At 43.1% G+C, this 288,358-nt stretch overlaps 1 protein-coding gene and 2 pseudogenes across 1 annotated transcript; 1 reads left to right on the forward strand and 2 right to left on the reverse strand.

The window, feature by feature from the left end:
- The window catches only part of LOC148453844 (IgGFc-binding protein-like), a 270,224-nt pseudogene extending 241,571 nt beyond the window's left edge, over window positions 1-28,653 (reverse strand).
- A 10,928-nt stretch (window positions 28,654-39,581) lies between these two features.
- LOC148453845 (IgGFc-binding protein-like) lies at window positions 39,582-219,338 on the reverse strand. The gene is given in 37 exon segments (XM_088461614.1): window positions 39,582-39,715; window positions 67,407-67,460; window positions 122,436-122,515; window positions 122,517-122,710; window positions 123,481-123,864; window positions 124,284-124,483; window positions 124,675-125,248; window positions 125,373-125,968; window positions 127,263-127,830; window positions 128,230-128,831; window positions 128,995-129,571; window positions 136,986-137,314; window positions 138,409-138,550; window positions 141,770-141,969; window positions 144,693-145,266; window positions 158,207-158,802; window positions 158,949-159,516; window positions 159,668-160,266; window positions 161,219-161,792; window positions 161,915-162,246; window positions 164,924-165,062; window positions 165,443-165,642; window positions 169,787-170,360; window positions 176,621-177,216; window positions 177,363-177,930; window positions 178,082-178,680; window positions 179,636-180,209; window positions 180,295-180,626; window positions 185,183-185,321; window positions 185,702-185,901; window positions 190,189-190,762; window positions 205,102-205,697; window positions 205,844-206,411; window positions 206,564-207,162; window positions 212,964-213,537; window positions 213,660-214,000; window positions 219,104-219,338. Coding segments are annotated over 37 exon segments (15,285 nt in total).
- Window positions 172,881-172,999, forward strand: LOC148453846 (5S ribosomal RNA; annotated as a pseudogene).
- Window positions 219,339-288,358: the final 69,020 nt, after the last annotated feature.

A 288,358-nucleotide genomic window follows, 5' to 3' on the forward strand; every position in this document is an offset into this window, starting at 1 on the left:
GCCTGATGTCAAAGTCAGTGAATTCTTGCCACTGCGCATGCGTCCAAAGCACAAACATGTTGCACAATGCATGCGTAGCACGGTGGGTACACAGAGCGCACTTGTGATTGAGACACACGGAATCTAATCACGGTAATGTACTAGGTATTACCAGACGATGACTAGGAGGTGGTTATTCAAGCTTGAAAATAGTCTGTCTCATGATGTGGAAGTTGCTGAGTACATATATGCTTATTCTCTCACATAGGAGATGAATAATCTGCCCCTGTCATAGGGTTTGGTGCAAGATTCAGTGGTGCAGCCGATGGTCGTGTCAAAAGGTGCACTAAGCAGTAATACGGCAACTAAAGATACTCATAATGGACTTCACAGTCTTTCTAAAATGAGATCCTTACCTGGACATCAGGGGGGAAGGGTTGATATCAGCAATAAAATATAGTCACATACACATGGCTGTACACCAGGGAAGGTCTGATACTGGCATTAGCATATAGTCATATACACACGCTGTACACCAGGAGAAGGGCTGATACCAGCATTAGAATATAGTCACAGACACACAGCTGTACACCAGGGGAAGGGCTGATACCAGCATTAGTATATAGTCACATACACAGCTGTACACCAGGGGAAGGGCTGATACCAGCATTAGTATATAGTCACAGACACACAGCTGTACACCAGGGGAAGGGCTGATACCAGCATTAGCATATAGTCAGAGATACACGGCTGTACACCAGGGGAGGGGCTGATACCAGCATTAGTATATAGTCACAGACACACAGCTGTACACCAGGGGAAGGGCTGATACCAGCATTAGCATATAGTCACAGACACACGGCTGTACACCAGGGGAGGGGCTGACACCAGCATTAGCATATAGTCACATACACAGCTGTACACCAGGGGAAGGGCTGATACCAGCATTAGCATATAGTCACAGACACACAGCTGTACACCAGGGGAAGGGCTGATACCAGCATTAGCATATAGTCAGAGACACACGGCTGTACACCAGGGGAATGTCTGATACCAGCATTATTATATAGTCAGAGACACATGGCTGTACACCAGGGGAAGGGCTGATACCAGCATTAGTATATAGTCAGAGACACATGGCTGTACACCGGGGGAAGGACTGATACCAGCATTAGGATATAGTCAGAGACACACGGCTGTACACCGGGGGAAGGGCTGATAGCAGCATTAGCATATAGTCAGAGACACACAGCTGTACACCAGGGGAAGGGCTGATACCAGCATTAGCATATAGTCAGAGACACACGGCTGTACACCAGGGGAAGGATAGTCACAGACACACGGCTGTACACCGGGGGAAAAACTGATACCAGCATTAGGATATAGTCAGAGACACACGGCTGTACACCGGGGGAAGGGCTGATACCAGCATTAGCATATAGTCATAGACACACGGCTGTACACCAGGGGAAGGGGAGTGGTATGAAATACAGCCAGAGGCAGCCCGACAGGAGCAGAGTGCGACACAGCGGAAGCCCGACAGCGCTGGAAATCCCGATCGTGGAGAGGTGAGTATTTACTAACCTAACCTAACCCCCCTAACCCTAACCCTCCTTAGGGGTGCCTAACCCTAAATTCCCCCCCAAGTGCATAACCCTAATCCCCCCTCTAAGTGCCTAACCCTAACCACCCCCTTCCCCGCTGCCTAAACCTAAGTCCCCCGGGGGGGTGCCTAACCCTAACCCTCCCTCCCCCTAGCCTAACCCTAACCCTCCCGGGGGGGTGCCTAACCCTAAGTCCACCCCGGGAGCCCTAAACCTAACCCTCCCCCCCCGCGGCTGTCTGCTCGCGGCGCCCGGCAACACTATGATCGTCATGCCGGGCGCCGGTCTCCCGGCATCGGGGAAATGCGGGCGTCTACAACTAGACGCCCGGCATTTCACCCTTGCCGGGATAAGACAGTGGGGAAGCCAGCTGCCGGTATATAGGCAGTCGGCTTCCCGATTGCCTCCCAGGGGAAGGGCTGATACCAGCATTAGTATAAAGTCACAGACACACGGCTGTACACCAGGGGAAGGGCTGATACCAGCAATAGCATATAGTCACATACACACAGCTGTACACCAGGGGAAGGGCTGATACCAGTATTAGCATATAGTTACAGACACATGGCTGTATACCTGGTGAAGGGCTGATACCAGCATTAGCATATAGTCACAGACACATTTATGTACATCAGGTGGAGGGCGGATACCAGCATTAGCATATAGTCAAAGACACATGGCTGTACACCAGGGGAAGGGCTGATACCAGCATTAGCATAGAGTCACAGACACTCGGCTGTACACCGGGGGAAATGCTGATACCAGCATTAGCATATAGTCACAGACACACGGCTGTACAACAGGGGAAGGGCTGATACCAGCATTAGCATATAGTCACAGACACTCGGCTGTACACCGGAAGAAGGGCTGATACCAGCATTAGCATATAGTCACAGACACACGGCTGTACACCAGGGGAAGGGCTGATACCAGCATTAGCATATAGTCACAGACACTCGGCTGTACACCGGGTGAAGGGCTGATACCAGCATTAGCATATAGTCACAGACACACGGCAGTACACAAGGGGAAGGGCTGATATCAGCATTAGCATATAGTCACAGACACACGGCTGTACACCAGGAGAAGAGCTGATACCAGCATTAGCATTTAGTCACAGAAATATAGCTTTACACAGGGGAAGGGCTGAAATCAGCATTAGCATATAGTCACAGACACATGGCTGTACACCAGGGAAGGGCTGATACCAGCTTTAGCAAATAGTCACAGACACACGGCTGTACACCAGAGGAAGGGCTGATACCAGCATTAGCATATAGTCACAGACACACGGCTATACACCGTTGGAAGGGCTGATACCAGCATTAGCATATAGTCACAGACACACGGCCGTACACCAGGGGAAAGGCTGAGTGTCTGTACACCAGGGAAGGGCTTATACCAGCATTAGCATATAGTCACAGACACACTGTATACCAGGGGAAAGGCTGATACCAGCATGAGCATATAGTCACAGACACACGGCTGTACACCAGGGGAAGGGCTGATACCAGCATTAACATATAGTCACAGACACACAACTGTACACCAGGGGAAGGTCTGTTACCAGTATTAGCATATAGTCACAGACACACAGCTGTACACCGTTGGAAGGGCTGATACCAGCATTAGCATATAGTCACAGACACACGGCCGTACACCAGGGGAAAGGCTGAGTGTCTGTACACCAGGGAAAGGGCTGATACCAGCATTAGCATATAGTCACAGACACACGGCTGTACAAAAGGGTAAGGGCTGATACCAGCATTAGGCTATAGTCACAGACACGCTGTACACCAGGGGAAGGGCTGATACCAGCATGAGCATATAGTCACAAACACATGGCTGTACACCAGGGGAAGGGCTGATACCAGCATTAACATATAGTCACAGACACACAGCTGTACACCGTTGGAAGGGCTGATACCAGCATTAGCATATAGTCACAGACACACGGCCGTACACCAGGGGAAAGGCTGAGTGTCTGTACAAATGGGAAAGGGCTGATACCAGCATTAGCATATAGTCACAGACACACGGCTGTACACCAGGGGAAGGGCTGATACCAGCATGAGCATATAGTCACAGACACGCTGTACACCAGGGGAAGGGCTGATACCAGCATTAACATATAGTCACAGACACACAACTGTACACCAGGGGAAGGTCTGTTACCAGTATTAGCATATAGTCACAGACACACAGCTGTATACCGGGTGAAGGGCTGATACCAGCATTAGCATATAGTCAAAGACACACGGCTGTACACCAGGGAAAAGGCTGATACCAGCATTACCATTTTGTCACAAACACACAGCTGTACACCAGGGAAATTGCTGATACCAGCATTAGCATATAGTCACAGACACACAGCTGTACACCGGGGGAAGGGCTGATACCAGCATTAGTATATAGTCACAGACACACGGCTGTACAACAGTGAAAGGGCTGATACCAGCATTAGGCTATAGTCACAGACACATGGCTGTACACCAGGGGAAGGTCTGTTACCAGTATTAGCATATAGTCACAGACACATGGCTGTACACCAGGGAAAAGGCTGATACCAGCATTAGCATATAGTCACATACACACAGCTGTACAACGGGGGAAGGGCTGATACCAGCATTACCATTTTGTCACAAACACACAGCTGTACACCGGGGGAAGGGCTGATACCAGCATTAGCATATAGTCACAGACACACGGCAGTACACCAGGGAAAAGGCTGATACCAGCATTACCATTTTGTCACATACACACGGCTGTACACCGGGGGAAGGGCTGATACCAGCATTAGCTTATAGTCACAGACATATGGCTGTCCACCAGGAGAAGAGCTGATACCAGTATTAGCATATAGTCACAGAAATATAGCTTTACACAAGGGAAGGGCTGATATCAGCATTAGTATATAGTCACAGACACACGGCTGTACACCAGGGGAAGGGCTGATACCAGCATTAGTATATAGTCACAGACACACGGCTGTACACCAGGGGAAGGGCTGATACCAGCATTAGCATATAATCACAGACACACGGCTGTACTCCAGGGGAAGGGCTGATACCAGCATTAACATATAGTCACAGACACACGGCTGTACACCAGGGGAAGGGCTGATACCAGCATTAGCATATAATCACAGACACACGGCTGTACTCCGGGGGAAGGGCTGATACCAGCATTAGCATATAGTCACAGACACACGGCTGTAAACCGGGGGAAGGGCTGATACCAGCATTAGCATATAGTCACAGACACACGGATGTACACCAGGGGAAGGGCTGATACCAGCATTAGCATATAGTCACAGACACACAGCTGTACACCAGGGGAAGGGCAGATACCAGCATTAGCCTATAGTCACAGACACGCTGTACACCAGGGGAAGGGCTGATACCAGCATTAGCATATAGTCACATACACACAGCTGTACACCAGGGGAAGGGCTGATACCAGCATTAGTATATAGTCACAGACACATGGCTGTACACCAGGGGAAGGGCTGATACCAGCATTAGCATATAGTCACAGACACACGGCTGTACACCGGGGGAAGGGCTGATACCAGCATTAGCATATAGTCACATACACACGGCTGTACACCAGGGGAAGGTCTGATACCGGCATTAGCATATAGTCACAGACACAAGGCTGTACACCAGGGGAAGGGCTGATACCAGCATTAACATATAGTCACAGACTCCGGGCTGTACACCGGGGGAAGGGCTGATACCAGCATTAGCATATAGTCACAGACACACGGCTGTACACCGGGGGAAGGGCTGATACCAGCATTAGCATATAGTCACAGACACACGGCTGTAAACCGGGGGAAGGGCTGATACCAGCATTAGCATATAGTCACAGACACACGGCTGTACACCGGGGGAAGGGCAGATACCAGCATTAGCATACAGTCACAGACACACGGCTGTAAACCAGGGAAAGGGCTGATACCAGCATTAGCATATAGTCACAGACACACGGATGTACACCAGGGGAAGGGCTGATACCAGCATTAGCATATAATCACAGACACACGGCTGTACACCAGGGGAAGGGCTGATATCAGCATTAGCATATAGTTACAGACATATGGCTGTACACCAGGAGAAGAGCTGGTACCAGCATTAGCATATAGTCACAGAAATATAGCCTTACAAAGGGGAAGGGTTGATATCAGCATTAGCATATAGTCACAGACACACGGCTGTACACCAGGGGAAGGGCTTATACCAGCATTAGCATATAGTCACAGACACGCTGTACACCAGGGGAAGGGCTGATACCAGCATTAGCCTATAGTCACAGACACGCTGTACACCAGGGGAAGGGCTGATACCTGCATTAGCATATAGTCACAGACACACGGCTGTACACCAGGGGAAGGGCTGATACCAGCATTAGCCTATAGTCACAGACACGCTGTACACCAGGGGAAGGGCTGATACCTGCATTAGCATATAGTCACAGACATACGGCTGTACACCAGGGGAAGGGCTGATTCCAGCATTAGCATATAGTCACAGACACACAACTGTACACCAGGGGAAGGTCTGTTACCAGTATTAGCATATAGTCACAAACACATGGCTGTACACCGGGGGAAGGGCAGATACCAGCATTAGCATACAGTCACAGACACACGGCTGTAAACCGGGGAAAGGGCTGATACCAGCATTAGCATATAGTCACAGACACACGGATGTACACCAGGGGAAGGGCTGATACCAGCATTAGCATATAATCACAGACACACGGCTGTACACCAGGGGAAGAGCTGATATCAGCATTAGCATATAGTCACAGACACACAGCTGTACACCAGGGGAAGGGCTTATACCGGCATTAGCATATAGTCACAGACACACGGCTGTACACCAGGGGGAGGGCTGATACCAGCATTACCTTATAGTCACAGACACACGGCTGTACACCAGGGGAAGGTCTGATACCAGCATTAGTATATAGTCACAGACACACGGCTGTACACGAGGGGAAGGGCTGATACCAGCATTAGCCTATAATCACAGACACGCTGTACACCAGGGGAAGGGCTGATACCAGCATTAGCATATAGTCACAGACACATGGCTGTACACCAGGGGAAGGGCTGATACCAGCATTAGCATATAGTCACAGACACACAACTGTACACCAGGGGAAGGTCTGTTACCAGTATTAGCATATAGTCACAGACACACGGATGTACACCAGGGGAAGGGCTGATACCAGCATTAGCATATAATCACAGACACACTGCTGTACACCAGGGGAAGGGCTGATATCAGCATTAGCATATAGTCAAAGACACACGGCTGTACACCAGGGGAAGGGCTGATACCAGCATTTGTCTGTGCAGTTGCTCTTAGGCCCCTGGAAGTCATTTGCAACCAGGGACTGTCTGGAGTATCCCTCCCCAGGGAGGATGGAGGGCCCGCCGGGAGATGGTGGAGGAGATCCCGGGGTCCTGGAGGTCCCTGTAGGCCCGGATCCTGGAGGTGGTGGAGGGCCTCTTTCCCAGCTTGCTGAAGGTACTGGCCGGCCAGTGGTAATGATTGTCCGGCTGGATGCGGCCACAGATGGAAGTCAAAGCCTGACTTTGGACCCCATGCTGCATGGCTCCCCCATGAGTGGCATTTTAACTCTGGGGTGTGAGTTGACGCAGTGCTCCCCTATGTGTGGCAATATAACTCTAGGGTATGAGATGGAGGAAGGCTCCCCTGGGAGTGAAGTAACCCCAGAAGGAGAGCTAATTACTTTGGGTCTACTTACCGACCGCATGGAGGAGGAGGAGATCTGCCCTGATGCTCAGGGCCTGATGGACGACTGCCGGGAACCCGATTTGGTGGTATTGGAGAGAGAAGTTGCTGCTGCCGCTGAGAAAGAGGCTTTCCTGGTGATGGATGTCCCAGCCCTGAGGAAGGAAGTGGCGCGAGCATCGACTAGGATCGGGGCAAAGAGGAAGAAGCGGCAAACAAGCAATAGCTAGGATAGGTTTGTCATCCGCAACGACCTGCTGATGCTGGCTGACAAGCTGGCTAAATATAAAAGCAGAGTTCTGTACCTGCAAAGCCTGGCGGGTCCGGTAGCGGTTGATGCTACCCCAGCGGAGTTCCTAGAGGCCGGTGTTGGAGCCTGGAGATCGGGGAATCTCGTGGTCGGCGGGTCCCCAAGATGGCGCCCTGGTGGTGGAAGGGAACGCCGATATTGGAGAAAGAGAAGGCGTGCTGATTAAAATGGAAGAGGAGGCGGGCTTTTCAGTAGCCGATGGGAGCCTGGTAGAGCCAGTTCACGGAGCTCCAAAGATGGCCGCGGGGATTTTGATACTTGCAGGTCACGATGCGGCTTACAGCGGTAAGGTGGAAGTGCCTATGGTGACTGCCGCTGGAGCTGGATGGAGGAGAGGAGGCCCGGCGTGTGGTGGAGGGGGGCGTGGTCCCGGTTACCATGGTGAGCATGGACGCTGCTCCTGGGTGATCCGATGCGCTTCCTTTGCCTGCCGGTGCTATACTGATGCCTGTGTCAGTTCTGTCAGCTGCCGGTGGAGAAAGGTTGAAAGAGACGGCTGAACTGATTAATGAGTCTATGGAGGCGGAGATGCTACTACTGGCTGAGAAGGTGGAAGCAGATGTGACTCTAGCTACATCTGTGGTGCCAGGGGCTCTGCTGCCAGTAACAGGTTCTAGCCTGGTGCAGGGACTTCCCCCACTGGACAGGTCAACTCTGACTCGGGAAGAGTCAAAAGTGGTGGACTCTCTGTATGGTGATATGGGGGGGCCTGAAAGAGTCAGAGCGGCAATTGAGTTAATAGCCGCAAATTGAACCAGGCTAGAGAGTATGGGCCAATCTGTACCAAGGTCCTATGCTAGAGTGGTGTCTGGTGGGGGAGCACCAAGGGTCCCTAGTGCTGCAACTATTGGTGACAGTGGTGGGAGTGGTACTAGTGGAGGTGCTCAAATAAGGAGGAGGAATGTAGTACAGCTGAGGTGGGTAGCTGTAGGAGATCCACCAAGCAAGGGGGAATTTTTGGAAATGATTTTTTCCTTAGGTTTCTCACCCTTGGATCTTTTTGCTTGCATCCACCTGGTACGTACCCCTGAATACGATCTGAGCTTTCAGACCTTGCGGGGGTTGCAGGCGTTTCCAACTAAATGGGAGGAGAAAAAGGAGGAGGCCCCTTTCATTAACTACAGGTCTCAGATGGTTTCTCGCCAGGATAGGGTCAAAGTCACTGTCCTGGTGAGGAATGAGAGCCTTCCAGCTCAAGATATTCTTTTTTGGCTCTCCCGATTTTGTGTAGTTCTATCCCCATGTTTAGAAAAGATCGATTACACAAAGGGGGTGTGGGGAGGTGCCTACTCAGTTTTTGTTAGATTAAACAGGGTGGGCATTGAGACCAAACACATCCCGGCTGCAGCCTACATTGGTCGCGATAAAATTCAGGCGTTCTATCCAGGACAGCCGAGAGTATGCCACAGATATGGCAGTTTCAGTCACTTTTCGAATAACTGCCCTGAAGTGAAATGTGCTCTTTGTGGTGAGCTGGGCCACCTATCAAAGGAGTGCAATGTAAAGTGGAACCTTTGTGGGTGTGTTGGTCACCCATACAGCCGCTGCCCATCTGATTCACACAATGAGGGGTCAGGTGGGGATATTGGTGAGCTGCTTGTGGTATTGCTAAAAGAAGGAGAAAGTATATTGAGTGACAATGAGGTTGAGGTGGTTAAGGGTACGAGAGGTTTGCAGGTGGTCTCTAAGGTCCAAAAAGAAGTGCCGGTGGAGAAGGGAGTGTCTTCCTTCTCAGTAGTCAAGTCATCCAGAAAGAGAAGAGCAGGGCCAAAAGAGGAGGGCATTCAACTGTCAAATAGATTCACTTTCTCATTGGCTGAAGATGAGGCAGAGGAGGAAAAAGGAGGTGAGGGATGAGGAGGTGAGAATGCAGGAGAATGGAGAGTTGGTCCAAGGGCCTAGGGCCTCTCAGAGAAAAAGGGTCATTAAGAAGACCACCTTTGGTGAGGCTGCAGAAGGGGCCAAGGCAAAAACTAGAAAGAAACAAGGGGGCAAGGTAACAGTAAAGTCCAAAAATGTGGTGTGTGGCTGTAGTTTGGAGTGGGATTTATCAAACCTTGAATTATCGGGGTTAGAGAAAGTGGGGGGAGTGGAAAAAGTGGCTTCTATAGGAGAGCCAGATGTCGTGGAGGAAACTCCCGAGCTCAATATAAGTTTGGGCTCCTTGGGGCAGATCCCTCCAAGCCTAGGTGTTCCGGTCACTTCGGTGGATCCAAAGCCACCGGATCCTGACCCTGATCCGGATCCTGTCTCTGGCCCTCTGGCTGATGGGGATATGCAGGTTGTTGAGGAAGAGAGGTCGGTGTCTGCGGTTGGGGCTGATAGGCCGGGTGAACCAACTGTGGATATTGTACCTTCTATGGAGGATGTGGTGGAGGGCGAGTGTTTGGTTGTGTCGTCGTCTGGTGAGGGTATCACTCCTGAGGTGCCCTGTAAGCAAGAAGGTTCCTCGGGGGGGGGAGTCTTCTTGCGCGACAAAGTAAAAGTGAAATGGGGCCCTATCTCTATAATCTAGAACTATGGTTTCCCACCCTATACGATGCGCCACCATTAATGTGGCTTCTGTTTTTACCGAACGAGCTCGTTTCATGGCTTTCTCTTTTTTCAACATGATTGATGTTGATATTTTGTTTTTGCAAGAGACCAGGATAGGGGACTTGTCCACACTCCGTAGGGCCAAAAGCCAGTGGAGGAGCGGGCCGTCCTACTGGTCTCTTGCGGCCAAGCCGTACGGTGGGGTGGCAGTACTTTTTACTGATATGATAACTGTACACAAGATTATAGAATTACAGGTAGGTAGGTGTATGGTTTTGGATGTTAGCCTAAGGGGGCATGATCTCAGGCTGATTAACGTCTATGGACCGCAGTCGGCCTGGGATAGGAAGTGCCTCTTTGGGCTGATAAAACCATTCCTTTTTACAGCCCGGCAAGTTGTCTTTGGTGGTGATTTCAATACCATTGTAAGGCCCAAAGACAGGGGGGGTGCAAAGTCAACCCTGGGCTATGATGCTAGGTTTTTAGTTAGTATGGTTAGAGAGGCAGGTCTGGTCGATGTGCACATTCGCCATAGTCCAGACCTCACGGGTTACACATATCATTGTGGTAGTCGTAGGTTTAGGATAGACAGGTTTTTTGTTAAGGAAAGTTCAAAAACCCTGCCTCCTGAGGTAAGGGCTGTAGAATTTTCCGACCATGTTTTCCTGAGTGTCGCGTTGAATGCTTCAGAAACTCCTCAGAGAAGGCGGGGCCTTTGGCATTTGAGCTCTGAACTTCTGAAAGAAGAGAGTGTTAGCCAGTCCTTTAGGGATTTCTTCCAACTACAGGAGACACTTCTGGAGGCTGGTTGGTCTAGGTCTGAGTGGTGGGAAGAGTGCAAAAAAAGGACTCGGAGGCTTTTCCAGAGGCTGGTAGCACACAAAAACTTGAAAAAAAGATGTGTCTACCAGAGTTTGAGAAAGAAACTTGATTTCCTGATCTCTGAGTGTGGAGATAGTGGGGATATCTCCTGGGTGAAAGCCCAGCTGAGGGAGCTCCAATATGATTGTCTGACTTCCTTGACTTTGGAGAGGGATTATGGTAAATACCACTCGCCTGATCCCTACCAGAGTTGCAGGAGGTCGGTCGATCTAAGGGAGGTGAGGGGCCTGTACGATGGGCAGGGTACTCTCTGTAAAGACAGGGATGGCATCCTGGGGGTCATCAGGTCCTATTATTCAGACCTTCTGTCTGAGCAATCACTCAATAGAGAGAGGATGGAGTCCTTTCTGAGGGAAACACAGGGGCTGGAGAAGCTTGATGCCTCCTTCGACTCCTTGGGTGATGATGTGACGGTGGAAGAAGACAAGAGGGCTATAGACGGTTTGTCTATTAAAAAATCTCCAGGACCGGATGGTTTAACATCCAAATTCTTTAAAGCTTTCAAGGACATCTTGGCTCCACGCCTTATGGAGGTTTATAATGAATGCCTGGGTGAGGGGTCACTCCCTCCCTCCATGAGGTCTTCTGCCCTCATATTGTTATCAAAAGGTAAGGACCCGTCCCGTATTGAAAACTGGTGCCCCATCACCCTTCTCAATACGGACAGAAAGATCTTGGCAAAAATACTGTTTAATCAGCTGATGGAAGTTTCCGGGCTGGTACTGTCCTCATCTCAGCATTGCACCGTGAAGGGCCGTAGAACGTTTAGTGCTGTCCTTGGTGTCCGGGAGGCTGTGGAGCGATGACGTGCTGAAAAATGGGGCAAGTACTTACTGGCATTGGACCAGTCCAAGGCTTTTGACCGGGTGAACCACAAGTACCTGTGGGCTGTTCTGGAATTGTATGGTTTTCCAGTGAGGGTGGTGGATTGGCTTCGTGTTTTGTACAATCAGGCCGAGAGCTTTCCGCTTGTCAACGGTTGGGTGGGCCCTGCTTTCATGGTTGACTCTGGTGTACATCAGGGATTCCCCCTGAGCTCGCTCTTATATGTATTTGCAATTGATCCCTTCGTAAGGAGGATTGGTTGTAGTGCATTGAGAGGGGTGCAGCTGGGCCCGGAGGCTCCATTGAGAGTAGTGGCCTAATCGGATTATGTCACTGTGGTCTTGTCCTCCGTGGCAGAGGCACAGTGCATAGAACACCTGATTTCCGACTACTCTGAAGCCTCGTGCTCCAGAGTAAACCAGGACAAATGTGAAGCTTTCTGGATGGGGGAGGAAGGTGATGAATTTCACCTTCCGGACAGCCTCCCCTGGGCCAGTCCTCAGATCAAAATTCTAGGCATCACATTCGATCATAGTGATTATGCCACTCGAAATTGGGAAAGTAGGATAGAGGAAGCCAACAGGAAAGTGCAGTCCTGGAGAACTTGGCAGTTCTCTTACAGGGAAAGGGTTCATCTGTGCAAAACCTTCCTGGTTCCTATATTTCTTTATGTCAGCTATGTGTGTTTCTTGCCACAATCTTTGTGGTCTAAAGTGTTGTCCCTGTTCTTCCTTTTATTTTGGGGGAACGTGATGAACATTGTCAAGAGGGGCATAACCTACAGACCAAGGAATGAAGGTGGATTGGGTATGGTCAATCCAGTGGTATTTTTTGCCACAACTTTTATTAAGCTAAATCTTGGAAGTCTGTTTTTGGAGACTTCTCCTTGGTGGGTGGAGAGTTTTAAGGCCTGGGTGTCTCCTTTCCTTGAACTCTGGTATGACGGCAGCAATGTTAAAGCCTTCAGAGGCAGATCTGGCATTCTTCCAATCTATGTCATTCTGTGCTTGAGAGTGACAAGGCAATGGGGAATAGTGGCGGGTGATGTCAAAACCCTTTCTAGGAGGGAGTTGGAGAGAGGCATTTTGCGGGCTCACTTCTATGCCCCGCTGTCACTAAGGGACTGCCTAGGCAAGGTTTGCTCAGATGGGATCTCTTTGATTTGTTCAGAGAGGATTCCACTGAAGTACAGGGACCTGGCCTGGCTCTCTTTTCAAGGAAGGCTCTATGTTAGAGGGCACATCAGGTGGAGAAGCGCCGATGATCGTGGCTTCCCACGGGAGGAATGTCTAGGGGAGGAGGAGACCATGGACAACTTCCTGCTTGAATGTCCTTTAAACATCGAGATTTATAAGAAGGTTTCAAACGCCTTACGCATTCCGTGCCTCTCAGGGCTCAGTTACCCTGAGTGGGTTTACAGAGCATTCAAAGGGTATGGGCGTTATGATTTGGTCACTATTTTTGTAGTCAGCTTAGTGGTTAGGTATCGCACGTGGAGCGCACGGTGCTTAGTAACAACTAGAAGCAAATTCCTTCCCTGTGAGGTGGGGGCGTGTAATATTCTTCACGAGGTTAAGACTCTGATGGTGATGGACAGGAGAAGATTGGATGCCGTTGGGTGGTCGAGGAGATGGAGGCACCTGAAGCCCCCTTAGAGGGTGGTGGATAGTCCTTTTCCAGTTCATTCTATAGGCTTGAAGCTTTCTTTTTCACTTCCGTAGTAGATTTTGGACTTTTCTGCTTTTTTGTATGGACTGATTTTCATGCGCCTAAACAGCTTCTTCACATTTTCTATGTTATGGAGTTAGTGTTGGTGATAATTAAAGTCTTTTGAAGTAGTATTTAGTGTTTATTGTGTTAGATTTGTATTGATGATGGGTGATGGCTTACACATTGTATAGTTTGGGTGGAGCGAGTGTTGTGTTATGTTTATGATGTTTATCCTTTTGGTGGCTCTTTGAGAGTATTAATACAGCCTGTATGTTTTGGTCATAAAAATCTTGTTGAGCATGTTTATATGGCAAAGTTATTGTTAAAGTGCAGTATTTTTATGTATTTATTTATACGCTGCAAGTTTTTCAATAAAAACGGATTACTAGCATTAGCATATAGTCACAGACACACGGCTATACACCAGGGGAAGGATAGTCGCAGACACAAGGCTGTACACCGGGGGAAGTGCTGATACCAGCATTAGCATATAGTCACAGACACACGGCTATACACCAGGGGAAGGGCTGATACCAGCATTAGCATATAGTCACAGACACACAGCTGTACACCAGGGGAATGGCTGATACCAGCATTAGCATATAGTCACAGACACACAGCTATACACCAGGGGAAGGGCTGATACCAGCATTAGTATATAGTCACAGACACACAGCCGTACACCAGGGGAAGGGCAGATACCAGCATTAGTATATAGTCACATACACACAGCTGTACACCAGGGGAAGGGCTGATACCAGCATTAGCATATAGTCACAGACACACAGCTGTACACCAGGGGAAGGGCAGATACCAGCATTAGCATATAGTCACATATACACAGCTATACACCAGGGGAAGGGCTGATACCAGCATTAGTATATAGTCACAGACACACAGCCGTACACCAGGGGAAGGGCAGATACCAGCATTAGTATATAGTCACATACACACAGCTGTACACCAGGGGAAGGGCTGATACCAGCATTAGCATATAGTCACAGACACACAGCTGTACACCAGGGGAATGGCTGATACCAGCATTAGCATATAGTCACAGACACACAGCTATACACCAGGGGAAGGGCTGATACCAGCATTAGTATATAGTCACAGACACACAGCCGTACACCAGGGGAAGGGCAGATACCAGCATTAGTATATAGTCACATACACACAGCTGTACACCAGGGGAAGGGCTGATACCAGCATTAGCATATAGTCACAGACACACAGCTGTACACCAGGGGAAGGGCAGATACCAGCATTAGCATATAGTCACATATACACAGCTGTACACCAGGGGAAGGGCAGATACCAGCATTAGCATATAGTCACATATACACAGCTGTACACCAGGGGAAGGGCTGATACCAGCATTAGCATATAGTCACAGACACACAGCTGTACACCAGGGGAAGGGCTGATACCAGCATTAGTATATAGTCACAGACACACGGCTGTACACCAGGGGAAGGGCTGATACCAGCATTAGTATATAGGGGCCCATTTATCAAAGTGCATTTGAGGTAAATTCCCCGAAAACACCTGTTTTCGGGGGTTTACCTCAAATACTTAGTATCCCCCGAATGGCTGTACACCAGGGGAAGGACTGATACCAGCATTAGCATATAGTCACAGACACACAGCTATACACCAGGGGAAGGATAGTCGCAGACACAAGGCTGTACACCGGGGGAAGTGCTGATACCAGCATTAGCATATAGTCACATACACACGGCTGTACACCAGGGGAAGTGCTGATACCTGCATTAGCACATAATCACAGACACACGGTTGTACACCAGGGGAAGGGATGATACCAGCATTACTATATAGTCACAGACTCATGGTTGTACACCAGGGGAAGGGCTGATACAAGCATTAGCATATAGTTATAGACTCACGGTTGTACACCAGGGGAAGGGCTGATACCAGCATTAGCATATAGTCACAGACACGGCTGTACAGCAGGGAAAGGGCTGATACCAGCATTAGTATATAGTCACAGATACACGGTTGTACACCAGGGTAAGGGCTGATACAAGCATTAGTATATAGTCATAGAAACATGGCTGTACACCAGGGGAAGGGCTGATACCAGCATTAGCATATAGTCACATACACACGGCTGTACACCAGGGGAATGGCTGATACCAGCATTAGCATATATTCACATACTCATGGCTATACACCGAGGGAAAGGCCGAAACTAGCATTAGCATATAATCACAGACACACCGTTGTACACTGGGGGACGGGCGATTCCAGCATTAACATGTAGTCACAGACACATGGCTTTACTCCAGGGTAAGGGCTGATACTAGCATTAGCGTATTATTGCAAACAAGACTAAGGCAAAAATTTCTAAAGCATTCTCAGCAGTGAGCATCTCAGAATCAGGCCTTGTATGTCTTGTAGCCACAGAATAATGATATGGTGTGTTAGTGTGATTCTTAGGATCTGTGGTTAGCAAATTATCTTGGCGGCAGTTTCCAGTAATAGTTACTACTGCTACACTGCATCAGATCTTGTCCTTGTTCTGGCTGTTGCAGGCAGCTCATAGCCTGTCATTCCTACCGATCTATGTGCAGTTCTTAGGTGCACACTAGTTAATCATCTGTCTGTGTGCACAATCAGCTTCACACTAGTTAATTGTCATGACTGTGTGTACAGGCCAGATGCACACTAGTCTGTTATTAGGGAGGCTTGCAGGGCTTTGCTCTGATTGGACCCTGCAACTGTTAAGTTACAGCCAGCCCTTCACTCCATACCGGTTATACTGCCTGACTTCCAGAGTATGTGGTCATGTTCTCAATAACCTGAGTTTTAGCTGGTTTACTTAGTACTGCTGTTCCAGTTCTCAGTGCCTGTTTGTCTAATCTGGATCTGCCTGTGTGTCATCCAGCCTGTATTTCTGACATATCTGAGTGCACTTGTCTGCCATCTGGTTGCTGCATCACAGCCTATATATACATTGAACTATCAAGCCTTGTGTCTTTATGTCCACCAGAGTCAAGTTTACAGTGTTTTCATCTGCACTGCATCCAGTTACTGTTTCTGCTGCATCTAAAGTTCATCTGTTTACTGTTCTGTCTCATTCGCATCATCTAGTTCCAGTCACATTTCGGCCCTCAAGGCTGCTCCATTCTGTCTCAGTCACTGAACCTAGTTGCAGTAATCATGGCCATCAAGACCATTCCATCCTGTTTCAAATTGCACATTAGCCCTAAAGGCTACATCACTAAGTTCCTGTCATCACGGCCCTCAAGGCCACTCCCATCCTGTTTCACGTCGCACATTGGCCCTCAAGGCCCCTCAAGTCCAGTCTCAAGTTGCACTTCAGCCCTCAAGGCTGCATCATCTAGTTCTTGTCTCACCACGGCCCTGCCGGCCATTCCATCTTGTCTCATGTCCCACCCCAGCCCTCTAGTCCTGTTTTGCCTGTTTTGTCCATGTCAGACCAGTCGTGGCTGTTTTGTCCTTATCAGTCTAGTCTTGTCTGAAATCCTGCATATTATTGTCCTGGTCGCTCCTGCCTTGCAGCTCATACCCTGTGTCTAGTCAGTCCCTGTCTAGCATCCTAGCTGCATTGTAGTCCCTAGACATTCTCATACCATAGTGACCTGCCGCTGCTTGTGTTGTGTCATCTTTCTGCAGCCTCACTCCAACTAGCTCCAGTGGTGAAAGGACTTCCGCACCTCTACCCAGTCTTGTCCATTGTCAGCAGTCCTGCGATCTCATCATCGAGTGAAAATCATAATAGTAATATGTTAAATTAAGTTTTAATAATAAGTGGGGCATTTTGTTACTTGTAGTTCTGCTACCAATTGATAGTAACTGACTACCTACTATATGTATTTCAGTGGACACAGCTAATATTTCCTTATTAGATATGGGTCATACAGTATCATTCACATATTTATATACATTCTTATTTATGAAACAAATGTATAATACTCATTGTAGATTGTTGCATATCGTAGGTTGTATTCATAAAGCTGAGAAGCCAAGAAGACTTACGGCAGAATGTGCTAGTTCTCCATGGCTGTATGGTGACACCGGCTGCTTGGCATGCAGTAACGTAGCTGTGAATGCTATTGCAGAGGATGCTTCCATCCCCAGCACACAGGTCAAAGACACAGTTGTTGAAGTAAGTATCAGGGATTATAGTGGCATAGCAAGCACTCAGGGGACCTCCAGCCTTCTTTAGGAATCCACAGTAGTTGTCAGTCTTAAAGAGTTCTAGTTGTTGGACGTCACATGGTGGACAGGCATTACCACTGCCACCACACCCATCATCACATGTTACACCAGGGATGGAAACCTTCCAGGAGGCTCCAAATGTGGTAGCATCTGTAGTCAGCTTCTTGTCAGGGAGCTGGAAGTCATCATTTCTGTTGCCATTGTAATTGCCACACAGGCCACCCAACTGCTCCTTGTAGTTTCCTGGAACTGTCACTATCACATGGAAGAATAGGTCATGATTAACCTGAACACCAAAGTCGGTGTCAATAATGACCCTGATGCCATGCTGGTAAGCTCTGATCTTGCCATCTTCCAAGATAACTGGGAGATTACTGTACACTCCATTAATCTGTGTATGAAACATCGTAAATAGATATTTTACCATACTGTATGATGTTTTAATTTGACGGTTTTCAAAATGAATCTGTGCATTTCCAGTATATACCTTTCTAAACCAAGGCAACATTTTTATTAGTGGTTTTAAATTAAAGATTTAGATCAACATCCTGCTGTACATCTTTTAGCACCAACCAGATTGGTAACAGAGTAGAAATTGTAAGTTTTAAGAAATTTGACCCAAGGGACCATCCAGCAACCTCTATTAAAATTGCATTATTTTAAAGTCTTATTCCTCTTTGTGACTTTAATATCAAGCAAGAAACCTTAACTAAAGACAATTCTCACCAGCCTTTAGCACTCTAAGTGTGAAAGTAAATGAGTATTTCATGAAATCTGTCAAATTTGGTGAATGCAAACCCATGACTATTTAGTTGCTCTACATAACTGCTCTACAGACATTCCATGCCTTGCAAACCCACAAAGTCCCAACTGAGTAAGTGCAGTTTGCAGAGATCTTAGCTGGAATAGGTCTTTAAGCTTCCAGATATGGCTGCTCAATTGTGGCCCTAATCCAATTGGCTAGTGTCTATTTGGATGCTGGTCAATCACTTTTTTAGGGTTGCAAAGTGCTCCATGGAATGCCTTACCATGCAAAATAAAACTTACCTCTAGACTACAATCCTTAAAGCATTCCCTAAAAACTCACCTCTTCAAGAAGGCTTATCAGATTCCAAAACTGCCTTTGTAACCTTCATAGCTTCCATGTCTAATTACATCCCATTTCACAGTCCACATATAACCTCACACATTGTCTTTCTTTCACATCCTCCTGACATTTGGCCAACATTCCTGTGTGACAGGATCATGCAGACCACCAACAAACTCAGCATTCTTGCTGGACCAAATTGCAATATATAGCAACTATTCTTGTGTATCAATTCCGATTTCCCTATAGATTGTAAGCATGTGAGCAGGGCCTTCCTACCTATGTACTGTATATATCTGTTATTACCCAGTTTTGTTCTATAAATGTTTCCAAATGTAAAGCCCAATGGAATATGATGCGCTATATAAGAAACTATTAATAAAACAAAAAATAAGTGAACTATTAATTTTTCATACATGGGTTGTTCTTTCCAGATAATTTGACTAAAGTCAGTTTTACAATTTTTTGATAAAGATGACATGATGAAATCACTTTAGGTTGAAAAGAAGGTGGTGTACGTAAAACATTGCCCTACTGTATCTTCATGAATCACTAAAAACCAAGGTCTACAAAATACTGCTCCAGATTCAGAAACTCTTGTAGCTGATATAGCTAAAATAAACATAACTTGGAAGCTACCACTTCAAGTACACCTCCTGTAAAGGTTCAAAGGGAGGTGACTGTAGTGCTAACATCACCAGATTAAGATTCAAAGGCTTAATGGGGTGACTGTATGGTGACTGTAAATGTATCACACCCTGCAAGATGGTCTTCACTTCTGAGAGCAGAGGCCTTTTTAGAAAATAAATTGACAAAGCTGATAAATGTACTTTAAGGGAACCTAAATGAAGAACCAACTCAAGGCCTGTCTGAAGAGAAAGAATCCTCATAAAGGAAAAAAGGGAAATAACAAACTTTATTACTATGTGCTATATTTCTACTAAGCCATTACGGTTTGAAGTTACTTTATTTCTTGCTTTAATCATAGTGTAAACTACTGAATCTGTAAAACCCTCTAATTCTTGGCTTCAAGAGCCATGTCATTAAATTTAACTGATGGATATTCTGCCACAATAAGACTTTAAAATGGGATGTGGTTAAGTGACCGGCAGCCTTGCGGCTAGGGATTTATGACAGACGTCGAGATGCTGACGCCATAATCCAGGACAAAGCGGGACTGAATGAGGTAAGTCCAGTCACCCATCCTCTTAGCTGTGTGTGGGGGGGGGTTAGGCTAGGTGGCTCCTGGGGATATTTAGGATTAGGCACCTATGGGGAAGGTTAGGTTTAGTATAGGGGAAGGGGAGGTTATGGTTTGGCACCCAAAGGGGGAGGTTAGGTTTAGGGAGTGGGGAGGGGGGTTAGGTTTAGGCACCCCTGGGAGGAGGTTAAAGTTAGGCACCCCTAAAGGAGGGTTAGGGATGGGGGTGGGGTAGCGTTACTTACCTCTGATATCGGAATTTACTCCTTTCGGACTCACGTTGTTGGGATTTGAACTGCCGGATTTACAATCCCATTCCCTTAAAACAACAGGTTCTGTCAAATTGGAAGTCTGATTCCTGGACCCATTGTAATGTTTTGTACTGTAAGTTTGAACTTAAAACTATCCTTGGCAAGTTTGGTGCCATTTTGTTTCTGAATAAAAATTACACTAGATCCATCTCTGGTTGCCCCCAGCTCTTTATCAGACTCTGGAAGACTTCAGGATGCAGGTATCATTTTCTTCCCTGGAAGAATGGAGTGGCGGTTCAAGTCCACCTTACAATTCTCTATTTCTGGAATAAAGATTATGTATGTTGCTGGAACATGAATTTCTGCCCATGATAAGATCTGTAAAGATTTTCTCATAGCCAGGGAACATTTTGTCCCTTCCTGATAGTTTATCCATGCAACTGTAGTAGTGTTGTTCAAATGGATTCATATAGGTTTTACCTCAATAAGAAATTGTGCTTACTTCACTGTGTTTAGAACCACTCACATTGGTCCAAAGGGAAACAAGACCTCCCTTACAAGTTCTACTTGAAGACCATCTTTTAAATCTGCTGTGAAAAGCAAATATTCTACATAGAGAACAATGCTTATTCCCATAGAGCCTTGAAGGCCTGCCATGACATTTGCAGAAATTAGAGGAGCTATGGCTAAACCAAATGGAAGAGCCCTGCATTGATAGAGTCTTCCCTCATGTGTTAATATTAAGACATTGATACCCTTCCCCAATGGGCATGTGGAGGTAGGCATAAAGGATGCCTATACATTCCTGAATCCTGTTTACCTACAATTTCATCCTGAACTTGTCTACTTCACCTTTAGCACCTGGTATTTCTAGGTGGTCTCCCATCCAAGTACTATCCAGGCCCAACACTGCATAGCTACAGTATCAAAATGAGGTGAGACTGGGCATGTCCAGTGTGGCAAGTTGTTGCTTGAAGACCTGTATGTAAAACTTTTATATATAGGATGGTTATTTGACTTATCTTGTTATTGGACCAAATGATTTGAATATCGTCCCATTGTTTTTAACTTTCTGCTACTGGGACAACCATTCTCATGTACAGAAGTGCAGTAATTAATGATCTAAGACCCAACACTTTTGCCTGTCACTTGGTAACCTTGGTGAAAGAATCTTCTTGGTGGAGGACCAGAAAGACTGATGATGTAGGCTCTTTCCACTTTTCCCTTCTGAAGAGGACCTTTTCCACTGGTCCCTGAACAAAATATGATGGGCTCCCACCACAGACACCTCTGGTGTATGCCTCTCATCTTGCCAATTTATCTTTAAGCCTAGGGATTTCATGCTTCTATGGCTGTTTCCTGCTTATCCTAGATTGTCTTCTCTATGTGCACAAAGAACCTCAGAACGAGGATGACTGTCCCTTAGCCCAAAGGAAGAGAGCCTACTGTCTTTTAAGAAATTGCTTTTAAGTAAAAACTAACTTTTACCTCTCGTGGCCTCAGAGATACACTCATCTTGTTCTGAGCTAAACAAAAGCTTTCCTTTAAAATTTAATCCCTCCAACAATCTCTTAGAAAAGCAAATTCCATAACTTTTCCATAAAATGTGTGTCACCTCAACTGTTTGCCCAGAAATCTTAGACATCAAAATAATTTAAAACTGCTTCACCCAAATAATCTGTTCCACTTTTAATCTGTTCTGCAATTAATTATAGCTAAGACTTATATGTATAATTGGAAACCTATCAAAATTAAGGCCAATTTTCCTTAGCAACCCAAACTACAGCAATTCTGAGCTTTAAAGCTGCTCCTGCAGCAATTATCAGATTTCAAAATACTCACATTTCCGGTCAGAGACTTCTTTTAAGGAAGCACCATCCCAAAGTCATAAAACCGTGACCTTAGTTAAACAAGCTACAGAAACATCCACACATGCTGATTGTTCTCCAAGTTATTCAGCCAATAGGAATAGAATACCTTAAAGGAAATCTGTGTACAAGCTAAAATTATTTATCGGGATTTAACCATGGTCCTGACACCAAGGGCCAAATGTCATAGGGTGAGAGTTTAGAAAATGTGAGAGTTTTATTACACTTTTTAAACTCGGCCATTGTAATAGAGTCCAGGAACATACAAACTCGCATGTTTTTCAGACCAAAAACTCATGATTTAAAATCTCATCCAGATGTTTTCCCATTTTGAAGATACACAGCAGCTCTGATCTGCATGACCATGGGTTGTTTGCCTTAAAGTTGAGGAGGAGAGAAAATTGGGTGCAAATATCTTTCCTAGCTAACGTACTAGCACTTAATTTTAAACAGGAAACGGTTGGAAGTGAGGATCTTACATACTAAAAAGTTATCCTGCTTAGTGGTAACTCCTCTCATCACATGGTCGCGTAGTGTCTACCAGATAGAGGAAGGAGACAAATAACTATGTATGCCCATTTTGACTGGATTTTATTTCCCATACAAAAAAAGAGAGTAAGTAGCTAAGAAGAGTGTCGTATAGTAGATTACATTTTATAGGCTGTGGTTGAAAAATGACAGTTAGGAGCTGATTGGTAAATACTTTTTCTCTTACAATATTATCTCATCAAGCTTTGATACATAGGCCCCACAGTGTTTGTTTTTTGGATGTGGTGATATCCAAATGGAATTGGGAACTCCTATTTTTGCTGCTGTGCAAAACTGATTGAAATTCACTGAATTGTGTCTTTTCGCACAAAATATAGCTGGCCAGGAAGCAGTTGCCTTTTGATAGCTTCTCATAATTTTTTTTTTTAGCATTAAAAATCTAAGCAGTCTAAAAGTAATTCCTTAATACGTTTGGCTGCTCTGGGCTTTCTTGCATCTGTACTGAGCTACTTACTCTCTTTTTTTGTATGGCAAATAAAATACAGTCAAAATGGGCATACATAGTTATTTGTCTCCTTCCTCTATCTGGTAGACACTACGCGACCATGTGATGAGAGGAGTTAGCACTAAGCTGGTTAACTTTTTAGTATATAAGATCCTCACCTCCAACTGTTTCCTGTTTAAATTAAGTGCTAGTACGTTAGCTAGGAAATATATTAGCACCCAATTTTCTCTCCTCCCCCTCTCCTCCTCAACTTTAAGGCAAACAACCCATGGTCATGCAGATCAGAGCTGCTATGTATCTTCAAAATGGGAAAACATCGGGATGAGAGTTTTTTGGTCTGAAAATCATGTGAGTTTGTATGTTCTTGGAGTTTATTACATTGGCCGAGTTTAAAAAGTGTAAGAAATCTCACATTTTCCAAACTCTCACCCTATGACATTTTGCACTTGGTGTCTGGACCATGGTTAAATCCTGTTAAATAATTGTAGCTTGCACACAGACTTCCTTTAATGTACAGATGTGCCCAACATGTTGGAATCTCCATATGCTATGTAGCATGCCATGCATGGCACGCCACACACCATGCCATGAGTCGCGCCACACAGAAAGTTTCATAATGTAGCGTAGCGTAGCACTGGAAAAAAGTCATAATGTGTAATACAATTTTGTCCACCAAGTGTCACTTATCCTAAACTACACAGCGCATGTGTCTGATTTCCAATGCATGCTCTGTATCACCGCCCAATGATTGGCTTACATAAGTGGTGATTCGATACACTATACAGTAGTATGCTGGTTTAACACATGGGATCATGGGATGATATGCTGATACCTTTTGTTTGGACTAGTGGAAAATTTCCTGTGGTATTTATACATTGACATAGTTTCCAGATGTCACACGTCTCATGAGGAAGAGATCGTACACCATCGAATCCACATATTACCAGAGAGGAGCTCACAGGAAGACCAACAATATTAAGCGATGTATATACAACAGTGTATTCTCTAGCATTTGTATTCTAGCATGTATGTGCCATTCCTTTTTCAACTGTGTATACATATTGTGTGCAAAATCTATGAATGAGAGAGAGTATATGTTTTAGAATATGGGTTCTTAGCAAAGAACACATTGGATTTCTAGATAGCATTTCTGTAATATTTGAATAGCATTACTGGTTAAAGGAGTTTTTTTTTAAAATGGACATGAGTACTTCAGAACTGGCCGATAATGTTACTGAATAAAACATTAATAGTGTAATACCTTAATCCGACCTTGGACATTAGACTGAAGAGTCAGGTTGTATCCGTAGACATCAAAAGACACCAGTTTAGTGACAGAAACCTTTCCATTACCCCATTTTTCATTTTCCACATTGATGGCAAAGGGCACCAAGTTTTCTTTGCTTGTGATAGTCTTGGCTAGTGTGTAAGTGCAGGTACCTTGAAAATCAAAGGCCAGTCCATCAAATGACATGTAGTGAGGATCACCTGCTGCAGAACACTGAGCAGAATCTACAGGTTGACATTTCTGGACTCCATTAATTACTTTACACACTTCATTGGGTCCACATGAGAAAGCCTTACACTCCACTACTCCACTAGCGGTGCATACACACTGCTGGTTGCACAACTCATTGGGGAAAAATATTTCACCTAACTTGTAATATTTATTGTTGTAGCTGCAGCCACACATGGAAATGGGGACACAGTCTCCCCCACTAAGGATAAATCCATTATCACATTTGCATCCCTCGGAACATGTAGGGTTACATCCAAGGGGAGGTGAAAGTGATAGACATGTTGGGGCACAGCCAGATGCACAGATTTCATAGTGACTCTTCTTTGGACACACTTGACCTGTAAGTAAAAAACCAAAAGCTTAACATCCCATAGTTATCATAAAGCCATGTTATAATCATTTTCTTATCAGTTAATCCAACATTGTCATTGAACATTGATAAAAAGCAATAGAAAGTCCATGAAACATTGCTAGTTATACTTACTGCAGAACTTGTTGGTTCTCCACAGGTATATGGTGACCCCAGCCTCTTGGCATAAGACTGCATAGCTGGCTGTTATTTTGCATATAACATCTTGTCTGCCTTCATATAAGCAAGCATCATACACACAGCTCTTGAAGTGACCTTGTGGGTCTATCTTGGCGTGGCACTCCCGGAAAGGACCATTCTTGTCTGTAATTATTCCACATCCCTGCTTGTTGTTAGTATGTTGAAGTTCCAGTTCTGCCAATTTGGGGCACTGTGCTTTGTCATCTTCATAGCAACCAAACACATTTTGCACCTTCCAGCTGTTGCCAAAGACTGTTGGATTGGTGGTTAGCTGGTTGTTTTTCATTAGGAAATCATTGTTCTTGTCCCCATCAAAGTTACCGCAAAGACCACACACTGCTCCAGCATAGCTCCCAGGAACTGTGACAGCAAGATTACTATCCCAATTGTAAGACACACGTAAACCAAAGTTGGTCTGGACTATAGCAGCATCACCCTGCTTGTAGATGGACAGCTTGCCATTACCAACTATGAAGGGGAGGTTTGTTAATATACCATTCAGCTGTGTGGGGAAAAACAAAAATGCACATAAACTAAAACAGAAACTAATGATTAACCCATGTGTGTAGCTCATTTAACACAATTGTGTGTAATAGATGTATGCCAAATTGTCTGCTTTGCATAGTTGCATGTGAATAATGTTGGTAAACTCACCAAAATCTTATTCTTGAACTGCCTTCTGATGACAATATCAAAGCTATAGAGCTTGACTTGGACTGCGGAGACATAAGACACAACTTTGCTTCCTCTGTTCTCATTCTCAGTATAGACCTGAAAGTCCACCAGAATTTCTGACATTATGCAGAGTCCAGCAAGCTGATAGATGCATGTACCCTGGAAGTCATATCTCACACCATCAAAAGTGACATAGTGGGGATCTCCTGAGGCTGAGCACGTGCCATAAGATATGGGATAACAGTCTTGGATGCCATTTATCACTGAACATTTCTCCGACGACTTACACTGGGTGGATTTGCATTCAACGTTCCTGGTGGCAGGATTGCAAGTGCACTGCTTCTCACACTTACTATCACCCCAGAACTTCTCATTGGCTGCGTACAGCTTCCCTTGATAGACACATCCACAATTGGCCTTGGGTATACATTTTCCTTCATCTAGCACGTATCCATCCTTACACTGACAGGTCTCCACGCATGACTCAGAGCACACAGATGGTTTAGCATCATCGTTACAGGTAAGTGGACATGCTGGGGCACATAGATTGTACTGGCTGTTCTCAGGGCATTGCATTGCTGTAAGAGAAAAAAAAACACATCCAATATTTATTCTACTTATCAGCAATCTACATGAATCAGTTACGTTTACGGATAATTTGAGCCTTCTAGTGTAAGACAAGAGCTAATAAAATTACTTGTACATTTATACCTTATGCACACAAGGGTAAAAAACAAAAAGCTCTTGGTAATTAACTGGAATTTTCATGATTTCTAGGACTTATGAAACATGTATTGCTCAGATTGGACTGATAGATTGCTGGGATCAGTTTGCTACCCTAACTTTATCCATCAAGGAACATTAAAGGAAATTATGGCTTTTCAAGGACAGTATTTGGTTGAGGTCAATAGGACCTGTTAGTTTGTGGTGAGATGTTGCATCTTATACTTACGACATCCAGAGACTTGTCTCCATTCTCCAATCTGAACCTTGCTTCTCTGGCAGGTGTCAGCATAGGTTTTTAAACTCTGGCACAAAATCTGCTTGGAACCCGCATTCATGCATAGATCATAGACACAGTTATCCAGGTAAGGTTTTGGATCTATGACAGAATGACACTGTCGAAAGAGACCATCAAGCACCTTAGATAGAAGGCCACAACTTTGTTCACTTGTGTATATTTGTTGGGTTTCAAGAGGGCAGGACTTGCATTCTCCATTACAGTTGTGCCAGCAGAACTGGTCACCATCTTCCACTTTCCAGCTTTTGCCAAAATCCTCCAAATTAGGAGCCTGAGTGCCATCTGGTTTTGTCATGTCATCTGAAGGGTTACCATTGTAGTTCCCACACAGGCCACAAACACTGCCAAAGAAGCTACTGGAGATGTATATTTTTAGTACAGAGTTCCAGTCATAATAAACCTTCAAGGAAAAGTCAGTTTCAAAAACAACAAAGCCACCAGATTGATAGAGTCGGACCTTTCCATCACTCAGACTTAAGGGGAGATGTTGACGTTGGTTGTTCAGCTATAAAGTAAATAAAGATGGGGAAATATATTGAAATTCTTAGCAAGTGCAATAACTGGGTTGTTCAAGCTGTATGTAATCAGTTAGATCCCTCCTACACCATCACAAGCATTGCTACTTACCCTCACAAATCCATACTCATAGCTCACTACAGAGAAAGTGTTCTCATATACTTGTATTGTAATGTAGCCAACAGAAGAAACAAGGGTACTGCCTCGATTTTCATTCTTTGCTTCTATAGTGAAAGTCGGAAGGCTCTTGTCACAACCACAAGACTTGGCAATGGTATAACTGCAGGTGCCTTGGAAATCATAGTAGCGACCATCAAAAGTGCGGTAATGGGGATCACCAACAGCATAACAATAGGCCTCCGAGTCTGGAACACATGTTGGTTTCCCACTGGACATAGTGCATGTCTCTCTATCTCTGCATTTTATGGTGCTGCAAGATGGACCAGAGTTATCTGAAACAAATGAATTATTTTATTTATTATCAGGTACTTCTATAGCGCCAGCATATTCTGTTTAACAATTGGGAACAAACAGTAATATAACACGACTGTAATAACAGACAGAGATAAGAGGACCCTGCTCATAAGCTTACATTTTATAGGTAAATAAGTATTATTAAACAAGGTTAGATGCAACCAATTGCATATTTGCCCAGCCATATTGCAGAGGTACTTGGCGGGTGTTATGACCCAGTTGCACGAATGTTGGCCTAGGGTCAGCAGGAAATGAAAGTGTAGAAATATTGTAAAGTATTGTATGGACTGTAATTTAATAGAATAGCCTACAAAGGTTATGTGGGTGGTTCTGGAATATAAGCTTGTCTGAAGAGGTCAGTTTTAAGGAAACTATTGAAGTTCAGTGCAATTAAATTTCAAAATGCGTATAGAAAGATTAATGTTAATAGTCTTTTTTGAAGAATATGTGGTTCCGGCATTTTAGGTGCTGGAATCTGATAAATATGCCTTTTTAAGGGTTACATTCACCATGCCCTAGTCTAAACTGTCCCTGAGTTCCTACCTTTTGAATGTATATATTTTTTCTCTCGGTTGATTTCCTGAGCACCAGTTTGGCCACTTCCAGTATCAGCGTTTCTGAGCTTACGGTAAGTTCCAGTTGAACAATGGGACTGAGATGTTGCAAACAAGTAAGCATTTATTCCAGACTTGAAAAGGCAGAGCCAGTATTATGGCTTCTTACACAAGGCAAATAGTTCAGGAACAATATTTCAGCTTACATGAGACAGCAGTTCAAACGAGTAGAGTATTCACAGCACAGTCATGGTTCAGGTTGTCAGAAATAGAGAGGGCTGCCAAAGGCACAACCTCTCCCTCACATTCCCCCTGACTAACTCATCTAACCAGGTTTTCATACCTTAGCTGGTCTTAATTAAGGAAAGGGTGTGGTTCCACCTTGGATACAGGAGGTTAACCCTGTCCTCAGAATGTGGGAGAGACCCTCCATGGCGGGAGACCGACTGTCCATCCTTGTTTGGGACAAAAAAGTCACATTCATATGTAAACGTCCCAGTCTGTGCCAGAATTAAAAAGAAAAAGGTTGCAGAGCCAGGTATCACTGTGTCAGTCTTTCATTAGAATGATTAATGGACTGCAACCATTTCAACAGCGCATGATCAGTAACCACATTAAATCTGGACCCACAAAGATAATATTTTGATGACTCAAGAGCCAATTTTATAGCTAAACATTATTTTTCAATTACAGAATACTGTTTTGGGAACAACTTTCTACTAAGATATAGAATAGGGCGTTCAATGACCTCAAACTCCTGACACAAAACTGCCCCCAAGCCCACATCTGGGGCATCTGTTTGTATAAGAAAAGGCTTGGTAAAGTCTGGGGACTTTAAAACCGTGCCTTTACACAAAAGTTGTGGTGAACGCAGACTGACAGTTCCTAGACCAGTCAAGTTAACTTGGGGCAGAATTTTTCAAACAATCTGTTAAGCTACGGTAGATAAATGAGACAAAAACCTCCTGTAATAGCCTACCAAACCCAAGAAGGACCTTAACCTTTTCTTTGTAGATGGTACTGGTTCATCGGCTAGTGCCTGTACCTTACTCCCAAGGGGCTTCAGACACCCACTGCTCAACACATACCCTAAGTACAGATGCGCCCAGATACATTGTGATTGATCATGCCACGAACATGCACACACATCGCGTCATGCAATTAACCACGACTGCATACGCCATGCTATGCTATGGTGCGCACTGCGAACTCACCATGCATTACTATGGAGGTTTGGTCACATACACAGAGCATGTGTCCGCTCACGGGCATGTGTCTCACGCTATGCATGGCATGATTCGCCACGTCATTGGCAAAAATATAGCTGGGCATATCTGTACTTTTTTTCACTTTAACCTAGAACACATTTCTTCACATTACAGTTAAACCTGCCTCTCACAAAGACTGAAGAACAGCCCTAAGCCTATGAATATGGGCATTCCAATGCTGAGTATATATAACAATATCGTCCATGTATGCTGTAGCATAAATCTGATTAGGACAAAGCACCTGGTCTATTAACCTCTGCAAAGAGGCTGAGGCACTGTGCAAGCCTAAGGCCTAAAAGAGGCCCAATGGATTAAAAAACAGTTTTCTTCCCAGTTTCCTCCATCAACTCAATTTGCCAATATCCCTTTGTAAGATCAAGGGTAAAAATATATCTGGCCAAACCTGATCTATCAAGCAGGTCATCAACCCTTGGCATTGGGTAGGCATCAAATTTGGAGACTGTGTTAACTTTGCAGAATTCTATGTTGAATCTTGTAGAACCATCTGTTTTCTGGACAAGACATTGGGCCTACACAAGTCACTAGATGACTCCTTAATTACCCCTAACTTTAACATGTGTTATACTTCCTTGATTACCTGCACTTGTTTCCCCCTTTGATGCCTGAACTTCTACCCCTGTCATGTAAAACTAAATTGGTCTTCCCTGGTTTATCAGAAAAAACATCTGAGAACTCTTTAACAAGGTTCCCCAAAGACTGCTCAGCTTGTCTGAATCCAAAGGTTCACAGAGAGGGAGAGAACCCACCAAACTAGCAAATCTGTGGACTAAAGGCCTCATTCAGACCCGCTCGCAAGCGGGTCGATGGTGGGGCACTGCACACACGCCACGCATGCCACGCACATGCACAAGCCCCATAGGAATGCGAGAAATTCACTCGCTGAGGTGCTCGCTACAAAAGGGGTGGCTGTCAATGTTGATTGACAGCTCACCCCATTTTGTAGGCGGGTAGGGGGGTGGCTGGTCAAACGGAGGCATACCTGAAGGAATGTCTGCCATTTGTGGGCGGCCCTACTGACATCACTCGTGATGTCAGTAGTGAGCTTCCTGCTCTATTTGAGCAGGAAGCTCACTGGGGCTTGCGGAAGATGAGACCCTACCACAAGGGTCTCATCGCAAGACCGATGGTCGTGATAATCACGACCATCACCTGGCCACTCACAAAAGCTGTGGGTGGTCACCCACAGCTTAGCGAGTGGCAAGGAGGCCGGGATAAAAAAAAAAAAGGCCACCCTGATTCAGAGCGAGCGCTCGTTTTTTGCGAGTGTCTATGAATGAGGTCCAAAGGTCACTATGGTCATTACAAGGGTCTACAAAAAAGAAAACTTCTTGGTCCTTTCATGCTTTCAACAGGTTTACTTGGTAGATCTGCCTTCCTCTACAGAAGTCAGGTTGAGACACCTCATAATTTACTTTGCCATGCTTTTTAATTACTTCAAATGGCCCTTACCACTTGCTAGTAATTTGCTTCCCTCAGAAGGCAACAACGAAAGGACTTTATCCCCAGGTTGAAAATCTTGAGTTTGGGCATTATGGTTATAGAGAAGTTTTTGAGCCTCCAGGGTATTTGCTACATTTTCCTGGGCCAAATGACCTACAGTAGTAGGTCCATACAATTACACATCTGGACCACATATTGAAGGATGCTTTCACGCTCTATTGGTTGTTCTTCCCATGCTCCCTGAAAAAGGTTGAGAACACCCTGTGGCTTCCTCCCATAAAGAAATCCAAGAGGGGCAAAGCCAGTTGAGGCCTGGAGCACTTCCCTGATATCAAATAACAAATAGGGTAACAGCTAGGGGTGAGCGGGTTCAGATTTCTGAAATCCGAACCCCCCCAAGCCCCCCCGATCCGAGTCCAATCCGAGTCAGGCTCGACTTTTCCCGCCTGACTCGGATCTGAAATCGAGGCAAAACGTCATCATCCCGCCTTCCGAGTCTCACGGGTTTTGGATCCTATATAAGGTACCCGCGTCGGCGCCATTTTCTCACTCGGCTGTGGACAGTGAAGAGGGAGGGTGGGAGTTAGGGCTGGCTGGGCTGTGTAGTGTAGTGTAGTGTAGTGCAGTGCTGCTGTTGTCCACTACTTCAAGGTCCATAGGGGCTGGCTGTGTTGTGCTGTGCTGCTGTTGTTAATAGGGGCTGTGTCCACTACTTCAAAGTCCATAGGGGCAGGCTGGACTGTGTTGTGCAGTCAGTTCTCCATAGGGGCTGTGTCCACTCCAAAGTCCTGTGCAGAGTCCCAGTCCTAAAGGGGTGCTGTAGTGTTGTCCAGGGGGTGCTCTGTCCATCAGGGGTGCTCCCCCCAAGTGCTAAAAAAATAATATATTTTCTCTGTTTGTGAATTGTGTGCGCAGTAGCCGCACGTGCATCAACAAAGTAGTGCCAAGCGTGCGCCTGTGTCATAAGTAAAGGGCCGGCTGGCTTGACCGTTAAAGGGTGCTGTAACCCCCAAAGTACACTCCAGTCCAAACCAAAAAAAAAATTATTTTCTGTGTTTGTGAATTGTGTGCGCAGTAGCCGCACGTGCATCAACAAAGTAGTGCCAAGAGTGTGCCTGTGTCATAAGTAAAGGGCCGGCTGGCTTGACCGTTAAAGGGTGCTGTAACCCCCAAAGTACACTCCAGTCCAAACCAAAAAAAAAATTATTTTCTGTGTTTGTGAATTGTGTGCGCAGTAGCCGCACGTGCATCAACAAAGTAGTGCCAAGCGTGCGCCTGTGTCATAAGTAAAGGGCCGGCTGGCTTGACCGTTAAAGGGTGCTGTAACCCCCAAAGTACACTCCAGTCCAAACCAAAAAAAAAATATATTATCTGTGTTTGTGAATTGTGTGCGCAGTAGCCGCACGTGCATCAACAAAGTAGTGCCAAGCGTACGCCTGTGTCATAAGTAAAGGGCCAGCTGGCTTGAACGTTAAAGGGTGCTGTAATCCCCAAAGTACACTCCAGTCCAAACCAAAAAAAAAAATATTTTCTGTGTTTGTGAATTGTGTGCGCAGTAGCCGCACGTGCATCAACAAAGTAGTGCCAAGCGTGCGCCTGTGTCATAAGTAAAGGGCCGGCTGGCTTGACCGTTAAGGGTGCTGTAACCCCCGAAAGTACACTCCAGTCCAAACCAAAAAAAAAATTATTTTCTGTGTTTGTGAATTGTGTGCGCAGTAGCCGCACGTGCATCAACAAAGTAGTGCCAAGCGTGCGCCTGTATCATAAGTAAAGGGCCGGCTGGCTTGACTGTTAAAGGGTGCTGTAACCCCCAAAGTACACTCCAAACCAAATAACAAAATATTTTTTCTGTGTTTGTGAATTGTGTGCGCAGTAGCCGCACGTGCATCAACAAAGTAGTGCCAAGCGTGCGCCTGTGTCATAAGTAAAGGGCTGGCTGGCTTGACCGTTAAAGGGTGCTGTAACCCCCAAAGTACACTCCAGTCCAAACCAAAAAAAAAAAAAAATTCTGTGTTTGTGAATTGTGTGCGCAGTAGCCGCACGTGCATCAACAAAGGAGCTGCGCCAAGCGTGCGCCTGTGTCCCATAAGTAAAGAGCCAGCTGGCTCATTTCTTAAAGGCTGGTGTAACCCACAAAGTGCACTACTCTCCAGCAAAAATAAAAAAATATTTTCTGTGTTTAGCCGCACGTATATATCAAATCGATATAACATAAATGGAGGACCAAACTTTCTCCGAAAAAAATAAAATAGAGAAAGATCAAGAACCACTTCCTCCTAGTGCTGAAGCTGCTGCCACTAGTCATGACATAGACGATAACATGCCATCAACGTCGTCTGCCAAGGCCGATGCCCAATGTCATAATAGAGGGCACATACAATCCCAAATGACAAAGTTCAGGAAAATGACCTTGAAAAAAACATTTAAATCAGCTGAAGAGAAACGTAAACTTGCCAATATGCCATTTACGACACGGAGTGGCAAGGAACGGCTAAGGTCGATCCCTAGTATGTTCATGACTAGTGGTTCAGCTTCACATGACGATGGAAGCCCTCCTCCCACTAAAAAAATCAAAAGAGTTAAGCTGGCAAAAGCACAGCGAAGAACTGTGCTTTCTAAGAAGATATCACAAATCCACAAGGAGTGTCCAAGTGTGGTGGTGGTTGCGATGCCTGACCTTCCCAGCACTGGACGGGAAGAGGTGGCTCTTTCCACCATTTGCACGCCCCCTGCAAGTGCTGAAAGGAGCACCCACAGTCCACTTGCTGATATGCAAATTGAAGATGTCACTGTTGAAGTACAACAGGATGAGGATACTGGTGTAGCTGGCGCTGAGGAGGAAGTTGGCGAGGAGGATTCTGATGGTGATGTGGTTTGTTTAAATCAGGCTCCGGGGGAGACAGTTGTTGTCCGTGGGATGAAAAAGCCCATCACGGTCATGCCTGGGCAGAAGACCAAACATTCCACCTCTTTGGTCTGGCAATATTTCTATCCAAATACGGACAACAACTGTCTTGCCATATGTAGCATATGTAAAGGTGAAATAAGTAGGGGTAGGGACGTCAACCACCTAGGAACATCCTCCCTTATACGGCACCTGCAGCGTGTTCATAAAAAGTTACTGTCAAGTTCAGAAACTTTGGCTAAGACCGTAAGCAGTCCAGGGACACCTAAATCCCGTTGTCCTGTTGTATCCAAGCACCTGCAAACCACACCGTAAACTCCCTCCTCGTCAATTTCCTCCATAGTCAGGATCGGAAGTAGTCCTGCAGGCCATGTCACTGGCATGACTGACTCTCCTATCCTGGATTCCTCCGGAGGATCCTGCATTGCTACGCCTACTGCTCCCTCTGCTGGTAGTGTGTCCCCGGTTCCAAATCCCATCTAGATTCCACTTCACTAGGCAGGCGATACCGAGACTGTACAGAAACGTCAGAAAAAGTGTCCTCAGTGTCCTGAAAAATGCAGTTGTACACAATGTCCACTTAACCACGGACATGTGGACAAGTGGAACAGGGCAGACTAAGGACTATATGACTATGACAGCCCACTGGGTAGATGTATCACCTTACGCAGCAACAGCAGCAGCGTCACCAGTAGCAGCATCTCAGAAACGCCAGCTCGTTCCAAGGCAGGCTACGCTGTGTATCACCGGTTTCAGTAAGAGGCACACCGCCGACAACCTCTTAGAGAAACTGAGGGAAATCATCGCCCAGTGGCTTACCCCACTTAGACTCTCCTGGGGATTTGTGATATCTGACAACGCCACCAATATTGTGCGGGCATTACATCTGGGCAAATTCCAGCACGTCCCATGTTTTGCTCACACAACAAACTTGGTGGTGCAGAATTTTCTGAAAAGCAACAGGGGCATGCAGGAGACGCTTTGGGTGGCCCGAAAAATTTCTGGCCACTTTCGCCATTCAGCGACTGCGTGCCGAAGACTGGAGCGCCAGCAAACACTCTTGAACCTGCTCCGCCATCACCTGAAGCAAGAGGTTGTGTCGCGGTGGAACTCAACTCTCTATATGCTTCAGAGGATGGAGGAGCAGCAAAAGGCCATACAAGCCTATTCATCCACCTATGCCATAGGCAAAGGAGGGGGTATGCACCTGACTCAAGCGCAGTGGAGAATGATTTCCGTGTTGAGCAAGGTTCTCCAGCCCTTCGAACTTGCCACACGTGAAGTCAGTTCAGACACAGCCAGCTTGAGTCAGGTCATTCCCCTCATCAGGCTTTTGCAGAAGCAGCTGGAGAAAGTGAAGGAGGAGCTAAGACGGAGCGATTCCGCTCGGCATGTGGGACTTGTGGATGAAGCCCTTCATTCGCTTTGCCAGGATTAAAGGGTGGTCAATCTGTTGAAATCAGACCACTACATTTTGGCCACCGTGCTCGATCCTAGGTTTAAAGCCTATGTGGTGTCTCTCTTTCCGGCCAACACAAGCCTGCAGAGGTGCAAAGACCTGCTGGTGAACACACTGTCAGCTGAAGCGGAACGTGACACGTCAACAGCTCCTTCATCATTTTCTCCCACAACTGGGGCTGCCTTGAAAAAACTTAGGTATCCTAAGCAACCCGCTGGCGGTGATGCAGGGCAGGCAGGACCAAGTTTGGACATCTGGTCCGGACTGAAGGACCTGGCAACAATTTCTGACATGTCTACTGTCACTGCATATGATACTGTCACCATTGACAGAATGGTGGAGGATTACATCGGTGACAGCATCCAAGTAGGCATGTCAGACAGTCCATACCTGTACTGGCAGGAAAAAGAGGCAATTTGGAGGCTCCTTTACAAACTGGCTCTATTTTACCTGAGTTGCCCCCCCTCCAGTGTGTACTCCGAAAGAGTGTTTAGTGCAGCCGGGAACCTTGTCAGCGAAAGGCGTAGGAGGTTGCTTCCACAGAATGTGGAGAAGATGATGTTCATCAAAATGAATTATCATCTCTTCCAGGGAGACCAGCCTCCAGAACGTACAGAGGGACCTGTGGTGGTGGATTCAAGTGGGGACGAGTTAATACTTTGTGAGGATGAGGATGTACATACTGAAGAGGGTGAGGAATCGGTGGATGAGGAGGATGAGGATGACATCTTGCCTCCGTAGAGCCAGTTTGTGCAGGGACACATTAATTGCCAGCTTGTTTTGTGGGGGCCCAAACGAACCAATCATTTCAGCCACAGTTGTGTGGCAGACCCTGGCGCTGAAATGATTGGTTTGTTAAAGTGTGCATGTCCTGCTTATACAACATAAGGGTGGGTGGGAGGGCCCAAGGACAATTCCATCTTGCACCTCTTTTTTTTCTTTGCATTATGTACAGTTTGGGGCCTAGTTTTTCAAACTGCCATCTTGTCTGCCACTGCAGTGTCACTCCTAGATGGGTCACGTGTTTGTGCCGCCCATTCGTATCTCTTAGCATAGTCATCCAGCTACCTCGGTGCAACCTTTTGGACATAAAAACACTATTGTGAGGTGTGAGGTGTTCAGAATAGACTGGAAATGAGTGGAAATGAAGGTTATTGAGGTTAATAATAGCATAGGGGCAGAAAAACACACAAATTCTGTGATTTTAGCTGTTTTTATGCTTTTTTTCAAAAAATACAGATCCAAAACACAAAACCCAGAACCCAAAACACGGAAGGGTGGTTTTGGCAAAACCAATCCAGATCCAACACACGAAGAAAGATCCAGATCCAAAACCAAAACACAAAACACGAAAAGTGGCCGGTGCACACCCCTAGTAACAGCTCATCCCACCTTTTTTCAGTCTCTATAAAACTTCTTTAACACAGACTTTACCCCCTGCATTCATTTGGACTTAAAGTTTGTCCCTTGGTTGACCCTTAAAAGGAAATGCTTCCAGATAATGGGTAGTATAGTCAACCACAAATAAAATTAATTTATAGCCTTTAGATAGTGGTTGACTCGGACCTACAAAATCAAGCCTATTTTTTCAAAGGGGACCCATACAATTGGAAGAGAGATCAGCAGGGCAGGAGACAGTCAGTTCACTAGTGTCTTTTGACACTCTGAGCAAGCGGAACAAAACCGAGAGACCTCAGCAGAAACTCCTGGCCAATAGAATTGGAAGGTTATTCTCTCCACGATCTTATCCCATCCCTAATGACCACCCCAAGGAACAACATGGGCTAAAACCAGAATCTGTTTTTTGAAAAGGCCCGGAACCACCAACTGTCGTATCACCTCCCTGTTTGTTTGTGCTTGTCTAGACAATCTAAAATCTCTCTAAGCAACACAAAATGGGGATATTTTACCTCTGTTGCATGTGACAACAGGACACCATCCACTAGGAACCTGTTCAAAGGCCCTTTTTAAAGTAGGATCTTCCCATTTAACTTTCTTAAATCTGACTAAAGCGCAAGGGGAAGCATTAAAACCTCTTAATTAATTCTACTTAACTGAACCTGAGCATTATATCCTGTGCCATGAGGATTAGGGTAGCTGCTAAACATGTCAGTGTTCCTAAACCTCTCAGCATTACCATGGACATCAGTATACACAAGCACATTAGTAATGACTGGTTCATCAGGATTATCAGACACATTGACATGAGCAGGAACATCAGCATTTACAGGTACATTATGAGCAGTAGTATTATGGGAAAAGACTAATTTATCACAGCAAAACTTGCAAGCAAGCCAGTCTCTGTGATCTCTTCTCCTTTGCTCCTTAGATTCAGAAGCCTTTACCCAAACAAATCAGAAGAGAAGAGAAATGTCACTCCAAGGGTTGCTGCAATCACCTGTTCCTCTGGCAAAACAAGAGCCTGGAAGTGAGGCCAGTCATGACAAATTAGCACAGGGGCCAGTAACCATGGACACACACACACAGCCACACATAGTTTGGCAGTCTTTCCCTTGATTATCAAAGGGACCATGGTGACAGGAAAGGCCTGAACATACACAACATCTGTGGGGACAACAAATCCCTTTGTATCAGCATAGTAGCATTGCCAGAGTCCACCAAGCCCTCAACCAGTCTATTCCTGACTTGTACCTGTATTCTAGGTGGAAGAAGGCAAATACACCAGAAAAAGAGCAATCCATCTGTGGACATGTCCATTTTTGATGCCTACCTTGGCCACATGAGGAACACACTTGAACTGGAGTTATTGGGGAAGTCACCAACTCTGGACCACTAACTTCCAGAAAACATATAGCCATCACTTTCCCCATAGAACGACTTCTGGACCGAAAAACCCACTTTGCATAAAAACCCTCTTTGCCTCAATTTCCTTGGAGCCTGGAGTACTGGTGCCTATCCGAAACCAAATGTACGGACACCTTACCCCAAGACACTGTCCACTGCAGAGACAGACGGGGAGACCCTGATGTAATTAAAGAAGAAAGGTTCTCTATACCTTCCTGTGCCAGGAACAAAAACAAACAAATATCAGGTGCACAACTCCAAATTATAAATAATATATAAATGCAATAAAATTTTGCAATCAATAGAGGTTTTTAGCATAATCTTGGCCAAGGTTATGGGCCTACCTACCATATCCAGGTAACCTCTGTAGGGTAGGTCCCTAACATACTACAATTCAAATCCAGAGCACAGGACACCCCCAAACTAGCCCAGCTAAACCGCCCCAGGGCACCACCATAGTAAGAAAAGTGCAGTGTGAAAGAGATATTTAGGAGCAGCTACTGCTGCATATAGAGAATGAAAATAAAAAGTGAGGTACATATATAATAAACAAACAGTGAAGGGTTAAAATGTGTTACAAAAGAAAAATGTGTTGTAATGCGGTGCCCTGAAACAGATCAACAAAGGCAATCCAGGGGGACCAACGCCCCAAAAATTAACCAAAGTTGCACTACAGTATATAAAACATAAAACATATATATACTGTAGTGCAACTTTGGTTCATTTTAACCCTTCACTGTGTTCTGGATTTGAATAGTAGTATGTTAGGGACCTACCCTACAGAGGTTACCTGGATATGGTGGGTAGGCCCATAACCTTGGCCAAGATTATGCTAAAAACCTCTATTGATTGCAAAATTTTATTGCATTTATATATTATTAATAATTTGGAGTTGTGCACCTGATATTTGTTTGTTTTTGTTCCTGGCACAGGAAGGTATAGAGAACCTTTCTTCTTTAATTACATCAGGGTCTCCCCGTCTGTCTCTGCAGTGGACAGTGTCTTGGGGTAAGGTGTCCGTACATTTGGTTTCGGATAGGCACCAGTACTCCAGGCTCCAAGGAAATTGAGGCAAAGAGGGTTTTTATGCAAAGAGGGTTTTCAGTCCAGAAGTCGTTCTATGGGGAAGGTGATGGCTATATGTTTTCTGGAAGTTAGTGGTCCAGAGTTGGTGACTTCCCCAATAACTCCAGCTCAAGTGTGTTCCTCATGTGGCCAAGGTAGGCATCAAAGATGGACATGTCCACAGATGGATTGCTCTTTTTCTGGTGTATTTGCCTTCTTCTACCTAGAATACAGGTATAAAGTCAGGAATAGTCTGGTTGAGGGCTTGGTGGACTCTGGTGATGCTACTATGCTGATACAAAGGGATTTGTTGTCCCCACAGATGTTGTGTATGTTCAGGCCTTTCCTGTCACCATGGTCCCTTTGATAATTCTCTGGATTTGAATCGTAGTATGTTAGGGACCTACCCTACAGAGGTTACCTGGATATGGTGTTTAGGCCCATAACCTTGGCCAAGATTATGCTAAAAACCTCTATTGATTGCAAAATTTTATTGCATTTATATATTAATAATAATTTGGAGTTGTGCACCTGAGATTTGTTTGTTTTTGTGCCTGCAATTAGTGTCATCAGGTAGCACCTCCCATTATATATATATATATATATATATTAGGGGTGAGCGGGTTCGGATTTCTGAAATCCGAACCCCCCCGAGCCCCCCCGATCCGAGTCCGATCCGAGTTAGGCTCGACTTTTCCCGCCTGACTCGGATCTGAAATCGAGGCAAAACGTCATCATCCCGCCTTCCGAGTCTCGCGGGTTTTGGATCCTATATAAGGTACCCGCGTCGGCGCCATTTTCTCACTCGGCTGTGGACAGTGAAGAGGGAGGGTGGGAGTTAGGGCTGTGTAGTGTAGTGTAGTGTAGTGCTGCTGTTGTCCACTACTTCAAAGTCCATAGGGGCTGGCTGTGTTGTGCTGTGCTGCTGTTGTTAATAGGGGCTGTGTCCACTACTTCAAAGTCCATAGGGGCTGGCTGGACTGTGTTGTGCAGTCAGTTCTCCATAGGGGCTGTGTCCACTCCAAAGACCTGTGCAGTGTCCCAGTCCTAAAGGAGAGCTGTAGTGTTGTCCAGGGGGTGCTCTGTCCATCAGGGGCGCTCCCCCCAAGTGCTAAAAAAATAATATATTTTCTGTGTTTGTGAAATGTGTGCGCAGTAGCCGCACGTGCATCAACAAAGTAGTGCCAAGCGTGCGCCTGTGTCATAAGTAAAGGGCCGGCTGGCTTGACCGTTAAAGGGTGCTGTAACCCCCGAAAGTACACTCCAGTCCAAACCAAAAAAAAATTATTTTCTGTGTTTGTGAATTGTGTGCGCAGTAGCCGCACGTGCATCAACAAAGTAGTGCCAAGCGTGCGCCTGTGTCATAAGTAAAGGGCCGGCTGGCTTGACCGTTAAGGGTGCTGTAACCCCCGAAAGTACACTCCAGTCCAAACCAAAAAAAAAATTATTTTCTGTGTTTGTGAATTGTGTGCGCAGTAGCCGCACGTGCATCAACAAAGTAGTGCCAAGCGTGCACCTGTGTCATAAGTAAAGGGCCAGCTGGCTTGACCGTTAAGGGTGCTGTAACCCCCGAAAGTACACTCCAGTCCAAACCAAAAAAAAAATTATTTTCTGTGTTTGTGAATTGTGTGCGCAGTAGCCGCACGTGCATCAACAAAGTAGTGCCAAGCGTGCGCCTGTGTCATAAGTAAAGGGCCGGCTGGCTTGACCGTTAAGGGTGCTGTAACCCCCGAAAGTACACTCCAGTCCAAACCAAAAAAAAAATTATTTTCTGTGTTTGTGAATTGTGTGCGCAGTAGCCGCACGTGCATCAACAAAGTAGTGCCAAGCGTGCACCTGTGTCATAAGTAAAGGGCCGGCTGGCTTGACCGTTAAGGGTGCTGTAACCCCCGAAAGTACACTCCAGTCCAAACCAAAAAAAAAATTATTTTCTGTGTTTGTGAATTGTGTGCGCAGTAGCCGCAGTGCATCAACAAAGTAGAGCCAAGCGTGCGCCTGTGTCATAAGTAAAGGGCCGGATGGCTTGACCGTTAAAGGGTGCTGTAACCCCCAAAAGTACACTCCAGTCCAAACCAAAAAAAAATTATTTTCTGTGTTTGTGAATTGTGTGCGCAGTAGCCGCACGTGCATTAACAAAGTAGTGCCAAGCGTGCGCCTGTGTCATAAGTAAAGGGCCGGCTGGCTTGACCGTTAAGGGTGCTGTAACCCCCGAAAGTACAGTCCAGTCCAAACCAAAAAAAAAATTATTTTCTGTGTTTGTGAATTGTGTGCGCAGTAGCCGCACGTGCATCAACAAAGTAGTGCCAAGTGTGCGCCTGTGTCATAAGTAAAGGGCCGGCTGGCTAGACCGTTAAAGGGTGCTGTAACCCCCGAAAGTACACTCCAGTCCAAACCAAAAAAAAAATTATTTTCTGTGTTTGTGAATTGTGTGCGCAGTAGCCGCACGTGCATCAACAAAGTAGTGCCAAGCGTGCGCCTGTATCATAAGTAAAGGGCCGGCTGGCTTGACCGTTAAAGGGTGCTGTAACCCCCGAAAGTACAGTCCAGTCCAAACCAAAAAAAAAATTATTTTCTGTGTTTGTGAATTGTGTGCGAGGTAGCCGCACGTGCATCAACAAAGTAGTGCCAAGCGTGCGCCTGTGTCATAAGTAAAGGGCCGGCTGGCTTGACCGTTAAAGGGTGCTGTAACTCCCAAAGTACACTCCAGTCCAAACCAAAAAAAAATTATTTTCTGTGTTTGTGAATTGTGTGCGCAGTAGCCGCACGTGCATCAACAAAGTAGTGCCAAGCGTGCGCCTGTGTCATAAGTAAAGGGCCGGCTGGCTTGACCGTTAAAGGGTGCTGTAACCCCCGAAAGTACACTCCAGTCCAAACCAAAAAAAAAATTATTTTCTGTGTTTGTGAATTGTGTGCGCAGTAGCCGCACGTGCATCAACAAAGTAGTGCCAAGCGTGCGCCTGTGTCATAAGTAAAGGGCCGGCTGGCTTGACCGTTAAAGGGTGCTGTAACCCCCAAAGTACACTCCAGTCCAAACCAAAAAAAAAATTATTTTCTGTGTTTGTGAATTGTGTGCGCAGTAGCCGCACGTGCATCAACAAAGTAGTGCCAAGTGTGCGCCTGTGTCATAAGTAAAGGGCCGGCTGGCTAGACCGTTAAAGGGTGCTGTAAACCCCGAAAGTACACTCCAGTCCAAACCAAAAAAAAAATTATTTTCTGTGTTTGTGAATTGTGTGCGCAGTAGCCGCACGTGCATCAACAAAGTAGTGCCAAGCGTGCGCCTGTATCATAAGTAAAGGGCCGGCTGGCTAGACCGTTAAAGGGTGCTGTAACCCCCGAAAGTACAGTCCAGTCCAAACCAAAAAAAAAATTATTTTCTGTGTTTGTGAATTGTGTGCGCAGTTGCCGCACGTGCATCAACAAAGTAGTGCCAAGCGTGCGCCTGTGTCATAAGTAAAGGGCAGGCTGGCTTGACCTTTAAAGGGTTCTGTAACCCCCAAAGTACACTCCAAACCAAAAAAATATATATTTTCTGTGTTTGTGACTTGTGTGCACTGTGGCTGCACGTGCATCAACAAAGGAGCAGCGCCAAGCGTGCGCCTGTGTCCCATAAGTAAAGAGCCGGCTGGCTCATTTCTTAAAGGGTGGTGTAACCCACAAAGTGCACTACTCTCCAGCAAAAATAAAAAAATATTTTCTGTGTTTGTGCGCGCTTTAGCCGCACGTATATATATCAATATAACATAAATGGAGGACCAAACTTTCTCCGATAAAAATAAAATAGGGAAAGATCAAGAACCACTTCCTCCTAGTGCTGTTGCTGCTGCTGGGAGTTGTTCATCATCCCAGAGAGGAAGTAGGAACATCACTACTTTTACTAAACAATTGACCCTCCAACAGTCCCTAGCGATGAGGATGAAGTACGACAGCAGTCATCCTGAAGCAAAACGTATAACTGAGGCCTTGACTGCTATGTTGGTGTTAGACGTGCGTCCGGTATCCGACATTAGTGCAGTGGGATTTAGACAATTGATGGAGGTAGTGTGTCCTCGGTTCCAAATCCCGTCTAGATTCCACCTGCATCCTCAAAGCAGCAGCGACAAGCGTGCGTCTGTCTGTTAAAGGGTGGTGACACCCTCAAAGTGTGCTACACAAACAATAAAAATATTCTTCTTCTTTTTTCTGTCTATGTGAAATGTGTGGGCTGTAGCCGCACCTGCATCCTTAAAGCAGCAGCGACAAGCGTGCATCTGTCTGTTAAAGGGTGGTGACACCTCAAAGTGTTCTACACAAACAATTAAAATATTGTTCTTTTTTTTTCGGTCTTTGTGAAATGTGTGGGCTGTAGCCGCACCTGCATCCTTAAAGCAGCAGCGACAAGCGTGCGTCTGTCTGTTAAAGGGTGGTGACACCCTCAAAGTGTGCTACACAAACAATTAAAATATTGTTCTTTTTTTTTCGGTCTTTGTGAAATGTGTGCGCTGTAGCCGCACCTGCATCCTTAAAGCAGCAGCGACAAGCGTGCGTCTGTCTGTTAAAGGGTGGTGACACCCTCAAAGTGTGCTACACAAACAATAAAAATATTCTTCTTCTTTTTTCTGTCTATGTGAAATGTGTGGGCTGTAGCCGCACCTGCATCCTTAAAGCAGCAGCGACAAGCGTGCGTCTGTCTGTTAAAGGGTGGTGACACCTCAAAGTGTTCTACACAAACAATTAAAATATTGTTCTTTTTTTTTCGGTCTTTGTGAAATGTGTGGGCTGTAGCCGCACCTGCATCCTTAAAGCAGCAGCGACAAGCGTGCGTCTGTCTGTTAAAGGGTGGTGTAACTCTCAAAGTGCTCCAAAAAATAAAAAACTATTTTTTTAATGTGTTTGTGACTTGTGTGCGATGTAGCCACACTTGCATCCTCAAAGCAGCAGCGACAAGCGTGCGTCTGTCTGTTAAAGGGTGGTGACACCCTCAAAGTGTGCTACACAAACAATAAAAATATTCTTCTTTTTTCTGTCTTTGTGAATTGTGTGGGCTGTAGCCGCACCTGCATCCTTAAAGCAGCAGCGACAAGCGTGCGTCTGTCTGTTAAAGGGTGGTGACACCCTCAAAGTGTGCTACACAAACAATAAAAATATTCTTCTTCTTTTTTCTGTCTTTGTGAATTGTGTGGGCTGTAGCCGCACTTGCATCCTCAAAGCAGCAGCGACAAGCGTGCGTCTGTCTGTTAAAGGGTGGTATAACCCTCAAAGTGCGCTCCACAAACAATAAAAATATTCTTTTTTTTTTCTGTCTTTGTGAATTGTGTGGGCTGTAGCCGCACTTGAATCCTCAAAGCAGCAGCGACAAGCGTGCGTCTGTCTGTTAAAGGATTACATCGGTGACAGCATCCAAGTAGGCATGTCAGACAGTCCGTACCTGTACTGGCAGGAAAAAGAAGCAATTTGGAGGTCCCCGTACAAACTGGCTCTATTTTACCTGAGTTGCCCCCCCTCCAGTGTGTACTCCGAAAGAGTGTTTAGTGCAGCCGGGAACCTTGTCAGCGAAAGGCGTAGGAGGTTGCTTCCACAAAATGTGGAGAAGATGATGTTCATAAAATGAATTATCAACTCTTTCAGGGAGACCAGCCTCCAGAACGTACAGAGGGACCTGTGGTTCCAGCAGGGATGAATTAATACTCTGTGAGGATGAGGATGTACACACTGAAGAGGGTGAGGAATCGGTGGATGAGGAGGATGAGGATGACATCTTGCCTCCGTAGAGCCAGTTTGTGCAGGGACAGATAAATTGCCAGCTTGTTTTGTGGGGGCCCAAACGAACCAATCATTTCAGCCACAGTTGTGTGGCAGACCCTGGCGCTGAAATGATTGGTTTGTTAAAGTGTGCATGTCCTGTTTATACAACATAAGGGTGGGTGGGAGGGCCCAAGGACAATTCCATCTTGCACCTCTTTTTTTTCTTTGCATTATGTACAGTTTGGGGCCTAGTTTTTCAATGCCATCCTGTCTGCCACTGCAGTTTCACGCCTAGATGGGTCACGTGTTTGTGCCGCCCACTCGTGTCACTTAGCATAGTCATCCAGCTACCTCGGTGCAACCTTTTGGACATAAAAACACTATTGTGAGGTGTGAGGTATTCAGAATAGACTGGAAATGAGTGGAAATTAAGGTTATTGAGGTTAATAATAGCATAGGAGCAGAAAAACCTACAAATTCTGTGATTTTAGCTGTTTTTATGCTTTTTTTCAAAAAAATACAGATCCAAAACACAAAACCCAGAACCCAAAACACGGAAGGGTGGTTTTGGCAAAACCAATCCAGATCCAAAACACGAAGAAAGATCCAGATCCAAAACCAAAACACAAAACACGAAAAGTGGCCGGTGCACACCCCTAATATATATATATATATATACACATACATATATATAATATATATATATATATATATATATATATTATATATATATTCATTCAGGGTGTGCAGTCCAGAAATCTTTCCCATACCTTCCTGTGCCAGCAAGGCTTTTTCCACTAGCCGGACAGCGGAATCCATGCGGGATGCATTTTGGGGAGTACTGGAGCAGTTACTACTGCCTACTGCTTTTTAAAGAAGTCCAACATCTGTTGCAAAAGAGATTCCATCGTGGTCTGTTTAGGTGTGGTAAAAGCGATATGAGCAAGATGTTTATGCTGTAACTGATCAATTTGGGGTTTGAAGTGCATATCTTGAAAAATGTCCACGTTTGGACCGCATTGTCGATCATATATTGCAACCTGTTTATTGACATATGGGGGCAAATGTAATAGGGTGAGAGTTTATAAAATGTAAGAGTTTAACAGTACCCTCTCACACTTTTTAACTCACCAAATGTAATAAAGTTGGAGAACAGGAAAGCTCACGTTTTTAGACTAAAAAAAACTCACAATTTAAACTCTCAGCCAGATGTTTGCCCATTTTGGAGATAAAACTCGATGTTAGAGATTACTGCTAAACTCTCAAATTTTGTAATCTTTCACCCAATTACATTTCACCCATGGTGTTTGTTTGACCAATAAACTGACATATATTTCAACGCAAGACTGGTGAGTGCCCTTATATCACTTTATGGTGGTTCTCTGCGTGATTATACATAGATTTAGTCCTTTGAAGTGCACACCAGCAAAAGTCATGTTTTGGGGTGAGACCGCAGAACATTGGCTGTACATATACCTTCAGCCCCAGAAATGTATATCATAGTATAATTCTTCAATAGTATTTAGATGAGGACACCATTTTTCTCCCTCCCCAGATATGACATAATAGGGGAAAGAAAGGGAACTTTGTTACATATGAAACTACAGCCATGGCCAAAGGTTTGAGAATGACACAAGTATTGGTGGTCATAAAGTCTACTGCTTCAGTGTTATTAGACCTTTTTGTCAGATGTTACTATGGTATACTGAGGTAACATTACAAGCATTACATAAGTGTCAGATGTTACTATGGTATACTGAGGTAACATTACAGCATTACATAAGTGTCAGATGTTACTATGGTATACTGAGGTAACATTACAGCATTACATAAGTGTCAGATGTTACTATGGTATACTGAGGTAACATTACAGCATTACATAAGTGTCAGATGTTACTATGGTATATGGAGGTAACATTACAGCATTACATAAGTGTCAGATGTTACTGTGGTATACTGATGTAACATTACAGCATTACATAAGTGTCAGATGTTACTATGGTATACTGAGGTAACATTACAGCATTACATAAGTGTCAGATGTTGCTATGGTATACTGAGGTAACATTACAGCATTACATAAGTGTCAGATGTTACTATGGTATACTGAGGTAACATTACAGCATTACATATGTGTCAGATGTTACTATGGTAAACTGAGGTAACACTACAGCATTACATAAGTGTCAGATGCTACTGTGGTATACTGATGTAACATTACAGCATTACATAAGTGTCAGATGTTACTATGGTATACTGAGGTAACATTACAGCATTACATAAGTGTCAGATGTTACTATGGTATACTGAGGTAACATTACAGCATTACATAAGTGTCAGATGTTACTATGGTATACTGAGGTAACATTACAGCATTACATAAGTGTCAGATGTTACTGTGGTATACTGAGGTAACATTACAGCATTACATAAGTGTCAGATGTTGCTATGGTATACTGAGGTAACATTACAGCATTACATAAGTGTCAGATGTTACTATGGTATACTGAGGTAACATTACAGCATTACATAAGTGTCAGATGTTACTATGGTATACTGAGGTAACACTACAGCATTACATAAGTGTCAGATGCTACTGTGGTATACTGATGTAACATTACAGCATTACATAAGTGTCAGATGTTACTATGGTATACTGAGGTAACATTACAGCATTACATAAGTGTCAGATGTTACTATGGTATACTGAGGTAACATTACAGCATTACATAAGTGTCAGATGTTACTATGGTACACTGAGGTAACATTACAGCATTACATAAGTGTCAGATGTTACTATGGTATACTGAGGTAACATTACAGCATTACATAAGTGTCAGATGTTACTATGGTATACTGAGGTAACATTACAGCATTACATAAGTGTCAGATGTTACTATGGTATTCTGAGGTAATATTACAGCATTACATAAGTGTCAGATGTTACTATGGTATACGGAGGTAACATTACAGCATTACATAAGTGTCAGATGTTACTGTGGTATACTGATGTAACATTACTGCATTACATAAGTGTCAGATGTTACTATGGTATACTGATGTAACATTACAGCATTACATAAGTGTCAGATGTTACTATGGTAAACTGAAGTAAAATTACAAGCATTTCATAAGTGTCAAAGGCTTTTATTGACAGTTACATTAAGTTTATGCAAAGAGTCAATATTTGCAGTGCTGACCCTTCTTTTTCAAGACCTCTGCAATTCGCCCTGGCAGCTGTCACTCACCTTCTGGCCACATACTGACTGATGGCCGCCCATTCTTACCTAATCAGTGCTTAGAGTTTGTCAGAATTTGTGGGTTTTTGTTTGTCCTCCCTCCTCTTGATGATTGACCACAAGTTCTCAATGGGATTAAGGTCTGGGGAGTTTGATGGCTATGGACCCAAAATATCAATGTTTTGTTCCCCGAGCCACTTAGTTATCACTGCTGCCTTATGGCAAGGTGCTCCATCATGCTGGAAAAGGCATTGTTCATCACCAAACTGTTCTTGGATGGTTGGGAGAAGTTGCTCTTGGAGGATGTTTTGGTGCCATTCATTATTCATGGCTGTGTTCTTAGGCAAAATTGTGAGTGTGCCCACTCCCTTGGCTGAGAAGCAACCCCACACATGAATGGTCTCAGGATGCTTTACTGTTGCCAGGTTTCTCCATTAGTCCTGCTAACCTCCCCAAACAGACAGCTGTGTCCTTGCTGATCCCCAGAAGTGATGCCCCTGGAATCCACCAATGTTCAAGGTCCGAGGTAGCGCTCATCCACTTCCTACCATCCTGGCCTGTCTTAACTGTATAACTTCACGCCTTGAGGTTCTGGAAAGAACACTCTCCTGTTTAGGGAGTGATGCGTGCCTTCATCCATAGGTCCTGGCTTGATCTTCCTGGATGACATAGCGTTGTTTATCCCCAAAGTGACATCCACTTGTATCTCACGTTACCATAGGGATGTATACTTCTAGTTTCCATTGTCTAGTCTTTTTAAGCCTTTGCTGCTGCGTTGTCATTGTGACGAAGTCAACAATCATACAAAAAAAAAAGCGTCCCGGACATTTTAGGATCAATGGATTATATGAATTTTTCAATGATATTCAGTGATCTCATGCACTAATAATAATAATAATAATAATAATAATAATAATAATAATAATAATAATAATATTAATAATAATAATAATAAAAATACATAAAATCAAATATAAATAACAACCCAAATGTATGAATACTTTAACTAACAAAAGGCATAATAGCATAAAATTCATATATTGTTAAAAAATACCATAGGGACCAATTAAAAAGACATAGTGGAGAAATGACAGTCTGGCATAAAAATTATAATCAAAAGGTTTAAAATTAAAATCATAAAAACCATTTGGTTTTTATATTTGGAAAGGAAACAAAGAACTTTCAGCAGATTTAATTATTTTTTTTAAATGACAAGATTATTAAATTAACCTTTGATAGTCAATAAGAAAATATTATTATTTTTCAGATATTACTGTGAATATTGACAACGGTGCATTTCAAACAAAAACATTTAAGAAACCCCCCGATTGTAATATGTTTATTCATGAGGAAATTTGACAATATAGCAATCGGCTGAATTCTGTGACGGGAGGACAGTTCAAATGGTTGAAGAGAAATTGTACCGATCCAGCAATATTTGAGAAACAAGCCTTGGACATGAAAAAATCCTTTTTAACATGTGGTTACAATATAGACAAAATAACACAGGATTTGAATAACATTAGAAATATGTGTGGATTGAAATGTATGTGACTGTCTCATCCTGCTTATTGCACCTATATTCTTTTAGAATGTAAGCTCTCACGAGCAGGGCCCTCTACCCTCTTGTGCTTCTCCTTACTATAGTGTCATTAACTTCTTACTCACCACTAGGGCACCTAACACTTGGTTGCTTATGCTCTGTTGCTTATCTGGATGATATGGTCGCTAATGTAGCAATATATATTATCCATGTCCTATATTGTATTGTTCTGTAAGTCACTTGTATACAATTAGTTTTTGTACTTTGTAAGGCGCTGCGGAACACTTGTGGCACCATATAAATAAATGATTATAATAATAATAATATTCTGCATAGAACCTCATGCTTGCAATCGTGTGTGGATTGAAATGTATGTGACTGTCTCTCTTGCATAGATTTTTTTTTTCCTGTACAGTCTGTATTGGTCAGTGAAGCATAGTTTATGGTATATATCTGGCCTGGTTTTTGCTCCAACTCAGAGCAAGTTATCTCCTTTGATCAGCAAACCAATTGAGTCAGCTGTAGCCTGTCTTAATCAAGGGATACCACTCCTTATATTCAGTCTAGGGGCAGCTGGGGTTAAATGCACAAAGTGTTAAATGCACAAAGTGTGATTACATAACAGTTAATCAAACAGTTGAACAAACATTGACCAACATGTAAGGTAATTTCAGATTAAGAAACTGATTGATTTAAAATTTGTCTAAAAATAACAAACCTAAAACTCACCATGTACTACACATTTCTTTTTTTCAACTCCCTCCTTTGTATTTTCTCTAATGATATAACATCCCTAACTCTCCCGGCATCTCCCCTCTCTGGGCACACTGCCGCCCTATTGAGTCACTCACCTCCTCTAATAACTAATGAGATTTCTTTTCATCATACACTGACTATTACAGCCTCATTGTGTCATTTAAAAAACTTTTACTCACCTACAACTATATCTACTTCTCCATCCTCCTGCTTTTATTATCTGGTGACATATCACCAAATCCAGGCCCCACACACATACAGCGGATTTACTATGGAATAAATATCCTGCAAACCTCACGTCTCCCATCACCCTCCAAATCAATAAATGTGCCTTATAGAATTCACACTTCATCACAACTTATTCTTTTACATCTGAACATCTCTGTACAATAACTACTTTCACCAATTTCTACATTTACCTGAGACTGCTGGGTCACACGTTAACCAAATTCTCTAAATAGCCCTTCATGAAGTGGCTTCAGCCACCCGTCAGACTTCACGTAAACTGATATAACAGCCATGGCTTTCCACAGACACCTACATATACTGTCACATACACTGATATAACAGCCATGGCTTTCCCCATACACCTACATATACTGTCACATACACTGATATAACAGCCATGGCTTTCCACAGACACCTACATATACTGTCACATACACTGATATAACAGCCATGGCTTTCCCCATACACCTACATATACTGTCACATACACTGATATAACAGCCATGGCTTTCCACAGACACCTACATATACTGTCACATACACTGATATAACAGCCATGGCTTTCCACAGACACCTACATATACTGTCACATACACTGATATAACAGCCATGGCTTTCCCCATACACCTACATATACTGTCACATACACTGATATAACAGACATGGCTTTCCCCATACACCTACATATACTGTCACATACACTGATATAACAACCATGGCTTTCCCCATACACCTACATATACTGTCACATACACTGATATAACAGACATGGCTTTCCACAGACACCTACATATACTGTCACATACACTGATATAACAGCCATGGCTTTCCACAGACACCTACATATACTGTCACATACACTGATATAACAGCCATGGCTTTCCACAGACACCTACATATACTGTCACATACACTGATATAATAACCATGGCTTTCCACAGACACCTACATATACTGTCACATACACTGATATAACAGCCATGGCTTTCCACAGACACCTACATATACTGTCACATACACTAATATAACAGCCATGGCTTTCCACAGACACCTACATATACTGTCACATACACTGATATAACAGCCATGGCTTTCCACAAACACCTACATATACTGTCACATACACTGATATAACAGCCATGGCTTTCCCCAGACACCTACATATACTGTCACATACACTGATATAACAGCCATGGCTTTCCACAGACACCTACAAAAAGTGCGTCTTAAAGTAGAATGTCAGTGGCGTAAATCTTAATTCAAATGACTTCCACACATACTGTAAAATAGGAATCCAGCCATCTGTCATCCTAACCCTCTGTCCCATGCTCACTGTCTACCCCATCCATGTCACCCCTGTCTGTTTGCCCATCCCCTCTAGAATGTAAGCTCTCACGAGCAGGGCCCTCTTTCCTCTTGTGCTTATCCTTTCTTTACTTATATTATCTGCTCTATACTCAAAAGCACCTAACCCGTGACTTTTGCCATCCTGCTACTGTTGCAGTAATGTTTATATACCATGTACTTGTCTTGTAGTGTCTTAAACTGTATGACACTGTTTTCTTGTTCTGCTCAACTGTTGATGTACTATGTTTGTGCACTATGTTTATGTACTATGTTTATGCACTATGTTTATGTACTATGTAAGGCACTGCGGAACCCTTGTGGCGCCATATAAATAAAGGATGATAATGATAATGATGAACTACTCATACCTAAAACAAAATCTCCAAAACAGAACAAATTCCATTGGGCATTTATTTCAAACTACAGTTCCCAATACAAAGTGGTAGAACACATCTTAAAGAAACACTGGCATAATCTCCAGAGGGACCCAATCATATGAAAAATAATTCCTGCAAAGCCTATATGTATCTACAGAAAAGCCGCCAATCTAAGAATGAAATTAACTAAGAGTGCAGATTTAGATACAAAAAAAAAAAAAGGTCTAGAAACACATTCTCTTTCAGCTCATATAAAAAACTTTATGGTATCAAAGCAGTTAAAAACTCTAAGAGAAACAAAGATAACCCGGGTTTATTAGCCAAGTAGGAGATTACATTTATTTTCATTCATATAACTCTAGCCCCTATAGGTTGAAATTTAGATTTTACAAGACAATGGTGATGCGCTAATAAACAAATAAATAATAAACTATGTAGTTCCAGAAATGGCAGAAAAAATAATCTCAAGACACCATCTATTTAATATTAATAATCTTTATAAAAATGAAATATGTCAGTACATATAATCACATTTACACTTATAAATAATCACATTTATCCAATATAGTAAGACTCAAATGCACTCCTGAGAATTGAAATATATAAAAATTACTGCCTCTAAAAGAAATGAATCACTGGATCTTTGATGCCTGGAGCAGTCTCTTGTCAAATTTAATGACATGTGGATAATCCAATAATAAATATATAACGCTCTTCTGTATGATATAAGTGCGCACACTGTTACACCAGTCTCTCACCACATTGATACCTAATTGCAGAGTCTCATGAACAAGCCGTTGAGTTTGGAAGGACACCTCCAATGAAGCATACTCGCGGTGGGCACTCTTGGTAAGTAGTGGGGGTCTGGTCGGTGTTTCACGTGTGCAGCTGATAACCAAAGGAGTTTCCAATGCACAATCCCAAGTAATGTGAGCTGAGTCACAGCCGCGCATATATCTATATATATATATATATATATATATATATATGTATATATATATATATATGTGCTGATGGAGCTTCCAGCTCCCAGCTTGAGACTTAGGACCTCATTCAGAGGCGGTCGGAGGATGCAAGCGGTCACTCAGAAACAGGGCGGCCACTTGCATCCTGACCGCCCGCCTCTGTTGCGGTCGTTAGACTGTGGGTTTACACCCACAGCTCTAACGACCGCACGGGTGATGGTCACCATCGGGGCTTACGATGAGACCCTAGGGTAGGGTCTCACTTGTCGTAAGCCCCGGAGAGCTTCTGGCTCTGTCAGAGCCAGAAGCTCTCCACTGACATCACTTGTGATGTCAGTGGGGCCTCCACCAAACGGTAGGCGTTCCCATGGGAACACCTCCGTTTGGGCTGCCGCCCCCCCCGGCCCGCCTTCCAAACGGGGCGAGCTGTCAATCAACATCAACAGCTCGCCCCCTTTGGATCGAGACCCGCTACGACCAGCGCTGTCGGTCGTAGCGGGTCTCATGCATGCACACGAGGGAGCCGGCTTTCTCGTGCGCATGCGCACTGGCCAAACATCGAGGCGGCCGTGCGGTCGTAGACCGTACGGCCGCCTCTGAATAAGGTCCTTAGTCTATTAGGCTTCCACGGCACAAGATCGCAGTTTCAGTAGCGTGGCAGCAAAGCTACCATTATATATAATCACCTGCAGGTAAATCTCTGCCCAAATTTTGCTACAATATGGGGTATTTATCAAAGAGAAATCATATACAGGACAGGACGTCCTTATATATCTGCTTCTTCATTCAGTGTTTTAACCTGCCAATCAACATATCATCCACACCTGTTGACCTAGGGGTGCTCAGATCAGCATTTCTCTTAATTGAGTCTTTGTGTCTAAATGCTGCAGACAAAAAATCTGATGAAGTTATAAATATAGACATGCACGATTCATATCCATAATATATATGCTAATCAATCTTTGTTAAACTTAAAAATTCTACCTAAATAGTATTGGTGTCTTGATTTAACACATTCAAAACAATTGAATATTTAAACATTCTGATAATCTCTATTAAATTAAAAATGTGAAATATTCTCAGAATCCTGTACTGGGATTCAAACCCCAGTCCCTCCATATATAAGGCAGAGTATTTACCACCACACCACCACGGTATAGCAACAGTATTTTCCCATATACTAAAGTGACAGAAGATGGATATGCATTTCCATGTTATTATATTACATCGTACTTTTGTTGAGACCAATATTATAAAAATGAATATATCATAGAGAAAAGTTCAATAAATACTTAAAAAGATATACATATTTATCTGCATTACTATATTATAATAAAGGAACCTGGCGAATATATGAGTTTCCCATAAAAGGGGGTGATTATTATTGTATATACTAGTTATGGCGCCCATGTAAGTAATTGCAATTAAGATTAATTTGGAGGGGTATTTATATGACAACAGGGGTGTCTTTCTACATACCTTGAGAAAGATTCACTGAGAATCAAAACGCATTGGTGGAGGGGACACAGAACTAATTGGATGACTTAACTTTGGATCATACTGGACTTTTCTTTGGACCTATAGCGGATTGTGGAAGTCCGGACCTTTCAAACCACATCGCAGGTTATAGACTTTTGTTTGCACTTATTCTTAATAGCCTTGTATGATTTGAACTATGCTTCCATGAACTGTGATATTTTACTTTTAGCTCAATAAATACTTCATTTTTTCACTAAATTATTCATGAATTTTTGGGTTGAACGTTGATGAGTCTGATTATTACAACAGAGGAACATAATAAAAAAAAAGATACCTTTATGTGGACATCTAAGCCCTTACAGAAGTAAGTAGGGTATGCCCAACTTAGTTGTTTCTACTTGGAGGTGGTCAAATATGTGGTAATAGATATCCTATATACTGGGGATAAGGAAACCTTTACATTTGGATCATTTCCCCACTGCACTGTGAGTGGGGTATGCCATCTCAGTTTTTTGGGTGAAAGACACTACCACTTGTGATTTATGTTGTTAGATGTACTTTCATATGTAACGAAGTCCCCCTTTTTTTCCCCTATTTTATGTCATAACCTGGGGAGGAAAAAATACAATGGACTCATCTTAATAGTATTGAAGAATTGTACTGTGATACACATTTCTGCAGCTGAAGGAAAAAGTTTTATCTAAGCATTATCTAACTAAAATCCTTTTTATATTATTTGATTATATTAGTTTCAATAGATATATATATTTTTTTTTTTATGTAACTTGAACTTGGGTAATACATTTTTTTTTGTAAAACATTATGTATGCATAACCTAAATAAAAAATTAGAGGCAGAACTGTTACATATTCTAGAAGAAGGATACAACCAGGAAATTATCAATTTAAAAAAAAATACTTTCTTTACATTAAATATCCAAAAATCCCTACGTTCTATCAGCTTCCAAAACTTCTTAAGATTCTTACAAGTCCGCCAGGAAAACCCTTAGCATATGGGGTAGAGTCAATAACATTTAGTTTACTTAAATACAAATCAAAAATTGTCCACACTGCACGGTAGAATTTATTTTAATCAACTTTCAGAAAATACAAATACATTATCTTTCGACATAGTCTCCCGGCTTTTCAATACACTTTGTCCATTTGTCAACAAGCTTTCATATTCCCTCATTAAAAAATGTTTTAGGCTGAGCTGCAAGCTACGAATGCACCGCTGTCTTCAACTCTTCATCAGACGTAAATCTTCGTCCTCTTAGAGCTTCTTTCAGAGGACCAAACAGGTGATAGTCTGATGGGGCAAGATCAGGACTATAGGGAGGATGCTGTAACACCTCAAAACGAGGTTTCGGAGAGTGTCAACAGTATGACAGTGGTGTGCGGACGTGCATTGTCATACAACAACACCCTTGGATAGTAATCCTCTGCATTTTGTTTTGAAGTTTAGGCTTCAGCTCCTCAGTGAGCGTCTCACTATAAGAAGCACTCTGTTTATTGTTGAATATTTTCCCTACTAATGTTCCAATACTGGTCCTTGAGAATCCCAGAAAACTGGAAGCATCAATTTTCCAGCTGACGTTTGACTTTTGTACTTTTCCATACACTGGTTGCTACATGTGGATCACCAGCATTACACACAGGTGGGTGGTTCATTTACACAGATGTTTTTAATGTTTATATCTGCGTCCAGTATATAAACGCTGTTCAGTTGCTCATTGTATGTGGCTGACCCTTGACAAAGGTGGATTAAGACCGAAACGGCTGTCGGGGAGGCTGGGAGCTATGATTAAATATGCTTAACACTAAGGCCTATATTCAATTTGAGGTGAAAAGTCCAGACTTTTTGCCTGCTGGACTTTTCGCCTCCTTCACCTGTTTTCCAGGCGGAAAAATATCGCGCGTGTGCCCGCCATTCCCCGTATTCAATTCCAAAGTAGGCAAAATCGGGAACAGGCAAAACTTGGATCGGCGAAAAAATACTGGAATTTTTGGGAATAAGTGTATGACCCACCTAGAGATGTCCAGACCTCGGGGATCACTATGGGTACCCCCGTTTTTGCCTGCAAATGAAAGCCGACTTTTTAAATAGATGCAGCAGGTGGTTGTTTTTCCCGACATTGAAGAAGTGATGCAAAAGAGCACTTAGTTTTTTTTTTCATTTTTAAAAGTGGCCCCATCAAATTTGGGGTACATAAAAATGTGGGTAAGCATATTTTTAAGACCCTAAAGGTAATTTTTAAAATTCTTCAAAAATATACCTGGCACTACTCTGTGCAATGAAAAAAACACTTGCCACATACTTGGGAACCCCACTAGAATTAATTTCGTTAGTTTAGCTTTTTTGTTTCACCTTTTTTTTTTTCACCCCAAAATTTTAAATAATTTTTGGGGGTGTCCCGATTTTTTTTATTTTGTTTGGGACATTTCATTTTAAAGGGATTCCCAAGGGTGCAGGCTATTTTTTTTTAAGCCTGCACCCCTAAACCCCAAATCTGCACTTTTTTTCACCTGCTATATGTAATTGAAAAATTATCCCTGTTTTGTTTAAAATTACTTTTCACCCCATTTATGTAAAAAAATTGAATTTTTGTGAAATATGCCTGGGACCCCCATAAAGATGTCCAGACATGGGTGATCACTATAGGTACCCCCATTTTTGCCTGCTGAAGGAATTTGGGGTTTGTAATAGCCGCGCAAGGTGCAATTTTGCGGCTATGAAGAAATGGTAAAGAATAGCACTTAGGAATAGTTATTTTCCCAAAAAAAATAATCTATCAAATTTGGGCTACATGAAAATGGGGGTATGCATTTTTTTAAGTCCCTAAAGATATTTTTACAAATCTACAAAATTGCACCTGCCGCTTGTCCCCGCAATGAAGAAAACACCTGCCTCATACATGGGGACCCGATCTGAATTAATTTAGATAGTTTGGCACTTTGTTCCCCCTTTTTTTTTTTATCCCCAAAATTAAACAATTTTTTTGGGGTGTCCCTAATATTTTTAAACTTTTTGATGCAGTTTACCTTTAGGGGACTGTCTTAAGGCTGCAGGGGGGTTCCCGCAATGTTGTACCCCAAATCAGCAATTCTGCACTTTTTTCCGCCTGCTATTCATAGGTGAAACTTTTTCGCCTAGTACATTGCATTGACTTTCCTAGGCGAAAAGTCTTCCAAATTGAATACGGGATAAAAGCCAAACTGGCGAAAATGACGTCATCGGCGAAAAAGTATCGCGGAAATGGACTTTTCACCTCAAATTGAATACGGCCCTAAAGCTGATAAGTATTGCCTATACTCCATGATGGCTTTATGGATGTTTTTCTCTAGGATACTGAAATAAATATGCTTTTTTGATACTTCTAAGTATTGGAGCTGTGTTCTGGTCTCCTGCCATTTGCTTTCTGGCTGCTTCAAGGTGGATATATATATATATATGTGTAGATTGAGTAAAAGACCTTTGTAAGACTTAAATTTGTTCAAATCTTCACCTCAATTGATGATAGAAAATAACTGGATAAATTCTCATCCAATATTCAGTGGCTGTCGGCTAAATCAATGAAATTATAACATAGTACAGTAGTAGGTGATACATTATGAAATGCCCTCCCCAATTAACATGGGTGTCATCTCAATTAATAGAAGTATAGCATGGCAGTCTGCTATATATATATATATATATATATATATATATATATATATATATATGTATATATTTATATATAAATTTATATATGTTTTTTATTTTTATTTTTGCTTTTTTCATTATTGGTATTTGTTATTTTTTGGATACTAATACTGTAGATCTTATTTGGATGTTTAATTCACTTAATCGGTGATTGATGTAATAGCTGATATGGTAACCACATTAATGGTCTGAGCTAATTGTCTCAACATTGATACAGTGTCATTGTTTCCATAGGCAAACGCAGGGGGGTTTCTGTCTGCCTGGAAACCCACCTTCCCAGCGCACACCATGACCACAATAGAAATAGTAATATAATAGAACGTAACTAGCGCTGCATGTTCATCTCAGTATCACAAATGAAATGATTAGCACCAACTGTGGATCTTTTAAAATGTGTCAGCCAGTAATAAATATATTTGTGCACCAACTAGGAGATGTGGAAAACATGCACTGTTAGGGGTGCACTGCTATAGCCCATCAATAGGGTTAATAATTAATACTGTATAATAATACACTATCCAGTACATAATGAGACCGATATGTACATATATGTCCAGGGCAGTGCTAAGTTCTTCTTCTGCTCCCTCAGACTCCTGGACTTGCTCCAATGCTCAGGAATGGAGCCCACATCTGAAAAAAAACATTCTGCTGAGAAAGGATGGACCTACTGCCACATCTAATGGCCTACTGTGATCACTGGTTCTGTATATGCTGGAATTATGCAACACAATATACTTTGTATGTAACATATTAAAGCTGGATAAGTGCTAATTATACCCTCTTCATGGACCGGCCACACTCTCTAAAATCATGCAATTGGAAACCCCCCTCTAGAAATCCTGCGTTTGCCACTGGTTTCCTATTGATTTTTGTGGTGTATGAGCTTAGTAAGCATTTATTTGACATTTTTGTCTGCTTGTTATTGTGACTGATTTATACTAGGGGGCCTCTGTGGATGATATTATGCAGTTGTCCTTTTGCACATGTGTTCCACAGTGGTGGAAAGCATGCCACCTCCGGTTTCGCGCAGGCTGATGGGACTGTGCACCTGACTAGTGCATCACTGTTGGTCTGGGTAGCGGCTAGCGTTCCACGGAGGTGGAACGCATGCTACTTCCGGGTTTCGCGAGCCGTGATTAATAGTAACATATTTCTTTGTTATGTGTGCTATTCGCACTGTTGATTACGTGTCCTGGCAGTTAAATATACACTCTTGATGTGAGCTCTTATTAATAGCGATTTGTCCATTTGTTTGTTTGAGCCTCCTGACGCCCCAGTATGCTTTGTGGCCAGGTGGCATGGCTTGAGCTAATCATTGTGGGTATTTATGTCAGCTAGTGGTGGTTGTATTCATTCTACACTTGGCTGTCTACCTGTTCACAACTGCTGCTATGTCCTAAAGATAATGTCCCGATAGGAACCGAAACGTCAACTTCATGTACTTTATTTCTACTAATGAGTGGTAATTAAACCCTTCATTTTTTGTTATTTACCCGGTGAGTGCCGATTATTTTGATTTAATGCAGAGCGCCTGGTAGGGAAGAGGGAACTTTTGCACACGCATCAGGTGCGCATTCCAAAAAAAAGGGTGTGGCTACTCTAACAGGGGGTGTGGTATCTCCGCAGCCAGCCCCCCTTCTGTGTGTCCAGCGTATATTGAGGTACATTGCTCTGTGCATGCTCAGATAGTGAACATGTGCAGACCTGTACACATTGTCAACATATCAAACTTTATGACCAAAGACTCATAACAATGGTGGCAAGGGACATCCTCAATTATTATTAACTTTTTTTTTTATATGGCACCACAAGTGTTCAGCAGCGTCTTACAAATTACATATACAAATAAGTTGACCAGTGATTTACAGTACAATACAATACAAGAGCAGGACATGGATAATATACATTGCTACATTAGCAACTATAACACCCAGATAAGCAACAGAGTAAAGCAGACAAGTATTAGGTGCCCTAGTGGGGAGTAAGTAGAAGAAAGTAGAGAAGGAGAAGCACAAGAGGGGAGAGGGCCCTGCTCGTAAGAGCTTACATTCTAAAGGGGAGGGGCAGACAAACAGGTGTGACACAGATAACAGGGAGGAAGGAGCATGTCACAGCAAGTTAAGATGAAAACTGGAAGGCTTGTGTACATATACGACTGTTAGGAGTAATATAGGGAAGGTGCCAGCACACACTCACTAATGACGATGGCTTGTGGTAAACTCGTCTCCTATCCTGCCAGTGTGTCGGCATATGCATCTCAAGATAAGCCGGCCTCTGCGTATGTGTGAAAACACTATATTACCTCCATTTTCATTGATTAGCTATAATAAGCAGACATTCAAATTAAAAGATATTAATTTAGAGACATATCAGATAGTGTAGTTGTGCAGAGAGTAGCTCGGTAAATGTTGCCCTAAGTCATATCTTGTTGGTTGTACACATACAGGAACCATCTAAAAGCAGTGATGTATAGAACATACTTGCAGCACACATAAAGTGATTGTTAATAAACCAATTTAAAAATAACAAAACAAGATAGTCTTCTATACATCTGTATGTAAAATAAATAAAGTGACCCAACAATAAAAAGCAACTACCAGTGACTGTTCTGAAAGTTCTGTATTAGGTCTTCAATGCTGTATGTCAATATTGTACCTTTCAAAATATAGGCCAAGCAGTAACTTGATTATCAACGAGATTTGAATATGGATAATAGACAGCCAGCCACCCTTATCTGTCTCCTGCCCCAGCCACTCTCATCTGTCTCCTGCCCCAGCCCCTCTTATCAGTCTCCTGCCCCAGCAAACTTTAGGTGTCTCCAGCCCCAGCAACCTTTATCTGTCTCCTGGCCCAGCAACCTTTATCTGTCTCCTGCCCCAGCCACCCTTATCTGTCTCCTGCCCCAGCCACCCTTATCTGTCTCCTTCCCCAGCCACCTTTATCTGTCTCCTGCCCCAGCCACCCTTATCTGTCTCCTGCCCCAGCGACCCTCATCTGTCTCCTGCCCCAGCCCCTCTTATCAGTCTTCTGCCCCAGCCACATTTATCTGTCTCATGCCCAAGCCACCTTTATCTGTCTCCTGCCCCAGCCACCTTTATCTGTCTCCTGCCCCAGCCACCCTTATCTGTCTCCTTCCCCAGCCACCTTTATCTGTCTCCTGCCCCCACACTTACCTTCTTGTTGCTCTGAGACAGTCCACCCCTTCGAAGTGGATCCTCACTTTCAGCAGCCCAGTGTGACATCATGATGTCATGCAGCAGGCGCCAGGTCTCCAAAATGATGGTGGTTGGCAGGCAGCTTGTTGGCGGTGCAGGGGTGGGTGAGCCAGCAAGGCACCTGCAGATTGGCAAACTGGGCTAATGGGTGGTCCGGACCACCCCCCAGTTTCACCTATGCTCCTGACTACCAGCCACTCCCCACAGAGACGGTCGCCATGCCATCCTCTGTATGCTCCCAGTCACCAGGCAGGCTCAGTTCACAAAGGAGGAGTGTTGCTGGTGCTATCGGTGCTCAGCTTGGCTGCTCCTGTTACAGCATCAGGAATGACATGGAATGGGGGACAGTGGAGGAGGTGCCCCCTTCAGGGCTGTAGCCCAACATCAACTGACTCTGGTCTTCGACAGTTCCGCCACTGTTCAGAGTGTGCATGGACCCCATAATATAATATAACATTGAACACAGTATTTATTTATTACCAGTTATTTATATAGTGCACACATATTCCACAGCGCTTTACTTACCGTTCACATCAGTACCTGCCCCTGTGAGCTTACATTCTTTATTTATGTTTTGAACCCATGACCCCAGTGCTGTGAGGCAGTATTGCTAACCATTACCCAGTCTGTGCATCCCCAGAATCATGTATACTGCTAATGAACTGTAATGCGATATGTATATACACCATACAATTGAACTATCTATGTGACACTCACTATTTTTTATGCCCACAGTCAGGGCCGTAAAGAGAGCCGGCACGGGGAGGAAGGGAGTGTGGCCTAATCACAGAAGGTGTGGCCATGCCCCTCTGCACACAGGGGAGGGGGCCGCCGTGAGCCTCTTATCCAAGTGCAAATTAAGGGGAGGAGCGATCAGTGTGATCACTCCCCCTACAGGCAGAGGAGAGGAGACTGCTGCTGCTGCTCAGTATCAGCGTGCATTTTCCCACTGCAGCCTAGCACATGGCAGCATGTGCTCGGCTGCTGACAGGTAAGAGAAGGGGGAGTGGAATCAGACCCAGGCCCCCATCGGGCCCCTCCAACAAGCCTTTGCCCAGGTAATTAGTAACTGCTCCCCCCCTCTCGGCGCCCCTACACACGTGTTCTAAGTATATACAGGGGTCTATTTATCAAGCAGGGAAAAGTGTGGAGAAGTGAACTAGTGAAGACGTTGCCCATAGCAACCAATCAGCTTTGAAGTAGCATTTATCAAGTACAGTCTATATAATAATAGGTAGGAGCCGATTGGTTGCTATGGGCAACATCTCCACTGGTCCATGTCTCCACGCTTTACACTGCTGGATAAATAGACCCCACAGACACTGTGGTGGAGCTGTGAGATGAATCGTTGAACGCTGACAAGACCACGATCTGCGATAACAGCTGCAATAATAAACCAGTCTGTGGCTGCTGGAGAGTGAAGATCATTGGCAGAGATTATATACTTCATAGGCATAGCTGTCATGTTGCAACATTTACAAACACAATGGGGGAGATGTATGAAGCACAGAAGCGGTATCAGCGCACGTTATGGGCGCTGATGCCGCTTCTCCACGATGTATGATCGAGGGTCTGGGCAGTAAATGACAGGGCCGCTATGTGCCCCTGTCATTATCGGCGCTGCTATCTACAAGATAGCAGCGCCGAGCGGCAGGGCCATGTACGAACGGTCATACCGCATGACCGTTCGGCCTGCTGTAGCTGTCGTTATCGACAGCTACAGCCTGGCGCTAGCCTATCCCCACAGCAGGGACAGCGCTGTCCCTGCTGGGGCTGCTGCCGGTTCCCGGGCTGCACGCGGGGATCTCGCGATATTTGCAAGATCCTGCGCATGCTCAGTGGAGCCGGCTGGTACTGACACACAGCGCATCAGCACTAGGCTGATACGCTGCTGTCTCTAGCGGGTAGCGCCGGAGTTAACGCTCCCCCTATCCGGCCGATGAGATGTTCTTACATCTCATCGGTAGTGCTTCCTGCTTCGCCTCGGTAAAGAGGCGAAGCAGGAAGCATTATAGCGGCACGTTACGTGCCGCTATCATATATCTAGCCCAATATGTAATAAGTAACAATAGGACAGGTAATAAGCTGTAGCAGGCAAGCACAATGTCACAGTGCTACTTTATGACTGGAAGCTGTTACAGCTAATAACATGTCACACAGCGCTATAATTATTTCAGCCATTTTAGGAGAATGTTTTATTAAACAGAACAAATGGGAAATAAATCTACCTCCAGATCTCAGGCTGTGATAGTGCCTTATACCTGATCACAAATAAAGGGAAAGAAAATGTAATATTTATAGTACGTGTGTGAATAAATTTCACTAGGACATAATAGCCATATTGAACTTCCAAATAAATGGCTACCGATCCAATGGCAAAAACGTCTAACCAGTATAAACCTGCAACATACGGGGGGGATCATATTCTTTGAGTAATGCCAGATGACTGCTGCATGGTGTATGTACTCCTGCAAACACACACACCATGCAGCAGTCATCTGGCATTACATAATAAATATTATCCCCCCCCCCACTGCAAATACAAGCAGCAGTTATCTGGAATCATTTTAATAAACATTATCTTCCTCCACAGCCGCTGCCCGGACCCCCCTCCCCCACCTTTTCCAGGCATTTACATTGATACAGCACTTGGTGGTTATCTGGCAAACATTATTCCACCCGGCGGCTGCACTCCAACCACCTACTTTGTGCTGCTCCGTGTGGGACTCACGGCCATGCTGGCAGTAGTACTGTGTCTCGGGCAGGGTGGTGGGCGCTCTATCACATTGCCGATAACAGAGTGCCCCTATGGGAACTGACTGGGAGGGGCTTGTGTGCTGCAGCTCCCCCTATAGCCAGCCCGGGCAGTATCAGACTCTATTATAGTTATAATATTGATCAGCTGCTTGCCGGTCACCGGCGGCGATGGAGCAACAGGCAGGGGGGTTTCTAGGTACTCAGAAACCCCCCCTTCCTGCATGAGCGGGTGATACATCATGAACAAATATACTCCCCAACAATCTATCTACTTAATGTATTGGGGGATAATTATTAGGAGTATTTCATAATTGATATTAAGTATAGAGGAATAATTTAGGGATGCATAGAAATATTATAGACTATATGTGAAGTCTGGAATACATTTGAGTCCATTACTCCCACAATAGATCTGCCCCCAATGATCAAGGCTAATTAAGGGAGAACTTAAACTGTCTATATGTAACAATATTTCAAGTCTTAAGCCAGACGATTGAGGACCCCATCACCCCAGACCACTATATTCTCTCTTTTTAGGATCTGTATGAGGTACCTATAATTTGAAGTCAGTCATGGAAATATATGCCCACTAATATTAGAGGCTAATTCATAGACACTATGGGCTTAGGAGAGGGGGGACTTTATTGGGGTGGTCCCCACTTTCCCGGCCTAGGCTGACTAGTTTTGGATGTTAAAGCTTTGGTCATATTGGAGTACCCATATATCACTATTCATTCGTATGATAAAGAGAATCTCAACTATCAAAATTTCTAAATTTGCTCATATATGTCCCAAAGTTTTTTCCAACTTGATTTTTGATGGATTGCTGAATATTCCCTTTACTTCAAATTGATCAACAATTAATAGGACAAAACAAGAATATTGAGATACCAATAATAATAATATTAACTAATACGATGCAAGTAAACTTAGACACACAGCGGGAGATTCCATTATATTTCACAATCTTTCTATTTATGATGCTCTTTATTCTTATCTTGATGCTCTCTATATATTTTTCACATATTTTGCTGGTTTTGTCCATAACTGGGACTTCCTTATGTTTTCATAAAGGATATCAAATAAAAGTACATTTTTAGCTCTTTAATACAATTGTTTGAAGGTGCCGTCCTAGGAACAAATACTTATTTCATTTATGATTATTTCTTCTTGTGATTTGGTAGCAGCAGACAGTGATATTCATTGTATGGTATTGACGGTACGGGGCCTAACTAATATTATTCTACACCTATATATGACACAGTATTACAATGTGTGCAGGTGTATTTGTGCATTGCTTTTGAAAGTCTAATTTTTAATTGTAAATCTGGTTGTCTGTGTCTTTCCTTTCAATAAGTGTATGTATGTGTGCAAGGATGAAGCTGAGCCTAGGACGATAGCAGTTTTATGACCTGGTTGGGTATGAAGTGAGTAGTGCAGAGACTGATCAGGCAATGCCTGTGACACAGGATAACACCACAAACATGACATTTTTATAGACCACTTTAAAAAAAAAAAACACACACAGGGGTCCGAGCCCGTACCAGAAAACTAGACTGTAAAGCAGTAATCATATATGGTAATCTATCTTTAACTTAAGCCTCAATGAACCTGAAGATAATGGGCTTTCTAGTGGAATAGTATGTAGCTGCTCTATATGCAGGGTGATCATATTCCTTAGAATCTTTAGATGTCAGACAATTTCATATTACAGCTCTGTTACATATTGCCGCTAGATTAGTAACGCGTTTCTCCATCCTACTCCCCTCTTGTAGCCTCTGTCTCCATTTCCCAACTGCTGCTCCAAGCTTCTTAGGTTGTCCTCAATGTTTCTTGATATAGAACAACTTTATTTTACCTGAGGGGATGTGCACAACAGGTCAGTGCTCCCATATGGAGATAATATAAAGTCCCCAAATCTATTGTGTGCCTGAGCTGGTGCAGAAACCATAAACTTCAAAGCTTCAGACACTGAGTCCGAACACTATTCTGTTATGCTGACACCAGTTTGCCACAGTGTACCCATATATCCATTCCACATGGTGAAACGGTTTAGACATCTCTGTCTTAGCTCACCAGGAATGGTCTTCCTATGGACACCGATTTCCCAGAGGAAGATGCAGTCACAGGAGGATGATGTTGTTAGCTTCTTACAGTCTCTTACCATTGTGACCAAATACTCATGTAGTATAAGAAAAATTACTCTTTTTGTGAATACTTAAACCTAATTTCCTTGTCTGATCTCAAATTGTGGTTTGACGTTTCTTTTCAGAAATTATGTCTGACCATCATGTTTAGACTGAGGGTCGGTTATGGCCCATGAAACCTATTGCACTGCTCAACACAGGCGTGATGTCATACATTACATTACATGGCTTCATGGGTACAGAGACGTTTGGATAGACTTCTCACAATAATGTCAGTTTCTGGCCTTTAATGTGCTTGTGTAGGGAACCAGAGACCAGTTGTTGACTGATGGGAAACTGTATATATGCCATGTATTTATTTAGAATGTGGACAGGAGAAGAAAGAGGGGCTAATGTTTTATATTGAGGACACCAATATAAGATATGTTGATCACTCACCATCTAGGACATCCAGTAAGGCCCATATCAGCAGGGCGATCGTTTTACCCATGGCTGTAAGGAAAGACAAAAGTTATTTTACTACACAAACCTGACTCCTTCCATCCATTCTGCCAGACTAATAACTCCCCTCTGGTTTAAAGTTAGGGACCATCAGACTTGGCATATAAAACACAAAAATAACACATTGACTGGTTACACAATTGTTTAACTCTCTGCAGCTAACTTGTCTGATTTACCTTTACTGGGAAGTGTGGAAATCATTGATCACTTATTTTTGGGTTCCTCCCTGATCGGACTCTATGACTGCTGCAGTATATGGGCTATGGAATAATTACTGTCATTTATGTAACTCACTGATTAGTTTAACATTCAGGTTTCTCATTTTTCTTTCTTCCTAACTAAAAGATTATTAATTAATTAATCTGAAAGTTACAAACCACTTGTCTAGGTCCAGAAAATATAATCATTCCATACTTGTCATCTAGAGCACAGGTTCTCAAAGTCCACCATTACAGTCCACGTTTTAAGGGTATCTATGCTTGAGAAAAGGTGACTAATTAGTACCTTAGTCAGTTTGATTTAACTATCTGTACTCAAGCATGGATATCCTTAAAACCAAGACTGTAATGGTGGAGTTAGGGTACCTCTGATCTAGAGCACAGGATCTCAAATGTGGTCCTCAGGACCCCAAAGAGTGCATGTTTTCCAGGTTGCCTCACAGAATCACAAGTTAAATAGTTAGCTCCAGTTGTGGATCTTTTAAAATGTGTCAGTGAGTAATGAGTACACCTGTGCACCTGCTGGGTGACCTGGAAATGAATGTGAGTAATGAATTCTGTGCACCTGCTGGGTGACTTGGGAAATGTGTCAGTGAGTAATGAGCACACATGTGCACCTGCTGGGTGACCTGGGAAATGTGTCAGTGAGTAATGAGTACACCTGTGCACCTGCTGGGTGACCTGGGAAATGTGTCAGTGAGTAATGAATACACCTGTGCACCTGCTGGGTGACCTGGGAAATGTGTCAGTGAGTAATGATTACCCCTCTGCTCCTACTGGGTGACCTGGGAAATGTGTCAGTGAGTAATGAATACACCTGTGCACCTGCTGGGTGACCTGGAAAATATGAGCTGTGTGGGGTCCTGAGGACCGAGTTGGAGAACCTCTGATCTAGAGACTTCTTTCCTGCTACCAGACTTAAATAACGAAGTTTTGGAATGTAATTACTTGGAGAGAAAGAGATGAAGTCGCATGCACAACATCTGCGCCTACACTTATTAGATGCGCAAATCAGCTGCATCACCTCCTGCAGAAACATGGCGTTTGCATGTAGGGTAAATGTACCACCTGTGTAAATGGAATTTTGGAGAGTTCATGCAGTCGCAGAGATCAGTCCAACTTCAGCAGGATCTTGTGCACCAAGCATAGGGGGCAGTCAGATGGTTGGGGGTGGTGTACATATGCGACCAAATCAAGGCAATGCAGCCGAAATGCATTAGATTCTTGAAATTTAATTTTCTTGATCATTGAAAAAGTTAGTCACTAAAATCTGTGTCCCTACATTCTGTAATGTATGACATACTTACCTACCAGAGCGCTGTGCAGGGGAGGGGGTTTAATGCCATGCATCACATTATCATGGCTCCACTCCTGCTGTACAATTTTGGGATTTACAGCATTGTGTAGCAGGGAGTGCACCCTGGTGACAAATCACATGAAGCCCCTGGACCGCACACTAGGGATGGCCATCGGTGACACCTTCATTGATTGTTAAAAAAAAAAACACAAATGGAAGAATCAATGGTATGAAACTATCCTATACAGTAGTATACCATCGACGGTTTGCACATATGCAGTACAGCCACAGTGGTCATGACTGATAGCAGCTGAGGGAGAAGTCAGGAGAGACTCAGTGAGTCCTCCCACATACCCACAGAAGAAAGGCAAAATGCTGGTAGCCACCTTGCCCTCCTATGAAGATATAAAGAGTGGGAGGAGCTGCTGACTGACAGTTGAGCTCATCCAGTGTTAAGTGAGCAAACCAGGCCAACCCACAGCCCCACCCATCCTGACACTATCACCAACTCATCATTACTACTGTTGAATTAAATTGTAAAGATGTCCGACTTGGAGCTGGTGGTCCTTCGGGGCTACTGGCCAACAGCCTGTGAGCTCTCCAGTGCAAGCATGAAAAAGCAAACCATTCGGCCCATGACTACCATTGATGGTGGAAAACAATCTGTATTCACCATTGATGGTAAAATCATTGGCATATGACCACTGATTGTTTAAAACAGTCAATGGTCACCCCCACCTCCCACTTCACTGGAGAAATGGGCAAGGTCCAGGAAGGTAGTCTACTCACCTGTCATAGGATCTTGTGGACAGGACATTAAGGAGAATAGGGAATTTTACACTTTTTTCCCCCTCTGCTCCAGTGTCTAAGACACACACATCCAGCCATAAGTTCCACATTTAAATCTCCTTTTAGCTAAATGTTAACAATGTGTATGTATACTGTATATATGAATTGAAGAGATGGCACTCACCAGTAATTGCAGCTTAATTTTAATATTCAGGATAGGCTCACATATAAAGCGACGTTTTGGTCCCAAAATGGACCTTTCTCAAGCAGTCCAGCCTCATAATCAAAGGAATAATAGGTACAGGTCCCAAGTATAGTATATATAGACAAGTGGTGTACAGGCACTCTGGGGCTAAGCTACAAAAGTACAATCATCAACAGTAGCCTCAGGTAGTCAAATTTTCAGAGTGACAAACTCCTTTATCAAGAAACTTTGACTACCCGAGGCTACTGTTGATGATTGTACTTTTGTTGCTGAGCCCCCGAGTGCCTGTACACCACTTATCTATATTCATATATTGCTAGTTCTGAGCACTGGGGCAAGTTGATTTGGAACACGGGAGTGCCGGATTGTGTTGTTACAGTTTATATATATACACAGTATATATATTTTTATTATTTTTACAGGATTTATGGACTATGTAACATACTGGGATGACACTTCACTGTGCTGGCTATTAAATTAATAACACAAGTAAATTTTTAATTGTTATTTCATTGCAAGACATTGTGCACCCATATAAGGGATCTTTTGGTTTTTTTCTTACTTTTTGTATCTTAATTGCAGTTGTGTTATGAAGTCAGTCTGCAGTTTTATATACATGCCTGATAAATCAGTTATAAAAGGAAGGGGGAAACCGATGCATGGAAGTTATCTTTATTACATGTGGTGTTAAACAGATTATTAAGGGGTAGTATTTATCAAAGCAGGGAGAGAGATACAATTGTAACAAATAAATTACCAAGCAATCAGATACCAACTATAATTTTTTAAACACAGCCTGCTAAATGCAAATTGGAAGCTGATTGGTTAGTACTATCTCACAATTTCTCTCTCTCTCTCTCTCTCTCTCTCTCTCTCTCTCTCTCTCTCTCTCGAGAGAGAGAGAGAGAGAGAGAGAGAGAGAGAGAGGGGGGGAGAGAGAGAGGGGGAGAGGGGGAGAGAGGGGGAGAGAGAGGGAGAGAGGGAGAGAGGGAGAGAGAGGGAGAGAGGGAGAGAGGGAGAGAGGGAGATTTTCTAACCCAGATTCAACGTTCACCACCCTGTGTGTCGAAAGATAGATAGATAGATTTTAGTATTCTAAGCTTGTCATAAAACACTAATCTCTAGAGACAGAAGGTATTCTAAATAGCAAAGCTTTAACAGTTCTATAAAAGAACCAGATTGATTAGTTTTCCTGATGTGATATAAAATGTACTAATCTATAGTATAACATAAAACCCCTTCATGCAGCCTCTCCAGCCAGCTCACTACACAGCACACCCATAACTTACCTACTGGTGCCCTGGACAGAATCCTCACACACAAGCCCAATACCTTATATACACTTCTGAGAACTCAGGAGCCAATGAGTAATCACATACATGGAGACCAGCTATGACAAGGCTCTCCAGCCAGTAACTCAGTGAGACTGGTACACAGGAAAGGAATTACAAAGAAGAGATAGAGGAAAGTGATAGACATATGCATAAATATATAGGAAAATAACAGATGATATATAAAAGACAACAATACTATAAATGGAAAATAGAGTGAAAATAAAATAATTGCTGAAGAAAGATGTTCTAGATTTCTTTTAAAAGTAAAGTCTGAGGTTTGCCTGTGAACTGTGCTTGCTGCTATAATATCTTTATATGGATTGCGCTGATTCAAACGTTACAATATAAGAGCCTTTTTGAAAACTCCAGATGCCAGAGGCTTATGGTTAGGAGCGGCTTATGGTTAGGGACTTCACCTTCAATGAACTCAATCAATGTTGCCATCATTAATTTACTTGATGGTGGAAAACCATCAATGGTTTGAACCATCGTTGGGCATCACTAGCTAGGGACATGTAAATGCAGTGGGTCAATCAGAGAAGGAGGGCGAAGCTGAGTGGAGCATGATGGGGGCATGAATAGGCACTTTGCAATGGAATAAAAACACATTTCCTTGACTGGTGGAGAAAATTCGGACCTCTCCCATCTACGGCAAAATACTTTGATCATCATTAGCAAACCATTGATGGTTTATGGCCATCCCTTTTACTGAGCCAAACAGAATCACAGGCCTGATCAAGAGGTGTTTTTGGGAGTATTGGCAGAAAAGTTTTACATAATTAATTTTTAATATGTTATATATAAAAACAAATGGTTTCTATATTGTACGCTCAGGAGCTCATTCAGACCCGCTCACTAAGATGCATACTGTCGCTGGTGCCGATGGTATGCAGTGTGTATGCATTGCAGTGCCCATGCGCACACCTTAGCGAAAGTTCACAATGCATCCGCTCACTGCGCATAGACAGCCCAGCAGAGTGAGTGACAGGAGAAGCCGTTTGTAGGTGGTAACAGGGGCTGGCCATTAAAAATGGGGGAGTTGAGCTGCAAATGCAACATCTCGACGGCGTTTTAGAGGTGTGCATAATTATTAAACAGTATCATAGTACACGTCACCTGGTTGGTTTTTACACTGAGGTGCGCGCAGTACTTGCGGAAAGGTATGGTCAACCTCAAGTGCTGCGATCGCATCCGATGTACCAATGGTTGCATACACTTCCTGGACATGACGTGCACAAGTGGGCATCTTAAGACAGGCTGGTGGGAGTCTGCATACACTATGTGATCACTGTTTAAGAAATACTGTCCGTGCTAATGTGCGGCACTGCCTAAGCAATTCGCAAACACATTGTGCGAGCGATCGCGTCTAGCGAGCGCCTCTGAATCAGCTCCTCAGTTTAAAGAGAACCTGACATGCTCTAGACACTAGAAACAACAAAAAGTATCCCCCAGCACTCAAAATTATATCAGCAAAAAGATTTGAAAAACTACATGGTGGTAGATAATTCAGAGATCTTAGTTGCATATCTTTGCAAAAATATGTGTAAGCCTCCGGGCCGCGTCACGGCATCTCTGACAGTGGAGGTTTCTAATTCTAAGTCAAAGTCTGGGGTGCGGAACCCCAAAAAGCCAGCAAAGGCCAGCCACCCCAGGGCAGCACACCAGTGACAGACTAAAAGTGTTAGTAAGTGTTAATACTAATATCAATAAATCAAAAGCTGTGTGTTAGGGGGTGACACACAGTGAAGGGTGTAATTAAAATGTGGAATAAAGTAGTATTAGTAGAAAATAAGTAATAATAAAGTGCTAAATAGAGTGTTCTAGTGTGCCCCCCCAAAGCAGCCCAGCCATACTAACCTAGGGAGCACCGCGCCACAAACTCATCCACAAAAATAACATACAATCTAGGGCATATAATTGCCCAATGTAAGGCCACATGATAATGGCACATACACAAACATGACTCGCTTGTATCTGCCAGCTACAGTACAGCATTAACCATAAAATACAACCTTATAATCCAGGGCTTGTAGGAAATTCCAACATATGTTCAAGTAGTCCAATTGTATAGTGTCAATCCATACACAAAGGGGGAGGAAAAAATAAAAAAGGGTGCTGGTTATAACAGTCCTTGAATATAATAAATCACACCCTTGATGTGGATATAACAGTAGGTGAGAGAATAGTCCAAAATTCAAATAGTTTTCACAGTGTCCAGATTCCCAGATGCAGACACCTCACACGTGACTTGATTAGAAGCAAGTGCTCACATGTATGCTTACTTTATATAAGCTCTGTATAGGCACGTAGCAGTTTCTTTATTTTCACCTCTAATATGTCCAAATAGTGGAACTCTATAATAGGCGATCCAGAGATGGTGGGTCGGTAAAATCCAACATGCTGGATTTCACAGATTTGCCGCTCACGATCAAAAAATTATCATGGTTGGCAGATCGGTGATATGTAACATGTCGAATTTCACCGATCCTGTGATGGATCGCGGAAAATCGATGTCCGCCAGTCTTAATTTCCGACCGGCATATCGGCATTTCCGATCCGGTCGCAGGAACGCATTGATCCATCTCTGATGTATGGGGGCGTGTAGACAGACCCTTAGGCAAGCAGAGCATCAGTCCATTCTCAGAGCTAGACCACCCTGAAGCCAGAGCATTACCAAAGATAGAACAATATTCTCAGAGTCAAAGTATTAGAACACTTACAGAACAAGACTCACCTGTCCCCAATCAGGCCATTAAAACAGTCCCAGTCCTAGGTACAAATTTGTGAGCTCAGTGAAATCCTTCATAGCATCTCCACGATTCTCACATGTCATACTGTATGCTAAGTAAATACAAAGTGAACTAACAGTACAAACATCATTTCATCCACTCATCAGTTTTCTCCTTTGTTCGGATTCGGTCACCTTATGCGCAGAACAGGACACAATGGGAAAGGCGAATCCATAAATCAGGTAACAATAGGTTCTGTGCTACATGAACATTTTCTAAGGTTAAAAAAAAACAGTCCTGAACAAAAGATCACAAGTCTCCACAGTATTAAAGGGTCACTGAATCATACATTTTCCTGAAATTGGGCCCAATTCAGAGCTATTACGCAATTGCACCGCGGATTATCGGTAAACTGCGAACAACCCACTCAAACGTGCAATGTGCAGTCATGAATAATGAGAAATGAAGAACATTGCAACCGATACTGTAACAGAAAACGCATTAGTTTGCACAAGTGTAAACACTCAATAGCAGATAAAAGGTATGTGGTGGGAGTGTTGTGACTATTCGCAGAGTGATATGCGTACATGGGCGTACACAGAGATAGTGGTGTTCATTTAGAGCACAATCACACACTCTCTTGTGCATTTGCTAACCTTTATGTAAGTAGCTCTGGACTTACTCAGATCAGGTTACTAATGCTGACTGGTTTCTCTGACATCGATATTCAAACTCATGCAGGAAGATACACGTGTAGGACATGCAGTCATGGTGTCTCTAAATGAGTTATAAATGATGTACAGTTGTTGTCCGTGGGATGAAAAAGCCCATCACGGTCATGCCTGGGCAGAAGACCAAACATTCCACCTCTTTGGTCTGGCAATATTTCTTTCCAAATCCGGACAACAACTGTCTTGCCATATGTACCATATGTAAAGGTGAAATAAGTAGGGGTAGGGACGTTAACCACCTAGGAACATCCTCCCTTATACGTCACCTGTAGCGCATTTATAAACTTTGGCTAAGACCGTAAGCAGTCTAGGGACACCAAAATCCCTTTGTCCTGTTGTATCCAAGCGCCTGAAAACCATACCATCAACTCCCTCCTCGTAAATTTCCTCCTCAGTCAAGATTGGAAGTAGTCCTGCAGGCCATATCACTGGCATGACTGACTCTCCTATCCGGGATTCCTCCGGAGGATCCTGCATTGCTACGCCTACTGCTGCCGCTGCTGCTGTTGCTGCTGCTGGGAGTCGTTCATCATCCCAGAGAGGAAGTAGGAACACCACTACATATTTTACTAAGCAATTGATGCTCCAACAGTCCTTAGTGAGGAGGATGAAGTACGACAGTAGTCATCCTGTTGCAAAGCGGATAACTGAGGCCTTGACAACTATGTTGGTGATAGATGTGCATCCGGTGTCCGCCAATAGTGCAGTGGGATTTAGACAATTGATGGAGGTAGTGTGTCCCCGGTACCAAATATCGTCTAGATTACACTACACTAGTCAGGCGATACCAAGAATGTACAGAGACATCAGAAAAAGTGTCCTCAGTGTCCTAAAAAATGCGGTTGTACCCAATGTCCACTTAACCATGGACATGTGGACAAGTGGAACAGGGAAGACTAAGGACTATATGACTGTGACGGCCCACTGGGTAGATGTATCGCCTTACGCAGCAACAACAGCAGCGTCACCAGTAGCAGCATCTCAGAAACGCCAGCTCGTTCCAAGGCAGGCTACGCTGTATATCACCGGTTTCAGTAAGAGGCACACTGCCGACAACCTCTTATAGAAACTGTGGGAAATTATTGCCTAATGGCTTACCCCAATTAGATTCTTCTGGGTATTTGTGATATCTGACAACACCGCCAATATTATGTGGGCATTACATCTGGGCAAATTCCAGCACGTCCCATGTTTTGCTCACACAATAAATTTGGTGGTGCAGAATTTTCTGAAAAACAAGGGCATGCAGGTGACTCTTTGGGTGGCCTGTAAAATTTCTGGCCACTTTCGCCATTCAGCGACTGTGTGCTGAAGACTGGAGCACCAGCAAACACTCTTGAACAGCCCTGCCATCACCTGAAGCAAGAGGTTGTGATGTGGAAGAACTCAACCCTCTATTTGCTTCAGAGGATGGAGGAGCAGCAAAAGGCCATTCAAGCCTATACATCCACCTATGACATAGGCAAAGGAAGGGGTATGCACCTGACTCAAGTGCAGTGGAGAATGATTTCCCTTCGAACTTGCCACACGTAAAGTCAGTTCAGACACTGCCAGCTTGAATCAAGTTATTCCCCTTATCAAGCTTTTGCAGAAGCAGCTAGAGAAAGTGAAGGAGGAGCTAAGATGGAGCGATTCTGCTTGGTATGTGGGACTTGTGGATGAAGCCCTTCATTCGCTTTGCCAGGATTTGAATGTGGTCAATCTGTTGAAATCAGACCACTACATTTTGGCCACCGTGCTCTATCCTAGGTTTAAAGCCTACATGGTGTCTCTCTTTCCGGCCGACACAAGCCTGCAGAGGTGCAAAAACCTGCTGGTGAAAACACTGTCAGCTGAAGCGGAACATGACATGTCAACAGCTCTTTCTTGATTCTCTCCCGCAACTGGGGCTGCAAGGAAACAACTTAGGTATCCTAAGCAACCCACTGGCAGTGATGCAGGGCAGACAGGAAAAAGTTTGGACATCTGGTCCGGACTGAAGGACCTGCCAACAATTTATTACATGTCTACTGTCTACTGTCACTGCATATGATACTATCACCATTCATTGAAAGAATGGTGGATGATTACATCGGTGACAGCATCCAAGTAGGCACATCAGACAGTCCGTACCTGTACTGGCAGGAATAAGAGGCAATTTGGAGGCCCCTGTACAAACTGGATCTATTTTACCTAAGTTGCTCCCTCTCCAGTGTGTACTCCGAAAGAGATTTTAGTGCAGCCGGGAACCTTGTCAGTGAAGGGGTAGGAGATTGCTTCTACAAAACATGGAGAATATGATGTTCATCAAAATTAATTATCAAGTATTCCGGGAAGACCCGCCTCCAGAGCGTACAGAGGGACCTGTGGTGGTGGATTTCAGTGGGGATGAATTAATACTCTGTGAAGATGAGAATGTACACAACACTGAAGAGGGTCAGGAATCAGTGGATGAGGAGGATGAGGATGACATCTTGCCTCCATAGAGCCAGTTTGTGCAGGGACAGATTAATTGCCAGCTTGATTTGTGGGGGCCCAAATGAACCAATAATTTCAGCCACAGTTGTGTGGCAGACCCTGACGCTGAAATTATTGGTTTGTCAAAGTGTGCATGTCCTGTTTATACAACATAAGGGTGGTTGGGAGGGCCCAAGCACAATTCCATCTTGCACCTCTTTTTTTTCTTTGCATTATATACTCTTTGGGGTCTAGTTTTTCAAACTGCCATCCTGTCTGCCACTGCAGTGTCACTCCTAGATGGGCCATGTGTTTGTGCCGCCCGCTTGTGTAGCTTAGCACAGTCATCCAGCTACCTCGGTGCAACCTTTTAGCCTAAAAACAATATTGTGAGGTGTTAGGTGTTCAGAATAGACTGGAAATTAGTGGAAAATAAGGTTATTGAGGCTAATAATAGCACAGGAACAAAAAAAAAAATCTGTGATTTTAGCTGTTTTTATGCTTTTTTCCAAATAATACAGATCCAAAACTAAAAACCCAGAACCCAAAACACGGAAGGTGGTTTTGGCAAAACCAATCCAGATCCAAAACATGAAGAAAGATCCAGATCTAAAACCAAAACACAAAAATTGGCCAGTGCACACCCCTAGTTTTAATATTTGCTAACAGAAGAGAAAACATGCACCAGCTTTTAATTAGGGGTTTTGATGTGACTGCATTGATAAAGCACATCTGTTAACTAGGTTTGTGCGCCGACTTCCGTGTTTTGATTTTGGTTTTGGATCTGGATCTGTATTGCCTTCAAAGTTTTGGATCTGGATTTGGTTTTGCAAATAACCCTCAAGTGTTTTGGTTTTGGATCTGGATTTTTTGAATAAAAAATAGATAAAAAGTTTTAAAAACAGCTAAAATCATGTAATTTATGCAATCCAAAACCCGAAATTCGGATTTAAAATCCAAATTCCGAACCGCAAAATGATCAGAACCGCGACCCGGATTTACCCGTAACTCCTTAGGAGATTAGAACCGCGAATCTGATTTACCTGTATTCACGAAATTCAGATGGATTCGGATTTCAGGAGAACCAAACCGCGCATCTCTACTGTTAACAATAAACTGTAACTATTGTCCTTTTTAAAGATGTTTGTTTAGTTTAGTTTTGGTCTATGCATTTTGACAAAATTTCCTGCTTATTTGTGGCTATTTCGTATACACTTTTTTCACTCATATAATGCAAATTCATATTAATTAACATCTATCTATCTCATATATATACACTGCCGGGTTTACATTAATACACTGTACCTCAAATCCCTTTAATATGTGTAACAAACAGCACATATTACATGCCAACATTATTGTTCAGACCACATTTGTGTTTAAAGAATTTACGAATGCCAGATCGTATATAATAGTATTTTTTTAAACATTTTAATAATTCTTCAATAAGGAGTAAAGTAAATAAAATTAAATGTAATGGTACATGCTATGTTTTTGAACCATGGTCATTTTTCTGTATTTAAAAACAAAAAAATACACATACAAAAATTATACAGTATATATATGCTTAGGTCTGAGTTAAACATTCAATGACCCCGCTTGTGAGCAACAAGATAGTGTTTATTTTTTGAAATGCCACTTCCCTGCAGGCCAAGGACCAGGGGCGTATCTACCCATTGGCCAGGATGGCACTCGCCAGGGGGCCCCGGCCGAGGGGGGCCCCGGCCGAGGGGGGCGCCATCCGGCGGTGCCATCCATGGCCAGGGGGTAGACTCATGGGGGACCCCCCTGCCTCTTACCTGGGGCAGATGTCTAGAGCCGGGCCGCCACTGCCAATTGCCGGCGGCAGCCTGGCAGACACAATTAATGAATAAAGTAATTTTTTTTACAAGGCGCGTGTGATGTCATGACGTCGCGCGCACCGCATCTCTGCACTGAAGAGGAGCCTGCCACAGCCAGAAGATATAGCAAGTATGTGTGTGAGCTGCGGAGACTGGATGCGGTTGGCCAGGGGCAGCTGGAGGTGGGTTTGACTGTGCCTATTAGTGCTTTTTCCAGTGGCAGAACTAGCAGGGGTACCAACTGCTATGAAAGTGCCTGCAGTCGCTGGCAATATGATGAGTCAGAATGACTCATTATATGCCACTGTGTCACGGGCCACCAGTAATAGGATGTGCATGGAATCTGTGGATATGATCCGGCCAGAGGAGAGGAGGTGTTGGGTGGCCTTTTCCTCTCTTTATTTCTTCCTATCCAGGCCCTCTCTGAGGCTGACTTTGCCACTGGTGCGAGGGTCTGATGTCACGATCTTGTGACTGACCCCCGGTGCCAAATGTGAGGGGGACAATGAGGAGCAGGAGCAGCCCTCTCCATTTGCTGCATTTATCGACATATGGTATGTCATGAAAATTGCTGCGCTGGATATACAATGTTCTTTGGCCATTAGTCAATAAGTGATATTTTAGCTGCTACGTACTGAAGCTGGGGCTTGTAGTTCCCCTGTAGCCTAAGAGCCATTGGTAGGTGTGCTATTTATTTTTGGACAATTGTATGCCTGTTTGAAAGTGTTAGTGACTAAGAAGCATTACCGTGTGGTATAATGTGAATAAGAGGCATTACCATGTGGCATAATGTGAATTGAGGGCAAGACTGACTGTGTGGCAAAATGAAAATGTGTACTCCTCAATGGTCAGCACCCTGCATAAAAAAAATCCTAAGACAATAAAGGGGGGGGGGCGCAAGTCCCTTACTTTGACAGTGGCGTTCGGACCCCTAGATACACCCCTGCCAAGGACTCTCCGAGAGGGCATCTGCCAACTTAATCTGTTTGAGCCATGGCAATGGATGGGATGGTCATGTTCAGGGCTGGAGGACTGTACCCCTTGAGGTGGAGGGCTTATTGGCAGATCTTGGTACCATTGTTGGGGCTGGCTCATCCAACCTGTCCCCATTAGCCCTTGGTCCTTGTAGTTGAACAGCGGAGATCTCCATCATACCGTTGGCTACTATTGAAATTAGCCTCTCCAGGAGCTCATTGTGCTTCACCAGTGTACTCACAATCTGTGTTACTGTGAAGTTGTTATTGTTTGTTGAGATTGGCACCGATGGTGTTGGTTGTGTGTTTTGTGTTTGGGACACTTCTTCCTCAAAATTAGCACCTGGGAGGATCAACAACCATATCTGTTCTATGAATTAGAATAAAGGTATTAGTAAACATACATCCATATATTTTTGTAAATTTCCAACACCACTAAATAAATAAAAAAATATATACCAGACACAGAATGTGGGGTCTGAATGGTAGGCATGTCTGTATCCACATCTGTCACGTCTACCACCCTGCTCTATTATACACCCCAGGGCAAGTTCTTCTAATGGGGTATACTACAAGGACTGAGGGAATGGCCCCCCTCCAGTCCTTGAATGTTTTCAGAGATGCACCATTTTCACCTTAAGTCGCCATCAGATATCGGCTGCATATTTTTCCATTGCATTTTAGAAGTCCATTTAGTATTAGGAGTTACTCATAGAATAAATAAGTCTTTATACTGTCTAAAGATGAAGGCTTATACTCATTGATTTAGGGACACACAAATACTTTAGTTTATACATTATTCCAGTTTTTTAACATTGCTATTTTTTTTTACTCTAAAAGTTGCAAAATTATTAACAAAATAACTTAATTTACTCAATTGAACAATATGGTGGACTCCTAATTATTTCTGTATCTCTGTGTTTGGATTAACAAACACAAATACATAATTGCTTATACTCAGTATGTGTCAGTCTTTTATATGCTCTTACCATATTTTTACTTCGCTGATTGTGCGGATGATGGGTGCCTCCTTGTTGACAGTGTCGGCTATATCTTGCAATATTAGGTCCTTGGTTGCAGCTCCCATATTCGAAGGTCCATTGTGGATTCGATCGATGGCCCCATTAACAATATTATCAACATCCTTTGCACTTAAATGTGGCTCTTTTTTATTTAAAACCAAAACGAGTTTAACCACAAACTCAGTCTCCAGGCGCATTATAACATAAATAATTAATTAATAATATTAAATGTAAATATTATCGTAATCTATAGTACGCTGCTCCCCAATAAAGTAGATCTGTTACTACTTAACAGTATGGATTATAGATATTATATACAAGAGGAATAGAATAAACCAGCAGTTCTCAAACTGTGGGTCGTGACCCCAAAGTGGGTCGCGGCCATCTCAGCTTGGGGTCGCGACTCACATGGGGTGAGGTTGATGACCCCTCTGAGGAGAGTGAAACCAGTTGAACTATCTGTTATTTCAGACTCCACGGATCACTGGCTGAGAGATCCGAGGAGTCATCAGGCAGCCCCGTCCCACCCCAGTGCTCAGCTTCTCTTGTCGTCCTGGCCAGCAGCAGAAACTGACACACAGGCAGCAAGCCTCAGCAGCAGACAGACTCAGAGGAGCCAGCTACCAGACTCTCTCTGCAGTCTGTGCAGATGTTGTTATGTAAGTGCAGCCTGGGGGACTGCTGCTGCCAGGCTGGGAGGACACAGAATGTGTGTTGATTGCTGTGTAGGGAGAAGAAACTTCACCAGGAGGAGGAATGAGGGGAGTGCTGAGCACAGACCCTATGGGGGAACAGGGGAGCACACAGTGTGGGAACTGGAGGGGGGGGAATAGAAAAAAACAAATTTATTAAAAACCCATTGCCTCCCCACTGTCATCCACTGCCTCCCCCTTGAAACACACTGCACCCTCTGTCTTTCTCATCTACTACCTCCCCCTTGTCACCCACTGGTTCTCCCTGTGACCCACTGTGTCCTATGTCACCCTTAGCCTCCCACTACCTCCCCAGTCACTCACTGTCTTCCCTGCCACCCTTTGCTGCTCCTTGCCACCCACTGCTGCCTCCTGTCACCCACTGCCATCCTCTGCTTCTCCCTGCCTCTCCGTTACCCACCGACACCCTCTGCCTCCCTCTGTCAACCACTGCTTCTCCCTATTACTCACTGCCTCCTATGTCAGCTATTGCCTCCCCAGTCACTCTCTGTCTTTCTATGCCATGATCTGCCTCCTCCCTATCACCCTCTGTCTCTCCCTGTCATCCAGTCACCCCCTGCCACCCTCTGTCTCTCCCTGTCACCCTCTGCCTCCCCATGTGAGCCACTCGTTCTCCTTTACCCACTGCCTACTATGTCACCCTTTGCCTCCCCAGTCACCCACTGTCTTCCCTGACACCCTTTGCTGCTCCTTGCCACCCACTACCTCTCTCTTTCACCCACTTCCTCCCCCTGTCGCCCACTGCTTCTCGCTGCCACCCACTGCCTCCCCCTCACCCACTGCCATCCTTTGCTTCTCCCGGCCACCCACTGCCTCTCTAACACTCGACACCCTCTGCCTCCCCATCACCCACTGCTTCTCCCTATTACCCACTGCCTATGTCACCCTCTGCCTTTTCATTCCACCCTCTGCCACCATCACCCACTGTTTCTCCCTGTCACCCACAGCTTCTCCCTGTTATCCACTGCCTCCTACATCACCCACTGTCTCCCCGGTCACACTCTGCCTCACATTGCAGGGACAGGGGCTTCGAAAGGAGCTCATCCCTGCAATGTCTAAATGAAATGATCGCATTAGCGCAGTGGCGTAAATTCATACCAGATGCCCGGAGGCAAGTTATAACTTGGTGCCCCCCTAAAACAAAAGGGAAAATAAATGTGGTGCATATCTATCTATCATATATGCACAAAAACACTAATATAGAATAGTCTTCTTAAGTGGAGTGACTATATTGTGGGCAATAGAGGAGGCACCTCCATTGTCTCCCATAGTTCTGCCCCTGCATTAGCAGATACCTCACTTCAGTTTTGCATCTCCATAGTGCTACTGTGCATGAGCGGTCTGCTGACCACGCATGTGTGGCAGTCATTCTTCAGTAACTTGCTGGGGTCCTGTAATCATTTTTATTGTTAGACGGGGTACCAGAACAAAAAAGTTTGAGAACCCCTGGAATAAACTATTCCACTTGAGGGTGCGCGATAACATAGATTAACTGAGACACAGATATAAACAAAAAAACATTTATATTTAATAATATGATATAAAAATACCTAAGTCCTCAGCTAGGCTTTCATAAAACCATACACCACACAATTCCAATATTACATATAGATGTAATTAAAATGAAACAATACCTGATATATCCCCACTTAACTATTAATAGACATATAAATTGTATCTAGAGACCACTAAAGCAATCAGCCGATCATATTCTTCCACAATCTCACTCTAGATAGCAGTAAATCAGTGCTGCAAAGATTGTTCATATAGGATATATGATCAGCTGCTTGCAACAATTATTAATTTATTTCAATATTGTTTTTTGTTTATGTTTGTGTTTAATACATTTATTACACAATTTACATTTTCAAAAAAGTATTTTTCCAAGTTTGAAAAATTTTACAGTAAAGATTAAAACCAAATTGTGTTGTGTGGTTATTGTAGATACTGTACAGCAAATAATTTATGATATAGTCAGGGCCGGTGCAAATGATTCTGGGAAATTGTGTCTGCGCTTAGCCATATAAATGTAAGTCTGAAAGAATTATGTATTTATTTTACTATATACATGAATGCTGTTATGGTAGTGCTCCTATGGGAAAAAATGGAACACTCTGCTGCTAATTATAGCCAATGTTTCTAAATTAATCTCTATTCCAACAATAAGTGTCAATAGAGAGTCAATAAAAAGTAGTCTTTAACAAGAAAAAAAAGCTGTATATAAAGCAGTCCAGAAAAAATATATATAGAATTGCGGGTGTAACGCTCCGGTCCATTTACTTACCCTCTTGTGTCTTCAGGCACTTTCTGTAGTATAACGTTGGTTGTTTTGTGTGCATTGTTTGTTGGTGTAGCCTCTCTCTGCCAGGGAGCGTGTGCCATGTTACACACTCCTGGGTATCCCTATAGTTATTCCCCAGTGCCTGTGAGACTGGCCGGGTCCCCCGCTCTCATTGATTGCGTTGTCTACGGGTGTCAATCGCTGCCGCCGGTCACTCGATTCAGCCCGCTGGTGAGTGTGGGGTTACTTGCCGGTCAAATGTTTACATGCTTGTGGTGGATGACGGAGGTGTAGTGATGCCAGTCACTTCCGGGTGTGTGTACCGCGAGATTTAATGGAGACATTGGTTTATTGTTGCTGTGTTGAATAAAGCACCTGAAGTGAAGGTCTTTTTGAAACAATGGAGTCTTTGTAATAGATATATTGGATACAAGTGGTCCGACGCATAGCGTTCTCTGCGGCCTTCTTCTGGGACATGTGATGTGATAGTGAGAGGTCTATGCAATTTATGCAGAGGGAATGCCTTTTGGCGCCTCCCAGTGGGTGGTGGTACGGTTATCAGTGACCTGACAGGGAGAAGCCGGGTGCATATTGTATCTACATATTCCCCACTAGGCTGTGAATGTCAGTGTGTTGAATTGTATGTACTGTCACACAAAAGTTATTGCTAAATATATGGAAATATTATGAAATAGTATGGGGGAGCCTGGTCAGTGTACATTGGTACAGTATGTGTCCCTAGTATATCTAGCTATATTCCAGTCACTGACCTAATGGTCCTGAAACCTTCTATTGATTACTAGGCACATGTGTAATTGATTGATAATCGATCTTACTTCATTATCAGTATTGAGTCCTTGTGGTGACAGTGTTTTTAGTGTGAAGATCCACTTTAATTCTTCTTTGTTAATGGTTTTGTTAAAGTCATCTCCCCTACAGTTCTTTTTGATCTGTCTTATTTCTATTATTTTTAGTCCTTTAGGATTGTTATCATGTTTTAATTTGAAATGTTGAGACAAGCTATGTGTTTCTAACCCTCTGCGTATATTCCTAATATGCTCTTCAGATCTCACTTTTAGTTGTCTGACTGTCCTAACGACATATTGTAGCCCACATGAGCATTCGGCTAAATACACAATTCCTGAACTGTGGCAAATAATATGTTCCTTGATTGTGTATGTCTCATTGGTCATTTTGGATTTAAATGATTGTATTATTTTGGTGGTGGATCCACATGTTTGGCAGGTGGAGCATATTCTGCACTGGAAGAAACCATATTGTAGTGTAGTGTTGTTTAGAGTTTTTTGAGTTAATGAGGACGGTGGAATGTGATTTTTGTTTAATCTCAAATTTCGATTCGGGACTCTTTTGAAGATCATTTTGGGTTTTGTGGTATTATTTTATCTAGTAGAGAATCTTGCTGCAGGATGTGCCAATGTTTTCTTAGTATGTTACTGCTATACTACATTATGAATCTTGTCGTATAAACTGCCTTCTTGTCATATGTTTTTTGTATTGGTTCTGCTAGGGAGTCTCTTTCCAAGTTGAGGGCTTTTCGAGAGGCTTGTTCTATTTCTCCCAGATTGTATTGTTTTGATATAAATTGTTCCTTCATCTCTTTTCCCTATTGTAAAAAGTGTGCATCCTGTGTGCAGTTATGCCTTATCCTTCTGATTTGGCCTAAAGGTATACTTTTGAGCCAATTTGGGTGGTGACCACTCGTCGATAAGATATAGCTATTAACATCAAAAGTTTTTTGGTACATTTTTGTGTGAATGTGATAGTTGTCAATAAAAATAGTAAGGTCCAAAAAGTTGACTGTTTACTTACAGTCAGGTTCATAAATATTGGGACATTGACAGAATTTTCATATTTTGGCCTCTATTCACCACCACAATGGCTTTGAAATGAAACAAACAAGATGTGCTTTAACTGCAGACTTTCAGATTTAATTTGAGGGTAATTACATCCAAATCAGGTGAATGGTGTAGGAATTACAACGGTTTCAATATCTGCCTCCCACTTTTTAAGGGGCCAAAAGTAATGGGAAAAACTAAACAATCCTAAATCTAACTTTCACTTTTTAATACTTTGTTGCAAATCCTTTGCAGGCAATTACAGCCTGAAGTCTGGAATGCATAGACATCACTAGACGCTGGGTTTCAACCCTGGTGATGCTCTGCCAGGCCTCTACTGCAAATGCATGCTCAGTCGGATTCAGGTCAGGGGATTGACTTGGCCATTGCATAACATTCCACTTTTTAGCCTTAAAAAACTCTTTGGTTGCTTTTGCAGTATGCTTCGGGTCATTGTCCATCTGCACTGTGAAGCACCATCCAATGAGTTCTGAAGCATTTGACTGAATATGAGCATATAATATTGCCCAAAACACTTCAGAATTCATTCTGCTGCTTTTGTCAGCAGTCACATCATCAATAAATACAAGGGAATCAGTTCCATTGGCAGCCATAAATGCCCATGCCATGACACTACCACCACCATGCTTCACTGATGAGGTGGTATGTTTTGGATCATGAGCAGTTCCTTTCCTTCTCCATACTCTTCTCTTCCCATCACTCTGGTACAAGTTGATCTTTGTCTCATCTGTCCATAGGATGTTGTTCCAGGACTGTAATGGCTTTTTTAGATGTTATTTGGCAAACTCTAATCTGGTCTTCCTGTTTTTGTGGCTCACCAATGGTTTACATCTTGTGGTGAACCCTCTATATTCACTCTTGTGAAGTCTTCTCTTGATTGTTGACTTTGACACATATACACCTACATCCTGGAGAGTGTTCTTGATTTGGCCAACTGTTTTGAAGGGGTTTTTCTTCACCAAGGAAATAATTAATCTGTCATCCACCACAGTTGTTTTCCGTGGTGTTCCGGGTCTTTTGGTGTTGCTGAGCTCTCTGGTGCATTCTTTTTTTTTAAGAATGTTCAAAACAGTTGATTTGGACACACCTAATGTTTTTGCTATCTCTCTGATGGGTTTGTTTTGATTTTTCAGCCTAATGATGGCTTGCTTCACTGATAGTGACAGCTCTTTTGATCTCATATTGAGAGTCGACAGCAACTGATTCCAAATGCAAATGTCACACCTAGAATCAACTCCAGACCTTTTACCTGCTTAATTGATAATTAAGTAATGAGGGAATAGCCCACACCAGTCCATGAAATAGCTTTTGAGTTGATAGTCCCATTACTTTTGGCCCCTTAAAAAGTGGGAGGCACATATAGAAACCGTTGTAATTCTTACACCATTCACCTGATTTGGATGTAATTACCCTCAAATTAAATCTGAAAGTCTGCAGTTAAAGCACATCTTGTTTGTTTCATTTCAAAGCCATTGTGGTGGTGAATAGAGGCCAAAATATGAAAATTCGGTCAATGTCCCAATATTTATGCACCTGACTGTATGTCCGTAGTGAAAACTAGATTCTTGTCGATATTATTGATGTATTCTGTGAATCTTGTTAGTCAATCTGCATGCCCCTTCCATATAAAGATGAGAACATCTATATATCTTTGCCATAGGACCAGATTTGCACCGAGTTCAGGATGGGGACCAGATGGTATCGTTCTCCCAGATGCTCATAAAGAGATTTGCGTAACTCAGCACAAATCTGGTCCCCATAGCAGTACCTTTTGTTTGTCTGAAAAATTTGTTATTGAACCATACATAATTATGGTTCAATATAAAATTGATTCCATCTAATAGAAAGTCCAATTGTTCTTTGTGTAAAGTTTCATCCTCTGAGAGTATTCTTTTAACTGCTTAAATCCCCTGTCTGTGATCTATCACGGAATACAATGAGGTGACATCACTGGTGCAGAGCCAGTAGTCTTCCTGCCATTTGATCTGTTTAAGTGTCCTTCGTTTGTCACTGGTATCCTGTAAGTATGATCTCTTTTGTTTTACATTGGGTTGAAGAAATTTGTCAATGTACTGTGATAAGTTAGCTGTCAGTGAGTGTATGCCGGAAATAATTGGTCGGCCTGGTGGTTTAAGTGCATTTTTGTTGCCCTTGGGCAAATAGTAAAAAACTGGTATTACCGGGGTTTGATTGTTTATGAACTGATATTCTTGTGTTGCCAGAATACCTTTGCTTTTCTCCTCATTCAAGAGATGCTGTAGTTCATATTGGTATTTAGTGGTGGGATTAGTGGTTAGAGTCTCATATGTCTTATTGTCCCCTAAGATCCTAGTACACTCTTCAATGTAGTCTGATTTGTTGATTAGTACAACTCCCCCCCTTTGTCAGCCTGTTTGACAATTAGTTCTCTATTGTTGGCTAATTCTTTGAGGGCGTTACTTTCCAAACTTGTTAGGTTCGTACATGATTTTTTTTGTGTTTGATGTTCTCTTTATCTTTTATCACTAGTGATTCATAAGCTTCTATATAGGGTCCCCTGAAATTTTGTGGGTAGAACTTCGAAGTTGGTTTAAGATCTGAATATTTGAACTCTGAGCTGTTCTCCTTTGGTTTGTAGTCTATGTTGATGTTTTGTATGTAGTATTTTTGAAGAGTGAGTTTCCTGATAAATCGATTCAAGTTTAAATAAATAAAACATTTGTTTAGAGTGAGTGTGGGGGCAAATTTTAAACCTTTGTTTAGTACTTGGATGTGTTCTTTATTGAGTTGTGTTGTGAGGTTGAAAATGCCCAGTGTGATTATTACATCTGTCTCTGGGATTTTCTCTTTGTTGGTGTGTCTTCCCCCTTTACATCCTTTCCTGTTTCTGTTAGTTTTCTTTTGTTGGAGATGTTCTGTATTTGACAGGCCTGTGTCTAGATCTAAAAAAACTTGCATTTTTGTTACTTAGTGGTGTTGGGATTGGTTGTTGACTGATCTAGTGATTGAGTTCTCTCAGCTTGTGAACCTAGGCATCTTTTCAACCTTGTGCCCTCCCCCCACACTCGGATAGCTACACAAGACCTTATGCAGTGCCCCCAGTAGTGCCCCTTATACAGTGCCCCCAGTATTGCCACTTATACAGTGCCCCCAGCAGTAATCCCCACCTATGCAGTGCCCAAAGTAGTGGTCCCAACAGTGTAGTGCCCCCAGTAGTGGTCCCACCAGTGCAGAGCCTTCACTAGTAGTCCCCCCAGCAGTGTCCCAAGTATTATTACCCCCCAGCAGTAGCCAAGCTCATATCTCCCTGCCTGCCCTGGGTCCTTCACCTGAGGAAAAACCTTGCAATCCTGCTGTCGGGTCGCGAGGTTTTGTATTGAGCTGGCTTAATGCTGATTTGCTGAGAGAACCGTCTGTCATGGCTCTCAGCCAATAAGCATTAAGCCCATTTAATATGCACACGGGAAGTAAAAGAAGATGGTGCCTGCCATCCCCCACTGCCTGACACTGCCAGCACCCCCCACTGCCGACACCGCATGCACCCCCACTGGCAGCATCTGCCACTGCTGTCAACACTGCAGGCACCCCTGCACTGCTGCCACACATGCTGAGGACACCATAAGCTACCCCTCATACTTCCAACACTGCCAGCACTCTCACACTGAGGACACCACCAGCACCCCTGCACTGCCAACTCTGTCAGCACACATGCACTGAGGACACCGCTGGCAAACCCACTCTGCCAACACTGTCGGCACCCTGCATAGAGAACACCCCTGCACTGCCGACACAATCAGCAAACCTGCACTAAAGATACCAATGGCACTGCTGACATTGCCGGTACCCTTAACTGAGGACTCTGCCAGCACCGCAGCACTGCCATTCCATGTCCTGAGGATACCATCAGCAAACCATGAACTGCCGATATAGCTAGAAAACCTGCACTAAAGACACCACTGACACTGCCGATATCGCTGGTACCCTTCACTGAGACACTGCCAGCACCGCAGCACTGCCATTCTATGTACTGAGTACACCATCAGCAACCCTGCACTGCTGACAAAACCAGAAAACCTGCACTATAGATACAACCGGCACTGCCAACATCGCCAGTTTCCTTAACTGAAGACACTGTCAGCACCGCAGCACTGCCATTCCATGTATTGAAGACACCATCTGCAACCCCCACTCTGCTGACACAGACAGCAAACCTGCACTGAAGACACTGCTGGCACCCCGCTCTGCTGACACTGCTGTCACAGTAAGTGCATTATTGGTCTATCCAACCCACACTGTATAACACACTGTATCCATGTTGGAAATTGGAAGCTGAACTGCCACATGTTAGTACCACCCATTGAGTCACTTAGCTTAGTCAGCCAGCTAGCTGGATGCAACCTTTTGGCATTAACTAGATGAAAAAAATAATATTGTGAGCTGGTCAAAATTGATTGTAAATGACTGAAAATAAATGTTATTGAGGTTAATTATACTGTAGGAACAAAAACAGGCCCATTTTATGTGATTATAGCTGTTTTTATGATATTTTAAGAGAAAATCCAGATCCAAAACTGAAAATCAAAACACCAAGGAAAAAAATCCAAAACCAGATTCAGATCAAAAGCCAGGGGAGATCCAGATCCAAAACCAAAACCAAAACATGAGGTTCGGCGCACACCTCTAATATATATATATATATATATATATATATATTTATTACTATGCAAACAATGAAGATACAAGTTGAGTCTCCCATATCCAAATATTCCGAAATACAGAATAATTTTGGCATGACTGAGATAATGAAACCTTTGATTTTTGATGGTTCAATGTACACAAACTTTGTCTAAAGGTGCCCACACACATAGCGACATTTTACACGATTTGGCCGATTTCGACGAATCGTGACGACGAATCGGGTAAAAAAAGTACAAATCGTGAGTTTATACTCACGAGCATGATGCCGATGCGCGTCCCCGCTCGTCATACATAGCATCTTCTGATCTGCCATGCTGCAGGGCAGATTAGCCAATCTGGGATACAATGCATTGGCTGCAAGATAGATCTTTAGTCAGATTGGACATTTTTAACTCCAAATCGTGATCACGACGGCAAGGGAGCTCCCATGAAAGTTCATGAGTAAATTGGCCATAAAATCGTATCGTGAGGACATCGGTATGTGCCCAAACACATAGCGACATTTTACACGATTTGGCCGATTTAGACGAATCGTGACGACGAATCGGGTAAAAAAAGTACAAATCGTGAATTTATACTCACGAGCACGATGCCGATGTGCGTCCCCGCTCGTCGTATATCGCATCTTCTGATCTGCCGTGCTGTAGGGCAGATTAGCCAACCATGAACCCGATTGACGCCGATCGTGAGGGTTTTTTTCCTCACGATGAATCGTACGATTCATCACACAATGCAGAATTTGACTGACAGAAGCCTGGACACACCCCATCGCCATCTTGTGCAGCATCGTGTATGGAGCAAGTCAGTCGCACTTTGGGAGCCTGCACACTGGATATTTGTTTTGTTGGATATTTGGTGAGTATTTGTACAGTTTGCAACCACACTGACCACCAATATGTGCTCCCCACTGCCCACCAATGTATGCCCCCAGGCAATAAATGCATGACCCAGCCACCGCCCGCCGTATTGAGGCAGTATACATCAAAGAAAAAAAGAAGGTGGATGACTCCAAAAAATCAGGAGCGGCTACAGATGAAATATATACTCCTGCGCTGTGGTACTACCAAATGATGTCATTCATCAGTGAACAAGAGCCTCAAAGGGAATCAATCATCTTGATATCTGAGCGTGAGGGAGGTGAGGAGGTTGCAGAAGTCTTGGTAAGTAGTGACACAGTTTAAACCAAAATCCTTAATGTTTTTGTTGTTAAATCCCAAATGTCCAATTTAGTCAGTAGTTCACAGATAGTCCTCCTGCCATGGTACAGCACCTGGTCCATTGAAATAGGTCAAGTACTCCTCCCTCACTTCTTTGGCATGTGCGGTGGATGTTGTTGTAGTTGTTGGTGCAGACACAGATGTCAAATGTTCAATGTCCTCCAGGGGTCCTACATCTTCTGGTCTAGCTGGGACTGGTCCTCGTTGAGTAGATTTTCTTCGCAGAAAGTTGTGCAGCACACAGCATGCCATCACGACCCAGTCTATCTTCTCCACATGTAGATTGATGGTGGTGTTGAAAATGCGGAAGCGGTTGCTCATTATTCCAAACGCATTTTCCACAATGCGCCGTGCCCGGGATAGACGGTAGTTGTATATCCTTTTCTCTCTGGTCAGGCCCCTGTGTGCAAATGGCTTCATCACATGTTCATGTAATGCAAAAGCCTCGTCTGCAACGAAAACGTAATTTAGGCCGTGCTTTGTCTGGTCCAGTGAGGGCAGGTTGAGGGTTTTGTTGGCGAGTCTCTGGTAGAAAGCCGTCTTTTTGAAGGATCCACCATCTGAAGCACGCCCATTCTTGCCGACATCCACAAACAGAAATTCGTAGTTGGCATTCACCACTGCCATGAGAACGATGCTGAAGAATCCTTTGTAGTTGTAGTAATATGATCCAGTGTTGGCAGGTGGGTTAATGCGGATGTGTTTCCCATCGATGGCTCCTCCGCAGTTAGGGAAATTCCAACGTTGTTCAAAATCTTCTGCGATGCTAGTCCACTCCTCCACGGTGTTAGGAATCTGTAAAAATAGGAAAAAAGATGTTAAAACATGACTATAATATTTTTTATATCTTTTCCCTATATAGACTCCCACCCAAGACCCTGATTTAACATCCACACCGGATCTCAGTCTGCTCGGTGCCGACAGTGATCCGGAGAATAGCACACAAGTGGAAACTCCACTTCCACCTGGACCCTCATCTTCGCAACAACCCCAAAAAAAGAAAAAAAAGGCAGAAAGGAGAATTTTACAGAACGAGAGGACCATTTTTTACAAAATGCAGAACGACTGCTGCAGAAACCCCCAGATGCAATTGATGATTTCACAGCTCATGTGAACAGCACATTGAGAAATCTGGATGCAGATATCCCAAAAAATTTTTTACGGTTAAACTACGACCTCTTGAGTCGCTGTATGAGCAAAAATATCTCAATTCGACATACATTGCAGATCCAATGCTATTTTCCCCTGCCCCAAATAGGTATGTCCGCCCGCCCCTTGCCCAGTTAGATATTACTCCCCCACCAAGCACCCCAAGCACCAGCACCACCTTGTATAATGCTCTGCTGGATGCAGCAGATGAGTCGCCCCAATATACAGAGATGTAAATTTGTTCTATATTGTAATATCACCAAATTTTATGAATTCTAATCGGTGCTGCTGCATGGGATAGAGTGGTGATGACGCCATTTGAACAAGGTCACTACGCATATGGCACAAGTACTCATAGCTGGAAGCTGGGGCCACAATGTGTACTTGTGCCATGTGTGTATTGGCCTGTTCAAACTGGCGTCTGACCCCCTCTATCACATACAGCCGGCTACCTATTGAGATTCATAAAATTTGGTGATAGTGTTCTTTTGTAAAGTTGTAATAAAAAAGTATTTTGCACACAGTTTAGTGCACACTTTCAGTTGCCTGCAGGTCAGTGCACATTGTATTAAAAGAAGGCAATTTCTTGCTTTATATGTTGAGTAAAAAATAAATATAACATTTTTTCTTTGCACAAGAAACCAATGTGTGGTGTTTTTTTTTTAACTTACCTTGCAATACTGGTACTGTAGCACTTTTACGATGGCTTTGCAGGTCTCCGGAATGATGACGCCCAAAGACTGAGGTGAGATGAGTGTCCCAAACTTTAGGTCTTCCAGTGACCTTCCTGTAGCCAGGTATCTCAGGGTAGCCACCAGTCTGTCTTCAGCAGGGATTGCCCTCCGCCACCTTGTGTCCTGTCTCTTGATGTGGGGGGTCACCAGATGCAGCAATTCTTGGAAGCTGGCGTCATCCATGCGCAGGTAGTTCCGATAGTCCTCCGGGTTGTTCTCCTTGATCTCTATCAGCAGGGACATGTGAGAGCGGGTATCCCTTTGTAGCAGCCACTCCTTGGTCCAGCATGCTCTCGTCCTTCTTCGCTGGGCCCTCTTCCTAATCTCCCGGACCCCGGCTTCAGCGACCAACACTTTATACTGATAGGGACGCATCCGTACAGAATTCAGGAACAGGATAGAATGCAGGTAGGTAGCACACACTTGCAGGTAGAATAAACTTTGTATAAGGCAAGCCAAATACAAAGAGCACAGTAGCAATGTACAGGATTCAGCAGGAATACAACTAGCCTCATCTAGTAGCAGAGCAGAATGTACACAGAGTTTAAAGGGTTCCTGCTGTTTATACTCCCTAGATAGCCCCTCCCATTGTTATGGCTATTTAAATTTCCCACCAATAGTCAAGAGCCTGTTTTTTTTTTTTTTTAAACTCACGATTTGTTATGTCCAATCTCACGATGCGTACGATTCAATATATCGTGAGATCGTAAGACAGATTGGGTGTCTTTTTTCCCAAATCATGATCACGACGGCAAGGGAGCTCCCGTGAAAGTTCATGAGGAAATTGGCCATAAAATCGTATCGTGAGCACATCGGTATATGTGTGGGCACCTAAGGCACAAATTATTAAACATATTGTATAAAATTACCATCAGGCTCTGTGCATAAGGTGTATATGAAACATAAATGAATTTCATGTATGCACACAAACTTTTTTGAGCCACAAAATTATTGAAAATATTGTATAAAATTACCTGTAGCCTGTGTGTATAAGGTGTATATAACACATAAATTAATTCTGTGTGTATATTGGGATCCCATTCCCAAGATATCTCATTATGATATGCAAATATTCCAAAATAAAGAATATTCCATTATACAAAATATCCCTGGTCCCAAGCATTTTGGATATGGGAGACTCAAACTGTACGAGTGCTTAGGTAATAGAAAAAAACACTTCAAATAATAAAATTAAATAAAAACACACTTCTCACCCAGTTTGTAAGTGGCTGCTTGCAATCAGTGATGTGTGTGTTGGTGAACCACACATGAAAATTAATTAAAACTAGTGAAGATTAGTGCAGCACCAACAAGTGTAAAAAACAAAATAAAAAATATATATCTACCTCACTTATTATTTTGTTTTTTCAAATGGTTGCACTAATCTTCACTAATTTTGATATATATAATACTGTGCAAAAGATTAAGGCAGGTGCCAGAAAAAATGCTGCAAAGTAAGAATGCTTTCAAAAATAGAAGTGTTAATAGTTTATTTTTATCAATTAACAAAATGCAAAGTGAATGAACAGAAGAAAAATCTGAATCAAATGAATTATTATTTATTTATTACTGTGATGACATAAGATGTGTGTTAAAAATTTATTTGCAGCATCTTAGTCCCTGAAACAATGAATTCACTTTTTAGCCCTTTGTGTTCCCCTACACGTTTGCGAGTGTATGTGTGTTGATTCACAGGACTTATACTTTTGCAGTAGCATGAATATTCTATACTGTAATAATGTAATGAAATTTAATTTTTAATACTTTGTAAGCCTTGATGTTTAGCCTTGTCCATATGCCTGTTTTATTCATAACCAGTAAAGCAATGTAACAACTCACAGAACAAAAGACCTTGTGGGTTAATTTCCACCTCCGCAGGGGACACTCAGGACTCACACCTCCTTCCATTTGCCTCTCTTTGTTCCTCACTGGAGTCTGGCAGACTACACAGAGTCAACCCAGCAGGTGTTTGTCAGTGAAGTAATATCTGGGGGAGGTAGGAGGAAGTTAGTGGATAAGGGACTCACACCAGTCAGGGAATGGTGAAACTCCCCTGTGTGGTCACAAGGACCATGGGAAATTAGAAGCTTTCAAAAGAAGTTACCGTAGGCAGCTCAGCATGTTAGTCACTGACCTTGGCTAAGAAGGGAATTTCTGCCAAGGTGCTTAGTGGAATTCATTGCAAGTCCTGTGTGGACGTATACATTTTGAAACTCCTTTGGGGAGATCTTTGCTCTCCGGTATGGACTTGAACGCTATCACTGCTGTGTGTTCTGTGATAGTTTCTACTGTGTGGTGTCCCGGAAATGCTGTGGGGACCAATATGCTATTCACTGCTGTGTGATTGGTGATAATTTCGACTGGGGGGTATCCTGGAAATGCTGGGGTGGACTTATATGCTATTCACTGCTGTGTGATCGGTGATAGTTTCTACTGTGTGTGAGCCTGGAAATGCTGAGGTGGACTCAGATGCTATTACAGCTGTGTGGGTTTTGTAATAGTTTTCCTGTGTGAAACTGTGTCATTAGCTGTTTTGTGGACTTGTACTGGAATGTTACCCTCTCAAGGGACTGGCCCTATTTGGACTGCTACCTACATATTGCCTGTTCACTGTATGTACCTCTTGTCCTTACATATTATCTATTTCTGTATGCCGTGGAAAAATAAGCCATCACTTTGGTTTCATCTGCTCGGTGTCTGGGTTATTGAGAGAACCCCGTATCCTCACAATTACCAGTTATTTATATACCACACACATATTTCACAGTGCTGTACAAAGTATATTTGGCTGCTCATATCAGTCCCTGCCACAGTGGAGCTTTCACTCTATATTCCCTGTCACATACTAACACACATATACACACTAGGGTTCATTTTGTTGGGAGCCAACTAATAGAGTGTGGTAGGAAACCCATACAAGCACAGGGAGGATATCAAACCCATGTTCTATTTACCCAATTTATTGTCTAGGAGGGAAATGTATTAGATTTTTTAAATAAATACATTGGCTCCCAATGGTTTTAATAAATTTTATAAAATTGCTCCTTTTTATGGCATATTCAAAATTGTCCTTTTTAATTTTTTATTAATTTGTATATATATATGTATATATATATATATATATATATATATATATACAAACAGACCGGCGGCACTCTCTTTAAAGGAACAACACGGACAGCAGGTGTAGACAGATCAACGTTTTGATGTTAATAAGTCGTAATCAGGATCCTGATGACGATGTATTAACATCGAAACGTTGATCTGTCTACACCTGCTGTCCGTGTTGTTCCTTTAAAGAGAGTGCCGCCGGTCTGTTTGTATGTTTGAGCCTCCTGTTGTGGAGCTTCTCTGGAGGGCACCTTGGTGATTACTGTGCTGCATGGGAGTGCCACCCATACTGGTAAATATATATATATATATATATATATATATATATATATATTGTGAATGATTTTATTTATATGATCTTGTTTCGAGGTATCTATGTATACCACACTAAATATGGCAGCTATGGACTCATGTATGGGAAAAGAAGATACAGAAAATCTTAGGGATCAGCAATACAGGTAAAGATGCACAATGACAGAAATAAGTCTTCTATTTATTGTTATGTGTATGTATTATAATGATATAATGTAATTTTTATATACTCTGTGAGTGTGATATTGCGGTCATACGATCATTTTTGTTTAAAACCGGAAGTGATGTTATCAAGTATTATGTACTGTTTTACAAGTGTGTGTGTATATTGGTAGCCATCTTGGTTGGGGCTAGGTAAGGAAACTAATGTGGAAAACGGATAATTCCTGACTCTCTAATTGACATTATTGATTGTTTGATTGATAGTGGTATATATAGGACTTCAGGAGTGCGTCATCTTATCCTCCTGATGAAGTACTAGTAAAAACAGATGGACAAAATGCATTAAGATTGTAATGTACTCTGGGACCTGTATGGTTTGCTGCAGTTCCCTCTGGCTCTGATTAGCTTTTTTTGCACTGATTGAAACTCTGTGCACATTTTTTTATGTATTCTTAACTTATATATTTTTTTTGTTAAATAAATTACTTTTTTTAAGCATACTGCACTATATATATTATTTTATTTTGTATATTGGCTTTTCTCATGAAAGTCCCTGGGAAGACTGGTGGAATTGGGATTTGATTCCAGGATTAATCACTATTACAAGCGCATTTAGCCAAAAGGTATTCCTTGTCCTTTATATATGGTACATGTGGAGTCTATAGAATTTATATGACATTAGAGAAGTCTAAATTCAAAGCACTAGGGGGCGCCTTTTGCCTTTAATTTATCACAGAATCTTCACCTATTGGGATATAGTAATTGGACTGTGGTAGCCACTGGAAGTTCTGGGGAGTGCACACAGAGAGAAGCATTCCATAAAATACACTTATTTTTTCATTTGGATCACTAAAGTTAAGTGTCTTTATCACTATTTGCTATATATATATATATATATATATATATATATTCTGAAAAAACAAAATTCTGACCTTTATACTCTCTCAAATTACCGTCCTATCTCCCAGCTCCCATGCCCATCCAAGCTACTTGAGAGACTTGTCTACACCCGCCTCTCACACTTTCTTAACTCACACAACTTATTGGACCCACTTCAGTCCGGCTTTCATTCCCAACACTCCACAGAGACAGCACTGACTGACAAGGTAGTAAATGATCTTGTTACTGCCAAGGCTAAAGGCCATTACTCATTCCTAATTCTTCTAGATCTCTCTGCTGCTTTTGACACTGTTGACCACTCTCTTCTCATACAAACACTGCAATCCCTAGGTCTTAAGGACACAGCTATTTTTTGGTTTTCTTCCTACTTATCTGATCGCTTTTTTACTGTTCATTTTTCTGATTCTGCCTACTCTTCGCTACCTCTTTCAGTTGGAGTACCGCAAGGCTCTGTCTTAGGTCCTCTGCTATTCTCAATCTATACCACCTCTGATGGCAAACTAATCAGCTCTTTTGGATTTCAGTATCATCTGTATGTGGATGATACTCAAATCTACCTATCCTCTCCAGATTTATCTCCATCTGTATTGGTCCGTGTCACTGAATGTCTTTCTGCCATTTCATCATGGATGTCATCTCGCCACCTGAAACTTAATATTTCTAAAACAGAATTAATTATATTTCCACCAGCCAAAAACAGTTACCAACCTGATCTCTCTATCACTGTTGATACCTCGACCATCCACCTTGCCCCACAAGCTCGCTGCCTTGGTGTCATCCTTGACTCTGAACTGTCCTTTGTTCCCCACAGTCAATCTGTCTCAAAATCATGTTACATACATTTAAAAAACATATTAAAAATTTGACCATATCTCACACAAGACACTGCAAAAACTCTAATCCATGCACTTATTATTTCCCGCAATGACTATTGCAATAGCCTCCTTACTGGTCTTCCCAAAAACAGGCTATCACCATTGCAATCCATTATGAATGCAGCTGCAAGGCTTATCTTCCTTGCGAAACGTTCTACTTCTGCTGCCCCACTCTGTCAGTCCCTCCATTGGTTGCCGGTTTTCTACCGTATTCAATACAAAATACTTTCACTTACACATAAGGTTATTAACCAAACCACACCAACATACATCTCTTCACTCATCTCAAAATATCTCCCAACCCGACCTCTCCGCTCAACACAAGATCTGCGTCTCTTATCCCCATGCATTACTTGCTCCCATTCACGGTTACAGGAATTTCTACGCACTTCACCCACTCTATGGAATGAACTACCTCGCACAATAAGACTTTCCTCTTGTCTCCAATCCTTCAAGCGTTCCCTGAAAACTCACCTCTTCAGGCAAGCTTATCAGATTCCAGAACCTCCCACATAACCTTCATAGCATCCATATCTAATTACATCCCCTTTTACAGTCCACACACAATCTCACACATCGTCTTTCTCTCACATCCTCATGACATTTGGTCGACATTCCTGTGTGACTGGATCATGCAGCCAACCAAGAAACTGTGCATTCTGGCTGGACCAAAATGCAATATATAGCACCTATCCTTGTGTATCAATGCCTATTTCCCTATAGATTGTAAGCTTGCGAGCAGGGCCTTCCTACCTATATATCTGTCTGTTATTACCCAGTATTGTTCTAGTAATGTTTACAATTGTAAAGCTCAATGGAATATGCTGCGCTATATAAGAAACTGTTAAGAAATAAATAAATAATAAATATATAAATATATATATATATATATATATATATATATATATATATATATATACATATGTATATATACAGAGTCCAATAATCCGGCACTCTCAGCCCGGTGCCACCACAATTTTCAGTACTCACTATATCCCATCACAGTGCGGCACTCAGGCTCCATATAAAGACTCCAATACGGTGATAATATCAATGTTTCAATTTATGTAGTAAATTGGCTTCAGGATACAAAATAATACCAATGTTCTTACCTTATAAAGCTTACCACCATCACCATGTGATACTAATCTCCGTTGTTTCCGTCTGGCCACACACCGATGACTTCACCAGTGCCAGCTGATGACACACCTGCATGTCTCCAAGTGGTGCACACCACGTGTATCAATAAATCAACTAAACCCACTACCTAGCATCAGGACACAGGAGTAACAATATTATTATAAAAAGCCTTTCTCTCATAAACAACTTCCATTGTAATAAAGGACTGCATTTGCATAAATCCTAACAATTAATCAGTGATTTTTAACAATTATTACAGCACACATAATTTCTATTGATGATCTGGACGAATAACCTAAATTATATAGGTGTAGTGTCCATAGATGGTTCACAACCTACTACTTCTAATATTCTAAGTTCCATTAACACACAATTTGGTTGCTAAATATACATAATGATACCCATGTTTATTGTATATAGACATAAAGACTAATACCTTCCATAATAAAACCATGTTTGAAGTTGGAAGGTACACCCTGGGCTACCGATGAGCCCATGGCGCAGCCGGTTAATTGTTGATAAAATACACCATCAAACATGAAGTAATTATTAAAGAGTATATACTCCAGCAATTGTAGATATATGGAAATATATGACTGATCCAAGCTACTGCACTAAGTTAATAATTACTTCATGTTTGATGGTGAATTTTATCAACAATTAACCAGCTGCACCATGGGCTCATCAGTAGCCCCGGCATATACCAATTCTTATATGTTTTGTATTGAAGATGTATCCCATAATAAAACCATGTTTGAAGTCGGAAAGTACACCCTGGTCTTTCTAAAGGGAGCTCTAGTCTAAACCACCAGGTTCCACTCCTCTACATTTTAATGTGTTTAATTATAAGAGCCAGTACATAGCCATATTAAGTCACTTATGAAGGGAGTTCTTAAAGAAAACTGGACAATGGTAGGTTCTCATTCAAGCCTTTAGGAGTTTTTACATCTAATCTAAATATCCACTCTGCCTCATGTTTATGTAATATCATATCCCTGTCCCCTCCTCATAATAACAGGGGACATAGTCAATCATTCTATAATGTAGAGTTGTTAAGGGGTGACTACATTCCAAGAAATGGCGAGCCACTGGTTGCTCACTACACTTTTTCATTAAAGCTGCTTTGATGGAGGAGCGGTGAACTGCCATTCTCTCCTTAAATATTAGAAGTAGTAAGTTGTGAACCATCTCTGGACACTCGCTACACCTATATGATTAAGGATATTCATCCAGGTCATCAATAGAAATTATGTGTGCTGCAATAATTATTAAAAATTACTGAGATCATTAATTGTTAGGATTTATGTAAGTGCTGTCCTTTATTACAATGGAAGTTGTTTATGAGAGGAAAGCTTTTTTAAATAATATTGCTACTCCTGTGCCCTGTTGATACACGTGGTGCGCGCCGCTTGGAGACATGCAGGTGTGTCATTGGCAGGCACTGGAGACGTCATCGGTGTGTGGCCAGATGGAAACAACGAAGAACGCCAATTAGTGACACATGGTGATGGTGGTAAGCTTTATAAGGTAAGAACATTGGTATTATTTTGTATCCTGAAGACAATTTACTACATAAATTGAAACGTTGATATTATCGCCATATTGGAGTCTTTATATGGAGCCTGAGTGCCGCACTGCAATGGGATATAGTGAGTACTGAAAAGTGTGGTGGCACCAGGCCAAGTTAATATTTTTGCTGAGAGTGCCAGATTATTGGACTCTGTATGTATGTATGTATATTTATATATATATATATATATATATATATATGTGTGTGTGTGTGTGTGTGTCTATTTATAAGATTAGTTCTACGATCAGATTTATATATATAAATGTAGCAAATATTTTAATATTTTCATACGTACTATTATTATTATTATAATTTGCATAAAATGTATTCTTCATTTTTAGTATCATTTTCATTTTTATTCTATTTTATTCATGTTCTTATTCTTATATTCACATTTTTTTATTTGTATCATTATATTGTTACAACAGATAATTATATTAATCTATTTATCTTCTTAAATAAGATACAATCATGCACTTTTCCTTACATATCCACCAAATGTTTTTTTAGAATAATAATAAATAATAATAATAATAATATTTATTACAATTATATTATATATAAGATGTTATATATTTTAATATATATATTTTTCACAAAGGAGACATATACAATGTAAACAGGAACATATCATGCATTATGCAGTGGATACAAAGTCACATTTACCTAATTAACTGGCAACAAATCAGGTCTCAAGTTCCTCACCTGCAAGTGATCACTATCACCATAGAGGCATATAAAGAAGGCACATGGGAGAGAGATTTATTACCTCTGAGGAAACGGCCAGCTTACTTGATGCCAAGAAACACGTTAGGTTCTCTCGCTCATAATTGCCTGTATTTCAGAACTGTTTATTTGGCAACCAGCCCGCAACACTAAATTGGATTTTTTTCAAAACTCTGGAGCATCACATGGTGACATACTGCTTGAACAGTGGTGGCGTCAATATTACCTCAGCCGCACCCTACTTGGAGCTCATCAGAGTGGAATTTAATTTGCAGCTATATACCTCTTTCCTGGCTGGGATTTATCTCCTTAGACACAGCATTGTGTCCTCCGCTATGCCGCTCACAGACACCTCCATCGAGCGGGTAAGCTAGCAGGACTTTAGGGATTCCCCCACAGAGGGATACGTATAGATACATGGATACTGCAGTATATATGTTTGCTGCAACTAAAACTCCAGCTTCATTACATAACATCTCTAAACATAGAGGCTTTAACTAATTTCTGCACTTTGGAATTTCAATTCTGTTCATGGACATTGCAAAATAGAAAGAAAAAATAAATTATCCTTCATTAACAAGCTATATGCTCCTAGTCTAAATATATTTTATACTCCATTTTAATGCTTATACTATTTTCTTCTAATTGTCTATTTTTGCTCTGCTGTTCACTTTACTTTGTTTATATATATATATATATATATATATATAAATATTGTGACACAGTTAGGTTAGGGGGTCCCTCTCCTGGGTAGAGGACCCCTTCCTTACACACACACACAGCAGCAGGGAAGCAGCACACCAGTCTGGATGCAAGTACAAGCTGGTCGGCCCCAGTCTTTATTGTACAATGTCAGAAATAACACAAAGAAAACATAAACGTAAATCCTAGCCCTGTCGGGGCACTAACTTCACAGGTAGTTCCCTCACTACCAGAACCTGGCAGGGCCTAATGCCCTCACCAGCAACAAAAGCACTGCACAGTACTCACAGATAGGTTTTTAAGTGTCTCTGAGCAAACTCCCTGTCTGGTCTCCCAGGTGAGACAATCAGCCCTCAACACACTAGGCTTATATTGGCCACTCTCAGGTGGGAACCCAATGAAGCCTGTTACCAGGTTGCGAGAACCAAAACCTGGAGTGGCCGTGGGTGGAGCCCTCCCTCTCCTCTCACCCACAACCCCCAGGTCCCAAACCGGCTTTTCAAAAAGCCGAAACTCAAGCCTGCTACACTGCAGACTGTCTCCTGGGGATTTTAAACACATAGGACAGGAATCTGGGATAAATGTCCCTGTCACAGACCACTTTACCAGTGATCCTATCACAATATATATATATATATATATATATATATATATATATATATATGTGTAGCGATGTACTTGGGTGTTAGCACCTAGTGGTGTTAGAGATATATATGTGCAATGTTCATTAAAAAAATATTAAATGTGAACAAACCAAAAATGATTACACATAATATTGCCTCATATACAAATACTCAGTACAACATACACATATAAAAAAATATATATATATACTATTAAGATAAGAGAATACATTTTAACAAACATTGATTGTCTATTGCATGGAAAAATGTTTTTATTGATTCTCTAAAGTACTCAAGGACCCATTTATCAAAGCTAATTTGAGGTAAGTTCCCCAAAAACACCTGTTTTCGGGGGTTTACCTCAAATATTAAGTATCCCCCGCATGTATTAAGGAGGGACCGCAGCTGGGATCTCCAATACCTGCTGCGATCCCTCTATTGCTGCAAGCAGCCGCCTCCCCCATAGGTTTCTATGGGGGATGCGATGCTGCCAAATGTATCAATCTGAAGATAGCATTAGCCGCTGTAGTCTATGGGGACTTACCGCATTTCAGCTGGCGGAGGGATCTACCAGATCCCTCTGCCGGCAATGGGCGGCGCTCATGTGCAGTCCGCAGGACTGCGCATGCGCAGCAGTCCCACGTGCACCCCAGCCACATCTCAGGGACGGGCTCCTTTCGGAGCCCGTCTCCCTGCATGTGCCGTATAGTACATTCAGCCGGTATGATCGCATTTTGCAATGCGTTTATGGGCGGTACTGGATGCCCTGATCGTATTGCAAAATGCAATCATTAATAAATGGGCCCCTCATAGTATTAACTAATAGTATTTCCTTCTTTGCTTTTATCCATTAACTAATATCATTATTTTTTATTATTTTTTATTTATTATTTATTTTTTATTTTTTTTCTGTGTATGTTGTACCAAGTATTTTTATGCAATAATTGTAATAAATGATTTGTTTTTAAACTAATGTATAATATATTATTTTAGATTAATCCTTCAGTACGTAGCACTTTGGCACTTTATATTTATTGAATATATATCTTCAATTTTTCACTCAACACTTTATATACAGCTAATTTAACTGTGTATATCATTATACACAAAACATTCTCTTGCTCAGAAGCACTTTAACACAGTTTTCCAGTTATATTCACAATTGTATATTAGGCACTATTATGTGTAATAATTTTTGGTTTGTTCACATTTAATATTTTTTTAATGAACATTCCACATATATATCTCTAACACCACTAGGCGCTAACACCCAAGTACATCGCTACACATTTTCTACTAAGGGCTGGTCAACCACAGCCCTATATCTCTTGGGTAACAGCTGCCACCTGAAATAAATACAGGGGTGTCTATTTATAATTTTTTTTTCGTTTTGTTATTTTTCACTTTAGATATATTAACTATCTGGTGCAACAACCACCACTTTCTTCTAAATATATATATATATATATATATATATATATATTTACATTTATCAGATACGATTAGTGTATTAGTGTTTTACATCTGAAGATTCATTAAAATAAGGGTTAATATTTACCCCATATTTAACAATTGATTCTGTATTTTTCCTTATGTCTAGTTAGCACTCCCACATCCCTGTTCTTTGGGTATATAATACTGTACATGTTTTAAGGGCAAGCCATTCCCTTCAGTGGTGAGCTGCTTTTAGATTTATCATCAGTCACAGTTGTCTGGAGTGCCTAGCTTTTGGGTTTTTCTTTGGTTGTGAATCCATCTCTCTCCTCCCTTGTGCTTCCAAACTCCTTGATAATATTGTTTACAACCACCATACCACCTTTCTTTTCTTCCACTCACTCCTTGAATCATTTCAATCTGGTTTCCTTTCTCTCCACTACACTGAAACTGCCCTCACAAAAGTACACAATGACCTCCTTGCTGCCAAATCCAAGGGCCACTGCTCATTCTCCTTGACCGCTATGCTGCATTTGACACTATAGACCACCCTCTCCTCCTGCAAATCCTTCACTCTCTTGGTCTATATGGCACTGCAATCTACTGGCTGTCCTTATACTTCTCTGATCATTCCTTCTCTGTCTCCTCTCATGACTCCTCCCCCCACTTCCACTGACAGTAGGATTTCCCCAAAGTTCTGTTCTTGGACCTCTCCTATTCTCCCTATATATGTCCTCTTTAGGTGAACTCATCAACTTTTTTGACCTCCAATAATATATATATATATATATATATACTGATGATACTCAAAACTACCTTTCCACCCCTGACTTCCCCCCCTCTCTCTTCACCCGTATCTCCAACTGTCTATCTGCTATCTCTTCCTGGATGTCCCAGCACTTTCTTAAACTTAACATGTCTAAAACTGAGCTGATCATCTTCCCATCCTCATCCATTAGCTCACTTCCCACAATTTACTTATCTATTGATGGCACAACTTTCTGCTCTAGCCCCAAAGTGCACTGTCTAGGAGTTATCCTAGACTCCTTCCTCTCCTTTAAACCACACATGCAGCACCTTTCACAGTCCTGCCATTTGCATCTCAAAAATATTTCCAGGATTAGACCTTTGCTCACCCTGAATGCTACTAAAACCCTTATCCACTCACTGGTCATCTCCAGATTGGACTACTGTAACCTTCTCCTAGTTGGCTTTCCAGTCTCCTACCTCTCTCCTCTACAATCTGTCCTCAAAGCTGCTGCTCAGCTCATCTTCCTCTCCAAACATTCTAAGTCTTCTTCCCCTCTCCTTCAAGCCCTACACTGGCTACTCTTCCTCTTCAGATGTCAATTCAAGGTTCTTACACTTGCCTACAATGCCCTTGCCCAATCCTATCCCACTTACATCTCTGATGTCATCTCCCATGACACTCCTGCCCATCGACTTCGCTAAACAAATGCATTCCACCTCTCTTGCCAACTGATTATTTCCTCCCACTCCCGCCTCCAAGATTTTGCCCGTGCTGCTCCCTACCTTTTAAACTCTCTCCATTGCCCTGTCAGACTCTCCACATCTCTTCAACTCTTTAAACAGGCTCTCAAGACCTACTACTTCATCAAGTCCTTCCAGCTCTCACCCTAACCCACTTCATGCTCTTTCCTCACTATCTAACCCATCTGTGTCTTGCCTGTCTGTCCCTCCCTTTTAGAATGTAAGCTCTCACAAGCAGGGACCTCTTTCCTCATGTGCTTCTCGTTACACTTTCTTCTACTCCGTACTCCCCATAAGGGCACCTAACACTTGACTGCTAACTCCCTGCTGCTTATTTTGATTGTTTTAATTGCTATTGCAGCAATGTATATAAACCTATATAAACCATGTCATTGCCCTGCATTGTAAAGTACTGTAAGTTACTTGTTTCTTGTTCACTTATTAGTTTATATACTCTGTAAGGTGCTGCGGAACACTTGTGGCACCATATAAATAAATGATGATAATAATAATAATAATAATAATAATAATAATAATAATAATAATAATAATAATAATAATAATAATAATGTTAACACAGTTGAGGGTGAGGAAGAAGATGACATCTTGCCACTGTAGAGAAAAGATCATTAACAGCATTGTTAGCTGCCTTAAGACGATCATTAACAACACTGTTAGGTGCTTTAAGCATATTGGTAGCTTGTTTTGTGGGGCCTTAACAAACCAACCATCTTAGAGTCAAAAGTGGCAATCCCTATCGCTGAAGTGATTGGTTTGTTAAATTGTGCATGTCCTTTTTAATATACAACATAAGGGTGGGTGGCAGGGCCCAAAAACAATTCCATCATGCACCACTTTTCATTATGGGCTTTGACAAGATTTTGTGTATGACAGGCAGTGTACTATTGTTCTATACATTACTGTACTTTACTGTGACATTCATGTTCTCTTGTATCTTGCAATGCCATACATCACCAGCTTAATCCAAGCATACAGACCAAATTTCTTGCAGCTTCTCAGCAGATACAGGCTAGTATAATCAAATCATATAATTATTTATTCAATGAGACTAGACCTTAAATCTGAGGAATAAATCTCATTTAAATTTTATATGCTTGTTTTTTAACAATGCTTTCCATTTCTCTGATTAACCTTTTTTTGTTAAATTATAAACAATAATCAAATAATTAATCATTCAATAATTATTAAAGTAATTAATTAATCAATTAATCAACTTCATTGGGATTTTGGATGCTTGTTTCTTTACAATGATTTCCATTTTTCTGATTTATTTTTTTATTATAAAATTATTAAAACTAATCAATTAATCAATAAATCATTTTAAGATTTTGAATGCTTATTTTTTAACAATACTTTCCATTTTTTTCTTGTTAAATTTTAAACACTAATCAATTAATCAATCAATAAATAAACTTGATTTGGGATGCTTGCTTTTTAAACTCATATCAATTATTCAATTATTCAATCAATCAACTTAATTTGTGATTTTGGATGCTCGTTTTTTAACATTGCTTTCCATTTCTCAAATTTGCCTTTTTATTGTTAAATTTGAAACACTAATTAAATAAACATCAATCATTAAAATCACAGTATTAGACTTCTACATTTACCTGTGCTGGCCTCTGCCCTCTGATCTACAGTAGTTCTTGATTAATGAAAATACCCTACAGCGTTATATAGTTTACAGTATATTAATGCCATCCTGTCTGCCACTGCAGTGCCACTATGTTTCCTAGAATTGCTGTTATTTTTTAATTCAGATTTTTTTACAACTTCATCTTGGAGCTCTTTTCTTTGCATTATGCACTGTTTTGGGCATTGGTGACTGTCTATTTAATAAACTATAAAAATGTTTGTTGTTTATGCAAACTGCCATCCTGTCTGCCACAGCTGTGTAGCAATGTTTAAAAATGTCCTATATTCTTTTAAACTGCTGTGCATTTGTGTCGCTGCTCTGTCACTTTGTTTAGCCAGCCAGCCAGCTCTATGCAGCCATTACCCTATATTGGTGAAAAGTGAATGCAATATTGTAAGTTTTGATGTCATCAAAATTGACTAGAAATGACTGGAAATTACTGTTATTGAGAATTAAAATACTGAACAAAAACAGGTCCAAATTATATGAATTTAGCTGTTTTTATCAAAAAAATACAAATTCAAACTCAAAACCAAAGCACCCGAGGGTGGCTTAGACAAAACCAAAACCAAAACACAATGAATCGACTATGAATCAGAACCAAACCCAAAACATGGGGGCTGGCCCACATCTCTAGTCCTAGGCTAAGCTGGTGTATCTCTTCATACATCTCCTTGGGTTGTAAGTAGTAATGAGAACTGACCCCTGTGTTTTGGTTTTGGATCTGGATCTCCCCTGGTTTTGGATCTCTATTGGTTTTGCCAAAACCTCACCTCCGTGTTTTGTTTTTTGTTTTTGGTTTTGGATCTGGATTTTTTCTTAAAAAATCATAAAACAGCTAAAATCACATAAAATTGGCCCTTTTTTGTTCCTATAGTATTATTAACTTCAATAACATTTTGAGAAGTAGCCTACTACACCGATCACTGACAAGGTTCCTGGCTGTGCTGGAAACTCTTTCTGAGTACACACTGGAGGGTGGGAAGTTCAACTAAAGCAAAGCCAGTTTGTGCAAGTAACTAAAAATTGCCTTTTTCTCCTGGCAGTAGTCAAATGGACAGTCTGACATGCCTATTTGGATGCTATCATTAAAATAGTGCTGAACCATTCTTTGAATGGTGACCATATCAGATGGAGCCATGGTAGAGTTGTCATTATTTGTAGCAAATTATTTTACATCCAATCAGATGTCATACTTGTGTTGACTCATCTGAATCACCAGTGGGTCTTTTGGGAAAGTTTAGTTTTTCCTGGCAGCCACACTTGCTAGAGAAACTGAAGGAGGAGCTATTGCTGCATTACATTCCATCTGAGCTGACAATTTGCTTACCAAAAGCTCTTTGCATCTCTTCAGATCTGTGTGCTTGATTCACTATGCATCGCAACTGCGATTGCAATAGGAATTATGCATGCAGTTCAACTGCAATAGTATGCTAATCTACTGTGATCGCTATACCACTGGGAAGAAAGACACGATGTATGACTTAAACCTAGGATCAAGCACGGTCACCAAAATGTATTGATCCGATTGGAAGATCTTGACATCCCTTGGATCCTGGTGAAGCGAATAAAGGACTTGATCTGCAAGACCGACATACTTAGTGGAATCGCTTCTTTTTAGCTCCTCCTTCAGTTTCTCATGCTCCTTTTCCAAAAGTCTAATTAGGAAAATTACCTGACTCAAGCTGGTCGTGTCTTAACTCACTTCACAGGTGGCTACATTGAAGAAGGGTTTTAGCACCTTGCACAACACAGAAAGTATTCTCCACTTAGCTTGAGTAAGGTACATTCCCCCTCCTCTTCCTATATCATAGGCCGTTTTGTAGCTTTGGATTACTTTTTGCTGTTCCTCCATCCACTGAAGCATATGAAGGGTGGAGTTCACCTTGTTACTACCTCTTGCTTCAGCTGGTGGCAGGGCAAATTCAATATTTCTTGCAGGTGCTGCAATATTCTATATACACCTGATGAATGGTGAAAATGACCAGATATTTTGTGGACCACAGAGAGCATCTCCCGCACAGCCCTATCATAAATTGCACCACCAAGTTTATTCTGTGAGCAAAACATGGGACATGTTGGAATTCATCCAGCTGTAATGCTCTCACAAATATTGGTGGATCTGTCAGAAATTACAAATCCATAGGAAAGTCCAAGCAGGGTTAGCCATTTTGCAGTGACTTCTCTGAGTTTTTCTAAGAGGTTGTCAGCAGTATGCCTCTTAGGGAAACTGGTGATACACAGAGTAGCCTGCCTCTGAATGAGCTTTTGTTTCTTAGATGCTGCTGCTGTTGGTGCCGCTGAAGGCAATACACACACCCAGTGGGCTGTTACAGCCATGTAATCGTTAGTTTGCCCTGTTCCACTGGTCCACATACAGTATCTGTGGTTAAGTAGACAGTTGGTACAATTACATTTTGGAAGACACTAATTATTTTTTTTAATGTCCCTTTACAGGCTGGGAATTGCTTTTCTAGTGAAGTGGAATCTAGTTGGGATTTGGCAGCAGGTAAACAGGACCTCAATTAACTGTTTAAAACAAACTGCATTAATGGTGGATATTGGTCACACATCTAATACCAGCATAGATGTTATGGTGTCAGTGATCTGCTGTGCAACGGGGTGACTGCTGTCATACTTACTCCCCCTTACAAAGGATTGTTTAACAGTCAATTGTTTTTTTAAACTACTAGTAGTAGTCTTCTTGGTCCCCTCCTGGGATGAAGATCCACTCCCAGCAGCAGCAGGCATAGCATTCAAAGATTCTTCTGAGAAAGCCTGGATAGAGGAAGACTCAGTTAGCCTTAACATATTAGATGCAGGACTACTTCCGATCATGATTAAGGATATGTTGATGAAGGTGTTGATGGTGGAGATGGTAGGTGCTTGGATCTAGCAGAAAGACGAGAGCTAGCTGACGCTGGACTGCTTGTTGCTTCTTTTTTAGACAGTTTCTAAATTTGGCAAAAACTTTTGATGATATGCACTGCAGATGATGTTACAGGGAGGAGGTTACTAGATGGTTAAGGTCCCTACCTCTACTTACTCTGGATTTAAAAACGTTACAGATGGCTTGACAGTTGTTGTCTGGGTTTTGGTAGAATTAATTCCACACATAAGAGGTGGATTTTTTGTCTTATGCCCAGCCATGATAATGGTTTTTTTCTTATAATGAGCAACAACTGTTTCCACTGATGCCTGACTTACACAAACAACATCCTCATAAACAACATCCTCATCATCAACATCCTCAGCATTAACATCCTTATTAGCATCAGCTACACAAATATCCTTCTAATCCTTGTGCACTTCGACAGCAGCATCCCCAATTTCTATGTCAGCAGATTGACTTGTGTTGCTCATCCTTACATTTGCATAGGGTGCACAAATGGTGGAAGGAGGCTCCTTATCGAATACAGGGCCTGATTCAGAGCCGCTCGCTAGATGCGATCACATGCATGATGTGTATGCAAATTGCATAGGCATTGCTATCACCCAGCAATGCATTAACACGCCCAGTGTTTCTTAGGGAGCGATTACATAGTGTATGTAGACACTCGCCAGCCTGTTTTAAGATGCCTACTTGTGCATGTCATGTCCAGGAAGTGTATTCAACCCTCGGTACATCGGATGCTATCACAGCACTTGAGGTTGACCATACCCTGCTGCAAGCACTGCGAGCACTTCAGTGTAAAAGCAAGCCTGGTGACGTGCACTATGATTATGTATTTTAATTACGCACACCTCTAAAATGCCATTGAGATGCTTAGGCATACCTGCGTTTGCACCTCCACTCCCCCGTTTTTAATGGCAAGCCCCTGTTACCAACTACAAACAGCTTCCCCTGTCACTCACTCTGCTGGGCTGTCTATGTACAGCAAGCAAAAGAATTGTGAACGTTTGTTAAGGTATGCACATGCGCACAATGCATACCATCGCCAGCAGCGAGACTATGCATCTTAGCAAGTGGGTCAGAATCAAGCCCACAGTACTGGAAAGGTCATGTTCACACATTGCACATCATAAGAGGCAGAAGAACATGCATTACTGACAGCAGAACAACCAGTCATAAATAAAGTTCAAGGCCTTAGTCTTCCCTTGCCACTTCGTGTGGTGAATGGCATATTGGCAATTTTATGTTTTTCTGGAGCCATTTTTCCTGTTTTTTTCTTTACCACTGTAAAATATTGGTTATTTGATTTTAAATTCACTTACTTAAACCCTCTATGCCCCTGGAAATTGGCTTTAGATGATGTTGAAGGACTAGTATCGTCATGACTGGTAGCAGCAGCTGCAGCAAAAGTCTTTGGTAGTTGCTCCTGCTCATTCTCTTCTAAACTGATCGTTATCCATTTCACAATTCGCAGCTCAGCTCACACTGTGGAGATTAAATTGGCTTTGTTGTACGTGAACAAACTCACTGTGGTACAGCACATAGAACAGTTCAATTAACAACATAACCACATATATTTTTTTATACTTTATTATATATATTTTTTTCAACTGACAATGCTTGGAGTTGCTCTGCTTATGCAAAGTTTGTGAACGCAATGTGCTATGGCCTGTGAAGTTACTGCAGCACCAGTCTGTTATAGGACAGGGAGTGGTTGGACACAGCCACTGGATTGACAACACAGTGTTGCCACTGGATGGAACAGTAAAACAACAAATATTATTTCATTAACTTTTTGTAAACTTTGTTTGCAGTTGACACTAAGGTGTCACACCACTTATGTGAATGCAGTGGGAAACAGCCTGCAGCATCACAGTGCTTATATGGATACACTGGCAGTGGCAGAACTAGCGGCGGTGCAGCCGGCAGCTTTCACCATAGTCCGCTGTGGTGCAGGGACCCATAACTTCTGTTGCACCCATTGCTAGTGTCCCCCAGACCACAAAAGTGTAGTGCAGACTGCAGTGAGACCATTCCACACTACACAGTAACTGTGTGTTTGTTATAGCAGCTAATGAGAGTCAGACAGACTCTCATCGGCTGCTGCATCACCGGAGGGAGCCGGCTGGAGCTCTCACATGAGCTCCGCCTTTTGGCTATCCCTGCAGCAGGTGATGGGAGATACACCATGATGTCTCTCCCATAGTGAAGAAGAGCGGTCCAGGAGGCGCGGAGGTCATGGCAAGTGTGGGGATTCAGGTAAGTTTTTTTTTGTGTGTGTGTATGTGTAAGGGGGCATGGGAACTGGCAACGCATAGGAGGGTGCTACTGGGGGCACTTTATAGGGGATGGCCACTAATGGGGGCATTGTTTTTGGTGGTAGCCGCTACTGGAGGCACTGTATATGGGGAACTACTACTGGGGGTAATGTATAAGAGGGGATACTACTGGGGGCACTGCATAGGGGGGACTACTACTGGGGGTAATGCATAGGGGGGGACTACTGGGGGCAATGTATAAGAGGGGATACTACTGGGGGCAATGCATAGGATCGGACTACTGGGGGCAATGCATAAGGGGATTACTACTGGGGGGCAATGCATAAGGGGCACTACTACTGGGGGCAATGCACAGGGGGACTACTGGGGTCAATACTTAGGGGGAACTACTGGGGCAATACATAAGGGGACTACTAGTGGGGCACTGCATAGGGGGGACTACTATTGGGGGCAATGCATAGGGGGGACTACTGCTGGTGGCAATGCATTGGGGGGGACAAAATGGTGGCACTGCATAGGGGGAAACTACTACTGGGGGGCAATGCATACAGGTGACTAGTACTATGGGCAATGCATAGGGTGGACTACTATTGGGGACACTGCACTACTACTGGGGGCAATGCATAGGGGGCAGTAGCGTATCTATAATGGGTGCATGTGTGCGGGGCACACAGGCCCCCAGGTCCAATGGGGCCCCGCACTGCACACCCTGCACCCATATTATTTGAAACTCACCTGTCCGTGGTCCGGCGTTGGATGTCAGCACTGCTCAGAACACAGTAAAATTGCTCTAGTGCCCAGAGTCTACTAATGCTCCGGTGCCTGACCAGTAATGTCAGTCGGCTGCTGGCCTCTGGGGAGAGAGCAGGGCGCCTCGCACGGGGAGTGCACATGGCCTCCTCCTCTCTTAAGACGCCCCTGATAGGGGGGCTACTATTGGGGGCACTGCAGAGGGGGACCATTACTGAGGGCACTTAATAAGGGGCACTACTGGGGGCACTGCATAGGGGGGCCCAAAGCATATTCTTGCACCTGGGCTCACCATCTCTAGTTCGGCCACTGTACACTGGGGTACGACAGCATACACTGGAGGGGTACGGCCTGCAGTGTCTTAGTGCTTATATGGATACACTGGGGTACAGCCTGATGAATCAGCAAATATATGGATACACTGGGGTATGGAAGCATACACTGGGGTATGGCTGGCAGCATCACAGTGCTTATATGGATACACTGGGGTATGGCCTGCAGCATCACAGTGCTTATATGGATACACTGGGGTATGGCCTGCAGCGTCACAGTGCTTACATGGATACACTGGGGTACGGCCTGCAGCGTCACAGTGCTTATATGGATACACTGAGGTACGGCCTGCAGCATCACAGTGCTTATATGGATACACTGAGGTATGGAAGCACAAACTGGGGTACGGCCTGCAGCGTCACAGTGCTTATAGGGATACACTGAGGTACGGCCTGCAGCGTCACAGTGCTTTTATGGGTACAGTGGGGTACAGCCTGCAGAATAAGTGCATACATGGATACACTGGGGTATGGCCTGCAGCGTCACAGTGCTTATATGGATACACTGGGATATAGCACAACCTAACCCTAAGTCCCCCCATGAGGCCCTAAACCTAAACCTGGTTTACCTACTATCGGTATGCCGGACTTCGGGATTTTGGCTTGAAGCTAATGATAGGCATCTAAATACCGAGTTCCATGCTGGGATTTCAGTGTTGGGAAGGCAAAGATCGGTATTTCGACCGTCGGCCTCCTAACTACATCCTTGCATTGCAACTATTAAGATTATTGGCTTCTTTTTAAACCCTTGTGAGAAATCCTTGGCTACTTACAATGTAATATGTTATGGCCTTCCTAATCGAATAATCAATTATTAATCAATCAATCAATTAATTAGCAACACCTACATCCATTTTGGGGGCTTGTTTTTAAATAGTATTTTCCACTTCTCAGCTTTGTTTTTTTCTAGCAGTAATAAAATAATGATTAATCAATCAATTACTCAATATGAATTGCGTGCAAATTGGTCACACAGCAGTGCTTATTTGCGGTCGCCCACCTGCGACTTTATGCAAATGATGTTATAAGCTCCTTCTCTGGTGTACATCTATTTGGCAAAATGATTAAGGTCTTTGATGACCACTTTTCACATCTGTGCACATTACAATATGGATTGGTGCCTCCTTATCTAAACTTATCTAACATTGTAGGTCAATCCATTGAAACTTGCACCAGCCTTATGGCAGATGCGGCTTCACCATCTGACCATATGTCCTCCTATGCCTAAAGCTATACATCTGTTGCGTACTCAAGGGTAATATACTGTAGCATAGATGTTGGCCCAAACTAGGGGACTGACATACTCAGGACAGAAGTACAGAGTCTAACATGCCAGCGGTTTTCACCAGGAACCCCCGCAAGTAAGTTTGGACATTGCGGTACCCAAAACACAGGTTACGGCCCTCTGATTTGACCTCTTACCACATCCTAATGACTAGTTTCTGTAACTTTGTAGGCTTTCTGTCTGATAATTGACTGTTTGTTTCTTTGTAACCCTTTTTTTACAGATTTATGATTTATCAGCTGTTTTGATTGTAACCTAAATAATGTCTATTTTATCTGCTGTTATAAATAAAGAGATGAAGAAAAACAATAATAACTGAACAATGATGCTTGCAAACACCCCTTGTCCTGGTGACTGACATGGTGGTGGCTTGGGAGTCCTTTCTCCTACACCTTCTTTGTCCTTTCTCCTCATTTAAGGTTTACTCTACGTGCCACTTCCACCCTTTTCATCATCATATGGTGGTCATTTACAATCCTCCTGTTCCCCTTTACCACTTTATGGCAACTTCACCCCACTTTTTCTCCTCTCTCATTTTGGGTGACTTCAATATTCTACTCAACAACTTCCATAGATGTTGTTTCTTCTAATATGCTCTCTCTGTGTTCCTCTCCACTGTCACCCAATGGATTCCCACTCTTGTGTTCACTGTGACCTCTTTGACTTACCTAATTTCCCACTCCCTGTTTCTGACCATAATCTTCTCTCCTTTGACTTTTCCCGACTTCCATCTCTCCCCCACACACAAAGTTACTCTTCCCAAGTGGAACCTTCATGCCCATGACCCTGTTGACTCTCTAGTTACTGACCTATTGTATCTCTCTCTCCCCTTTGCCTTCCAGATTTTTGAGAGGATTGTCTACCTCAACCATAACACATTCCTGTCTACCCACTCTCTTCTGAGCCCTCTTCATTCTGGTTTCTGCCCCTTTTACTCAACTGAAACTGCCTTCATCATGTCCTCTAGTGACTGTCCCACCACCAAATATAAGGGTCACTTTTCTCTGCTTATGCTCCTTGAACTGTCTGCTGCATTTGACTCAGTCAAGAACCCTTTCTTCTTTCACACCCTTCACTCCATTGGTATACATGTTCTCTCTTGCTTCACCAACTGATTCTTCACGGTCCCTACCTTTAGCTCCACCTACCCCTCTTTTTAGCTACCTTTTGTTGTCCCCAATGATAAATCATTGGCCCCCTTACTAAAGGTTGATTTTGGCTTTCTGATGTATTTATAGGTGATTTTCTGTGTTATTTGCAAAAAGAGGATTTACTAAATCAAATCTAAATTCTAAAATAGACTATAAAACTGCATCCCGACCAAAATTTAACATCAACCAAACACTTTCACATAGACCACTACCAGATTCTCTCATTTACTTACAGTCGGCTTAAAAATCAACTTATAAAGGTAGTTTGTCTCCTCGTGCACTGGATGACTATGTTCCGTTGCAGGGTGTGCTGCAGGCAGGTGAGAGGTGCCTAATTCATCTCAGTATTATCAGAAAAAATGAAGAAGTTACTGCGCTCCACCCCTATATATAGTGTATGGCAGGGGCAGAACTATGGGAGACTATGGAGGTACATGCAGCTGGGTTCCAGCTCTGAAGGGGCACCTCCTCCATTGTCCACAACATATTCATCCCACTTAGGGCTGTAACTATGTACCCGGAGTGTACCGTCACGGCCGACCAATACATGGCATCCCTTCTTGGCACCTGAGAAGCCATCATACACTAGTGCAGTGGCGTAACTACAGCCCCCGCAGACCCCGGGGTGGCTTGGGGGCACGGGGGCTTGTGGGGCACTGTGGGTGCAGATTCCATGGGGGCTAACCATCTGCATGAAATCTGCAGAAAAAGGCCCTCCACAAATGGCTGCCGCCTCAGAGACAGATGCTAGAGGTCCTATTGGACCTCTAGCATCTGTTAGTCACCCAGGTAGGGCGGTAGTGCAGACAGTACATACGTGCTGTCCGCACTACACTATTAACATAACAAACACACAGCCACTGGTGCCGGCTGCTGTGTGTTTGTTTTAGCAGCCGATGAGAACCAAACAGACTCTCATCCGCTGCTGCGCCCACTGACAGAGCCGGGCATCTTCTGGCTCCCGCAGTGGCTGATGGGAGAGCTCTCCCATCATGCAGAGTGGGCCAGCCCAGGAGGATGCCAGACAGAGGAGCTGATGCCAGAGCGGGCATCAAGGTAAGTGGAGGTCTTTTTTTGTGTGTGTCTGTCTGGCCGGGGGGGGGATTACTACTACTGGGGGCATTGCTGGGGGGGGTTAACTACTGGTACTGCTGGGGGAGGGACTACTACTGGGGGGCATTGCTGGGGGGTTTACTACTACTGGCACTGCTGGGGGGGACTACTACTGGGGGGCATTGGTGTGGGGGTTACTACTACTGGTACTGCTGGGGGGACTACTGGGGGCATTGCTGGGGGTTACTACTACTGGTACTGCTGGGGGGGACTACTGGGGGCATTGCTGGGGGGGTTACTACTACTGGTACTGCTGGGTGGGACTACTGGGGGCATTGCTGGGGGGGTCACTACTACTGGTACTGCTGGGGGGACTACTGGGGGCATTACTGGGGGGAATACTACTACTGGTACTGCTGGGGGGACTATTGGGGGCATTACTGGGGGGGTAACTACTACTGTTTCTGCCATGGGGGACTACTGGGGGGCATTGCTGGGGGGGTTACTACTACTGGTACTGCTGGGGGGATAACTACTGGGGGCACTGCTGGGTGGAACTACTACTGGGTGCACTGTTGGGTGGGACTGCTACTAGGGGTACTACTGGGTACACTGCTGGAGGGGACTGCTCCTGGGGGCATTGCTGGGGGGGACTACTACTGGAGCATTGCTGATGGGGAGGGGACTACTACTGGGGCATTGCTGGGGGGGCTACTACTGGGAGTACTGCACTGGTGGGACTACTACTGGGGGCACTGCACTGGTGGGACTACTACTGGGTTGAATTATATAAGGGGCACTCCATAGGGGGACCACTACCTGGGGCTCTATATAAGGGGCACTGCATAGGGGGGCCACTACTGGGGGCACTGTATAAGACAACTGACAATGAGCATGTAATTTAAAAGTAATTAGAAGCCTTACTGTGTGGTATAAAATGGTGTCAGGGGGCAAATATGTAAGTGGCACTTTGGTAATAGGCATTACAGTGTACGGCATAATGTGTAATGGGCATTATGGTGTGTATAATAATGTGTAAGGGGCATTATGGTGTGTGGTATAATGTGTAAGGGGCATTACTACAAGGAGGAAAAATACTGCAAACTGTCTAGGGGGGTGGCGCACATTTTTAACTTTTGCACTTGGAGCCAACTTGCGTATAACTGGCCCTGTAATTATTTTACCAAAATGCCATGGGGGGTGGCATCAGAAATATTTTTGGCAGGGGGGAGCAAAATTTATAGTTACGCGACTGCACTAGTGCTGAGCTCCATGTCAGTCCATCAGATGCTGCCTCCACCTATCTGTAGCCTGTCTGCATGCAAATTGCTACATTACAGTGTGATGGGGGGCACCAAATTACCAAAATATAACTTGCCTCTGGGAATCTGGGATGAATTTACACCACTGGTGTCTGTATAAACAGGCTGTTCTAGTAATTGGGTAAAGATCTATTTAATGGTGTAATGGTTAAATAGATCTTTATACAATTACTTATTTTAAGGTTAACACTGTGCTTAACCTTTAAATAGATCTTTACACAATTACTAGAGCAGCCTGTTTATACATATACAACCACACACTATATATATAAGGGTTGAGCCCGGTAACTTCTTAAATTTTTCTACAAATCAACTTAAAATCGTCTACAAAACTGGCAGAAAAATCCCTATATATATACTTTTAAAAAAGTGATTTTAGCTCAAAGAACAACATTCGATTGGTAGGAACATAATTATGATGCCTATAAAAGGAAGCACAAAGCATGTGTTGCACTGTGGCATGCACGTTAACCACTGACACCAGTTCCTGTGGCATAATTTCCCTCACCTGTTCCTCATACTCATTATAATCCACCTCCGCAGGTGACCCCCCCCCAGTGCTCCATGTATAACGCCTATCGACGGCCATCTTGGATTTGATATGGTGCCAAATGTCTGGAAAAAATGCTTTACACACTGGTGCCTGTCACAGTTTAAATGCCCAATAGAAGTCACCACATCAATTGCTGCCTGACACACAGCCTGTGTTTTTCTTGCTGAAGTGTGTTGGACACATCCACCATATAACGCCTCAAACTTAGATAACAAGAAGTTTACAACAAATACCGGAGATATTCTCATTTATACTGTATAGCTAATACACTTATTTTTTTCTGTGTGGAGAGAGTCTCTTTTTTGTATATTTCCTTAGAACTGACGCTGATATTTAGAGATGCTGACATGTTATTGTGAGCACGTTGTAAACTGAAGTTACAGATGACGTGTCTGGACTCCTGCTTCTCCTACTCATGCTACTGCTCACACTGATGATGGACATACCAAGTCATCTGGTCAGGTTTGAAACAAATGCCCTAATATATTGGCCACTGTACCATGTTCTCAGTCTGATACTCTTTATATCAGTAGAATGGCAAATGATTACTTTAATGCTCATGTAGAAATGTCCCTTTAAATTCTGGGAGTAAAATAAATGTCAATTTGGAGCCCCTTAACCAAATTAGCTATGGTGCCCTCCCTCAAGTGTGTATGGCCGGGAACATTGAGTGATCATTGTAGGAGGCTCCTTTCCCAGGTACAAAATCTGGTGGGTGCCAAAACAGACTACAAACTGTATGAGGAAGAATGTGGCCACAAATTGAATTTGTAAAGCTGTATTCCAGTGGGCATACATTCATATTGTGTGATTGTTACCTTGACTTCAGGGATGAGGAGATCATGCCATTGTCATTATGGAAAGACATAACCACTGTTACCCTAAAGACCAGTGGCAAATTGCAAAAAGACCCTATCTATGCTATTCTACAGTCCAACAAGCAATGCCAAACACCACAATGCCACCAATTGTAAGGGTTCAAGTAAACCAAGCATTTGTACACAACTTGAGATATGTACGGCTCTGCAAGTGGGCAGAAATACAGTTTACGGTTTTATTGTTTGTTTTTGTTAAGAATAATTTTCATTCATTTTTCCATAAACCTCCAATTCCAGCCAAACAGTTTATGTTTCTGCACCGGGAGATACACTCAAAGGAAAAGTTCACAAGTGGATGAATTAAACAACTTTATTATAGCAAGCATAGGCCTTGGTGACAAAATCAAACACAAATAGAAGCAGTGTGCTCAGTACAGGTTGCAGGATGGCATTCATAGAGCAATGAAATACTATGGAGAAAGAGTCTGCTGGTCAGTGGGATAAATGGTTTTCCCCATGCACGGTACATAAACTCTTTCATTGCATCTAACTTGTAGCAGTATTCATTAAGTACAGAGATCCTTATGTACTGTATACTGTCATTCATTCAATATCCGCAGAGGCGAGATTTGCTGTGCATTTGGGTCAACGAGGGCATCCTCTAGACTTGTCTATCAGGTTCTTCATACTGGCTCATGGATCACTACAAGAAAAGAGAGAGTTACTGTATCAGGTAACACAGAATATAACACTTTAGAATTTTTTTTGTCGTCATTGTTTTGGTATTTCTAAATATTAAGCTGCAGAATGACATCAAGATAAATACATACAGTACCAGTAATGGTCATATTTAAAGAGCTCTTGTCTTTGAACTAACACTCATCTGTACCCAGTACCCTCCAAGGGCTGAGTTCTAGGATAGGGACTCCAAACTAGTAGCAATTAAATCAGTGGTTGAGACACCTCTGACATATGGAAAGTGGTCAGTTTGTCGGTGGACTTTGATGAAGTACCATTTAGCCCCATCTGACAATAAAGATTCATTTGGGATTCATTAGAATATCTTTTGAGAATGAAGCTGTACTTTTAGAGCCATAAGCATTCTGGTAATATCTTTGTGGACATAGAGTAGCCTAGGTTATAATAAAATGTTTTACTGCTATTGTGTAAGGTCTACTCTATAGGGTTTTGACCCACATTCAAAATTTTAAAAAGTTTTCATAACTGCAAAATCATAATAACTATTAAGTTCCTTAGGACAATTCAGTTCATGATGTAGTTAAAAAAAACACAGTTAATCATGTGGGGACATCCCAAGAGATTTGTGATCCCAGGTAATGGATTATATTGCCCTGTCCAGGTCAGGCTGGTCTATGCCAGTGGTCTTGGATGCTCAGTACTGTGATAAGCACATCTATTGCATTCATAGTTCACACAAGGTGCAGGAAAGGAAATTGGTGTAGAGTAGATGCTTTTTCTATGACTAATAGTAATAGGGTATTTTTAGCAGGTTCATAGATCAGTTTCATGTTTTAACTCCCACAAGGGGTTAAGGCAGAGACTGAAAGTGTACAGCTGTCATAATTTATAAGATTTTACTTACTGGAACAGCTCATAAAGAAACGAGCTGGCAATGCTGCCAAGATTTCCTAAAATTCCTTGACCAGCTTCCTTCCAGGAGCTCAGATACTCAGAGATGTCTCCTTTAAGGTTTCCACAGATCCCGCAAACTTCACTGGAAACACGGATTGAGAGGCCTCCATTGTCACTCAGCTCAATCTCCATGTACTTGCCAATTTCGATAAAGACAGAGCTATCCTTAGCACTGGCTGACACAATGCCAGACACAAATGGAAAAGTATTCAAGTGCCCATTCACCTGAAAAATACATATATCATTTCATCATAATGCAGACTTTCATAGGTCTGCATTTGTCCAGCAAATTATTATGGAAAACAAATGACAAAATCCCCTGAGAAAGCATGAATCTCATAACTACCTAAATGTACGTTTTCCCCAATTTCTCTTTAAGTCATTGCGTTACTCAAGAGTTTTATTTTTTGTCTTTTGTAAAGCATGAAAACGAACCCATCAGATATTAAGCTCTTCTTTATTTTATATTGGGTAATACAGCTTTCCTAGTTCCTGTCCCACCACAATGCAGATACCCAAACACTATATGTGCTTCTCAGATTAAGAAGCAGAGGAACCTACTATACTAACATTCCCACAACACCTCAATTAACATTGGACACATCCACAAATGTTCTGACCCATGCACGGATATATTCTTTCAGCCTAGAAAAATACCACTGTTAAATTTTTTAAGGAACCCTATTTCCAGTAGTTTAGCAAAGTTCATATGCTAGCAAATCAATGTTTCCAATCATGTTACCATATAGGGGTGGGGCACTATAGTAGTAACATTTGGGGTCAGCATCCTGCTCTTCTGAGCATATGCTAGGCCCCTGCTCATGTGGGGTGAGGCCATATTCTGACATCACTGCTTGCTCTCAGATGACAGTGGGTTTAGACAGCAGCAGTAGTACCATCCCTGTTTCTGAACATTAAAATATTCTAGTGCTTAAACAATTAAGGGGTGGCTGATAGACTAGAACGTTTTAGCATGTGCTGTAAAGGCTACTTACCCAGACTTCCTTATTCTTTGAGACGGTAATTAGTGCACCATAATTTAAGATATGAAGTTTGGAGACAGATGGTGCATCTTTTCCACACCTCAGGATATTGGCAAAAACTCGGAACCCACCAGATACATCCATGGTACACAGAGATGCAAACTCTACCAGGCCATAGGCTAAAAATCTTCCCAAGAGGCCTACACAAGGGAACAATGTCATAGGTTTTACAAAACAATCGACTTTGTCTTTGACCTCCTCCATGTAGCAACCTCGCACACCATCATTGTGACCACAGTGCTCCTCGGAATCACATGAAAATTCTGAGCAGGTCACACCCCCAGCACTGCATGTACATTGAAGGATACAGTTTGCGGTGACAAAGGACTCTCCATCCTAAAGAAGTAAAAGTACAGGACTTAATTTTGGGAGCAAAGAAAGGATTAGGTGGGATACAAAATGTAACAAAAAAAATGTACTGCATGAGTCTAAGGTATTCAAATTGTGCATTGAGGGCAACTCACACACAGAATCTTTCCATAGTCCTTATACTTGGTTACAATATAAATACATGGCATAATATAATGAGTTTGAGAGTCAACTTATGTAATGGTGCATGAATCTGTTGATCTTAATTCTACAGGTCTATAACATTCTATGTAATTTGACTACGAGAAAATGTTAATATACAATAAATTAAAACTATCATATTCTAATATTAAGTGGAAAAGTGCTGCATGTCCCATTTTCTAGGGACTATCAATAAAACTGCATACAAAAGCATTAGAAACAAACTGCATTAACATAATACATACACTCAAGTATCGTCCATTATATACACATCCACATTTATCCATGGTGATGCATTCATCTCCGTCTAACACATAACCGACGTCACACTCGCAACCTTCGAAACATCGATCTGTACATCTCATTGGCTCGGTGATGCCAGAGCAAGTTTGCTCACAGGTTTTGGTGCAAAGCGAATAATGACTGTTTGCTGGACAGGACATCGCTACAAAGAAAAAAAAAATGGGAAAATTACCCAAAACAATGGGAAAAGAAGAACTGGACAGTACTGGAAAACAAATCATGCACATTAATAGTTCCTTTCCAACAGTTGGAGCTAACATTTATTAAATAACAGTGAATTATGTTCTATTTTGTATTTTACTCCAAATAAAATAGTTTCTGCTATGTACTTACAACAGAAAGCTTGGGTTCGCCAAGAGCTTATAGTAGCACCAACAATTTGACAAGCTGCTGCATAGGCCTGGAGTCCCTTGCACAGAATATCATCTTCTCCATCAACAACACAAGAGTCGTAGATGCAGTGGTTAAAGTATTCAGTTGGGTTAATCTTCGAATGACAATCCTTAAATGGTCCGGCTGGGTTGGTGATCATGCCACAAGAGGATGTAACCTTAAATGGTTGAAGTTTGGTGTCCTCACATACTGGACATTCTCCACCAGCACAGCCATCACTGCACTCCTCTCCAGCAATGCTCACTTTCCAGGCTGCCCCAAACTCATACGCAGATGTGACAACCTCACTGCTGGGAAGCTGGAATTCATCTTTTTTATTGCCATTGAAGTTGCCACAGAGACCACCTATCTTGCCACGATATGTACTGGGAATACTAAGGACCACATGGTAAATTGTATCATAGAGAATCTTCAAGCCAAAATCTGTCTGTAAGACAACATTGGTCCCTTCTTGATTTACTAAGATACCATTATCTTTTAGGGTCAATGGCAATTTGTTGAGCTCTCCATCAACCTATGAAAACAAATAGTAAAACAATTTCCTTTAAATTCCGGACAAATGAGAACAAGTCTTTTTATCATGACAATGTAAAATAAATCAGTTACATACTAACACTAATTTAATATATGATACTAACCTTTACTGTCGATCTCCTGTGTCTTTCAATGGCCACCGTGTAACCATATACAGATACTGCCACAAGTCTTGTCACAGCGACTTCACCATCTCTATAGCTTTCATTCTCTACAACCACAGAGAACTTCACTAGACGTGGGTCATCCTTTACAACCTTTGCAAAAGTGTAGTTGCAAGTGCCTTGGAAGTCAAAATTAAGACCATCAAAGGAGATGTAGTGGGGATCTCCAGAAGCCACACATCTGCCAGACTCTTTAGGTTGACATCCCCAAGCCCCATTGACCAGTTTGCATTCTTCCTCAGGGCCACAATATTCTGATTGGCACTTGACAATACCATCATCCCCACACTGACACTTCTCATTGCATTGACCCGCAGGATAGAAGACTTCGTTCATCTGATAATATTTATCTTGATAGATGCAGCCACACTGAGCAATGGGAACACATTTGTAACCACTCAGTATGAACCCATTGTCACAGTAGCAAGATTCTTGGCATAGAGAGTCACAGCCTTTTGGTGAGGACAACCCATGACAGGTGACAGGACAGGCATTTCCGCACAATTCATAATGACTGTTTACAGGACAGGAGGGACCTAGAAAAATTGTAGATGTCAATATTAAAACATTTTTCAGAAAAGATTAAATACATTTTATTATAAATTTATATACAAAATCAAAATACCAAGTGAATAAAAATATATATATATTCCATGGGGCATATTCAATTACCCGCGGAACTTCTCCCACGAGTAATTGAGGGGTGAAAGTCCCGCGGCGCGGGGTTAAGCTATTCAATAGAATAGGTTTTTTCCCGCAATCCAAAAACAGGACTTCCACGCGAGAACCCACTGACTCCGCGAGAACTGCAGAATCAGTGTGTTATTCTTGCTCGCGCGAGGCCGAATAGTGCGGCCTCACGCTGATTTTACCTCGCACCTACATGAGGTGCGAGGTAAAATCAAACAGCGGGGACTCATGCGCGGGGTCTCAGGGACTCCCGCTCGTGGAATCCCCACTATAATAATTCCATCCAGTGCGCCAATTAGCCGCGGGTTAAACCCCGCGGCTAATTGAATAAGCCCCCATGTGTATGTTTGTGCAAGTGATGATCCCATGTTGAAATTACTCTTTATATCAAAGTGCAATAATCATACCATTCACTGGGTCCATAGCTGTTGTGCCCAATGAGACCAGTCTACTTTCTCCTCTAAACCTCCTGCCCCACATCTCTCTTCTCCTGTTCCATCCCAGTTGTCTCTCGTGATCTCTCCCTCCCTCATTCCCTACCCACCCCCACCCCCCATTCCCCATATCTCCTCCTGTATGTCCCCCATTCTGTCCTATTCACTCTCATTTTCAGTGTACTATATTTATTTCACACACCCCCCTTCCCTCACCACAACTCCCTGGCTCCACCATGTTCTATATTCTTATTTGTATTCCTTTTTGTCCAGGCAGCATTGTGACCATCACTTCCGCTGGTTACCCATCTCACTAAAGGAATGCGTAATAATGTTCTATATTGCCCCTTTTAATATTATTTTAATAAAGTTGAATGATGTGTTTTGTGCATTCTTTTGGCTCTGTATAATGGAATGACAGAGTCTACAAACAGTTTGATGAGTAGTTCCTTGCAGGATACAAGTTTGACATACAGTACAGTGTAACAAAATACAATTTGTGAACTCTAGGGGGAAAAAAATGAGGAATGACAATTCTGAAGTTGAGAGGAAGAAAAATCAGGTGCAGCACAACAAGTGTCAGTATGGACCTACAGCCATGTGCATCTGCCATAAGTATGATGATTTCACTAAACCGTACTTTAGCAAACGTCCCTTCAGGACTAACCAAACACTTTAATGAGAAATCTATAGAACCATAGCTTACCGCAGAAAGATTTCGATCTCCATTCCTGAAGGGTGACACCAGCAGCCTGGCAGGCGCCCACATAGAGACTGATAGCATTACAGTATGATGAGGGATGCCCCTTGTATTGGCACGCGTCAAAAATGCAGTCATCGATGAACGGAGTTGGGTCAACAACTGAAAGACACTGGCTGAAAGGCCCTTTGGGCTTTGTGATCAGCCCACAGTATTTCTCACTCTTGTACTCTTGCTTTTGAGCTTCAGAGCATTGTGGGCAGTTGCTCGTACACTCTGGTGTACAACCAGCAACCTCACCAACTTTCCAACTGGTACCAAACTGAACTGCGTTTGCTGCTATTCCGCCATTCTTCATGGTGAAGTCATCATTAGGATTCTTGTTGTAGTTTCCGCACAAGCCACCAACAGCATTGGAATAAGTGCTAGGTATTGTCACCGCCACATCACTGATCCAGTCATATTTTACAGTGACATCAAAGTCTGTTTTTATAATGCCGTAGCTGCCGCTGATGTACGCTACAACTTTGTTCGTTTGGAAGTAGAAGGGCAGCGATGTGGCAACGCCATCAACCTAAAGAAAAACAAATGCAAGAGATTAGTGATCTACTACCTAGTCATCTCTGTCTTTATCTGCTTAAACTATAATGCATCTTAAATAGTGTTGTTTGTATCTGGCCCCTGATTATGGTGATGTTTTTTAAATAGAAAGTATTTATCAGGCATTTTAATAAATGCCATCAGAAAATGACCATTATACATTGGTTTGTGATCATTTTCCAACTAAACTAACCACTTCTAGAGATGTCTAAAATGATCCACCTGCTGGGCAATACTGCAGAATAGCTACGTCTCATCACATCTGGTGTCCTATGTGTGGCTAGATTGAAAAATTCTCATTAAACAAGTCTTGCAGCAAGTCCACAGAGGAAAACACCTATTATACAAATGTCTAAATTGACCTCATACATACCAAAATACGACGAGGGTAGTCCATGCTAAGAGTCAAAACCACATCATAGACTTCCAGAGTTACCACCTTGGTGTAGGACACAGCTTTGTTCCCACCACGGTTGTTGTTTTGGACCTTAACAGTAAAACGGGTTAGTGATGCATCACTGGAGGTCACACCAACCAGTTGGTATATGCAGGTTCCCATGAAGTCAAATCTCTTGTTGTCAAACGTTGTGTAGTGAGGATCTCCTCTGCCTGTGCATGTGGAGAAGCTGATGGGTTGACAGCCACGGACTCCATTCACTACCATGCACATTTCACTTGCTTTACAGCTGCTCTCCTTACAGACCACTATGCCAAGGATTGGATCACACTTGCAGAGCATGCGACATTTGTCATCGGACCAAAACTCCTGGTTTGGTTGGAAGTAGGCACCATTGTAAGAGCAACCACAGCTTGAAGCCTGAACACATTTATCTGCACTGAGAACATAACCATCATTGCACTGGCAGGTCTCCACACAGTCTTCAGTGCAACGGGTTGGAGCAGTACGATCCGTGCAGGTGGCTGGACAGGCATTTCCACAGAATTCATAGTGACTGTTTGCAGGACACGGCAAAGCTGAAAGAAAATAAAGTTTAGACAAATCTATTTTCACAATTTAAAAAAATTGTATTCTTATTATTCAATACCATGGTTATTTTTTGCAAATATCACTGTGTTAAGTGAGCATATGACCATTTAATGTTTGATAGTCCATATACTGGAGCGTGTAAATACTTACTACATCCAGAAGGTGTTCTCCAATCATAAATTTTAACTCCTTGTTTTCGGCAGGTGTTGGAATAGACACTGAGGGCCTGGCATAGGAATTGGTTAGCTCCACCATTAATACAGACATCGTATATGCAGTTATCAAAGAAAGTGTCTGGGTTAACTTTCAAGTGACATTCTCTGAATGGCCCGTCTAGGACTTTGCTGATGATGCCACATTTATTTTCATCTCCATACAAGGCCTTCTTGCTGTCATCACAAGTTGGACAATTGAGTCCAGGGCAGATGTCAAAGCAGAAAGGATCTCGGTCATTGACTTTCCAACTCTTAGCCCAATCTATAATGGAAGTAACGGCTTTGTTGTCGGGAGTGATCATCTCATCTTTAGTATTTTGGTTAAAGTTGCCACATAGACCACCAGTAAGCCCATAGTAGCTGCTGCTAAGTGTGACCACAACATACCAGTTATACTCATAGGTCACCTGAAGCCCGAAGTCTGTACCCACCACAGCATTGAGACCACTGATCCTGGCTGTGATCTTTCCATCTAACAATCTCACAGGAAGGTTGGCGATTTCATCATTTACCTGTTAAATAAATTGTGACATTAGATGAAAATGCCATTTTAAAAAATGTACCACCTAATGCTAGCTTCCTAAGTGATTACATTATATAACATGTGAGCCACGGTTACAAGGAGACTGCTTAAAAAATGCTGCATCCATTCTATCCAACTGAAAAAAGAATACTGTAGACATGCTTGAAATATATAAACCATTTTAAATGTAAATAATACTTAAATTAAATATGAATAGATAGTAAATAAAAATTAGAAATCCCAAATCCATTTTGGAGACCTGTCTAGGTGGTCTGGGATGTCCACAGTAAGATTAAAATAATGAATCCATTGAACCTGTTATAGAGGAAAACGATTCCTGGCCGCAGTGACTGGATCGCGCATGCATACTTTGATGCATACGCTTGCGCAGAGGTGCGATAATTGCCCATAGCGTGCGTTCGCAGCTTAGCGAACGGGTCTAAACCCGCTAAAACCAAGTTACATGGTTTTAACTGTTTATCTATTAATAAAAAAATCTAGAACCAAAACATGACGATTTTAGAACCAAAACTCGGGGGTCTGAGCTCCTCTTAAACAAAAAAGCCCCATAAAATATAAAAGATGCAATTCACTTAAAATGGGCAACCAAATTCATTTTTCATGGTTTATTTTTAAGTGTTTTTAAAATTCGTAATTCGGTATTTTCAGTGTTGTTACACAGATTTTACTGGTTTAGAAAAGCTTTAATTTTATATTCATTATACATTTTTAGTAGAAGGTTATTTATTGGCAATATTATTCATATTTATGAGAATGAAGAGATTAACACTCCCTCCCTGTTGTAACCTGTCTGCATTATAACTGTATTATTGGAGTGAAGGATTGAACACCCCACTTACTGTACAAACTAAGTGACACTGTATTCTATATAAATTATTCTTTTACTATCGGATGATTTCTCCATTTCATTTCTCACGAAAATTAGTAAATTAGTAGATCTATTTCAAATATTGTACCCAGAAATTAGAGCCCTCAATCAATTTAAGGTATTTTTTAGTCAAGTGCCGAGAAAAAACATTTCTATATTGCTGTATACCCTGGAACGCAGGGCCTAAACTAGGGTGGTACGACCTGTGCCATGGGGCACAACATGTACATTTTCTGTTTACTATCATTCTCACTTGTAGCTTTCTCCTTTTTTATCCCCAGCATCTCCTGGCCTCCCCTATCTCTTCCCTGGCCCTTCACCGTGAGGCCATGGCTCTCTCTCAGGGAGCATAATATTATGTCCCTATTTATCCCCAGCATCTCCTGGCCTCCACTATCTCTTCCCTAGCCCTTCCCCATGAGGACATGACCCTCTCTCAGGTGCACTATATTATGTCCCTATTTATCCCCAGCATCTCCTGGCCTCCCCTATCTCTTCCCTGGCCCTTCCCCATGAGGCCATGACCCTCTCTCAGGTGCACTATATTATGTCCCTATTTATCCACAGCATCTCCTGGCCTCCCCTATCTCTTCCCTGGCCCTTCACCATGAGGCCATGGCCCTCTCTCAGGTGCACTATATTATGTCCCTATTTATCCCCAGCATCTACTGGCTTCCCCCATCTCTTCACTGCCCTTCACCATGAGGCCATGACCCTCTCTCAGGTGCACTATATTATGTCGCTATATTATCCCCAGCATCTCCTGGCCTCCCCTATCTCTTCCCTGGCCCTTCCCCATGAGGCCATGGCCCTCTCTCAGGTGTACTATAATATGTCCCTATTTATCCCCAGCATCTCCTGGCCTCCCTTATGTCTTCCCTGGCCCTTCCCCATGAGGCCATGGCCCTCTCTCAGGTGCACTATATTATGTCCCTATTTATCCCCAGCATCTCCTGGCCTCCCCTATCTCTTCCCTGGCCCTTCACCATGAGGCCATGGCCCTCTCTCAGGTGCACTATATTATGTCCCTATTTATCCCCAGCATCTCCTGGCTTCCCCTATCTCTTTACTGGCCCTTCACCATGAGGCCATGGCCCTCTCTCAGGTGCACTATATTATGTCCCTATTTATCCCCAGCATCTCCTGACCTCACCTATCTCTTCCCTAGCCCTTCCCCATGAGGCCATGGCCCTCTCTCAGGTGCACTATATTATGTCCCTATTTATCCCCAGCATATACTGGCCTCACCTATCTCTTCCCTGGCCCTTCACCATGAGTCCATGGCCCTCTCTCAGGTGCACTATATTATGTCCCTATTTATTCCCAGCATCTCCTGGCCTCCCCTATCTCTTCCCTGGCCCTTCCCCATGAGCCCATGGCCCTCTCTCGGGTGCACTATATTATGTCCCCATTTATCCCCAGCATCTCCTGGCCTCCCCTATCTCTTCCCTGGCCCTTCCCCATGAGGCCATGGACCTCTCTCAGGTGCACTATGTTATGTCCCTATTTATCCCCAGCATCTCCTGGCCTCCCCTATCTCTTCCCTGGCCCTTCCCCATGATGCCATGACCCTCTCTCAGGTGCACTATATTATGTCCCTATTTATCCACAGCATCTCCTGGCCTCCTCTATCTCTTCCCTGGCCCTTCACCATGAGGCCATGGCCCTCTCTCAGGTGAACTATATTATGTCCCTATTTATCCCCAGCATCTCCTGGCTTCCCCTATCTCTTCACTGCCCTTCACCATGAGGCCATGACCCTCTCTCAGGTGCACTATATTATGTCGCTATATTATCCCCAGCATCTCCTGGCCTCCCCTATCTCTTCCCTGGCCCTTCCCCATGAGGCCATGGCCCTCTCTCAGGTGTACTATAATATGTCCCTTTTTATCCCCAGCATCTCCTGGCCTCCCTTATGTCTTCCCTGGCCCTTCCCCATGAGGCCATGGCCCTCTCTCAGGTGCACTATATTATGTCCCCATTTATCCCCAGCATCTCCTGGCTTCCCCTATCTCTTCACTGGCCCTTCACCATGAGGCCATGGCCCTCTCTCAGGTGCACTATATTATGTCCCTATTTATCCCCAGCATCTCCTGACCTCACCTATCTCTTCCCTAGCCCTTCCCCATGAGGCCATGGCCCTCTCTCAGGTGCACTATATTATGTCCCTATTTATCCCCAGCATATACTGGCCTCACCTATCTCTTCCCTGGCCCTTCACCATGAGTCCATGGCCCTCTCTCAGGTGCACTATATTATGTCCCTATTTATTCCCAGCATCTCCTGGCCTCCCCTATCTCTTCCCTGGCCCTTCCCCATGAGCCCATGGCCCTCTCTCGGGTGCACTATATTATGTCCCCATTTATCCCCAGCATCTCCTGGCCTCCCCTATCTCTTCCCTGGCCCTTCCCCATGAGGCCATGGACCTCTCTCAGGTGCACTATATTATGTCCCTATTTATCCCCAGCATCTCCTGGCCTCCCCTATCTCTTCCCTGTCCCTTCCCCATGAGGCCATGGCCCTCTCTCAGGTGCACTATATTATGTCCCAATGTATCCCCAGCATCTCCTGGCCTCCCCTATCTCTTCCCTGGCCCTTCCCCATGATGCAATGGCCCTCTCTCAGGTGCACTATATTATGTCCCTATTTATCCCCAGCATCTCCTGGCCTCCCCTATCTCTTCCCTGGCCCTTCCCCATGATGCCATGGCCCTCTCTCAGGTGCACTATATTATGTCCCTGTTTATCCCCAGCGTCTCCTGGCCTCACGTCACGCATGTGCAAAACCGCCAGGAGGGAGTGATCAGGTGGCGGCAGAGGGATACCTCTTCTCATCCCCAAAACTCCTTCCCATAGGAAGAAGTGGGGATATGAGAACAAGCGCTGTCTGAAGATGGCACTTGTTCTCGGCAGCAAGCTCCGAAAACTTTCAGTTTTCGGAGTTTGGTGAATACCGGGGGGGGGAGGGGGGTGTTCTATAGGACCCCTAATGATGAATGGCCTGGTAACCTGAATATGCGGGAACTAGCCTTTCCGTATGGTTACTGGGCCATTTATGGTATGATGAATAGACCCCTATGTCTCATTTATCAGTTCAAGAATAGTGTTGCAAATGATAGAACTAGAAGTACAAATTGATCTATAAACAGTCAATTTTACTAATTGTTGAAACAAGTTAATTACCAGTATAATTAAGAGGTTATTGGATGTTATTAACATACACCTTTGTTTTTTATTTTGTCTTTTAATACTTTTGAAAAGCTCTTGTACTGCACAGTAACAATCTTGTGCCACATCAGTATTGTTGAAATTCTCTAACCCTTAATAAAACAAAAACTCTCCCCCCCGCCGCCCTCGTATACTGCTTTTATACCTAATTTCTGTGTCTGACATGGAGGTTGGAACAGGGGGTCTGATTCAGACCCACTCGCTAAGATGCATACTCTTGCTGCCGCCGATGGTATGCAGTGTGTATGGATTGTGCGCATGCGCATACCTTAGCGAAAGCTCACAATGCATTTGCTCGCTGCACATAGACAGCCCAGCAGAGTGAGTGACAGGGGAAGCCGTTTGTAGGTGGTAACAGGGGCTGACCATTAAAAACAGGGGAGTGGAGGTGCAAACGCAGGCGTGCCTGAGCATCTCAGCGGCGTGTTAGAGATGTGCATAATTAAAAGACAGCATCATAGTACACGTAACCTGGCTTGTTTTTACACTGAAGTGCTCACAGTGCTTGCGGTAGGGTATGGTCAACTTCAAGCACTGCGATAACATCTGATGTTACCCGATGTATCGATGGTTGCATACACTTCCCGGACATGACCAAGATAAGACCCTTTCTCACACAGGATGTCACTAAAACCCTCATACACTCATTGGTCATCTCCAGATTGGACTACTGTAACCTCCTCCTATCTGGCCTCCCCAACTCCCATCTCTCTACTCTCCAGTCTCTCCTCAATGCTGCTGCTCAGCTCATCTTCCTCTCCAAACATTCTGCATCTGCCTCCCCTCTCCAACAAGCCTTCCACTGGCTCCCCTTCCCATTGAGAACCCAATTAAAGGTTCTCACACTAGCTTACAAAGCCCTCACCCATTCCTCTCCCATTTAAATCTTGGACCTCATCTCTCTTCACCCTCCTGTCCGCCCTCTTCATTCAACAAATGCATGCCACCTCTCCTGCCAATTGATTACTTCCTCCAACTCCCGCCTCAAGACTTTGCCTGCGCTGTTCCCCACGTTCGGAACTCCCTCCCTCTTCCCATCAAACGGACTCTCAAGACAATCCTTCAAATGGGCTCTCAAGACCCACTACTTCATCAAAGCCTCCCAGCTCTCATCCTAACCTGTTGCTACATGCTCCCTCCTCCCTGTATTCCCCATCTGTATCATGCCTGTATGTCTGCCCCTCCCCTTTAGAAAGTAAGCTCTTGCGAGCAGAACCCTCTACCATCTTGTGCTTTTCCTGACTACTTTCACCTACTTCTTTCTCCCCACTAGGGCACCTAACACTTGGTTACTTTTCTCTGTTGCTTATCTGGGAGTTACGGTCGCTAATGTAGCAATGTATATTATCCATGTCCTGGTCCTGTATTGTATAGTACTGTAAGTCACTGGTCAACCTAGTTGTTTTAGTACCTTGAAAGGCGCTGCGGAACACTTGTGGCGCCATATAAATAAATGATAATAATAATAATAATAATAATAATAATGATAATGAGGTGCACAAGTGGGCATCTTAAAACAGGCTGGTGGGTGTCTGCATCAAGCCGCGCCGGGCCCCGGTAAAAAGGGGGCATGATCTAATCGCGGGAGGCGTGGCCATGTCCCCTTAGGTAAGAAAAAAAAAGTTTTGCAGCACCATGAAGAGGCGCTGTGTGCTGGCAAATGGTGCGCAATGAGCCCCCTCAGCCCGGTGCATAACCAGTGGGGGGCGCGATCTGCTTGATCGCTCCCCCCACAGACATAGGAGACTGCTGTGGCTGCTTCTTTGGAGCTGGGAGCAGTCTCCCAGTGCAGCCCAGCACACAGCAGCGTGTGCTGGGCTGCTGTGATGTAAGAGGGGGGGGAGCGGTGCCGGACCCGGGCCCTTCCAGCAAGCCCGGGCCCGGGTAATTTGTACCCGTTCCCCCCCCCCTCACAGCGCCCCTGGTCTGCATACACGATGTGATCACCCTCTAAGAAATACTGGGTGTGCTAATGCATTGCTGTGCGACAGCACTGCCTACGCAATTTGCATACACATCATGCGAGCGATCGCATCTAGCGCGCGGCTCTGAATCAGGCCCAGGGCTCCAAACCGGATCAGACCAGGAATTTAGCCGGCGCCCACCCAGGAAATTTTACAAGTCGGCACCGTTCACAGCAGAGCTGGGTCTGCAGTGACCCGGCTCTTCCGGCGTGGAAGTGGAAGTGGATGCTTGGAGATGACGTCATCTCCAAGCGCCACAGAAGGCCGGGATGCAGCGCGCTTCAGGTCATCGTGTCCCGGATCGCGCCGTTTACACTGCAAGGTTTCACAGGTTGATCCTGTGTTACACCCTGCAAGTTACCTGTGCTGGATATTCGGGTCACTCGACCCGGCAATCCAGCCCGGTCCACTTTTACACCAAGGAGCTACCCGGGTTAATCCTGCAATAACCAGGGTTTTATCTCTGGTGTAAAAGGGGTATATTATTGAAGAATACAGAGGTGTCCTCATTTGTCTTTGCTGCAGTGGGTCTAAACAGCCTCTTGACGCGCCCGGTGCATTGAGACTCTGCTAGCGCCCGGCATTTTTTTTGCATTTGTTTTTCGTGAAAATGCATCTAAGTCACAATGTGGTGCAACAAGGATTCCAGGAGACTGTGCTGGTTAATTTGATATGTGACACCTGTATATCTGTGAGCGACTGAGTCTCTAAATCGCATGCAAAGTGCTACGATATATCGGCAGCAGCTTTTTTCCAATATTAATCAGCATAGTCTCCTGGTGCGTCCTAGTTGCATCACATTGAGACTGAGATGCTAGCAGAGCTGCACGGGACCCTGGCGGGTCACTCACGCCAGGCATAATGTGCAGTATGGCGTATTGAGGCTGGATGAGCAAGGACACACCTGTTAATGCATTTATAATATTTACCAAGCAGATAATTTACACAATCCTTGATTTACAGATTTTGCCTGCCATCTTTAAAAGGGGCAATAAGACTTCATGCAAAACAAGGCTGAGTTTGCATTTACCATTATTGCCCTTTTAAATATGGCTTGCAATATCTGTAAAAAGAGGGATTTGCAAATCCACTGCTTAGTCAAGAATCATAATAAAGGGCACAAAGGGGCATATTTACTAAGCATATCAAAAGCTTTCCACACTCTCATATTTGTTTACTGGCGTTTTTCAAAGTATTGTTATACATAGAGGTGGTACAGAGAACGTCATGCCAAAATTACATATACAGAAACACACATTAAAAAAAATCCACGTTGGTTAATGTTCTGTTATAATTGGTATAAGAGGAAGTGGTACGACTTACCCGCACTTTGCCAAACTCGCCCTTCATAATGGTGATCTTATACCCGTACATGTATATGTTGACCGTTCGGACATAGGACACTGCTTGGGTGCCTCTGTTGTCATTTTTCTCTTCAATTGTAAATGGCACCAATCCAGCATCCCCACCGCCATATTTAGATAGAATATAAGTGCAGGTTCCCTGAAAGTCATAGTTATAACCATCGAAAGTGTGATAATGAGGGTCTCCCCAGGCCCAACAGCTGCCGCTGTAATCTGGAACGCAGACTGGCTTTCCGCCTTGCACCTTGCAAGTTTCCTTGATCCTACATTTTTTGGACTTGCATGGATCTGAAATTGAAAAACTTACATTCAAAATTTGTATTTAAGGGCCTGATTCAGACCCACTCGCGAGCTGCTGTCCGCTCGCAAGTGGGTCGATGTTATGGACTGAGCATGCGCACGACGGAGGGAGCTCCGTCGTGCGCATGCGCCAGATGCGACGAGCGAAGGAAAGTCCTTCGCTCGTTGTGTCCGATCAAAGGGGGCGTGCTGTCAATGTTGATTGACAGCACGCCCCCTTTGGTGGGCGTGCCAGGGGCGTGCCTCCCTGACGGGGGCGTTCCCACGGGAATGCCTCCCGTCAAAAGCCGGCCCACTGACATCACTAGTGATGTCAGTGGGAGTGATTTTGGCTCTGATAGAGCCAAAATCACTCCGGAGCTTGCGGTTGAAAACCTCAACTACAGGCTCCGGCTCGCAAATTCGATGGTCGCGATGGTCTCGACCATCGCGACCATCACAATGCACGCTCGTATAGCCTGTGGGTGGTGACCCACAGCTATACGAGCGTCCAGGAGGACGCTCCATGAAAATGGAGCCCGGCCCTCATTCAGAGCGTGCGCTCTGCTCAGAGCGTACGGCTCTGAATGAGGGCCTAAGTCTGTATTTTTATCCTCAAAAGTAACTGAAAGGGACATTGTAGAAATTATAATATATATATATATACAATATTATGCTAATACAGCTGATTACAGTCCCTGCCATTACCTGAGGTAAGTCACGCAGTAGAGTTTTGTCGATTATCGTCAGTGATTACACACCACATCCATTATAGAGTGTGTGCTACTAATATCCAAACATCTACAAAAAATAGGGACTGCATTTTACGTTACCGTTTCAGGCAGCATAATGTACATTTTCCTCACTGATAATGGTGTACCAATTTATAGCGTGTAGTTCCTGCTTTACTCCTACTTGTGTCACTACTGAATTTGCTGTATATCAGTTCTGAACTAAATCACTTCATACTGTAGGTGGCAGTAAAAACTGTGGCAACTAAAGACCTATACAGCTACCTACAGTTCTATCCAAAACAACAAATTTAGACTTCATGCATAAAAATTATACAATATATTTTAATCAACAAATTTTGCCTATTTTACCTAAATTAACACATCCAACGACACCATCCGTAATCTGACACTTCTCATCCGCCGCACAGACGTTGTCCACACAGATGAGTCCTTCAATCGGGCTACATGTACAAGCGACTTTACAATCGCTGGATAGAACTTTCACATTAGGCTGTTGAAATTAAAGCAGGACAAGCCAGTAAATAAATAGTTATAATAATAATAATAATAATAATAATAATAATAATAATAATAATAATAATAATAATATTAATAATAATAATAATAATAATAATAATAATAATAATAATAATAATAATTTTATTTATATAGCACTTTTCTCCTATAGGACTCAAAGTGATTTACATTTAAAGTACAAAATAAGCTTAAACAAGGGACACTAGTGAAATGCTGGGTTAATAGGTGAGTCTTGAGTCTATTTTTGAAGGACACTAGAGTGGAGGCCTCTCGAACTGTGCGGGGAAGTGAGTTCCATAAGGTTGGAGCCACAAAACTGAAAGCTCGACCCCCAGACAAATTCCGTGAGATTCTAGGTACTGTTAGTAGTCCTTCGTTAATGGATTGCAATAATCGAGTGGGACAGTAAGGAATCTGAAGCTGCTTCAGGTACCTGGGCCGTGGTCATGAAGGGCATTGTAAAATAATAAGCCAATTTTGAAAATAATTCGCCATCTGACAGGCAGCCAGTGAAAGGAATAGAGAGTGGGTGTTATGTGGCTGGAATGGGCTGGTTGGTTAATAGCCTGGCAGCTGAATTTTGCACCATCTGCAAGCAGCGTAATTCTTTTGCTGGGGGACCGAGGTAGAGGGCGATGCAGAAGTCAAGGAGTGATGATATAAATGCATGTATGACTTTAGACAGATCTTCTGAGGGAATTAAGTGCTTGATTCTGGCAATCATCCTCAGATGAAAGAATGAGGATTTGATTGTGGCTGATACCTGATGTTTAAGTGTCAGATGTCACTATCCAGGACAACACCAAGATTCCGCACATGTTTAGTGTTTTGTAATTTTGAACCCCCAAGCGTAAGTCCTGTTGGTTGGCTATGCTGTAGCCCTGTCCTGTGACTTATCATAAGAACCACTGTTTTATCAGGGTTCAGTGACAGCAAACTGGCACTCATCCACTCCTGAAGCTCAGCAAGACAGCCATTTAGGGTTGTTATTGGGTCCTTTGTACCTGGCTCAAAGGACAGGTACAGTTGTGTATCATCTGCATAGATGTGGTAGACCAGACCATGATGTCTGATTATTTATTTGTATACTGCAAAAATAATGGAAGATAGTATAGAACCTGTGGGACACTGCATGGAAATAGCACTGGTGATGAAGAGTTTACTCCAGAAGAAACTCTCTGTGACCTGCCAGTGAGAAATGATTTGAACCATCTAAGGACTGTGCCATCCAGTCCACAGAAAATTTTCAGGCGCTCAATTAGAATCCCATGGTCCACAGTATCAATTGCTGCTGAGAGATCCAGAAGGACTAAAATTGAACAATCACCTCTGTCTCTTGCCATCAGAAGATCATTAAGCACACATACCAGGGCTGTTTCAGTGCTATGTCTTCTCCTGAATCCTGACTGGAATGGATCATAAATATCATGGGTAGACAGGTGGGTTTCCAGTTGCATTGCCACCACTTTCTCAATGACCTTTCCTAGAAAAGGAAGGTTTGATACTGGTCTATAGTTGGTCATGCAGTCGGGGTCTAAATTAGGTTTTTTAAGAAGTGGTCTAACAATTGCTTCCTTTAGTGGTTCTGGAAAAATAGCTGTTTGCAAAGAGCATTGAACTATTTTTGCAATTACAGGGACAATAATGTCTATACACCCTATGAAAATCTCATAGGGTGTATTTTAGCAATGTCTTTTACATCCATTATGTCAAAGCTGTTCCAGGGAGACAGGCGGCTTACCTTGGCAGGCTTGGTAGTTTGGCACTACTTTGATGGCACTGTTGGGTCTCCAGCCAGGATGGAGGACACTTTGGGCCTGATTCAGACCCACTCGCAAGCGGCTGTCCGCTCGCAAGTGGGTCGATGTTGTGCACTGTGCATGCGCACGATGGCGGGAGCTCCGTCGTGCGCATGCGTCCAGACGCGACGAGCGAAGGACTTTCCTGCGCTTGTTGTGTCTGATCAAAGGGGGCGTGCTGTCGATGTTGATTGACAGCACGCCCCCTTTGGTGGGCGTGCCGGGGGCGTGCCTCCCTGTCGGGGGCGTTCCCAAGGGAACGCCTACCGTCAGAAGCCGGCCCACTGACATCACTAGTGATGTCAGTGGGAGTGATTTTGGCTCTGATAGAGCCAAAATCACTCCGGGCCTTGCGGTTGAAAAACTCAACCGCAGGCTCCGGCTCGCAGTGGCGATGGTCGCGATGGTCAAGACCATCGCGGCCATCAACCTGCACGCTCGTACAGGCTGTGGGTGGTGACCCACAGCTATACGAGCATCCAGGAGGACGCTCCATAATTATGGAGGACGGCCCTCATTCAGACCGTGCGCTCTGCTCAGAGCGTACGGCTCTGAATGAGGGCCTTTATCTGCGAAGAATTTTGCAAACTCATTACATCTTGACTGGGAGAGGGTTTCATCAAGCTGCAGGCATGCTGGTTTGCAAAGCATCTCCACTGTACGGAAAAGCTGAGCCTGCCTATTGTTTGCTGCCTTGATCTCATTTGAAAGGAACTCTGTTTTCTTAAGGGTGATTAGTGTTAACTTATCCTCTACCGGGTTCGGTTTCCTCCATCGTCTTTCAAGTCTACGTCCCCTTTTCTTGAGTTCACTAACACTATTGCAAAACCAAGGGGCCTGACGGTGTGGTATGAGGGGTTGTATACGCACAGGGGCAATAATATCCATTGCAGCTGTCACATCCCTCTTATAGTAATGGACAAGGGAACAAGGATCTTCTCAGGCCCCCATTACTGCAGACAGATCCAGATTTGCTGCAAGAGCCTGGGGAGTCATGCCCCTCCTTGGATGATACCTTGTCAACTCCATGGGTAAAGTTCTATTTTGAGGTAGTTATAACTACACAAAAAGCTCATTAATATTGTATGAGAAAATAAGGTCACTGCAAAAGAATTGCAGATTATTCAGTCCACTGCTGTATACAGCAGTACCTTAGATATATGGTTTTCTGACCTTCAAACCGACACAGAACAAGTGTAGCTAACCAGCGTTATGAATGAATTACGTATAGCACCAACAAGGTAAAGACTCCTCTTTCCATTGATTTGTAATTCAGTCAATAACTACAGTAAATCCTGTGCTTTTCCTTTAGGTGAGACCTGGAAAGTTCTTACAGTTTGAGAAACATTTTATCTTTATTATGCCGGACCTACCTCAAGAGCAGGTACACCCACCTGATAGTATTGTCCATCTACGAAGCAGCCACAATTGTTTATATACACACAGTTCTTCCCATCAAACAAGAAGCCATCGTCACACTCACAGCCCTCTGAGCAGGTGGTGGGGCATTTGGCTGGGTCGGTGATCCCAGCGCACGATGTAGAACAGACATCGGCACAGACTTTGTACTTGCTATTGGCTGGGCAGGTCATTGCTAGTTTGAGAAAATAAAATTTTTTTAAAAACAAGGAAATATGTCAACACCTTCTTGTAGTCGTAACCCCGATTTGGGGTTAAATAATTAAGTGTATGTGGTTACAATGTATTTTTATCATGTGTGTGCTGCATAAGTTCAGTTTATTAAAGTAACAGTTTTCTCACAAGAAAAAGTATATCCGCACAGACCTATGAATAACTTAAGTCCAATCCCAAGTTTTCATAACTGGATAATTCCATCAACATTTTATTTTTTATTTTACATGAATCAAATACTAAAGAACAGTGGGCCTGATTCAGACCCGGTCGCAAGCGCTGAGCGCTTGCAACCGGGTCGATGGTGGCCCAGAGCGCATGCGCACAATGGAGCCGGCTCCATCGTGCGCATGCGTGAGACCCAGATAGCGGCGGGTCTCGTACCAAAGGGGGCGAGCTGTCAATGTTGAGTGACAGCACGCCCCCTTTGGTGAGCGGGCCGGGGGGGTGGCTGCCCAAATGGAGGCGTTCCCATGTGAACGCCTCCATTTGGGGACGGCCCCACTGACATCACGAGTGATGTCAGTGGGAGAGATTTCGGCTCTGTTAGAGAAAAATCTCTCTGGGGCTTGCGGCAATGAGACCCTACCACAAGGGTCTCGTCGCAAGCCCTATGGTCGCGAACATCTTCCTGGCTGCTCGCTATAGCTGTGGGTGGTCACTCACAGCTATGCGAGCAGCCAGGGGGCCGTTCTAAAGAAAAAGTAGCCCGGCAATGATTCAGAGCGAGCGCTCTGTGAGAGCGTCCGGCTCTGAATCAAGACCAGTATTCCTATATAGGGAACTCATGGACTTAACAGTGTCAATGAAATACATTCAATTCTATATTAAAGGGTTTCATATGGCATAACACTATGTATAAAACTAAACTTTTATTTGTAAGTTCCTAAAATATTGAGCAAGCAAAAAATAAATAAAAATGATAAATATAGATGTGATTTAAAAACCATTTTATTCCCTCCTATGGTATCTAGTTGTTTTGTGCGATTGATTAGTATATGTTGTCTAACTTAAGATGGGTACAAAAAAAGTTTTCTGATCCAATTTTAATAGGGGGCTGCACTTTCTATAGGACATGTAAAGCCATTTTTGCTCTGTGCACTTCTGCTCTGTGACTAGTGTGGTTTGGTGCATACTGGCCAACTCTCCCTCATTGTCAGGGAGACTCCCTGAATAACAGCAATCTCCCTGACTCCCTGAAGAATATAGAAATCTACCTGATTGCCCCTTACTCCCAATATGTAGCTGTTATACACTTGGGAAAAAAAAGAAATCAGAGATATATACATTCAAATAGTATAATAATTGCCATTTCCCTGCATTGGTTATAAGGCACAATGATCCCTAAGGCTACATTCATTTTCATATAAGGTTTCTCCTGGACATTTATATGTTATTCCTTGTAAAACAAAATACATGAGTATAGTATGATACCAGCATTAGTATATAGTCACAGATACACAGCTGTATACCAGGGGAAGGGCTGATATCACCATTAGCATATAGTCACAAAAATACGGCTGTACACTGGGGGAAGGGCTTACACCAGCATTAGTATATAGTCACAGACACACGGCTGTACACCAGGGGAAGGGCTGATACCAGCATTAGTATATAGTCACAGACACACGGCTGTACACCAGGGGAAGGGCTGATACCAGCATAAGTATATAGTCACAGACACACGGCTGTACACCAGGGGAAGGGCTGATACCAGCATTAGTATATAGTCACAGACACACGGCTGTACACCAGGGGAAGGGCTGATACCAGCATTAGTATACAGTCACAGACACACAGCTGTATACCAGGGGAAGGGCTGATATCACCATTAGCATATAGTCACAGACACACGACTGTACACCAGGGGAAGGGCTGATACCAGCATTAGCATATAGTCACAGACACACGGCTGTACACCAGGGGAAGGGCTGATACCAGCATTAGCTTATAGTCAAAGACACACGGCTGTACACCAGGGGAAGGGCTGATACCAGCATTAGTATATAGTCACAGACACATGGCTGTACACCAGGGGAAGGGCTGATACCAGCATTAGCATATAGTCACAGACACACGGCTGTACACCAGGGGAAGGGCTGATCCCAGCATTAGCATATAGTCACAGACACACAGCTGTACACCAGGGAAAGGGCTGATACCAGCATTAGCATATAGTCACATACACACAGCTGTACACCAGGGGAAGGGCTGATACCAGCATTAGCATATAGTCACATACACACAACCGTACACCAGGGGAAGGGCTGATACTAGCATTACCATTGCAAACAAGATAAGCAAAAAACACTAAAGCGATCCCAGCAGCTAATGACTTAGAATCAGGGCCTGTATGTCCTGTAGCTACATAAAAATGATATGGTGAGTTAGTGTAATGTGTCAAATAAGGCTTTGGTAATATGTGGGTTTAAAGATATTGTGGAATTCGCCCAAGAGCTTGAATGGCATCTTGGAACTTTCAGTTCTGCTTCCAATACAGTAGCTGACTTCCTACTGTATGTATTTCAGTGTACACAGCCTATATTCATCCTTCAATGTGGGTCATATCTTTTACATATATACAATATGTTTATATACATTTATGAAACAAATGTATAATACTCATTGTAGACTGTTGCATATCGTAGGTTGTATTCATAAAGCTGAGAAGCCAAGAAGACTTACGGCAGAAAGTGCTAGTTCTCCATGGCAGTATGGTGACACCGGCTGCTTGGCATGCAGTAACGTAGCTGTGAATGCTATTGCAGAGGATACTTCCATCCCCAGCACACAGGTCATAGACACAGCTGTTGAAGTAAGTATCAGGGATTATAGTGACGTAGCAAGCACTCAGGGGACCTCCAGCCTTCTTTAGGAATCCACAGTAGTTGTCAGTCTTGAAAAATTCTACTTTTCGGTTGTCACATGGTGGACAGGCATTACCACTGCCACCACACCCATCATCACATGTTACACCAGGGATGGGAACCTTCCAGGAGGCTCCAAATGTGGTAGCATCTGTAGCCAGCTTCTTGTCAGGGAGCTGAAATTCATCATTTCTGTTGCCATTGTAATTGCCACACAGGCCACCCAACTGCTCCTTGTAGTTTCCTGGAACGGTCACTATCACATGGTAGAATAGGTCATAATTGATCTGAACACCAAAGTCGGTGTCAATAATGACCCTGATGCCAGCCTGGTAAGCTCGGATCTTGCCATCTTCCAAGTTTACTGGGAGATTACAGTACACTCCATTAATCTGTGTAAGAAACATCGGTAATAGATATTTTTACCATACAATCTTTTCATTTGATGTTTTTCAAAATGTATCTGTGCATTTTCAATATTCCTTTCTAAACCAAGGCAACATTTTTATTAGTGGTTTTAAATTAAAACATTAGATCAACATCCAGCTGTACATCTTTTAGCACCAACCAGATTGGTAGCAGAGAAGAGTTTGGAAGATTCAAGAACTTTGACAAGTGACCATCAAGCAACTATAAGGCTTTACCTGTCAGTTACAGTTTCAAACTCAAATGAAACATTATTTGAAAGTCTTATTCCTCTTCAGGAAGGCAGCTGAAAGTCCCCATATCCTTCAAACCCGTAATTATTCACCTTTAAGACAGGGTAAGCTCTCTTCCCAATTGTGTGGCCACTTATTAGTTATTATCTGATGATGAGGAAATAACCCCCAACAAACAGGAATAGGATAGGGTATGTTCAGCCCTAGCTTAACACAATACATTCCATTCAAAAGAAGCAATCTTGGGAGCAATGTCATGAAGTCTGTAAAATTTGGTGAATGCGATACCAGGACTATTTAGTTGCTCTACATAACTTCTCTGCAGACTTTTCATACCTTGCCACCCAGAAAGTCCCAAGTGAGTGAGTGCAATGAGCTGGGATCTTAGCTGGGATAGGTAATTAAACTCCTAGATATGGCTGCTGATTTGTAGCCTTAATCCACCTGGCTATTGTCTGTTTGGATGCTGGCCAATCACTTTTCTTAGAGTTGCAAATGAGAAATGATCTATACATTTTTCTTAAACTGCTTGTTATTTCCAGATAATTTTGTAATGCTCTCGTCTTATCACATCTAACTGAAAACTGACCTGGATCTGTTTTACTTGATTTAACGAAAGTCGGTTATACAATTTTTTGATTAAGATGAAATGTTGACATAACTTTAGGTTGAAAAGAAGGTAGTGTACGCAACACTGCCTTATCTTCGCAAATCACCAGAAACAGGTCTACAAAATAAAGTTCAAAATTTTTGACATGTACCAAAATCCTATTTTCTCCTTCATCCCTGGAGCATATACAGTAGCGATGTCCCAAAGCTGACCTCATTGAGTGTGAAGGAACTGAGATTTGCTGAACCCTACAACCAACAAGAAAGAAGGGCGCCAGAGAACAACTGATAACCATAACCCTGTATGAAAAATGAACCATACAGTCAAATGGCAAACTGACAAGCACACGTACTGCCCTGCACAACCTCTGGGTACTTTTCCAAAAACACAAATTGTAACAGAGAGCACCAATAAAAATTGTTATATCCTGGAAAAAATGATGATAACAAGACACAATAACCTGAACCACATATAGAGACAATGAAGATGCAGCTGCTGCCAACCAAGAAGAAACACAGGAATGGTGAACATGGGAGGCCGATGCCACCAGTTACAAAAAGAGTTTAACACTGTGCAAAGCACATACCGATCAGAATAAAAGATTAAAGAAGGGAATTGAACAAAGTTCCAGCTCTGACTTGTTACAAGTCACCGACATGACTTGTCACTCTTCAACACTGCGAGCATCGCTTCCACTGCTTCCACCTGCTGTGCAAGTACTGCTGCACCAGTTTCTAGGCAACCTGGACGCCGGACGACATCAGACGTTACTGGGAACATTGGATGATCATCCATCAATCTTACTGGTTCCTCATCCTTTTTATACCAGGCAGCGTCCGCATGGCTTTACCGGCTATAGCATTTCTGCACATGCCCTTTCAGCTCTCAAAGCCACATTACATCACTGGCTCTCAAGCCACACTACTGGCATACAGCCGCACCTCTGGCTCCCAAAGTTGCATCTCATCACTGGCTCTCAAGCCATACCACCGGCACTCAACCACACCACTGGCTCTCAAAGCAGGGTCACATCTCCGTCTCTTAAGCCACACTACCGGCATACAGCCATACCTCCGGCTCTCAAAGCTATTTCACATCATTGGCTCTAAAGCCACACTACCGGCATTCAGCCGCACCTCCGGCTCTCAAACCCGCATCACATCACTGGCTCTCAAGCCACACTACCGGCATACAGCCACACCTCCAGCCTTCAATGCCTCATCACATCACTGTCTCTCAAGCTACACTACCGACTTACAGTCGCACCTCTGGCACCCAAAGCCGCATCACATCACTGGTTCTCAAGCCAGACTACCGGCATACAGCTGCACCTCCAGCTCCCAAAGCTGCATCTCATCACCAACTCTCAAGCGATAATATCGGCACTCAACTGCACTTCTGGCTCTCAAACTTGCATCACACCACCAGCTTTCTAGCCTCACCACCTGCACAAAGTCACATCCCCGGCTCTCTAACCACTATATTAGCTGGACTTTTGCTGTCACATCTACTCCGGTCTTCTTAGGGGATCTGTGTAAACCTCTACTATCCCGAGTTTAAGTCCAGGTGGCCGCTTAAGTACTGTACCAGTGAATGCTATTTTGTACTAAGGGAACAGCAGGTGGTTGTTAGTGGCAGAGACCTCAACCATAGGATTGTAGGGATTTACATGAGGTACCCTAGGTAACTGTAACATGACTCTACTTAAAAATGACAAGAACCAACTGTCGACTAGGAACATGAAGAAGGGGCTCAAACCTAACCAATTGGAGGAATCAGCGGGTTATCACCATGAGGTTGAGAATCCAGAAACAGGAAGCACCAAAGTGACTGGAGTACTACCCAAAGAAGGGTAGCAGATCAGGTAGCAGGGCAACAGATGCCAAAACTACAGAGAAGGAAAGTCTGCACCCTAAACAAGTCTAGGCAAAATCCAGTAACCACTGGTGGCCTAAGGAATGATACAGATGAAACAGCAGGAAGAATCACATGAGAACCATGGGGAGTAAGACAGCGGAAGTAGACTTCCATAGGACCGACATCAGCCTAGACCTAGTAGGTAATAATAATGAGCTGTGCAAACGAACAAACCAGCTATCGCAGCAACAACGACGGGTGGCCTGCGAGGATTATAAAGATGTAAAAACCACATAGAGCGTGGCCAAACATGGAACGATGATAAAAAAAATCAGACAGCCTGTGTCACCGACCTCTAAAAGAGGGCCTAGAATCATTGGACCCACCAGCAAGTATCACAATTGTACAATAAAAAGGTCCTATCTCCAAGGGGAAGCAAGAAAAAAAAGACTATGTTAAGGCATGAGAACAACAATCAGGTCTCAAAGAATGCAGCAAGGGTGACATGGAAGGCCGCTAGGGTACTATGAAACCTAAGCAAGACTACCTATGGAACAGACTACAGCCAGACACAGAAAAAATATCCATTAAATATACTCCAGGTTACGGCTGTTTAATATTTGTAAACAGCAAACCATAGGACAACTGGGATGTAGCCAGGAAGCCGGTGGTCGAAATGCAGACAGTGAAAGTTTGGCATGGGACTAATGATAAGTGTTTAAATACAGATGCCTGTCATTAGCCCAACTCTGAAATCCCGACGCTCGGCATGCCGAACATAGATAAGCCGGGTGTCAGGAGCTGTTAGCCACGGGGGGGAAGGATTAGGTTTAGGGACTCCTGGGGAGACTTAGGGTCAGGCACCCCCGGAGGGAGGTTAGGGTTAGGCATCCCACCGGGAGGGTTAGGTTTTGGCACCCCTGTGAGGTTAGCTTAGGCACCTCTAAGGAAGGGTTAGGGTTTTGGGAAGAGAGGGGTAGGGATAGGGTTAATACTTACCCTGTTGGGATCTCCATCCGCTGGTCTTCTGGCATCTGTATTTCATCCGCCGGGCTTAGATATGGTGGTATAACATACTGATTCCGGACGACTAAGGTATTGGGAATAGAAAAGAAGTACATACTTGGGAAGTTACTCGATAAGAAACAAGTGACCCAAAGAGCGATACAAATAATGCAAGGCAACCAGGTGAGGTAAGCTAATATACAGTAAAGAACACAAAAGACTGACGTTCCCTCCTATGTCGTCCTAGTAGACAAAAGGAAACATGTCAACCAATCATGGTCGCCTAGAAGCAGTACTGCAAGCCCACTTCCTGCTCAGAAGATCTTTTTTGCTCTACCACCTGGGACGATTGAGTCTGGACACATAAACAAAACAAATTTAATTGCTTTAGGAGAGGCCCTCAATCACCACATTGGTATTACTCAACAGATGCAGTCAAATTAGTACTGTATTGTGCACCAACCAATTGCACCACTGGAGCACTAACAAAGTTGACACTATAAAATGATTGTCCCCCAAAGCAGAGGAGTAGCACCTCTAACATCAGATACATGGAACCATAGCACTACCAAGATAACTCCAATCAACAGGTACATCCCTAGTGTGAAATTCACACTGGTAAAGCCCTACCAATGCACACCTTGCAAAAAACATGGAAAAGCCAGGGGAGGACCCGGGACCACAACATGCAATCCTGCGCTCTATACTAAGCTACATGCCTTATGTGCATTGTGTGCCATGTGGACTCCTGAATAGGGTGAAACATTGTGCTCTGGCATCTAGTATCCCAGGCGGTCTGCCATCCCTGATTAGTTTGCAAGACCAGCCGAGGTCGGGTGTGTTTAAAACATATCTGTCTTATGTATTGAACCTGTGACTGTCACAGTCTATAGCTATAGAACATGAGCTCTAGCGCATTGAGCCACCTGATCTACTATCAGGGTGGAAAGACTGTAGTCTAACAAAAGGAAAAGTAGGAGATCTCCTAATTATGGAGCCAACGGACCTGACAGGGGGTACCGTAAAGAGACAAGTCTGCTAGAACAGCAGGAAAACCACCATGCCCAGTGAGCGTGTTGCACCGAAGCTCAGTACCTTTTTAAAAGGATCAAAGTTACAAGTGCCGGCCTCGGAATGGAATGAGGAACCCCTTAACTGTGAGCAGCCAGAAACTGCTTGGTCACACAGAAAATCCTTACTGACCCAGGGTCCACTTGTTATGTAGAGTACCAACGACATTAAGAGGTCTAAAACACTACATTCTAAGGGCCTGATTCAGCAAAGATCACAAGAGCAAAGATTTATGCAGGCATATGTGCAATAATGCAAATGCAGCAGGAGGTGTATGACACCCCCTGTATGACACCCCCTGTATGACACCCCCTGTATGACACCCCCTGCTGCATTTGCAATCTCAGAACTGTGACGGAGGTTGCAGGCTGGGATCACCATCGCTTACTCAAGCTGGCCAGCTGGCAAGCCCAGGACATTGAGTTGATCAACGCAAATCCTGGGCTAGCCACTCCCAGAAAATGGGGCATACACGCCCCCACTTCCAGGAATGGCATCGATCCTGCCCCCTTAAATGCCTCTGCCAGGGTTTGCATGCACACTCGCAGAATGGGTCCTGCACATGCGCAGATTCCTGATCATTGGTAATCTGCGATCACTTGCGTGCACTGCTGAATCAGGCCCTGTATCCTGGTCTTTAGTCTGGAGCTGCCTCAGTGGGAGATGTGTCCTGTGTACAAAACTTAGCAGAGTTGTTAGCAGAGACGTGTGATTACTCCGAGGGACCATACGCTATGACTCACAGATCACCACAGCGCCAAACCAGAAGTCCTCATTAACTCATATGGGAGGAAAATAACTCTTAGGTTAAAGAAACAAAAAGTAGTACCCAAAGCGCTAATAATATGTATAAAAAAGAATCAATAAATATACACATATACTGTATGAATTAATTTAAATTGAAGCAGCAGAAAAGCAAAGTGTGCTTGTGATGGTACACCAAACAAAGCACCTGTATAACAGGTGCAAAACAGAAATATCATTTAATTATCTGCGCTACATAAAATAAGTGAAGAAAATATGGCTAAATATAAATAATAATTATACAAAAAAAAGTAATAACAACAGGCAATGACATAATATATCAAATTGACCGGTCAAAAAATAATAAAGAAAAAGAAAAATACATACACAATAAAATATTAAAACAAAGATCATCAAATTATCATATATATTATAAAAATTATAAGAAATCACAGAATTATCTTTCTATAGCAGGTGGATCCTAAATTGTCTGGTAAATACCAGTACTAAAAGATTCTCAATATATGTAATCCACACATGCAGTATGACAATAGCCTCATTCAGATTCAATGTTGCGCAATAGTGTATCTCTGTATACCATATATATTTGTAAAATGGGAAAGTCTCCAAACGGAATCACATGTAGTCATACAGGGAGAGACAAAGGAGAGATGTAATGCAATAATCACTTCTCCGGTGGGAGATATCAGGCAACAGTACTTTGTGTTGCTAGTGGTAACCGCTCAAGCTGGACGTGAATGCAGTGGAGGGAGGTAAATTCTCCAACAAGAGTAACAGGGGCCATGACTACCTTGTAATTATCTGAAGGTAAAAAATCTGGTCCAGTGTTCCAGCCTGATGCGTTTTGCACCGCTCTTTGGGGGCTTTTACAAAGAGTGATGTACTTCTCCTATATGGACCATTTTTATATCCACATAAGTTCCTTCTTATAAGTGCTTAATTAATTACACCTATTAGGATTCCACCTCCTGATCCACCTCCTCTAGACTCTTAGTTAAACAATATATATCTGATAAAACATACTCAATTTCTATATAGATATATTCCTTCTCCACCAAATGATTTAATACATCAGACTTATTTCAACAATTAGTATTACATAAATTAGAATGATTTAAAAAAAATGTAAATACTAAAAAATAAAAAAGACAAATAGATCTTGTGAGGATAGAACCTTGGACCCTTTTGGTCTGAGTCAGTTACTCTACCTCTACTCTAACTGAATTACTATGAAAAATCTCAATCATTGTCTGTAGATAGAATGTTAAAAAAATAAGCAATAAACATAAAAATAACTAACTTTATCTAGTGAGAATCGAACCTGGGACCATGCAGATGCTACATCTAAAAAAATTGATTTCTCCATAGAGAATTCTGGAGGGGGGCATGGCGTTTAAGGGGCTACACCTCAAAAGCTGTAGGAGGTACTGGGCTTAAATCTGGCATGGGTTGGTAGAACTGTTATTGGGTGCTGCATCCCAAATTTCAAGGCAAATACATAAATAATAATGAGGATTTGGGAGTACTCTAAATCTCCAACTGTCACTTTTTTCTAACACTGTCAATTACAGTAGGACCACTTTTCTGCTGTTCTCGATGGGGGATATTTGGAAAGGCATAACTCAGGGTAGGGGGTAAATTTAGACTTGGGGTTTGTTTTATTAGGTAGCTATCATTCCAGGGTACCTGCTTTTAAGGTTCAGGTAAATTAGAAAGTTACAGTTTTTAAACTATTACCTCAAGAATCCGTCATTGTATAGATAGGACTTTTCAACTTGTTGCACATCCTCAGAAGGAGCCTCAAGCAAGTGTACTCACTATGGCTTCACTTGGGTGTACCAAGATGGCTGTTGTTTGCGGGCATCAGTGGTGGACCAACCTGGCAATGGCAGCGGGTGTAAGCGGGGACACAGCTGCGGTCAACCAGGTATCAGTGGCGGTGGTGGAGCGGTCGACGGTGGTGGAGCAGGAAGTGGCAGCATCAGTGCAGCTACAGCGGTGGTGGTGATGTACGGGCAGTGGCGGCGGCAGGACACAGTAGCTGTGGGATCCAGTGTCTGTAAGGGCGGGACCCGGCACCTGTGCAGATGTCAGTGGCGGACCTTGATCAGAGTGGATCCAGTCCCTGCAAGCCACTCTGCCAAGTATGGCAGTAGCACTCATTTCAAAAATGGTGCCAAAGCGTCATCTTTGAATTTCAAAAATGGCGCTGGGCACCATTTTTGTATTGGGCGCAGCTGCCGTACTCGGCAGAATGGTTGGCAGGGACTAGATCCTCTCGTATCCAAGCCCGCTGCTGACACCAGCACAGGCGCTGGGTCCCACAGCTGCTGCGTGCTGCCACCGATTATGTCGCAAGCCATGACTGGCTTGTGACGGCCAACTTGGAATTTCAAAGATGGCTGTTGTGAGCTTTCTACATCATCAGAGGCAGCAGCTGAGGGACCCATTGCTTCTAAAGAGGGCACCAGAAGCCCTAGGGAGGTGGCAGCCACCTCCCAGGTGAAGATGCCAAAACCCTGGCAGGTTGGCACCCACCAGGCAAGACCTGAGAAATTCTAGTGGGTGGCTGCAATGCAAAAGAGCTGGCACAGGAAGCCACAAACTAGGCGAAGACACCAAAGCTCTGGCATGTTGGCACCCACCAGGCGAAAAACGTCAAAGATTTGGTGGGTTGGCGCCCACCAGGCGAAGACGCTGGAAGTCCAAGAGGGCGGCAGCCACAAAAAGGAGCTGACACAGACTGCCGCCCACTAGGTGAAGATGCCAAATCCCTGTTGGGTTGGCGCCTGCCAGGCGAAAACGTCAAAGCCCTGTCAGGTTGGCGCCTGCCAAATCAAGATGCCGAAGCCCTAGCAGGTTGGCTCCCACCAGACGAAGTCAGCAAAGCCCTGGCAGGTTGGCGCCTGCCAGGCAAAGACGTCGAAGTCCTGGGGTTACGGCGGCTATAAAAAAAAGAGCTTAAAGGCCACTGCCCCCCAGGTGAAGGTGCAGATAAAATAAATTTTATTTAAAAAAACGGTTTCTGTTCATTTTAATATTTCTTTTACAGGTGTACTATAGGTACCAGTGGGCCCAAAATTCCCTGGTTGCTGGTAATTGTGGTTTTCCAAGTACCAGCATACGGCGGAGGCTTTCTGGGACCTATGTATAGTTCACCTGTAAAATAAAATAGTCTTTAAAATGCACCACACATTACACAATCAACCTGGCACCCACCACCCTGGGGTGCTGGGGATAGCTTCGGGATATCAGCCTGGGCCTGCATGGGGTTCCCTGGAGATGGGGACCCCTTTTTTGGGGGGAGTTCCCAGCTCCCCAAGGATCCTGGCCTGAGCTGACTAGCGGTCAGGGTTAATGCTGCGGCTGGGAGGCCCAGTTAAAGGGCTCCCCTGGCTGTGGAATTAGCCCCCCAGTAGAAAAAGTTTATTGTTGGTTTTGGAAAATACAGGGGGACCCTACTCTATTTTTCCCCCTTTATTTCCAAAACCATGACCGAATCTGTGCCCAGTGCTGGTTGTGCAAAGTATGGTGGTTGTTTAATTTGTCAGCTACCCACAATAGGAGGTGGAGTCTTGGCAGGAGAGCAGCACCACATGGGCTGGGTTAAAATGACCTTAATAGTTGGTGCATCTCCCCACTTTAGCAACTTTCAACTGCCTGCCCTAATGACTTACTGTCAGTTGATGACCTCGGTGCAGCTAGCGTCAGATGGACTCCCAGTCAAACTGAATTCATCATCTCTTATGGTAGGTCTGCACCAAGAATTCCCAACACAGAGAGCAACTCACTGTCTGCCTACGGAGGCTCAATTTCTTCAGAGGTAAGGAAAGAATCAAGCAAAGGGAAAACATAGGGGTTGCAAAAAAACATTGGGCATTCAAGTGACATAGACAAGTTTGTGGAGATCCCATAAAAAAACTCTGAGGCACGGCAGAAAAATAACACTGAAGATATAGAACATTTTGTTTTCTTTTTAAGTGATCTAATACTGTAGTCTCAGCTGATGGCAGGAGCACTAAAAAAGCATCTAAAATGTATTTCACAGTGTCATATCCCCCAAAGCTTCTGGGGGCCTTGATGGCCTCCAGCAATTCACTGTGTGTGTGTGTGTGTGTGTAGATGTGTGTTTAGGTGTGTGTGTGTAAAGAACAGTTTTCACACTTGTTTTGGCTTGTCAGACAACCATGGCGGGGGGTCGGGAGTAGGCGGTGGGAGAAATGAGTTCCACCACCTCTCCAGGACCACTTTAAGCCCTGCTCCAGTGTCCCCTAATGGATGAAGGAAAATAAGAGAAATAAGAAACTTTACTACTATGTGCTATGATTTATCCAAATCATTACTGTTAAGTTACTTTATGTCTATCTTTACTCATAGTGTGAACTACTGATTCTGTATAACCTTCCAATTTTTGGCTACAAGAACCATGCTATTAAATTTAACTGATGGATGTCCTGACACAATCAACCCTTAAAACAGGTCCTGTCATATTCAAAGTCAGATTCCTGGACCCATTGTCATGTTTAGTAAGTTTTTGTATTAAACTCTCCTTGGCCAGTCTGGTGCCATGTTGTTGCTGAACAAAAAATACATTAGATTAATCTCCAGTTGCCCCCACCTCTCTATCAGACTGCTGAAGACTTCAGGAAGCAGGGACCATTTCCCTGGAAGAATGCACTACCAACGCAAAATCCACCTTCCATTTCTCTATTCCTGGGATAAAGACTATGGATGTTGCTGGAACATGAATTTCTGCCCATGACAGGATCTGTAAAGATTCTTTCATAGCCAGGGAACTTTTTGTCCCTTCCTGATAAGTTATCCATGCTGCTGTAGTAGAATTGTTTAAATGGATTCATATAGGTTTTACCTGAATAAGAAATTGTGATTACTCAAAGTATTTAGAACCACCAACATTGGTCCAGAATGTAAACAAGACCTCCCGTAGCAGATCTACTTGAAGATCATCTCTTATATCTGATTAGAAAAGCAAATATTCTTCATAGGGAACAATCCTTATTCTCATAGAGCATAGAACGCCTGCCATGACTTTTGTAGAAACGCGAAGAGCTGGGGCTAAATTAAAAGAAAGAGCCCTGAATTGCCTTTGGTCCTGAAGTCAGAAAAAAATACCTCTCCTCTGTCTGTATCACATTGGTTAATCTTAGAGTAAACCATTTGGGTATCTGTTGCTCTATTATGCTAATTGGGCACAAAATTAGAAAGTTCCTCTCTCACAACTGAAGCAATGGATTTAACCAAAGACCTAGCCCAAGCTAGTCCTTCCCTTGAGCATGTGGGTACCTCCACAACCAATCATGGTTCACAAGCGTACCAAAAAAGACAATTTTTTTTTAAAAAGGAGATCATTTTAAAGGCAGTATTATACTGAGTTAATACACAGCTCATGCAGTCAGGCATTGTGGCTGGGGAAGCTAATATCGGGATCAGGATTGGTGGGATCCGGGGATTGGTGTGGCTTGTCTTCAGTCCCGGAGGGTACAGCTAATCACTAGTTCCGTCGGCTCAGACGCTGCCCCCAGGCCTCATATAGCTGTGTGGCTGTATGTGACATCATAAAGGTCACACTGCACAGCTGAAAACCAGCCCACCCCCTTGTATGGCTGCACCCACCTGCACTGAAGTCCGTGTGCTGAGGGCAGCCGGTATTGATTAACTGAATCCCAGGTATCTTGGGAATCCCAGGACTGAGATTTTTCCAATCCCGAATCCCGGGATTTAAAAATGAGCAGGGATTGGCCTCCCTAATTGTGACCTGGTCCAGATGCACCTACTGCTGCTGGCTGACGTTATTTGCAATGGCCGGCAGCTGTGCAAGCATAGAGTACATGAAACACCTTCGACACTGCTCTCTGCAGTTGTCCTGCAGTGGCTCGCAACTTGTCTCAACTCCTGCATATGGCCTCTGCCATATGACCATCCCTGACTGGGTGCATGATGCAGCCCCATAGGCAAATACAGGGGGGGTTTCCATCTGCCTGGAAACTCCCTCCCCAGCACATACCATGACCACAGTAAAAATAGTAATATAATAGAATTTTACTAGTTCTACATGTTCTTTTCAGTATCACAAACGAATTAATTAGCACCACCTGTGGATCTTTTAACATGTATCAGCCAGAAATAAATAACCTGTGCACCAACTAGGAGATCTGGAAAACATGTACTGTCAGGGATGCATTGCTATAGAGCCCAATTAAGGCCAGGGAAGTGCTAGGTTATTCTGCTGCTCCTCCAGACTCCCGGACTTGCTCCAATAGTCTGTAATGGAGCACACATCTAAAATAAAAGCATTCAGCTCTGGCAGCGTGGCCCTACTGCCGCATCTAATGACTTACTGTGATCACTGGTCCTGTATATGCTGGAATTATGACACACAATACACATTGTATGATGCATATTAAAGCTGGATAAGTACTAATTCGGACTGGCCACACTCGCTCTAAAAGCAAGCATTTGGAACCCCCCTATAGAAATCCTGCGTTTGCCACTGAGCCCTGTCCCAGCAGTGACTTCTGGCTCCAAGCATGCCTCCATACCGGTTCCAGGCACCAGCTCAGTACCTCTTGTAGCTGTGGGTTCCAGCATGCACTCTGACCTGACTCCCTATATGGCTGAGGGTATCTTGTTGCAAGTGGCCCTCTGCCCCTATTTTAATGGCTAACCAACCTGGTGGCAATATAAATAACTCCGTCCATCTAGCCCTGCACCAGAGCTACACAGCAACTCTGATCTGCATGATCACAGACTGTTGGCCTTGATGTTAAGCAGGAGGAGGGGGAATTTGGATGCAAATATCTTTCCTAGCTAACCTACAAGCAATTACATTTTAATCAGAATATGGTTGGAAGTGAGGATATTGTATACTAAAACATTAACCAGTTTAGTGCTACTGTAGCTCCTCACACCACATGGTAAAGTAATGTCTACCAGATAGAGGAAGGAGACAATTAACTATGTATGACCATATAGACTGGATTTTATTTGCCATATAAAAAAAGAGAGTAAGTAGCTCAGTACAGATGCAAGAAAGCCCAGAGCAGAAAAATGGATTAAGGAATTACTTTTAGACTGTTTGGATTGTTAATACTAAATAAAAATCTGATGAGAAGCTATCAAAAGACAACTGTTGCCTGGCCAGCCATATTATGAGATAAATTAATAAATGAGAGCATTATATGTTTTGGAATATGAGTTCTTAGCAACGAACACATTGGATTTCTAGATAGCATTTTTCTAATATTTGAATAGAATAATTGTTTAAAGAAGTTTGTAAAAAAATGGACATTTGCACTTCAGACCTGGCCGATATTGTTACTGAATAAAACATTAATGATTTCATACCTTAATCCGACCTTGGACTTTATACTGAATAATTAGGTTGTACCCGTAGACTTCAAACGACACCAGTTTAGTGACAGAAACCTTTCCATTACCCCATTTTTCATTTTCCACATTGATGGTAAAGGGCACCAAGTTTTCTTTACTTGTGATAGTCTTGGCGAGTGTGTAGGTGCAGGTACCTTGAAAGTCAAAGGCCAGTCCATCAAATGTCATGTAGTGAGGATCACCTGCTGCAGAACACTGAGCAGAACCTACAGGTTGACATTTCTGGACTCCATCAATGACTTTACACACTTCATTGGGTCCACATGAGAAAGCCTTACACTCCACCACTCCACTAGCGGTGCATACACACTGCTGGTTGCACAACTCATTGGGGAAAAATATTTCACCTAACTTGTAATATTTATTGTTGAAGCTGCAGCCACACTGGGAAATGGGGACACAGTCTGCCCCACTAAGGATAAATCCATCATCACATTTGCATCCCTCGGAACATGTAGGGTTACATCCAAGGGGAGGTGAAAGTGATAGACATGTTGGGGCACAGCCAGATGCACAGACTTCATAGTGACTCTTCTTTGGACACACTGGACCTGCAAATGAAAACCCAGAAGCTTAACATCCCATAGTTATCATAAAGACATGTTATAATAATTTTCTTATCAGTTAATATAACATTGTCATTGAACATTTATAAAAAGCAAAAGAAAGTCCATGAAACATTGCTTGTTAGACTTACTGCAGAACTTGTTGGTTCTCCATGGGTATATGGTGACCCCAGCCTCTTGGCATAAGACTGCATAGCTGGCTATTATTTTGCATATAACATCTAGTCTTCCTTCATAGAAGCAAGCATCATACACACAGCTCTTGAAGTGACCTTGTGGGTCTATCTTGGTGTGGCACTCCCGGAAAGGACCATTCTTGTCTATAATTATTCCACATCCCTGCTTGTTGTTAGTATGTTGAAGTTCCAGTTCTGCCAATTTGGGGCACTGTGCTTTATCATCTTCATAGCAACCAGGCACATTTTGCACCTTCCAGCTGTTGCCAAAGACTGTTGGCTTGGTGGTTAGCTGGTTGTTTTTCATTAGGAAATCATTGTTCTTGTTCCCATCAAAGTTACCACAAAGACCACACACTGCTCCAGCATAGCTCCCAGGAACTGTGACAGCAACACAACTGTCCCAGTTGTAAGACACACGTAAACCAAAGTTTGTCTGGACAATAGCAGCATCACCCTGCTTGTAGATAGACAGCTTCCCATTATCAACTATGAAGGGGAGGTTTGTTAATATACCATTCAGCTGTGTGGGGAAAAACAAAAATGTACATCAATCAAAGTGAAACTAATGGGTAAGCCATGTGTGTAGCTCATTTAACACAATGGTGTGTAATAGATGTATGCCAAATTGTCTGCATTGCATAGTTGCATGTGCATAATGTTGAGAAACTCACCAAAATCTTATTCTTGAACTGTCTTCTGATGACAATATCAAAGCTATAGAGCTTGACTTGGACTGCGGAGACATAAGACACAACTTTGCTTCCTCTGTTCTCATTCTGAGTATAGACCTGGAAGTCCACCAGATTTTCTGATGTCTTGCAGATTCCAGCAAACTGATAGATGCATGTACCCTGGAAGTCATATCTCACACCATCAAAAGTGACATAGTGGGGATCTCCTGAGGCTGAGCAAGTGCCGTAAGATATGGGATAACAGTCTTGGATGCCATTTACCACTGAACATTTCTCTGATGACTTACACTGGGTGGATTTGCATTCAACATTCCTGGTGGCAGGCTTGCAAGTGCACTGCTTCTCACACTTACTATCACCCCAGAACTTCTCATTGGCTGCGTACAGCTTCCCTTGATAGACACATCCACAATTGGCCTTGGGTATACATTTTCCTTCATCTAGCACGTATCCATCCTTACACTGACAGGTCTCCACGCATGACTCAGAGCACACGGATGGTTTAGCATCATCGTTACAGGTAAGTGGACATGCTGGGGCACATAGATTGTACTGACTGTTCTCAGGGCATTGCATTGCTGTAAGAGAAAAAAAAAACCTATCCAAAATGTATTCTACTTATCAGCAATCCACATGAATCAGTTAAGTTTACGGATGATTTGAGCCTTCTAGTGTAAGACAAGAGCTAATAAAATCACTTGTACATTTATACCTTATGCAAACAAGTGTAAAAAACAAAATGCTCTTTGTAATTAACTGAAATTTTCAGGAATTACTCTGTATAACGTAGTTTCTGACCCATAAGATAATTAGAATATTAATGAGGGAGCAGAAAGAGAAAAGTAACTTTCTACCTTTGAATAAAGGGTCACATAAATTCAGCTTTACAATTTAATCTCACTAAGGAGTGTTTACTGCACCATCTAATCATTAATGAATGGATATATGGATAGTACACTTAAATAAAGTGCCATTTCAGAACTATGCCTAAATTTTACTCTTATTGTAATTGTCTATACAAAGACATAAAATGTAGCACATTACACGGTCTAAAAACTCACAGAAAGTGACCATATCTGCACTGAAAATATAATTTTGTTACAGTGTAGACAACTAAACTAGGGACAGGTAAACGTCACATTCAGCTAACTTTAACTCATAAGTTCCCCTTCAACTATTACCAGATACTCTGCAAGGAGCTGTAGCAGCAATGTAAGCAAGCTAAGCAACACTGCATAATATAAATATCTATCCAACACAGGTACCAAGCCAGTGAATGTAAATAATCAAAATTCATATATGTTCAAATCATTCAAGTATTAAAGGTTTTTCATGGTATACTTTGCTATTGCTAGGACTTATGAAAGATGACTTGCTCACATTGGGCTGATAGATTGCTTGGATCTATTTGCTACACTAACTTTATCCATCAAGAAACGTTAAACGAAATTGTGGCTTTTAAAGGTCAGTATTTGGTTCAGGTCAATAGAACTTGGTAGTTTGTGGTGAGATTTTTCATCTTATACTTACGACATCCAGAGACTTGTCTCCATTCTCCAATCTGAACCTTGCTTCTCTGGCAGGCGTCAGCATAGGTTTTTAAACTCTGGCACAAAATCTGCTTGGAACCCGCATTCATGCATAGATCATAGACACAGTTATCCAGGTAAGGTTTTGGATCTATGACAGAATGACACTGTCGGAATGGACCATCAAGCACCTTAGATAGAAGGCCACAACTTTGTTCACTTTTGTATATTTGTTGGGTTTCAAGAGGGCAGGACTTGCATTCTCCATTACAGTTGTGCCAGCAGAACCGGTCACCATCTTCCACTTTCCAGCTTTTGCCAAAATCCTCCAAATTAGGAGCCTGAGTGCCATCTGGTTTTGCCAAGTCATCTGAAGGGTTTCCATTGTAGTTCCCACACAGGCCACAAACACTGCCAAAGAAGCTACTGGAGATGTATATATTTAGTATATAGTTCCAGTCATAATAAACCTTCAAGGAAAAGTCAGTTTCAAAAACAACAAAGCCACCAGATTGATAGAGTCGGACCTTTCCATCACTCACACTGAAGGGGAGACGTTGACGTTGGTTGTTCAGCTGAAAAGTACATAAAGATGGGGAAATATATTGAAATTATTAGCAAGTACAATAACTAGGTTGTTCAAGCTGTTTGTAATCAGTTAGATCCCTCCCACACCATCACAAGCATTGCTACTTACCCTCACAAATCCATACTCATATCTCACTACAGAGAAAGTGTTCTCATATACTTGTACTGTAATGTAGCTGACATAAGAAACAAGGGTACTGCCTCGATTTTCATTCTTTGCTTCTATATTGAAAGTTGGAAGGGTCTTGTCACTACCACAAGTCTTGGCAATGGTGTAGCTGCAGGTGCCTTGGAAGTCATAGTAGCGACCATCAAAAGTGCGGTAATGGGGATCACCAACAGCATAACAATAGGCCTCCGAGTCTGGAACACATGTTGGTTTCCCTTTGGACATAGTACATGTCTCTCTAGGTTTGCATTTTATGGTGCTGCAAGATAGAACTGGAAACAAAATAATGTATATTATTTTTATTTTATTTATTATCAGTTATATAGCACCAGCATATTCTGTTGTCATTTATAATTGGGAACAAACAGCAATAGAACAAGACTGTAATAACAGACAGAGGTAAGGTGGCCCGGCTCACAATCTTACATTTTATAGGGAAAAAACATTGAGACACTAGAACAGATGCTACCATTTGCATATTTGCCCAGCTAGAGTGCAGAGGTACTTGGTGGACTGTATGACCCAGTTACATGACTGTTGGCCTAGGGTGAGAAGGAAATGAAAGTGAAGAAAGAATGTAAAGTGATGTTTGGACTGTATATAGAGGATGTAATTGGGTAGGATAGCTTATAAATGTTATGTGGTTGGTTTTGGAATATAAGCTTGTCTAAAGTGGTGAGTTTTCAGGGAACGCTTAAAAGTTTGGAGACTAGAGAAAGTCTTATTGTGCATGGGAGGGCATTCCACAGAGTGGGTGTAGCCCAAAAAGTCCTATAACGATAAATGTGAGCAGGTGATATGCGAGGATGAGAGACACAGATCTTGTGCAGAGCGGAGAGGTCGGGTTGGGAGATATTATGAGATATGTGAAGAGATGTATATTGATGTAGGTTGGTTAATAGCCTTATGTGTAAGTTAAAGTATGTTATAATAAATTTGGAAGAATGCAGGTAAACAATGGAGGATTTGACGGGGTGGAGCGGCAGACGATGAACATTTAGTGAGGAATATCTACCTCGCAGCTGCATTCAAAATTGATGGTAGTGGTGAGAGACTGTTTTGAGAAAGACCAGTAAGGAGAATATTGCAATAATCCATGTAGGAAATAATGAGGTTGTGAATTAGAGTTTTTGCAGTGCCTTGTGTAAGGTATGGTTGTATTCTAGATGTATGTAACATAACTTGGAAACAGACTGGATGTGGGGAACAAAGGACAGTCATGTGTGAAGGATAGCAACTAGGCTATGAGATTGTGGGGTTGCTTGTCAAATTATCAACAGTGATAGAGATATCAGGTTAGTAACTGCTATTGGCCGGTGGAATTATTAATAATGCTAGTAAATGTAAGTTATTAGCTTATGAATTAATTGAATTCATTATGTTAGTCAGCTGAAACATCAACCTCTGATTTAAGAATTGAAAATCTATATGGCTTCATATAGGACAGAGAGAGAATGAATGGAGAAATGTTGATATTGGTTGATGTCATTATTAGATAATTGCACAGACAGTCCTGTTATACCCACAGCCACAGATGTCCCAGTCTACACAATTCCCATCTCTAGTATTGTTACTACTTTTATTTCTTCTTTAGGAATTACATGAAAACATAGAATTGTCTAATATCATCTTACACATATTTTCATTGTGTATTCACATTATTGAAATAAAGGGACCCTCTTATCACTTGCCATGTATAATACGAGGCTTCTATAACCTGGGATTTAGACAAATGTTAAAGGTTCTATAGACTAAAAGTAAATTGTAACCATGAAATGCTCCTACATGTAGCTTGGATTGTGTGTGCCACATTCAGTCACTTTATTGCTCATCTAAACTCTCTGTACAGTTCCTCCAACATGGCCCAATCTGTCAGGTACAGAACAATCTACTCCTGGATTTACCACTTACATTAGGATTGCAGTCACCTATGTTGAATCTCCTTCTCATCATTTTATTCATTCAACTCAGGTGATTGCAATCATACAGTCAGTTCAAAGTCAAAATCAGAGCATTGTGTACCTGGTGGAGTAGTCATGTTGGATGATATATAAGTACTGTATATCAATTTAGTGTTCGGTAGAATGTGACATAATACAGTTACAATTGTGATTACACTTTTTGGGAATAACTACTCTTCTCTCTATAAATTTCTGAATCCTACTTTGTTTGGGTTTACTTTTATCCATTGTATTTGAAAACCTTGCGTGCCCTGAAGAGGTGGACCCCTTTTTATTTGGAGTTCGCCACATCCCCAGGAATTCCCAGCCTGGCCAAACTAGCAAGGGATGCTGAATACTGTAGTATGGCTGGGGGTACCAGCAATATTAGCATATCACATGACTGTGGCATTACATCTCCAATAGAAAGAGCCCAGTGCTGATTGTTGAAAAAACAAGGGACTCCCTATGTCATTTTTCCTCCATATTTTCACAATCAGGACAGGCCCTAAAATGCCCGGTGCTCGTTGTCTTTGGGGGGGGGGACCCCACACCATTTAAAAAAATATATATTCTATTTTTACACTCACAAGCCTGCATGGATCTGAGCAGGCGTGTGTGTCTGGTCCAATCAGTGGCCGCTACCATGGTAACAGGCTACTGGTTGGCTAAGAATAGCAGTCTCTCAGCCAGCACTTCCTGATTGGCTGAGAGGCAGCCATGCTTAGCCAACCAGTGGCCTGTTACCATTTTAATGGTAGCTCATTGGATTTGGCAACCGGGAAGCCAGGACCTGGATCTACTCCTAAATTCTACTTGTAAATGGTAAGTTCGGATGTGTTCAGTTCCGCTTCTGGCTCCAAGCACCCAGCTCTTAACCAGGCAAGGAAAACAAGCCGCTTATCTCTACTATAGATCTACCTACAGTTCTGCCCAAAACAATGAAGTTTGACTTCATGCATAATAATTATACAATATATTTTATTGATCAGCAAATTGCCTATTTTACCTGTAACACATCCAACGACACCATCCGTAATCTGACACTTCTCATCCGCCGCACAGACGTTGTCCACACAGATGAGTCCTTCAATCGGACTACATGTACAAGCGACTTTACAATCGCTGGATAGAACTTTCACATTAGGCTGTTGAAATTAAAGCAGGACAAGCCAGTAAATAGATAGTTGTAATTACATAAAAAGCTCATTAATATTGTATGAGAAAATAAGGTCACTGCAAAAGAAATACAGATTATTCAGTCCATTGTTGTATACAGCAGTGCTTTAGAAATATGGTTTTCTGCCCTTCAAACCGATACAGAACAAGTGTAGCTAACCAGCGTTATGAATGAATTACGTATAGTACCAACAAGGTAAAGACTCCTCTTCCCACCGAGTTGTAATTCTGTCAATAACTACAGTAAATCCTGTGCTTTTCCTTTAGGTGAGACCTGGAAAGTTCTTACAGTTTGAGAAACATTTTATCTTTATTATGCCGGACCTACCTCAAGAGCAGGTACACCTACCTGATAGTATTGTCCATCTACGAAGCAGCCACAATTGTTTATATACACACAGTTCTTCCCATCAAACAAGAAGCCATCGTCACACTCACAGCCCTCTGAGCAGGTGGTGGGGCATTTGGCTGGAGCGGTGATCCCAGCGCACAATGTAGAACAGACATCGGCACAGAGTTTGTACTTGCTATTGGCTGGGCAGGTCATTGCTAGTTTGAGAAAATTAAAAAATTAAAAATCAAGGAAATATACTGTATCAACAACTTAAAAAAAAGAAAAGAAAATGATTGCACCAACACATTTAAATTTAATTTTATCATGTGTAGGCTGCATAAATTCAGTATATTAAAGCAATAATTTAGTTATCATATAACATATTACAAGTGTTAATAAATGTAAACAGATATATATGTGTGTAAATGCATTGATGAGTATAATAAGGAAATGACCGTCTCACTGGAGTAGAGTCAGAGTTATGCAATCGGGAAGCCGACTGCCTAAATACCTGCAGCCGGCTTCCCGACTGTCATATCCCGGCAAGGGTGAAATGCCGGGCGTCTAGATGTAGACGTCAGCCCCCTGAGTGAGGTAGATGAGAGCGGGATGGTACTTTCAGTGACCAGTGTAATAGGCATGTGGTAACCCCTGACTGCTGACCAGAGAAGAGAGCTGATCACCAGTCCAGCCAGCCAGAGAGACCCAGCAAACAGGACCCTGAAAGTGGGACAGTCCCTATGTACAACAGGTCAGCAATGTAACTCACACTGCACCTGTACTAGGGAACCCTTATTAGCCAGCAGTAAGAGAGGTCAGGACAGGCCACTAGCTTTCCATGGAGACAATTACAGCGGCTTCATTATTCTCCATACTAGAGAGAAAGAAATGTCCCCAAGGAAAAGGGATTTACAATTAAAATGAGCATCGTACTATAACATCAGTGGAATACAGTTGTCAGACACTATACTGCCAGTTTCTGCAATTAGTAGAAGATCCCTCATGCAACTGACACATTGGAATATTAGGTCCTTCCTTTCTGGAATCTATACTGATAGTCAGACAGCGATTTGTGGACTATTCCTTCCTATTCTGATGGATTCAGTCCATGATTTGTGTAACGGAACATGTATAGCTTTGTTCACTTTAAAAAACAACTTTTAAGTCAAACATAACTCTCTATTGAGACTATACCTATAGGCCCATTTATTAATGATCACATTTGCAATTCGATTTGGGTATGACATTACCACCCATGATCACATTGCAAAATGCAATCATACCGGAACATGCATGGACGGGGGCATCCCTGCGATGTGTCCAGATTCCTGCCGGGGCTACACAAACCTGCTGACTGCACAAGCATGGCCGCCATCGCCGGGCAGGGAGTCGGGGAAACCCTCTCCCAGCAAGTTATGTGAAGTGTAGTCCATAGACTGCAGCGGCTATCCCCATATTCAGATGGAATTAGCTATGGGGCCAATCTATGGAATGGATCGCATTCCAGAAATTGGTAAATATGACAGCATCGCATCCCCCATAGAAACCTATGGAAGCTGCGGCTGCCTGTGGGAATGGGGGGATTGCAGAAGCTATCTGAGATGGAATGGTATTGAAATGTAGACGGCTCTTTAGCCGCTGGTCATAATACCACCTCCGGAAGCCCGACAGTATGAAATCCCGACAGCTAAGGTAAGTAAGTAAACCCTACCCTACGCTACCTCCACTCCTGACCCTAACCCACCCTTAGTGGTGCCTATCCCTAACCTCCCCGGAGGTTTCCTAACCCTAAATCCCCCCCCAGTGGTGCCTAACCTTAACCCCCCCTCCCGGCACCCTATACCTATGTCTCCTGGGGAAGTGCCTAACCCTAACCTTCCCCCGTGGGAGCCTATCTCTAATGGTAACTGCATCCCATCCGAGATATCTACTGCGGTCCCTCTGTCATACATCTGGGGGAAACTTAATATTTGCAATTAACCCTCGAATACTAGTGTTTTATAGGATTAAACCGCAAATACACAATGATAAATGGGTCCCCAGGAGTCCTATAGCAGCCATTCAGTGAAATCCTCATTCTACATAACGTTCACTAAACTAAGGGGTCTACAGTATGTACTAATAATTGCCGTGATTATTATCTATCCATATTGCAGGGGAACTTTGCATTTTTAATGAAAATATCCCCGTTATGTACAAAGGGGAACTCCTAGGTCAGCAGTTGTGGTAACCGCTATCCCAGTGCATTATATCCCCGGCATTATGTAGAAGTCTTTCACAGAAGTGGTTATTATCTAGGAGTTACCGATATATCCATATACTGATAGAGAAATTGCAATATAGCTGGATGTGGTAAATGTCATTTGTTGTCTATAACTAGGAAGCACCAGAGTAGACTTCCAGCCAAATAAAATTTCTTATAACATTGAGTGTGTTTTTCCTCTGCCACATGCTGCAACATGGTAACAGAAAAGGTGATTAGGAAGCAGATTATTTACAAGGTATTATATATCATTAACTACTATAGATGTATTTGGTACTTTAACTTGGAGATGTTCCAAAGTATACTTCAAGGGTAAAAGTTGTATCTCAGGCTCGGGTGGAGGCACTATAACATTAGTGTAATCACTATAACCGGAGCATACTATCCATTTATCACCTTGTAGCAGGTTACATAGTAAATGGACTTGTGATACATTACATTTATCTGGACTAAAGTCTCCCCTATTATCACCAGCAATGAGTGGGCAATATGTCACTGCCAGCTGTCAGTACTAATCACATAGAATAAAAGAGTAGCGTGATCGGTACTCACAGGGCCTCATTACACACAGCATCGCCTATTGGTCGTCATACTAAATTCCTTCTCTTGTGTATAAGTGTACAAGGACTGAGACTCAGCATCTGTATACACAGTATTACCGGTCATCCCAGCTGTCTGACTACAGCGTCCTATGAACGCAAGTGTACGTCTATACGCAGCCACTTTCTCCAACACAACGTGACCCTCCCACTGAGGAGACCATTTGTGCACATTGCTAACCACCACCCAGTCACCACCCAGTAATGTCCACCACGTATCCACAACACCCCTGACACTGTCGGTCTCAATCACAACAGCGCTGATACTAGCATTAGCATATAGTCACATACACACAGCTATACACCAGGGGAAGGGCTGATACCAGCATTAGCATATAATCACATACACAGCTGTACACCAGGGGAAGGGCTGATACCAGCATTAGCATATAGTCACAGACACATGGCTGTACACCAGGGGAAGGGCTGATACCAGCATTAGTATATATTCACATACACACGGCTGTACACCAGGGGAAGGGCTGATACCAGCATTAGCATATAGTCACAGACACATGGCTGTACACCAGGGGAAGTGCTGATACCAGCATTAGCATATAGTCACATACACACGGCTGTACACCAGGGGGAGGGCAGATACCAGCATTAATGTACAGTTGCAAACAAGTGTAATTAAAAGACTCTAAAGCTTTCTAAGAGTGAGTGACTCAGAAGCAGGCCCTGTATGTCTTGTAGCTACAGAATAATGATGAGCAGGCCTATTCATCATAGGATAAGTGGCCCGTTAACCATGCTGAAACGCTAGTTTCCACTTATTTAGGTTATCATCAGGGGTCTCTTTGAACCCCCTGATATTCAGCAAACTCTGAAAACTGAAAGTATTCAGAGTTTGCTACCAAGCACAAGTTCCATCTTCCGACGTTGATTGTTCTGGGATCCTCGCTCCTTCCTATGGAAAGGAGTTCCCTGGGATGCGAAGAGGGATCCAATCAGATCCCTCCGCCGCCTCCTCGCTACCTTCCCGGCAGTTTTGCGCATGCATGACCCGAGGTCACGCATGCGTAGCCAGGACAACGGGGAGAAGGTAAGTAAACCAGGTGACAACTGCTTTTCGGAGCAGCTGTCCCTCACTATAGCAATGATGAATTGCTCCGGTGTCACGTTTCCCCTCTGTGAGTTGGATACTTCATTATCGGAGGCCATACAGCCTCTGAAGATCAATGGTCCCCATGGTGAGTTAGTGTAATATATCAAATAAAGTTTTTAGAATATGTAGGGTTCAAGATATTGTTGAAGTCATCCCAAAAGTATGAATGGCAGTTTGTTACTTGTAGTTCTGCTACCATTAGAGAGTAACTGACTACCTGCTGTATGTATTTCAGGACATAACTTATATTTCCTTATTAGATATGGTCATATCTTTCACATATTTACAATATTTTTATATACATTTATGAAACAAATGCATAATACTCATTGTAGACTGTTGCATATCGTAGGTTGTATACATAAAGCTGAGAAGCCAAGAAGACTTACGGCAGAATGTGCTAGTTCTCCATGGCTGTATGGTGACACCGGCTGCTTGGCATGCAGTAACGTAGCTGTGAATGCTATTGCAGAGGATGCTTCCATCCCCAGCACACAGGTCATAGACACAGTTGTTGAAGTAAGTATCATGGTTTATAGTGACGTAGCAAGCACTCAGGGGGCCTCCAGCCTTCTTTAGGAATCCACAGTAGTTGTCAGTCTTAAAGAGTTCTAGTTTTCGGTTGTCACATGGTGGACAGGCATTACCACTGCCACCACACCCATCATCACATGTTACACCAGGGATGGGAACCTTCCAGGAGGCTCCAAATGTGGTGGCATCTGTAGCCAGCTTCTTGTCAGGGAGCTGGAAGTCATCATTTCTGTTGCCATTGTAATTGCCACACAGGCCACCCAACTGCTCCTTGTAGTTTCCTGGAACGGTCACTATCACATGGAAGAATAGGTCATAATTAACCTGAACACCAAAGTCGGTGTCAATAATGACCCTGATGCCATGCTGGTAAGCTCGGATCTTGCCATCCTCCAAGTTTACTGGGAGATTACTGTACACTCCATTAATCTGTGTAAGAAACATCATAAATAGATATTTTACCATACAATGTTTTAATTTGATGGTTTTCAAAATGTATCTCTGCATTTTCAATATTCCTTTCTAAACCAAGGTAACATTTTTATCAGTGGTTTTAACTTACAGCTTTATATCCACATCCTGCTGTACATCTTTTAGCACCAACCAGATTGGTAGCAGAGTAACAATTGGAAGATTCAAGAACTTTGACCCAAGGGAATATCCAGCAACCTCTACGAAAACCCCATTATTATTATAAAGTCTTATTCCTTTTTGTTACTTTAAAATCAAGCAAGAGGCCTTAACTAAAGACAATTCTCACCAGCCTTTAGCACTGCAGGTTTGGAAGTAAATGAGGAAGTTGGCTAAAAGTCCCCATCTCCTACAAACCCATAATACTTCTCCTTTAAAACAGGGGAAGCACTTCTTTCAAACTGTGTGGCCACTTATCATTTTTCATCTGGTGACCAGGCAATAAACTCCAACAAACTTCAGGAATGGGAAATGTATGCTCAGCCCTGGTTGAACACTTTTCATTTGAAAGAAGCAAAACTGGATGCAAAGTCATGAAATCTGTAAAATTTGGTGAATGTGAGCCCAGAAATATTTAGTTGCTCTACATATTCTGCTCTGCAGAAGTTACATGCCTTGCCACCCACAAAGTGCCAACTGAGTAAGTGCAGTGAGCACAGATTTTAGCTGGAATAGGTCATTAAGCTTCCAGATAGGGCTGATCAATTGTGGCCCTAATCCAATTGGTGAGTGTCTGTTTGGATGCTGGCCAATCACTTTTCTTAGGGTTGCAAAGGATAAGTGAACTATTAATTTTTCGTACACAGGTTTTTCGTTCCAGATAATTTGACTAAAGTCGATTTTACAATATTTTGATTAAGATGACCTTATGAAACCACTTTAGGTTGAAAAGAAGGTAGTGTACGCAACACTTCTCTATCTTCATGAATTACTAGAAACAGGTCTGCAAATAATTCAAAAGCTCTTCTAGCAGATATTGCTAAAATAAACATAACTTTCAAGTTACCCACTTCAAGTACACATCCTGTAAAGGTTCAAAGGGAGGTGACTGTAGCGCTAACAGCATCAGATTCAGATCCAAAGGCTTAATGGGGTGACTGTATGGTGACTGAAAATGTATCTGCAAGAAGGTCTTCACTTCTGAGATCAGAGTCCTTCTTAGAAAATAAATTGAAAAAGCTGATACTTTAAGGGACCCTAAATGAAAACCCAACTCATGGCCTGTCTAAGAGAGAGAATCCACGAAAGGAAAAAAGACATATAAGAAAATGTATTACCATGTGCTATATTTCTTCTAAACCATTACGGTTTGAAGTTACTTTATTTCTTGCTTTAATCATAGTATAAACTACTGAATCTGTAAAACCCTGTCATTTTTCAAGAGCCATGTCATCAAATTTAACTGATGGATATCCTGACAAAAATCAGCCCTTAAAACAGGTCCTGTGAAATAGTAAGTCTGATTCCTGGACTCACTGACATGTTTTGTAAATTTGAGTTTATATCTATCCTTGGCAAGTTTGGTGCCATTTTGTTGCTGAATAAAGTGTACATTAGATCCATCTCTGGTGCCCCCAGCTCTTTAGCAGATTGCTGAAGACAGGATGCAGGGACCATTTCCCTGGAAGAATGGACTACCAACTCAAAGTCAACCTTCCATTTTATTCCTGGGATAAAGACTATGGATGTTGCTGGAACATGAATTCTGCCCAAGATAGGATCTGTAAAGATTCTCTCATATAAGAAAGAGAGGATTCCGCACAGAACCTTATGTGACTAATTTATTCAATAATTATAAGAATTAGATAGACCTACCATCATACATATATTCAAACATTATGATTTGCAGTGTTGGTGGTGCTCCCAAAGCCTATAAGTACATGTAACAATATTACAAAGAAAAAAGGATAGGCTATTTGCTGGGGCACACTTGGTTGAAAATTACAAATAAAACTGGTTAAAATATAACTTTTATTATGTTTACATTAAATCAGAGATCATATGGTAAGAAATATAAAGTATCGAACATAATTACAAACTAATGTGAAACAATTATTTTTATTTGTATTTATATTTTATTATGATTAATTAAACACTAGGTGTTTACATCAAACATCCCAGTGAAAGGTGAAAATAGAACAAATCATATCAAAATTCTGTATACCGCTAGGGACACAAATAGAGTTTGGTATCAATAGAATATAAGTACACTGATGTAGATCATAGATCAATTATACAAGTACTGTGTCATGTGCTATTCCATTCATCTTGCATTATGTAAGGAGATTTTTCTTTTTTCTTTCGTCTTCATGCTTAAAAAGTGATATATGTTTATACGAATAAGTATGCTAATGCAATACTATTTCGAACCTCACTTTTAATTAATACATTGGACTGTCCACTGTGTCAGTTCTACATTTTTACAATTCTGCGCAGTCCATGTGCAAGGGAATGTCCATCCCCGTTATTTGAATTATTACCTACAGCCATATGATACTGGATCTGCCCAATCTTGTCCGATCTTGGAAGCAATACAGCACCAGGCCTGGTCAGTACTTGGATGGGAGACCTCTTAGGAATACCAGGTGCCGTAGGTTAAGTTATGGGAAGATGAATGGAATAGCACATGAAGCAGTACTTGTATAATTGATCTATGATCTACATCAGTGTACTTATATTCTATTGATACCTAACTCTATTTGTGTCCCTAGCGGTATACAGAATTTTGATATTGTTTGTTCTATTTTCGCCTATCACTGGGATATTTGATGTAAAGACCTAGTGTTTAATTAATCATAAAAAAATATAAATAAAAATAATTGTTTCACATTAGTTTGTATTTATGTTCGATGCTCTATATTTCTTACCATATGATTTTGTGTGATACTATGCCCTCCTGGTTCTGTCTGTCACCTCCAGGGATGCCAAGAGAAATTCTGGGCCCAGGCACAACAACAACCTGTGGGACCACAACATGTTGGGCATGGCTGCCCCATTTGTGGGTGGGTCTAGCATGTGAGACGCACCCACTGATTGGAGCATGGCATAGCACCCAGCAGCTGGGATTAAAGTAGTCACTACTGTATTAGGATGGCGGGACAGTCCCATAATAGCTGCATTTTTATCTGGGTGTACTGTATTTAGATGCTACAATGTAACACACAATAATTAAGGTGCTAAAACTTTATTTTGTACATCTCTCATGCAAATAACACATAATCAAAATCTATTTGTTGACATAGAGATAGATGAATGAAGGACTTAATTTTGACATAACATCAGGTCATCTTATACACACTCCTTCCTCACTATCTACCCCATCTGTGTCACTCCTGTCTGTCTGCCCCTCCCCTTTAGAATGTAAGCTCTCACGAGCAGGGCCCTCGTCACTCATGTGCTTCTCCTCCCCCTACGTATAGTATAATTTACTCCTAACTCCCCACAACAGCACCTAACACTTGGTTGCTTATGTCCTGCTGCTTGTGTTATGCAGCTATGTCTATAAATCATGTCCTTGTCCTGCCTTGTATTGTACGGCTAATAACTGTTTTTCTTGTGTGCTCATTTATGTACTGTGTAAGTCGTTGCGGAACCTTTGTGGTGCCATATAAATAAAGGATAATAATAATAATAATAATAATAATAATAATAATAATAATAATAATAATAATAATAATACGGATACCTCTGATTTAATGTAAACATAATAAAAGTTATATTTTAACCAATTTTATTTGTAATTTTCAACCAAGTGTGCCTCAGCAAATAGCCTATCCTTTTTTCTTTGTAATATTGTTACAAGATTCTCTCATAGCTAGGGAACATTTTGTCCCTTCCTGATAGTTTATCCATGCTACTGTAGTAGTGTTGTTCAAATGGATTCATATAGGTGTTACCTCAATAAGAAATTGTGCTTACTTCAATGTGTTTAGAACCACTCACAGTAGTCCAAAATGGAAACAAGACCACCCTTAGCAGATCAATTTAAAAAGCATATTTTGAATTTGCTTTGAAAAGCAAATATTCTACATAGGGAACAATCCTTATTCCCATAGAGCCTTGAAGGCCTGCCATGACATTTGTAGAAATTAGAGGAGCTGTGGCTAAACCAAAAGGAAGAGCTCTGCATTGATAGTCTTCCCTCATGTGTAATCATGTGTAATTCTTAAAACGTTGATACCCTTCCCCAATGGGCATGTGGAGGTAGGCATCAAGGAGATCTATACATTCCTGAATCCTGTTTACCTCCATTTCATCTTGAAGTTGGCTACCTCACCTTTAGCACCTGGTGTTTCCAGGTTGTCTCCCATCCAAGTACTATCCAGGCCCAACACTGCATATCTATCAAGATGAGGAGTCTGGGCATGTCCAGTGTGGCATGTTGTAGGTTGAAGACCTGTATTTAAATCCATTAAATATAGGATGGTTCTTCGACTCATATTGTTATTGGACTAGATAGATTTGAATAGAATCCCATTGTTTCTAACTTTCTGCTACTGGGACAACCATTCCGATATACAGAAGTGCAGTAATTAATGATCTAAGACTCAACACTTTTGCCTGTCACTTGGTAACCTTGTTGAAAAGCACTTTACTGGTGGAGGACCAGAAAGACTGTTGATGTAGCTTCTTTCCAATATAAATGTAACATTTCTGTCTGAAGAGGACCTTTTTCACTGGTTCTTAAAAAAATATGATGGGCACCCACCACAGACACCTCTGGTGTATGCCACTCATTTTGCCATTTTATCTTTAAGATTAGGGATTTCATGCTACTATGGATGCTTACTTCTTATCCTAGGTTGTCTTCTCTATGTGCACAAATAACCTATGAACAAGGATGACTGTCCCTTGGCCCAAGGGAAGAGAGCCTAATGGCTTTTAAGAAATTGCTTTTAGGTAAAAACTAACTTTTACCTCCCATGGCCTCAGAGATTCTCTCATTTTGTTCTGAGCCAAACAAAAACTTTTCTATAAAATATAAGCCCTCCAACAAGCTCTCAGAATCCAAATTCCATGACTTTATCATAAAAAGTGTCTCACCACAACTGTTTGCCTAGAAATCTTAGACATCGAAATAATTTAAAACTGTTTCATCCAAATAATCTGCTCCACTTTTAATCTGTTCTACAATGGATTATAGCTGAAAGTTATATGTATAATTGGAAACATATCAAAAAGTCAGGGTAATTGTCCTTAGCAACCCAAACTGAAGCAATTGTGAGCTTTAAATCTGCTCTTGCAGCTATAATCAGAATTAAAAATTCTCACATTTCCGGTCAGATACTGTACTTCTTTTAAGAAAGCAACATCCCAAAGAGGTAAAACATGGCCATAGTTAAACAAACTACAGAAACATCCACACATGCTGATTGTTCTCCAAGTTATTCTGCCAACAGGAATAGAATACATTAAAGGAAATTTGTGTGTGATTTAGAATCTTTAACGAGATTTTACCAAATGTCATAGGGTGAGAGTTTTCTTACACTTTTTAAACTTGGCCAATGTAATAGAGTCCAAGAACATACAAAGTCGCATGTTAGTCAGAGAAAAAAAACTCTCACGATTTAAACCTTCATCCAGATGTTTTCCCATTTTGAAGATACACAGCAGCTCTGATCTGCATGATCATGGGTTGTGTGCCTTAAAATTAAGGAGGAGAGGGGGAGGAGAGAAATTTGGATGCAAATATCTTTCCTAGCTAACGTACTAGCACTTAATTATAAACAGGAAGAGGTTGGAGGTGAGGATCTTATATACTAGAAAGTTAACATGTTTAGTGCTAGCTCCTCACACCACATGGTAAAGTAGTGTCTATCATATAGAGGAAGGAGAAAATTAACTATGTATGCCCATATTGACTGGATTTTATTTGCCATATAGAAAAGAGAGTAAGTAGCTCAGTACAGATGCAATGAAGCCAGACAGATTAAGGAATTATTTTAGACTGTTTGGATTGTTAATACTAAATACAAAACTGATGAGAAGCTATCAAAAGGCAACTGTTGTCTGCCAGCTATATTATGAGTTAAATCAATAAGTTACAGCATTATATGTTTTGGAATATGAGTTCTTAGCAAAGAACATGTTGGATTTCTAGATAGCATTATTCTAATATTTGAATAGAATAATTGTTTAAAGAAGTTTGTAAAAAATGGATATTTGCACTTCAGACCTGGCCGATATTGTTACTGAATAAAACATTAATGATTTCATACCTTAATCCGACCTTGGATATTATACTGAAGAATTAGGTTGTACCCGTAGACTTCAAACGACACCAGTTTAGTGACAGAAACCTTTCCATTACCCCATTTTTCATTTTCCACATTGATGGTAAAGGGCACCAAATTTTCTTTGCTTGTGATAGTTTTGGCGAGTGTGTAGGTGCATGTACCTTGAAAATCAAAGGCCAGTCCATCAAATGACGTGTAGTGAGGATCACCTGCTGCAGAACACTGAGCAGAACCTACAGGTTGACATTTCTGGACTCCATCAATGACTTTACACACTTCATTGGGTCCACATGAGAAAGCCTTACACTCCACCACTCCACTAGCGGTGCATACACACTGCTGGTTGCACAACTCATTGGGGAAAAATATTTCACCTAACTTGTAATATTTATTGTTGTAGTTGCAGCCACACTGGGAAATGGGGACACAGTCTCCCCCACTAAGGATAAATCCATCATCACATTTGCATCCCTCGGAACATGTAGGGTTACATCCAAGGGGAGGTGAAAGTGATAGACATGTTGGGGCACAGCCAGATGCACAGACTTCATAGTGACTCTTCTTTGGACACACTGGACCTGCAAATGAAAACCCAGAAGCTTAACATCCCATAGTCATCATAAAGACATGTTATAATCATTTTCTTATCAGTTAATATAACATTGTCATTGAACATTTATAAAAAGCAACAGAAAGTCCATGAAATTTTGCTAGTTAGACTTACTGCAGAACTTGTTGGTTCTCCACGAGTATATTATGACCCCAGCCTCTTGACACAAGACTGCATAGCTGGCTATTATTTTGCATATAACATCTAGTCTTCCTTCATAGAAGCAAGCATCATACACACAGCTCTTGAAGTGACCTTGTGGGTCAATCTTGGCATGGCACTCCCGGAAAGGACCATTCTTGTCTATAATTATTCCACATCCCTGCTTGTTGTTAGTATGTTGGAGTTCCAGTTCTGCCAATTTGGGGCACTGTGCTTTATCATCTTCATAGCAACCAGGCACATTTTGCACCTTCCAGCTGTTGCCAAAGACTGTTGGCTTGGTGGTTAGCTGGTTGTTTTTCATTAGGAAATCATTGTTCTTGTTCCCATCAAAGTTACCGCAAAGACCACACACTGCTCCAGCATAGCTCCCAGGAACTGTGACAGTAACACGACTCTCCCAATTGTAAGACACACGTAAACCAAAGTTTGTCTGGACAATAGCAGCATCACCCTGCTTGTAGATGGACAGCTTGCCATTACCAACTATGAAGGGGAGGTTTGTTAATATACCATTCAGCTGTGTGGGGAAAAACAAAAATGTACATCAATCAAAGTGAAACTAATGGGTAAGCCATGTGTGTAGTTCATTTAACACAATGGTGTCTAATAGATGTATGCCAAATTGTCTGCATTGCATAGTTGCATGTGCATAATGTTGAGAAACTCACCAAAATCTTATTCTTGAACTGTCTTCTGATGACAATATCAAAGCTATAGAGCTTGACTTGGACTGCGGAGACATAAGACACAACTTTGCTTCCTCTGTTCTCATTCTGAGTATAGACCTGGAAGTCCACCAGATTTTCTGATGTCTTGCAGAGTCCAGCAAACTGATAGATGCATGTACCCTGGAAGTCATATCTCACACCATCAAAAGTGACATAGTGGGGATCTCCTGAGGCTGAGCACATGCCATAAGATATGGGATAACAGTCTTGGATGCCATTTACAACTGAACATTTCTCTGATGACTTACACTGGGTGGATTTGCATTCAACGTTCCTGGTGGCAGGATTGCAAGTGCACTGCTTCTCACACTTACTATCACCCCAGAACTTCTCATTGGCTGCGTACAGCTTCCCTTGATAGACACATCCACAATTGGCCTTGGGTATACATTTTCCTTCATCTAGCACGTATCCATCCTTACACTGACAGGTCTCCACGCATGACTCAGAGCACACGGATGGTTTAGCATCATCGTTACAGGTAAGTGGACATGCTGGAGCACATAGATTGTACTGGCTGTTCTCAGGGCATTGCATTGCTGTAAGAGAAAAAAAAACCTATAAAAAATGTATTCTACTTATCAGCAATCCACATGAATCAGTTAAGTGTATGGATGATTTGAGCCTTATAGTGTAAGACAAGAGCTAATAAAATCACTTGTACATTTATACAAAACAAAATGCTCTTAGTAATTAACTGGAATTTTCATGAATTACTGTGCATAATGTAGTTTATGACCCATAAGATAATTAGAATATTAATGAGGGATTAGAAATAGAAAAATAATTTTCTACCTTTGAATAAAGGGTCACATAAATTCAGCTTTACAATACTGTAGCTACAATTTGATCGCACTAAGGAGTGTTTACTGCACCATCTAATCATTAATGAATGGATATATATGGATAGTACACTTAAATAAAGTGCAATTTCATGACTGCCTAAATTTTACTCTTATTGTAATTAGATTTTAGAGATTAACTCTATACAAAGACATAAAATGTAGCACATTACACGGTCTAAAAAGTCACAGAAAGTGACCATATCTGCACTGAAAATATAAGTTTGTTACACTGTAGACAACTAAACTAGGGATAGATAAACGTCACATTCAGCTAACTTTAATTCATAAGTTCCCCTTTCCAACTATTACCAGATACTCTGCAAGGAGCTGTAGCAGCAATGTAAGCAAGCTAAGCAACACTGCATAATATAAATATCTATCCAACACAGGTACCAAGCCAGTGAATGTAAATAATCAAAATTCATATATGTTCAAATCATCCAAGTATTAAAGGTTTTTCATGGTATACTTTGCTATTGCTAGGACTTATGAAAGATATATTGCTCACATTGGACTGATTGCTGGAATCTATTTGCTACACTAACTTTATCCATCAAGAAACTTTAAAGGGAATTGTGGCTTTTAAAGGTCAGTATTTAGTTCAATAGGACCTGTTAGTTTGTGGTGAGATGTTGCATCTTATACTTACGACATCCAGAGACTTGTCTCCATTCTCCAATCTGAACCTTGCTTCTCTGGCAGGCATCAGCATAGGTTTTTAAACTCTGGCACAAAATCTGCTTGGAACCCGCATTCATGCATAGATCATAGACACAGTTATCCAGGTAAGGTTTTGGATCTATGACAGACTGACACTGTTGGAAGGGACCATCAATCACCTTAGATAGAAGGCCACACCTTTGTTCACTTTTGTATATTTGTTGGGTTTCAAGAGGGCAGGACTTGCATTCTCCATTACAGTTGTGCCAGCAGAACCGGTCACCATCTTCCACTTTCCAGCTTTTGCCAAAATCCTCCAAATTAGAAGCCTGAGTGCCATCTGGTTTTGCCAAGTCATCTGAAGGGTTTCCATTGTAGTTCCCACACAGGCCACAAACACTGCCAAAGAAGCCACTGGAGATGTATATATTTAGTACATAGTTCCAGTCATAATAAACCTTCAAGGAAAAGTCAGTTTCAAAAACTACAAAGCCACCAGATTGATAGAGTCGGACCTTTCCATCACTCACACTGAAGGGGAGACGTTGACGTTGGTTGTTCAGCTGAAAAGTAAATAAATACAGGGTTGTTCAAGCTGTATGTAATCAGTTAGATCCCTCCCACACCATCACAAGCATTGCTACTTACCCTCACAAATCCATACTCATATCTCACTACAGAGAAAGTGTTCTCATATACTTGTACTGTAATGTAGCTGACATAAGAAACAAGGGTACTGCCTCGATTTTCATTCTTTGCTTCTATATTGAAAGTTGGAAGGGTCTTGTCACTACCACAAGTCTTGGCAACGGTGTAACTGCAGGTCCCTTGGAAGTCATAATAGCGACCATCAAAAGTGCGATAATGGGGATCACCAACAGCATAACAATAGGCCTCTGAGTCTGGAACACATGTTGGTTTCCCTTTGGACATCATGCATGTCTCTCTAGCTCTGCATTTTATGGTGCTGCAAGATGGAACTGGAAACAAAAAAAGTATTTTTTTTTTTTCTTAATTATTATCAGTTACTTATATATCACCAGCATATTCTGTTGTCATTTATAATTGGGAGCAATCAGCAGTAGAACAAGACTGTAATAACAGACAGAGGTAAGGGGGCCCAGCTCACAAGCTTACATTTAATAGGGAAAAAACACTGATACATTAGAACAGATGCTACCAATCGCATATTTGCCCAGCCAGAGTGCAGAGGTACTTGGTGGACTATATGTCCCAGTTACATGACTGTTGGCCTAGGGTGAGAAGGAAATGAAAGTGACATTTTAAAAGAACTCTCTAAAACTTGGGGAAAAAACAAAGGATCTTCTGAGCTTCTGGAAACCCTGCTACTCAGCCACCAGCTTCCATTATAACCTGGACCCACCATGTGCCAACACCCTGCTTCAGCATTGCAAGCAACTACCTGCTCACTGAACATTTAATACTTGTATGTTTGTGTCTCTTCTCTACAATGTTTAAATCATTCCAATACCACTGTCAATTTATCTTTATACCACTGTAGTATCTACCATTGTTTCACACCTATACCTTTTATTTATTTTTTTAATATATTCATACTTTATACTAATTCTCAAGTCTTGCAACTTGAACACCTCTAGACTCCTTTTTTGGTTATAATATACTATTGTAGTTGTGCCTTTACATCTTCCAGCACTGTTCTTCCTTTTATCTGATTTTGACCTTTGACCTGTACTGTTCCCTCATCTCACACTCATTACTACTACTGACTCCCCCCCGCCCCCAACTGCCTCATCTCACACTCATTACTACTACTGACTCCCACCCCCCCCAACTGCCTCATCTCACACTCATTACTACTACTGACTCCCAACCCCCCAACTGCCTCATCTCACACTCAATACTACTACTGACTCCCAACCCCCCAACTGCCTCATCTCACACTCATTACTTCTACTGACTTCCCCCCAACTGCCTCATCTCACTCATTCCTACTACTGACTCCCCCCCCAAATGCCTCATCTCACACTCATTACTACTACTGACCCCCCCCAACTGCCTCATCCCACACTCATTACTACTACTGACCCCCCCCAACTGCCTCATCTCACACTCATTACTACTACTGACTTTCCCCCCCAACTGCCTCATCTACACAATGTCTCTTTTCTTCTACTCCTCCCTCACTCAGCTGCTACATTATTTTCTCCTCTACCACCAGTTTTCACCTCATTTCTCCATCCATAGTCCCCTCTATGTTCTCCCCCTCCTTCCCCTCCCCTGTCTCTCTTCATCACATATAAGTCTCTCCACTGCATCTCCCACAACTCCAGTATTATTAACTTCTCTTCCACCATGGTCCTGCTGCACCACCACTAAACCCTGCACCCTCTCTTTTCTCCAAGTTACCTGTCCTTCCCCCCCACACCACAATAAACCTCCACCTTACCCACCACCTGCTGTCACTCTTCCTCAATCAGAAGCCAGCCACATAACCCCACACTCCTTATCCTCCTTCTCTAGATCAATATCACCTCCACACTACATCAACCCTAATAATCTCATTCTCTTCTCAACTCTTAACTTTGTCACTCTCTCCTGTTCCCTCTGGAAAGCCAGTTTTGTCTATAATAAACTGGTCTCCGTTCATGAGCACTTAATCTGCAATGCCTTGATTCTCCTTGCCATCACCAAACCCTGGCTATACCCCTTTGACACCACTGCTCCTGCAAAATTCCTCCATCACGTGGCTTCCTGGCTCTTAATCTTCAAATGGGCCCTCAAGACCCATTTCTTCCTCAATGCTCTCCAGCGCTCATCCTAACCCACTACTCTATGCTCCTTCCTCACTATCTAGCCCATCTGTGTCACCCCTGTTTGTCTGACCCTCCCCTCAGAATGTAAGCTCTCACAAACAGGGCCCTCTTTCCTCACGTGCTTCTTCTTGCCTTACTTTTACTTTCATTTACAATGGCACCTAAAACTGATTACTGACACCCTGCTGCTTATTTAGGTGTTATGCAGCATTGTTTATAAATCATGTACTTGTCCTGCATTGTCTGTACTGTTAATAATTGTTGTCTTGTGTGCTCATTTGTTTCTGTACTTTGTAAGGCGCTGCGGAACCCTTGTGGCGCCATATAAATAAAGGATAATAATAATAATAATAATAAGTGAAGAAAGAATGTAAAGTGATGTTTGGACTGTATATAGAGGATGTAATTGGGTAGGATAGCCTATAAAGGTTATGTGGTTGGTTCTGGAATATAAGCTTGTCTACAGTGATGAGTTTTCAGGGAACGCTTGAAGTTTGGAAACTAAAGAAAAGTCTTTTTGGGCATGGGAGGGGATTCCGCAGATTGGGTGTAGCCCAAAAAGTCCTATAATGATAAATGTGAGCAGGTGATATGCGAGGATGAGAGACACAGATCTTGTGCAGAGCGGAGAGGTCGGGTTGGGAGATATTATGGGATATGTGAAGAGATGTATGCTGATGTAGGTTGGTTAATAGCCTTAGGTGTAAGTTAAAGTATGTTATAATAAATTTGGTAGAATGCAGGTAAACAATGGAGGATTTGATGGAGTGGAGCAGCAGATGATGAACATTTAGTGAGGAATACCTCGCAGCTGCATTGAAAATTAATTGTAGTGGTGAGAGTCTGTTTTTGGGAAGACCAGTAAGGAGACTATTGCAATAATCCATGTAGGAAATAATGAGGAGGTGGATTAGACTTTTTACAGTGTCTCGTGTAAGGTATGGTTGTATTCTAGATGTATGTAACATGACTTGGAAACAGACTGGATGTGGGGAACAAAGGACAGTCATGTGTCAAAGATATTAACTAGGCTATGAGATTGTGGGGTGGGGTTGCTTGTCGAATTATCAACAGTGATAGAGATATCAGGTTGGTAACTACTATTGGCCGGTGGAATTATTAATAATGCTAATAAATGGAAGTTATTAGCTTGTGAATTAATTGAATTCACCATGTTAGTCAGCTGAGACATCAACCTCTGATTTAAGAGTTGAAAATCTATATGGCTTCATATAGGACAGAGAGAAAATGAATGGAGAAATGTTGATATTTGTTGATGTCACTATTAGATAATTGCACAGACAGTCCTGTTATACCCACAGTCACAGATGTCCCAGTCTACACAATTCCCATCTCCAGTATTGTTACTCGTTTGATTTCTTCTTCAGGTATTACATGAAAGCATAGAATTGTCTAATATCATCTTACACATATTTTCATTGTGTATTCAGATTATTGAAATAAAGGGACCCTCTTATCACTTGCCATGTATAATACGAGGCTTCTATAACCTGGGATTTAGGCAAATGTTAAAGGTTCTATAGACTAAAAGCAAATTGTAACCATGAAATGCTCCTACATGTAGCTTGGATTGTGTGTGTCACATTCAGTCACTTTATTCCTCATCTAAACTCTCTGTACAGTTCCTCCAACATTGGCCCAAGCTGTCAGGTACAGAACAATTTACTCCTGGATTTACCACTTACATTACGATTGCAGTCACCTATGTTGAATGTCCTTCTCTTCATATTATTCATTCAACAAGGGTGATTGCAATCATACAGTCAGTTTAAAGTTAGAATCAGAGCATTTTGTACCTGGTGGAGTAGTCATGTTGGATGATATATATGTACTGTATATCAATTTAGTGTTTGGTAGAATGTGATATAATACAGTTAGTTACAATTGTGATTATACTTTTTGGGAATAACTACTCTTCTCTCTATAAATTTCCGAATCCTACTTTGTTTGGGTTTACTTTTATCCATTGTATTTGAAAACCTTGTGTGCCCTAAAGTGGTGGACCCCTTTTTATTTGGGGTTCACCACTTCCCCGGGAATTCGAAGCCTGGCCAAGCTAGCAAGGGATGCTGAATATTATGGCTGGGGGGTACCAGCAATATTAGCATATCCCATGACTGTGGCATTACATCTCCGATAGAAAGAGCCTGGTGCGCGTTGTTTAAAATACAAGGGACTCCCTCCATAATTTTTCCTCCATATTTTCACAACCAGGACTGGCCCCAAAAAGCCTGGTGCTGGTTGTCTTTGGGGGGAACCCCACACCATTTAAAAAAAATTATATTCTATTTTTACACTCACAAGCCTGCATGGATCTGAGCAGGCGTGTGTGTCTGATCCAATCAGTGGCCGCTAGCATGGTAACAGGCAACTGGTTGGCTAAGAATAGCAGTCTCTCAGCCAGCACTTCCTCATTGGCTGAGAGGCAGCCATGCTTAGCCAACCAGTGGCCTGTTACCATTGTAATGGTAGCTAATTGGATTTGGCAACCAGGAAGCCAGGACCTCGATCTACTCCTAAATTCTACTTGTAAATGTTAAGTTCGGATGTGTTCAGTTCTGCTTCTGGCTCCAAGCACCCAGCTCTTAACCAGGCAAGGAAAACAAGCCGCTTATCTCTACTATAGATCTACCTACAGTTCTGCCCAAAACAATGAAGTTTGACTTCATGCATAAAAATGATACAATATGATTTATTGATCAGCAAATTGCCTATTTTACCTGTAACACATCCAACGACACCATCCATAATCTGACACTTCTCATCCGCCGCACAGACGTTGTCCACACAGATAAGTCCTTCAATCGGGCTACATGTACAAGCGACTTTACAATCGCTGGATAGAACTTTCACATTAGGCTGTTATAATTAAAGCAGGACAAGCCAGTAAACAGACAGTGGTAATTACATAAAAAGCTCATTAATATTGTATGAGAAAATAAGGTCACTGCAAAAGAAATACAGATTATTCAGTCCATTGTTGTATACAGCAGCACTTTAGAAATATGGTTTTCTGACCTTCAAACCGATACAGAACAAGTGTAGCTAACCAGCGTTATGAATGAATTATGTATAGCACCAACAAGGTAAAGACTCCTCAATACATTGAGTTGTAAATCTGTCAATAACTACAGTAAATCCTGTGCTTTTCCTTCAGGGGAGACCTGGAAAGTTCTTACAGTTACAGAAACAGTTTATCTTTATTATGCCAGACCTACCTCAAGAGCAGGTACACCTACCTGATAGTACTGTCCATCTACGAAGCAGCCACAATTGTTTATATACACACAGTTCTTCCCATCAAACAAGAAGCCATCATCACACTCACAGCCCTCCGAGCAGGTGGTGGGGCATTTGGCTGGATCGGTGATTCCAGCGCACAAAGTAGAACAGACATCGGCACAGAGTTTGTACTTGCTATTGGCTGGGCAGGTCATAGCTAGTTTGAGAAAATAAAAAAAAAATATTTAAAAATCAAGGAAATATATCAACAAGTTAAAAAAAAGAAAATGATTGCACCCACACATGTTACGTTCTTGTATTCGTAATCCCCAACTCAGAGTTAAATAATTAAGTGCATATGGATAAAATGTGATTTTATCATGTGTAGGCTGCATAAATTCAGTATATTAAAGCAATATTTTATTTATCATATAACATATTACAAGTGTTAATAAATTTAAATAGATGTATATGTGTGTAAATGCGTTGTCGGCAGTAGGTGATTTCACTTAAGAACCGTCCAGAACCCCATGCGCCTGTGACTGTTGGCAAATGACAGTCAATCGGCTGGGGAGAGCCTCGTTGATGCAGCGTGGACAATAAGGGCTTACAGACATGACTATAATAAGGAAATTACCGTCTCACTGGAATAGAGTTGGACAAGGTACCTATTCGAAGAGACGTAACCTCTGCTCTCCAGAGGTAAAGGGGAGAGAGCTGCACTCAGACCCAGGGATGTGTGTCTGAGAGCTGGGGGAGTACCGCACCTGATCTTCGGGCAACATCAGAGACAGTGGGGTCTATGTATCAAGCAGTGAAAAGTGTGAAGAAGTGGACCAGTGGAGAGGTTTCCCATAGCAACCAATCAGCTTTGAATTAGCATTTCATAATTACAGTTTATAAAATAATATGTAGGAACTGATTGGTTGCTATGGGAAACCTCTCCACTGCTCCACTTCTCTGCACTTTTCACTGCTCGTTACATAACCCCCAGTGTCAAATGGGATCGCCAGCGCATGTTGTAATCCGAGGGGAGAGAGAGTGACAGAGCATCAGTGGTTGGTGACAGTGCGGCTTTTGGGAGCAGCATTTGGTGACAGGGGGAGGAGATCAGCAGTCGGTAACCACAGCTAAAAACACTGAACTAGAGGATGGAGATCCAGTTGACAGCTGGAGAGAAGTGTGAGCCCCCTGAGTGAGGTAGATGAGTGCAGGATGGTACTTTCAGTGACCAGTGTAATAGGCATGAGGTAACCCCTGACTGGTGACAAGAGGAGAGAGCTGATCACCAGTCCAGCCAGCCAAAGAGACTCAGCAAACGGGACCCTGAAAGTGGGACAGTCCCTATGTGCAACAGGTCAGTAATGTAACTCACACTGCACCTGTACTAGTGAACCCTTATTAGCCAGCAGTAAGAGAGCTCAGGACAGGGCACTAGCTTTCCATGGAGACAATTACACCGGCTTCATTATTCTCCATACTAGAGAGAAAGAAATGTCCCCAAGGTAAAGGGATTTACAATCAAAATGAGCATCTTACTATAACATCAGTGGAATACAGTTGTCAGACTCTATACTGCCAGTTTCTGCAATTAGTAGAAGTTCCCTCAGGCAGTTGAGACATTGGAATATTCGTTCTACCTTTCTGGAATCTATACTGATACTCAGATAGCAATTTGTGGACTATTCATTCTTATTCTGATGGATTCAATCTATGATTTGTGTAACGGAATATGTATAGCTGTGTTCACTTAGCAGACAACTCTTAAGGCAAACTTAACTCTTTACTTGAGTCTATACCTAGGGGCCCATTTATTAATGGTCACATTTGCAATGCGATCTGGGTATGACATTACCACCCATGATCACATTGAAAAATGCAATCATACTGGCACATGCAGGGACAGGGGCACCGATGGCAGCCAGTCCCTGCGATGTGTCCAGAGTGCTGCCGGGGATACTGCGCATGCTCAAACCTGCTGACTGCACAAGCATGGCTGCCATTACCGGGGAGGGAGTCGGGGAAACCTTCTCCCAGCTAGTTATGTGAAGTATAGTCCATAGACTACAGCAGCTATCATCATCTTCAGATGGAATTAGCTGCAAAGACCAATCTATGTAATGGATTGCATTCCGGAAGTTAGCAAATTTGGCAGTATCGCATCCTCCATAGAAACCAATAGAAGCTGTGGCTGTGTATGGGAGTGGAGGGATTGCAGCAGCTATCAGAGATGGAATGGTATTGAAATGCCAACGGCTCTTTAGCTGTTGGTTCAATTATCATCCCCGGAAGCCCGACAGTACAAAATCCCGACAAGCTAAGGTAAGTAATCTAACCCTACCCTGCCTCCCCCTTAACCCTAACCCACCCTTAGTGGTGCCTATCCATAATCTCCCCGTGGGTTTTCTAACCCTAAGTCCCCCCAGTGGTGCCTAAACCTAAGTCTCCTGGGGATGTGCCTAACTCTAACCTCCCCCCGGGGGTTTCCTAATGCTGACCCACCTCCCCACCTTCTAACACTAACACTCCCCGGATGGTGACTAACCCTAATTCCCCCCCGGGGGTGCCTAATCCTAACCACCAATATCCCCAGCTTACACACATTCTCACCTGCCGTCCAGACTGTAGAGAGGATTAGCAATACTGTTAGATGCCTTATGCCCATTGGTAGCTTGTTTTGTGGGGGCCCACAAAAACCAATCACTTCAGCCACAAGTGTTAGTCTCTGTTGCTGAAGTAATTGGGTGGAAGGACCAAAGGACAATTCCATTTTGCACCTGTTTTCTTTGCATTATGTGCTAATTGGGGCATCACTGACTGTCTTTTTGCATAGATGATAAACATTTTCATATATAGTTTATTAACTTGCTATTCTGTCTGCCACTGCATTGCCACTCTTGTTTTCTAGATGTGTCATGTTGGAAGTTGAACTGCCAAAGCCACGTAAATCTATGTGCGGTTGATGCATGCAAAAAATGTCCAGATATTTTTGTGGCTACAGACCGCATCTCCTGCATGCCCCTTTCCTATTTAAAAACTTATGAACCACAAAGTTTATTTTTTAAACAAAACATGGGACATGTTCACCCAGTTGTAATTAATTATTAATTAATATCTGCCCTGGCAGTCTAGAGTGAGCTCTCCTTCCGGTGGTCCTGTGTGAAACGGCACCCGAATCACAGCGAGAGGGACTTATCTCAAATTCAAAACCCGTGAAATCCGACACTGGGATGATGATGTTTGCCTCAATTTTGAATCCCAGCGTGGTGGGAAAACCCCAGCTAGGGTTCGGATCCCTTCATCCCTCATTAGTTTATTTGGAAATTTTTTTTTCCAATGTATCAATCCTTCCTTTCCCTGCCTTCTACTATATACATATTCTACCTCTCTCAAGGCACTGATCTAGTTCCTTATTAATGAAAAGTTACTGCCATTCCCTTTCCTAGATATGCCATGTTGGTAATTAAACTGCCACTGCCACTGAAATTTACATGTGCATGATGAATGCCAAAAAAATCCAGAAGTTGTTATGGCCACAAAGAGCATCTCCTGCATGTCCCTTTAATTTAAAAAATAAATTCTAAAAAACCAAGTTAATTTTGTTGGCAATATATGTGACATGTTGTTCACCCATGCTCTCCCCTCCTCCCTCATAAATTTGCTTCAGAATAAAAAAATTGAATTAAGTTTACATAATTATTAATCCTTCCTTCAGTTCACTGCCTTCAACTACATTCATAATCCATCTCCCTCAGGCCTCTTGATTAATGAATACATTGTTTCCTGATGTGCCATGTTGGAAGTTGAACTGCAACTGCTGTCACTTAGCTTAGTCAGTCAGCTACCTTAGTGCATCCTTTTGGCATAATGGATGAATACAATGTTGTGAGCTGTAAAGTGGCCAAAATTGACTGGAAAAGAGTGGAAATTATTATTGAGGTAAATAATACTATAGGAACAAAAAAAGGCTCAAAATATGTGATTTTAACAAACAAACAAAAACCAGTAACAACGGTTTTGCAAAACCAAAACTGGCTGATGAATTTGGACCAAAAACAACAAAAATGGATCAGTGCACATCTCAAAAGCTAGCATTAGTGTATCGTTATAGACACATAGCTTTTCAGCGGGGGAAGGACTGATGCCAGCATTAGCATATAGTCAAAGGCATATAGCTGTACACCACAGGAGAGCTGATACCAGCATTAGCATATAGTCACAGACACAAGTCTGTACACCAGGGGAAGGGCTGATACCAGCATTAGCATATAGTCACAGACACACGGCTGTACACCAGGGGAAGGGCTGATACCATTAGACAGTAACTGACTACCTACTGTATGTTTTTTAGGTCACAGGTAATATTTATTTTTTCGATATTGGTCACATCTTTCACATATTTTTATATATAGTCTCATTTATGAAACAAATGTATAATACTCTTTGTAGATTTTTTGCATATTGTAGGTTGTATTCATAAAGCTGAGAAGCCAAGAAGACTTACGGCAGAATGCTCTAGTTCTCCATGGTTGTATGGTGACACCGGCTGCTTGGCATGCTGTAACATAGCTGTGAATGCTACTGCAGAGGATGCTTCCATCCCCAGCACAGAGGTCATAGACACAGTTGTTGAAGTAAGTTTCAGGGTTAATATTGGCATAGCAAGCACTCAAGGGACCTCCAGCCTTCTTTAGGAACCCACAGTAGTTCTCAGTCTTAAAGAGTTCTAGTTTTTGGACGTCACATGGTGGACAGGCATTACCACTGCCACCACACCCTTTGTCACATGTTACACCAGGGATGGGAACCTTCCAAAAGGCTCCAAATATGGTAACATCTGTAGCCAGTTTCTTGTCAGGGAGCTGGAATTCATCATTTCTGATGCCATTGTAATTGCCGCAAAGGCCACCCAACTGTTGCTTGTAGTTTCCTGGAACAGTCACTATCACATGATAGACTAGGTCATAATTAATCTGAACACCAAAGTCGGTGTCAATAATGACCCTGATGCCATGCTGGTAAGCTCGGATCTTGCCATCTTCCAAGTTCACTGGGAGGTTACTGTATACTCCATTAATCTGTGTAAGAAAGTTGACAATTTTCACAATGTATCTGTGCATATTTAATATACATTTCCAAACGAAGGTAACATTTTTATCAGTGGTTTTAACTTAAAGCTTTAGATCAACATCCTGCTGTACATCTTTTAGCTCCAACCAGATTGGTAGCAGAGTAGAAATTGGAAGATTCAAGAACTTTGACCAAAGGGGCTATCCAGCAAACTCTATGAAAACCCAATTATTATATTAAAGTCTTATTTCTCTTTGTAACTTTTAACTCAAGCAAGAGGCCATAACTAAAGACAATTCTCACCAGCCTTTAGCACTGCAGGTTTGAAAGTAAACGAGGAAGGGGGCTGAAAGTCCCCATCTCCTACAAACCGGTAATTATTTTCCTTTGAAACAGGGGAAGCCCGTCTTTCCAATTGTATGGTCACTTATCATTTATCATCTGGTGATCAGGCAATAAATTCCAACAAACTTCAGGAATGGGAAAAGGTATGCTCAGCCCTGGTTGAACACTTTCCATTCAAAAGAAGCAAAACTGGATGCAAAGTCATGAAATCTGTAAAATTCGGTGAATGACATCTCAGGACTATTTAGTTGCTCTAGATATTCTGCTCTGCGGAAGATCCCTGACTTGCAAACCCACAAAGTGCCAACTGATTAAGTACAGTGAGCAGAGATCTTAGCTGGAATAGGTCATTAAACTTCTAAATATGGCTGCTTAATGGTGGCCCTAATCCAATTGTCTATTGTCTATTTGGATACTGCCCAATCACTTTTATTAGAGTTGCAGAGGATAAGTGAACTATTCATTTTTCTTAAATGGATTGTTATTTTCAGATAATTTAATAACACTCTACAGTACATACATCCCTCACTTAATGACCTACCCATTTACCGACCATTCGCACTTAAGACCACATCCACACTTTACAGTCTGCCTCGAACGTACGTCCTTTTTAGTGACCATTCGGAGTTACGACCCGCCCTGACTCTTTAGCCAAAGGCAGCATGCATGGCATAGACTAATAAATAGCAAGGGCGCCAGTGAAAGTGCACTCATGGCATCTCAGCAAGGGCGCCAGTGAAAGTGCACTCATGGCATCTCAGCATCAGACATCAGAGAGATGAGAGATGAGAGAAGTCAGAGAAAGAGAATTCCGAGAAAAGGAGCGCAAAGGTTAGGCAGGCTATTGATCTTGACTTGAAAATAAAGATCATAAGTGATTATGAAGCTGGAAAGAAAGTTAAAGAGATAACAGGTGACTTGGAGCTGGCATATTTAACCATTTCAACAATTTTGATATATAAAGATAGAGTGAAATAGGCAGTGAAAGCATCAGCAAGATTTAAACCCATAATAACTAGGCAGCGGCATGCCCTCATTCATGAAATGGAAAAATTACTGGCGATCTGGTTTGATGACCACATGCAAAAAAAATGCCACTGAGCCTTTTAATTATTCAAGCCAAGGCATGTAGTTTCTTTAAAACTTTGAAGACACGTGGGGAGGATGAATCGACGGAAACATTTATAGTAAGCCATGGATACATTCAACAGTTTAGTCGGAGATTCATCCTGCAAAACCGCAGTATCAGCGGTGAGGCAGCAAGTGCTGACGTAGAAGCAGCTGAAAGATTTGTTGACCAAACTGGACTTTTTTGGAAGAAAATTCCCATAAGGCCCTATGTACTCAAAGAAGCTAAAACAATGCCCCGTTTCAAGGCTTTTAAGGACAGGGTCACATTGTTGCTGGGTGGAAATGGTGCTGAGTTTAAGTTAAAGCCTTTGCTCATCTATCGCTCCCAGAACCCAAGTGCATTCAAACAGGTCAGTAAGCACAAGGTTACAAGATATGGATCCAGGTTAAGAAGGGAACAGGAGGCGAGGGGCCTGGATAAATGACGTCCTCATCCACCAGTACTGGATTTTGGCGAGACCTGACCAAAGGCTCAAAATCTAACTTACTGGGAGGTGTTCACCAGTGACCCCTCAAGCGGGATTTGGATTTCAGATGCACTCAGCAAGCAGGTCACAGCTCTTTGGTCAGGTATTCGGCACAAGTGGGAAAAATGGAAGAACACTATCACAGGGAAAACACAGGAGAAAGATATTGGAGGTTTGTACTGAAGTGGTGTATTGAGTACACACTTTGTAGCTCCATATGCAAGGCTGGAACAGGAGATTGTGAATTGTGCTTAGCGCTAACCTTTAAATAATCCCGGGCGTGTATGTTGATACTGTTTTGAAAATAGTGAGAAAGTCAATATATCAGACAGTAATGTATAGCAATGTAAAGGAAAGATGACAGTGTAGAATGTTTTTAACCAATATTTATTTTGTGTATTAAAGGAAAGACTTAAAGGAGTCTGATTGCTCCTTGGGTTATATTAAAAAAAATCAAATGTTCAAATAAATGTCAAAAAGGCTGTAGTGGGCAACAGTTCCTGGGCACTGATTCTGGTGGGTAAGTGAGAGTGATCCTTTAGGGTGCCTCTTTCTATAGACGACCAACAGGTCTCTACGTGTCCCTAATCCAGACTGGATGGATCCCTATATTAGTGGATGTCTCTGGGTGGGTGTGGGATGTAGAACACACCTCTATGAGGTTGCAGGTAATATAAGTTGACCCCTTTAGGGGGTCCCTTTCCGTATTGCACTTGTGCCTATGTCTCCCTTTTAACACCTATGTGACAACCTATAGATAGAGTGGGCACTGCATCTGCAGTAGCGTGTCTCATTGAATGTTCTGTCCCGTGCAGTTTAGTGTAGGGTGTGAGTATACCCTTGACCAGGGCTTACCTGTCATATGAATGATCATACGTTCCCTCACTGAAGGCTAAATAGTGTGTGGTAAATAGAAACAGGAGCGGCGTTCCACAATCCTGCTCTTACCATCGGCAGAGTGTAATACTGCTCATGCAGTGTATCGGATCCCATGCGGCTTCTGTGGACAGTCGTTGCTGACGACTCATGATTTACACAGCCACTCAGCATACCAGCGGACATCCGGACAGTGTCATCAGATCACCGCAGTGACTGGATTCTGCATCTTATTTAGATGCAGAATAAGCACCGGAGATTACTCTAGGAGATTGTACTTAGACGACATTCTGAGTACACACACCGTGGATAACATTAGGAACAAGCTAGAAGGAACAGAACTTGGAACCTGGAATGCTACAACAGCAAGTTTACACTGGAAGCAACAATGCTGTACAGGCAAATTCCTGTTCTCCAGAGCCCAATTATATAACAATCCATCGGAGGATACAATCAGCTGATAGCAACTAATGCTACCAGAGGGTAAAAGGCTAGTCAGGTGATATAGACTGTCATGGCTGTGTCCATGATGGTAACCACAAGAACCACATCATGAAGCGAGCATATGGATGCCCTAGCTGACCCCAGGTAGAATCCTCAGTGTGTCACTCACTGCCACACCTGGTGTCTGATCACTCGAGAGATCAAGGGAAGCTGGCACTGAGGTGAGTAATGGCTGATCTTAGGCCATAACCTGACAATAGCCCCCCCCTTTCAGGGTAGACTTTGGACACCCACAAGGCTTATCAGGTAACTTCCTATGAAATGCTCGAACCACCTGTGGAGCATGGACACCGGTCACCTTGATCCATGCTCATTCTTCAGGTTTCGAGATTTCAAGGATCTTTTCAATTTCAAATTTGACTCCCAATTGAGTATGTACTTGAGGATTCTTGAGTTAAGAACGCTGGAATTTAATAAGGATTAATGGTCGTAGAAGAGAAACATGAAATGTGTTGGTAATCTTCAATTGAGGAAGTCGCTCCAGTTTATAGACCACTGAATTGATAATTTTAAGAATACGATTTAGTCCAATGAAGCATGGAGCAAATTCATGTTTATTCATTCTTTAGTCAAATGTTCTTAGTTGACAACCACATCCTATCGCCAATCCTTAGAAGAAGAATGGCAAGACATTTGTGATCCACAAACTTTTTGGAATTACTAAAAGCTTTTTTTAAAGAGGAGTGAATGTTTTTACATGTGTCAGACAATGTTTTCAAAAGATTAGTGATGACAGGCACTTTTGTGAGTGGTAAATCTTGGAATTCGAGAACACGTGGATGTCTGCCATATACTGCAAAAAATGGAGTAGCATTTGAAGAAGAGTGGTACCTAAAAATGTGGGCAAATCCTGTCCATGGCAATAAATCGACTCAGAAGAAATGAAAAGTCTTAGAAATGTCTCCAATTCCTGATTCACCTTCTCAGTTTGGCCATTTGTCTGCAGTTGATATGCAGAGAAAAAATTCAGTTTAATTCCACAAGAGGCACAGAAAGTCCTCCAGAATTTGACCACAAACTGCACACCTAGGTCTGACACTATCTCCTTGGGTAGTCCATGAAGACAAAAGATGTCACATATAAACATTTTGGTCAACTGTGGAGCAGAAGGAAGTCCCACCAAGGGAATAAAATGGGCCATTTTTGAAAATTGGTCCACTACCACCCATATAATATTATGTCGCTTGTAGGGTGGTAACTCAGAGATAAAATCCATCGACAGATAAGTCTAAGGAAAATCAGGAATAGGCAAAGGATGCAAAGGGCCAACCACTTTGTTGCAAGTGGATTTATGCTGGGCACACTTGGCACAGGAAACATTAAAATCCCAAACATCTTCCTTCACAGTGGGCTAACAGTATGACCGCTGTAAACACGTAAATGTCTTGAGGATGCCCAAGTGACCAGCAAACAATTAGGCATGAGCCCAAGATAATAGGTTCTTACACAACTGAGGTACCACAAAGATCTTGCCAGGAGGAGGCAGCAACTGTTTGTGAGCAAAGACAAGAGGATCTAGAATAGGATGAACCAGAGGTTGTTGTTCTTCTTCCTGTGGAGGCAGAAAGGATCGGGAGAGTGCATCAGTCTTTTTATTTTGTATGCCAGGACAAAATTGGACTTTAAAATCAAAGCTGGAAAAGAAAAGTGACCAGTGAGCCTGTCTGTCATTCAAATGATGAGCTGTCTTGAGATAAAGAAGATTCTTATGATCAGTAATAATTGTAATAGTAAATTTAGCACCTTCCAAAAGGTGTCTCCACTCCTCCTGTGCCAATCTCATAGCCAACAATTCTTGATCTGCTATGGCATAATTCTCATCCAGGGAGAATTTACGAGAAAAGAATCCACAAGGATGATTTTTTCCATAATCAGCCACTTGAAATAGTACAGCTCCCACTCCTACTGAAGAGGCATCAACTTCTAATGTGAAGGGTTTTTCAAGTTGTTGTTGAAAAACAATTGGAGCTTTGGGAAAAGCTGTTTTGAGAGCTTGGAAGGCCGCCACTGCTGCAGGAGGCCAACGAGATGGGTTAGCACCTTCCTTGGTGAGAGCCGTGACGGGAGCAACAATCATAGAAAAGTTTAAAATGAATCTCCTATAATAATTAGAGAAGCCAAGAAATCATTGGATGGCTTTCAAGAAGTGCATTTGGGGCCAATCTTGGTTGGCTCTTAGCTTGTCTTAATTTACTGATATGATGTGCCCCAAAAATGGCATGGAGGACTGTTCAAAAAGGCATTTAGAGATTTTCCAGTTCAGATGATGACTTCGAAGACGAGACAGAACCTCTCTGACATGTAGGTGATGCTATTGCAGGCAAGTTCTCTGAAAAACTTAAAATGTCGTCCAGATAAACTGCAACAAATTTTTAAAGGACATCTTAGATGATTTCATTGATGTAACTTGAAAAACTGCTGGCACATCACACAAGACAAAAGGCTTCACCAAGTATTCATAATTGCCGTCTCGAGTATTAAAAGCTGTTTTCCACTTGTCCCCTGTCTTAATACGGATTAAATTGTAGTCTCCACAGAGATCCAATTTAGTGAAAAATGGATACTCCATGAAACTTGTCAAAAAGCTCCGAAATGAGTGGCAAAGGATATCTATTCTTTACAGTGATTTTATTCAGCCCACGGTAGTCTATGCAGGGTCTGAGACCTCCATCTTTTTTCTCAACAAAGAAGAATCCAGCCCCAGCAGGAGAGAGAGAAAGATTGTCTTATTGAACCCTTGGCTAGATTTTCTTTTAAGTAGTCAGACAAAGCAGCTTTTTCTGGAACCGAAAGAGGGTAGATATGGCCACAAGGTGGCATCTTCCCAGGGATAAGATCAATGCCACTGGTGATGGGGAGGCAATTTGTCCACAGCTTGTTATGGTTTTGGTAAATGAGAATCTGCTTTAGAAATTAATTGATCAGATGTAGGAAGCTTCGGGGAGGATTCAGTAGAGACTTTTTGGGTTCATACTGAAACCACACAAGGAAGACACTGGTGAAAACAAATGGATCCCCAAGCCAGGACATTCATGGTGGACCAGTCCAGTGTGGGGTTGTAGGTTTTCAGCCAAGGCAGACCTAAAACTAGGGCATGGGGAGTTAACTAGGAATTCTAACTCTTCTTGATGTAGGCATCCTACCCAAAGTGAAAACAGGTAGAGTATCTGAAGATATAACATCTCCAAGGATAATATTGCCACCCACCCCAGAAAGAGTCAACTTGCTTCAAAGAGGAACAACTGGAATTCCTAATTCATGTGTCAGAGATTCAGAAGTAAAATTTCCAGTGGCTCCTTAGTCCACCAATGCTTTAACATATTTTGTCCGAGTTTTGAAACAAATAGACACCGGTAGAAGACTATCCATAAAATGAGAAGACTTAGTTAACACCCCCAACTGGATGCTCCCAGAGCCAGTTGTCTCTCATTTCCCAAGAGGAGAGGACAAAGTTTAAGAATAGTTTAAGAATATGATCAGGGGCTGGACAATAGAGGCAAAGCTTGTTCAAAAATCGGTGGATCTGCTCTGCCGGAGCTAAACGAGACCTGTTGATCTGCATAGGTTCCTCTTTAGTTGGTGCATGAGAGGAAGAATGTACAGATGGCAGAAATCAATCCTTGAAATGATCTTCACACCCTTTACTAACCTGCTATTCTCTGTGGCACAAGTCTATCTTGATACATAATGCTTCAAATAAGGACTCAGGAACATCTCGAGAGGCCAATTCATCCTTCATTCTCTTGGATAATCCATGAAGAAATGCTGCCCTAAGCGCCTCATCTTTTCACTTTAACTGAAACACGATCATCGTCTGGAAATGAACCACTTACTGCCCCATTGTATGTGTTCCTTGTCAAACTCGAAGGAGATCAGAGGAGGCAAAGACAGTCCAGCCTGGCTCATCAAAAATTGTTTTGAAAGAAAAAATTAAGCTTTTGTAATTTGAGATGAGAGGATCAGCTTGCTCCCATAATGGGGAGACCCAGTCCAAGGCAGTCCCAAATAGTAAGGAGATAATGTATGTCACCTTTGACATTGGAGTGGGAAAGTTCTGGGGTAGGCACTCGATCTGTATCCCGTACTTATTGATGAAGTGCCGGCATAGTCTGCGGTTTCCCTCAAAATACTCAGGAGAGGCCAACTGCAGATTAAAATTTTTAGTTACTGCTACTGAAAAATTTACAGAAGCAGATTCAGAAGGAGTAGGAAGTATATTGGCCAGAGTCAACTGAATGGAGGGTAATTGACTAGAGAGTTCCTGGAAATATTGAGCCACCTGTTGTGCTGTCTCCTAAATCTCGATGAAAGAGGTGAGATCTTGCAACAACTCTGCACCCTGCAATCCAACGGTTTACATAGGGCCTGTACTGGCAAAGGAGAATGGTATCATGAGATGGTACTTGAATGATGTACTAAATACACACACAGTGGTTTCAGATGCAGAACTAGCATATACTTTTGGAAATTGTACTCAGAAGACATTCTGAGTACACACACTGTGCACAACCACTAGGAACAACTCACTAGAAGGAACAAATCTTGGAATTAGGAAAGCTGCAACAGCAAGTTTACACTGGAAGTAACGCTGCTGTTCAGGCAACTTCCTGTTGTCTAGAGCCCGATTATATACCCTAAGGTAGCAGTCCATTGGAGGATACTATCAACTGACAGCAACCAATGCTACCATTGGGTAAAGAGCTAGTCAGGTGATATAGACTATCATGGCTGCATCCATGATGGTAATCACAGGAACCACATCATGGAGCATGTACATGGATGTCCTAGCAGACCCCAGGTATATTTCTCAGTGTGTCACTCTCTGCCGCACCTGGAGGCTGACTGCTTGAGAGATCAGGGGAAGCTGGCACTGAGGTGAATAATGGCTGATCCTAGGCCACAACCTAACAGACCAATTCCCTAAAAAAATGGACTGGCAACTCAAAGTCCACCTTAAAATTGTTTATTCCTGGGATAAAGACCATGGATGTTGGTGAAACATGAATTTCTGCCCATGATAGGATCTGTAAAGGTTCTATCATAGACAGGGAACATTGTGTCCTTTCCTGATAATTTATCCATGCTTCTGCAGTAACATTGTTCAAATGGATTTATATTGGTTTTACCTAAATAAGAAATTGTGATTACTTTATTGTGTACAGAACCACTCACATTGGTCCAAAATGAAAACAAGACCTCCCTTTGCAGATATACTTGAAGAGCATCTTTTGAATCTGGTGTGAAAAGCAAATATTCTACATAGGGAACAATCCTTTTTCCTATAGAGCCTAGAAGGCCTGCCATGACATGTTTAGAAATGAGATGAGCTATGGCTAAACCAAACTGAAGAGCCCTGAATTGAAAGTCTTCCCTCATGTGTAAATCTTAAGACATTGATACCCTTCCCCAATGATCAGGTGGATATAGTTGTGAGGATATGGGGTTCTCTCAATCACCCAGACACCGAGCAGATGAAACCAACGTGATGGTTTATTTTTCCACAGCACACAGCAACAGATAATATGTAATGGCAAGGGGTAAATACAGAGAACAGGCAATAAACAGGTAGCAGTCCAGACAGAGGCAGTCCCAGTAGAGTACAATGTCCCAGAACAATTCCACGAAATAGCTAGAGACCCTCAGTCCTCACAGTAGAAACTATCACTGATCACACAGCAGTGTATAGTGCATAAGTCCACTCAATCGTTTCCAGGACCCCACACGTAGAAGCTAATCACAGAACACACAGCAATGAATAGCGTATAGGTCCTTGCAGAATTTCCAAAGTATAAATCCACAGAACTGGTGATGCGTCCACTAGCACCTTAGCAGAGCGAGGCCTCTTAGCCAAAGTCAGCGACTAACATCTGGAGTTGCCTTCGGTGACATGTTTTGAAATCTTCCAATTTCCCACGATATTGTGACCACCCAGGGGGGGTTGCACCGTCTCCTGATTGGTGCGGGTCCCTTATGCTGTCACTTTCTCCTACCTCCTCCTGATATTACTTCCCTGACGAACACCTGCTGGGATGGTTCCGTTCGGGCTACCAGATTTACGTGAGACACAAAACAGGCAAATGGAAGGAGGAGTAAATCATGAGCGTCCCCTGGGGAGGTGAGAATTAACTTAGAGGGTCTTTTGTTCTGGGAGGTGTCACCTTGCTCTAGTGGTTACAAATAACACAGACATATGGACCAGGCTAACATCAAGGCTTATCCAGTATTAAACATTACAATTACTTACATTATTATATTACAGTACATAATAGACATGCTAATGGAAATGTTTGTCCTGAGAATGATCACACATACACTAGGAGACGGGAAGGGGGGACACAAAAGGACTAAAAAGTAAATTGATCTCTGCAATGACTGAGATGCTGCCAGTAAATTTGTAACACACATCCCATGTCCTCACAATAGTCATCAAGGATGTCTTTACATTCCAGAATCCCGTTTACCTCTATTTTATCTTGAACTTGTCTAACTCACCTTTAGCACATGGTATTTCCAGGTGGTCTCCCATACAATTACTATACAAGCCCAACCATGCATAGCTTTTAAAAGGAGATGAGACTAGGCATGTCCAGTGTGGCATGGTTGTAAGTTGAAGACCTGTAGTATATAAATCCTTTAAATAGAAGATTGTTCTTTATGCATCTTTTTATTTGACGATGATAGATTTGAATATCATCCGAATGCTTTTATTTTTCTGGTAAGCGGACAACCACTCCAATGTCCAGAAGTGCAGTAATAATCATCTAAGGACAAACAATTTTGCCTGTCACTTGATAACCTTGTTCAAAAGCACCTTCTTGAAGGACGACTAGAAAGACTGATGATGTAGCCTTTTTCTCTTTTGTCTGAAGAGGACACTTTCCACTGGTCCCTGATCAAAATGTGATGGGCACCCACCATAGACACCTTTGGTGTATGCCTCTCATCTTGCCTTCTTATCCTTAAGCCTAGGGAGTTCATGCTTCTATGGCTGCTTCCTTTTCATCCTAGGTTGTCTTCTCTATGTCTAGGTTGTCTTTTCTAAGATAAAAAAAGCCTCAAATCAGGGATGACTGTCCCTTGGCCCAAAGAAAGAGGGCCTATATGCTTTTAAGATATTGCTTTTAGGTAAAAACTAACATTTACCACCCGTGGCCTCTCATTCTCTCATCTTGATCTTATCCAAACAACAGCTTTCTTTTAAAAAGTCCTCCAACAATCTCTCAAAAACTTAATTCCATGACATTATCATAAAATATGTCTCACCACAATAGAAAGAAAACTTAGACTAACAAAGATGCATCTAAAGCTGCTTCACCCAAATAATCTGCTCTACTTTTAAAATGTTCGGCAATGGGTAATGCTGAAACTTATATGCATAACTGGACACCTATTAAAATGTCAGGCAAATTTTCCTTAGCAACCCAAAATGAAGCAATACTGAGCTTTAAAGTTGCTCCTGCAGCTATAATCAGATTTCAAAATACTTGCATTTCCGGTTTGAGTCGTGGACTTAGATAAACAAGCTGTGAGAACATCCTCACACTCTGATTGTTCTCAGAGTTATTCTGCCAATAGGATTGGAATACATGAAAAAAAAATCTTTGTGGGATCTAAAATTCTTTAATGAGATCTAGCCATGGTTCAGACACCAAATCTGATAATTTGGAAGATGAAGGAAATAACAAATATTACCTTTTAATATTAGTTCTAAAATAAATCAGAGGGACTCTGATTATCTATATCCTTAAGGGTCAAAATCTGACAAATAGCTCTGACCAAGCTCTGAACATTACTCCTTCCTCTATCAATGATACCAGATCCTCAAAATCAGATTTTACATAAGGTTCTTTCATTTCATAGTAAAGAGACCCAGAAAATCATGAGCAATATGTTTGCTCCAATAACTGTTTCTCATGCATTTTTGTCCAAACAAAAGATCATTATCTTTCCAAAGAGGATGAAATCTTTTGAAGACCTAAAGCAGCCTTTTCCATTGCCTTGGCATAAGATGGTATTCCAAGAACCAGTTGGTTCTGGACCTAGAAGAAAAGACCTCTCCTCTGTCTGTATCACATTGGTTAATCTTAGATTAAACCATGTACTGAAGGTATCTGTTACTCAATTATGGTGGGCACAAAATTAGACAGTTGCTCTGTCATAACTGAAGCAATGGATTTAACCAAAGACCTAGCCCAAGCTAGTTCTACCCTAGAGTTCCCAGGAATCTCCACAACCAGTCACAGATCACAAGCGTCCTTGTACAAAAAAAGCAAGCCAGTTATTTCCTTCTCCAGGATTAGCCTTGTAACTACTCCCTTTCAGACATTTTTCCCAAAATTACACTGAGTCATTACAGAGCACATGAAGTCCATGAAAGGAGCTTCACTGATCCTCCCTTAAGGAGTTGAATTGTACCATCTGCTGTGGACTACTAGATAGACTTTTTGGTTAAGGGTATGCCCTGTGCACTTTTACTTACTACACTGACCCTTTCAATAGGGCAAGAGGAGCCCATTGCCATAGATCCAGTCAACCCCCCCATTTCACTAGGCATTGTGGCTTGGTCCAGAAGCACTTCCTGCTGCTGGATGATGTTATCTGTAATGGCCGGCAGCTGTGCATGTAAAGAGTACATGAAACACCTTCAGCACTGCTCACTGCATGTGCCCTGCAGTGGCTCCTGGTTTGTCTCCATTCCTGTTTATGGCCTCTGCCACATGACTGTCCCTGATTGGGTGCATGCTGCAGCATGCCCCAGCAGTGACTTCTGGCTCCAAGCATGCATTCATACCTATTCCCGGTACCAGCCCTAACAGTGACTTCTGGCTCCAAGCATGCATTCATACCTATTCCAGGTACCAGCCCCAGCAGTGACTTCTGGCTCCAAGCATGCATTCATACCTATTCCAGGTATCAGCCCCAGCAGTGACTTCTGGCTCCAAGCATGCATTCATACCTATTCCAGGTACCAGCTCAGTATCTCTTGTAACTGTGGGCCCCAGGCAGAAAACGAAATAAATGCAGGTGCACACTCTAACCATGCTGAACCTAATAATAATACTGCTAATTTGCATCAAAGAGGTTATTAGCATAATGATGGACAAAATTATGGCCCTGCCCACCATATCCAGGTGAACTCCATCAGGCAGGTCCCTAACACTACTATGGAACAAATACAGGGCACGGGACCCCCCAGGCCAACCCAGCAGAACCAGCCCATTGCATCACACTTGTGTGAGATTTAAAGTGAAGGTTAAAGAAAAATAAAGAAATACCTATGTGTCCTACATAAATAGGAGGTTCTAATTAAAGGTGTATAAAGTCCTACATATATAAAAAACAAACTAAAGAAGTGAAAAATTGTTCATTATGATGTCATGAAGCAGTCCAGCTACACCAGCACAGAGAGCCCCGCACCCCAATACCAGTCCCAAAACTGACACAGCATATATATAATAGGTCTTACCCTCAGTGTGCCTCATTAGATGTGCAGTCTTGGAGTGCAAGGACTCCTTGCTAATTAAAAACACCCAGGAACAGGTGCCCTGTATTTGTTCCATAGGGGTGTTAGGGACCTGCCTGATGGAGGTCACCTGGATATCATGGTTAGGCCCATAATGATGGCCATCATTATGCTAAGAACCGCTTTGATGCAATTTAGCAGTATAACTATTAGGTTCAGCATGGTTAGAGTGTGCACCTGCATTTGTTTCATTTTCTGCTTGCAACACTACAAGCCTTTATTATTCTTTAACCTTCACTTTAAATCTCACACTCGTGTGATGTCATGGGGCAATTCTGCTGGGTTGGCCTGGGGGGTCCCTTGCCCTGTATTTGTTCCATAGGAGTGTTAGGGACCTGCCTGATTGAGGTCACCTGGATATGGTGGACAGGCCCATAATTATGGCCATCATTATGCTAAGAACCTCTTTGATGAAATTTAGCAGTATTACTATTAGGTTCAGCATGGTTAGAGTGTGCACCTACATTTGTTTTGTTTTCTGCTTGCAGCACTACAAGTCTCAGCAGGTAGCACCTCACATTGTGCTTAGGGTGTGCAATAAAGGGCAATTCTCCCTATGTAAACTGTGGGTCCCAGCAAGCACACTGACCTGGCACCCTACATGGCTCAGGGTATCCTGTTTTAGGTGGCCCCTTGCATACAACTCTCTGGCTAACCAAACTGGTGGCCACCATATCCACCAACTTCCATCTAGCCCTGCAACATAGCTACACAGCAGCTCTGATCTGCATGACCAGGGGCTGTTTGCCTTTATAATAAGGAGGAGAGGGAGGGAGAAAAATTGGATGCAAATATCTTTACTAGCTAACCTACTTGCACTTAAATTTAAAAACAAGAGTTTGGAGGTGAGAATCTTATATACTAAAAAGTTAACCTGTTTAGTGCTAGCTCCTCACACCACATGGTCGCATAGTGTCTATCAGATAGAGGAAGGAGGAAATTAACTATGTATGCCCATTTTGACAGGATTTCATTTGTCATATAAAACAAGAGAGTAAGGGGTATATTTACTAAAGTGAGAGTTTTTATAAGTGGAGATTTTTGCCCATATCAACCAATCAGATTCAAGCAATAATCTTCTAGATTGTGCTAGTTAAATATAAGTAGAATCTGATTGGTTGCTATGGGCATTATCTCCACTTCTAAAAACTCTCACTTTAGCAAATTTATCCCTAAGTAGTTCAGTACAGATGCAAGAAAGCGCAGAACAGCAAAACAGATTAAGGAATTACTTTTAGACTGTTTGGGTTTTTCATAAAAAAAACTGATGAGAAGCTATCAAATGGCAACTGTTGCCTGGCCAGCCATATTATAGGCTAAATCAATAAATGAGAGAATTATATGATTTAGAATATGGGATCTTAGAACACGTTGGATTTCAAGATAGCATTTTTCTAATATTAGAATAGCTAAAGTATTTAAAGAAGTTTGTAAAAAATTGACATTTTCACTTCAGACCTGCCCGATATTGTTACTGAATAAAACATTAATGATGTCATACCTTAATTCGACCTTGGACATTATACTGAAGAATTAGGTTGTATCCATAGACTTCAAATGACACCAGTTTAGTGACAGAAACCTTTCCATTACCCCATTTTTCATTTTCCACATTGATGGCAAAGGGCACCAAATTTTCTTTGCTTGTGATAGTCTTGGCGAGTGTGTAGGTGCAGGTACCTTGAAAGTCAAAGGCCAGTCCATCAAATGACATGTAGTGAGGATCACCTGCTGCAGAACACCGAGCAGATCCTACTGGTTGACATTTCTGTACTCCATCAATGACTTTACACACTTCATTGGGTCCACATGAGAAAGCCTTACACTCCACCACTCCACTAGCGGTGCAAACACACTGCTGGTTGCACAACTCATTGGGGAAAAATATTTCACCTAACTTGTAATATTTATTGTTGTAGCTGCAGCCACACAGGGAAATGGGGACACAGTCTCCCCCACTAAGGATAAATCCATCATCACATTTGCATCCCTCGGAACATGTAGGGTTACATCCAAGGGGAGGTGAAAGCGATAGACATGATGGGGCACAGCCAGATGCACAGATTTCATAGTGACTGTTCTTTAGACACACTGGACCTGCAAGTGAAAAACCAAATGCTTAACATCCCATAGTTATCACAAAGCCATGTTATAATCATTTTAAAATCAGTTAATCCAACATTGTCATTGAACATTTATAAAAAGCAACAGAAAGTCCATGAAAAATTGCAAGTTATACTTACTGCAGAACTTGTTGGTTCTCCACGGGTATATGGTGACCCCAGCCTCTTGGCATAAGACTGCATAGCTGGCTATTATTTTGCATATAACATCTTGTCTTCCTTCATAGAAGCAAGCATCATACAAACAGCTCTTGAAGTGACCTTGTGGGTCTATCTTGGCGTGGCACTCCCAGAAAGGACCATTCTTGTCTGTAATTAGTCCACATCCCTGCTTGTTGTTAGTATGTTGAAGTTCCAGTTCTGCCAATTTGGGGCACTGTGCTTTGTCATCTTCATAGCAACCAGACATATTTTGCACCTTCCAGCTGTTGCCAAAGACTGTTGGCTTGGTGGTTAGCTGGTTGTTTTTCATTAGGAAATCATTGTTCTTGTACCCATCAAAGTTACCGCAAAGACCACACACTGCTCCAGCATAGCTCCCAGGAACTGTGACAGTAACACGACTCTCCCAATTGTAAGACACACGTAAACCAAAATTTGTCTGGACTATAGCAGCATCACCCTGCTTGTAGATGGACAGCTTGCCATTACCAACTATGAAGGGGAGGTTTGTTAATATACCATTCAGCTGTGTGGAGAAAAACAATAATGCACATCAATCAAAACAGAAATTAATGGGTAAGCCATGTTTGTAGCTCATTTAACACAATGGTGTGTAATAAATGTATGCCAAATTGTCTACATCACATAGTTGCATGTGCATAATGTTGGTGAACTCACCAAAATCTTATTCTTGAACTGCCTTTGGATGACAATATCAAAGCTATAGAGCTTGACTTGGACTGCGGAGACATAAGACACAACTTTGCTTCCCCTGTTCTCATTCTGAGTATAGACTTGGAAGTCCATCAGATCTTCTGACTTTTTGCAGAGTCCAGCAAACTGATAGATGCATGTACCCTGGAAGTCATATCTCACACCATCAAAAGTAACATAGTGGGGATCTCCTGAAGCAGTGCATGTGCCATAAGATATGGGATAACAGTCTTGGATGCCATTTACCACTGAACATTTCTCTGATGACTTACACTGGGTGGATTTGCATTCAGCGTTCCTGGTGGCAGGATTGCAAGTGCACTGCTTCTCACACCTACTATCACCCCAGAACTTCTCATTGGCTGCGTACAGCTTCCCTTGATAGACACATCCACAATTGGCCTTGGGTATACATTTTCCTTCATCTAGCACGTATCCATCCTTACACTGACAGGTCTCCACGCATGACTCAGAGCACACCGATGGTTTAGCATCATCATTACAGGTAAGTGGACATGCTGGGGCACATAGATTGTACTGGCTGTACTCAGGGCATTGCATTGCTGTAAGAGGAAAAAAACACATCCAATATTTATTCTACTTATCAGAAATCTACATGAATCAGTTAAGTGTATGGATGATTTGAGCCTTCTAGTGTAAGACAAGAGCTAATAAAATCACTTGCACATTTATACCTTATGGAAACAAGGGTAAAAAATAAAAAGCTCTTAGTAATTAACTGGAATTTTCATGAATTACTCTGTATAATGTAGTTTCTGACCCATAAGATAATCAGAGTATTAATGAGGGAGCAGAAAGAGAAAAGTCATTTTCTACCTTTAAATAAATTCAGCTTTACAATACTGTAGCTACAATTTAGTCACACTAAGATGTGTTTAGTGCACTGTCTAATCATTAGTGAATGGACGTATGGACAGTACACTTATATAAAGTGCCATTTCAGGACTATGCCTGAGTTTTACTCTTATGGCAATTAGTTAGTGGAGATAAACTCTATACAAAGACATAAAAGTAACACAGAATAATGTGTCACAAGTCAAAGAAAGTGACCATATCTGCACTGAAAATATTATTTTGTTACACTGTAGCTTACGATAATGTCACATTTAGTTAACTTTCATAAGTTAGTCTGTAAGGAGCTGTAGCAGCAATGTAAGCAAGCTAAGTAACACTGCATAATATAAATATCGAGCCAACACAGGTACCAAGCCAGTAAATACTAATAATCGAAATTCATAAATATTCAAATGATCCAAGTATAGGAGGTTTTTCATGGTATACTTTGCTATTGCTAGGACTTATTAAAGATGTATTGCTCAGATTGGACTGATAAATTGCTGGGATCCATTTGCTACCCTAACTTTATCCATCAAGGTACATTAAAGGATAGTGTGCCTGATTCAGACCCGGTCGCAAGTGATGTGCTCTCGCAACCGGGTCGATGGTGGGCTAGTGTGCATGCGCGAGACCCGGATAGCGACGGGCACTCCGTCTCTCCGGGTCTCGCAACAAAGGGGGCATGCTGTTGTTGTTGAGTGACAGCATGGTGGGCGGGCTGGGGGAGTGGCTGCCCAAACTGAGGCATTCCCTTGTGAACACCTCCATTTGGGGATGGCCCCAGTGACATCACGAGTGATGTCAGTGGGAGAGATTTAGCTCTGTTGGGGCTTGCAGCAATGAGACCCTACCACAAGGGTCTCGTCGCAAGCCCGATGGTTGCGATGGTCTTGACAATCGCACCATCTTCCTGGCCACTCGCTATAGCTGTGGGTGGTCACCCACAGCTATGCGAGTGGCCAGGAGGCGTTCTAAAAAAAAAAAAAAGACCAGCCCTGATTCAGAGAGAGCTCTCTGTCAGAGCGACCGGCTCTGAATCCGGGCAAGTATTTGGTTGAGGTCAATAGGAACTGCTAGTTTGTGGTGAGATGTTGCATTCCCTGGTCCATTGCGAGGGACCAGGAGGAATCAGCCAACACCAATCAGGGGATGTGGCCACAGCTAGTCAAACGCATATGCAGCAGAAGCGGTTTCAGTTGCCGAGGTTGGAGCCTGAGTGTAACTAAAAGCGGTTCCAAGCACCGCTGAAAGGAGCTTGGTGGTGGCTACTTCAGTAAATGCCCACGTGGGCAGATTCAGTGACGTGCGGTCTCTGATGGTGAGTTGGAGACTGAAAGCACTAACCCGTGACCAAAGCCAGCCTAGATGAAAGGCGTCCGGTCACAAATTGGCTGGGAAGCCTTGGCTGGGTGGTGCAGTTTTTCAAAGTGCAGTGTTTTTAAGTGCAATACTGTAGCGTTAGACCTGTGTTAAACCGAAGATAAACAGAAGGAGAAAAATCTAAGTTCCATCAAACAACAAAACCTCAATGGACTAAAGATTCAGGCTACAAATGGACTCCCTGTGCAGTCACAGCAAGAACACTTCTAGTGCTATTAATAATGCTGGCCTTCTGATTCTCGCATACAACTCATTGCTTATCATACTTGTTCCCATGTCAGTTTACATCTTTCCACTTTGAAACACTGTCCTTTATCTTAGCTCTCCTGCCTAGCCTCACTTCCTCTATCTGCTTACAATCTGCATTATTTTTCAAATTCTGCACACATTATATCACCACTTTTAATCCTCCCTATAACAAACTTGTTAATCTGCATACATATTTACCATCACTGTTCTTTCACTTGCATTTCTACAAATCTCTTGCATTCACATTTCATTTCCATTTCCATATTTCATTCCTCTTGTTTACTAATAAAGACCATGACAAGGTTTCATCAACTACATCTTTCACTCAGTCTCTACCTAATCCTCTATTCTGCCCACTGCTTCCACCTTTATCCTTTCCCCCTTATCTCTTCCACCTCCCCCTCCCCTTCTCCCCCCTCCTCTGTATGCCTACTCTTCCCTCCTCTCCCATTACTCCACTTTCTTCCTGTTCTACACCCCCCTCTGTCCTACTACCCCACCACCAAACCCACCTCCTACACTCCTCTCCCTGTCACTTCACCCCACTGCCATCCACATCTCCCTCCTTGCCCACCTCCTACAGGTTTCCTTTCTAGCTCAGGTACCCGCACCATCACTAAACTGTATTCATATTGGTCCACCAAATTAATCTTACCTCCACATTACAGCAACCCGGATAATCTTATTCACATCTCCCCCACAAATGCCATATCTCTATCCTGTGCATTCTGGAATGCCAGGTCAGTCTGTAATATACTGGTCACCACCCATGACCTTTCATCTCCAACTCCCTGAATCTCCTAGCCATTACTGAAACCTGGATTTCACCCTCTGACACCACTTCTCCTGCTGCTCTATCCTCTGGGGGCCTTGCCTTCTCCCACACCCCCCGGCCTGGGGGTCGCCATGGTTACTTCAGGTGGTGTTGGGGTCCTTCTATCCACCAGTTATTCCTACCAGCTAATACCCTCTGAACCATCCCTTACATTCCCCACATTTGAGGTTCAAGCTATATGCCTCTTCCAACCAGTAAACCTCAGAGTAGCTGTCATTTACCATCCCCCAGGCTCTACCTCCAAATTCCTTGACAACTTCACTTCCTGGCTTCCTCACTTTCTCTCCTCAGATCTTCCCTCCATTATCCTAGGTGATTTTAATATTCCTTTTGGCAATCCCAAAGAATCCTCTACAGCTACACTCCTTACCCTCACCTCTTCATTTGGTCTTGCCCAATGGACTTCATCATCCTCCCATGTTAGTGGGCACTCACTTGATCTGGTCTTTACTCACCGTTGTGATATTTCTGATTACTCCAATTCCCCATTCCCCCTCTCTGACCATCACCTTCTCTCTTTTAACCTATCCCTCTCTCCTTCCCCCTTTACCTCCTAAGGCTACCATTACTAAACGTAATATTGAGGCTATTGACACTGTTGCTTTTTCCTTCCCTGTACAATTCCTCCCTTACTTCTGCTCTTGACTCTGTTGCTCCGGCAATAACTACTCACCCTCACAGATCCACACCACAACCCTGGCATTCCCAATGCACCAGATACCTGCAAAAGTGTTCAAGAATTGCCGAGCATCAGTGGAGCAAATCACGCTCTAAGGCTGACTTCCTCCATTTCAAATTTATTCTCTCTTCCTACAGTGCTGCCCTGTCTCTCTCCAAACAAACATATTTCAAGAACCTCATCTCCTCCCAGTCCTCAAACCCCCAGCATCTCTTTGCCACTTTCAACTCCCTCCTCTGCCCTTCCCTTCCTCACCTCCCCTCCTCGCTCTCTGCCCTTGACTTTTCCACCTACTTTACATCTAAAATTGACGCCATACATGAGGACATCATATCCCATCAGACCCTCAGCACTCCTCCCCCTCCTTTCCCTGACCACCCCTTCCCTTCTATCTCACCTACTCTGACATCCTTCTCCCCTGTTTCTGGAGAGGAAGTCATTGCCCTCATCTGGTCCACCCGTCCTTCCACCTCCCCTCTTGACCATATCCCTTCCCGTCTCCTCTCCTACCTGTCTCCTTCTGCCTGTTCCCATCTTGCTCACCTCCTTAATCTCTCCCTATCATCTGGCACTGTCCCTTCTGCATTCAAACATGCCCTTGTCTCCCCCATTCTTAAAAAACCTACCCTTGATCCTATCATACTTTCCAACTATCGACCCATCTCTCTTCTCCCTTTTGCTTCCAAACTCCTTGAGCGTAATGTCTACAACCACCTTACCACCTTTCTTTCCTCCCAGTCACTCCTTTACTCATTTCAGTCTGGCTTCCGTTCTCTCCACTCCACTGAAACTGCTCTCATGAAAGTCAGCAACGACCTCCTTGCTGCCAAATCCAAGGGCCAACTACTCTTTGCTCATTCTCTTAGACCTCTCTGTTGCATTTGACACTGTAGACCACCCTCTCCTACTGCAAATCCTTTACTCTCTCGGTACACGTGGAACTGCCCTCTCCTGGCTTTCCTCCTACCTTTCTGATCATTCCTTCTCAATGTCCTCTCATGACTCCTCCTCCCCCCTCACTTCCACAAACAGTTCAAGTTCCCCAAGGTTCTGTTCTTGGACCTCTCCTTTTCTCCCTATATACGTCATCTTTAGGTGAACTTATAAACTCCTTTGACCTCCAATATCATCTTTATGCTGATGATACTCAAATTCACCTTTCCACCCCTGAGCTCTCCCCTGAGCGCCTTACCCGTATCTACAACTGTCTCTCTGCTGTATCTTCATGGATGTCCCAGCGCTTTCTTAAACTTAACATGTCTAAGACTGAGCTGATCATCTTCCCACCCTCTTCCACTACATCACTTCTCACACTTTCATTATCTATTGATGGCACAACTATCTCCTCTAGCCCCAAAGTGCGCTGTCTTGGAGTTATCCTAGACTCCTCCTTCTCCTTTAAACCACACATTCAGCACCTCTCGCAGTCCTGCCATTTCCACCTAAAAAATATCTCCAGGATTAGACCCTTCCTCACCCAGGATGGCACTATAACCCTCATCCACTCACTGGTCAACTCCAGATTGGACTACTGTAACCTTCTCCTAGCTGGCCTCCCAGTCTCTCACCTCTCTCCACTACAATTGGTTCTCAATGCTGCTGCTCGGTTCGTCTTCCTCTCCAGACGTTCTACATCTGCTTCCCCTCTCCTTCAAGCCCTACACTGGCTCCCCTTCCCCTTCAGATGTCAATTCAAGGTTCTTACCCTCGCCTACAATGCCCTCACCAAATCCTCTCCCGCATACATTTCTGACCTTCTCTCCCTTCACACTCCCACCTGTCCCCTTCGCTCAACAAATGCACACTGCCTCTCTTGCCAACTGATTACTTCCTCCCACTCCCACCTCCAAGATTTTGCCCATTCTGACCCCTACCTTTGGAATGCTCTCCCTCTCCCTATCAGACTCTCCACCTCTCTACAAATCTTCAAATGGGGTCTGAACACCCACTACTTCATCAAGGCCTTCCAGCACTCATCCTAACCCACCTCATGCTCTTTCCTCCCTATCTTCCCCTTCTGTGTCACGCCTGTCTGTCGGCCCCGTCCCTTTAGAATGTAAGCTCTCACGAGCAGGGACATCTTCCCTCATGTGCTTCTCCTTACATTTTCTTCTACTCTTTACTCCCCAAAAGGGCACCTAACACGTGACTGCCAACTCCCGGTAGCTTATTGTGAGTGCATTAATCGCTATTGCAGCAATGTAAATAAATCGTGTCCTTGTCCTGCACTGTAATGTACTGTAAGTTATTTGTTTCTTTTTCACTTGTTAGTTCTATTTACTTTGTAAGGCACTGCGGAACACTTGTGGAGCCATATAAATAAAGGATAATAATAATAATGATAATAATAATCTTATACTTACGACATCCAGAAACTTGTCTCCATTCTCCAATCTGAACCTTGCTTCTCTGGCAGGCATCAGCATAGGTTTTTAAGCTCTGGCACAAAATCTGCTTGGAACCCGCATTCATGCATAGATCATAGACACAGTTATCCAGGTAAGGTTTTGGATCTATGACAGACTGACACTGTCGGAAGGGACCATCAAGCACCTTAGATAAAAGGCCACAACTTTTTTCACTTTTGTATATTTGTTGGGTTTCAAGAGGGCAGGACTTGCATTCTCCATTACAGTTGTGCCAGCAGAACCGGTCACCATCTTCCACTTTCCAGCTTTTGCCAAAATCCTCCAAATTAGGAGCCTGAGTGCCATCTGGTTTTGCCAAGTCATCTGAAGGGTTTCCATTGTAGTTCCCACACAGGCCACAAACACTGCCAAAGAAGCTACTGGAGATGTATATTTTTAGTACAGAGTTCCAGTCATAATAAACCTTCAAGGAAAAGTCAGTTTCAAAAACAACAAAGCCACCAGATTGATAGAGTCGGACCTTTCCATCACTCACACTGAAGGGGAGACGTTGACGTTGGTTGTTCAGCTGAAAAGTAAATATAGATGGGGAAATATATTGATGTTCTTAGCAAGTACAAATACTGGGTTGTTCAAGCTGTATGTAATCAGTTAGATCCCTCCCACACCATCACAAGCATTGCTACTTACCCTCACAAATCCATACTCATATCTCACTACAGAGAAAGTGTTCTCATATACTTGTACTATAATGTAGCTGACATAAGAAACAAGGGTACTGCCTCGATTTTCATTCTTTGCTTCTATATTGAAAGTTGGAAGGCTCTTGTCACTACCACAAGTCTTGGCAATGGTGTAGCTGCAGGTGCCTTGGAAGTCATAATAGCGACCATCAAAAGTGCGGTAATGGGGATCACCGACAGCATAACAATAAGCCTCTGAGATTGGAACACATATTTGTTTTCCACTGGACATCATACATGTCTCTCTAGCTCTGCATTTTATGGTGCTGCAAGATGGACCAACATTATCTGAAAAAAACATAATTTATTTTATTTATTATCAGTTACATATATAGCGCCAGCATATTCTGTTTACAAATGGGAACAAAACAGTAATATAACATGACTGTAATAACAGACACAGATAAGAGGACCCTGCTCACAAGCTTACATTTTATAGGTTAATAAGTATTATTAAACAAGGATAGATGCTACCAATTGCATATTTGCCCAGCCAGATTGCAGAGGTACTTGGCGGGTGTTATGACCCAGTTGCATGAATGTTGGCCTAGGGTCAGGAGGACATGAAAGTGTAGAAATGTTGTAAAGTTACGTATGGACTGTATATAAGAGATGTAATTGGATAGGATAGCCTATGAAGGTTATGTGGGTGGTTCTGGAATATAAGCTTGTCTGAAGAGGTCAGTTTTCAGAAAACTCTTGAAGTTCATTGCAATGCAATTTTAAAAATACATATAGACAGATTAATGTTAATAGCCTTTTTTGAAGAATATGTGCTTCCGGTATTGTAGGTGCTGGAGTCTGATAAATATGCCTTTTAAAGGGTTACATCCACTGGGCCCTAGTCTAAACTGTCCCTGAGTTCCTACCTTTTGGATGTATATGTTTTTCTCTCGGTTGGTTTCCTAAGCACCCATGTGTCCACTTCCAGTATCAGCGTTTCTAAGCTTACGGTAATTTCCAGGTGATCAATGGGACTGAGATGTTGCAAACAAGTAAGCGTTTATTCCAGACTTGAAAAGGCAGAGCCAGTGTAATGGCTCCTTACACAAAGCAAATAGTTCAGGAACAATATTTCAGCTTACATGAGACAGCAGTTCAAACAAGTAGAGTATTTACAGCACAGTCATGGTTCAGGTTGTCAGGCATAGAGAGGGCTGCCAAAGGCACAACCTCTCCCTCACATTCCTCTTGACTAACTCATCTAACCAGGTTATTATACCTTAGCTCAGGGATGGGGAACATCAGGCCCGGGGGCTGTATAAGGCCCTCGAAATCATTTTGTCTGGCCCTCTTAGCTTTTTTCTGCTAGCCTATTCTGGCTAGTAGGGTGCCTAGAATGGCACCCTGCAGTCAGAATCTATGCAGCAGTGCCGTCTGGAGCATCCTTAGGATGCATCAGATGGTCACACTGCTTCACTTACAGTTCTCCGGACCATCCTCAGTGATTGCTGAAATCACCAGCGATTGTGGCCCACCCTGCGTGATGTCACACAGAGGGGGTGCAACCTGCACCAGGCCCGCAAATAATGTTCTATATATTAAAAAGACCCTCAGCAGAAAAAAGGTTCCCCACTCCTGCCTTAGCTGGTCTTAATTAAGGAAAGGGTGTGGTTCCACCTTGGCTATAGAAGGTTAACCCTTTCCTCAGAATGTGGGAGAGATCCACTCTGCCTAATAGCTCCCCTGTTAAAGGGAAGCCCTCAATCCTCCATGGCAGAAGAATGACTGTCCAGCCCTGTTTGGGACAAAAAAGCCACATTCATATGTAAACATCCCGGTCTCTGCCAGACTTAAAGAGGAAAAGGTTGGAGAGCCTGGTACCACCTTCTCAGTCTTTTATTAGAATGTTTCATGGACTGCAACCATTTCAACAGTGCATGATCAGTAACCACAATAAACCTGGACCCACAAAGATAATATTTCGATGACTCAAGAGCCCATTTTATAGCGAGTCATTTTTTTAAAATTACAGAATACCTAGTTTCTTGTGGGAACAAATTTCGACTAAGATATAGGATAGGGTGTTCAATGCCTTCAAACTCCTGACACAAAACTGCCCCCAAGCCCACATCTGAGGCATCTGTTTGTATGAAAAATGGCTTTGTAAAGTCTGGGGACTTTAAGAGCAGGCCTTTACACAAAAGTTGTGGTGAACGCAGACTGACATTCCCTAGACCACTGAAGTTTACATGGGGCCAAATTTTACAAATGATTTGTTAAGCTACAGTAGCTAATTTAGGCAAAAACCTCCTTTAATAGCCTGCCAAATCCAAGAAGGAGCTTATCTTTTTCTTTGTAGATGGAACCGGGGCATTGGCTAGTGTCTGTACCTTACTCACAAGGGGCATCAGACACCCATTTCTCAACACATACCCTAAGTACAGATGTCCCCAGTTACATTGTAGCTTATAGCGCCACAAACGAGAGCATGCATCTCACCACAAAGGTGCACATGCATCGTGCCATGTGATTTACCGCAACTTTATATGCTATGGTGTGCACACCGAATGCACTATGCATTACTATAAAGGTTTGGTTGCATACACAGTGCGCACATCCGCTCATGTGCACGTGTCTCATGCTTTGCGTGGCATGATTCACCACTCTGTGGGCAAACACATAGCTGGGCAAATCTGTGCTTGGTTTCACCTATACCTATAACACGTGTCTTCAAATTAACAGTTAAACCTGCCTCTCACAAAGACTGAAGAACAGCCCTAAGCCTATGGGCATTCCAGTGCTGACTAAATATAACAATATAGTCCATGTATGCTGTAGCATAAATCTGATGAGGACAAAGCACCCAGTCTATTAACCTCTGAGGCACTGTGCAAGCCCAAGGCCTAAAAGATGCCCAACTGAGTAAATAAAGCAGTTTTCTTCCCAGCTTCCTCTGTCTACTCAATTTACCAATATCCCTTTGTAAGATTAAGTGTAGAAATATATCTGGCCCTACCTAATCTATCAAGCATGTCATCAACCCTTGGCATTGAGTAGGCATCAAATTTGGTGGCTGCCTTAACTTTGCGGAAGTTTATGCAGAATCTTGAAGAACCATCTCTTTTCTGGACCAAGACAATGGGACTACACCAATCACTAGATGACTCCTTAATTACGTATGAAGATGGGCGGTAGAACTGAGCTCTCATTGACCAGGGGGTGGTATGTTGTGGCTTCGGGGTGCTGCACCTTTGTGTGGGAGTACCTGAATACGTATGGGGGTAAGGGGGGTAAGGTGCGCTCTTCCTGCTAATAGTGGTGATGGTGATGACTTGTGTTTGTTTGTGAGAGGTGTTAATTGGAATGTTTCTTCTGGTGGTGGTGGTGTTTTGGGAGTGAGAAGGAGGGTGTTATTGGGTATGGTGTGTAGTTTGGAGTAATGTGAAAAAGGGGAATAAAAAAAAAGGGGAATAAGATAGGATCAAAATGAGGCCAGCAAGACACAGTATTTAGGGGTAAAATCTTTTATTGAGTAGTCACAATGCTGCTCTGTTGAGATCCAGGGCAGGTGGACGGGGTTCAGTGATGAGTGGTGGTGAGACTGGGGAGGTAGGTGGACCCTTTAATGGGGCTCCTTCCAGTGCGGTTCAGTGACCTTGCACGTCACCCCTGCTGGACCTATGGTCGACAGTCTAGGAAGTCTTGGGGGGTGCGGGGATGTGCAAAGTGGGTTGGAACACCTGTGCGGCATCCCACGTGTTGGTGTGAGTCTTGGCAGAACTTACCTACCGGTAGGTTTTTTGTTATGGTGATGTAGGTCGATGTTGCGGCTGTTGCAGATAGGTTGGAAGCTGCATGTTTGTTGGTGAGCTGGATCAGCGTGTTGCTGGTTTACTGCAGGTGCATGGCTGTTCTGATTGGTCTGTGGAGGTCAGTGACGGGAGAGGTGCAGCTGAGGTTGACTCTTTGTCATGCCGCTGGTGGTGCGGAGCCAGAGGTGTGGATGGGTGAGCCACTGGGAGACTGGGTTGCAGCATGTGTGCTGGGACCACCCCTGGGGGGTGGTCTGCCTGGGATACTGATTGGAATAAAGCCAGGGAGGAGGGGGGATGTGGAAGGTGTGACTGGGATGGAGCAAGTCACTAGCGATGTTGGCTGTGTGGACTTGCGGCCGGATATGCGGGGTGCACTTATCACTAACAGTCCCTCGTGGAAATGGGGAACAGTGGAGACAACCCTGGCCAGGAGTCAGTTGCTGAGCACGCCTGGGAGGGGGGGAGAGATAGAGGCTGGTCCGGGGTGGAGCCGGTCACTGGAGGTGTGAGTGGTACGGACCAGCGGCAGGTGGGCTGAGAGCTTTCTGCACTGGCGGTCCCTGGTGGGGATGGGGATCTTTAGTGGAGGTCAGCCTGGATCAGTGTCAGGTTTGATGTGAGGGTAGCAACGCGTTTTGGCACAGGTGCCTTCTTCGAGGAGGTGTTAGAGGATCAATGCTTCTGAGGTTCTTATGTAGTGCACTTCCGGGGGTGGGGGTGTGGTCAGGTGACTCATGGGGCCAATAGTGTGTTTGAAAGATGCAGTGCAGGTGTGTGCAGGGATTTGCTGATTGGTGATGCGGTGCAGGTGTGTGCAGGGACTTGTGGATTGGTGATGAGGTGCAGGTGTGTGCAGGGATTTGCTGATTGTTGATGCGGTGCAGGTGTGTGCAAGGACTAGCTGAAGTGATAAGTGTAATCAGATTAGGCCAATGGTGTGTTTGAAAGGTAATGTGGTGCAGGTGTGTGCAGGGACTTGCGGCTTGGTGATGCAGTGCAGGTGTGTGCAAGGACTTGCTGGAGTGATAAGTGTAATCAGATTAGGCCAATGGTGTGGTTAAAAGGTGATGCAGTGCAGGTGTGTGCAGGGACTTGTTGAATGGTGATGCGGTGCAGGTTTGTGCAGGAAATAGCTGGAGTGATGAGTGTAATCATATTAGGCCAATGGTGTGGTTGAAAATGTGGTGCAGGTGTGTGCATGGACTTGCTGAATGGTGATGTGGTGCAGGTGTGTGCAGAGACTTGCTGGAGTGATGAGTGTAATCAGATTAGGTCAATGGTATGGTTGAAAGGTAATGCAGTGCAGGTGTGTGCATGGACTTGCTGGAGTGATGAGCATAATCATATTAGGCCAATGGTGTGGTTGAAAGGTAATGTGGTGCAGGTGTGTGCAGGTACTTGCTGAATGGTGATGTGGTGCAGGTGTGTGCAGGGACTAGCTGGAGTGATAAAAGGTGAGGTGAGGTTATAGGAGTTGAGGGCTGGAGGCGAGCTTGGGTGGGCTGGTTGGAGATTACTTCGTTATAACAGATTTGACTTCGTTGTCAGTGTTGAGTCCCCTGGGGGTTAATGTTTCAGCATGAATATCCTTAATTACCCCTAACTTCAACATGTTTTGTACTTCCTTGATTACCTGTGCTTGCCTGAACTTCTACCCCTAGTGGGGTTACAATGTCATGTAAAACTAAATTGGTCTTCCCTTGTTTATCTGAAAAGACATCTGAGAACAAGGCTCCCCAAGGAAGGCTCAGCTTGTCTATATCCAAAGGTTCACAAGGGGGAGAGACCCAACCAGAGTAGCGAATCTGTGGACAAAGGTCACTATGACCATTACCAGGGTCTGCAAAAAAAACTCTTGGTCCTTTCATGCTTTCAACAGGTTAACAGGGTAGATCTGCCTACCTCTACAGAAGTCAGGTTGAGAATCCTCATAATTTGTGCATTTTAAGATTAATACTGGCATTAGACCGGCATTCTCAATTATATCTACTGCTGCTTCTGCTGCTGAATTGATGCATCCTTTTTTTTCTTGCCATCTGCAGGTAATGGACTACAAGTCTCAGACTTTTGCTATACTGAATATATATTGGCCAGCCTGAGAACTTAGGTAACGGACTACAAGTCTCAGACTTTTGCTATACTGAATATATATTGGCCAGCCTGAGAACTTTTGCTGACAAGCAATGTTATTTAGCATATAACTGCATAGTATATTAGTTTGATGTTTTTTAGTTCTTTGTTTAGTTAGCTCATTGAGCCTGTTATTAGCCTAGTGGTATATGCTGTGTGTTTGTCAGTTTATTGCTAGCCATATTAGTGGGAGGGTGCTGGGCTTGTAAGCAATCAGTAACTTAACATGCCAGGTCTCCTACATATTGGTTATTAGTAGCCTGGAATAGCCTGGCTGGAATTACCCCATTCAGAAGCGCACTATTCAAAAGTGCATTTTAAGATTAATACTGGCGTTAGACCGGCGTTGAAACAAAGTGGAACAGAAGGTAAATAACCGATCTGCACTTCTAAAAACCTAATCTAGATTTGGAGAAAAACCATCAACAAAGGTGATTTCAAAATCTCACTGCTACAAGTTCCTGCTGACTGCATAACCTGGACTTTCAACACTGAACTCTGGTTGCTACAAAAACTCTGCCCATCACCTGCTACTATTTGTGCTGCCTCTTTGCTTAACAGATAATCTTACTGAATACTGTTAATATCAGCTTAACTCTCTAATAATGTATTTTTACTTTAGCTCTTTGGCCTAGTCTTACATGATCTAGCTACTACTACTCTCTACTCTAATATTCAATTTCTGCTCCCATCTTATCTCCACCTTTTCAAAACTCTATAATATATATTGTTGTGCTGACACTTTACCTCATCCTTACAATGACCATGTTGTCTTCAACTCCTCCCTTCACTCAGTTTCTAACTAATCTTTTGTTCTGCCTTCTGACTCCACCTCTATCCTTTTCCCCTGGTCTCCTCCTCCTCCTATCTTCCCTTCTCTCTCTGCCTTCCTCACCCTCTTCTCCCATTACTCCATTTTCTTTCTCTTATACCCCTCAAGGATCCTACTACCCCACTCATAATCTTTCCTCCCTTACTTATCTCCCTGTCACTATGCCCCACTTTCATTCACGTCTCCTTAACTTCCCTCCCTGCCCACTTCCTACAGGGTCCCCTCCAAGCACAGGAGCATGCAGGATCCCTACACTCTATTCATCTCGGTCTCCCAAAGTATTCTCATCTCCACGCTATTGCAACCCTGATAATCTCATTCACATCTCTCCTATCAACTCTGTCACTCTATCATGTGCCCTCTGGAATGCCAGATCAGTCTGTATCAAACTGGCCCCCACCCATTACCTTTTCATCTCCAACTCCCTGAATCTCCTTGCCATTACTGAAACCTGGATTTTACCCTCTGACACCACTTCTCCTGCTGCTCTCTCTTATGGGGGCCTTACCTTCTCCCACACCCCCAGGCCTGGGGGTTGCCATGGTGGTGGTGTTGGGGTCCTTCTATCCCCTGGTTATGCATACCAACATATACCATCAGAACCATCCCATACATTCTCCACATTTGAAGTTCATGCTCTATGCCTCTTCCTACCAGTACACCTCAGAGTAGCTGTCATCTACCGTCCCCCTGGCCCTCCCTCCAAGTTCTTTGACAACTTTGCTTCCTGGCTCACTCACTTTCTCTCCTCAGACCTTCCCTCTATTATCCTCGGTGACTTCAATATTACTATTGATATCCCCACAGAATCTGCTGCCTCCAAACTACTCACCCTCACTTCCTCATTTGGACTCTCCCAATGGACCTCCTCACCCTCCCATGCGAGTAGGCATTTGCTTGATCTGGTATTCACTCACCGTTGTGATATTTCTGCCTTCTCCAATTCCCCATTCCCCCTCTCTGACCATTGCCTCCTCTCTTTTAACCTATCCCTCTCTCCTTCCCCTCCACTACCTCCGAAAGCCACCATCACTAAGCATAATATTGAAGCTATCGACACTGCTTTCTTTTCTTCCCTACTTGACTCACTTCTCTCCCCTATCCTCTCTTTCTCCTGTACTGAACAAGCTGCTTCCCTATACAATGACTCCCTTACTTCTGCTCTTGACTCTGTTGCTCCAGCAATCACTACTCACACTTGCAAATCCACACCTCAACCCTGGCATTCCAAATGCACCAGGTACCTGCAAAAAAATTTACGAACCGCCGAGTGACAGTGGAGAAGATCACGGACTCAGGCAGATTTTCTCCATTTCAAATTCATGCTGTCATCCTAAAGTGCTGCCCTTTCCCTCTCTAAACAGTCATATTTCAAGAATCTCATCTCCTCCCTGTCCTCAAATCCCAAGCATCTCTTTTCCACCTTCAACTCCCTCCTCTGCCCACCCCTCCTCGTCTCCCCTGCTTTCTCTCTGCCACTGATTTTGCTACCTATTTCACATCTAAAATGTATTCCATACGTCAGGACATCATATCCAACCAGTCCCCCAGTGTTACACCTCCTCCATTCCCGGATCACCCCTCCCCATCCATTTTACTGACTCTGACATCCTTCTACTCTGTGACTGGAGAGGAAGTTAAGGCCCTTATCCAGTCCTCCCCCCCTTATACATCTCCCCTCGACCCTATGCCCTCCCACCTCCTCCACTACCTCTCTACTTCTGCCTGCTCCCATCTTGTCCACCTCCTTAATCTCTCCCTCTCTTCTGGCACTGTTCCTTCTGCAATCAAGCATGCCTGTGTCTCCCCCATTCATAAAAAACCTTACATTGATCCAAATATCTCTCTAACTACTGACTAATCTCTCTCCTCCATTTTGCCTCCAAACTTCTTGAGCATATTGTTTACAACCGCCTCACCACATTTATTTCCTACCACTCCCTCCTTGAATCTTTTCAGTCTGGCTTCTGTTCTCTCCACTCCACGAAACTGCCCTCACAAAATTCAGCAATGACCTCATTGCTGCCAAATCCAAGGGCCACTACTCCCTGCTCATTCTCCTTGACCTCTCTGCTGCTTTTGACACTGTGGACCACCCTCTACTGCTGCATATCCTTCACTCCCTTGGTCTACATGACACTGCTCTCTCCTGGCTGTCCTCCTACCTCTCTGACTGTTCCTTCTCTATTTCCTCTCATGGCAACTCCTCCCCCCCACAGCCTCTTACAGTAGGTGTTCCCCAAGGTTCTGTTCTTGGACCTCCCCTATTCTCTCTTTTTACGTCTTCTCTAGGTAAACTAATCAGCTCTTTTGACCTCCATTATCATCTCTATGCTGATGATACTCAGATCTACCTTTCCTCACCTGATCTTTCCCCCTCTCTACTGACTCGTATCTCTAACTGTCTCTCTGCTATCTCTTCCTGGATGTCCCAGCGATTTCTCAAACTTAATATGTCTAAGACTGAGCTGATAGTCTTCCCACCCTCCCACATAACATCATGTCCCACTATTTCTTTATTAATAGATGACATTACTATCTCATCTATTCCCAAAGTGCATTGTCTTGGTGTCATCCAGGACTCTTCCCTCTCCTTCAAACCACTCATTCAGAACCACTTGCACTCCTGTCTTTTCCATCTCAAGAATATTTCCAAGATCAGATCTTTTCTCACCCAGGATGCTACCAAAACCCTTGTACATTCACTGGTCATGTCCAGATTGGACTGCTGTAACCTTCTCCTAGCTAGCCTCCCCAAATCCCATCTCTCTCCTCTCCAGTCTGTGCTCAATGCTTCTGCTCGGCTCATCTTCCTCTCCAAATGCTCTACATCTGCCTCCCCTCTTTTGCAAACCCTCCACTGGCTCCCATTCCCTTTCAGAACCCAATTCAAGGCTCTCACACTCACTTACAAAGCCCCCACCCATTCCTCTCTCATTTACATCTCTGATCTCATCTCCCTTCACTCTTCTGTCCGCCCTCTTCATTCACTTAATACACGCCACCTTTCATGCCAATTGATTACTTCTTCCCACTCCCGCCTCCAAGATTTTACCCATGCTGCTCCTCACCTTTGTAACTCCCTCCCTCTCCCCATCAGACTCTGCACCTCTCTACAATCTTTCAAACGAGCTCTTAAGACCCACTACTTCATTAAAGCCCTACAGCTCTCATCCTAACTTGCTGCTACATCTACCTTTCTCCTCGTCCACCCCATTCTGTGTCACTCCTGTTTGTCTTCCCCTCTCTTAAAGAATGTAAGCTCTTTCGAGCAGGGCCCTCTACCCTCTTGTGCTTCTCCCTACTGTAATTTAATTTATCTATTACTCCCCACTAGGGAAACTAACACTTGGCTGCTTATGTGGGCATTAAGGTCGCTAATATAGTAATGTTTATCCATGTCCTGTATTGCATTGTATTGTAAGCCAATGTTTACTTTTTTGTCTATGTACTTTGTAAGGCGCTGCAGAACTCTTGTGGCGCCATATAAATAAATAATAATAATAATAATAATAATATTTAATAATAATTTACTTTACCATGCTTTTTAATTACTTCAAATGGTCCTTACCACTTTGCTAGTAATTTGCATCCCTGAGTAGGCAACAACAAAAGGACTTTGGACTTCATTCAGAGTCAGTCGTTGTGGCAGCACGGTCGAACGGGAAAAGGGGCCGGATATGCAAATGATGCACTTGCATGTTGCGTCCCTAAGATCGGATCGGTAGCTGGCCGACCAAGGGGAGGAAGCGGCCGGAAGACAAAAAAATACGCCCCCTTCTCGTACGCATTACACATCATCTCCGGGCATATAAGGATTAATCGAGACCATCGGGAACCATCGGAACTGGTCGTAGAGCTTAAGGTTGACCATACCCTCTCTTAAGCTCTACGATCATGTCAGTGTACAAACCTCCCCTGTCACATGTGCCATGATACTACTTTGTTAATTATGCACTCCCATAAAACACTGTTCGCATAATTAGGCACGCCTGCGTTCGGATCTCCACTCCCCCGTTTTCAAGCACCTTCCCCTGTTACCACCCACAAACGCCTCATTCTGTCACTCAAACTACCGAATTGGCTGTGTTCAAGGAGAGAGAAAGAAATTTCTGATCGTAGCGGCTAGTTTGCGTATGCGCATTGCGAACTTTACGCATGCGCAGTTTAGCGAACATCGGTGGTGTACGACCATGCGGCCGCAACGACCGACTCTGAATGAGGTCCTTTATCCCCAGGTGAAAAAATTCAAGTTTGGGCATTACTGTTCTAGAGAAGTTTTTAAACCTCTTTGGTATTTGCTCCATTTCCCGGGCCAAATGACCAAGTAGGTCAATGCAATTACGCATCTGGACCACATATTCAAGGATGCTTTCGCGCTCTATTGGTTGATCTTCCCACAGTTCCAGCCATAAAGAAGCTCAAGAGGGGCAAAGCCAGTTGAGGCCTGGAGCACTTTCCTGATATCATCCCACCTTTTTTCAGTCTCTAGAAACTTCTTTAACATAAACTTTACCCCCTGCATTCATTTGGAATTAAAGTTTGTCCCTTAGTTGGTAAGAATATCTTTAGGTAAGCCAACACTGGAAAACAGCTCTAATAACTTAGTTGCTACCTGTTTGCCTGTAGCGACACTTAATGGAAATGCTTCTAGATAACAGGTGGTATAGTCAAAAACAACTAAAATGAATTTATAGCTTTTTGATGGTGGTTGACCTATTTTTTCAAAGGGGATCCCTACAATTGGGAGAGGGATCAGTGGGACAGGAGACAGTCAGTTCATAGCTGTCTTTTGACACTCTGAGCAAGCAGAACAAAACCAAGAGACCTCAGAAGAAACTCCTGGCTAAAAGAACCAGAAGGTTATTCTCTCCATCACCTTATCCCATCCCAATTGACCACCCAAAGGAACTACTGTACATGGGCTAAAACCAGAACCTGTTTTTTGAAATGGCCCGGAACCACCAACTGTCATATCACCTCCCCTATTTGTTTGTGCTTGTCTAGACAATCTACAACCTCTCTAAGCAACACAAAATGAGGATATTTTACCTCTGTTGCATGTGACAACAGGACACCATCCACTGATAGGAACCTGTTTAAAGCAGGATCTTCTCATATGGCATATCTTAAAATCAGGCACATGGGAAGGCATTAAAACATCTTCAGTAATACTACTTAACTGAACCTCAGCATTATACCCTGTGCCATGAGGATCATGGTAGCTGCTCGACTTGTCATTGTTCCTAAACCTATCAGCATTGCCATGGACATCAGTATGCACAGGCACATAGTAATGACTGGTTCATCAGGATTATCAGACACATTGACATGAGCAGGAACATCAGCATTTACAGGCACATTGCTAGCAGTAGCATTATGGGAAATACCTTTTATCCCAGCAAAACATTGCAAGCAAGCCAGTCTCTGTGATCCCTTCTCCTTTGCTTCTTAGATTAAGAATCCTTTACCCAAGACAGAAACAAGTCAGAGGAGAAGAGAAATGTCACTCCAAGGGTTGCTGCAAGCACCTGTTCCTCCGGAAAAACAAGAGCCAGGAAGTGAGGCCAGTCATGACCTACAGTATTAGCACAGGGGCCATTAACCATGGATGCACAGCCATACATAGTTTGGCAGTCTTTTCCTTGGTTATCAAAGGGACCATGGTGACAGGAAAGGCCTGAACATCTCCATGTACACAACAGCTCTGGGTACAAAAAATCCCTTTGTATTAGCATAGTAGCATAGCCAGAGTCCACCAAGCCCTCAACTTGTCTTTTCCCGACTTGCACCTGTATTCTAGGCAGAAGAAGGCAGGTCTCTATAGCTGTAAAATACACCAGAAAAAGAGCAATCCATCTGTTGATGTGTCCATTCTTGATGCCCACCTTGGCCACATGAGGAATAAACTTGAGCTGGAGTTATTGTGGAAGTCACCAACTCTGGACATCCAACTTCAGGAAAATGGGCGGCCATCACCTTCCCCATAGAACCACTTCTGGGATGAATATCCTCTTTACGTAAAGAGAAGGGTGAAGCTGTGACCTTCAATTTCCATGGAGCCTGGAGTACTGGTGCCTATCTGAAGCCATATGTAGTAACACCTTACCCCGAGACACTGGCCACTGCAGAGACAGACTGGGAGACCCTGATGTAATTAAAGAAAGGTTCTCCATACCATCCTGCACCAGCAAGGCATTTTCCATAGCTGGACAGTAGAATCCAAATTCTTGACTCGATGCAGCTGGACCCAGCGACCAACTTGGCAGGAATAAGTGCAATAAACTGTTCCAGAGTGACCAACTTTACCAGCCAGGCAGATTTATATTGGTCCAGCTGCAGCCATTTAACTGTAAGGTCACACAGTTTTAGGAGCAGGACATGAGACCTTCCATCAGGATCGTAGGACACAGACCTGAACTTCTGTTGGTATTCTTCTGGAGAGAGGCCAAACTTGCATGCTCTGGCAGCCTTCACATGGTCATATAATTTTGCATCTTCCAGGGAGAGGGTGATGTATGCAGCTTGGGTCAGCAGAGGAGCAATCTGTACAGGAAACTTTGGTACATGCCTGCAAGGTAGGAACCATTTCAAAAGTGGGAAGAAAAGCCTCCACATAATGTGATGCCTGCATTTTGGGGATTACTGGAGCAGTTATCACTGTCTGCTGCTTTTTAAAGAAGTCCAACATCTGTTGCAAAATGGCTTCCATGGTGGTCTGTATAGGTGTAGTAAAAGCAGTAGTTTTTTTTATTCATCACAACTCTGCTGCTATTGCACAGCAAATGTCAGGTCTTCCACAAAAGCAGGTTATCAATATTTTTTATAATAAAGCAATCACAGCAGTGGGTTTTCATACTTTCGGCCACAGCCAAATGTACATAAGGTCAGTAGACCTTCCTGGTCTTGGCACCCTCACTCTAACCACCCTCCCACCAAGCCTATCGCCTGGCCAACTTGTTAAACTTCAAGAGCCCCAAACTTTGTTCTCAGGAGAACTTTAAGCCAAGCTCTCAGATGATGACTATTACCTGGCTTTTGATCCCTGCAAGCTGCAAGACCTGGACAAGATCTGCAAAACACCCTTCTCCAAAGTAACCAGGTCATGAGTATGTCCCAATTCACTCTCTTCCCAAAAATCATACTGGGCCAATATACTCAGCTGTGGCTCCATGACCCTTCCTCCACAATATAATATATATCTAAATTTTTACACTTTTTCCGCAATAAAACTGACCCTCAGCTGGCAGAACAACAAGGAGGAGATGATTTTTTGCACAGGGTTACAGTTACTAGTTCAAAAATGTTTGGTGGAGGCAAAGATTATCTTTTCTTCTAGACCACTGATGACTTAGTACTGAAAAAACTCCATCTTGCATGATTTTCGTGTCAGTATACAGTAATATGGCTAGTGTGACGAGGCGGTCACAACATCAATGATGGCCCTTACTCACCTCTCATAGTGCTCTCAAGTTAGATATTTTACCACCTATGATGGTGTTTAGAAGTGGCCAGAGTTTGAAATAAATCTTTCTTAGATCTATGATTACTACTAAACCATCCATGAGTACTATCTGGTTATTACAACAGAAACCAGGGTTTGTTAGCTGCTTGAATTGTGTTACCTGCATGAGTCATTTACAAGGTGCAACTTTTCCCCATCCTTATTCTGGGAAACAAATCAAAATAAAATATCGGTTGCATTGTCTAATGGACCATGGGCCTGATTTAGCAAGGATCATAATTGCAAAGCTGCACGTAGGCAATAGATATATGATTTATGCATGCAGACAGTTTTGCAATTGCGATCCTTGCTATTATGCAAATGCAGCAGGAGGTGTATGACAACCCCATGTATGACAACACCTGCTGCATTTGTGATCTCAGCACTGCAATGGATGTCGCAGGCTGGAATCACCATCACGACCATCGGTAGTTGATGGTCGCAAAGTTGGATGGTGCCCGAGCCACCGACCAGCTGAGTAAGCCTTTGCTTACTCAGACTGGTCAGCTTGCAAGCCCAGGACACTGCGTTGATCAACGCAACGCCACTCCCGGAAAATAGAATGGACCCGCCCCCGTTTCCGGGAATGCCGGCCACCCCTGCACCGCCCTTAAATGCCTCTGCCTGTCAATAAGCTTCTCCCATGTTTTGACGAGTTAAGTTAAGAGTCGCCGTTACCAAAAGGAGCCATTTGGTGCAGCTACTGTACTGTTACATACACCCAGGTATTGGGCACTCAGGGGCTGATTCAGACCTGCTTACTAGGATGCGTTCGCTCGTAGAAAGCAATTGTTTGCATGCAGTGCATGCATTGCAGTGCGCATGCACAAAACAGTGCTACAGATCAGGAAGTGATCGATCGCTGCGCATAGACTGCCCAGAAGAGTGAGTGACAGGAGAAGCCATTTGTGGGTGTGGAAGGGGCTGGCCACTATAAATGGGGGAGAGGAGATGCGAACGCAGGCGTGCCTGAGCCTCTCAATGCTTTTACTGAGGCTTGAATAATTAAGAGGCAGTGTCGTTGTACACATCACTTTGCTGATTTTTATACTCAAGTGATTGCAGTGTTTGAGGCAAGGTATAGTCAACCTCAAGTACTGCGATCACATCTGATGGTACCCGATGTACTGATGGTTGCATTCACTTCCTGGAGATGACGTGTGCAAGTGGGCATCTTAAGACAGGCTGATGGGTGTCTGCATACACTGAGCAATCACACACCAAGACATACTGGGTGTGCTTATGCTTTGCCGTGCGATCGCCTGCTTGATGAAATTTGCATATGCTGGGTGTGAGCGTACACATCTAGGGCTTTATTCAGAGGCGGCCATACGGTCTACGACCGCATGGCCGCCTCGATGTTTGTCTAGTGCGCATGCGCACGAGGGAGCTGGCTCCTTCGTGCGCATGCGTGAGACCCGCTACGACCGACAGCGCCGGTTGTAGCGGGTCTCTTTCCAAAGGGGGCGAGCTGTCGATGTTGATTGACAGCTCGCCCCATTTTGAAGGCGGGCCGGGGGGGTGGAAGCCCAAACGGAGGCGTTCCCATTCACTTGTCGTAAGCCCCACTGACATCACTAGCGATGTCAGTGGAGAGCTTCCGGCTCTGACAGAGCCAGAAGGTCTCCGGGGCTTACGACAAGTGAGACCCTACCCTAGGGTCTCGTCATAAGCCCCGATGGTCGTTAGAGCTGTGGGTGTTAATCCACAGCCTAACGACCGAAACAGAGGCGGCCGGTCAGGATGCAAGCAGCCGCCCAGTTTCTGAGCGACCGCTTGCATCCTCCGACCGCCTCTGAATGAGGCCCCTAGTGAGCAGGTCTGAATCAGGTCATCAGTGCATGGTGGTTGACGCTGGAGGAAGGTTGCCTAGCAACTATAGACATGCTGGAGAAAACTATGTAGGTCCTGCTAAGTGGTGCATGCACTTGGCTTTGCTTTCCAAGTGTGGAACGCAACAGACTGGAGCCAGCACAAATGACATCATGCATGTGCACCTGATCACAGTCGGGAATTGCGAAGACACAGTTAATGTATACATATTACTTGGATCACATATGGCTACATTATGTTGCAATATTAAAGCGCTCCTTTGATTAGGTGGCAGACCGTAATTTGAGTTTATCCTGGTAGAGGGGTTGGCTTGCTAAATACAGGGACAGGGTGAAGATGTTTATGCTGTGACTGATCAATTTGGGGTTTGAAGCATATATCTTGAAAATGGTCTAAGTTTGGACCGCATTGTCGATCATATTGCAACCTGTTTTTTGACAGTTTAGCAGTAAGCTCTGACACTTTTTAAACTCATCCAATTTAATAGAGTCCAAGAACAGGAAAACTCACATGTTTTTAGACTAAAAAAAACTCACGATTTAAACTCTCAGCCAGATGTTTTCCCATTTTGGAGATATAACTCGATGTTAGTAATTACTGCTAAACTGTCACATTTTGTAATCTCTCACCCTATTACATTTGGCCCACAGTGTTTGTTTGGTCAATAAACTGACATATATTTCAATGCAAGACTGGTGAGTGCCCTTATATCACTTTATGGTGATTATACATAGATTTAGTCCTTTGAGGTGCACACCAGCAAAAGTCATGTTTTGGGGCGAGAGCGCAGAACATTGACTGTACATATTCCTTCAGCCGCAGAAATGTGTATCATAGTATAATTCTTCAATAGTATTTAGATGAGGCCACCATTTTTTCTCCCTCCCCAGATATGACATAAAATAGGGGAAAGAAAGGGAACTTTGTTACATATGAAAGTACAGCCATGGCCAAAGGTTTTGAGAATGACACAAGTATTGGTTTTCACAAAGTTTGCTGCTTCAGTGTTTTTAGTCCTTTTTGACAGATGTTACTATGGTATACTGAGGTAACATTACAGCATTACATAAGTGTCAGATGTTACTATGGTATACTGAAGTAACATTACAGCATTACATAAGTGTCAGATGTTACTATGGTATACTGAGGTAACATTACAGCATTACATAAGTGTCAGATGTTACTATGGTATACTGAGGTAACATTACAGCATTACATAAGTGTCAGATGTTACTATGGTATACTGAGGTAACATTACAGCATTACATAAGTGTCAGATGTTACTATGGTATACTGAGGTAACATTACAGCATTACATATGTGTCAGATGTTACTATGGTATACTGAGGTAACATTACATAATTACATATGTGTCAGATGTTACTATGGTATACTGAGGTAACATTACAGCATTACATAAGTGTCAGAAGTTACTATGGTATACTGAGGTAACATTACATAATTACATATGTGTCAGATGTTACTATGGTATACTGAGGTAACATTGCAGCATTACATAAGTGTTAGATGTTACTGACATTGTCTGTGTCCACTTCTCTCTGTGTAAATCAGCACCTGAATCCATAGCAGTTCCCAGTATAGTTCCCTGTGTTCTCAAGCAAAGCCTGTGTCTAGGATCTCTTCATTCTCAAGTTCATTTCCAGTGTTCAAGTATTCTGTTCATCACCAGTGACCCCTCCAGTCGGGATTTGGGTGTCACTGCATCAAGTGAGCAGATCGCAGCCCTTTGGACAGGTACCTGGGAATGGCAGTGTGGCTGGAGGCTGGCCCCTTGTGTATAATGGCGGCTGCGGCACTGAGGGGGTTAATCCCCATGCTGCGGAACCATTTTAAAAAGGACAAAAGGTGCCATGCACCCATTGTAAATGTGTACTCTGCGCTCGGCGCCTAGTGTTTAAACATGTAATTTAAAATGGATCTTTGTTGAGAGATTATAGGTCCTGCGCAAGTGGTGTAGATGGTACTACTTGTTACAGGTATGCTGCTGCACTGGGGGATGCCTGACCTCATCCAGTGGGTAAATACAGAGAAATTTGGGGACCAGATGCTGCGCACAACCTATTTCCTGAACTATGTATATTCTAAATGTATCTAAATATATTCTAAAGTAGTAGAACCCAAAATGATGAGAGGGTACCAACTAAGAATCAAAAGTTGCTTTTACTGATAAAAGTTTCTCAATAATAATCGCTTCAATTGCAATATAATGTGGTGCCTGTAAACCATTGGTTATGTACCAACAGAATAAACAAACAAAAAAACACAATGGACGATGCTGCAGTGTGTCAAACTTGTCAAAAGGAAAAATAAGCAAATATAGACAAAATGTAGACAAATGTAGACAAAATATAAATAGCAAATGTGCCGATCTATTTGTGAATAGGCACTGGTAATGGTCTCAACCTTAGATGCCACCAACTGAATAGTCAATTTGATAGAGATGGTTAAAGTATAGTGTTTAGTCAGGGAGATCTAGCGGCATCCCGCTATCTCCAAAAAGTTACATCGGTGGTATGCTGTAAGTCCTGTGGATGTCTGTACATTGCCCGGGTTATTCTCCGTGTAGTGTGGGGGAGGCTGGCTGTGGCGAGCGCCGGGGATCACTCTGCGTCGCGGGTGCCCTGAGTGCCGAGATCACGGACACTGTCCCTGTTGCCAGGGGCAGGTCCGTGCGCGTGCACCAGGTGCCGGACAGGGGAGAGGGTTGCCTACGGTCCTGGCTTGTGCAAGCCAGGGGCCGCGGACGACTCTGCACCAGAGGATACTTACCCGGATGCCAAGCTGCCGGTCCCGGCGGTCTTCTTCGTTGGCGGTGATGGCGCGCTTCTGTTGCTCGCTTGTAAATTCCGGTAGTGGTAAACTGGAACAGTTGGGCGGCAAATGTGGTACTGGAGACACTGTTAGATAGGGATTGCTGTGTTCCACCAACGCGTTTCGACCTGTCAGGTCTTCTTCTGGGAGTTGAATGGTTCTAGTGCTGCTGCTTGAGACTTCAAATACAGCGTCAATGTCTGTGATTGGTTCAAATTGTGATTGACAGGAGGGTGGATCACCTTGGTGATTTCATCCTCCTGAGAGTGCTATTTATAATGTGTAGCTGATAGGCTGGATAGGTTACACATACATATATGAATAGGTATGATATTGCTTGTATAGATGTATCTATATATAAACTAAGTCTGCAAGGTATACATATATACACATAAAAACAGTAAAGAAAATAAATAAAATAAAATAAAGTGAAAATAAAATGAATGAATTAATTAATGAAGAAAATAAATAAAGAAAGAAAGAAAAAATTAATAATAATAAATAAATAAATAAATAAATGGAGAAAATAAATAAAGGGTAAAAAATAACTGAACCAAAAATACTGAATAGAAATGTAATTAATAAAAGAATGGAGAGCTCTGAGTATATATCCCTAGGTATCGCCTAAGGTGTATTGATACATAAAGTTGAATAAGAGTTTTCCTTATAATATTCTGTGTATGCCTAATTTAGACATAGTCTAACGGGATATAGTTAGAAGCAAAAAGAAGCCAGTACTTCTGTAATCATATCCGAGTAGGGGGTATATGGTCTGCATAATAAATTGAATGGAATAGTAATCTAATTTTTACATATTATGGATTTTTCCTCATTGTCACGATTCAGACCTTTGGGATGAAAAGTTTGTAATTTATACATCCATTCTAGTTCCACTCTATTTATATAGTTATCAAAATTGCCCCCTCTCCAGTTTGGTTCAACTGTCTGTAATGTTATAAAACTCATGATGATCATTAAAGTGTTTGGATAAATTATGGCTGTCCAATCCCTTATTTATGTTTCTGACATGTTCCATAATTCTTACTTTCAGGGGTCTAGTAGTTCTGCCCACATATTGTTTCGGACATGTACATTGTAAAAGATAAATGACATTCTTATGGTTGCATGTTAATGTTTCCTTGATATTGTATGCATCTCCTGTTGAGCTAGATTCAAATGTCATAGTCGGTTTAGTGCTTATGGCTCCTGTGCTTCTGCACCCGGAGCATGAATGGCAATGGAAGAAGCCATTTGATAGTGTACATAAAGTGGTCTGTATTGTTTTTTTAGGCGGAATATGGTTCTTTATCAATTTAGACCTCAGGTCCGGTGCCTTCCAATATGTTATTTTGGGTTTGTTTGGTATTAATCCTGCCAGCATATCATCCTCTTTGAGTATTCCCCAATGTTTTCTCAGGATCTTTTCTAACTGTCTACTTTGTTGTGAATATTGTGTAATGAATCTGACTTCGTCGTTCGATGTTCCTTCCCGATTTGTGCCTGATACTTTATGAGTCAGTAAATCAGCTCTGTCTCTATCTTGTACTGCCTCTAGTGATTGAAGTATTAGGGTTTGTGGGTACTCTTTCTCTTCAAATTGTTTGGTAAGATCTTCACTCTGTTTCAGAAAATCTACTTGCCTTGAAAAGTTTCTTTTTAGACGCAGGAACTGTCCTTTGGGTATGGCTTTAAGCCAGTTTGGATGGTGCCAGATTGTTGAAAGAATAAAGCTATTGACATCTACAAGCTTTTTGTGAGTATTTGTGTGTATCTGCCCATCCTGTATGAATATATTGAGATCCAGGAAAACAACGTCAGTTTTACTGTAGTTGGCTGTAAAGATTAGATTATTCGAGTTGGTATTAATTTTGATCAGAAAATTCTTAAGGGTGTTTTCATCACCTCTCCATAGAACGTCATCTATATATCTCTTCCAAAGCACGAGGTTTGCCCCAAGCTCTTGAGTATGCCAGATGTTATGCTCCTCCCACCAACTCATAAAGAGATTGGCGTAGCTTGGGGCAAACCTTGTGCCCATTGCCTTACCAGTAGTTTGTAAGTAGAATTTGTTGTCATACCAGACATAATTGTATTTAAGAATATGTTCTATGCTTTGTAATATGAATTTGCACTGTATTGGAGGTAATTTGGGATCTTTCTCTAGATGATAACGGATGCTGTTGATCCCCTGTTCATGGTTTATCACTGAATATAGAGATGTCACGTCTGTAGTGACTAACCAATAGTCATCATCCCATTGTACGTCCTGTAGTATATTGAGTATATGTGTAGTGTCTTTAAGATGTGCCTTTTGTTTGTGAATGTACGGTTGAAGTATGGAATCTAAATATTCTGACAGGTTCGATGTCAAGGATCCTATTCCAGAAATTATGGGTCTTCCTGGGGGGTTGACTGAATTTTTGTGAACTTTTGGTAAGTAATAAAATACCGGAATGATTGGATGATCTGTTGTTATGAATTTGTGTTCCAATTTTGTCAGGATTCCTGTTGTCAAGCATTTTAGTACATGTTGATCTAATTTTTTTTTAAATAATTCTGTGGGATCATGGTCTAATTGTTTGTAAGTTGTTGTATCCCCCAATATGCTAATGGCTTCCATGTGATAGTCCTCTTTATTCAGTATTTTTGGTTCAGTTATTTTTTACCCTTTATTTATTTTCTCCATTTATTTATTTATTTATTATTATTAATTTTTTCTTTCTTTATTTATTTATTTTCTTCATTAATTAATTAATTCATTTTATTTTCACTTTATTTTATTTTATTTATTTTCTTTACTGTTTTTATGTATATATATATGTACACCTTGCAGACTTAGTGTATATACAGATACATCTATCTATACAAGCAATATCATACCTATTCATCTATGCATGTGTAACCTATCCAGCCTATCAGCTGCATGTTATAAAAAGCACTCTCAGGAGGATGAAATCACCAAGGTGATCCACCCTCCTGTCAATCACAATTTGAACCAATCACAGACATTGACGCTGTATTTGAAGTCTCAAGCAGCAGCACTAGAACCATTCAACTCCCAGAAGAAGACCTGACAGGTCGAAACGCGTTGGTGGAACACAGCAATCCCTATCTAACACTGTCTCCTGTACCACATTTGCCGCCCAACTGTTCCAGCTTACCACTACCGGAATTTAACAGCGAGCAACAGAAGCGCGCCATCACCACCCACGAAGAAGACCGCCGGGACCGGCAGCTTGGCATCTGGGTAAGTAACCTCTGGTACAGAGTCGTCCGCGGCCCCCGGCTTGCACAAGCCAGGAATGTAGGCACCCCTCTACCCTGTCCGGCACCTGGTGCACGCGCACGGACCTGCCCCTGGCAACAGGGACAGTGTCCGTGATCTCGGCACTCAGGGCGCCCGCGACGCAGAGTGATCCCTTGCGCTCGCCACAGCCAGCCTCCCCCACACTACACGGAGAATAACCCGGGCAACGTACAGACATCCACTGGACTTACAGCATACCACCGAGGTACCTTTTTGGAGATAGCGGGATGCCGCTAGATCTCCCTGACTAAACACTATACTTTAACCATCTCTATCAAATTGACTATTCAGTTGGTGGCATCTAAGGTTGAGACCATTACCAGTGCCTATTCACAAATAGATCGGCACATTTGCTATTTATATTTTGTCTACATTTGTCTACATTTTGTCTATATTTGCTTATTTTTCCTTTTGACAAGTTTGACACACTGCAGCATCGTCCATTGTGTTTATTTGTTTGTTTATTCTGTTGGTACATAACCAATGGTTTACAGGCACCATATTATATTGCAATTGTAGCAATTATTATTGTGAAACTTTTATCAGTAAAAGCAACTTTTGATTCTTAGTTGGTACCCTCTCATTATTTTGGGTTCTACTACTTTAGAATATATTTAGATACATTTAGAATATACATAGTTCAGGAAATAGGTTGTGCGCAGCATCTGGTCCCCACGTTTCTATGTATTTAATATGGTATGTGCAGCACTGAGCCATGATGGCAGGTCCTGGGCTACAGTGCTGCAGGGTGCAAAGCCTCATACTGTGCACAGGCTTGAAATGGGAATGGATTTAAAATGTATGATTTTAAATGTAATATGGGTTTAAATGAACTTTTTGTATATGACATGACAAGCCTCTGTGGCTGCAGGAAACTAGATGCTAATTGTCAGCTTCAGGAGGTCTGATGAATAGAAAGGCTTGACTGGAAGTTTTTTGTGTGAATAGTGTCATATGGCTAAACCCTTCATTTACAGCACTTCTTTTGAAAAGATAATTTGGTTGTTTTTAAGAAGTACCTTTTTGATGTCACTTTCTAAAACCTGAATGTGTTAAGGTTGGATATGCCAAACTGACTGATATTTCCATTGGGAAGGATGAATGCCATTTACCATTTCCTGTGAAATGTTATATCAACATTTTAGAAGACAGTTATACTGTATGATCAGTTTCTGTTTAAGTTTCAGTGGTAGATTAGAAAGGAGGACACCTTTGAAATGTAATACATGGTTATTTATATTTTGTGAGACTGCTTGATTGGTTGAGAGGAACACAGGGTGGATTTACCACCCTGTAATATTGTGTGTAAGAATGAAATAAAGAGGGCCTGTGAGCCCTGCATGTTGTATATCTCTGAAAATCCTTTGTGTAGAAGAACTGCTGTTGGATAAGATTTCTTGTATGCTGATTATTCCCCTTCAACTTGAAGGAAGGTCTTTTTTAAGACTTTGAGCAATAAACACCTTTTGCCTTTAATTCGACTACATCTGTACCCTGCGACCAACAGAATTGCACCAAATGCTATTCCATTCTCCTACTGTTCTGGGTTGAACCAAGCATCTCTGAAGCTCAAGCCCCCTGTCAGCTACCCAGCAGGAGCTTGGTCCATGGTGAGGGATCAGGCAGGAACAGCCGACACCAAACAGGAGGTGTGTCCGCAGCCAGTCAACGCATATGCAGCAGAGTGGTTCCAGGTGCTAGTGGTAGGAGCCTGAGTGTAACTAAGAAGCGGTTCTAAATGCTGATGGTAGAGTTTGGTGGTGGCAGCATCATTATGCCCATGGCGTAGTGGATGGAGACAGTAACCAGCAGTCACTGATGGTAAGTGGGAATCCCTGATACCCCAAGGTCAAGTGGGGATTGCAACCCTCAACCTGTGATCAGGAGTCCGAGCTGGAAGCCATCCGGTGACAGGCAGAAAGACCGGACTAGATTAAATGAATAGTATAAGCTAATACTGGAATACTGAAGATGAGCTGAATACTTGAATATTGAAGATTAACTAAATACTTGAACACTGGAGATGCACAGAATACTTGAAGACTGGAGATGCACTGAACACTTGAACACTGGTGATGAACAGAATAATTGAGCACTGTTGATGAACAGAATACTTGAACACTGGTGATGAACAGAATACTTGAACACTGGTGATGAACAGAATATTTGAACACAGGTGATGAATACATTCTTGAACACTGGTGATGAACAGAATATTGAACACTGATGATGAACAGAATATTTGAACACTGGTGATGAATAAATACTTGAACACTGGTGTTGAACAGAATACTTGAACAGTGGTGATGAACAGAATACTTGAACACTGGTGATGAACAGAATACTTGAACACTGGAAATGAACTTGAGCATGAAGAGAACTTAGTCGCAGGCTTGCTTGAGAACACAGGGAACTATACTGGGAACTGCTATGGATTCAAGTGCTGATTTGAACAAAGAGACACAAAGAGAAGTGGCCACAGACATGTACTGGGGATTGCTATAGATCCAACTGAGAACTAACTAGAAATTACCAAGAAACCTGACACCTCAGTAACACAGGGAAGCTGCAATTGAGCTAGCAGCTCACTACAAGACACACAGAAAAAATAACATAAAACCCTGGACTTCCGAGACTGAGAATAAGCATAGAGGCTAATACAGGTAATCCTTGAAAACTGTGAATAGGCTGAAGCAAAACTCTGCAGGAAATAACACAGAGCAACACTGGTGAGTCTCACAGTCACTGGAACAGCAAAGTTGAACAGCATTTACCTGTTCCTGGAGTCAGACTTAAATACCCCTGGGTAGCTGGTCATTGGATGAGAGGACCAGCTGAGTGACCACAGGACTACCTTTGGGAGAGACTCAGGTGATATGGACCAACATGGCTGCACCCATGTCCAGCACCCCAGAATCCAGGAGGCACGCACGAAAGCCCTAGCAGACTCTGGGTAGAATATTCAGACACCACTCACCTCCACTCCAAGTGATTAAACACCTAAGCCCAAGGACACCGGCATGGAGGGGAGAAGCGGCCAATCTCAGGCTGCATCCTGACACCCTTCTTATGGTGATCCAGCCAGCTTGAATAGCTTAGTATTGCAGTCTATGGGCACTTAAACTCTCCTTTCTTACCAAACAGCCTTTCAGGAGTGGGAAAGGTTCACTTGGTGTGCAAGTATCAAGGTAGGAACAAACAATATTTGCTTCTGTCCTTTATTTGGTATTGTTATCAGGGTGGCAGGTTGCCTGTTTCAGTTAGCAAGTTTTTCAGCTGGGATTTCTTATTTATTGTGTTTGAGGGGGAAACTGAACTTTACAAAGTCATTTTTGCTACCATGGGTCATGAAAGGGTGAGCCAGGGTGGTTCTGGTTTGCTGTACTCATGCTGGCCCATCACCAAGATAGTCTTGTGGCTACCCCTCCATTAGTGTTTGCATTTCCATATATGAGGCATTGCTTAGCTTGGCTTTTTTATGGGTTTTCATGGGTTTTCTTCTAAAAGGTCACTGACTCCATTGTTGCTCAAACTTGTTGTCTTGGATAACAATGTGGTTTTGTGTAGAATGCAACATTCAAAAACAGATCAGATGGGCAAAGGACATTAGGTCTCATTGAAGTGATGCACTAGGGTTGGGATTTGCCCAGTTTACTTGATGAAGCATTTTTATAAGAAAAGGCCAGATGTTCGATCGAGGAGATTTGCATGTTGGGCAGGTGGAAATCTAATGTATAACATAGGTACATCATTAAAGGGAGGTGGGTAGAATCCGCACAGGATTTTAGAGAATTATATAAATCTAATATTTAACCCAGCCTATAATATTATTCTTTTGGTAGTCAACATGTGTGTTTCTTGTTCAATTTCACTAATGGCTGGTGGTGCACTTGGGAAAAATCAATATACAACTATATTGGGTATAGAATCATATAGACATCATTCAAAAGCAGAAAGTAGTCCCTTTTTGGTGCACTCCTTGATTGACAATTAATTGGTACATAAGATTTTAACCTGAAGTAGTGCTCCTGATTTGAGGACTAGCTACTCATCATCTTTGATGGGGTTTTGAGGAATTTCTTTAGCCCTTTGTGACCTGCCCAGAAAAGTTTGTTTTCACCTCTCATCAAAAAAGGATTTTTGCACCACCCACCCACTGTGCCACTCCCCTCATAAACTCTGTTATTTCACCATTGTCACAATTCTTGTCAGAGACCCCAGTACCAGACCCCACCACTTTGCTGTTAGGAGGATGTGCTGGCATGCCAGGGGATCTCGGCATTCCCATTTTTCATCTGCAGCTGCATTGGGTCCCACTGTTCTGACTCATTGGTGGTTGGCAGCTAGTGCAGCTGTAGCTCAGAGAGCTGCTCACCATACTCCCACTGACGGCATGGGCAGCCATGTCACAGTTCTTTTCCCACCAGCTCCACTGGCTGGGCACAGCCATGTTGTTTCTAATCAGGTGACTAATTTATAGCAAATGGACTCCCAATCTGGAATCACCTCAGACCACTGCCCAATCCCTGGTTTGCTCAAGGTATTTAAGGAAGTTACAAGCACTGAACAAGTTGCCAGAGCAATGCTGTCTTTAGCCTAGTTGTGAGATTTTTTTGAGCTCCTGCAGAATTCTCTGATACTCAGTGCCCTTTGAGAAGAAGCCACAAGATCTTGCTGCACCGCTAGCTCCAGTTGCTATCTGGTTCCATTGTGGTGTATACTGTCCTGTCCCATTCAAGTAATCCTATGATCCCATTCTGGTGAATTCTGTCCAGTGCCATTCTGGTGCAAATTATCCGGTCCCATTCCATTGAATCCTATCCGGTCCATTCGGGCACATCCTGTCCAGTTCCACCCCAGTGAATCCTATCCAGTCCCATTCCAGTCCTGACAGGGTCATTTCTCCCCATAGTGTTCCTCATTGTGCCAATGACCTACCAATATAGGGAAACCTAAGCAGGGGATCGCGACCTACACATTGGGCCCAGCTAAGCACAAATTGCTTGCAGGGGTCACTGTTGAAAACCACTGACTTGTTAGATTCCACACCTCTGGCTTGGGTCTCAGCCAACTTCCCAGATACTGGCCTACCTCCATCCAATCTGTATTCATTCCATCAGTCAGAATTATATCAGACCTCCCCGTTTCACTGTCCAAACTCCTGAACCCTCACCTACTGTATCAGAGTCTACAGCTTGGGTCCACAAAACAAATCACACGTATGTGACAGCCATCTGAAGATATCCACACTTACACACACTACATTTTGGGTTATTTTGCACAGTGTTTTTTTGGGGGGGATTGAGTCAGTTGTGATTGCTTGTTGGTAAGAAGCATGGCGATAGTTTGTTGGAAGTTTTTGTTTTTGTTATTTATTTTCTTTGTTGTTTATTTCTTTCTAATAGATTTTTGTTTAGATATTGTGCCGATATTGTTCATTGGCTATTCTTTCATATACTGATTGGTGTGGTTTCAAGCTAAAGTTGACTTGACCTCTTTATCGAAGCTTCAGCTTGTTCGATTGATCAGGTGGTGGGGTCTTCACTGGGAAAATTTCTTCAGCTTTTCTGGGTCCAGATCTACAGTATAGTGTGCCCTCTATTTATGATAATCCACATTGGTGGGAACGATTTGATCTCGCTTGATATCCAATCAATAGTTAGGTTAGAGCTCCTTGGGCAAGAGTAACCATTTCCATTCATGTGGTTTGGGTTGTCAGAGATCTTCTTTGGCTTTACTGGTGGGGATGCCAAGCTGCCTCCTACCTGTCACAAGCCACCGCTCTGCAAATGCTGTGCGAGGCGAACGCCAGGCAAATGTTAGCTGAATCCCCGCCTCCATCTTATCCATCATTCTAAGGTTCAGTCCAGATTAGCATCTACATCTATATCCTGCTGGCGTTAACGCTGCTCCAATGCTGGTGATATAGTTTTCTTGTTTCCAGTTCTGGCTCCTGTCTTCCAGTTGAGATCCAGTTTTCCTACATCCTATATTGTTGTTCTGCTAATTGTGTCATCTAGGTGGCACAGTTTTTCACATCATCTACCTGCCGTTTGAGTGATCCAGGCAGCACAGTCCATGCATTAGTCCTTGCATTCGTGTCATCCAGGTGGCATGGACTGTACGCATTACTGCATCAGCTGCTTGTGTCAACCCGACTGCACAGTCGCACTCCAGTCCTGCACACCAACACCAGTGAATTTGTTTCAGCAATACCTGGCTGCAGCCGCATCTAGCCAAGTCATACCAGCCCTTAATGCTGCCACACAGCCCAGAGGCCGCTTCATATTCTATGACCCACTGGCCACAGCTAGCCAAGTCATAACAGCCCTCAAGGCTGATGCACGGCCCAGAGGCCACTTCATATTCTACGGCCCACTGGCCACAGCTAGCCAAGTCATAACAGCCCTCAAGGCTGACGCACGGCCCAGAGGCCACTTCATATTCTACGGCCCACTGGCCACAGCTAGCCAAGTCATAACAGCCCTCAAGGCTGACGCACGGCCCAGAGGCCACTTCATATTCTACGGCCCACTGGCCACAGCTAACCAAGTCATATCAGCCATCATAGCTGCTGCACGTCCTAAAGGCCTCTTCGTACTTTACATCCCTTTGGCCCACCTAGCCAAGTTTCTACCAGCTCTTAAAGCTGTTACGTGGCAGATTCCTGCCAAGAATTCCAGCCCTCAAAACTGTTGCTGGATTATAATCAAAACAGTTATGCGCCTGCCATAACATTATCACCGGCCACACATTTTTCCTTTGAGTATAGTTGATCCCCTATTATGGAGCCTGTTCAAAATCCTGCTAAAATTTTAGCTGCACAGATATAGGTGAACTTTCTTACGCAGAAAGTTCAAGAACTTTCCCTCTGGGTTGAAGAAACCTTATGCGCTTCAACTCCCACTGTTGTTGAACCTAAGCTAGATCTGCCTGATTGATTTTCAGGTAACCATAAGGAATTTTTACATTTGAAAGAGAGCCGCAAGCTCTACTGCAGGTTCTGACCTAGGTCATCGGGTTCTGAAGCCCAACCAGTAGGGATAATTATCTCTTTGTTACATAGTGACCAGCAAGCATGGGCATTTAGTCTTCCCTCAACTAGCCCTACACTAATGACTGTTGAAGCATTCTTTGCCATATTGAGTCTCCTCTATGGTGACCCAGATAAAGCAGCAATGGCAGAGGCTAGCCTCATGTACAGAGTACCGGAGATGGGTGGTCGATAATGGCTGGAATGACCCAGCCTTGCAAAGCCAGTTTCACTGTGGACTGTCTGAGGAGATTAAGGATATCTTAGTCCAGTATCCTGCCCTTAGTTCTCTAGATGACCTCATCAACCTGATTATTCACATTGACCGGTGGCTCCGTGAACGCAGAGTAGAGAAGAAATTGACTTCACTGCCTCCATGATCTCCATTATGGTTAGCTCTGCCTGAGTCTGAGGAACCAATGCAACTGTTAGCATTTTGTCTTCCAGCTGAAGAGAAATGGAGGAAACATTCGTTGGGTCTGTGCCTGTACTGCGGTGGTAGAGAACATATGGCTCAGCTTTGCCCACTGAAGTTGGGAAAAGGCAAGGTCTAGATGAGCTAGGAGTGGCAAATCTAGGCCTGGCATCCATCTCCCCGGAAAATTCTGTCCTTTTTACCACAGATATCTCTCTTTCTAATGATCAAGCCTCCGTTGCTGCGTTCATTGATAGTGTAGCTGCCAAGAATTTCATGGACATAACCTTTTCCAATACATTGGGCCTGGAACCTGAGCCCTTATCCAAACCTGTGTCAATTATTGGTCTGGATGGGTCAAATCTCTCCAAGCTTCCAGTCATTTGACGGACACCTTCTTTGCAATTTGCTGTTGGAGCTCTGCCTCAAGATGAATTGTTGTTCCTACTTCTTTAATGTCCCCTGGCCCCAGTTGTGCTGGGGTTACCTCTGGCTGAAGAAACACAACCCCGTAATCCATTGGCAATCTGGTAAAATTTGTGAGTGGGAATAGACTTGCTTAGCCAGATGTTTATTCCATCATGTTCGTCTTGCTGCCACCATCTCAGCCGAGTTCTCATCTATTCCTGCTCCTTACTGTGATCTGGCTGAAGTTTTTTCTAATAGGAAGGCCAACTTTCTGCTGCCTCACCATCCATTCCGCTGACTAAATAAAAATCACAGTAAAAAATGCCTATTCCTTGCCACTCATCTCTATCCTCTTCAACCAACTGCATGAGACCTCCATCTTTTCTAAGATTGATCTTAGAGGCACATATAACTTCATCCACATCAGAGAAGTAGACTAGTGGAAGATGACATTTAAACACTCATTTCAGACACTTTGGTCTCTCCATTCCCCCAGCCATCTTTCAACATTTCATTAATGAGGTGTTAAGGGATTTCTTGGGAGTCTTTGTAGTTGTCTATCTAGATAACATCCTCATCAATTTGAAGTCCATGGATGAACATCATAGACATGTGAGGCAGGTCTTACAATGACTACTAAAGGCACAGAAACAGACAGATCATAGGTGCACAACTCCAAATTACCGATTATATATAAATACATTATGCAATAAAATGTTGCAATCAATAGAGGTGTTTAGCATAATCTTGGCCAAGGTTATGGGATGACCCACCATTTCCCGGTAACCTCTGTAGGGAAGGTCCCTAACATACTAGGATTCAAATCCAGAGTGGAGGACACCCCTAAATTGGCACAGCCGGCCACCCCAGAGCATCAATAATGAGAAAATGGAAATGTGTGGTAAGAAAGATAAGAGCAGCTATGCCTGCATAGAAAGGTGAAAATACAAATATAATAAACACAAACAGTAAAATGTTAAAATTGTGCAAAAAAGAGAAAATGTGTTATAATGTGATGTCATGAGGCAGACCAACTAAAGCAATCCAGGGGACCCATGCCAAAAAAATCAACCCAAAGTTGTCCTGGCATGAGATGTCTGTTCTAGAAATAAGTCCCTCTTAATCACTCCTCAAGGTCTCCTGTGTCCTCTGCCTACACACATTAAGCCATGAACCCATATTGCTATGGACTTTTTATAGATCTCCCATTGTCATCCCATTGTTCTGTCATCTGGACCATTTTGGACCTGTTCTCCAAGAGCGTATATTTTATTCCTCTTGCCATATTACCTTCCGCAAAGAAACTGTCAGTACTATTTCTGCAACATGTCTTCAGGCTTCATGGATATCATCTCAGATCGTGGAAGACAAGTCATGGCCGATTTTGGAGATGTTTTTATGCTGAGCTGGGCATCAATGTAAGCTTATCCTTGGGCTACCATCCACAGTCCATCAGTCAGACGGAGTGGGACAATCAGTCCTTGGAACAATACCTCCATTGTTTCATTTCTAAGTGCCAGGACAATTGGGTTCAACTTCTGCCATTTGCAGAATTCACATATAATAACTCTTGCCATTCTGATTCCTCCGTCTTTTTATTGAAATTCTGGTACGTATCCTAGGAGTAATTCTTTTGTATCCCCTACTACCCGTACCTCTTCTTCATAATCTGTTTCAAGGCTACGGACAGTCTGGAGGAAAGCGCTTCTTGCTCTCCGTCAAGCATCTGGGCCGTCCAAGGTGTGGGCTGACAAACACCATTGGCCATGTAATTTTAGAGTTGGAAACCTAGTATGGCTTTCAACCAGAAATATTAACAACAAAAAGATCAAAAAAATTGGGGCCTAAGGACCTGATTCAGAGCTGGACGCTCTGACAGAGCGCTCGCTCTGAAACAGGACCAGTCTTTTTTTATTAGAACGGCCTCCTGGCCACTCGCATAGCTGTGGGTGACCACCCACAGCTATAGCGAGTGACCAGGAAGACGGTCGCGATGGTCAAGGCCCCAGAGAGATATCGGCTCTAACAGAGCCGAAATCTCTCCCACTGATATCACTCGTGATGTCAGTGGGAGAGATTTCGGCTCTGTTATGTCAGTGGGGCAGCCCCCAAATGGAGGCGTTCACATGGGAACGCTTCCGTTTTGGCAGCCACTCCCCCAGCCCACCCACCAAAGGGGGCATGCTGTCACTCAACATTTACAGCACGCCCCCTTTGTTGCGAGACCCGGAGCGACCGAGTGCCCATCGCTATCCGCATGCACACTGGCCCACCATCGACCCAGTTGCGAGCACACAGCGCTTGCGACCGGGTCTGAATCATGCCCTAAGTTCATCAGCCCATTTTGCATCATTGCCCAGGTTAATCCTGTAGCCTTTCGGCTGAAGTTACCGAGGGCTCTTAGGATTAACAGTACATTTCATTGTTCCCTCCTGAAGCCAGTGTTCCTTTCTTCCAGGTTTACTCCTAGGCATTCAATCAGGTTTCCACCAGTACATGTCCAGGGGTGTCAGGAGTTTGTTGTGGAGAAGATCCTGGACTTCAGAATATCTTGTGGATGTTTTCAATTTCTTGTCCACTGAAAAGTGTATGGTCCAGTGGAGCATTCCTGGGTTCCAGAAAGATCTTTGCAGGCTCCTATGCTGCAGAGAAGATAGTTTGAGAACTTTCCAGACAAGTCAGGGTCTAGGGGTTCCTTAACCCCTCTTCAAGGGAGGGGTACTGTCACAAGCTGGGCAAGTGTTTGCCTACCTCCTGTCCATCATTCTGAGGATCAGTCCGGATTGGCTCCTACATTTATATCCTGCTGGCACTAACACTGCTCTGATGCCGGTGATAGAGTTTTCACATTTCTGGTTCTGGGTTTGTCTCCTGTCTTCCAGTTTTCTTGCCTCTTATATTGTTGTTCTGCTGTTTGTGTCATCTAGGCGGCATAGTCCGCGTATTGGTCCCCTGCTGTTCGTGTCATTAAGGTGGCACGGACTGTATGCATTACTGCATCAGCTGCTTGTTTCAACCGGGTGGCAAAGGCCACACTACAGCATCAGCTGCTTGTGTCAACCCAGCGGCAAAGGCCACACTACTGTGTCAGCTGCTTGTGTCAACCTAGCAGTACAGGCCGCACTACAGCGTCAGCTGTTTGTGTCAACTCGGTGGCACGGGGCGCACTCCAGTGACTTTAGTGTGCAGTCCTACACACCAAAACCAGTGACATTGTTTCAGCAATACCCGGCAGCAACCGGATCTAGCCAAATCATAACAGCCCTCAAGGCTGCTACACAGCCCAGAGGCCACTTCATATTCTACAGCCCACTGGCCACAGCTAGCCAAGTCATACCAGCCCCCAAGGCTTCTACATAGCCCAGAGGCCGCTTCATATTCTACGGCCCACTGGCCACAGCTAGCCAAGTCATACCATCCCAGCTGCTACACGGCACAGAGGTCACTACATATTCTAAGGTCCACTGGCCACAGCTAGCCAAGTCATACCAGCCCCCAAATGCTGGTACATGGCCCAGAGGCTGCTTCATATTCTATGGCCCTTAGGCCCACCTAGCCATGTTTCTACCATCTCTTAAATCTGTTACACGGACACATCCAGCCAAGAATTCCAGCCCTCAAGGCCGTTACAGGACTATACTCAAAAGAGTCACACACGTGCCCTAACACTACCATCAAGTTGGTCCAGCACTGAGCCATTTCAGTGGTTGGGAGGGCCTTGGTTGCATCTGGGGGTTTTGTAGGGCATCTCCACCACATTGTGTTTGGTGAATACCACTTGTTCATGGCAGATGGGGTCTATCTGTCAGAACAAAGGATGTCACTCTTCTTGTTGGACCTAGTAGAGGCTCTTAGAGCTTTGTAATGTTAAGCTGCATTATTTCATGTTATCTGTGTTAATTCAGGTTGTTAGGTTAGCTGCTGTGTCAACAATTGGTTAGATTGATTAGGTCAGTTTAGTTTTAAGTTGGTGAGGTTCTACGAACCTATGACAGGAGGTATGGCCTTGTTGGCATGTGTCTGTAGATTTAGTGTACCCAGAGGTGTTCATAAAATGTCAACGGGGGTGTAGGCAATTGCCCTGTGGGAGATTGTGGCATTACCTCTCCAGGTGGGCACCTTTCTCCCACAGGGTTATGTGCTGACAGGCACTTTAAGTTGTAGGAGGGTGAGGTGTGTATTTTGCCACTATCCTTCCTGTCCAGTGGTGTATCTATAATGGGTGCAGTGTGTGTGGGGCACACGGGCCCCTGAGTCCAGGGGGGCCCCACACCGCACACACTGCACCCATATTTTTTTTAAACTTACCTGTCCGAGGTCCCGCGTCAGATGTCACTGCTGCTCAGAACACCGGAAAAATGCTTCTAAAACTCGCGGTGAGACTAAAAATATATAGTAGCAAACAAATTTTTTTTTCTTGTTTAACAACTGCTATGGATTTTTAGTCACTTGGCATTTGTAACCTTATAGACATTATTTATTTTTTATTTATTTATCTATTCATATATACAGTAATTGTGTTAGTAATATATCTTAAGCTTTTAAGAATATAATGTTCTTATGTTATATGTATGTGTGATGTTTTATATGTAATATAAAATTTAAAATATTAAGAAATCTGAATGATAGTGTTCTGATTGATTGTTCTGCCACACTGGGACCTCTTTTTAATTAGCGCATCTCCTATATATGTATTTTTAGTTTGCTCTACACGTGTTTATGGGCGAGCTGTCATGGGCTCACATGGTGTTATACTGCTATGATTAATTGAACAGCTTAATTGCTGATAAAATTAATATTGAATTATAATAATTGCCATTTGATTAGCGCAAGGTGCTGTGTAAATACCTATTAATTATTGACCAATTTAAATTAGAGGGAATATTCTACAATCCATCCAAAATCAGTGAAAAAACACGGTGATATATGAGCAAAATTTTATATTTGTTGACAATGGAGTGTCTCTCTTCATCATAGGAATGAATAGTGATATATAGGTACTCTAATATGTGTCTATAGTGTCTATGAATTAGCCTCTAATATCAGTGGGCATATATTACCATGACTGACTTCAATTTTTTTAATATATATATATATATATATATGTATTGTAGATAGTCCTGCACTCTCAATCTCATATGAACATCAGCGGGGTGCTTCCACGGACATAATAGTCCAAAAGATACATGTAGAGTTCCTAGAAGGAAGGATGCACTCTCCGTTTTGACAACGTATTAAGTTTTATTCATCTTGGGACATGAAAGGAATCGTATTAATGGTCGACGTTTCGGTACACATCTGGACCTTTCTCAAGACCTCAGTTCAACATAATGACATATAGATTGTATTAAAACAACGGGCATGTCACAATTCTGTGAAGAAAGAGAAACAAGAATAACCTGTCTATCCGGCTCCTGTATAACCAGACATGCTCCCAAGACATAGCAAACATGTATGGCTAATTCTAACACCACATAACAGTGTCAATACCACCGGTGCCAAAACCAATATAGGTGCTCACTTAATATGTAAATATGCATGATGTGTATATACAAACAGATAACCATATGTAATATTACCTCAATAGAATTTCAACAGGGACATAATAGAATTAGGTGCAACTTCACCATAATGTAACCCGACTGGTTCACTCAAGGGAATGTATACCTGTAAATGTGGTATGATAATAAACCAATGTAACGCTAAACAGTATATGCATGCAATCACAGCACCATAGGTATGAGCACTTACCCAAATATAGCAACAAAGATAAACCGCCATCCGCTGTACCACGCTGTGGTTACACACGTGTCCCGCCGTGTATGTGTATATGTATTGCCGCTCGTGCACGGCTAGAAAAAGCCGCCGGACAGGAAATTGTCATCGACTACATCACTTCCGAGTGTCAAGATGACACGCATGCTGTATCTTAGCAACGCGCGGAGACATCAGTGTAAACAGAATGGGCACATTAAACTAAATAGGGGTTATGGGTGTATAATTACAAGAGCCGAATAGACTGATGACATAATGATATAATTCATGTACATGGTATTAAATGTACTTAGCAATAATATATATCCATTCAAATATGTAAATTTACTCAAAATAAGACACATATATATATTTATAAGGGCCCTTATATTAAGGCTCTATCTAAAAAAATGGATTTCTCCATAGAGAATTCTGAAGGGGGGCAGGGTGTTCAAGGGGCTACACCTCAAAAGCTATAGGAGGTACGGATCTGAAATATTTGGCATGGCCAGGTAGAACTGTTACTGAGTGCTGCATGCAAAATTTTGGGGCAAAAACATAAAAAATTAGTACTTGGGAGTAGGGGTGAGCGGGTTCGGATTTCTGAAATCCGAACCCCCCCGAGCCCCCCCGATCCGAGTCCGATCCGAGTCAGGCTCGACTTTTCCCGCCTGACTCGGATCTGAAATCGAGGCAAAACGTCATCATCCCGCCTTCCGAGTCTCGCAGGTTTTGGATCCTATATAAGGTACCCGCGTCGGCGCCATTTTCTCACTCGGCTGTGGACAGTGAAGAGGGAGGGTGGGAGTTAGGGCTGTGTAGTGTAGTGTAGTGTAGTGCTGCTGTTGTCCACTACTTCAAAGTGCATAGGGGCTGGCTGTGTTGTGCTGTGCTGCTGTTGTTAATAGGGGCTGTGTCCACTACTTCAAAGTCCATAGGGGCTGGCTGGACTGTGTTGTGCAGTCAGTTCTCCATAGGGGCTGTGTCCACTCCAAAGTCCTGTGCAGTGTCCCAGTCCTAAAGGGGTGCTGTAGTGTTGTCCAGGGGGTGCTCAGTACATCAGGGGTGCTCCCCACAAGTGCTAAAAAAATAATATATTTTCTGTGTTTGTGAATTGTGTGCGCAGTAGCCGCACGTGCATCAACAAAGTAGTGCCAAGCGTGCGCCTGTGTCATAAGTAAAGGGCCGGCTGGCTTGACCGTTAAAGGGTGCTGTAACCCCCAAAGTACACTCCAGTCCAAACCAAAAAAAAAATTATTTTCTGTGTTTGTGAATTGTGTGCGCAGTAGCCGCACGTGCATCAACAAAGTAGTGCCAAGCGTGCGCCTGTGTCATAAGTAAAGGGCCAGCTGGCTTGACCGTTAAAGGGTGCTGTAACCCCCGAAAGTACACTCCAGTCCAAACCAAAAAAAAAAATATTTTCTGTGTTTGTGAATTGTGTGCGCAGTAGCCGCACGTGCATCAACAAAGTAGTGCCAAGCGTGCGCCTGTGTCATAAGTAAAGGGCCGGCTGGCTTGACCGTTAAGGGTGCTGTAACCCCCGAAAGTACACTCCAGTCCAAACCAAAAAAAAAATTATTTTCTGTGTTTGTGAATTGTGTGCGCAGTAGCCGCACGTGCATCAACAAAGTAGTGCCATGTGTGCGCCTGTGTCATAAGTAAAGGGCCGGCTGGCTTGACCGTTAAGGGTGCTGTAACCCCCGAAAGTACACTCCAGTCCAAACCAAAAAAAAAATAATTTTCTGTGTTTGTGAATTGTGTGCGCAGTAGCCGCACGTGCATCAACAAAGTAGTGCCAAGCGTGCGCCTGTGTCATAAGTAAAGGGCCAGCTGGCTTGACCGTTAAGGGTGCTGTAACCCCCGAAAGTACACTCCAGTCCAAACCAAAAAAAAAAATATTTTCTGTTTGTGAATTGTGTGCGCAGTAGCCGCACGTGCATCAACAAAGTAGTGCCAAGCGTGCGCCTGTGTCATAAGTAAAGGGCCGGCTGGCTTGACCGTTAAAGGGTGCTGTAACCCCCAAAGTACACTCCAGTCCAAACCAAAAAAAAAATTATTTTCTGTGTTTGTGAATTGTGTGCGCAGTAGCCGCACGTGCATCAACAAAGTAGTGCCAAGCGTGCGCCTGTGTCATAAGTAAAGGGCCGGCTGGCTTGACCGTTAAGGGTGCTGTAACCCCCGAAAGTACACTCCAGTACAAACAAAAAAAAAATTATTTTCTGTGTTTGTGAATTGTGTGCGCAGTAGCCGCACATGCATCAACAAAGTAGTGCCAAGCGTGCGCCTGTGTCATAAGTAAAGGGCCGGCTGGCTTGACCGTTAAGGGTGCTGTAACCCCCGAAAGTACACTCCAGTCCAAACCAAAAAAAAAAATATTTTCTGTGTTTGTGAATTGTGTGCGCAGTAGCCGCACGTGCATCAACAAAGTAGTGCCAAGCGTGCGCCTGTGTCATAAGAAAAGGGCCGGCTGGCTTGACCGTTAAGGGTGCTGTAACCCCCGAAAGTACACTCCAGTACAAACCAAAAAAAAAATTATTTTCTGTGTTTGTGAATTGTGTTCGCAGTAGCCGCACGTGCATCATCAAAGTAGTGCCAAGTGTGCGCCTGTGTCATAAGTAAAGGGCCGGCTGGCTTGACTGTTAAAGGGTGCTGTAACCCCCAAAGTACACTCCAGTCCAAACCAAAAAAAAAATTATTTTCTGTGTTTAGCCGCACGTATATATCAAATCGATATAACATAAATGGAGGACCAAACTTTCTCCGATAAAAATAAAATAGAGAAAGATCAAGAACCACTTCCTCCTAGTGCTGAAGCTGCTGCCACTAGTCATGACATAGACGATAACATGCCATCAACGTCGTCTGCCAAGGCCGATGCCCAATGTCATAGTAGAGGGCACATACAATCCCAAATGGCAAAGTTCAGGAAAATGACCTTGAAAAAGACATTTAAATCAGCTGAAGAGAAACGTAAACTTGCCAATATGCCATTTACGACACGGAGTGGCAAGGAACGGCTAAGGTCGATCCCTAGTATGTTCATGACTAGTGGTTCAGCTTCACATGACGATGGAAGCCCTCCTCCCACTAAAAAAATCAAAAGAGTTAAGCTGGCAAAAGCACAGCGAAGAACTGTGCTTTCTAAGAAGATATCAAAAATCCCCAAGGAGAGTCCAAGTGTGGTGGTGGTTGCGATGCCTGACCTTCCCAGCACTGGACGGGAAGAGGTGGCTCTTTCCACCATTTGCACGCCCCCTGCAAGTGCTGAAAGGAGCACCCACAGTCCACTTGCTGATATGCAAATTGAAGATGTCACTGTTGAAGTACAACAGGATGAGGATACTGGTGTAGCTGGCGCTGAGGAGGAAGTTGGCGAGGAGGATTCTGATGGTGATGTGGTTTGTTTAAATCAGGCTCTGGGGGAGAGAGTTGTTGTCCGTGGGATGAAAAAGCCCATCACGTTCATGCCTGGGCAGAAGACCAAAAATTCCACCTCTTTGGTCTGGCAATATTTCTATCCAAATCCGGACACAACTGTCTTGCCATATGTACCATATGTAAAGGTGAAATAAGTAGGGGTAGGGACGTCAACCACCTAGGAACATCCTCCCTTATACGGCACCTGCAGCGCGTTCATAAAAAGTTACTGTCAAGTTCAGAAACTTTGGCTAAGACCGTAAGCAGTCCAGGGACACCTAAATCCCGTTTTCCTGTTGTATCCAAGCGCCGGCAAACCACACCGTCAACTCCCTCCTCGTCAATTTCCTCCTTAGTCAGGATCGGAAGTAGTCCTGCAGGCCATGTCACTGGCATGACTGACTCTCCTATCCGGGATTCCTCCGGAGGATCCTGCATTGCTACGCCTACTGCTGCCGCTGCTGCTGTTGCTGCTGCTGGGAGTCGTTCATCATCCCAGAGAGGAAGTAGGAACACCACTACTTTTACTAAACAATTGACCCTCCAACAGTCCTTAGCGAGGAGGATGAAGTACGACAGCAGTCATCCTGAAGCAAAACGTATAACTGAGGCCTTGACTGCTATGTTGGTGTTAGACGTGCGTCCGGTATCCGCCATTAGTGCAGTGGGATTTAGACAATTGATGGAGGTAGTGTGTCCCCGGTTCCAAATCCCGTCTAGATTCCACTTCACTAGGCAGGCGATACCGAGACTGTACAGAAACGTCAGAAAAAGTGTCCTCAGTGTCCTGAAAAATGCCGTTGTACACAATGTCCACTTAACCACGGACATGTGGACAAGTGGAACAGGGCAGACTAAGGACTATATGACTGCGACAGCCCACTGGGTAGATGTATCACCTTACGCAGCAACAGCAGCAGCGTCACCAGTAGCAGCATCTCAGAAACGCCAGCTCGTTACAAGGCAGGCTACGCTGTGTATCACCGGTTTCAGTAAGAGGCACACCGCCGACAACCTCTTAGAGAAACTGAGGGAAATCATCGCCCAGTGGCTTACCCCACTTAGACTCTCCTGGGGATTTGTGATATCTGACAACGCCACCAATATTGTGCGGGCATTACATCTGGGCAAATTCCAGCACGTCCCATGTTTTGCTCACACAATAAACTTGGTGGTGAAGAATTTTCTGAAAAGCGACAGGGGCGTGCAGGAGACGCTTTGGGTGGCCCGAAAAATTTCTGGCCACTTTCGCCATTCAGCGACTGCGTGCCGAAGACTGGAGCACCAGCAAACACTCTTGAACCTGCCCCGCCATCACCTGAAGCAAGAGGTTGTGATGCGGTGGAACTCAACCCTCTATATGCTTCAGAGGATGGAGGAGCAGCAAAAGGCCATACAAGCCTATACATCCACCTATGACATAGGCAAAGGAGGGGGTATGCACCTGACTCAAGCGCAGTGCAGAATGATTTCCGTGTTGTGCAAGGTTCTCCAGCCCTTCGAACTTGCCACACGTGAAGTCAGTTCAGACACAGCCAGCTTGAGTCAGGTCATTCCCCTCATCAGGCTTTTGCAGAAGCAGCTGGAGAAAGTGAAGGAGGAGCTAAGACAGAGCGATTCCGCTCGGCATGTGGGACTTGTGGATGAAGCCCTTCATTCGCTTTGCCAGGATTCCAGGGTGGTCAATCTGTTGAAATCAGACCACTACATTTTGGCCACCGTGCTTGATCCTAGGTTTAAAGCCTATGTGGTGTCTCTCTTTCCGGCCGACGCAAGCCTGCAGAGGTGCAAAGACCTGCTGGTGAACACACTGTCAGCTGAAGCGGAACGTGACACGTCAACGGCTCCTTCTTCATTTTCTCCCGCAACTGGGGCTGCCAGGAAAAAACTTAGGTATCCTAAGCAACCCACTGGCGGTGATGCAGGGCAGGCAGGACCAAGTTTGGACATCTGGTCCGGACTGAAGGACCTGGCAACAATTTCTGACATGTCTACTGTCACTGCATATGATACTGTCACCATTGACAGAATGGTGGAGGATTACATCGGTGACAGCATCCAAGTAGGCATGTCAGACAGTCCATACCTGTACTGGCAGGAAAAAGAGGCAATTTGGAGGCCCCTGTACAAACTGGCTCTATTTTACCTGAGTTGCCCCCCCTCCAGTGTGTACTCCGAAAGAGTGTTTAGTGCAGCCGGGAACCTTGTCAGCCAAAGGCGTAGGAGGTTGCTTCCACAGAATGTGGAGAAGATGATGTTCATCAAAATGAATTATCAGCTCTTCCCCAGAAGGTACAGAGGGACCTGTGGTGGTGGATTCAAGTGGGGACGAGTTAATACTTTGTGAGGATGAGGATGTACACACTGAAGAGGGTGAGGAATCGGTGGATGAGGAGGATGAGGATGACATCTTGCCTCCGTAGAGCCAGTTTGTGCAGGGACAGATTAATTGCCAGCTTGTTTTGTGGGGGCCCAAACGAACCAATCTTTTCAGCCACAGTTGTGTGGCAGACCCTGGCGCTGAAATGATTGATTTGTTAAAGTGTGCATGTCCTGTTTATACAACATAAGGGTGGGTGGGAGGGCCCAAGGACAATTCCATCTTGCACTTTTTTTTTTCTTTGCATTATGTACAGTTTGGGTCCTAGTTTTTCAAACTGCCATCCTGTCTGCCACTGCAGTGTCACTCCTAGATGGGTCACGTGTTTGTGCCGCCCACTCGTGTCGCTTAGCATAGTCATCCAGCTACCTCGGTGCAACCTTTTGGACATAAAAACACTATTGTGAGGTGTGAGGTGTTCAGAATAGACTGGAAATGAGTGGAAATTAAGGTTATTGAGGTTAATAATAGCATAGGAGCAGAAAAACCTACAAATTCTGTGATTTTAGCTGTTTTTATGCTTTTTTAAAAAAAAATACAGATCCAAAACACAAAACCCAGAACCCAAAACACGGAAGGGTGGTTTTGGCAAAACCAATCCAGATCCAAAACACGAAGAAAGATCCAGATCCAAAACCAAAACACAAAACATGAAAAGTGGCCGGTGCACACCCCTACTTGGGAGTAATCTAAATCTCCAACTGTCACATTTTTCGGACATTCTCAATAAGGAACCTTTTTCTGTTGTAGCCTATGGGGAATTTTTTGGAAGGCATAACTCAGGGTAGGAAGCAAATTTAGACTTGGGGTTTGTTTTATTAGGTAGCTATTGTGCCAGGGTACGTGCTTTTGGGGTTCATGTACATTAGAAAGTTACAGTTTGTAAACGATCACCTCACAAATGCACCATTATAAAGATAGGACTTTTCAACTTGTGGCACAGCCGCAGTAGGATCTTCCAGCAGGTGTAGTCATAATGGCTTCACTTGGGTGCACAAAGATGGCCGTCGTTTGTGGGCGGTAGCAGGCAGAGCAGCGGTGGGGACACTGATGCGGCGGTGCGGACATCAGCAGCGGCAGGTCGCGGTTGTCGGCGGTGCCGCAGGTGTTAGTAGCGGCGGATAGTCCGGCGGCATTGACGGCGAACCTGGACCCAAGAGGATTCAGACCCCGCCAGCCCTTCCGCCGAATATGGCAGCGGTGCTCATTTCTAAAATGGCGCCTCAGCGCTATTCTTGAAAATCAAAGATTGCCGCCGCTAGCCAATAATGGCTTGCAGCGGTCATCTTTGAATTTTAAAATGGGCGTCGCTGCCATACTCAGCAGAATGTCTGGCGGCTACTAGATCTTCTTGGATCCAGGCCCGCCACCGACACCCGAACAGGTGCCAGTTCTGCAGCTGCTGCCACCGATGACATCGCGAGCCGTGATTGGCTCATGGCGGCCATCTTTGATTTTCAAAGATGGCCGCCGTGAGTCAATCACGACTCGTGATGTCATTGGATGCGGTGGCACCTGCAGAGGACCATAGAAGCCCTGGGGAGGTGGCAGCCACCCCCCAGGTGAAGATGCCAGAAGCTCTGGCGGGTCGGTGCCCACCAGGTGGAGACACCAAAGCCCTGGCGGGTTGGCACCCACCAGGCAAAGATTCCGAAGCCCTGGCAGATTGGCACTCGCCGGGCGAGGACACAGAAAGTCCTTGTGGGTGGTGACCATGCAAAAGAGCTGACACAGGCTGCCACCCACTAGGTGAGGAGGCGAAGCCCTGGCAGATTGGTGCCAGCCAGGCAAAAACACCGTAGCCCTGGTGGGTTCTCACCCGATGTGTGAAGACATTGGAAGTCCTAGTGGGCAGCGGCCATGCGAAAGAGCTGACACAGGCTGCCACCCACTAGGTGAAGAGGCCGAAGTCCTGGCAGGTTGGCTCCTGCCAGGCGAAATCGCCGAAGCCCTGGTGGGTTGATGCCCACCAGGCGAAGACGCCGGAAGTCCTAGTGGACATTGGCCATGATAAAGAGCTATCATAGGCTGCTGCCTACTAGGCAAAGACACCAAAGGCCTGGTGGGTTTGCGCCCACCAGGCGAAGACCCCGGAAGTCCTAGTGGGCAGCAGCTATGCAAAAGAGCTGACACAGGCTGCCGCCCACTAGGTGAAGAGTCCCGAAGCGCTGGCGGGTTGGCGCCCACCAGGCGATAACGCCGAAGCCCTTGCTGGTTGGCTCCCACTGAGCGAAGACACCGGAAGTCCTAGAGGGTGGCGGCCATGAAAAAGAGCTGTCACAGGCTGCCGCCCACTAGGCAAAGACACTGAAGACCTGGCGGGTTGGCGCCCACCAGGCGAAGATACCAGAAGTCCTAGTGGAAGGCAGCCACAAAAAGAGCCATCACAGGCTGCTGCCCACTAGGCGAAGACACCAAAGCCCTGGCAGGTTGGTGCCTGCCAGACGAAGACGCCAGAAGTCCTAGTGGGCAGCAGCCATGAAGAAGAGCTATCACAGGCTGCCGCCCACTAGGTGAAGATGTTGAAGCCCTGGTGGGTTGGTGCCCACCAGGCAAATACGCCGAGGCCCTGGTGGGTTGGCACCCACCAGGTGAAGATGCCTAAGCCCTGGGGTGGCGGCGGCCATGCAAAAGAGTTTAAAGGCTGCCGTCCCCCAGGTGAAGACCTGTAAAATAAAATATTACAATATTAAAGTGCGTTATGCTTTTTTAATATTTTTTTTACATGTGGTCTACAGGTGGCAGTGGGCCCTAATGCCCAGCATACTGGTACTTGTGGGTTTCCAAGTACCAGCATGCAGGGAGGCATGCATAGTTCACCTGCAAAAGAAAATATTCTTTAAAATGCACCACACAACACAATCAACCCAGCACCCGCCACCCAGTGAGGATAGCCCCAGGCTATCAGCCTGGGCCTGATGTGCCCTTAGGAGGGGGACCCCTTTATTGGGGGGGTTTCCAGCTCCTCATGGATCCCTGGCCTGGACTGACTAGCGGTCAGGGTTTATGCTGTGGTTGGGGGGCCCGGTGAAAGAGCTCCCCTGGCTGTGGCATCAGCCCCCTGTTAGAAATAGTCCGGTGCTGGTCCTGGAGAATACACGGGGACACTACTACATTTTTTCCCTCTTTATTTCCAGCACCAGGACCGGATCGAAAAAATGTATATGGCTCCCCTGTATTTCCCAGAACCAGCACCGGACTCCGTCTAGCGGGGGGGTGATGTCACAGCCAGGGGAGCCCTTTCACCGGGACCCCAAGTGGCTGCATCACCCCTGACTGCTAGTCAGCCCAGGCCAGGGATCCCTGGGGAGTTGGGGACCCCCCAATAAAGGGGTCCACCTCCTCAGGGCACCCCACGCTGATAGCCCGGGGCTATCCCCGGCACCCCTGGATGGTGGGTGCCGGGTTGATTATGTATAGTGTGGTGCATTTGAAAATATAAATATTGGCTTTTGCTGTTGAACTACAGTTCCCAGCAAGCCTCCCATGCATGCTGGTACCTGGAGAACCACAAGTATCAGCATGCGTGGCATTACAGGATTGCTGGTACTTTTAGTTCCACAGCAAAGGCAATATTAAAAACACACACACACCATGGAAAAGTATCATTTTATTAAAACATACATGCACACACAAATGTACTCACACACACATGTACTCACACATGCACACACTATCTCACATACTCACCTATGTATCCCTGAAGCCAATCTGTCCTCTTCTCCAGTAGATCATCCTATGGATTACCTGTAAAAAAAAATGTCATACTCACCTCCTCCTATGCGTGGATCAGGTCCTATGACCACAATTCAGGGTCTTGACAAAAAAAATGGAGATACCTAGACCCACGAACTTTAGTAGTGTTCTATAAGAACACTACTACCCGAATGACAGCTCCGCCCAGCATTTCAGTCCAGAAATCCCGGTGCGGAGCGTTCATTGGCTGAGAGAGGTGAGCCTTCTTCCGCCTCTCAGCCAATGAGCGGTTCTCAACATTGAATTCAAAGATTCTAATATACCCTCTAATAAAGATCCACCTTTCTACAAACCTTCTACGTATGAACCTACATCCATGAATCCGGCAGTCCAATATTTCACTTCACGTATGACCAAGAACATTGAGGTATGCCACAAGAATTATAAATCTATTGCCTTCAATCTATCTAAATCTGAACATAAGGCTCTTAAATATCTAGCAGGATATCAAGATATAATTGTGAGACATGCCAACAAAAGGTGGTGGCATCACTTTCATGGACTTGGAGATGTATAAAAAAGACATTTAAGTTTATGAACAACTCTCCAATGACCCCACTGCTCGCTACAAAAGGTATTAGATGGAATATTAATGTAAATCATTTGAAGATGGCATCATATCAAAACGAAGTATGGAAGCCTTGATTACGTACTTTTCTAGAGTACCGGTACTCTATACGATTCCAAAGCTGCACAAAAATGTATTTAATCCACCCTGAAGGCCAATCATTGCTGCCAGGTATGCCTTATATTGCATTGTTTCAAAATTTTTAGTTTACTTTTTGCAGCCGGTAGTACAACAAGAACCCACCTGTTTGAAAGACACAACTTTTATTTTGATCCACCTATAGGAACTGTCGCCATTATCCAAACCACACCTTTTGTGCACTATTGATGTGGTGAGCTTGTATACCTGTATCCCACATATTAGAAGCCTGGCATCAATCAGACGTATCCTGAGCAATAATCCGGTTTATACAGGAACTGTTATAGACTTCTTCATCACCCTTTTGGGTTTGACCATATCTAGAAACTACTTTATTGTTTATGCCAAATTCTTCAATCAGTACTCGGGTTGTGCTATGGGATCTTGCGTAGCTCCCTTGTTTGCTAACCTATTCATGGTACAAGTAGAGAGGGACATTTTTTCACAGACCCCCTAATTTCTCAATGTGTCATTGTTTTTGTCAGTACATAGACAAAATGTTCATATTATGGTCAGGTGACCAACAAACCTTTATGAAGGTAATGACGGACATTAATGAGAAAGATGCTGTGGTCAAATTTAGATCTGAATGTAGTTATACTAAAGTACACTACCTGGATGTGGCAGTAAAGGTTTATGATTTGGTGGAAATTGAGACTTCCATACAGTATATACTAAAGATACAGACAGATACACTTTCCTGTATGCCGACAGCCTCCATCCTCTGGTCTCCAAAAGGGGTCTCCCCTATTTGCAATTTGTGCACATTTTACATATCTGCAGTAACAGACAGTATGCCATCACACAGATTAATAAAATGACAGATATATTGCTGTCAACAGGAAACCATCCAAAAGCCTAAAACATGGCAAAAATGAAGGTTCTTTCAATTTCTAGAATGGATGCACTGAGACCTATAACAACTAAGAAGAAGAATGAACACAGACTCATTTGGACTTAGATTACACCCCTCTGAGTGGTGAATTGATGAAGTCAGATAGAGAACTATGCCTGATCCTGACAAAGGATGACTCGCTGTCAGTGTTGAAAGGCTCCACGATTGTGGCTGCCTACAGACATGGCAAAAAAAAATCAAAGATTACATCATCCATAATGATATTACCACATTTAAAAACCCCAAGACCATCTAATTTGTCAGCTGCAAAGCTGGTAATTTCCGCTGTACAGGGTGCACTATGTGCAATTTTTTAGAGACAGAAGATTTCTTTGTACATCCAAAATCAGGTAAAAATTCTGTATTAAATTTCCCTTAACATTCTCTAGCCCAGGGGTTCTCAAACTCGGTCCTCAGGACCCCACACAGGTCACATTTTCCAGGTAACCCGGCAGGTGCAGAGGTGCATTCATTACTCACTGACACATTTTAAAAGATCCACAGGTGGAGCTAATTATTTAACTTGTGATTCTGTGAGGAGACCTAGAAAACATGCACTGTTTGGGGTCCTAAGGACCGAGTTTGAGAACTTGTGCTCTAGCCGATACATAGTGTCCTTCATCAGGTGCCCCTGTGGTCTTCTCTATATACACAAGACCATAAGACAGCTCAGAGAGAGCATGGCACTCCAAAGATTGAGCATCAAAGCTGCTATTGAGGGTAAGCCATCGAAATTACCTGTAGCAAGACATTTTCATGATCTCAAGCATGGCCTCAGCATGTTGAGATATAAGATGATTGGCTGGTTTCCCCATAGTATCAGGGGTGGTGACCCAGGCAGAACTCTGCTACAAAAGGAAACAAAGTAGTTCCATCTGCTCAATATGATGTAGGCCTTTGGTATAAATGAAATGGTATCATATACATGTTTTCTATGATGCACCATTAGTGTATTTTATTTTTGTGCATTTTATCAGGTCTGCCAGGTGCGTGATTGTATTGTTACTCCAGCTGGCTTGATTGCCAGGCTAAGGTGCTTCTGCATTGACAGTGTAGGGATGCAGTCAGGAAGCCGATGGTCAAAATGCTGACCACCAGCTTCCCAACTGTCTAATCCCGGCAAGATACTAATGACAGGTGTTAAAATCATTATGCCTGTCTGTGAAGGTCTGGGTTTGTTATGGACCCAGTGTGGTGAAAGGAGCAGACACAGAAGCAGATTTAAATAAAAAGGTGGAGTTTTTAATAAGTGATTTAGCAGACATGGGAATGGCAAAATAAAAAGTCCAGGTTTAGCACTAAAGTGCACTTGATAACTGTGGTGAAGCAAATGGGAGAATGTCCAGATAGTGACAGGCAGGAAATGTCCAGTATGCAGGTTTGGTGAGCTGTAACAAAGTGCAGGCAGAGGTAATGAAGTCCAGCTGGGAGTTAGAGTGTGAGGCAAGGTGCAGGGGAACAGCAGGTTCAGGTACTCAGGCAGGGGAAAGGTAAATGGAGGGTGCAGGATGAGTCCAGCAGGTTTGGAGCAGGCAAGGTAACAGGCTAGTAGCGCTTCCAGGCAGACAGGTAAGGCACAGGTACTCTCTCTCAGCCGCAGCTGACAAAAACGTTGCACTGGCAATGAATGAAGGCTCTGGACCTTCCTAAATACCAGGTGCCACGCTGTGACTGGCTGGAAAGAGCACATGACCCACCAGGATTGGACAGCTTGAATCACATGACCTGAGGCAAGATGGTGCCCATGCCAACCGGAATGGAAACACCACCAAGCCTCACTGACAATGTTCCCGCACAGAACCACGCGCAGCCAATGCCCCTCGCCAAACACCAGCACCACTGCCAGAGACCCCTTGACACAATGACCTCACAGGTAATACCCGGTGACCATCATGCCGAGAAACCCTGGCCATGACACTGTCATTATACCTATGCCAGTATCCTGACGCCCGGCATACTGAACAAAGGTAAGCAGGGCAGTGGACGCGGACAGCCACCCTTAGCTTAGGGGCTCCCAGGGGGGACCTGGGGTTAGGCACCCCCTCGGGACGGTTAGGGTTTGGCTAGGGGAAGGGGGGAGGTTAGGGTAAGGCACCCCCCTGGAGACTTAGGCTTAGTCTTCGAGGATGGGGGGTTAGGTTTAGGCACTTAGGGGGTTAGGGTTAGGCACTACGGGGGAGGTTAGGGTTAGGCACTCCTATGGGAGGGTTAGGGGTGTAGGGTTAGTTATACTTACCTAAATCCCCTGTCAGGATCTTCACTGCTGTCGGTCTGCCGGTGTTGGGATTTGAAGCCTTAGGGCCGGCGCTCATTCATACTGATTCCACACTATACTTCTTAGCACTGCCAACCTTCTTTACATTAGTGGCTTCAGTTAATTTCTATAATCTACGAGTCATACTTTATCTTAACTATTTGTCAATAGATTTGCATATTTTGCCTTTATTTGCATGTTTTGGCTGATATACTGCATCTTACTACAGCTTACATGTATGTCCTTCTATTGCATTACTGGATTATCCTAATTTTCCTCTTTAGCCGATTTCATTCATTGCAAAGTCTTCCCTACAACTCTGGGTTGTCATGGTGATGGGACACTGTAGATAAGCCACGCCCCTTGCAGGCAGCAGGGACACCAGAGGGCAGCTTCTAGTGATGACGTCACCAGTGCCAAACGGGAGTCGCGTGGACAAAAGGTGCACAATGGTGAGTAGCTATTTATATGTGTTTACTGTACCTGTAACTTTGATGATGTCTTGATAAAAGAGGGTCAGCCTGTGAAATGTTGACTTCCACTGCCGTGTGGTCTGCATTATTTACCATCTGTTTACTGGAGTGCCATCCAAGTTTTTTGCTATATATATATATATCTGCATCTCTATATTCTACAGGAAGGAAACCCGGAAAGTTAAACATTATATATATACACAGGAGTGCCGGGCAACTATTTAAATTAATATATATTAATATATATATATATATATATATACACAGATGCGTCCTCTTACATCCTTGCTGCACATGTTCACTATCTGAGCATGCCATGCATGCAAGGCATGAGGCATGTTCCCATGAGCGCACACCCATGACTCCATAGGTATGCATGGTGCGCATTGCATTCTCACCATGCATTTGTTTCCAGCCCAACCCCTATGTGTCTCTCCAGCCCCTATGTGTCTCTCCAGCACCAGCCACCTTTATATGTCTCCAGCCCAGCCACCCTTATGTGTCTCTCCAGTCCAGCCACCTTTATAACGGAAACACCACCAAGCCTCAATGACAATGTTCCCGCACAGAACCACGCACTGCCACATTTATGTGTCACAAGCCAAAACCTTTATGTGTCTCTCCAGCCCAGCTATGCTTATCTGTCTCCAGCCCAGCTACTATGTGTCTCTCCAGCCCAGCCACCTTTATGTGTCTTGAGCCCAACCATCTTTATCTATTTCTAGCCTCAGCCACCTTTATCTGTCTCCAGCCCCAGCCACCCTTATCTGCCTCCAGCCCCAGCCACCCTTCTCTGTCTCCAACCTCAGCCACCCTCATCTGTATCCAGCCCCCACACTTACCTGCTTGTTGCTCTGAGACAGTCCACCACTCCAACATGGATCCTCACTTTCAGTAGCCTGGTGTGATGTTGTAATGTCATGCAGCAGGTGCCGGGTCTCCAAAATGATGGTGGTTGGTGGAAATCTACACTACACATTCCAGTGGGCCCTTAATGCCCTGCATGCTAGTACTTGTGGTTCTCCAAGTACCAGCATGCGGGGGAGGCTTGCTGGGACCAGCAGTTCTACTGTAAAGACAATGTTTAACATATTATCTTTTTACTCTACATTTACACAGTCAACCCACCACCCACTGCCCCGGGCTATCAGCCTAGGCTAGGGGTGCCCTGGAAAGGGGGCACCCTTTAATGGGGGGTCACCAACTCCCCAGGGATCCCTGGCCTGGGCTGACTAGTGGTCAGGACTGATGCTGCAGCTGGGGGGCCCCGATGATATGGCTTCCCTGCCTGTGGAATCAGCCCCCCGATAGAAAGGGTCTGGTGCTGGTTCTGGAACTTAAAGTGGAACCCAACGGGTTTTATTCCCTGTAAGTCCAGAACCAGGACTGGTCCAAGAGCCCAGTGCTTGTTGTATTAAGTACAGTGGAACCCTACGCAATATTTTCCCTGTACTTAAACAACCAGGACTGTCTTTCAAAAGTCCAGGGCTTGTTGTGTTTTGGGGGGGGACCTCTCTTCATTTTTTTTTAACTTTTAACTATTTGTTTGCTTTTTACAGTCAGATGCATGCAGGCATCTCACTGATGTCTGCATGAATCTGTGGTCATTTGACCTGCTCATGCTCAAATCGAAAGCATGAAGCAGGTCTATTCATTTGAGGATTTGAATGTCATTTTGAAGTTCGATTTGGTGTGTGAATTTAAATCAAATACTAGTAAGTAAGGTTGCTCTGTGTTGTTCAATGAAAAAGTACCAATGTTTTGTCGATGTTCGATATAGAGTCAGTTTGTTGAGAAATTCGGTTTAGTGTTCGAATTACCATTCAAATTAGCCTTTAGTAAATACTCAAAAGCCAAATTGCATGACAAATCACTCAAAATGCCAAATCGACCTTTAGTAAATTTACGCCTGAGACTTTATCTCTCTCTCTCAGAATTCCAGTATTTTAGGTTATTTTTCTCTGTGTATCTTGTAGTGTGCTGCTAGCTCTGCGGCAGCTTCCCAGTGTTACTGAGGGGTCAGGTTTTCTGCTAATTTCTAGTTAACTCTCAGCTGGATCTCTGTGTCTCTCTGTGCAAATCAGCACCTGAATCTTTTGCAGTTCCTAGTACATATACTAATCATTTAATCTAGTTCTGGTCTTTTTGCCATTCTCAGTGACCTGTCCAGAGGGCCACGACCTGCCCACTTGGTGCAGCAAAGCCCAAGTCCCAACTGGAGGGGTCACTGGTGAAGACATGTTGCAACATTGTTAACATTTAGAAACATAATATGTAATAAGTAACAATTGGACAGGTAATAAGCTGTAGCAGGCAGTGCACAATATCACAGTGATACTTTATGACTGGAAGTTGTTACAGCTAATAACATGTCACACAGCGCTATAATTATTTCAGCCATTTTAGGAGAATGTTTTATTGAATGCCAATATATATGATATTACAATGCGTGCAGGTGTATTTGTGCATTTCTTTTGAAAGTCACATTTTTTATTGTAAATCTGGTTGTCTGAGTCTTTCCTTTCAATAAGTGTATGTATGTGTGCGAGGATGAAGCTGAGCCTAGAACGATAGCAGTTTTATGACCTGGTTGGATATGAAGTGAGTAGTGCAGAGACTGTTCTAGCAATGCCTGTGACACAGGATAACGCCACAAACATGACATTTTATAGACCACTTTTTATTTAAAAAAACACACAGGGGTCCGAGTCCATATCAGAAAACTAGACTGTAAAGCAGTAATTATATATGGTAATCTTTAACTTAAGCCTCAATGAACCTGAAGATAATGGGCAAGTGCCCTGGTGCATTAAATAAGAAATGACTTATAGGGTTTCTGGTGGAATACTCTGTAGCTGCTCTGTATGTAGGTTGATCATATTCCTTGGAATCTTTAGATGTCAGACAATTTCATATTACAGCTCTGTTACATACTGCTGCTAGATTAGTAACGCGTTTCTCCATCCTACTACCCTCTTGTATCCTCTGTCTCTATTTCCCAACTGCTGCTCCAAGCTTCCTAGGTTGTCCTCAATGTTTCTCGATATAGAACAACTTTATTTTACCTGAGGGGATGTGCACAACAGGTCAGTGCTCCCACATGGAGAGAATATAAAGTCCCCAAATCTATTGTGTGCCTGAGATGGTGCAGAAACCATAAACTTCACAGCTTCAGACAGAGTCCGAACACTATTCTGTTATACTGACACCAGTTTGCCACAGTGCGCCACATGGTAAAATGGTCTAGACATCTCCATCTTAGCTCACCAGGCATGGTCTTCCTATGGACACCGATTTCCCAGAGGAAGATGCAGTCACAGGAGTCTATGCTGTGGTTTGCTTCTTACAGTCTCTTACCAGTGTGATTAAATAATCATGTAATATAAGAAAAATTGCACTTTGGTCTATGCTTAAACCTAATTTCCTTGTCTGATCTCAAATTGCGGTTTGACGCTTCTCTTCAGAAATTATGTCTGACCATCATGTTTAGGCTGAGGGTCAGTTATGGCCCATGAAACCTATCACACTGCTCAACACAAGCGTGATGTCATACATTACATGGCTTCATGGGAACTGAGACGATTGGATAGACTTCTCACAATAACATAGGTTTCTGGCATTTAATGTGCTTGTGTAGGGAACCAGAGACCAGTTGTTGACTGATGGGAAACTGTATATATCCCATGTATTTATATTGAATGTGGACAGGAGAAGAAAGAGGTGCTAATGTTTTATATTGAGGACATCAATATAAAATATGTTTATCACTCACCACCTAGGACATCCATTAAGGCCCATAGCAGCAGGATGATCGTTCTACCCATGGCTGTAAAGAAATACAAAAGTTATTTTACAACAGAAACCTGACTCTCTCCATCCATTCCTCGAGACTAACTCTCCTCTGGTTTCATGTTAGGGACCATCAGACTTGGCATATAAAACACAAAAATAACACATTTTGACTGGTTACACAATTGTTTAACTCTTTGCAGCTAACTGGTCTGATTTACCTTTACTGGGAAGTGTGGGAACCATTGACCACTTATTTTTGGGTTCCTCCCTGATTGGACAACTATGACTGCTGAAGAATATGGACTATGGAATAATTACTGTCATTTATGTTACTCACTGATTAGTTTAACTTTCAGGTTTCTCATTTTTCTTTCTTACTAACTAAAATATAATTAATTCATTGATCTGAAAGTTACAAACCACTTGTCTGGGGCCAGAAAATATAATCACTGCATACTTGTTATCTAGAGCACAAGTTCTCAAAGTCCACCATTACAGTCCACGTTTTAAGGGTGTATATGCTTTGACACAGGTGACTAATTAATTAGTACCTAAGTCAGTTTGATTTAACTATCTGGACTCAAGCATGGATATTCGTAAAACCTGGACTATAATGGTGGAGTTAGGGAACCTCTGATCTAGAGCACAGGATCTCAAACTTGGCCCTCAGAACCCAAAACAGTGCATGTTTTCCAGGTCGCCTCACATAATCATAAGTGAAATAATTAGCTCCAACTTTGGATCTTTAAAAATGTATCAGCGAGTAATAACTACACTTGTACACCTGCTGAGTGACCTGGGAAATGTGTCCGTGAGTAATGAATACACCTGTGCACCTGCTGGGTGACCTGGGAAATGTGTCAGTGAGTAATGATTACACCTGTTGGGTGACCTGGGAAATGTGTCAGTGAGTAATGAATACACCTGTGCACCTGCTGGGTGACCTGAAAAATGTGTCAGTGAGTAATGATTACACCTGGTGGGTGACCTGGGAAATGAGTCAGTGAGTAATGAATACACCTGTGCACCTGCTGGGTAACCTGGGAAATGTGTCAGTGAGTAATGACTACACCTGCTGGGTGACCTGGGAAATGTGTCAGTGAGTAATGAACACACCTGTGCTTCTGCTGGGTGACCTGGGAAATGTGTCAGTGAGTAATGAATACACCTGCTGGGTGACCTGGGAAATGTGTCAGTGAGTAATGAATACACCTGTGCTTCTGCTGGGTGACCTGGGAAATGTGTCAGTGAGTAATGAACACACCTGTGCTTCTGCTGGGTGACCTGGGAAATGTGTCAGTGAGTAATGATTACACCTGGTGGGTGACCTGGGAAATGTGTCAGTGAGTAATGACTACACCTGTGCACCTGCTGGGTGACCTGTGTAATGTGTCAGTGAGTAATGACTACACCTGTGCTCCTGCTGGGTGACCTGGGAAATGTGTCAGTGAGTAATGAATACACCTGTGCTCCTGCTGGGTGACCTGGGAAATGTGTCAGAGAGTAATGAATACACCTGTGCACCTGCTGGGTGACCTGGGAAATGTGTCAGTGAGTAATGAATACACCTGTGCTCCTGCTGGGTGACCTGGGAAATGTGTCAGAGAGTAATGAATACACCTGTGCACCTGCTGGGTGACCTGTGTAATGTGTCAGTGAGTAATGACTACACTTGTGCTCCTGCTGGGTGACCTGGGAAATGTGTCAGTGAGTAATGAATACACCTGTGCTCCTGCTGGGTGACCTGGGAAATGTGTCAGTGAGTAATGAATACACCTGTGCTCCTACTGGGTGACCTGAAAAATGTGTCAGTGAGTAATGAATACACCTGTGCTCCTGCTGGGTGACCTGGGAAATGTGTCAGTGAGTAATGAATACACCTGTGCACCTGCTGGGTGACCTGGAAAATGTGAGCTGTGTGGGGTCCTGAGGACAGAGTTTGAGAACCTGTGATCTACAGACTTCTTTCCTGCTACCAGGCTTAAATAATGAAGTTTTGGCATGTACATTCTTGGAGGGAAGGAGATGAAGTCGCATGCACAACATCTGCGCCTACACTTACTAGACGCGCAAATCAGCTGCATCAGCTCCTGCAGAAACTTGGCGTTTGCATGTAGGATAAATGTACCACCTGTGTAAATGGAATTTTGGAGAGTTCTTGCAGTCGCAGAGATCAGTCCAACTTCAGCAGGATCTCGTGCACCAAGCATAGGGGGCAGTCAGATGGTTGGGGGTGGTGTACGTATGTGACAAAATCAAGGCAATGCAGCAACTGAATTTTCTTGATCATAGTCACTAAAATCTGTGTCCCTACATTCTGTACTGTATGACATACTTACCTACATTTCTCATCTTCCCGCAGAGCGTTGCGCAGGGGAGGTGGTGTAATTCCATGAATCACATTATCATGGCTCCACCCCTGCTGTACAATTATGGGATTTACAGCATTGTGTAGCAGGGAGTGCACCCTGGTGACAAATCACATGAAGCCCCTGGACCGCACACTAGGGATGGCCATCGGTGACACCTTCACTGATTGTTACAAAAAAAAAAACACACACACACAAATGGAAGAATCAATGGTATGAAACTATCCTATACAGTAGTATACTATCGATGGTTTGCACATATGCAGCATAGCCACAGTGGTCATGATTGACAGCAGCTGAGGGACTGAGAAGTCAGGAGAGTCCTCCCACATACCCACAGATGAAATGCAAAATCCTGGTAGCCATCTTGCCCACCTATGAAGATATAAAGAGTTGGAGGGCCTGCTGACTGACAGATGAGCTCAGCCAGTGTTAAGTGAGCAAACCAGGCCAACCCACTGCCCCACCCAGCCTGACTCTATCACCAACTCGTCATTACTACTGTTGAATTAAATTGTAGAGATGTCCAACTTGGTGGTGTGGGGCTACTGGCCAACAGCCTGTGAGCTCAGCATTGCAAGCATGAAAAAGCAAACCATTCGGCCCATGACTACCATTGATGGTGGAAAACAATCTGTATTCACCACTGATGGTAAAACCATTAGCATATGACCATTGATTGTTTAAAACAGTCAATGGTCTTCCCCACTTCCCTGGTGAAATGGGCATGGTCAAGGAGGGATGTCTACTCACCTGTTATGGGATCTTGTGGGCATTAAGGAGAATAGGGAATGTGACACTTGTTTCCCCCTCTGCCCAGGTGTCTAAGGTGCACACACATCCAGCCATAAATTCCACATTTGAGTCTCCTTTTAGCTAAATGTTAACACTATTTATTTGTGTGTGTGTGTGTGTGTGTGTATATATATATATATATATATATATATATATGTTATTATTTTTACAGAATTTATGGACTATGCAACATACTGGGATGACAATGGTGACATTGTGTGGGTGGGATAGGAATCGGGATAATGAAGGCAAAGTTAAACAGAGCTCTTATAGAAGTCACAGAAAGCTAATGCGCTTTAGAAGGATATAGTCAGCATCCTGGCAGGCGGGATGCCAGCAATGAGAATACTGGCACCGGAATACCAACCGCTGACATCCCAACAGTAAGTATTAGGGTTAGTACGAGGGTTAGGGGTTAGGCACTAGGGAGGTTAGGGTTAGGCCACATGGGGTTTAGAGTTAGGCTACTTACCTAATCCTGTCAGTATTCTGACCACCGGTATCCTGTACCCAACCCATTTAGAATATGAACAATAACATACAATAGGGAGGGCATTGTTCCTAATAAAACAAGATTCCCAAATCAGTGATAACAGCCCTACACACTGTTACACAGCTGATCTCTATAACATCACTTGTGCATTATATCCCTATATAGTACCACGAGATCTGGAGCGTGTTGCATTGCCACAGGTGTGAATGCAGTTTGTGTATTGCATGCAGGGAAATACTGGCTGGATTTGCACATTACTCAAATACTGATCATCTTCATACAGAGGTTTAGAAATGAACAAGGACACTCACATAAAAACCTAGCGCTAATCACATAGGCAAACGCAGGGGGGGGTTCCGTCTGCCTGGAAACCCCCCTCCCCAGCACACACCATGGCCACAATAGAAATAGTAATGTAATAGAATGTTACTAGTGCTGCATGTTCTTCTCAGGATCACAAATGAAATGATTAGCACCAACGTGGATCTTTTAAAATGTGTCAGCCAGTAATAAATACACCTGTGCACCGACTAGGAGATGTGGAAAACATGCACTGTTAGGGGTGCACTGCTATAAATCATCAATAGAGTTAATAATTAATACTGTATAATAATACACTATCCAGTACATAAGGAGCCAGGGCAGTGCTATGTTCTTCTGCTGCTCAACCAGACTCCCGGACTCGCTCCAATGTTCAGGAATGATGCCCATATCTGAAAAAAAATATTCTGCTCAGGCAGGAAGGACCTACTGCCGCATCTAATGGCTTACTGTGATCACTGGTCCTGTATATGCTGGATATATGACACACAATACACTATGTATGACACATATAATGGGTTACTATGATCACTGGTCCTGTATATGCTGGATATATGACACACAATACACTATGTATCACACATATAATGGGTTACTATGATCACTGGTCCTGTATATGCTGGATATATGACACACAATACACTATGTATGACACATATAATGGGTTACTATGATCACTGGTCCTGTATATGCTGGATATATGACACACAATACACTATGTATGACACATATAATGGGTTACTATGATCACTGGTCCTGTATATGCTGGATATATGACACACAATACACTATGTATGACACATATAATGGGTTACTATGATCACTGGTCCTGTATATGCTGGAATTATGACACACAATACACTATGTATGACATATATAATGGGTTACTATGATCACTGGTCCTGTATATGCTGGAATTATGATACACAATACACTATGTATAACACATATAATGGGTTACTGTGATCACTGGTCCTGTATATGCTGGATATATGACACACAATACACTATGTATGACACATATAATGGGTTACTATGATCACTGGTCCTGTATATGCTGGATATATGACACACAATACACTATGTATGACACATATAATGGGTTACTATGATCACTGGTCCTGTATATGCTGGATATATGACACACAATACACTATGTATGACACATATAATGGGTTACTGTGATCACTGGTCCTGTATATGCTGGAATTATGACACACAATACACTATGTATGACACATATAATGGGTTACTGTGGTCACTGGTCCTGTATATGCTGGAATTAGGACACACAATACACTATGTATGACACATATAATGGTTACTGTGATCGCTGGTCCTGTATATGCTGGAATTATGACACACAATACACTATGTATGACACATATAATGGGTTACTATGATCACTGGTCCTGTATATGCTGGATATATGACACACAATACACTATGTATGACACATATAATGGGTTACTGTGATCACTGGTCCTGTATATGCTGGAATTATGATACACAATACACTATGTATGACACATATAATGGTTACTGTGATCGCTGGTCCTGTATATGCTGGAATTATGACACACAATACACTATGTATGACACATATAATGGGTTACTATGATCACTGGTCCTGTATATGCTGGATATATGACACACAATACACTATGTATGACACATATAATGGGTTACTGTGTTCACTGGTCCTGTATATGCTGGAATTAGGACACACAATACACTATGTATGACACATATAATGGTTACTGTGATCGCTGGTCCTGTATATGCTGGAATTGTGACACACAATACACTATGTATGACACATATAATGGGTTACTATGATCACTGGTCCTGTATATGCTGGATATATGACACACAATACACTATGTATGACACATATAATGGGTTACTGTGATCACTGGTCCTGTATATGCTGGAATTATGATACACAATACACTATGTATGACACATATAATGGGTTACTGTGATCGCTGGTCCTGTATATGCTGGAATTATGACACACAATACACTATGTATGACACATATAATGGGTTACTGTGATCACTGGTCCTGTATATGCTGGAATTATGACACACAATACACTATGTATGACACATATAATGGGTTACTGTGATCACTGGTCCTGTATATGCTGGAATTATGACACACAATACACTATGTATGACACATATAATGGGTTACTGTGATCGCTGGTCCTGTATATGCTGGAATTATGACACACAATACACTATGTATGACACATATAATGGGTTACTGTGATCACTGGTCCTGTATATGCTGGAATTATGACACACAATACACTATGTATGACACATATAATGGGTTACTGTGATCGCTGGTCCTGTATATGCTGGAATTATGACACACAATACACTATGTATGACACATATAATGGGTTACTGTGATCACTGGTCCTGTATTTGTTGGAATTATGACACACAATACACTATATATGACACATATAATGGGTTACTGTGATCGCTGGTCCTGTATATGCTGGAATTATGACACACAATACACTATGTATGACATATATAATGGGTTACTGTGATCACTGGTCCTGTATATGCTGGAATTATGACACACAATACACTATGTATGACACATATAATGGGTTACTGTGATCACTGGTCCTGTATATGCTGGAATTATGACACACAATACACTATGTATGACACATATAATGGTTACTGTGATCGCTGGTCCTGTATATGCTGGAATTATGACACACAATACACTATGTATGGCACATATAATGGGTTACTGTGATCACTGGTCCTGTATATGGTGGAATTATGACACACTATACACTATGTATGACACATATAATGGGTTACTGTGATCGCTGGTCCTGTATATGCTGGAATTATGACACACAATACACTATGTATGACACATATAATGGGCTACTGTGATCACTGGTCCTGTATATGCTGGAATTATGACACACAATACACTATGTATGACACATATAATGGGTTACTGTGATCGCTGGTCCTGTATATGCTGGAATTATGACACACAATACACTATGTATGACACATATAATGGGTTACTGTTATCACTGGTCCTGTATATGCTGGAATTATGACACACTATACACTATGTATGACACATATAATGGGTTACTGTGATCGCTGGTCCTGTATATGCTGGAGTTATGACACACAATACACTATGTATGACACATATAATGGGTTACTGTGATCACTGGTCCTGTATATGCTGGATATATGACACTCTATACACTATGTATGACACATATAATGGGTTACTGTGATCACTGGTCCTGTATATGCTGGAATTATGACACACAATATACTATGTATGGCACATATAATGGGTTACTGTGATTACTGGTCCTTTATATGCAGGAATTATGACACGTAATACACTATGTATGACACATAAAATGGGTTACTGTGATCACTGGTCCTGTATATGCTGGTATTATGACACACTATACACTATGTATGACACATATAATGGGTTACTATGATCGCTGGTCCTGTATATGCTGGAATTATGGCACACAATATACTATGTATGGCAGAAATAATGGGTTACTGTGATCGCTGGTCCTGTATATGCTGGAATTATGACACACAATACACTATGTATGACACATATAATGGGTTACTGTGATCGCTGGTCCTGTATATGCTGGATATATAACACACAATACACTATGTATGACACATATAATGGGTTACTGTGGTCACTGGTCCTGTATATGCAGGAATTATGACACACAATACACTATGTATGACACATATAATGGGTTACTGTGATCACTGGTCCTGTATATGCTGGAATTATGACACACAATACACTATGTATGACACATATAATGGGTTACTGTGATCGCTGGTCCTGTATATGCAGGAATTATGACACACAATACACTATGTATGACACATATAATGGGTTACTGTGGTCACTGGTCCTGTATATGCTGGAATTATGACACACAATACACTATGTATGACACATATAATGGGTTACTGTGATCACTGGTCCTGTATATGCTGGAATTATGACACACAATACACTATGTATGACACATATAATGGCTTACTGTGATCACTGGTCCTGTATATGCTGGAATTAGGACACACAATACACTATGTATGACACATATAATGGCTTACTGTGATCACTGGTCCTGTATATACTGGAATTATGACACACAATACACTATGTATGACACATATAATGGGTTACTGTGATCGCTGGTCCTGTATATGCTGGAATTATGACACACAATACACTATGTATGACACATATAATGGGTTACTGTGATCACTGGTCCTATATATGCTGGAATTATGACACACAATACACTATGTATGACACATATAATGGGTTACTGTGATCACTGGTCCTGTATATGCTGGAATTATGACACACAATACACTATGTATGACACATATAATGGGTCATTGTGATCACTGGTCCTGTATATGCTGGAATTATGACACACAATACACTATGTATGACACATATAATGGGTTACTGTGATCGCTGGTCCTGTATATGCTGGAATTATGACACACAATACACTATGTATGACACATATAATGGCTTACTGTGATCACTGGTCCTGTATATGCTGGAATTATGACACACAATACACTATGTATGACACATATAATGGGTTACTGTGATCACTTGTCCTGTATATGCTGGAATTATGACACACAATACACTATGTATGACACATATAATGGGTTACTGTGATCACTGGTCCTGTATATGCTGGAATTATGACACACAATACACTATGTATGACACGTATAATGGGTTACTGTGATCTCTGGTCCTGTATATGCTGGAATTAGGACACACAATACACTATGTATGACACATATAATGGGTTACTGTGATCACTTGTCCTGTATATGCTGGAATTATGACACACAATACACTATGTATGACACATATAATGGGTTACTGTGATCGCTGGTCCTGTATATGCTGGAATTATGACACACAATACACTATGTATGACACATATAATGGCTTACTGTGATCACTGGTCCTGTATATGCTGGAATTATGACACACAATACACTATGTATGACACATATAATGGGTTACTGTGATCACTTGTCCTGTATATGCTGGAATTAGGACACACAATACACTATGTATGACACATATAATGGGTTACTGTGATCGCTGGTCCTGTTTATGCTGGAATTATGACACACAATACACTATGTATGACACATATAATGGCTTACTGTGATCGCTGGTCCTGTATATGCTGGAATTATGACACACAATACACTATGTATGACACATATAATGGGTTACTGTGATCACTGGTCCTGTATATGCTGGAATTATGACACACAATACACTATGTATGACACATATAATGGTTACTGTGATCGCTGGTCCTGTATATGCTGGAATTATGACACACAATACACTATGTATGACACATATAATGGGTTACTGTGATCGCCGGTACTGTAAATGCTGGAATTTTGACACACAATATACTATGTATGACACATATAATGGGTTACTGTGATCACTTGTCCTGTATATGCTTGAATTATGGCACACAATACACTATGTATGACACATATAATGGGTTACTGTGATCGCTGGTCCTGTATATGCTGGAATTATGAAACACAATACACTATGTATGACACATATAATGGGTTACTGTGATCACTGGTCCTGTAAATGCTGGAATTATGACACACAATACACTATGTATGACACATATAATGGTTACTGTGATCACTGGTCCTGTATATGCTGGAATTATGACACACAATACACTATGTATGACACATATAATGGGTTACTGTGATCACTGGTCCTGTATATGTTGGAATTATTACACACAATACACTATGTATGACACATATAATGGGTTACTGTGATCACTGGTCCTGTATATGCTGGAATTATGACACACAATACACTATGTATGACACATATAATGGCTTACTGTGATCACTGGTCCTGTATATGCTGGAATTATGACACACAATACACTATGTATGACACATATAATGGGTTACTGTGATCACTGGTCCTGTATATGCTGGAATTATGACACACAATACACTATGTATGACACATATAATGGGTTATTGTGATCACTGGTCCTGTATATGCTGGAATTATGATACACAATACACTATGTATGACACATATAATGGGTTACTGTGATCGCCGGTACTGTATATGCTGGAATTATGACACACAATATACTATGTATGACACATATAATGGGTTACTGTGATCACTTGTCCTGTATATGCTGGAATTATGACACACAATACACTATGTATGACACATATAATGGCTTACTGTGATCACTGGTCCTGTATATGCTGGAATTATGACACACAATACACTATGTATGACGCATATAATGGGTTACTGTGATCACTGGTCCTGTATATGCTGGAATTATGACACACAATACACTATGTATGACACATATAATGGCTTACTGTGATCACTGGTCCTGTATATGCTGGAATTATGACACACAATACACTATGTATGACACATATAATGGCTTACTGTGATCACTGGTCCTGTATATGCTGGAATTATGACACACAATACACTATGTATGACACATATAATGGGTTACTGTGATCACTGCTCCTGTATATGCTGGAATTATGACACACAATACACTATGTATGACACATATAATGGGTTACTGTGATCGCTGGTCCTGTATATGCTGGAATTATGACACACAATACACTATGTATGACACATATAATGGGTTATTTCGATCACTGGTCCTGTATATGCTGGAATTATGATACACAATACACTATGTATGACACATATAATGGGTTACTGTGATCGCCGGTACTGTATATGCTGGAATTATGACACACAATATACTATGTATGACACATATAATGGGTTACTGTGATCACTTGTCCTGTATATGCTGGAATTAAGACACACAATACACTATGTATGACACATATAATGGCTTACTGTGATCACTGGTCCTGTATATGCTGGAATTATGACACACAATACACTATGTATGACGCATATAATGGGTTACTGTGATCACTGGTCCTGTATATGCTGGAATTATGACACACAATACACTATGTATGACACATATAATGGCTTACTGTGATCACTGGTCCTGTATATGCTGGAATTATGACACACAATACACTATGTATGACACATATAATGGCTTACTGTGATCACTGGTCCTGTATATGCTGGAATTATGACACACAATACACTATGTATGACACATATAATGGGTTACTGTGATCGCTGGTCCTGTATATGCTGGAATTATGACACACAATACACTATGTATGACACATATAATGGGTTATTTCGATCACTGGTCCTGTATATGCTGGAATTATGATACACAATACACTATGTATGACACATATAATGGGTTACTGTGATCGCCGGTACTGTATATGCTGGAATTATGACACACAATACACTTTGTATGACACATATAATGGGTTACTGTGATCACTTGTCCTGTATATGCTGGAATTATGACACACAATACACTATGTATGACACATATAATGGGTTACTGTGATCGCTGGTCCTGTATATGCTGGAATTATGACACACAATACACTATGTATGACACATATAATGGCTTACTGTGATCACTGGTCCTGTATATGCTGGAATTATGACACACAATACACTATGTATGACACATATAATGGCTTACTGTGATCACTGGTCCTGTATATGCTGGAATTATGACACACAATACACTATGTATGACACATATAATGGGTTACTGTGATCACTGGTCCTGTATATGCTGGAATTATGACACACAATACACTATGTATGACACATATAATGGGTTACTGTGATCACTGGTCCTGTATATGCTGAAATTATGACACACAATACACTATGTATGACACATATAATGGGTTACTGTGATCACTGGTCCTGTATATGCTGGAATTATGACACACAATACACTATGTATGACACATATAAAGGCTTACTGTGATCACTGGTCCTGTATATGCTGGAATTATGACACACAATACACTATGTATGACACATATAATGGGTTACTGTGATCACTGGTCCTATATATGCTGGAATTATGACACACAATACACTATGTATGACACATAATAAAGCTGTATAAGTGCTAATTATGCCCTCTTCATGGACCGGCCACTCTCTCTCTAGAAATCCTGCATTTGCCACTGAATCAAGCCGGATAATCAGATATTAGTGCAGCAGTAAAGAAAAGTGGTGATTGCCAACCTCACTAGCAGAGAACAAAGAATAAAATGACTGCGCTCTAATATTTATGTTGGCGACAACACATGAATAAATTGAACAGAACAAATAATAAATGTATTGCATCTGAGACTAGAAGGATGTTATAAATGTGACATGAGTATAATAAGCATACAAATTGGAGACAACGGTCACTCATAACTCTAATATTGCCTCATAACATATCTAAAAAGGAAAAAAAAAACACATATAATAAGTCTGAAAGCACGGAGTTGATCAGACTCATTAAAATAGTATCTCAATAGTCAGATACACATTGAGATATATCTGTAAATTGGAAACATTTCCAGACTGTGGTGTTAAAAAAACTACATATGGGTACTATGGGCCTGATTCAGAGCCGCTCGTAAGCGGCCGCTCGTTCGCTCCGAGAGATGTTCGCACATCTGCGCATGCGTATGGGTCGTAATGCGCATGCGCCAACCAGTCATTGTGGTCGGAAAACGAGCGCTCGCAAAATAGCGAGGGCCTGCTAATTTGAGTGACAGAATGAGCCGTTTGTGGGTGGTAACAGGGGAAGGTGCTTGAAAACGGGGAGTGGAGATCCGAACGCAGGCGTGCTTAAAGGTCAAAACGGGCGTTTTAAGGGTGTGCATAATTAACAAAGCAGCGTCATCGGCCACGTCACTTGGTTGTCTCTTAGCCTGAACTGCTCGCATGATTGCGGTAGGAAAATCCAACCACAAGCACTGCGAGCAGTTCAGACGCCTTTCGATGTATTCGATTAATCAAATAAATAGCGGAGATGACGTAGGATGCGACCGGCCAGGGGGCGTCTTTACAAAATAGCGAGCGCATGTTTTGTTCGCTCGCTCAGACATAGAGGCGTCAACAGACAGCAAAGAGCGAGCGCTTTATTTATATAGCCGGCCCCTTTTTCTGAACGAGCGAGCGCAAATAGCGTCCGGCTCTGAATTAGGCCCTATGTCCGATAGTAAGTTGAATCTTTGATGATTCTTAAATAGCAGATAAAGACGCCTGTAGCTTATTGACAGCTCTCCCTGTAAATTATTGAATGTCAATATTTATTATATAAGCCTGTCACAGTGGTGAATCCGGCAATAGTGTAGCAAGATCACAAACAATACATAACATCCCAGCCATGTAAAGGATAAGATAGTCACACCGTCCGGTATATACACCTTCACTAATCGATATATTATATGCCGGTCCCGTGTAGGGCACTTCAAGACGTGGAGTATAGCACTGTTAGTAGCATAGGTTAAACTTTAACCGGTAGTGTACCTAGATGTGAATCAACACGGTCCCTGGATGATGTGGAATATTAGCGGGGATCCTCTGGCCACGTGTTCCTCTGGCCACGTGTACAGCTTCTATCTCAGCGGTGGCCCAACAATGAGGAGAGTTTGGCAGTAGTGAGGATATCGGTACGGTTTTCAGTGGTGGGGGTGGGGGTGGTTGGCAGTAAAGGGAGAATCCCCAATAGTTTAGGAAGAGAGTAGCATTTTTGTTGCTTTTGAACTAGGACACTATCAATATTGTAATTCCCATCATAGCACAATATACTGTAGTTATCCAAGGTACAAAGTTACACTTCTATATTGAAATACTTCACATTGTAAAGGAGGACCCCAACTCAGATGAGCGGTGCAGCCTAATTGCAGTTATTTTCAAATCCAAAAAAGGAAGAGGGGAAAATGGGGTCGCACCAGTGATTGGTAGGTGCACAACATCTCCCTAGTCAGAAAAAAAACACTTCAGATACTGAGCCTTATTCAGACCCGGTCGCAAGCGCTGAGCGCTCGCAACCGGGTCGATGTTTGCCCACTGGGCATGCGAACGTCGGAGCCGGCTCCGACGTGCTGTCAATCACCATCGACAGCTCGCCCCTTTTGGTGCGAGACCCGGCTAGCGACGGATGCTCTGTCGCTACGGGTCTCGCACCAAAAGGGGCGAGCTGTCGATGGTGATTGACAGCTCACCCCATTTGGGTGTCGGGCAGGGGGGGTGGCCGGCCAAACGGAGGCGTTCACGACGGAACGCTTGCCATTTGGGGGCGGCCCCACTGACATCAGCAATGATGTCAGTGGGGAGTTTCCTGCTCGATCAGAGCAGGAAGCTCCCTGGGCCTTGCGCTTGCTGAGACCCAACCTTAGGGTCTCGTAGCAAGCCCTGATGATCACAATGGTATCCCACAGCTTAGCTAGCGACCAGGAGGCCGCATTTCACACCACAAGCAGCCGCCCTCATTCAGAGCGACCGCTTGTATCTAGCATTCGACTCTGAATGAGGGCCACTATACATAGGTATCACTGGATTACTTTGAAGGGCTGCAGCTCAGGGATACATGGAGGTAATCAAAGATACAAAATAAGAATACAAAAGATCCCTTATACAGGTGCACAATGTCTCGCTATGAAATGACAACGAAACATAATAAAAGTTATGTAATGTAATGTAATGGATTCCCGTCAGCAGCATCAGGACAAGAGCAGAGTTAGAAGCAGCGGAAGCCCGACAGCGTAAGTATCTACTAACCTAACCCCCCTAACCCTAACCCTCCTTAGGGGTGCCTAACCCTAACTTCCCCCTCAAGTGCCTAACCCTAACCACCCCCTTCCCCGCTGCCTAAACCTAAGTCCCCCGGGGGGGTGCCGAGCCCTAAGTCCCCCCCGGGGGTGCCTAACCCTAACCCTCCCTCCCCCTAGCCTAACCCTAACCCTCCCGGGGGGGTACCTAACCCTAAGTTCCCCCCGGGAGCCCTAAACCTAACCCTCCCCCCCACGGCTGTCCGCTCACGGCGCCCGGCATCACTACGATCGGGATGCCGGGCGCCGGTCTCCCGGCGTCGGGGAAATGCTGGCGTCTACATCTAGACGCCTGGCATTTCACCCTTGCCGGAATATGACAGTCGGGAAGCCGGCTGCCGGTATTTAGGCCCTCATTCAGAGCCGCTCGCAATTAGCGCTCGCTCGTTCAGAAAAAGGGGGTGGCTATTCAAATGAACCGTACGCTCCTTGCGGTCTGTTGCCGCCTCCATGTCTGAACGAGCGAACTAAACATGCGCTCGTTTATTTGTTAAAAACGCCCACTGGCCGCTCGCATCATACGTCATGTCCGCTATTTATTAGATTAATCGAGTACATCGACCAGCGTATGAACTGCTCGCTATTCTTGTGGTTGGTTTTTCCTACCGCTATATTGCGAGCAGTTCTGGCTATAAAACAACCAAGTGACGTGGTCAATGACGCTGCTGTATTAATTATGCACACCCATAAAACGCCAGCTTTGACCTTTAAGCACGCCTGCGTTCTGATCTCCACTCCTTGTTTTCAAGCACCTTCCCCGGTTACCACCCACATACGCCTCATTCTGTCACTCAAAATAGCAGGCACTCGCTATATAGCGAAGAAACGATTTTCGGCAGCACTGACTGGTTCGCGCATGCGTACTAAAAACCGTACGCATGCGCAGATGTGCGAACATCGCTCGGAACGAGCGTACTGCCGCTAACGAGTTGCTCTGAATGAGGTCCTTAGGCAGTCGGCTTCCCGATTGCTTCCCAATGTAATAGCCAGCAAAGTGGTTGAATAAAATCACAGTGAAATAAGTAAGAGAGAAAGGTAACAGAGGAGTGAGTGTAAAATACACGGCTGTGCACAGTCACAATATCTCTTCTATATACACTTACTGGTGAGTTATTGTGTGTGGTCTATTTGTACTGTATTGTCTTATATCATATGGAGTATTCCCATAATGTGATACAGTGGGCAGTCACCATAGTAGGGCTCCATTAATTTGATGATACAGTTTAGTCTATGGTCCTGTTATCATAATGAGTGAGGGTGATGGTCAGGAATAACATTGTCCTTAGGTGCACTCTATAGAACTGACAGTATCACCGGGTATGAATAGGTCATTATAATCTCCAATATACAATATACTCCAATACACATTTTACGTTAATGGTGGTGTGTGTGTGCACATACACTGCCTTTAACCGCGCTGACAGCCCTGCGTCTGTGTGATGACATGTAACAGACATTTCTTCCCAGGTCTCGACCAGGGTTTTACACATGGAAGACCCGGGTAAGGCTCAGTGGAAACGTGTCTCCTGGGTCATTCAACCAAAGTCCCGTTCACAGCATAGGAAGAGGAAATATCCTGTGTCCAGCCTGCAGTGGAAATGGGGCTAAGGCCGCTGTGACACGACTTGAAACCCATGTGCAGTGTCCCGGGCTAGATTCGGGATTTTGGTGCAGAAGTGATATTATACTTCTTTCAGAGCAAAAAGCTGGGTCACATTCGAGAATTTGAACAGAGGTCCAACCCGGAAGCGACCTGACTTAGATCCCTTTCAGACAGGTGGCTTATTCCAGTGTCAGACACGTCTCTGCACACGGGTACAGTGCCAGCGTTTGATGATGAGGTCATCTCCAAGCACCGGCTCTTCCTGTGCTGTAAATAGGTCCTGAGTCAAATGAGCCAGGTTACTTGTTTGCCCTGACTGCGACCCGGGTAGATCCCGGGTTCAACAGTTGTAACTACAGTACCCAGGTTGAAATGCCAGGTAGCATGGCCCAGGTTTTTTTTAAGGACCTTTCAGATGTTCATTATAACAATAAGCCGGGATTTTGCTGCTAGTCTGAAAGGGGTAGGATTAGGTAATATAGCTACATAGAGGAATTACCTCACTGCACAATTTAAGATATTATTAAAGCCCATTTATATGGGTAAAGAAAGGCCAGATCACAGATTATGTTCGGAAAGGTTACCAGAGACACATGATATGGAGATAACAATTTTTATGTCTCCTAAACAGATCGCTATAATTGCAGGTATTTGAATTTGTCTGATAAGTCCTCTCACCTGAGATTTTAGTAAGTTAAACTCAATAATAAAGAATGAGACAATAATCTTTGAGTCAAACTTAAAGTATATTGGAGATTATAATGCTCTATTCATACCCGGTGATACTGTCAGTTCTATAGGTTGCCCCTAAGGACAATGATTTTCCTGACCATCACCCTCACGTATTATGATAACAGGACATAGACTAAACTGTATCATCAAATTAAACAGGACTAAGGTGACTGCCCTCTGTATCACATTGAGGGCAACACTCCATACAATTTAAGACAATACAGTGCAATTAGTCCACACACAATAACTCACTAGTAAGTGTATAAAGAAGAGATATTGTGACTGTACACAGTTGTGTACATTACGCTCACACCTACATTACCGCTCCCTTTTACTTCACTGTGCTGGCTATTAAATTAATTAATAAAAGTTATGTTTTATTGTTATTTCATTGTGAGACATTGTGCACCCATATAAGGGATTTTTTTGTTTTCTTCCTTTTTGTATCTTAATTGCAGTTGTGTTATGAAGTCAGTCTGCAGTGAGTGTAACCCTGCAAGATGCATTTTATATACATGCCTGATAAATCAGTTATAAAAAGAAGGGGGAAACCGATGCATGGAATTCATCTGTATCACATGTGGCGTTAAACAGGTTACTAAGGGATAGTATTTATCAAAGCAGGGAGAGAGATACAATTGTAACAAATAAATTACCAACCAATCAGCTCCCAACTATCATTTTTAAACACAGCCTGCAAAATGCAAATTGGAAGCTGATTGGTTAGTACTATCTCACAATTTTATCTCTCTCCCAGCTTTGATAAATACCCCTATAGTGCTTGCTAAATAAAATGAAAGTATCATGTACAGCATGGTCAATTTTGAGAAATATATATATATATATATACATATATGTGCAAGTCAAACGTAGGTATTTTTACACACCCCCCCCCCCAATTATATGGGTGTCAGCTCAACCAGAGAACCTGTAGCAGTGGCAATATGATACACATAGAAAATTGCAATACAAAGACTGGAGCAGAGCACCTGATGTGCCAGTATACATTTAACTCTATACAATCTAACAAAGTGCTTAGTGACAAATAGAAAGTGCAAAAGTGCTCAGTATAGCCTCACAAAATGCATACAATATATATATATATATATATATATATATATAACACTTTGGTGCAAAAGACAATGAAATAACTGATAAAAAATATTAGAAATATTTTATAAAAAGAAATCATCAAATATTAAAAAGAAATTCATATAATTCTGTGTAATAAGGGCAATAAAAGAATAAGGTTTAAAAATAAGATATATATTTATTTAGAACAACAAGACTGTCCCCAAACTCATCAGGACAGTATATAAAAAACAAATACATAAAAAGAATTAAAAAATAAAAAAAATTATAGGAGTAGCTTATCTGATCACAACAATGTTAAGTTCATGAAAGGAGGAGATATAGGACCCTCCAACGCGTTTCATCCTTTCTTTGGACTTCAAGGGAATATTTATAATATATTCTATCAGTTATTTAATTGTCTTTTAGCACCAAAGTGTGATATATATATACATCAATATTGTATGCATCTTGTGAGGCTATACTGAGCACGTTTGCACTTTCTATTTATCACTAAGCACTTTGTTATATTTGTATAGAGTTAAAGGTATACTGGCACTTCAGGCGCTCTGCTCCAGTCTTTTTATTGCAGATATATATATATATATATATATTAGTATTCTAACAAGGTTAACATAAAACACATCTCTAGAGACAGAAGGTATTCTAAATGGCAAAGCTTTAATAGTTCTATTGAAGAACCAGATTGATTAGTTTTCCTGATGTGATATAAAATGTAGTAATATATAGTATAACATAAAACCCCTTCATGCAGCCTCTCCAGCCAGCTCACTACACAGCACACCCATAACTTACCTACTGGTGCCCTGGACAGAATCCTCACACACAAGCCCAATACCTTATATACACTTCTGAGAACTCAGGAACCAATGGGTAATCACATACATGGAGACCAGCTATGACAAGGCTCTCCAGCCAGTAACTCAGTGAGACTGGTACACAGGAAAGGAATTACAAAGAAGAGATAGAGGAAAGTGATAGACAAATGCATAAATATATAGGAAAATAACAAATGGTATATAAAAGACAACAATACTAGAAATGGAAAATAGAGTCAAAATAAAATAATTGCTGAAGAAAGATGTTCTAGATTTCTTTTAAAAGTAAAGTCTGAGGTTTGCCTGAGAAATGTGCTTGCTGCTATAATATCTTTATATGGATTGCGCAGATTCAAACGTTACAATTTAAGAGTCTTTTTGAATACTCCAGATGCAAGAGGCTTATGGTTAGGAGCGGCTTATGGTTAGGGACTTCACCATCAATGAACTCCATCAATGTTGCCATCATTAATTTACTTGATGGTGCATTACTAGCTGGGGATATTTAAATGCAGAGGGCCAATCAGAGAAGGAGGGCGGAGCTGAGTGGAGCATGATGGGGACATGAATGGGCACTTTGCAATGGAATAAAAACACTTTGCCTTGACTGGTGGAGAAAATTGGACCTCTACCATCGATGGCAAAATACTTAGATCATCGTTGGCCATCCATATGAATAGTGTGCTTTTACTGAGCCAAACAGAATCACAGGCCTGATCAAGAAGTGTTTTTGGGAGTAGTGGCAGAAAACTTTTACATAATTTATGTCAATATGTTATATATAAAAACAAATGGTTTCTAGCTTATACGCTCAGGAGCTCATTCAGACCCGCTCACTAAGATGCATACTCTCGCTGGTGCCGATGGAATGCAGTGTGTATGCATTGTGCCCATGTGCACACCTTATCGAAAGTTCACAATGCATCCGCTCACTACGCATAGACAGCCCAGCAGAGTGAGTGACAGGGAAGCCATTTATAGCTGGTAACAGGGGCTGGCCATTAAAAACGGGGGAGTCGAGGTGCAAACGCAGCATCTCAACGGCATTTTAGAGATGTGCATAATTATAAGACAATGTCATAGTACACGTCACCTGGCTTGCTTTTTCACTGAAGTGCTAGCAGTGCTTGCGGCAGGGTATGGTCAACCTCAAGCGCTGCGATAGCATCCGATGTACCGATGGTTGCATACATTTCCTGGACATGACGTGCACAAGTGGGTGTCTTAAGATAGGCTGGTGGGTGTCTGCATACACTATGTGATCGCTCTCTAAGAAATACTGGGCGTGCTAATACATTGCTGTGCGATAACACTGCCTACAGAATTTGCATACACATCGTGGGAGCGGCTCTGAATCAGCTGCTCAGCTGAGGAGCTGTAAAGAGAACCTGTCATGCTCTAGATACGGTTTAACTTGTATTATACAGTGCTGATCCTTGCAGAATCAGGTCCAGGGACAGTTGGGTGAGATAACAGGGTGTGGTGGCAAGAAATGCTGGCATGTCATAGCCTGCGCCTGTGATCCTGTATGCAGATAAAGTGTTACCATCGGCTCAGGTCAGGCAGCCATACTGCATGACCATAGGGCTATTCAGATGTCCAATTATTGAATGATCTGCAATGGTGGCTGCATATTTGTATGCACTTCCTTGTACCTGCCAGCTACAGCATTAGATTGGAGCTGCATGCAGGATGGCAGCTGCGAATGCATTAGGGTACATCGCTGCATCAGGCCGTCTGTGCATTATTAGATGCCACCATCGGTCACATCACCAATACTTGTACAAGCACTATGGCAGGTGCAGATTCACCACCTGAGTCTGGCCTCCTGTGCCATTGTCTTTGGGCACAGCTGCTGTCAGTGACACGCCCATGACACTCCCACATCAGCTTAGCCACCTCCCTGTTGCATGCCAGCAACTCTCAATGCTGCGTCAAATTCTTCACTGTGTCTATGAGTGCTGGCAATTGCGTAGACTTAAAACATTGGCCAACTGCGTGCGTCAGGCGTAAGCCAGGATCATATGCTATTGTAGGCGACCGTAACGCATC

The sequence above is a fragment of the Taudactylus pleione genome, unplaced genomic scaffold, assembly GCF_031769625.1.
Source record: "Taudactylus pleione unplaced genomic scaffold, aTauple2 ptg001080l, whole genome shotgun sequence".
NCBI classification, from domain to species: domain Eukaryota; kingdom Metazoa; phylum Chordata; class Amphibia; order Anura; family Myobatrachidae; genus Taudactylus; species Taudactylus pleione.